The sequence below is a fragment of the Hemitrygon akajei genome, chromosome 4 (genome assembly GCF_048418815.1).
Source record: "Hemitrygon akajei chromosome 4, sHemAka1.3, whole genome shotgun sequence".
NCBI lineage: Eukaryota > Metazoa > Chordata > Chondrichthyes > Myliobatiformes > Dasyatidae > Hemitrygon > Hemitrygon akajei.
Genome location: NC_133127.1, coordinates 121,741,413 through 122,029,770, shown reverse-complemented (window position 1 = coordinate 122,029,770; position 288,358 = coordinate 121,741,413).

The following is a 288,358-nucleotide window of genomic DNA, read 5'->3' as shown; positions in this document are numbered from 1 at the left end:
GCTATTGGATTTTTGATGAGTTTAATGTACCTTAACCAGCACTTTCAGTGAATGAAGTATGAATCCTTTGTTCTATGTCTTTGTTCCACGCTTAAGGGGCTTACTTGTGTGTTTATATTCCAAATAGCTAGCTTTCATCTCAGATTGTATTCCTTAGGTTTGCACACACGTTCCTACCATCAATCTTTCAAACTATTTTGCAGTTTTCTCTGTTTTTCATTACTCATACTTTTGGTGATTGTGTTTGTTTCTTAATCAGGAATAACGCTGAGAAAGAAACCACTGCAGTGAACACCATTTCCAACGAGTTCATCTGAACACAGATCTTTCTTCCTTGACTTTCATTCAACTTTCAATACATTTACAATACATACTCCCAGGGCTGAAATGGCTAACACAAGAGGTCACAGTATTAAGGTGCTTGGAAGTCTGTACAGAGAAGATGTCAGGGATAAGATTTTTATGCAGAGAGTGGTGAGTGCATGGAATGGACTGCCAGCGATGGTGCTGGAGGCAGATAGGATAGGGTCTTTTAAGAGACTTTTAGTATGAATATTTATATCAATGCTGTTGTAGATCCTTTTATATCAATATTTCTTTTGAGCTTTATGCCAAATGCCTACTGGCAACTTTGGAAAAATCCTTTAATTTTGCATTACCAGATAATGCCTGATGAACTTGGTTTATTGAAGAATTGAGTGAAACAGATCATTAGCTAAAATTGCACATGGAATTGAAAACAATATATTGACCAGGCTAACAAAATAAGCCGAAGCAAAAAGAAAATAGAGAGTGGGATTACCTAATGTATTCTCCATATGTGTATGAGCTGGGGGGGAGTGTGTGTGTGTGTGTGTGTGTGTGTGTGTGTGTGTGTGTGTGTGTGTGTGTGTGTGTGTGTGTGTGTGTGTGTGTGTGTGTGTGTGTGTGTGTGTGTGTGTGTGTGTGTGTGTGTGTGTGTGTGTGTGTGTGTGTGTGGTCATGACAAGCTTTTTGCTCCGATCTCTTTGGTGATTGCTCATCTTATGGCGTGTCTCAGGCATCTGAAACCTAGTGGTGCCCATCTTTCACCAGGTTTTTTTTTACGAGGTCAAGTTGCTAGCTTGACACTCAACCCAGGTATGGATGGAGAGCGTGCAAGGGAGCCGGCCGTATTCGAAGTCTGGACTTCTCACCCCAAAGTCCAGCGCTGATGCCACTATGCCACCAGCCGGCCTATTTTATACATATCTCTGATGATAAGAAAGAAAACCACAGTGACGAATTTGCAAATACCACAGAGATAGGTGTTATTGTAAGCATAAGACCATAATACGTAGGAGCAGAATTAGGCCATTTGTCCCATCAAATCTGGGTGATTTATTATCCTTTTCAACCCTATTCTCATGCCTTCTCCTCATAAACTTTGAAACCCTTGCTAATCAAGGGCCTACCAACTTCCTCTTTAAATGTACATACGGTGGTGCTAGGAAGTTTGTGATCCCTGCAGAATTTTCTCTAGTTCTGCATAAGTATGACCTGAAATGTGACCACATCTTCATGTAAGTCCTATAACTAGATAAAGAGAATCAAATTAAATAAATAACAAAAAAATTACCCCTGTTAATTTATTTATTGAGAAAAATGAACCAATATTACATGTAGTTGTTGGAAAAAGTATGTGAATCTCTGGGGTAATGCCTTCTACAAAAGGTATTTGGAGTCAGGTGTTCCAATCAATGAGATAAGATTGGAGGTGTGGGTTATAGAGGTGCCCTGTCCTATGAAAAAGACACACACAGTCAGGTTACTGCCAGAACATGCTCTTCCCAAGAAGGATCTGGTTATGTGCACCATGCCTCAATCAAAACAACTTTCAGAGAACCTTAGAAGAAGAATTGTAAAGATGCAGGAAGCTGGAAAAGGCTACAAATGTACTTCTAAAAACCTGAGTGTTCATCAGTCCTCAGTAAGAGAAATTGTCTACAAATGGAGGAAACTTAGTACTGTTGCTACTCTCCCTAGAAATGGGCATCCTGCAAAGATCACATCAAGAGCACAATGTTCAATGCTGAAGGAGGTGAAAAAGAAACCAAGGGTAACAGCGAAAGACCTGCAGAACTCTCTAGAACTTGCTAAAGTCTCTGTTCATGTGTCTACTCTAAGAAAAGCACTGAACAAGAATGGGTTTCATGAAAGGACGCCACGGAGGAAACCACTGCTCTTCAAAATAAAAATATTGCTGTATGTATCAAGTTTGTAAAAGACCACCTGGATGTTCAGCAACACTTCTGGGACAATGTTCTGTGGACAGATGAGACTGAAGTTGAACTTTTTGGCAGAAATGCACACTGCTATGTTTGGGGGGGAAAGGGCACTGCACACCAATACCAAAACCTCAACCCAACTGTGAAGCATGGTGGAAGAGCATCACGGTCTGGGGCTGCTCTGCTGCCTCAGGGACTGGACAGCTTGCAATCATTGAGGGAGCAATGAATTCAGAATTGTGTCAAGACATTTTGCAGGAGAATGTCAAGGTAGCAGTCCGTCACCTGAAGATTAATAGAAGTTGGAGAATACAACAAGACAATGATCCGAAAGACAAGAGTAAGTCAACAACAGAATGATTTAAAAAGAAGAAAATTCCTATTTTGGAATGGCCGAGTCAAAATCCTGAACTTAATCCAATAGAAATGCTGTGAAGGACCTGAAGCAACCAGTTTATGTGAAGAATCCCACCAACATCCCAGAGTTGAAACAGTTTTGTAAGGAGGAATGGCCTAAAATTCATCCAAGCCGAAGTGCGGGACTGATCAACGGTTATCGGAAATGTTTGGTTTAAGTTATTACTATACAAGGGGGTCACACCAGTTGCTGAAAGAAAAAGTTCACATACTTTATTCGAATAAATACATGTAATATTGGATCATTTTTCTCAATAATTAATTGAACAAGTATAATTTTTGTGCTATGTATTTAATTGGGTTCTCTTTTTCTAGTTTTAGGATTTATGTGAAGATCTGATCACATTTATGCAGAAATAGAGACAATTCTATAGGGTTTACAAACTTTCTAGCACCACTGTACTTAATGACTTGGCTCTACATTTTCACCACCCTCTGACCAAAGAAATTCCTCCTCATCTCTGTTCTAAAGGAACATTCTTTTATTCTGAGGTTTTGCCCTCGGGTCCTATACTCCCCAAACATAGGAAGCATCCTCTCCACATCCATTCCATCAAGGCCTTTCAATATTTGATAGATTTCAATAAGGTTACCCCTCATTCTTTAAACCCCCCCAGTGAGTACAGGCCCAGAACCATCAAACAGTCCTCATATGTTAACAATTAATTCCCAGGATCATTCTCATGAACCTCCTCTGGACCCTCTCCAATGCCAGCACATTCTTTCTTCGATAAGGGGCCCAAAGCTGTTCACAGTACTCCAAATACAAGCTGACCAATGCCACATAAAGCCTCAGCATTACATCCTTTTGAAATGCTAAAAGCAGTGTGGCTGGAAGCTTTAAATTCAAGGATGCAAGGGTGATATATAAGGAGATTGAGAAAATAGGAAACATGGATAATTAGATGTCAATGTAATCAAATGGGCATGAAAGGGATAGAAGAGAGGACTTTCTAAATGGTGAAACATTAGAAAGTGGGAAGCTCCAAAGAGACTCGGAGGAAGTCCATATTCATAAATTATTAAAGTAGTAATAAACAGGTAGTAAACAATATCATAAAAACTGACCTTTGTAGTAGAGGAGACAGCAATTAAAGCTGCAGGTCAGATCACTGAGAGTTGTTGTGGATAATGCATCTCAGGAAAGAAATACTGACATTGAAAGGAAGGAAGCATAATCTACCAGAATGATCTTTGGAGTTTAAGTGTTAAATTAAAATGGAAGTTTATAGTGACTGGGTAGAGTTGCCCGAAGCTTAGAAAATTAAAAGGTGTTGATTGAAATTCTCAGATAAATAGGAAAACTGATGGGGTAGACAGTGAGAAATTTTGGTTGTGAATATTCTAAAAATCAGAGCCAAGTCTTTACGGAAGTACCTTGACACACAGTCAACTTGGAACTCTCTTCCCTAAGTTTCAATCATTGTTAGTTAAATTTCTACTTGGAAATCTGAAATAAATGATTGTTGATAACCTAAGCAGGTAAAAAGTTAGCATTTACTGAAGCTGTGACCTCACAAGTCAGCAATGATTCTGTTGAATAGCAGAACAACACTGATGGTCTAAAATGGTGTATTCCTCCTCCTATCCCCAGTGCTGCATTCAACATGTTTATTCATTCAATCAGTCTCTGCTTCAAATAGAATCTATTAGGTTGTCAAGCTTAACTTACCTTTTGACAACTGTGTGCTGATTCCATCAATTAGCCAAAGTACTTTAAAATCTTGAATTTTGAATTTTAAAACTAGTTTTGTAACTCACATTAGATATACTTAGCAGGTTTATTCTTCTGAAGTGGGTGCATGTTATGGAATTAGAAGGAGTCACAGACAAAATGTTTAAATAATCCTTCATTAATTTGCATGCACCTTGTGACTGGCACTAGCAAATCTTTGTGCTCTCATTTAATATTTATGCACCAATGATTTGCAACATTATGACCAATCTTTTCCAGTCTTTCACACCTACAAAATGTGAGCAGACCAAATCTGTGAATAAAAAAGACAGAAATGGGACTGAATTAATTAGCTGCTTTATGAATGTTGTCAGAGCAAGACTAATGTTTGCTAGTGACTTGTGTGTTATCAGAGGATACTTGTGTGTTGAGACTATATCTTAATATTGATGAAGTTTCAATTAATTATTTTAGTGGGTTCAATGCTTATTAACACAAGTGTACTTTATTACTTTCTATATGTTTCATGTGATTCTGCAGTATAACATTCAGAATAAAAGAATGTCATCTTAATGGTAGCAAGCTTTAGCCCTAAATTTGAACAAGGTTGAAAGATTAATGTCTGCCTTTGACTTTGCCAATCATAAAAGTAAAATTCAGATTCATCACACGTACATTGAAACATGCCGTGAAATTCATTGTTTGTGTTAACAACAAACACAGCCAAAGATGTGCTGGAGGCAGCCTGCAAGTGTGGTCACACCTTCTGGCACCATCAAAGCAGAATGTTCAACACAACATAACTGTGTCATAAGTTTGCCAGTAAAGGATGAAGTAATTTTAAATTAAACTCATGTTTTCAAAATTGCATCTTGACTTGGATATAAATCATTATGTCTGTGTTATTCCTATAATTGTTATTCCTCTGCTCCACCTACGCTACAAAAACTACAGGAAACCAAGGGTGTGGCCCAGAATTACCAATAAAAATGACTTTTCCAGCATCATCTACATCTCAAGATTAAAGTAAGGAGATAAGCATTATATCTGGATGGCGCTTGATGGGCATTTATGTAGCATTCATAATTTCATATTCAATACACTAACCGCATTCAAACACCAAAATGAAGTTAAACAGGAAACTCCTAATGGATCATCAATCAAATTCACTGAATGTCTGCACTGTATCAGCAAAAGGGCCCCAGGTTGCGTGATCCCAATGAATTAATATTATCATATAATGGGTGAGTGCTTTTTGAGAGGGGAAACAAATGGTCTAGTGCCCTAGAGATTGGAAGCAGAAAGTTAAGAGCAATTTACTGTTGAAAATAGGTTACATTTTATGTAACATATATCATGTCGACATGTTATACATGGTACGAGATCATTTTAATTTATATTCTTGTATTCTTATTGACTATATAAATGATAATGTATACTGTACTTTGGCAAATAATACTATGCTACTAGCACCACTTCCTGCAGGGTGAAAGGAAGAAACTTTCATCTTCTTTATTTACCTTAATTTTTCAATCAAAGAACCTAAAGGAAAATGCCGCATTTAGACTTCATTTTTCACTTTCTCCACCACCATAGAAATCAAGATTTAATGAGTAAATAACCCTACTTAAATACCAGTAAAACAGATGCAATAAAAAGACAAAGAGACAGAGCTCATTCTTTACATACTTGGTGCCTTGTCTGACTTTAAAGTCAGATTTCATATTGGCACTGAAAACACTTCATAGCTTAAAATATTAAAATTATTCATTTGAATCTTATACATATTTACCCATCCTCCCATATAAAGTGGATGCTTCAGATAGCTGAAAATGTTCATAAAAATAAATTTAAAGAGCCCAATATGAAGATTGAAAGGAGAAAGGAGGTCTGTTTTGGAGATCTTGATAGGATTGATTGACACATTCATTGAGACACTGCATTTCCCATACTTGTGTTTTTCTGAGGAAGAAGTGCTGGGCTACTGCACAATGCTGGGCCATTCAACACAATATGGAGCCAGTGGTATTCTGGTGCTTCTCAGTTATGCTATCTACTAGCAGATACACACATACATAGATTTGTCAGAAAAGAAAAAGCTGCTGAAGGGAAGGGTCATGACTGATACGTGTTACACAATGCAAGATGATGTGCAACTAAACTATTTGATAGATATGTCACAATGGATGGGCTGTCAGGATCACACCATTATCTTTTGTGCTTCAAATTGGTTTTAATTTGTTTCTGACATTCCTGGGATTAACGGCCATGAGTGTGCTAGGCTGCAATAGCATTCTGCTTGGGGCTCCCGAAACTATATTGGTATACTGTGAAAGATGGATTGTTTTCTCTGTATCTATGATGATTTTATGGTACCTACTGCTGACTTGATATCTCATGTCACTAAGCAGTGATTTATAATCTATTAATTCCTTGACTCATAGCATTATTCCAGGGGCTTCCTTATCAAGTTGTGCAGAATTGTGTTCACTCCTTGTGAATGAAATGAAGTAGCAGGTTTCTTCTGCATCCATCAAGTGGTTTATTACTGCAACTACACCACAACCTGATGCATTGTATGTCAACTGTAACACATGAAGTCTTGCGCTCAGCAAAGAGTGATTAATTTATTAATATTATTTTGCAATCATTTGTTGTTCCTTACTCTATATCTTATCCCTTCTCAATAAGTGATGTATTAGCCTAAGCATGGTTGCAAGATCTGAACATAATCACTTTATAATAATACATTGGGGAACGTTTCCCCAGAATGACCTTAAATCTGCCATGTTTTCAGGTTTTTGGTACTTAGATGAAAATGCCTTCCTTTCTTTCCTACTATTTGTAGGCTCTTGTCATCAGTCTTCAAATCAACAACTTCCTGTTGCAAAACCACTTTTTGCTTTGCTTCCATCTCAAATAGTGCTCATGAAATCTGAAAACTTCCTCCAAAATCTGAAAGGTTTGTTCTGATGTGGTCATGCCATACTATGGATCAAACATGGGTACATAAGCAATGATCCACTCATTGCAGGCATTATTTATTATGCTATGGAAAACCTTAGACAAAGATTGCACAAGGGTATGGCTGTCAGGTGCATGATAATCAAGTAAGATCGTTATCTTTGCTGTTAGTCAATTTTGCATTGGCATGTGGGAGGGCCAAATTTGTGATTATCTTTGATCCTGTTAACTCTGTGAAAAAGAAATAGAGTGTGGGTAGTAAAGATCAGTCATTATCTACAGCTTGATTTAATGTAATTCAATTTTCTTTGCAGCTGATGCATTCAATATTGGCATGCCCACTAATTCTGGTTATTTTCACAGACACCAGCCTATCCAGGTTGGGTCTAGGGTTATAGAAGGCTGTCTTTACATCTTGACTGATACAAATATATGCACTGCATCCTGTCAGAGGGACTGTCTTTAAACATAAATTCATTCCTTTCCAAAGAATGTTTCAAGGAAAATTTTGAAGTGTTGCTGCTGAAAACATTCTTCCCATCTTGCTCAGGTCATCTTATTCATAGAAGTGTTTTTTATGGTTCGCTATAATGATGGGATGCTGTATCCCTTGTTTGTTTGTTGTGTTGTGATGTAAGACCTCAGCAGAAAATGCTTTCAGCCCAGTGGTGTTTGCTGCAGTGGTATCTGGCTGAACCTGCTGGAGTAAATGCCTTGACTTTTTATTGAAGAGTCCGTGGCAGTGTGAATTACATGTCAATTGTTCGGTTGTTAATCAACACAGTTACTCAAGGTCATGTTGCCTCTCATTGCATTGATACTGTATAATCCCAGGGCTCATCACGAAGCCTGTTGTGACTTTGAATTTCTTTTAATATTTAAAAATAGTTCTTTGGTGTGGCTTTGCTTGGATTGTGACCCTTCTTCTGACAGTTGAAATAGTTGTTAAATTGACAGTGTGAGATGTATCATATTCATTGCAATGATGATATATGGACAGATTTCCCTTCTGGAGTAACAGATATGTGGGACATGGAAACCAATCTCTCTCTTTACAAGCACTGACGTGCCCCCTCCACCATTCATCTCATCTTCATGATCAAGGTACTACCAAGACAGCGCAGACAGTGAATTTGGAGAAGTAGGGTGAACACAGCAGGGAACAGAATCCTGTGGTTCCGGGTCTGTTGATGGCTTCCATTCCCGTTCTGAAGACAGCAACAATGCAAATCATTGTGAGCAGACATTTTGCTAATACTGTTCCCAGAGAAGTCGACTGGAATGCTGGACCAGGACAGACATGAACAATCCTCCCACCATAGTAACTCCAATCCACCTCCCACTATACCTTCTCCATGTTGGGTGGCACAGTAGTGTAGTGGTTAGCGCAACGCTGTACGGTACAGGCTTCAATTCCCGCCACTGTTTGTAAGGCGTTTGTACGTTCTGCCCGTGATGGTGTGGTTTTCTTCCAGGCGCTCTGGTTCCCTTCCACAGTCCAACGACATACTGGTTGGTAAGTTACTTGATCGTTATAAATTATTATGTGATTCAGCAAGGATTAAATCGGGGGATTTTTTGGGTGGCATCCCTCAAAGGGCCACTAGGGCCTGATCTGCACGGTATCTCAATAAACAGACAAAGAAATAAATGGTCCACAACAACCAGCCCAGACTGCATTTTAGGGGTGGTGAACATTCTGAAGTAACACTGTAGTGCCTATACCATTTTATCATCTTGGTTAGATGTCCTAGTGTTTCTTCACAATATCCCCTCTGTGTCTATAGACTGACAGTTGAAAGGCTCCTCCTGTTCTCTTTAAATAGCCTGTAAATTGTGAATTGTGAAATATTGACTCTCACTACTATCTTAACTGTACCTCTTCCCACCCTATAATTTGTAAAAATGCTATTCCCTTTTCCCAGTTTCTCCATCTCTGTTGTATCTGTTCTCAGGATGAGCCTTTCCATTCTAGAACATCTGAGATGCCCCCTTATTCAAAGAATGTTTCTTCCCTTCTACAAGCATCAATGCTGACCTCACCTACATCTCCTCCATTTCACTGCCATCCCACGAATCTCCACATCCAGCACGTCTTACACCATCTACAATGGCATCCTACCACCCCACAGACTTCGCGGTCTATAAGGATCACTCTCTATGTAACTCCCTTGACCACTCATCCCTCTGACTGATCCCTCTCCTGGCACATATCACTACAAGCAGGACACGTGTTACATCTGCCCCTTAAGTCTTCTGTCATCTCCATTGTGGACCGTAAGTAGACCTACCAGGTGATGTGACACCTCACCTGCTGGCCTATCTTGGTCATCTGTTATATTCCGTGCCACCTTCAGCAGCCTCCTCCACATCTGAGAGATCCGATGTAGATTGAGGGACTGTTTCATGAAATAACTTCGCTCCATCTGCCACAACAGGCACTGACAGCCATTCGTTTCAAATCAACTACACATTTCCATTCCAGCTTATCAGCACATGGTCTCCTCTACTACAATGAAGAGGCCACACCCTGGTTAGAGGAGTAATACCTCATATTCCATTTGGATAGCCTCTATCCTGATGGTATGAATATTAATTTCTCTAACATCTAATAATCTCTCTGCCCTCCCACTTCTCTGTTTATCCGCTTGCCATTTTGGTTCCCCTCTCACCACTCCTCTTCTCCTCACCTGGCCACCATCTGCATCTAGTACCCCTCCTTTCCTTTCTCCCATGGTCCACTCTCATCATCTATCAGAGACCTTGCCCACGCCCAGGATTACGGCTGCACAGGTGGAAGGTCAACTGAGGAAGATCTGTACCAGCAAGGCGGCTGGACCGGATGGAGTTTCCCCACGATTACTGAGGGCCTGTGCGACTGAGCTGGGAGAACCACTACAGCGCATCTTCAACATGAGCCTGGAGCAGAGAAGAGTACCCAGAGAGTGGAAAACATCCTGTATTGTCCCGGTACCGAAGAAACCACAACCAAAGGAGTTGAATGACTTCAGACCTGTTGCCTTGACGTCGCACGTGATGAAAACCATGGAGCGGCTGATAATACAGAATCTGAGGCCACAAACCAGGCACGCCCAGGATCCTCTTCAGTTTGCGTATAAGGAGAAGGTGGGAGTGGAGGATGCTATCACGTATTTGCTGCACAAATCACTCTCTCACCTAGAGGGGGTCAGTTGTGCTGTGAGGATTACATTCCTTGACTTCTCTAGTGCCTTTAACAGCATCCAGCCCAAGATCTTAAGGCACAAACTAACGGAGATGGGAGTAGACTCTCACATGGTGGATTGGATAGTGGACTACTTGACAGATAGACCTCAGTATGTGCGGTTGGGAGACTGTAGGTCTGACACGGTGGTCAGCAGCACAGGGGCGCCGCAGGGAACCGTACTCTCTCCGGTCCTGTTCACCCTGTACACATCAGACTTCCAATATAACTCGGAGTCCTGCCATGTGCAGAAGTTCACGGATGACACGGCCATAGTGGGGTGTGTCAGGAATGGACAGGAGGAGGAGTATAGGAAACTGATACAGGACTTTGTGATATGGTGCAACTCAAACTACCTGCGTCTCAATATCACCAAGACCAAGGAGATGGTGGTGGACTTTAGGAGATCTAGGCCTCATATGGAGCCAGTGATCATTAATGGAGAATGTGTGGAGCAGGTTAAGACCTACAAGTATCTGGGAGTACAGTTAGATGAGAAGCTAGACTGGACTGCCAACACAGATGCCTTGTGCAGGAAGGCACAGAGTCGAATGTACTTCCTAAGAAGGTTGGCGTCATTCAATGTCTGTAGTGAGATGCTGAAGATGTTCTATAGGTCAGTTGTGGAGAGCGCCCTCTTCTTTGTGGTGGCGTGTTGGGGAGGAAGCATTAAGAAGAGGGACGCCTCACGTCTTAATAAGCTGGTAAGGAAGGCGGGCTCTGTCGTGGGCAAAGTACTGGAGAGTTTAACATCGGTAGCTGAGCGAAGGGCGCTGAGTAGGCTACGGTCAATTATGGATAACTCTGAACATCCTCTACATAGCACCATCCAGAGACAGAGAAGCAGTTTCAGCGACAGGTTACTATCGATGCAATGCTCCTCAGACAGGATGAAGAGGTCAATACTCCCCAATGCCATTAGGCTTTACAATTCTACCGCCAGGACTTAAGAACTTTTTAAAGCTATTATTAATGCTTTTTGAGATGGTGATTTAGATGCATATCATATTTTTTTTTTTTTACTGAGTTAAGTATTGTATGTAATTAGTTTTGCTACAACAAGTGTATGGGACATTGGAAAAAAGTTGAATTTCCCCATGGGGATGAATAAAGTATCTATCTATCTAATTCTCCTCCTTCAGACCTTGCCCTCTTCTGCTTATCACCTCTGAGTTTTTCACTTTATTCCCCCTCCCCTATCACCCACATTTCCCCTCACCAGGTTTCACCTATCACTCGTCTACTCCCCTGACCTTTTAATCCTGGCTTCTTCCCACTTCCTTCTCTCAGCCCAAAATATCAATAGCTTTTACTCCAGACTCACTGAGTTCTTCCTGCATTTTGTGTGTGTCAAGCAAATTCTTCTGAATGGTCGCAGACTTGAAGTTTTTTTTTGTATCTCAGTTGCTGTCTGATCTGTTGAGCTTTTTCAGATTCCAATTCAGAATTCCAGCATCTGTCTTTTCATTTTGATGTTTAATAAGGTAGCAATATTTGTTCCCAATCGTATTGTGACCTATAAGGTCCACTTTACCCTGATATGGCCAGACACTGGAATATAGTGTGTCAGATACTGGAAAAAATAACAAATATACTATCATAAACTGTGTCCATAAATGTCAAGCCTTATTTTCAATGGTCACTGCAGATTACTAAGGCATTGTTTTCTGCTTGATTTTGTGTGGCCATTTAGTTCATCATGTCTATGCTGTCTTCACAATCAGAATCATAATCAGGTTTAATATCACTGGCCTGTGTCGTGCATTTTGTTGTTGTTTTGCAGCAACAGTACATTGCAATAGCCAATGATAAAGTAGAGTAAGAAGTGTCAGCGAGGAGGAGATGTTATTTCCAATCCACACTGAATCCCAATGAGGAAGTCAAGAAGCTAGGTGAAGAGGGAGGTACAGAGGCCCAGGTTTTGGAGCTTGTTAATTAGAATGGAGGGTATGATGGCATTGAGCACGGAGCTGCAATCAGCAAGCAGCAGTCTGACACAGGTAATGCTGATGTCTGGGTGATCCAAGGTCAAATGGACAGCCAGAGAGATTGCATCCACTGTAGATCTATTGTGGTGATAGGCAAATTGCAGCAGCCTCCAAGGCAAAGATCACAGGGTCATCAGATGCTGCAGAGATGGTCACAGACGTAGTTTTATTCTCCCTTTCAAAGCGTGCATTAAAAGCATTGAGCTCATCTGGGAGTGAAAAATCACAGCCACGCCTGATGTTGGGTTTTGCTTTGTAGGAAGTAATGGTCTGCAAACACTGCCAGAGCTGATGTGCATCTGATTCTGTCTCTAACTTCAATCAGAGTTATATTTTTGCTCCTAAAATAGACTTCCATAGGTTGCACTTGGACCTCTTGTATAGTTCTGGATCACCAGTTTTGGATGCCAAGATCTAGACCCCAGCAGATTATGAATCTCCTGGTTCATCTGTGGTTTGTGGTTTGGGTATGTTGACATTGGTATACATTCATCCAGACAGGCTTGATGACGTTAGTGACATTCACTCAAATTGCAAGATGAATCACTGATTGTTGTCCAGTTCGCTGACTAAAAACAGTCTTGTAAGTGCTCCTACGCATCCCTTGATCACACCTTCCTGGTGCTTACCACTGATGCTGCGGTACTGCAGTTTCTGAATATGCTGCCTAATTACTTGCAATCTGTGACCTTATTGCTCTACAGCACACTTTAGTTGGGACTTCTATTACTTTTTTCAGGAGAATAGGGAGTGTGGGGAGCTTTCAAATCATGGAATTCTACATTTTAAAAAGCACTATTCCTTAACCAATTACTGACCCTACATCATGAATATGACTACTAATATTCCAGCTGGTAGAACCAGTTTTTATTGATCTAATTTACAAAAACCTCTCAAGATTTGGAACTCGTCCATTAACTTTTTTTCCTCCAGTCCTGCTGAAGGGTTTTGGCCTGAAACATCGACTGTGCTTTTTTCCATGGATGCTGCCTGGCCTGCTGAGTTCCTCCAGCATTTTGTGTGTGTTGCATTAAATTACCCTTTACCTTTCCCATCTCCAAGCAGAATAGTCTCAGTTTCTGTGTACTAATAAATTTTCTTTGGATTCTATTCAAAGCCTTGATATTTCTCCTGAAGTTTATTGTTAAAATCAATTGAAATTAAAATGAAGAGGTATAGGATAGAATCTGATCAATACAATTTGTTCTATTCAATAAGCCAAAGTCAAAATTATCTGCAAAAACTGCTTTCTCTGGAACTTCAGGAAAGAATTGAATTTTAATGGGTCAACATGTTTTACAGTGGAATTTATTTATATATGAGAAATGCAATCTTATTTCAGTCAAGGATTCTGAGCCTTCAAGTTTTTTTTAAAGTTTTTATGGCCCATGGTCTGCCCAGGTCATTGAACCCAAATTATTAGGCAATCACCATATTAGGCTCAGCGGTTTGTAAGGATGTACACATATTTACAAGAGGCCGCAATGTGGATGTTTACAAAGTTCAGAAGATCGCTGAATCATGGGTTTCATTATAAGTATTCTCCATTGCATCTGACAGTCCACTAACACATCACTTTGTGACAGCTGTAGGTTTCTTAAAGATAACATTGCCAATTCCCTTCTGCATTCTTAGAACATAAATAATCTGGCTTTCTGAGTTAAAATTAGTGAAAGTAAGTATGTGCGTTTCCCTTCCACCAGTTCATAGCTCTTCCAAGTTCTTTTCCATCTACTCATCTGGTGGTGGTGGCGGGGCTGTTGATGCCAAGATATTGGTTTTAATCTATAGCATATTTCAATTTATCAATGTTTCATTATGAAATGTAAACTCTACTTCACTTTCCACAGATTTGCCTGACTTACTGGGTGTTTCCAGCATTCTCTCTTTATTTCTCTGAAGTTCTTGTATTTCCATGAATAACTGCAGAGAAGTAATACAGTCATCACAGGGCTCCTCTGCTAGTGCATTACATACCATTCAGAGTGCATCTCCAGAGCACTGTAACCTTTGCCAAGCCAGCAAACCTCTAAGATCTATGCAGAATTCTGGATTCTTGAGAATCTCCAAATTTCATTGATCCAATGTAAACTGCTGAGCATTCAGTTGCATCAGTCCTAGGCTTTGAAATTGGATCATTGACATTCTCTGGTTCTACATATCTATTTCCCTTTTTAAGATGCTCCTTAAATCATCACTCTGTTTAAGCTGTTGTTCATTTGCTTATGTCTCCTTATATGCTAAGATCTTTTACTTTGTTTGAAAATTCTGTGGTAAAATATGTGACTTTATAAAAAAAGTATTGTATAGAGACAAGTCGCTGTGTTTGTAGTATGCAATTTACTTTACAAGACCATGATCTTCCAGGACCATTGGGCATCTGGGGCACTTGCTTGATTTACAAGAAAACAAGCATTCCAATCATTTTTTAAAAATCGGAGAAAACTCTTCCATCACATGGTGTGAATGATTCATAACTCAGTCCAAGGTGAATGTTAAAGTTCATGATCCGAGTGTAACTAGGTAGGCATTGAACTTAAAAGCTCCCAGTCTGAGGAGAGTGTGCGACTGCAGCCTTTGTGTTTATACCCGCTTCCTCAGCAATCCACTTACACTCTTTAATCTGGGGCACTGCACACCTTATCATATCAACCTTCAAATGCAAGTTCAGCTCCCTGTGATAAAATCTGTTCCACCTGAGTAGTAGCTGTTTCTCAGTTGGAGAGATAGCATCATGGAAAGTAACAAATTTTGCTGGATTTTTCAATGTAACTTAATGCACTTGGAAAGCCCATATTTAAAATAATTATTATGCACTGCAGATTATAGTAATCAATCCCTCTTACATGGTAGTGTATCCACTGTATCAGAAATTATGTCAGTTAAATGACCTTGGTCACCTACAATTAATCAGTTTCATTTGTGTTAGGCTGATAGAAACCAAAAACTGGAATTTGAATTATGAACAAATGTGATCGGAAAAATTCATATTCAACTTTCAATTAACTTGCTTTACTATTTTTCTCTTACAGGATAGTGTTAAATTACCATTTAAATAAGGATAAATTCAAATATGCTTCTTAGTTGTGCTTGACTAATGCTACATCAGGACACATGAAGAGAATTATTGATTGAACACAGCTCGGTTGCTGGGAAATAAAGGGTGACATTGCCAAACAGCAATTTGAGACTGGTGGATCTTTAATAACGTGCCTTGTATATTGTCCAACTACTCTACTTCAGATTTTCTTCTAAGGATTAATTCAAGAATTCCAAGAAGCATTAATAATCTTTCAGACATTATTAAACAAATCTGAGTACCTGATGGAAATGCTGATGGATTTTAATGTTGACAACAGACAGATCGGTAGGCTTTGTGGTTGGACTTCAACAGCTAACAGGAGCATTTTAAGCTAGAATGTAAAATGCGCCAAATGTATAGAGCAGCTACCTGTCTGACAACTCACCTGCCTGAAGTAAATACACAGAATTGATCAGATATTGCGTTATGTCACATTATTACCCGAAGTTTGATTCACGTAATATTGCTGTGGGAAGTATTTGTCCTTGGGTTGGTATGAGCATCTTGTATGAGCATCTGTGCCTTGTACACTGCAGAATTTGATATAATTGAAATGGTATCTCTTCAACCATATAAGTAATCTAATCTTCAGATTCATTTACTGATCATATGTACATCAAAACATACAGTAGAATGCATCATTCAAGTTAACAACCAACAGAACCGAAGGATGTGTTCTGAGAGCATCCCGCAAGTGTCACCACACATTCCGACACCAGCATAGCACGTTCAGCACAATAACACAGGAGCAGCAGCAACACCAACAAAGCAAAACAAGCTCCTTCCCTACCCTACCCTCCCACTCACTCGCACACACAGACAGGTCTCCATTTCCAGGTCAAGCTGCCTCCAGGCATCTGATCTCCAGTCCTTGGCGTCAGACTCTCAGACAATTGGCCTCCAACCTCCAGATTCTGGCAAGGAAGATATTGGGCTTCCAACTTCTAACAAGCTGGCCTAGGGGCTTTCACCTTTGGGCCTTGACCTCCGGACTCAATGACCTTTGGGTTTCAGCCTCTGGTATTGACAGCAGGAATTGTCATCAACAATCACTTACTATATAAATTATGCAAACTAGAAATCAGATTTCAACAACCTGCAATGGTTTCCCAAATGGTCTTAGTCTACACTAACTGTATGTAGACCATCTTTTAACTGAACCCAATAAGTCAGACCTAAGTAGCATTCAGACCATAAATTTCAGATCAAATAGGCACCAAAGAGGTGACTGCAACAGTTTGAAATTTTTGGAAGTTAGTCATTGCAAACTCCACAAGATTGCATCAATTCTACTGAATGGACTTAATCCTCTTTGGGATATGGCTACTGAGAAGCATGATTAACACCTCTCTACAAAGCAAGATGAACAAGCAACAGACATGATTGTATCATTCTGGTTGACTGTAGGAAGGTTTCCCAATTGTTTCCTGAACCTCTATGTGACAACTGACTTCAAGCATTCACATTCAAATATAAGTGATGATCATCATGAAACAGCCATTAGCTCCTGATTTATACATACAAAGGGTTTATTTCTTGCTTATCGATTCTGCATCTGCCTATCTCCTTTGGGGTCAGTACTAACATGACAGGTGATGTAGTTCTATCTCAGAATGCCTGTCAGATTAGATCCTATGAACCCATCAGTGAACCTTTGACTCACATACCTTCTGGCTTTCTTACTGTGAGAACTAATTAGCCTCAAGACTTAAACATGGTTCAAAGATGTTTCCTATTTCCCCTTCTTGCAGCTTATGATTAAGAGGAATGGTCCAGCCAGTTCTCCAGAATCCAGCTTTTTGGAGAGTCCAAAATTTAGATATGTTTACTTAATGTATTAGATCCCATGAATAGGGTGGCCCTGGACCTTGGATGTTTTAAGGCTGGTTCCTGCAGCACTGTCAACACTGGCTGATTGCATTCCTCTTTCATCCCTTTCAAAATTTAAATTTAGATTTCTAAGAAAATTGTTGTTGCTCTCACAGCAGGGACTCTAGTCCTTGAGCACTGAAGTAGAATGAGAGTAGAAAGAGCTCCAAAGGCACAAGGGATTTTGCAGATGCTGGAAACCTTGAGCAGCATAGATAGAATGCTGGAGTAACTCAAGAAGTCAGGCAGCACTAAAATTGGGAATAAACAGTCAGCCTTTCAGGCTGAGAACCTTCACCAAACTCTTTGAGTGTCACTCCAAAGATCCATTCCTGGATTCATTTTCTTGAATCTATATTCCATTTACTTACCTGCCTGCCAATGCAGACATTTATAACTGAAAGTGAAGTCTTGAGTTTAGCAATCTCTTCATTAGAATTGCATTCTATTTATCGTTAGTACCCCCAGTATATGGTTAGTGTAAACCTGAATGTGGCAGAACATGTGCTGAGTAGATTGTATGTCTGCATTCACACTTCCCATCTGCGAAGGAGGTGGCTGCACCTGCATTATGTAGTTTGAATTCAATAAAGCACTGCTCTTCAGGACAATACAAAGGTGGATAAACCATAGATAGGATCTTCGTCTGAATTCCTTGGTTGAGGTGCTGCAGTCCATCCAGGTTTCACAGCACTGATCTCTGACAGCACTTTACGGATGGCAGCCTGCATAATTCCAGTAATATGGCAGCTTAGTCGGGTGTGCAGCCACTCCAGGGCCAATCAAAGGTGTACTTGTTCATTCTTTGCAGCATTTTGACAATCTCAAGTCAGTGTTGGATCCTAAGAATATCAAGTACTGCAGGACTATACCATCAGTAGATTGCTCAATAGCAATGGAGCTGGACGTATTGCAGACTGTCATTGTGCTGTCTGCTGGACTCGTTGCATAATTTTGCTGTGCCAAGACGGTGCATGGTGTGAGCGATTATCTTGGAGTTTTATTGTGTTTGCAAGATCCTGTTGGACATTGGTAATGTAGAATACTACAAGTTCCCTGGATAGACCAATAGTGAGGGAGGGAGCCATATCGCCTTGGTTATGGCATTCTTGCTGTGAGGGTGCCTGTTGCAGTCATCCAGAGGAGGAGATACTGGAGTTAGTGTGGGAGATAGCAGAGGCCTCTGTTTGTGCACTGGAATCTGTAGAGGTTTAGGGGCTGGGCCCTCCTATCAGTGCTGCCATCCAGTGTTCATTCAGTGCTTCTGTCCAGCGTTTGCTTGGTGAAGGAACAAGCTGGACCAGGACAACTCACCATCAATCATGCCTCTCAAGACTGGGTTATATTGTTTTTTTCCCCCTTTGTGACTGTTTTTCTGCAATCAAATCCATATATACTATTTGTGCTATGTGCTGTTGGTAACATACTTTGAACCTTGCCCCTGCAGGAACACTGTTTCATTTGACCTTATTAATAATATGGTTGAATGATAATTAAACTTGAATTTGAACTTGAACTTGAACTTCAAGATTTGCAAGAATTCAGCCAGTTCAGTAATTCATATTTGTGCTAGTGGTAGCAAAGAATGATAAAATATACAACTGATGATGGGGTATTGAAAACTACAATTAAGTTACCCCATCACCATGACCACCCAACACCCAACCAGTTGATTAAGTGGGCAACTGATTATTCTTATTGCAGGTCTTCTATGTTGAGGGGATTTGCATATGAATGGATTCACTGTTGATAAGAACAGATCAAGATCAAAGATCAAAGGACATTTATTATCAAATTAAGTATGCAGTATACAACTCTGATACTCATCCTCCTATAGATAGCCACAAAACAGTCAAGTCCCGTACACTCCAATCAAAATTACACAAAATAGCAATAAAAAAGGAGCAACTAGAAACTAGAAACAAATCATAACGTGAACTATCAAGTCCAATCCACAAACGGCATCACTTAAACCTTGCCCAAGGCCCAAGACTCCAGCAGCAATGAGCGAGAGGGGGAGAAAGACTGATTGAATGCAGACACTGATTGAATTAAAGCATCATAAAGATTAAAGCATCGAGGAAGATTGAAATGAATGAGGATGAGAGCAGAAGGCGAGCAAGTGTTTAGTACTTGGTAAAAGGAAAATGATGCTAACCTTTTCATGTTACCTTTGTTGTTAGATGTGAAGACACAACACATGACATCAACTGGTAACCAAGTAACATTAATCATTGTGCTAGTCTAAAAAACAATGACAATATTATGCTTGAATAAAAGTCTCTGTACCACCCTCTGCAATTAGATCCTTGACTTCCTAACTGGAGGACCACAACCTGTGCGGATTGGTAATAACATCTTCTCCTTGCTGACGATCAACACTGATGCACCTCTGGGATGTGTGCTCAGCCCACTGCTCTACTCTCTCCATATCTATGACTGCATGGCTAGACATAGCTCAAATGCCATCTAGGCCTCATATGGAGCCAGTGATCATTAATGGAGAATGTGTGGAGCAGGTTAAGACCTACAAGTATCTGGGAGTACAGTTAGACGAGAAGCTAGACTGGACTGCCAACACAGATGCCTTGTGCAGGAAGGCACAGAGTCGAATGTACTTCCTTAGAAGGTTGGCGTCATTCAATGTCTGTAGTGAGATGCTGAAGATGTTCTATAGGTCAGTTGTGGAGAGCGCCCTCTTCTTTGTGGTGGCGTGTTGGGGAGGAAGCATTAAGAAGAGGGACGCCTCACGTCTTAATAAGCTGGTAAGGAAGGCGGGCTCTGTCGTGGGCAAAGTACTGGAGAGTTTAACATCGGTAGCTGAGCGAAGGGCGCTGAGTAGGCTACGGTCAATTATGGATAACTCTGAACATCCTCTACATAGCACCATCCAGAGACAGAGAAGCAGTTTCAGCGACAGGTTACTATCGATGCAATGCTCCTCAGACAGGATGAAGAGGTCAATACTCCCCAATGCCATTAGGCTTTACAATTCTACCGCCAGGACTTAAGAACTTTTTAAAAGCTATTATTAATGCTTTTTGAGATGGTGATTTAGATGCATATCATATTTTTTTTTACTGAGTTAAGTATTGTATGTAATTAGTTCTGCTACAACAAGTGTATGGGACATTGGAAAAAAAGTTGAATTTCCCCATGGGGATGAATAAAGTATCTATCTATCTATCTATCTATCTATCTATAAATTTGCTGAAGAAACAGCCATTATTGACAGAATCTCAAATGGAGATGAGAGGGCATACAGGAGCAAGGTATACCAGATAGTTGAATGATGTCGCAGCTACAGCCTTACACTTAACATCAGGAAGACCAAAGAGCTGATTGTGGACTTTAGAAAGGGTAGGACAGGGGAACATGAACGAATCCTCATGGAGGGATCAGAAGTGGAGAGAATTAGCAATTTCACATTGCTGGGTGTCAAGATTGTTGAGGAGCTAGCCTGGTCCCAACATATTGATGCAGCTATACAGAAGGCAAGACAGCGGCTATATTTCATTAGGTATTTGAGGTGATTTGTTTTGTTACCTAAGGCACTTGAAACTTCTACAGATGTACTCTGGAGAACATTCTGAAAGGCTACATCACTGTCTGGTACTGGGTGGGAGGCTACTATATGGGATCAAAGGAAGCTACAGAAAGTTGTAAAATTAGTCAGCTCTAACTTGGGTCCTAGACTCTGTAGTATCCAAGATACCTTCAAGGAGCGGGGAAAGGTGGTGTCCATCATTTAGGACCCTCATCACCCAGGACGTGCCCTCTTCACATTGTCAGGAAGGAGGTACAGAAGCCTGAAGGCACACACTTGGTAATTCAGGAACACTTCTTTCCCTTCTGTCATCTGATTTCAAAACAGACATTGACATTGAACTCATGAACACTACCTCACTTTTATTATTTCTGTTTTTGTACTATTTTTAATTTAGCTATTTAATACACACTTACTGTAGATGATTTGCTCATTTATTTTTGTCCTATATTATCATGTATTGTTGATGATATTAAACCTGATTCTGATTCTGCCCTCATAAGTTATTGAAAGAGCAGAATCACAACATGAGTAAGGAAAATAAATATCTCTCCTGAAATTCTAAGTAAGTTAGTTTGGCCTGTATCCATGCTGTATTCCTCTATGACCCTATTAGGATTTAAAATGTGTGCTTTTAGCACATATTTTGTTTGATAAGTAGATCGATGTCATTTATAGTGCCCAATTCTCATTCACTTAGTAGATTTTCATTCAGATGTTCATATTAACAGTCCTTTCTAACTCTGGGGACCAAACTTCAGGAGTATTCTTAAGCAGCTACACATTTTACCATTTTTTAGTTAGTCAGCTGTAACATTATAGTGGTTGGGAAGACTGATCTGGAGATCCCTTTCAGGCTAAGACATGTATCAACAGGTAGCCTTCTGTGCCTACATACATGCAGCATTAGGTGTTAATTGCAGGGATCATCAATATCTTACAGGTTTCCTCATAGAATTATGATTGTAGATAATGGCCCCAAATATAGTAAAAGAAACCAATTGTCAACTAATCACCTAGCAACACATACAAAATGCTGGAGGAGCTCTGCAGGCCAGGTAGCATCTATGGAAAAGATTAAACAGTCAACGTTTCAGGTCGAGGCCCTTCATCTGATGAAAGTTTTCCAGCATCTACAGTTTTTCACTTACTTGTGCAACTAATCACCTTGTTGTGGTCCATGTGTCCTTGCCTGTCCTACTGTTCCAACAGAGTAAGGCTCCAGTGGTTGCGCCAATGTACAAAGAAATTGATGCAATAGACTATCAGATATCTTGGAAATCAGCCTTATCTAGTTCTGGGCCAGAAGGCATGGCTCCTAATTGCAACCTTTTTGGCATCAGTGGCAGTTGATTTTGTGGTGCAGTTAATACATGCTTTTTGGCGAATTGTGAAAGTGAGATTGAAACCTGAATTCTGTGCAACAAGCCAAAAGGAAGCGAGTTAATTACACATTCTAATCCCAGCACTATCCAATTTATCTCCCTTGAAGTTTTAAAACCAAAGGCCAAGATTAAGCCTGGAACAATCAATTTAAATTGAGTAACTTTGAGGTTAACATTCGCATTTGCAACACAGTACTACATGTACATGGAAAATGTGTTTCTTCTTTCCCTAGTTCTTCCATCAATAACCTAGATATTATGAAGCATCAATTTTACTGATATATTCTTTATGGGAAAAGTGAATAGAACCAGCAATCCTTAAAAAATAGTTTCAGGAATATTAAGATTAATCTGCTAAATTGATAGTTTGATTAGAAAATCATTACATTTCCAGTATCTAAAATTAAAACAGTGCAATAAAACAGTAAAAACAGTTCAAAATACTCTGTTATATTTAGAATAAAAGGAGACTTCTGTTCAGTTGCGAAGATCAATGAATTCTAATTAGATTAGATTTTCTCTCAAATATATTCCTTTATTTGGCAGCTCAAGATTTATTCTGCATCATGTGCCTTCAATCATCATTTTCTTTTGCAACTTTCCTTAAGTTGAGTATCAATAAGAATTAGGGTTTGGAAAGCCTCAGGAAATCTGATCAAACTTTTGAAATTTAAACTTCTCTCTCTTCTTACTTCACTTCTAGGTTTTGTTTACTTGTCATATACACAGAACATATGCTGGGATCTGGCTAGCATACAGAACACGTTACATCTCACTCTGACATTCTGCTCATATGATACAGTGCTCGTCTCTCCATCCTCCAGTCCCAGCTGCGCCAAAGTGAGATTTGTAGTTCAGTATTACAGGTTGACTGGCATAAGCAATGAGTGGCTTGTCAAGGATGAAGATTATAGGAGTCAAGGATGAAGATTATAGGGCAAGGAGTCAAATTTAATTTTGAGGAGTAGCCAGAGTTATTAAAAGAAATGGTGACCAAAAATGATTTGACCCCAAATTAAATTGTTGACCTCAATAATTTGGTGTGGCCATCAGAGGAAGGTGAAATTGGGAATAAACTAAGTGATCTTTTGTGCTCATTGTCAGTTGGCAAATAATACCATGGAGGGTCTTTTGTACATATCTTTTATTGTTTTTCCTATGATGCTTCATTTCCTTAATTAATATGTTATTTGTATGAGTGTATTAGTTCAAATGAAGTTCAGCTGGATGACTGGTAATCCGTACCTGCCACTGTGAGTCACGCGTGCAATCGCTATATGCAGTCACAATCCATTTCCTAGTCCACAGAGCAAAGCTTGCTATGTTTCCATATTGAGTTGTATTTTATTTCTTCCTAACCATCTCTTATCTTTTATGACTACTCGTTACTGGTCTTTCTCCCTCCCAATGCTACTTAACACAGATAATAGTTAAATTAGTGCAGTGACTGCACAGAAGTATGAAAATGGAAACATCAATACAAAGATTACACCAATGTCTGGGCTTTTTGTGAATGATGAAATATGATTACCAACTGTTCCAGCCAATGAATTCTGAGATTATAACAGTCTGTATGAATATTATTATTGTAATGATAGATTCAAACATGAATTTATTCAAGGTTAAAAGGGACCTTTAGTATTAAAATAATTAAGTATTATTTCATAGCAGTTTTCTCTTATTAAAATTCATTTGTGGTTTTATTGCAAAAAATTGTAAACAAAGAATTAAGAGTCTGATTTCCAATTCTTTGTTTTTACTGGACTTGAAAATTTGGTACAATCCAAAAATTTTCTGAACATTTGGTTTTTGTCACTCTCCTGAATCCTCCTATTTGAGATTAGTTTAAACACAAAGCTTTGATATCTGTGTCCATACACTCTTCTTGAGAATTTCAATTTGTATTCCAACAGAATACAATGAAAACACATTCTAACAAATCTTTGTAGCCCTCCATTCCCTGGTTTACCTTATCTTCTGTGTGTATTTGTTCAGTTACAGTAAGTGCATTATTATTAAATTCTTGGGTTCATGCACTCAACTTGGATGAAGATTTCAACTAAAAGGAAATGCTACTTATGTTCAAAAAATTGCCAGTTCTAGCTTTTAAATGAGAAAAATGTGTTGAACAGCCTAAAAGAGTGTAAGCATTTAATAACACCTGATTTGCCTCCAAGAACTATGAGTACAAAATGACTACAGCAGGGTGAATCTGACAGAGATTCACTGCAAGTCTGGGAAAATTGTGTTGTTGAAAATTAAAGGTTTACGTAAGGGCTTTTAAAATATGGAAATATTTGCTCCTTCCTATGATGCTTCATTGCCTTAATTAATATGTTAGTTGTACGGGTGTATTAGTTCAAATGAAGCTCAGCTGGACAATTGGTAATCTGTACCTGCCATTGGGAGTCATGCATGCAATCACTATATGTAGTCACGATCCAGTTCCTAGTCCACAGAGCAAAGCTTGCTATATTTCCATATTAATTGGCACTAAATTATTGATTTGACTCAGTGCCACAAACACTGATGCTCCAGTAAACAAACCAAAGCTACTGTTGGAGCACAGTTTCTTGTTCTCATCTTTGAATTAAAGCATATCAAAGTTAAAGAGTGTTTTGGGTACATTTTCTGGAGCAGAACTGGCAGTACGTTGTTGTCATATACAAGAAGTCAGAAATATAAATTCCATCTGAGCTGAGTCATTGGCCTCATCAGCATTAGCACATACAAGGACCTTAGCTGATTTATTTTAAATCTGTTACTCAATGGGATCAAATTTCACAGTATAAAATATAATTTTGTTTTAGTCCATTGTCCTTAGATTCACTATATATACAGCCATTGGATGCCCTAAGAACAAAAGAACCTTAAAAGGATATTGACATTTCAATCATTTGGGGGTGGAGCTGAGTCTCAACTTGTCTATCAATTCAGATCTTGAAGATCTAATTTGACCCACTAGCCACTGGCTTCTGAAAGGATGCTCCACATTTTCACTAGCATTTGTGTTGAAATGTTCAGCATTCCACCTGTGACATACTCTATGTCAACACCAAGAACAAAAATAACACCACAAAAGGATTTTCTCCCTGGTGTTGCATAATGGTTGTTATTACATCCAGGTTACTTTATGAAACTGGTATCAGAAATGTGGGAAAGGTATTTATTGTATTGCTTTGTCAAGTTTTTTCTGATAGTAAGCGTAGAAAATCTGTCTCCACCCCCACCAAGCTACTTTGTTATCTTGAAAGGCTGCTTTATCCTATCTTTATTTTACAAATGAATTAAATTGAGCTGCCATAGTGTCATTTACTAATTTCACATTATTGCCTATAATTCAAAAGCACTCATTTGGCAACAGAACATATTGGGACATCCAGAGTTTGCAGAAGATTATCTTTAACTCAAGCAAAAGTGAATATGGGCAGTTTATTTCTGAAGCAAATGAAGGCAAAACACAACTGAAAACATGAGGGGGACCATGAGCTCATAGGTGGATTTTACTAGATTTAAGTAGTCTCTATGAAAGGGTGATGTACGTATCTTCAGGGATGATATTTTCCAATATGTAAAATCAGAAAAAATGTCTGATTGTCTGTCTTAGCTACTAGGAAAATAGGGAAAGATGGTAAAAAATGATCACCCTTCCCATTCAGTATTATTTATGGCAAGGCACCTTCTTCGCTGCAGACATTAAACAGAAAAGATGATAGGGATTTCTCAACAACCTGGTCTGAGATACCATCCTGATAATGCATATACTAAATACACAAAAAATCAGCAACAATGTTTATACGTGTAACTCACACTTCAGCTAGTGACTTAATATAAAGGGTTATAGCCCTTGGCCCAGCCAAACTTAAGAAATCTCGTTTGGGTGGATGATGCGCGATGTGTCCCCTGTTACAAATCAGTACCCGAAATAATAAACAGTACATAATATGTGATTAAACAATTAAGCTTTCTAATTCTTACTTTGACTATATGGTTAGTAAAGAAACGAAAAAAAGAAGAAAAAGAGCCCAATCTTATTAAACATTCTGTTGCGCAATGTTGGAACTCACTGATAAGCCGATCATCCCCCGTTGACCTCCTCCGATCGTTGCTGCCCTTCAGAACCTTGCTCCAAGTCCACCTGGTCTGGCAGTCTACCCACTCTCTCCATTCACGTCTTCTCTCCTCATCTCTCGCAGGCCAAAGACTGTGAAAAAACTCTCTTCCAGCTCACAAGAAAGAACAACAGCATTCCAAACCCCATTATCTCTAGTCATAACCCAAACATTGGTGCTACAGAGAAACCATTACATTATCAGTGAAACCTTACAGCATGTTACACAGCAGTGAAACCCTCCAACATGTTACACTCTCCTCCCACCAAATTTAGTTATGTTCTCAAGACGCTGGGGTAATTCGCCAACCCTTCCTGCAAAACACAAAGCCCAATCCAGGTGTAAAAGACAGTGACATATTTCCCTAACACAGTAGGGGTCACACTTTGTTCCCCTGGTGCTATGTAGGCCAACCTATCTGGTGGTCTCCTAAATCTCTGAGACCTTCACACCCCACCATCTAACGGTCAATTATGGAAAACTCTGAACATCCTCTACATAGCACCATCCAGAGACAGAGAAGCAGTTTCAACGACAGGTTACTATCGATACAATGCTCCTCAGACAGGATGAAGAGGTCAATACTCCCCAATGCCATTAGGCTTTACAATTCAACCGCCAGGACTTAAGAACTTTTTAAAAGCTATTATTAATGCTTTTTGAGATAGTGATTTAGATGCATATCATATTTTTTACTGAGTTAAGTATTGTATGTAATTAGTTTTGCTACAACAAGTGTATGGGACATTGGAAAAAAAGTTGAATTTCCCCATGGGGATGAATAAAGTATCTATCTATCTATCTATCTATCTTAAGGTTCCAACACTACTCGGGATACTTCCGGTCTACCTGGTGAGGCCTCTCCCGATCTATCACTCGTGCCCACCTGCAACTTGAGCCCTCTGTTCCATGATCACACCTTGCTTCCTCGCCTGCAGAGTCCCACTGCAACCCAGGCTGCCCACAGATAGCCCCACCCCCACTTCACCTGTCTCAATGGGGAAGTGCCGGGAGTCTCTTCCACAATCACTGGGGAGTTAGTGAAAGGCAGCATATGCCACACATCCAGTTTTGCCGAGGTCAGGATAAAAGTTAGGGGGTTGTTGTTTGTCCTCGCCTCAAACTTGGCCCCGTAGAGATAGTCACTCAGCTTATCCACCACCGCCCATTTCAATGCCAGAAATTCCAACTTGTGCATGCGATAGTTTCTCTCGGAGGGCAACAGACTCCAGCTGACAAATGCAACAGGCCTCAACCCAGAGGCCTGATCCTGATACAGGACCCTCTCAGCTGACATCCGTGTGCAGTACATACAGTAATCGGGGGTCCATAAAAGCCAGCACCGACGCCTGGGTTAGCAGCTCCTTCAGCGACTGAATGGCCTCCTCAAATTCTGCATCCCACCTCTGTCCAAAGGGCTCTGACAGGCTAAGATACTCTCCACCCTCTTATCCATTTGCCCCCCCTCCCTTTCTTCCCCAAGGGCGGGTAACTGCACAGAAGCTGATTCAAAGGGTGACTCACTTTTGCATAGCCTTTCACAAACCTTCAATAGTAACCATAGAAACCAAGGAACGAGCACAGAGCGCTCACAGTCTGGGGTCTTGGCCAAATTGTAACTGCCTCGATCTTAGCTGGGTCAGTAGCTACCCCATCCCTTGAGGCTATATGCCCAACATAGCTAACAGATGTTTGGTTGAACTGGCACTTGTCCAGGGAAAGCTTTAACCCTTCAGCTTTCAGGTGGCTCAGCACCTTCAGCAGCCTCGCTTCATGTTCCTCCAAGGTGGATCCAAATACTATGAGGTCATCCAGATATACCAATACTTCAAACAAGTTCATATCCCCCACCGCCTTCTCCATGACCCGCTGGAAGGTTGCAGGAGCTCCTGAAATGCCCTGGGGCATTCTTTCGAACTGGAAAAATGCCAGGGGACATATAAATGTTATTTTCTATTTGTCAGCCTCACTCATGGGGACCTGGTAATATCCACTCCTCAAGTCCAACACACTGAACCACCTTGCACTAGTCAGGCAGGCCAGTGCGTCTTAAGTCCTCAAGAGAGTATACTGGTCAGGGATGGTGCGCCTGTTCAGAGTCATATAGTCCACACTTATCCGTACCTCTCAGATCAGCTCAACAAAAGATGTAGGGGGGCGCGTCTTATGAGACTGTCGGAGACCCCAAGCAATCAGGTAATGGGACTGGGCATCCCTGGTTATTGGTCCATTCTTAACTGATCCTCCTCAGCTGCCTGAATGACCCCTCTGCGTTGCAAGCAATTTAGCTGCCTTTCTAGCTGAAAAATAAAAACAGAAGGCTTCTACCCCTTCTCCTGATGCATATTCTGAAACCCCGTCATGAGCTCCATTGGGCTTTCAGTTGGACCAAAAGCATTGTCCAGTGCTTGCAGTTAATTGACAGCTGTTGCTACGGGAGATTTCAACCTGACAGCTCTCACAACGTCAGCTGCTCGCCCATTCAAACCTTCAACCAATCTTTGTCACTTTTCATCATCAGAGCACTGCCACTCATCTAACAACTGAGAGGTCTGCTCTGCCCAAGTCTCATACTCCTTTTCCCCTTTAGGGGTGGGTGTTATTACAGAGAATAGGTGGAGCCTGCCATAGTTAGGACTTTGAATTGATTTTTCCCTTTATTCGCCAGAGAAGTAAGGGCAGATACTAACTCAGAATTCTCACTCTTCACTGGGGGACATGGACTAATTAGACATTCCAAATCGGACCACTCTTTCCCCTCACTCCTCAGAAACAAGAGAACCCTGTCTTTGAACTCTCCGCCCCAGCTACTGTTACTTCAGCGCTGGTCTGCACTAAAATGAGAGCTGTGCCCGCCATTTTATCAAACCTCCACCCACAATCACAACTTCAATGGTACTTAACTGGGGAATTAACAATTCAGAAGACAAATATCTCCCCCATTGGTTCATTGCTCAAGGTAATCACACAGCATCCGAAGGAATCAATCCCAGATGAGCCCCCACAATTGTAACTCTTGCTTCGGCTAGCAGCTTAATATAGCCCCTGGCCCAGCTAAACTTAAGAAATCTCATTTGGTTGGATGCTGCGTGATGTGTCCCCTGTTACAAATCAGAACCCTGAAATAACAAACAGTACACAGTATGCGATTAAACGATTAAGCTTTATAATTCTTATTTTGACTATATGGTTAGTAAAGAAATGAAAAAAAGAAAAAAAAGGCCCAATCTTATTAAACAGTCTGTTGTGCAATGTTGAAGCTCACTGATAAGTCCACCACCGACCTCCTCTGGTTGTCGCTGCCCTTCGGACCCTTGCACCTAGTCCACCCCTTCTGGCAATCTACCAGCTTTCTCCATTCCCATCTTCTCTCCTCATCTCTCCCTGGCAAAACACCAGGAAAATCTCTCTTCCAGACTCACAAGAAAGAACAACAGCATTCCTAACCCTGTTATGTCTAGTCATAACCCAAACATTGCTGCTACAGAGAAACCATTACATTATCATTGAAACCTTACAGCATGTTACACAGCAGTGAAAACCCACAGCATGTTACATACGTAATGATCAAAACTGATGATGTGTCATCAAACAAATTGATTTAGATCTTAACTGAGCTGATCACCTGGAATAGGTGAATAGCGAACACAGGAGATTCTATAGATGTTGGAAATCCAGAGCAACACACACAAAATGCTAGAGAAACATAGGTCAGGCAGAATTTATGGAAATGAAAAAAAAAAGTGATGATTTTGACTAAGACCCTTCTTCAAGACCAGAAAGGAAGGGGAAATATGCCAGAATAAAATGGAAGGGGAAGGAAGACTAGCTAGAAGATGACAGATGAAGCCAGGTGGACAGGAAAGGTAAAGGGCTGGAGAAGAAGGATTCTGCTTGGAGAGGAGAGTGGACCATAGGAGAAAGGGAAGGAGGAGGGGCACTAGTGAGAGGTGGTAGGCAGATGAGAAGGGGTAAGAGGTCAGAGTGGTGAACAGAAGAAGAGGGAAGAAGAGGAAAATAATTACTGGAAGAAGAAATTGATTTCCATGCCATCAAGTTGGAGGCTATTTAGATGGAATATGAGGTGTTGCTGCTTTATCCTGAGAGTGGCTTCATCGTGACAAAAGAGGAGGCCATGGAATGACATGTTGGAATGGAATTGGGGAAAGGAATTAAAAAGAAAATACAAGAGATTCTGAAATTGCTGGAAATACCTGCAATAAAACACTGGAGGAACTGAGCTGGTCAGGCAACATCAATGGAAATGAATAGAGATAGAGGCGATGTTTTGGACCAAGTCCCTTCTTTGAGACTGGAAGGGAAGGGGGGGGAGATGCCAGAATAAAAAGGTGGGGGAAGGGAAAAGAGGACTAGCTAAAAGATGACAGGTGAAGCCAGGTGGGCGGAGGACTGGGGATGATGTAAGAAGTTGGAAGATGATATGAGGAAAAAGCAAAGAGCTGTTGAAGAAGGAATCCAATAGGAGTGATGGGTAGATCATGGGACAAAGGAAAAGAGGAGGGGTAACGGGAAAGGTAATAGGTAGGTGCGTGGAAGAGGTAAGAGGCCAGAGTGAGGAATGAAGAAGAGGGAAGGAGAGGGGAATAAAATTACCAGAAATTGGGGAAATCGATGTTCATGCTTTCAGGTTGGAGGTTACCTAGACGGAATATGAGATGTTGCTCCTCCAACCTGAGATTGGCTTCATCAAGGCAAACGAGGAAGCAATGGACTGACATGTCAGAAAGGAAACGGGGTTAGGAATTAAAATGGTTGGTCAGCAGGAAATTCTGCTTCTGGTGGAAGGAGTGAAGATACTCAACGAAACTGTCCCCCAACTTAGGTCAAGTCTCACCAGTGTAGTGGAGGCTGCATCAGGAGCATTGGATACAATAGATGACACCAACAGATTCACAGGTGAAGTGTTATCTACTAATTCCCACAGCTATCTTGACGATACCTCTTCCCAACCTGTCTCCTGTAAAGATGCTATTCCATTTTCTCAGTTCCTTCAGCTCTGCCACATTTGTTCTCAGGAAGAGGCCTTCCTTTCTAGGACATCAGAAATGTCCTCCTTCTTCAAAGGATGGTGTTTCCCTTCCTCCACCATTGATGCTGCTCTCACCCACATTTCCTCCATTTCCCAAATATCTGTGCTCACCTCACCTTCCCTCCACCTTGTTCCTCTTTTTCTGACTACTACCCCATGAGCCTCCACACGGAACACTTTATTCTGTGTAACTTCCGCCATCTTCAACAGGATTCTATAATTTTTACCTCATCCCGCTCACTGCTTTCTGTAGGGGATCACTCCCTCCATGATTCCACTGTCCATTCATTCCTCTCCACTAATCTCCCTCTTGGCACATATCCCTGCAAGCAACAGAAATGCCTATTCACCATCTCCCTTGCCTCCATTCAGGGCCTCAAAGAGTCTGTCCAGGTGAGGCAACACTTTACCTGTGACTTTGTTGGGGTCATCTATTGCATCCAGTGCTCCTGATAAGGCTTCCTCTGCACAGGTTCGACTGGACCTAAGTTGGGGGACCATTTTGTCGAGCACCACCGCTCCACTCACTGAAAGCAGATTTTCCTGACCTTTTAAATTTCTATCCCCATTCTCTTTCTGAAATGTCATTCTCTAGCCTTTTTTGCCACAATGAGGCCACTCAGGATGGAGGAGGTGCAACACTTCATACAAACGTATTTCACCTAGGTAACTTCCAACCTGATGGCATGGACATCAATTTCTCCTTCTGGTAAATTTGACCCTCCCCCTTTCTTCTTCTTCTGTTCCCCATTCTGGCCTCTTACCTTTTCTCTTCATCTGCCCATCACTTTTCCCTAGTGAACCTCCTTCTTCCCTTTCTCCCATGGTTCACTCTCCTCTCCTAGAAGAATCTTTCTTCTCCAGCTCTTTACCATTCCCCATCCACCTGGATTCATCTATCACTTTTTAGCTAGTCCTCCTTTCACTCCCCCCACCTTTTTATTCTGACATCTTCTCACTTCCTTTCCAGTCCTGAAGAAGGGTCTTGGCCTGAAATGTGAACTGTTTATTCATACCCATAGGCATTAAAGTAGTTGGCCATTGGAAAATCCTGCTTTTGGCAGTTGAAGTGAAGGTACTTGACAATTACGTCGGTATCACCAATATAGAGGAGGCCGCATCGGTAACAATAAACTACCCCAATAGATTTGCAGGTGAATTGTTTCCTCACCTGGTAGGGCTGTTTGGTGCCCTGATTGGAAGTAAGGGAGGAGGTGAATGGCCATGTGTAGCACTTCTGTCACTTGCAAGGATACATGCTAGGAGGAAGATTAGTGGGGAGGGATGAATGGACAGGGGAATCAAGAAGATACTGATCCCCCTGGAAAGCAGAGAGTGGGTGGGGAAGTAAAGATGGTAGAATCTCGTTGAGGACAGCAGAAGTTGTGGAGAACGATGTGTTGGATGTAGGGGCTTATGGGGTGGGAGGTGAACAGAGTCACAGCTGATTTGAAACTTGATGTAATAATGTTTAAGAGATAACTCACATTTAGAAAGCACCTGTATCTTTGAGCATATTGCACTTTAAATATGGTGACATATCTCACTGGACCATAAGGAAAATGAGGCAAATGTCAGAGTCAAAAAGAGAAGTCATTTGGAGAGGTGACAGACATTTATTCAAAGCTGTAGGTTGTAAAATACATTAGATAAGAGGAAAAAGAAAAATAAGTTCAGGAGTAGAATTCTGGGGATTAGGGAATAGGCATGCCCACTAAATAGTCATGGTTATAGTTGGGATGCACAAGAGCCCAGAGTTGAAAGAGTGCAAGATTCTATGGCAGAGGTTACTTACCTTTTTGATTTGGTGTTTATTTGAAAGCAACCTTTATTAAATAAGTGTCTGGCAACAGTAAGATCAGGTAGAAGATGATGAAATCAGACTGGGTGACATTTGCCTGACTGTGATATCATCAGGAGGAAAACAGTAGATGTGAAGTTGGAAAGGAATGGATAGGAATAGAGTTGCTGATAACAATTGGCTGAGTACAAGTGGATAAGAATAGAATCAGATGAGTTGGTCCCACTCACCTGCTATGGAAAAGGGTTGAAGAGAGGGATTGGAAGAAAGTGATCTGTTCAACACTGTTAATAGCTGCAGGCAGACCTAGAACAATATAAAGATATGAACAAAGCTGTACTCATTTCAAGAAGTAATAATACTCCTTTGCCCAGAGTATCAGTATAACAGTCTACTAATCTGTTTCCTGCAGTAATATGGACTGATAAAAAAGTAAGGATATTACAGAAGTCTTAAAAATTTTTCTCTCTGCAGCCTAGTTTTGCTGAACCTTTTCATTTTAACTTGTTTTGTTGGCTTGTCAATTCCTGCAACAACACATGCTGATGTTGGCTGACAAGCAGGACTTACTACATCTTTCTTTGACACTCTGTTAATATTAAATAGTGCGCTTCACTCTGCCTCCTGCCATCCTGATTGTATGAGACTGGGATTTGTAACTTGGTATTACTTGTTGATAGGCTCGGACAATGCATAAGTTGTGAAGGATGAATATAAGAGATTAGGGAAAGAAAAGAGAACACCAAGTGTCAAAATTAATTTTGAGTGTCAAGGTTATTGGGGCCAATGTTGATTCATCTTTACTAGTCTTGAACTAAAATCAGTTGATTTAGAAACCACAGTTGGGCCACCATAGCTTGTCAGAGTAAAGGTTGCCTTGGCAACAGAACAAATTGTCCTGATTGTTTATTGTACTGCAGCAATTTATATCATGTGCCCTAAGTCTTTGGTTAATTGCTTCAATTCCATTATTTTCTTTGCTTCATCTTTTAACTATTTTTTGACTATAGTTGTATTTAGCTGTCTGTGAGCATAGACATTTTATCTGGAATCCTTAATGTAGATGAAATTACTTTTTGAAATTGTCCCAAGGGTATGAACAACAAACATTTTGTCTGGGATTCAGTGGTACAGAAACAAAATTGAATTAATGAGAATGATAAACTTATATTATATATACTTTTAAAAATAAACAGGTCATCAAGTTCGTCTTTGTCTGAACTGTAACTCATTTGTTGTACATTTCCACTACATCTCTTCACATCATTGCATTTCTATCGTGCCCATTCCATTTATATTAATATCTATTTTTCATTTAATGATCTTATTTGTTTCATCCCTTCAGGATTTTAGTTTGGAAGCATGTTCTCTAGTTTAAATTGTTGATGGAATCTATGACTCATGCACAACAAACCTTATTTTAGATTCCAGTAGCTGTTCAGCATGGCACTGTTGGAGCTGAGAGAACTTTAAACATACTGAGAGATTTAAACATTGACTTTTCCTCTCCAGCATCTTGGATAGGAGACTCTTGGTCATCCCAATTTACTAGCAATAGGGATCATCAGTTAAAATCAACACTTGCACGTTCAATCCAGCTCTTGGTTCTAAGCACAAAACCTTAATAATTTCACGTGACCTTGTGCTGGATTGACAATATCAGTCAGAAATGACCTAAATATTGTTGCTGGAGGAGATGTGCAATTTGTCCTTGAAGAGCAATAGTTGGTGAATTGTTGGTGCAGGGGAAGACTGGCCATGCATTATATTAGGCCTAAGCTGGGATTTTAGATTTTAATAGGAAGCAAGACTCCAGTGCAACTTATTCTACAGCAAAGTTATCTCCTACTCGAATAAGAGAAATTGCTCAAATGCAAAGAGCACATGCTTAGTTAGAACAACTCATAAGGATTTTAGACATCTACAAATATGTTTTATACTTAAGTGGCTCAGTAGTATGTTATAATAACCAATGTAATACAAGAGTAAAAATGAATTGATATTTGCTATATTGTAACTGATGTTATTTGGCAGATCAAACAAAGGAGCTAATAAGAATGACTTTTTCCATACATTTTAATGTTTTATAGGATCTTATTACATAAATTTCATTTCTTCTAAAATTGTACTCTTTCCATCTTTCAAAAATATTTCCAAGTTACTAAATAAGATGCAACACCACCTCAGCATTGTTTTACATTTAAATATAAGGAATTGTTTTCCTTAATGAATTTTGCTACATTAAAACCAATCTATATAACGTTGCTGCGGGCTACGTTTTAAAATATTAATTATACAGCCATATAGATTTATGTCAGATAGAATTTAAATGAAGTCACATGCTGGCGGGTGGGATTTTATCAAAGAGAATTGTCATCCACCATACTTTATTCCAAAGTTCTACAGAACAGCCAAATAAACATGGAATAAGTGGAAGAAACTTGCTTTGCCTCAAGCCTCTTTATAGCCTCCTCCAGTCTGTGAATTCTGTTCTCCTCCGAGTCAGGCCTTCTTGTGCATGACCAGTTCAATTTTGTAGCAAATCTATCTTGGTCTTGTTTTATGATATTTTTTGCAGCCTTTTCCAAAGTGTTTTGAATTTGACCTGCACCAGGATTTAGTTTAATTCATTATGTGTATTCAGTATCATCATATTTACCCTATTTTCAAAGTTCAAAGTACATTTATTATCAAAGTATTATCTCCTTATTTATTATCTCCTTACAAAACAAAGAAACCCAAAAGAACCTAGAGAAAAAGACTGTGAGACACCCACGTGCAGAGAGAGAAAAAAACAAATCATGCAAACAATAAAAGTAAGCAAATAGCATTTAGAATGAAATTGAGCCTGCAGACATGAAACCTGGAGCAACCAGAGCAGGCCACAGCCTCAGCTTCAGGTCAGCAGAGAGCAAACATTGTGGAGCAGTGAACGGATCTGGCCTGACCCTCATTTCTGGTCCCAACACCCTGCCTCTTCAATCCATCTGGCCAGGCATTAAATCATCTAAACATTGGGACATTCCTCACTCTAAGAACCGGGCCCTGTCATTGCTTTATCTTATAAAATCTTGAAGTCAGTCCTTTGATGTTCATAAACATAGGTCTGAGTTGTTCATTTTGTTCCATGCACATTCCCCAGATGTTATGATTCTTAATCATATATTAAATGAAGAACGAATAGTACTGGCAGCAATTTGCAGCAACAGTGGTATTTATGACAATGGCTATGTTTTCCCTAATCATGCAGTGCTAATCTAAGACCAGAATTTATTTATTAATGATGGCTTTGGTCAAGTGCAACCAATATAGTAATCCAATGATTAGCCTAATAAATTCAAATCACCCAACAGCAAACTCATAACCTGAATTTAAACAGAAACTTGGAAATGAAAAGCTACCCAGCCAGCTCATTAACTTCTCTTAAGATACCCACTCTTCTTAGTCAGTCTGGTCTATGTGTGTGTATATGTATATTTATATACACATCCAGTTCCAAATCAATGAAGTAGTGTGGCAGGTTGCTGGTCATAAAAAAATACAAGGCTCTTGAGAATTTAACATGACTAGTAAAAGTTTTCCAGTAATAACCAAAGATTTATTTGGAGACTGTGGAGCTGTTGCTCAGTGGGGTTCATATACTGCTGTTTATAAAACTGAAGAAAATAGTGAGTTAACCCATATCAGACTCTCTTGTACATTCTTGTGAAGTTCCTTGGCAACTATGTCCAGGATAATATTGATAATTCACAGATCCTGAATGAACATAGATCAATCACAAATGTAATTGAAATTAACTGCACCTTCCTGTCATTGGTTCACAATCTCTGATGATAATCTGTGTTTAATTCCAAAATCTGAATGAAGATTACAACCAAAGCTCACAAGTAAAATGGAGACACAAGAGGAGGCAGATATTGTAATCCGAAAAGGGACTTTGACACAAATCATCACAATTCTTGTTCCTTCACGGACAGTATTTGACTTCCTGGGTTTCTTAGCAGTTTGTGTTATTGCTCACAATTTGCAGTAATTTGGTTTGCCCTTTGTGATAAACCATGTTTTTAGAAACAATTCCTATGTTGCACAGTTTTTTTAATATCTACAGTTCTAAATACTTTTTAGTGCCATATTTCACCAGTGTCTCTCTCCTAACTGCCAACAACATAATAAGTCTGACTTTTGACCATATTTTTGAAATGGCATGTCCGCAAACTATGAGAAATCTGATTTCAATTTCCAACCATTGATTTCAACAAGAAGAGTCACAGAATCATTGAGTTATATAGCATTGAACCAAGCTTCTCAGCTCAACTCATCCATGTTAAATAAAATGTAAACCTGACCTGGTCCCATTTCTCTGCAATTATCCCATAACCATCTAAATATTTCCCATCCAGGAACCTGTCCCAATGCCTTTTAAACTTGTCATTGTAACCACCTCTAGCAATTGCTCAGACAGCTCATTCCATGCACCCAGCACCCTTAGGTTCCCTTCAAATCTTTTCTCTCTCACCTGACATCTTTCTCTTCTAATTTTAGACTCTCCTACTCTGTGAAAGCACTGTAACACTCCATCTTATCTATGCCCACCATCATTTTATAAATCTCTGTAAGATTACTCCTCAGCCTTCTTTTGTCCTGAAGAAAACAATCCCAACCTCTGCAGTCTCTCATTCCAACTCAAGCCCACCATGCCTGACAACATCCTTGCAAATCCTTCCCACACCCTCTCGAGCTTAATCACATGCATCCTAAAGTATGGTGAACTACACACAATGTTCCAAGTGCAGACTCAACAATATCTTGCACAATGTATTGTATCATCCCAGTTCTAGTACCCGGTGCCCCATATTGAATAAAGACACGCTGGATGGTCTCTGCATAATTTCATCTGCCTGTATCATCACTTTTAGGAACTATTGTATGTATTGTACCCCTGGAACTCTATGCCCCACAACTCTCCTCAACATGTCCCATAATCCATCACTTTGCACTTGTCTGAGTTAAATTCCGTCTGCTATTTTTGTGACCACTTTCCCAGTTTATCTACAGTAAATCCTGTTATCATTTTATATAACCTTCTCTATTGTCTACCAATTTTAGTATCACCCATCAACTTACAAAAACAAGCCAATTACATTCTCATCCAACTCATCATAAACAACAGTGGACCGAGCGCTGATCCCTGAATCATACCACCTCTGATCTGAACACAATCCTCACCTACCTCTCAGTGACATCTTACAACAAGCCAACTTTATATATAGTTGGCTAGCTCACCATGGTTGCCATGCAATCTAACCTTCTGGACCAGCCTGCCTTGCAGGATCTTATCAGAAGCCTGACTAAAGTCCATGCAGACAATATCTATTGGCCTCATCAATCCAAAAATTCTTCTACATGGGTTCCAACACACAGACTCAGGCTGACTATCCCAAATTAGTTCTTGTCCTTCCAAATGCAGGAAGTTCCCATCTCTTGGAATCCCTCTCCTGTAACTTCCCCGCCACCGGTGTCAGGACCATCTGCAGGCTTGCCTTTACAAGATTTCTTTAATAAAGGTTAGCCACCTTCTAATCTTCTGGTACATTATCCATGCCTAAGGAAGATACAAAAGCCTCTGCCAGGTCCCTTGCTTTCCACAATGTGCTGAGATACACTTGGTCAGGTCCTGTGGCTCACTTTTCTGGACTTGTGTCACAGTTTTATGTGGCTGAAGACCACAAAAACCTCCTCTTTCGTAATGCCAACATATTTCAAAACATTGCCATACTCTTCCCTGAGCTTGCTAATTCCATGAATTTCCCCCCAAGAAATACAGACGAGAATTATTCATTTAAGATCTCGGTCATCTCCTGTAGCTCCACACTGATGATGGCATTGATCATCAAGAATACTTTCTCTCTCCTTAGTATATATTTATCAATTCTCTTAGGATGCTCCTTCACCTTATCTGCCAAGGATATCTCATGTCCCATTTTAGTTCTCATGATTTCTTTCTTAAATGCACTCCTACAGTCCTTATACTCCTCAAGGGATTCATTTGATTTTGTCTGCACAAACTCATAGGTGCCTCCATTATTTTGAGCAGATGCTCAGTGTTAATGTATTTATTAATAACTATCAATGCTAACAATAGGGAGGTGAGTGGTAGCAGAAGTGCAGAGAAGGCATGGTTGAGGTGAGTGAAGGTGGGGTCGAAGCAGAGTCACGACACCCCAAGAGCAAAGAAACGCCTAACGTCTGATTGATTTAAGCACCTGGCCAAATTGGAAATGTCAGGTATGGGCAGAATTGTCGTGGTGGGGTCCAGGCCCCAGAATGGTCCAAGAGCAAGGGGCAACCTGGTGTTTGGACAATTTATGCACCAGGCCAGATTGAAAAGGTCAGGGTGTTGGAGGCCAGTTCTGCTTGCTGCCCTGTGGCATGCTGAACTGAGGCGATGGGCTGCTCTAACTGCAGTGAAACCTGGCTTTGGGTCGCTCGTTCCGAAGCTATTTGCTTACTTTTATTGTTTTCTCTCTCCGCGCTTTGAATGTTTGGTGGTCTTTTTTTAATGGGTTCCTTTGAGTTTTCTTGTTTCATGGCTGCCTGTAAGGAGATGAATCTCAGAGTTGTATAATATATACAACTTTGAACTCTGGATGTTCCTCCTTAGCCCCAATCTTGCCAATTTTTCCCTTTGTATAACAGAAATATTTTGGCCCCAATTTCTCCCTTTCTCACTTTTAAACACTTCCAACATGTCAGGTGCTCCTTTACCTACTAATAGCTTCTTCCACTCAGTTCCTTTTTGGTGTGGGGGCAGGGGTGGTTCATGTGATTAAGTGAGCAGATGGGGGAGGAAAGTCGGTGCACATGCTGATTTTACATCACCACTACCTATAGCTTCAAGCAATGGTTTCATTGATATAGTACTTAAATCCCACATAATGATGGCAATCTAATTGTGGTGATATTCACTAATGGTATTGTTTCTCTAGAAAAACTGTGATAACTGAATAGTATTCAAATAATTCCTCATTACTATGAAGATATAGATCTTGGTGCAGAATTTGTGGTTGTAATCACATAGAAAATCATTACATGCTATCATTACTCTATAGAACTAAGACTGTGCCTATTCTGTTACAGGCTGGGAAAGTAAGGTAATGGAGCTCAGTTGATGATGTATGGTTTCAGTGTACAATGTATCATCAATAAATATCTTACAGTCATAACTGGCGTAACATTGCACCTGAGTTGCTCCACTGTGACCCTGTTTGAAGTTGTGGTTCCTCACATAGCCACAGAAACTGTTTTAAGTATATTATGTTGTGATATATCAGTCCAAGGAAGGCAGTGCAGCAAAAAGAACAACCCTCTGTTTAACATAAACATGAGAAAATCTGCAGAAACTGGAAATCCAAAGCCACACACACAAAATGCTGGAGGAACTCAGTGAGCCAGGCAGCATTTATGGAAAAGAGTCAACAGTTGACATTTCAGGCCGATACCCTTCTTCAGGACTCACTTTCTAGGCACAGGTCCTGAACAAGGTCTCAGCCCAAAATATCAACTTTTTACTCTTTTCCATGGACGCAGCCTGGTCTGCTGAGTTCCTCCAGCATTTAGAGTATATCTCTCTATTCAACATATTCCACAAGCCCTCTATACCATGGGGCCTGGAGGGAGGTACCCCAGAGCAAGAATAAATTGGTTGTAGCAGGAAATGATGGTCAAATTTACAGCCTGAAGTGACCAGGCCTGCTTCTGGGAATAACTCAAAAAAAAATCCTATGCCCTCACTGAATATGCCAAGGTTAGAGATTTGGTATATATTACGTTACCCACACATGCAGCCCTGAAACTTAACACAGCTGTGCTACTCAAACCTTTACATATCAACATGCACATATAAACAAACACTTATAATGCGGTGCCAATATCCCACCCACACTTGCACAAGACCAAACAGATCCTTCAACATACATGGACCTTGCAATCCCCTGATGCCCAGCTCTCCGCCTTATATACACAGACACGTACACGTACACAAGTACACTCAGGCTATGATAGCCATATGATTCCATATGAGTTATCCTCCTCCTTTGTTGGGTTGCATTGCCTACAATGGATGCCTGTCCCGGTTAGCCAGAGGGGCTAAAAACAAACTGCTGGAAGAACTCAGCAGGTCAGGCAGAATCTGTGGAAGCAAAGCGAAGGTCAATATTTCAGCTGTTGACTATCCCTTTGCCTCCACAGATGCTGCCGGACTTGCTGAGTTCCTCCAGAACTTTAGATCCCAGCATCTTACTTTCCAAACTATCGGGGCTCTTCCAAATCCCATGAGCTCACAAGCCATGAGGACTGGACCCTCCACCTTTTGTGTCATGAAGACACAAAGATCTTTACTCCTTATTGAAGCTGAGCATTTTGTGGATTATAAGGCAAACAACTATGCCATTCATATCTGTAACATGTCATAGTTAGAAATCTTCTGTCCACATACATCTCCTGAGCACCTCACATAAACCACGTGCTCATGATCACAATGCTGATACAAAGTACATTAGAAATAGAAGTTGGCTATTCACTTCACTGTGCTTCCGCTACCACTGAGTAAGATTATGATTGATCTTTTATCTCAGTTCCATTTTCCTGCACCAACCCGATTGGCCTTGTTGCATTCATATTTAAAAATCTTATCAATCTTTGCCTTGATGACCTCAATGACCGAGCCTCCACAACACTCTTGGGGAGAGATTATATTCTTCACTGTACTCTGGTTGAAAAATGTCTTCTCCTGGCCATCATGAATAACCAATCCCTCATCTGAGACTTTGATCAATAGTTGCAGACATTCCAGCAAGGGAAATCATCACCTCAGATAATATCCTGTAGCACCACATTAGTATTTTACGTTTCTATACAGTACAGTTCCAAAAGTCTTAGGCTCATAGGGTGCTTAACACTTTTCATTGTACAGAACTGTATCTGTCAGTATGGAGCAGAGAGCGAGTTTGTAAATCCGGTGGGTGCAAAGGATGTTGGGCGGGTGGAGCACTGCAGGAGGTCTGTGGGACAGATGGCAGAGAAGGATTGACAAGGGTGGTGAGGTGGCCCGGGTACAGACAAACCCAGTCCTGAGACATCAGGCAAGGTCATTTGATTCCAAACAATGATCATTACATAATGTTTCCCTGGTGTTTCCACCTCTTTCCCCTCTTCCTTCCCCTTTTCCCTGCCCCCTTTCCATTCTCAGTGCACAATGGAGACCCATATCAGAATCAGGTTTATCATCACTCACATATGTCTTGAAATTTATTTCTTTTGTGGCAGCAGTACAGTGCAATACATAAAATTTCTACAGTACTGTGCAAAAATCTTAGACACCCTAGCTACAGTATATACAGTATATGTGCCTAAGACTTTTGCACAGCACTGTATGTTAATAATTAATTGGTGAGTTCATATTTAATATGTTTCAACTCATTGCTATTTTACATTTCTTTTGAACTTGTGAGAACGTAGGCCCAGTCAGTTAATTCCCAACTCATAGAACAACGCTGCCAGCAGAGCAATCATTCTGGACAATTTTCACTGCACCCCCTCCAACTCAAGTTGTTTTCAATAAGTACAGTGGTTGCACTTGTCTGTAATATTCTAGATGCAGTTTTGACAGGACCCTATATAATTAGAGCAAGATGTCTCTATCTTGTACTGCCCAGTAGCTTCAAGGTAGGAGTTGTATTATGGTGTGATAGTGTTAAGCTCCAAACTAAGTTCAGAGTGGCAAGAAGAGATACTATGATTGTAAGAAATTCAATCCCTACCATCTGTTTTTTTCTAAACCAGAGTGGATAAGCCTGATAAAAATATGTTAGAAGTAGTGCTATCAAATTTCATGATTGTGAATATTTTGAATCAATATTGAAGATATTACTAATGTTGCTTTAACGAAAGGCTCAGAGATTCAGAATCAGATTTGCTCCTTTCTAGGGCAAGAGGGCAGAGCCTCAGGAGAGGGGGTGCCCTTTCAAAACAGAGATGCAGAGAAACTTCTTCAGACAAAGGGTGGTGAATTTGCTAAATCTGTTGCCATGCAGCTGTGAAGGCCAGGTCATTGTGTGTATTTAAGGTAGAGATTGATAGGTTCTTGATTGGACATGGAATCAAAGGTTATGGGGAGAAGACTGGTAACTGGGGTTGAGGAGGAGACAGAAAAAAAGGATCAATCATGATTAAATGGCGGACCAGACTCGATGGGCCAGATGACCTAATTCTGCTCCTATGTATATGGGAACATATAGTGAAATGCACCATTTGCATTAACAATCCACAGAACTAAGGATATACTGAGGGCAGCTGGCAAGCGCCACTACATATTTCGACACCAACATAGCATTTCCATAATGTTAAACAGAACACCAGCAGCAAAACAACATCAACAAAATAAGCCCATCTTCCCACTACCCTTCCTGCAGCCCATTCACACACAGAGACAGGCCTCCAAACCAGTACAGGACACCTCTAGGCCTCTAGCCTCCAACCTCTGGCCAGAAATCACAGACTCGTAGACATCAAGACCTCTGACTTCCAGACACACCAACCCACGTTTCCAGTATCAGGTCTTGACTTCCGGACTCGCCAATTTCTGGCTTTGACCTTCAGTACTAACCCAGGACTCTACAATCAGGGGACTTTGAACTCCAGGCCTCAAGCTCTGAAGCTGCATGGGCTTCCAACTACAGGACTCACTGATTCAGTGGGGCCACTGACCCTCCTATCCCCCTGTCTGGAATCCTCATTGTAAGAATGGAAAATCATTGTGGACATGTTTCATTGATGGTAGGAGTGAGCAGCGCTTAAACACTGACTACAAAATCCCAGTTATCAGTTTTCCTTTTTTTGAACTTGGGCCTTGAGCAGCTTAGTACGGTCTTACAAATTGGATTTTGTTGATTCTCAGGCTGCAGTACTTTAAATGGTTTCTTAAGTGGAACACTGACTCTTAGTGGAACATCTTTAATTGTTTAAAATAAAGCTTACAAATCATTACAGTGTACTGAGTCTTATTTGAGTCAATTGGTAGAACATTTCTTCACTACGAGAATTAAATCAATAGTATTTTCCAATAGTCTAGACTGAATTAAGTCCCTTGCTGATAAAATCATCAAGCTAAACTCCATTGTTACTAATGGTCTCAGAATATCAAGAAGGAAATTCCCTGACTACCCAATCCTTTAAGGAATATTTAACCAAGTGGGAGCATAAATATAAGACATTCTCAAACACTTTTAGAGGATGTTCAAGGTCAAGATTTCGATATTATTTTGAGAACATCGTAATCAAACATATACATTATTACTAGACTCTGAATGGAGAGAACGGCATTACAAGACTGTGGAATTTGTTTATAGAGAAAATCAATTATCTGAAATACTTAAATGATACCTACCAACTTCCTATTTCTTTCTATTTATGATATAATTAGATTCAAAGATGGAGACATTCTTCTCAAAGATGGACTGTTGTACCACTGCCATTCTCCTGTCATATGACCAACACTACCTGTATTATCTTATTCTAATTCAACTGGTGATCAGATTCAACTGCCCTGTTTGTCAGTGCAGGGTGCATTTTCTTTGCTTCTCTTCCACTTGGCAAGAACCTGTTGTTGATGGTTTCTAGAGCTATAGTGTTACACTGCCAAATCTACAGGGAGTAGTGAAGGAACAAACAATGAATAGCTGATGATTCCAAACTGCTAACTGAGCTCTGCCATCAGTGCAGAATTGGTACCAGGGAAATATAGCGTGATTACAATTTGATTTCAAAGAGCGGGCTTGTCATTCTTTCTGTTTCACTGAGGTCCTTTTATTGTCAGTTTGATCGGTGACTGGATGCGAAGCTGCGGGGAAGTGGAGAAAGCAGATGTGAATGCAATGTTTAAGAGGCATTCAGGTACAGGAAAAGACAGGGAATGGGGGGGATATCAGCTAAGTTCGAACAAGTGGCTTTAGTTTATATTGGAATCACGAACAGCGCAGGTATTGTGAGCTGAAGGTTCTGTTCCTGTGCTGTACTGTTCCCTCTTCTGTTAGCTTCATCCTGATTTCAGGCATCTGGATCAGCTGCTACAACAATTGTTCATCATTTTCATGAAGGGCTTAGAACTAAATTTAGGGGCTCTCATGGAAATTAGGTCGGACTGCCAGAGGTGTATATGATCATAAATTTGTGTGTGGCTTGAAAAACAGCTGTCACCAAAATGTTAAGGAGATTATGATTTTTTCTCTTTCTGTCAGCACCTAACAGACATTTCTTTCTAAACCTCCACTTTCAATGACTGCTCTGCAAGTAGCCCTAAATTCATCTCTGGACATGGCAGAGCTTTCTCTGGAGGGTAGGTTGTGGTAGCTTCACACTAATTCCTTTAGTTTTCTCCTTCAAACCCTAATCTTTCCTTTGACTACACTGATCTACTCACTGGCCCTCCAATCTTTTCCCACTGTGATTGTGACACCCCTTTCTCTTCTTCAGTGTAGTGGGAGTTGACAGAGACAAGGACTAACATGCAATTTATGCAAGGGTAAACGTGCCCAGTCAAGCAGTCACAACACTCATGAATTTCTAATTTATTACCACAGAGAGACATAGTAATGTTATGCACTACTTAATCTTTGAAACTGTAGGCATTTTAGAGAAGCCTTAATCTGAATAGACGAATGATTTCTGAAAAAAAATTCTGTTAAGAAGAATTTTACTAGCTTTAGTCATTGCTATTCTATCCATAAAGCAATAAATAATCTTTCATCCTTTCTATGTGCTGAAGCTTTTTTGTAGTAATACACAAGTATTTGGGATCTGTTCCTGAAATTCATTTCCACTGATGTTCAATATCACATGCATACAACAGTGGATGAATTTCTAACCTCCCATTCCAGATCCCCATTGTGAGTGCTTTATATTGTTAGATGTGACATTTTCAGTTATTCTCTTCCTTTCTGCCAAATAATCCAACAACTCTTTCAGTATTTTATTAAAGACAGTAAAGCATAATCGGCCAGCTCAGACTGTTCTGTTAGTTGTCTTCAAGTGCAGCCCTTTTGGCCTGCAGTTTTCATGAACTGAGTCCTAATACCACTATTTCCAGCTATGCTTATCCTGCCGCTGCTGTTCTTCTCTTGCATCTTTGAGAATCAGCTTCACGGTTGAAGATTTTCTGGTCAGCCCTGTCAATGTACTGATTATGCAGTGATTTCTATGGGTCAACTGTGTTGTTAAGCTTCTTGCTTAAGTGCTAAGCTGTAATTACTGCAAATGTGTACCATTTGAGTATCACTGGCAGTATGTCAGCTTCTGACATTTCAGAATCTGCACCATTCCTAGCTTGGTAGAAAGTAAAGGCATTTACCACCATGTAATTGTCTGGACAGACCTGACAGCTCAAATCAGCTTATCACTTCCTTAATTTCTTTCTCTGCTCCCACATGTGCTCCTTCATTTCATGAAGGCATGGCAACATTTAATCCTGCAACAAACTAATTGGAGTAAGTCCTTCATCCTTTCAAGTTTGCTACATTTTTAAGGCTGACTTGTACTCGTCTTGGATCTATACTTCTTCAAAGTTCAAACTTACAGCTTCAAAGTCAAAATGTCAAAATGCCCAATGTCCAACTCCAAGAAAGGGCAAGTTATACTCACTGTTATTTCCCATTGAGAATGGACACTTTTAAACAATAAAATAAGTGGAATCACTGTCATTTTAATCCTCACTCTAATAGCCCTCGAGAGCTTTACCAAAAACAATCCAAGGTTTTGCACTCTTGCTTTAATTCATCATTAGAAAATAATTGTTTCTCATTGCTAAACATCAAATCCTTACAACAGTTTCAGCACTTGTATCAAATCACTACATCTCATTCTTCTACACTAAAGGAAGTATAAACTAAGTTTATGTAATCTGTTCAATATGTTAACGGTCAGGACCCACTTAATACTGTGCTCCCAATTCCATCACGCTATGTCTGAGTTGCTGTTAAAGTATAAACACTAAACTCAAGCATGGAATCCTCTGAAATTCAACAGTTCTCCTTAGTGCTTGAGGTATAGTCTTTAACTTTCCTGGGAAGGAATTGGTTCAGGTCAATGATTCAAATGTTTCTTTCAAGTGCTTCAAAGCAAAGAGGTTCCTTCATTTGTTAGAGATGCTCTAACTTCTGACTCCCACTCCAAGAAAAAGAAACCATCACAATATCTCCTATGGATAACCATGCAGTTTCTCTTTGTGCACCCGTTTTGTGTTAACAGCTAATCTCACTGCTTTTAAACTGAATACACGTATGAGAGAAGTTACAAGCCAATATCAGTGCTGAGAGTTTGAATTCATGTAAAGGTCACACCAAGTTTCCTTCCTAAATTTTTAAGCTTCTAACCTTGATTAGAGTTCATGCATTTAGCATTTTCCATTTTCATTCAATTATTGAAATAATGCTTAGTTCTTGTACCACATACATGGTCTTCATTCTCTAAAATGTTCACTTACCCTGCAGTGCTAATTTAACACACATTTTATGCACATTAGGATTCTCAAGGCATTTAATTTTGTAAATTCTATTAAAATGTTTAATAAAGTGATAAACACGAGAGAGTCTGCAGGTGCTGGAATTCCAAAGCAACTCATACAAAGTGCTGGAGGAACTCAACAGGTCAGGCAGCATCTATGAAAATGAATAGCCAGTTGAAGTTTCAGGCTGAGCCCTTTCTTCAGGACTGAAAAGGAAGGGGAAAGATGCCAGAATAAAAAGATGGGGGGAGGAGAAGGGGGCTAGCTGGAAGGTGACAGGTGAGGCCACGTGGGTGGGAAAGGTCAATGACTGGAGAAGAAGGTATATGATAGGAGAGGGAGAATTAAGCAGAAGAGAAAGAGAAGGGGCAGGTGCCCTAGGGAGAGTAATATAGGCAGGTGAAAAGAGGTAAAATGTCAGAGTGGGGAATAGAGGAAAGAGTGGGGGGTATTTGTTTACGGGAAGGAGAAATTGGTATTCATGCCACCAGGTTGCAAAGTACACAGATCGACGACAAGGTGTTGCTCCACAACCCTGAGGGTGGCTCATCTTGGAACAAGAGGAGACCATGAACCAGCATGTCGGAATGGGAATTGGAATTAAAATGTTTAGCCACCAGGAAGTCCCTCTTGTGGCAGGTGGAGCAGAGGTGCTTGAAGTGAATCCACATGTTTAGAACTAGCACTGGCAAGCGATAAGCATGAATTGTTTAAATGGTCAGAAAATTTTGAATAGTACATTAAACCAACAACACATTTTCAATAATTTAACAATCACTTCCAGTTTAGCATCCATGTCTTGATTATCAGTCCTCTGAGTAAAGACAGTGCTTACAGAGTTTCTTCGATCCCTAAAATGTCAGTTGTTAAATTAACTACCATATCAATCGCTTCAAATAACTTTGTGATTAGTGAAACAAAGCCACATACTGTATGCAGTTTACTCGAGCTTCTTATTTTAAATAAATATATTTACTTAAGCTGTATGTCTGGATTTAGTCGAGAAGTTATTTGCTGAGATGTAATAGAACAATGGTTTCAAATATGAAGATTCGATGTTTGAGGGTTTAACAGTGATTTTCTCTTTTTGATCATTTATCTCTTCACATTTATCCTTAAACCTCCTCAGAAGGAGTAAGTGTTAATTATACACAATGAATTCACCACATTTCAGAATAAATCATTACCAACTCATGAAGTAAATACAGGCAATTGAACAGTGAAAAAGCTTTTTACAAAACTAGAGGACAGACTGAGATTGTTATCTACTCTGATTACAGTCAATGTCACTTATCTTCAAATATAGATGAGACACCTGCTTTCTTTCAGGATTTCTCGAGGGGCCCACTTTTATATTCAGCCCATTCAACCTGCTGTCAATTGGCTGCTGATTTGAGTAACATTGAAAATTGTCTTCAGGAACTCAGAAGGAATGCTGTTGTAAATGCCATTGATCTGTGAGAACAAGGCAAAAATATTGATTTTAGTGCAATGATGTTTGTCAAAAATTAGTCAGTTATGACAATAGTTCAGAATTTTTGACCTTTTCAAGTGATGGATGAATAAGTATGTGGCATACTTAATATTCTCTTTTTGGATTAAAATACACTTGTCTTCCAGTTGTGGAAATCTTTTTTTTTCTATTTTCTTTGGGGAAGTAAGTTCCCTATTTCCACTTTCCTTCACACATGCTTTCTGAACACAGCTGATTAACATCTAACATGGCGGTACTTTCATAGGAGGCTGGGAGCTGTGGTTGTACAAAACACGGCGACAGCAGTGAGATGGATGGTCACAGACTTCCGTTGTGGAAGTGGGAGTCTAAAACTGGAGGCCATAGATTCAATTTAAAAGGGTCCTGGGAGGCTATTCTTTTTCACACTCTGGGTGATGTGCATATAGAAAGAGGATGTCAGAGGTGGATACAATTGTAATAAGCCTGGATGGACATTTTGGTCAGCATGGACAATTTCAGATGTTTACACAATGACTCTATGATTCTATGAATCCATGATAAAAAAACATCAAAAGGATCAATTCAGGAAAAAAAGTTAAAATGAATTAATAAAAATGCTATTGCCATCTACTTGAATTAAAATAAAAATGAAACTATCCCTGTTGCTCCACAATGCAAAACTTTTCCTCTTTTATAAATAGCCCTCTGAAATTAATTTGCAATTCTCCAGAAAATCACTGGGCAAAACCAAACACAATTGTCATCTGAAATAGTTGCAATGTGACTTAGGAAACACAGTTCATCACTCAAACTGCATTTCTAATTAATTTCTACAAAGATATTAATAAATTCATATGTAGATACTTTGACAAATGGAGCTTTCAGGACTGAGAATGCTGTTATTTTTGTGAAGTAAGTCCATTGAGGGATATGGAGTGAAAGTTGACAAATGGAATGAAAATGGCAAAGATATTACTGAATAGCAGGAGATCCCCAAGAGATGCCTTACTCCAGTTTCTCATGTTTCACTGCTCCAATGCTCCTGTTTAATTTTAAATGTTTTATGAGAGAAAGGTTATAACTCAACACTGCACTTTGCTATTGCCCACATTTTTCTATGAAAAAATACACACTTACTGTTTCAGAACTCAGAGCTCAGTACTCTCTTGCAATTGGAATTTAATGTTAACAATTCACTTGTCATGTCTATAACTGCCTTTAACTGTACATTAAAACAAAAGCAGCATTTATTGCAGGATTCATTAGTGGTGAAAACTTCTCAAGCTGGGGCAGTAATCCAATGGCCCACTGTTAGAACGGTGGTCCAATAATGTACCACATTCAATCACAGACAGCTTGTAAGGAACCCATCAGGCTAACTTTTCAGGCCTGTTGGCAGAAGCTAGACCCTACCCTATAAACCTACTACCTCTGTTTACAACAGGAATTCACAGATATGAAGAGCTTATTGAACTCAACCAGGTGATCTGTGTTGTGGCCCTCAAGTGAGTTTTATGATTCATTTAATGAATGCAAGCCTCACCAGCTGGATTTACAGCCCATTTCTTATCACTTTTGAGTGAATGACTTGCTAGGCTTTTTCAAAATTGAAGAGCAAACAACTCAGTGTGGGTCTTCAGACATAAAGCACTAAATTGTCCTCCCAATGCCCAAATGGTCAACAAGAAAAGAAAATAGCTTTTACAGCTATGGAAAATTACCAGACTAGAACTTTGGACTATATATTCCATGTTATGACAACTGAAGAAGTTACAATTCACAAGGGAACAGCAGATAGATAAAATCTAACCATTGTCACAGACTTATCCATGACAGATAAAAAACACTTCATGTTACAGCTGTGAAGTTGAAACTGCAATCAGTTTCAAACTCGTGTGAGTGCACATCTCACACAACCCCTCATGGTCCCAGAACACATCCTACACAATCAGGAAAGCTCACCAACACCTTTACTTTCTGAGGATGCTGAAGAGAACTGGTCTACACATATCTATACTCACAGATACACAGTAGAGAGCATACTAACATGCTGCATTAATGCATGGGATAGAAACTGTGCTTCTGCAGACAGGAAAATTCTGCAATGAGTAGTCTACAGCTACCACCAACATATCACCTGTGGGACCAGGGAAGCCATCACACACAACCACTATTAAACCACCATCAAGAACGATTAATGTGCCATCCCATGCCTACACTTTGGAAAGTCCTATCACCTAGGAGTTCTTTTACTTACAGTGTGCAGGCATGGACTAATGAACGCAGCACCAGCGGTGAGGACCACGAAGGAATGGTCAAGAAAAACAGAGGAGGGCTTACAGAACTGCTTTGAGTTAGTGGACTGGACAATCTACAAGGATTCATCTTTGAATCTGAATGTATATGACAAGAGTTGTCACTGTTTTCATCAAGACTTGTGCGGAAGAGTGTGGACATACCCAAATAAAGTGCTGTGGATTAACCAGGAGATTTATAGTGTGCTGAGAGCTAGATTGGTGGCATTCCAGACTGGTGTTGCAGAACTATACAACAAGTCCAGGTACAACATATAGGTTATTTTGAGGGTTAAAAAAAAACCAATTCCAATTGAAGTTAGAGATAGAATCGGATTCACGTCAGCTCTGGCAAAGTTTGCAAGTCAAGAATTCCTAAATTCTAGCATCATGAATGGTTGTGATGCTTAATTTCCAGATGAGCTCAACACCTTCTTTGCATGCTTTGAAAGGGAGAATAAAACTACATCTGTGCAAATTCTCCAGGACATAATTCTCTGAAACTTTTGCCACCTCCAATGGGATCCCACCACCAAGCACATCATTCCCTCCCCCCCCCAACTTCTAATTTCCCCAGGGATCGCTAACTACGTGACTCCCTTGTCCACTCGTCCCTCCCTACTGATCTCCCTCCTGCCACTTATCCTTGCAAGCAGATCAAAGTGCTACATCTGCCCCTACATCTCCTCCCTCACTACCATCCAGGGCCCTAAACAGTCCTTCCAGGTGAGGTGACCCTTCACCTGTGAGTCTGTTGGGGTCACTTACTGTGTCTGGTGCTCCTGGTGTGGCCTCCTGCATATCAGTGAGACATGACACAGATCGGGAGACCGCTTCGCCGAACATCTATGCTCCATCCGCCAAAACAAGCTAGACTTCCCAGTGGCCGCCTATTTTAATTCCACTCCTCATCCCAATATGTCCATCCATAGCCTCCTCTACTGTTGTGATGAGGCCACACTTAGGTTGGAGGAACAACACCTTATATTCCATTTGGGTAGCCTCCAATTTGATGGAATGAACATTGATTTCTCAGACTTCCGATAATGCCTCCCCCCCACCTCACCATTTCCCATCTCCTTTTCCCTCTCTCACCTCACATCACCAATCAAGTTCCCAGCTCTTTACTTCATCCCCCACCCCAGGTTTCACCTATCACCTGGCAGTTCTCTCTCTCTCCTCCCCCTACTTTTAAATCTACTCCTCAGCTTTTTTTGTCCAGTCCTGCTGAAGAGTTTTGGCCCAGAATGTTGACTGTACTCTTTTCCATAGATGCTGCCTGGCCTACTGAGTTCCTCCAGCATTTTGTGTGTGCTGCTCAGATTTCCAGCATCTGCAGATTGTGCAAATCCCTGCAGCATCTGGTGACTCTGCAATCTCTACCTCATTGGCCAATGGCAGAACATCTTTTGAGAGGGTGAACCCTCACAGGCCATCAGGCCCTATTGGTGTACCTAGTAGGGAACTGAAAACCTGTCATAAGTGGACAGGAGGCTAAACAATAGACAAGATGTGGTGACCATGGTGTGTGTGAGGGATGTGACATTCAAGGTGATTCTGGGGTTCCGGAGTTCAGGCAAGGCAGTATCCCAGAGTTCTAGCAGGGTCTAGGAGTTCACTGGGTGGGCTGCATAACTCCTAGGCAGGGCCCAGACCTCCTAGGCAGGAGCACGGGGCCTGGGCAGGTCACGGGACACCTGGGTAGGTAGTGGTGCACAACCCATCAGTATAGAGGGATGGAAAGGGGCAGAGTCCCCACCAGGCAAGGGATAGGAAGGAAACTAGCTCCAGGGTAACTGCCAGACTTACTCAAAGAACACATCTTTATCCAGGGGAACTCCAAGCCAGTGCAATCAGAGGAACAGGACAATCCCCCAACTCTACTCAGTCCCAGAGCCCCCTATATACACCAGCAGCCGATGGGCATCAGGTGCGCCTCCTTGAGCCCCAACAAGCCACTATAATCCACAGGTGTGACTAATTGGGCTCAAGGGTGAAAGCAGGGACAGCTACAAGACCCGGAGTCTGCGGACCGGATCAAGACCCAGAATGTGGGCTCCAGACCGGACCATAACAGTACCCACCTCATCAAAGGGAGCCTCCAGGTGACTGAGGAGGGTCTCTAGAGCTAGAGAGGATAACGGGTGGGTGGGGGGAAAATTGTACAGACAATAGGGGACCCCAGGGTGAAGGGACATGACCACAATGCCTACATTGCTGGGTCCATGTTGGGGGGTGGGGGGGGCATTCTATCATAAGGGGACAGGAGGCTGGACCCAAGCGCAGGATGCAGACACTGAAGTACTAGGGGCAGGACAGGAACAACTAAACAATAGACAAGATGGGGTGACCGTGGTGTGTGTGAGGGATGTGACGTTCAAGGTGATTCTGGGGTTCCAGGAGAGTCTTAGAGTTCAGGCTAGGCAGGATCCCAGCGTTCTGGCAAGGTCTAGGGGTTCACTGGGCAGGCCGCATATGTCCTAGGCAGGAACACGGGGGCCTGAGCAGGTCACAGGGTACCTGGGTAGGTTGCAGGGCACAACACATCAGCAACAAGGGATGGAAAGGGGCAGAGTCCCCTGCCAGGCAACAGCAGTCCAGCCAGGCTTGCCCAACAGAGGCAAGGGATAGGAAGGGACCTAGGTCCAGGGTGACTACCAGACATACTCAAAGAACACATCTTTAACGAGGGGAACTCCAAGCCAGGTCAACCAAAGGAACAAGATAAGCAGGACAACAACCCACCCCAGTCCCAGAGCCCCCTATATACACCGGCAGCCGATGGGCATCAGGTGCGCCTCCTTGAGCCCCAACAAGCCACGATGGTTCACAGGTGTGACTAATTGGGCTCAAGGGCGAAAGGAGGGATGGCTACAAGACCCGGAGTCTGGAGTCTGCGGACCGGATCAAGACCCGGAATGTGGGCTCCGAACCGGACCATAACAAAACCTAGTCAACCAACTAGCTGGAGTGTTCAAGAGCACCTTTAATCTCTCACTGCTGTATTCAGAGTTTCCCACTATTATATTCTTAGTACTAATCAAGAAGCTTCAATGCCTGTACCTCTGTAAGTCCTTCTGCAACTGGATCCTTGACTTCTCCATTGGACAACCACAATCAGTGCAGAACAGAAATCACATCTCTTCCTCACTGACAGTCAACACCATTGCACTTCAAGGATGCATGTTTAGCTCACTGCTCTACTCTCTCTATACCCATGACTGTGAGACTAGGCACAGCTCAAACAGTATATACAAATTTGCTTTTGACACAACTATTGCTGGCAGCATTTCAGATGTTGACGAGGAGGTGTACAGGAGTGAGATAAATCAGCTGGTTGAGTGGTGTCACGTAAAACAACAATGCACTCTATTCCAGTAAGACCGAGAAATTGATCGTGGACTTCTGGAAGGGGAAATTGATGGAACACACACCAGTTCTCATAGAGGGATCAGTAGAGGTAAGGGTGAGCAGCTTTGACTTCCTCGGTGTCAACATCTTTGAGGATCTATCCTGGGCCCAATATTTTGATGCAATTACAAAGAAGGCTTGACAGCAGCTATATTTCATTCGGAGTTTGATGAGACTTGGAACATCACCAAAGACTCGCAAATTTCTACAGATATCCCACAGAGAACATTCTAACTGGTTACATCACCACATGCTGGCCATCAACAACTCATGTTGTGGGTTCCACAAAACAGAAAAATGTTACAAAGGATGGGAAAGGAACCCAATAGTATCTTGGATTTGGACTTGTAGATTTCGGTGGAGACAGGAGAAATTATATATGTGTTGGGGGAATAGGAGGCCTGTTCTTAATTGTTATTATTTCTATAAATGTACTATTATTTTAATATACATATATTTAGGCACAGTTAAGAACTTAACTCCAGGATTTGATCTGGTATTTGCACAATTTGCAACACATTTATCAGACCAAGAAAAAGGGGGACCCAAGCTGTAGGTGCAGGAATTTCAATCCAAACATAAGTTAAATTTGGCAGATTAAGCTTTTGTCTCTCAGCACTATCAACTAAAATGATGCCATTGCTCAATATCTATTCTTCCTTTTGTAACAAAGGCCGCAGTATTTAAGTCTGTTTGCCAATAGTTTAAGATTTAGGCCATCTAAACTCCATTTAGATTGGAGTTGTACTTCAGTGTTCCATTACACACAAGCACCCGCAAGCTAATATATTTATTTATGTTCATATATAGCCGGACCTCTAACTTCCAATCAAAAATATTGTTTGCTGCAGATTCTGTTTCACAGCCTTGATATTGTGCAGTTTGAAGGAGGGTGTCTCAATGAGGCTGGAGGCTGTGAACAATGTTTCAAAAGCAGGTGTAGGACCTCCTCACTTTTGCTTTGAATATGGTCAGACTCATCTCTTCACAGTTATCTGAGCTGAATTAGTGAACCAGCTGATGAGTTGTGAATCATTGTCACAGAGATTCTTACTCAGCAAGTACTAACCTTTGATTGGGTGACTGACAATCCCAGTGCAGAACCAATGCCATTAGCTAGCGATTGTGTTACTTGAAGCTTCAACTGTACCTCAAACTTATCTCAAGTTAATTAAGTGAATCTGCCATGGTTGTTTGAAATGTTAGCTTTTCATTGCAGCTCCTGACTGACTCATAAAATATATTTTCAGGTCCAATAATGCATCTGTTAGGTAACTGTTAGGGTTAATGTTAGGGTTAATTCGAGACTGCCATTACAGGTCAGGAGTGGCTCACGTAATGAGAGGGAGGGGGGAGCGAAACTGGGGACCCCGCTACACCGAAACTAACAGTGTCACGCGATTCAGTAAACAAAAGAAACAGGTAACTCGTGAGCATATGGCTGCGGGCCAATAAGATGGACACAAGTGCCCGATATTACCTAATATGTAGTGGGGGGTTGTGCTGGGGGGAAAAGGGATATAAATAAGAGCAGATTGTAAGGGGAGGTCAGAACGCGCCTTCTCCAGCGACTCCGTCGATTCACTGTGCCAGTTACGAATTCTGCAATAAACCCAAGTTTTGTAATATTCCGGTGTTGGTTGTCTCTCTTCCTAAACGAACACAGGGCAGAATTTCAAGCCCAACATTTGGTGACCCCGACGTGGGGAGGGAGAGACAACACAGGCTGGCGGGTCCGACAGCAGACAACTTGCGGCCGCAAGCTCGACTAAGGTCAGGAAGTGCCTGTTATATCGAAGACTTCCACTAGATAGTTAAATCACTGAGTTAGATCTTGTCTGCTGACGGATCCTCACCAACCCCAAATTACCCTGGGAGAGATCATTCCCGGTGCAGAATCGTGACTGGTAAGTACTAACTCTTATCTGTTTTTAGGAAGATCCTCCGCCCGTGGAAAAGTCTTCTGAGTGAGGGTACCCGCCGCCCACGATGGGCATAAAAGTCTCAGGAGTGAGGAGGAGAAGAGAAAGTGTTCCGCGGTACACCTTAGTGCACGGGGATATTGACGGCGCCTACCTTAGACTGGTTGTTAAGAGGAGAAATCTCCCACGCGAGGGTCAGGTTTTGAAAGGTGACCGTCCCACATTTGATCCTCTCTGTGTACTAGGGAGCCATGGAGCACTTCAATTTCGAGTCACCAAAACTCAGACATTTGTGTGTTGAGTAACAGAGTATATGAGAGTTTTTAGAAATATGGTAAAATTGATAACTGTGCGAGTTCAATAATCTAACAGTGAGCAGCCACAGGGGTCGGACACCATCAAGGTAGGAGTGGAAGTGTTCCTCCGAGGCCCGGGGAAGCTCACCTGGAACGGAAAACGGTGGCATGGTCCATACCCTGTCACCGAGGTCTCCAACAGGGCATTAAAAGGTAAGAAGGGAGGGGGACAATAACTGGCATCATTTTCTACTGGCTAAATAAGACCTCTGGCAAGTGGGGAGCGTTTCTGGGACAGTCGGCTCTAGGACTGTCTATTTCAATTGCTATCTTTATTACGTGTGGTTGTTGTTGCGGGACTATAGATCGAGCCTTGACCGGAAAGGATGGACCTCCACCGGCGTACCAGGCACCCTTGTTCCCGGTGGAAGGGGAGGACACGGCCCTCCCGGAAAGCGGATGCGCTATGGGAGGACATGGACTGAAATGGACCATGGCAAGGGGGGGATTGTGAATTTGTTCTTGAATAAGTTTTCTGAAATGTTGCATGCTACTTGTAAAAATTGCGGAAGTTTAGGGAACCCCTACCCATATTTTATGACCCTAGGTCGGACAAATCAGGATAAGCAAATAGGGAGGACACGCCAAAGAGTGCCGGGGGACGCTCACCTCCCTGCCTGATCCCGGCAGCCGCGGAAAAGCTTGTAAGGGGTGTGGCCTCTGGGAGGCCAAGGGAGGGAGTGTTAGGGTTAATGTTAGGGTTAATTCGAGACTGCCATTACAGGTCAGGAGTGGCTCACGTAATGAGAGGGAGGGGGGAGCGAAACTGGGGACCCCGCTACACCGAAACTAACAGTGTCACGCGATTCAGTAAACAAAAGAAACAGGTAACTCGTGAGCATATGGCTGCGGGCCAATAAGATGGACACAAGTGCCCGATATTACCTAATATGTAGTGGGGGGTTGTGCTGGGGGGAAAAGGGATATAAATAAGACCAGATTGTAAGGGGAGGTCGGAACGCGCCTTCTCCAGCGACTCTGTCGATTCGCTGTGCCAGTTACGAATTCTGCAATAAACCCAAGTTTTGTAATATTCCGGTGTTGGTTGTCTCTCTTCCTAAACGAACACAGGGCAGAATTTCAAGCCCAACAGTAACCACCCAATCCATAGTTATGTAACTCAAACTTATATAAGGCATTTGATCTATGGTGCCTCCAGCTGTCAAGTTCTCCTCTGGAAATTGGAGAGGACTTTGTACAGTGACCCAACAGTGACACTTGAGTAGGACAAGTGTGAGCCGGTGCACTAGGAATAAAATCCTTGATGAGTTTTCCAAAGCTTCCAGTTCTATGTTTACTCTCACTCCCATGGCTGACTTTTCTGCAGCAGCTCTATGGCTGTCTGGGGAGATGTAGCAGATGCAATGGGACTCAATAGCTCCCATTGGGATATGTATATTTCAGGAATTACCACTTCTTCAATAGCTAAAAAAAATGACAGCACAATGTTAATGCTTCCAGTAATCAATTTTCTGATTTTTAGTTGTGGCAGCCCCAGTTTGAGAGTAGCACTTGATGCAACAACATTGGTGCATCTGAGTGAGTTCATTCCAGTTTCTACCCAGTCATTTTCCAGACCAGGGAGATTGGTCTATTTTTCAGCATGCACTACCTTTGACAGCATTTTTACACTGCAAGCAAAATACTTGGCAAATAAAAATCCTACTGAAAGGTCAAGTGCCAAATTTTCCATGGGAGTTAGGCCACATAGAAATGTGTACAAAATTGCTCAATGCTGAGTTAGGCCTCTTTTTCTTTGTGTAACATTGTAACTTTTGGAGTTGCAAGAAGGAATTCCTAGATTCCCAAGTTTATTAACTACTGAGAACCTGCAAAAACCTCTATTCATTTAAACTAGATCTAAGATGTCTGAGAAACTTGTCCGTGCATATTTAGCAAATGTGTGCTGTTCATATTTTATTGAAATGAAATACATCTTTTTAAATTTCCTTTCAAATGAAAACTGTAAGACAAGAGCAAAGTGGAAATAACCATATGTTTAAACGTTGGTTTAGTGCTGAAGTGAAAATTGTTTTTGTGGATTATTACCTGTGTCATTTTTAACATTCTGAATTTGTCACATGTTAAGCATTGCAGCTCAAGCAGAAAATCAGCAATTAAACTAATTATTAAGGGCCAAAAAAGACCAAACTCAGTAAAGGTTTTGTATTGTTTGGAGCTGTTTGCATATATAATTAAAGACTATTTGAAATACCGCAAGACTTTACTTCCCTTCTCTGCTAGGGAAATGGAATAATAAATGTTGTTACATACTGCAAATGCTGAGATTCAAGGATGACTAATTAAATCCAGGGAGAACAACAAAAGCGGATGTGGCAGAGGTGGATATTCTGCCAGGTGAAAGTTGAAATTCTCACTGATTCCAAGCCAGGGCTACAGGCCTTAGGTATTGTTGTTTCTCCCACTGTAGCATTGGCAGAGTGGAGCTTTTATTGTTGACAGAATTTCCAGGTGAGTTGTTGAAAATGATGGGGATCAGCTCATGGGAGGGGATCTTCAAGCCTGCAGAAAATTAAAGTCAGAGATTCCTACAAGTTCAAAGGGTTGTTGGTTCTCCTTCAGCATTTGACAACATGCTTGAATGGTCTGTAATTCCCCACCGCAGAATTCCCTTATGATTTCTAAAGATGTTAAGCATGTCATACAAGGAGGTAAAGGACTTGAATTTATGTAGTGCCTTTCACAAACTTGGTTCATTCCAAAGAGCCTTGCAATAAAATGGATAACATTGCAATGCATGTTAGTAAGAGTCAAATAAGAGATGTTGTTTTCCAGTGCCTGAAGTAGACATCAGATCCATCTATAAAAGCAGAGAAACTAATATAATTTTCAGCTCCAGATTGCAGCGATAGTGTGGTCCTATTAAACAACCCTCTGGATTTCCTACAAGAATAGTTATTTACTGTCCTGTACAGCAACACACTAGAATTCTCTGGCCACTGACCCACAAACTTTCCATGTCTGTTCTTCACTGACATTGTCTTTCAGGAGCCTTGCTTGGATTTCATTCACAGCACCAGGTACGATGGCAGTTCATGGTCACGTTGGTCGCAAATAAGCATTGCTTTCTTCTCCATTATATATTCCATTTCTAGACTCACAACTGCCCATCTGAACTTTATAGTCACTAACCAGGAGATCCACTTTTGTTACCGAGATTTTCTCTCATCCTCAAGTCCAGCATTTATCACCTAGGAAGTAGGAGAATGTGATCAGAGAAAGTTATTGGCAGGAAGCAGAAGCATTACTGTTTGTAATATTAGTTATTAATAATTAATATTCATTCTTAGTTTGAGCAACTGCCAGTCAAGATGGCGCCAGTAAACGATTCCTTGGGCAACATCTTCCAAATATATAATCTTTTAAACTATTTCACCTTTTCTAAGCTGTCTGCTTGTTCGTTTTGTCGTTTTGAAACCATTGGAGCCTGTGATGTACAGTTTGAATCTTGTTTGAAGGATCCAATGCTGTGCTGCGTCTGGAGAGCTGTCTTGTGGAGATCAGAGATGTGGAGGGGTGGAAAAGGAACAAAAACACAAGCTGCCTCATGGAGAAAAACAAAGACAGGACACAGGTCATGAACGACTCCATCGTGAAGTGGCAAAGAAGATTGACACATCAAGGTGAAGGCATTTGGACCCAATTAGTGAGCACACCCGGCGGAAGCCGCCAGGATGTCGTACTTTGGACCCAGTCAGCGATCATTCCCAACAGAGGCCAGAGGGTCATCAATCGCTCCCAATGGGGTCAGAGTGTCAGTGATCACTCCCAATGGGGCCAGAGGGTCAGTTATCACTCCCAATGGGGTCAGAGTGTCAGTGATCACTCCCAATGGGGCCAGAGGGTCAGTGATCACTCCCAATGGGGCCAGAGGGTGAGTGATCACTCCCAATGGGGCCAGAGGGTCAGCGATAATTCCCAACAGAGGCCAGAGGGTCATCAATCACTCCCAATGGGGTCAGAGTGTCAGCGATAATTCCCAACAGAGGCCAGAGGGTCAACAATCACTCCCAATGGGGCCAGAGGGTCATCACCCGCTCCCAATGGGGTCAGAGTGTCAGTGATCATTCCCAATGGCGCTAGAGGGTCAGCGATCACTCCCAATGGGGTCAGAGTGTCAGTGATCATTCCCAACAGAGGCCAGAGGGTCATCAATCGCTCCCAATGGAGCCAGAGGGTCAGCAATCGCTCCCAATGGTGCTAGAAGGTCAGCGATCACTCCCAATGGGGCCAGAGGGTCAGCGATCACTCCCAATGGGGCCAGAGGGTCAGTGATCACTCCCAATGGTGCCAGAGGGTCATCAATCACTCCCAATGGGGCCAGAGGGTCAGCGATCATTCCCAATGGGGTCAGAGTGTCAGTGATCACTCCCAATGATGCTAGAGGGTCAGCAATCACTCCCAATGGGGCCAGAGGGTCAGTGATCACTGATCACTCCTAATGGCGCTAGAGGGTCAGTGATCACTCCCAATGGGGCCAGAGGGTCATCACCCACTCCCAATGGGGTCAGAGTGTCAGTGATCACTCCCAATGATGCTAGAGGGTCAGCAATCACTCCCAATGGGGCCAGAGGGTCAGTGATCACTGAAGACTCCCAATGGCGCTAGAGGGTCAGCGATCACTCCCAATGGCGCTAGAGGGTCAGCGATCACTCCCAATGGGGTCAGAGGGTCATCAACCGCACCCAATGGGGTCAGAGTGTCAGTGATCACTCCCAATGGCGCTAGAGAGTCAGCAATCACTCCCAATGGGGCCAGAGGGTCAGCGATCACTCCCAATGGGGTCAGAGTGTCAGTGATCACTCCCAATGGTGCTAGAGGGTCAGTGATCACTCCCAATGGGGCCAGAGGGTCAGTGATCACTGATCACTCCCAATGACACTAGAGGGTCAGCGATCACTCCCAATGACGCTAGAGGGTCAGCGATCACTCCCAATGGGGTCAGAGTGTCAGCGATCACTCCCAATGGTGCTAGAGGGTCAGCAATCACTCCCAATGGCGCCAGAGGGTCAGCGATCACTCCCAATGGGGTCAGAGTGTCAGCGATCACTCCCAATGGGGTCAGAGTGTCAGTGATCACTCCCAAAGGGGCCAGAGGGTCAGTGATCACTCCCAATGGGGCCAGAGGGTCATCAACTGCTCCCAATGGGGTCAGAGTGTCAGTGATCACTCCCAATGGTGCTAGAGGGTCAGTGATCACTCCCAATGGGGTCAGAGTGTCAGCGATCACTCCCAATGGGGTCAGAGGGTCAGCAATCACTCCCAATGGGGTCAGAGTGTCAGTGATCACTCCCAATGGGGTCAGAGGGTCAGCGATCACTCCCAATGGGGCCAGAGGGTCAGTGATCACTCCCAATGGGGTCTGAGGGTCAGTGATCACTCCCAATGGGGCCAGAGGGTCAGCGATCACTCCCAATGGGGCCAGAGGGTCAGTGACCACTCCCAATTGAGTCAGAGGGTCAGTTATCACTCCCAATGGGGTCAGAGGGTCAGTGATCACTCTCAATGGGGCTAGAGTGTTAGTGATCACTCCCAATGGGGCCAGAGGGGCAGTGATCACTCTCAATGGGGCTAGAGTGTCAGTGATTGCTCCCAACGGAGGCCATCATTCAGACCGGCATGAGTTCTGAGTCACAGAAGGACCGTTCGATGTTCTGCGATTTATGTGGTTGGACTGTACTTTATATTGGTCTCCTTCAGCTTTTTGGCATTTTGTTTGGTGGATGTGGGTGGGAGATAGAGGGTTTTTGATGCTACTCTTGCTGTTCTTTTTTTTTAGGGAGGGGCTTAGTTGCTGTTTTGCTGTGTGGGGGGATAGGTTGAGGATATGTTGCTATTGCTGCAGTCTTTTTTCTCTGCGAGTGAGGGGGTCGGGGATTGTATTCTTGCTATTTTTTTCTGTAGGGAGGAGGTGGGGGATCTGGGGTCTGTGAATTTTGTTTCTTTTACTTTTCAACATGAATTTCATGGCTATCTGGAGAAGACAAATATCAGAGTTGCATTGTACATGCATATTTTGACAATAAAATTAACCTTGAACGTTGAACTAAGAGAAGCAGGTAATCAGGAATATGAGGAGTAATTGAGAAGGAGAACAGAAGAAAGAAGGGTGATTAAGAAGTAGAGATTGACATGGGAGTAGGGCTGCAAACTGGGAAGGCTAGGAGTACCCAGAATGTTAAGGTGATTGAGTATAAGGCAAGAGAGTGATATTGTTAGCAACACCCAAAAAGTTTGAGGAATTCAGCAGGCCAGGAGGCATCTCTGGAGCAAAATGGATTGAAAGGTAGAGCAAGATAACCAGTGTAAAAAGGTGATGGGGCAAAAGCTGGCAAACAATAGGTAAATCCAAGTGATGGAGCATGATCAGCAGAGGAGGGAGGGTTGAGTGGAAATTGAGCCAGAAGCTATTCCCAAGTTCAACCTCACTGATGGAGCCATCACCTGCTATCCTCTTTATTTCTTATACATCTGCTCTTATCCCATCCCTGATCAGTTAGAACGGTGACTGATTTCCCTTGATCCTCACAAATCATGAGCTTGTGAATCCACCATATCATTTTTCATAATTTTTGCTGCTCTTTGGGACTGGTAACCAGTCAGAATGAAGGCACAAAGGAGACTGCAGATGCTGTGAATCAGCAGGTCAAGCAGCGTCTGTGGAGACACAAATGCCACAGATACTGTTCGACCTGCTGAGTTCTCCAACAGTTTGTTTTCCTTCTGTTTCCATGAATATTTTTCCTTGCTCTACATTCATATATGTTGGTGTTTCCAGTTATGTTCGAATGGCTGCCTTAAGAATTATAAGTCCCAGCTCAGGCAGTATAAGAGCTACATCTGAGCATTCCGTTTTCGGAAAGGGATCCTCAAGCAGTCATTGTCACAGGTTATGACACAGACTCTTTCACTTTTTCTTCTTCCCCAACAGACAAAGCGTCACTCTGTGAAAGCAGAATTAGTGGGCATAGGCTGCCTAACATTCCAGATACCTAGGTGACACACTGGCACCTGAATAACAGGGGTAGTAACTTCAAATGACAGACAAACTTCAGGGGAATAGGCCAATGAAGATGCTGGTGCAATGGCCTTTCTGTCATTCTGTCCAGTTGAACTTTGTCTTTTTGTGTGTTTCCCCCTAGCTGTCAGTCTGTGGTTTTGTATTGCCATGTGCTCTTGTTTGTTTTCATGCCCCATGTACTCCTGTCCCCACTCCTGCCCTAGTCCACTGTATCACTGAGTACTCCGCCTCTCACCTGTTTCCCATTATTACCTGTTTTGCTGTCACTTCTGTCTCACTGTGCTCCACCTATCATCTGCCTCTCTGTTTATTGCTCTCAGTGTATTTCAGTCCTGTGTTTTCACCTATTTGTTGCCAGATTGTGCCGATGAATTATCCTGAGCCTTTGTATCTGTATGCTGTCTGATTCTGGTTTTTGGATTTCTCTGGATGTTTTGATCGCTGCCTGAATTTTGATGTTGACTTTGTTTGCACCTTGGGATTTGTTGCTCAATTAATATCACTGTGTGCACAGCACTGGGTCTGTGATTGTATTCCTGCTCCAATGTCCTGGCATATTCCCACACTAGTTGAAAATGTAATAATTTGTTTTTGATTTTCAACAGAATGTCATCTCCATTGTTTCCAAATGGCTGTGCTTCTCCTGTTTTGCTGTGAATAGAGATATGACTGGAACCTAGACTGGTTGAGAAGGATTTTAAACAGTTAAATATTGAGTTGGAAGGATGTAAAGTCCTTCCATCTCAAAGCTTAGTAACATAAAAAATGAGTTTAAAATTATTGATCTAGAAATTGAATTTTATCTACTCTTATGAGACAAGACTTTTTTTTTACCCTAAATGCATATCCTCCCAAAAAAAATCATAAGCTTCTCTTTGGTTCCTGTGATTGAAAAGTTTTAATAGCTGACTTTCGGTTCCTGAACTCACAGCTGCCTCCTCGTGTGTGCTGCCCTCTAGGAAGCTGGTCAAAACTACTAAAAAGCTCTCTCCCTCCATCTGGCTCACACATGGGCTCCTACAGAGGAAAATCGAGGAAAGGAAAGGAAGTTGAGTAAAGGGGAGAGATCAGAGTGGGTAAAAGGGAAATGACTGAGGGGAAATCAAATAAGAATTTTATGGCAGAGGAAGATTAACCAGTTTTGAGAAACAGTGTCCACATTATAGAGTGGCCCTGTTGTTCCCTTTGACACAAATGTATACAATGGGACCATTGGCACAATCAACATCAGGGCACAGATCACAACTTTTAGTGCAAAGTCATTGGAATTTTGTCAGAGCAATCTTTCTGTGAAAATACTATTCAAAACTAATGCTATTTTGAATGAACAAGGAAAAGGAAACCGATATCCCAGTTGAAAGCCTTGATTTCACACCTGGATGTCATCTTTCTGTCAGAAGTATTCTTCTCTTCACATCTGGATGTCATCTCTCTCTGTCTGAGAAAGTCTTCTCTTCACTGTGAGTGAATAATGAGTATTGTAGGTTAGGAGATCTTAATCCAATTTTGCTTTGCAGGTTAGAAAATTGCATCATGCAGATGATGATGTTGTCATCTACCTGAATTACAATGGGGAAAGATGCCAGTATTAGAGTGAAAAATGACAGGAATGCCTGGTACATTTTCATGATTAGCAGGCACTCAATTCAGAAGTAAGCAGAAACACTTCATGAAATGCATTCTGTTGTGTATGTATTTTTATGCAATCCAGTCATTGCTAACTTCCTTAACTCATACAGCCCTCAATGAGTAAAGACTTGAGAAATTCCACACTCTATCCTTCATTTTCTTGAGTTATAGAATTTTCAGGATTTGATGAAGCTATTAAATTTAATGTGCCACTCAATCATTTACAACTGAATCTCTGTCTTCAAATAATAGAATGCTACCACTATTCAGGATACAATGCTTCTGGCTGAACCTTCAAAGGCCTACTAAAAGAGCAAGAAGGAACAGGGCCAGGTAATACAAATAAACACACATATTGGTTCTTCCCGGGCAGTTAATGGGGCAGGGGTTTGCAACCAAACATCAGCTATCTTGTACCATTGTGCTATGGGCTTAAATTAATTGTAGCAAACACAAGCACAAGAAAGTCTACTGACACTAGAAGTCCAGAGTAATCCACACAAAAAGCTAGAGGAACTCAGCAGGTCAGGCAGCATCTGTGGAAAGAACGTTTTGGACCGGGACTCTTCATCAGGAATGGAAGGGGAAAGAGATAGAATAAGAAGATGGGGGGGAGAAAGAGGAGTTTATGCTAGAAGGTGGTAGGTGAAGCCTGATGAGGTGGGTGGGGGAGGATGATGAAGTGAGAAGTTTGAAAATTATAGGTAGGAAAGGTAAAAGGCTGAAGAAGAAGGAATCTGACTGGAGAGGAGAATAGATAATCGGATAGAGGAAAGGAGGAAGACCCCCAGAGGGAGCTGACAGGGAAGAGAGAGTAGAGGTAAAAGGGGAGTCATAATGGGGAATAAATAAAGAGAGAAGGGGGAGAATTATTGGAGGTTAGAGAAATCGATGCATATGCCATCAGGTTGGAGGCTACCCAGATGGAATACGCGGTGTCCTCCTCCTTCCTGAGAGTGACGTCTTTGTGGCAGTAGAGGGGACATGGACTGACATGTCATAATGGGAATGGGGATTGGAGTTAAAATAGTAAACCACTGGGAATTGCTGCTTGTGAATGGAGCAAAGGCGCTTGGCAAAGTGGTCCCCAATCTATGTCGGGTCTCAGCTACCTTATATAGAGTAGGCCGCATTGGGAGCACTGAATCTCAACAGCCCTGTAGGTGAAGTGTTGTCTCACTTGGAAGGACGGTTTGATGTCCTGAATGAAGGTGAGGGAGGAGGTGAAGGGGTAGGTGTAGCACTTCTTCCACTTGCAGAGATAAGTGCCAAGAGGGATATTAGTGGGGAGGGATGAATTGACAAGGGAATCATAGAGGGACAAAAGCAGAGGGGTTGACGGAAAGATGTATTTGGTGGTAGGATTCCATTGAAGATGGTGAAAGTTGTAGAGAATGTGAACAGAATTATAATTGCTCATAAACTATCTTCACTTGACCAGTCAAGATCTTGTAACTTTCCAAATAAAGTCATTATGGTTGTCCCTCCAAGATGTAAACTGAAGAAGATATTTGGCGATCTTGCACGGTAAATTTCCATCCATCCCTCAGGTAACTCCTTTGTTAGTGTTAGCTCCTGGTTCCTCACCTCAAGCCAAATGGAAGTAACTGAATTTACAAATGAAGGAATAGTGAACAGGAAGTCCAATTCTGACATTCGCTATGAGTATTTAAAATTAAATATTTTGAAAAACTTTCCCACAGTGAATTTAAGCAGTCATTTGGAAGTCCAAACATAAACCTTCACCATGTTTGCACTTAAATTATAAATTATTTGGAAAATTAAACCCTTAATGCCTGGAGCTAGTTTTTTTTATATTTCTATGAGTTCATCACCTACATGATGACATTACTGAGAAATCCTTTGTTGCGGTCGAGAGCTGCAATTTTGATATTAAACCCAGGATAGAGCAGTCATTTTAATTTCATTCAGGTAATAAAGCAGGAGTACAAACATGTTTGATAATTTTCAATTCTGTCATTCATGAGTATTGAGCATTATCGTTTTGAAAACATCGGGTGATAGAAATATGAAATGAATCTCGTTGAGAACAGACTTATTCATCACTGAATCAAACATCGTGCTACTGGTGTCAAAACTGCTTTTGGTCATTATTATAGCTTTTGTATCCAATCTTTCCAGGTTCATTTTTCTCATCCTTACAGAAGAGTTGATAACATCACTTGAACCACTACTAGGATCGGAATACAACCATTCCACAACAGATAGGGAGGTCATGTTATTGTGTGAAGGGGAATAGATCATTTAGACCCAGAGTCTATTCCACCAGTTAAAATGAGATGGAGCAAACTTATTGGTGAGGATATTAAGAACATGGACCAAAAGGGACTAATTAAATATGGTATAGATCTAATTGACTGGCCACTGAGCAATGCAATTAGGGCAAATTGTAAATTTCAAGCTTTCATGAAAGCTTATCTTGATTTGGTATAACTGGTTCAATCCTGTTCAGCAAATAGCCACAGTAATTCCTCTTGAGCTTGCCAATAGGTTTCTGTATTCACCAATGCATACAGGATATGGGTAATTAGCCAGAATAAAATATATCAACTAGACTAACTGGAAATGTTATGGGTCTGCTGGGAGTGTTGTTCTTCCAGCAGATTATGGCTTGCTCTAGGTTCCAGCACCTGCGCTCGTTTGTGACTCTATTACCATCTATGTTTGGTTCACAAGATGTAAAATTCTGATCAGAGAAGGACAACATGCACCCACAGTACCTTAGAAAATGATGTAGAACTAAGCCTTTCAGCACCTCATGCCTGTTCTGCTATGTAATACGTTTATGACTGGTCTTTTACTTAGGTCCTGATGAAAGGTCTTGGCCCGAAATGTCATCCATTCATTTCCCACCATTGATGCTGCCTGATCTGTTAAGTTCCTCCAGCATTTTGAGTGTGTTGACAAGATTTCTAGTATTTTTAAAATTTTATTTTATTGAGACAGTGCAAAATAGGCTTTTCTGGTCGTTTGAGCCGTACCGCCGAACAATCCCCAATTTAATCCTAGCCTAATCATGGAAGAATTTACAATGACCTATTAACACACCGACCAGTACATCTTTGGACTGTGGGAAGAAATCTGAGCATCTAGAGGAAACCCGTAGAGTCATGGGGAGAACATACAAACCCCTTTCAGACAGCAACGGGAACTGAACCCAGGTTGCTGATACTATAAAGTGCTGTGTTAACCATTATGCTAACATGCCACCCCAGAATTAATTCTTGTTTTGCTAATGTGTTTCCATAATCCTTCAGTTTATTTTTCATATTTTGATCTTTCATTTATTTATTTCTTTTAGCCTATTATTACCAGATTCCTGTCATGCACTGAATAATGCCAGTACATTTTAAAATTAAAATCATAATTTGTACACAAAGTGCATGGGAGAATGTACTATTTGGATTTGTTTGAACATCGTCACTATGCAACCATATTGTTTCATTCTGTCTTATGTAATTTCCTTCTGTACTTAACAAATGCCTACTTAAATATTACTTTTTAAACATGCCTTCTGAAATAATACAGGTCTGTAAGTACCTTTCTGTGCCGTGAGCCCTGTGGGCCTTGGTGGCTTGCCATAGAACATTGATCTCCTAGGTTACTCAAGCACCTGTACTTACTAACTGTTACCTTAACTAGAGCCCTTATGCTTTTGGTTTAATCCTGTCAAGTTAATTGTGACTGGCATACGTTCCCCACATTCTATAACTATTCAAAGGGGTTTCTAGTTAGCTTTGTAGCAGAGTCCTACTGTGTTTTTGTTCTCTGAGGTGCTGTTGGTTATCCTTTGTCTAGTTTCTTGTTTCCATCTCTTCATGGGTTTTCTGCTGTTATTTCACTCTTGGGTCGAGTTGTGATCCTGTCATCCAACACTCCTGGGTTGAGCCAATGCCAGCAACCCCCGGGACAGAGAAAGTCTGCTATTTCCTCCACGCTTGGGTCCAGTCCTGTGAGTGCACAGCGTGACCATCCATCAATAATATTATAATAGTATTTGTTACCACACATCCTATTTTATAATATATTTTATTATGTTATGCCAACAATAATGATAATTTACTGTGAGAGGCTGCACTTATAAAGTCCTAGTTGATACTTCAACCTTGAAGAAAACTGTCTTTTATTAGCCTCATTTTTGCACTCCCTCCTGATGTTCACTAGGACCCAAAGTGACTTGGCCAAGCAAGAAACACTGGTTTCTCAGCATGAACAGTGCCACTGGGCAGCATTAACTGAAAGCAATTGAAACCTGCCAAAAATAGCAAAGACCTTGCAAAGGAAGTTGTCCATTCTCTCTTGGCCCACATTTCATTCTCATCAGTTAAGCTGTTAAAAACACACTATGTTTTTATGTTTTTAGTTCTCATCCATCAGAGTATTACTCGGCTTTTTCATGGAAATAGATATCAAAGTAAGGAGCAGAACCAACCTCACACAATGAGGTACTACTTCAACTCTACACGTGTTTCAAAGGAGCCACCCTTAGCATTAAGAAAATAATAGGCTTAAAACTTCATCAAAGTGACTTCCACAATGGTTAGCTTTTTTTATAAGGAAAATGTATCAGCTCATTGTGACATCTGGAGCACCTTCTCTGTTTCCCTGGGTCCGCTCATTTGCGTTCTCATTCGTGTTGACATAGAATAAAACTACTGTAAAATCGGTGTAACCTGTTGGGTGACCTGAAATCACCAGTGCAAGGATAATTTAGTGAAAAGTCCTCAGCAGCAGAATAGGGAACAAGGTACAAAGTGAGGACAGGTGCTTGCCTTTTTTCATTTCACTCTGTAATAATTACATTGCATGTCTTAGCATTTTTATTACCTTTGTGCAGAATTATGGCTACTTGGACAGCATCTGGATCCAGATAAGGTCACATTTGGCACCTAGCCATACAAGGTAAAGGCTACACTTCATTCATTCAGGCTGTAAGATCTTTTGACAAAGCCAAAGGGAGGAAGTGCTCACTTGCGCATGTACCGCCACTGAGTCACTTTAATTATAGTGCCGACTGGAAAGTGCTGTTGCACTGGTTCTCACTTTGAAACATGCAAATGATCTCAGTGGCAACAAGTTAGCTGTGGGAAAGTCTGAAAGTGGGAAGGAAAAGCAGAAGCTATGTGTTGTAGCTGTGGAAAATGACACCCACCTGCATTTTCTGGCACAAAAATAAAACATACTCTATTTTTACACAAAAAGTTTGACATTGATGCAGAGATGCTATGAATTTGTGCTGCACCCAACATAAACTAGCAAACCAAAGACCTGTACCTGGTGCTAGAGTATGAGGGGCATGATGGTGTGGAGCCTGAGGTCCAAAATGCAAACAGAGGAGCAATAGAAATAAAAGTTGTTGGAGGAAGAAGTAAGTGCTGTGTTTGATATTGAGGGAGAGTACAGAACATACACCAACCCATCAGCATGCAGGATATCCACCTGAACTTTATTGACAACACTGCTTGTACAATATGTGAACTCCTCCCATATGTGAGTGGCTAACTGAGTGTCATAGGATTATCACTATTGTTTACCACAATATCTCCCCTTCTTGAAAAAAATTAGATATGTACTTCTTGTCCACAGAACTGTGTTGAAATTATAGTCACTGAGATCAAGCAGGTCAGTTCACTTTACCCATAGCACATAATTTATGGTTCTTAGGTAAACATAAGTCAGAATTGCTGACGTGATAACGGTCTTTCTTTTTCTTTTCACTTTTTGCCTCATTTTGTGAAATGTTTTCAACATTAGAATTCTTCTTGAAAAACACTAAAGGGTAGACCACCTGAACACACCGGCAAAGTGAGAGCATTATTCTGCCTCTTTAGCCCATTTGCCCTAAGCTGTTAGGCTATGGATTGTATCTCTGTGGTGGAACAGATAAACAACCATAACTGGTATAGGTTCCAGGAAGTGTCGGAGTGGATGGAGACTCTTGACCAGGGGTATCTACCCCAGATAAATGGTCTTCATTCAGAAGGATCAGACCACTCCCTTTCTTCCTCTACCTTTTGTAGATGCGCAAATGCACACCTGTTCTGCCTGCTTTCGCCTTGTGATGTTCTAATCACAAACAAACTTGGTGCATGCTGCCAGATTATTGTGCCTTTGGTGGATTGGTCTGAAACCCAGTCAGCAACACCAGTCCTGAGTGGCGACAATAATTTCCGGTAATTCCCTCCCTCTCCCTTCCCCATCCCACCTTCACTCTGTCTCCTCTTCTAGCTGCCTATCACCTCTCCTGACTCTGCCTTCTTCTACTACCCATAGTGCTTTACCCTTAGATTCCTTCTTCACCTCTCCTGCCTATCCCCTCCCTGCTTCCCCTCCCCCACCCCTTGATCTTTCCTCTGATTGTTTTTTCACCCTCCCCCCACCTTCTTTATGTGGCCCCTGCCCCCTCCTTCTTTAGTCCAGACGAAGGGTCTCGGCCCGAAACGTTGACTGCTCCTTTCAACGGATGCTGCCCGACCTGCTGAGTTCATCCAGCCCTTTTGTAGGTCTTGACAATAATTTTGCAGTGTCTGAGATCATGCATACTCTTCATTTTCTCACGCTGTGTTGCCACAAAATTTTTCATTTTGTCTAAGTTTGTAAGTGGGGTTGGAGAAGGGAAGGAAGAACAGGCAGGCCTGCTCTCAGTCTCCAGCCCATTGTCAGCTCTGATAGACTGTAACCATTTGCAAGAGGTGTGGAGCAATAAGCTAGCAGTGCTTTGTGAGGATCTTTTGTCTTTAGTGGGAGACTCTTAACAGTCTGAACTGCTCTTTGCACTTCTCCATTTGCTTGTGGGTACAGTAAACTGCTTGTCTGGTGTTTGAACTCAAACACTAGCAAAGGCTTTGAATTCTGAGCAGCTGAATTGTGGACCACTGTCTGACACAAGTGCCTCTTGTATTCCATGGAGAGTGTATACAGCTTTCAGGGGCTGTATAACTGCTGCTGAGGATGTAGAGGACAGTTTGGACACCTCAACATTACATGAGTAGCAATCCACAGTCAGAAGGTATTTGTCTCTTTTCAGCTCAGAAATGTCAGTGCCTGCAATTTACCATGGAAAGCCTGGGAACTCTGAGGCTCAGCATGATTTTCGTGCAGTTTTCTGCATGCTTCACATAATCTCCCAATGTGTCTTCAGACCAAGCTCTTAGGTGACATTTTTCAATGCTTTGATGTCCTTGATAGATTTGACTGATGATTTTGGCGAGCATAGAATTAGGAATGATGAGTCTGGAGCCCTTTAGCAGAAAACCATCAAGAATGGTGAGTCTGTCTCTTTCAAACCAGTAAGGTCTGAATTTGTGAGCACCTTTTGGAACAGCTGGCTATGCATGCTCACAGTATTGCATGAACTTGCTGTAGATTCTGTTCTTTTTCATCTCATTGTGAGCTTTGTCCAATTTACTCTGATTTTCAGGGGAAAAAATGCATATCTGAGCTAGGTAGATGTCAATATCTTTCATGAGAGTGGAGTCAACTTCTGAAGGCTGAGTGAAATTGCTTGCAACACTAATTCTCACTAAGTGTCTGAGACATCTCTCAAAGTCACTGCTTTAGAGAAATCTTGATGGGCTTTATTAGGTAAGTAGATGCAGGTACTACAGATTTTTGCTCCATTTTCTTGTTTGTTTTTCAGTATGTTATTTTTTTTTATTTATTGGACTACAAAAGTCTATTTTTTTCCTCTCGCTGAGAATTTAACTGACTTCTCTGCTGTATTTGTGTCTCTGTGCACTTTCCCTGGCTAGTGGCCCACAGATTATTACCATGTATCCATTTTTTGATGCAGCCTGAAGATGTTGCCTAGCAACCCTGCATAGGTCTCAGCTCATGCAATGCAGGCCAACAGGTCCCTGGACACCTCCCATAGATATATTCAAATTGGAACAGACTTACTGAAAATTCTCCCTTGTTTGGGCCTCCTTGGATCTGTAGCCCAAAGTCATCAACAATCAACCACTTCTGACACCAAGTTGTGTTGGTTATGAAGGATAGTACAGAAGACATAAAGAAACCAGCAGTATGCTGGATATTCAACTGAACTTTATTGACAACACTGCTTGTGCAATATGTGAACTCCTCCCATGTGGGGGCAGTTAATTGAGTGGCATAGGAATATCACTATTAACTACCACAAAGGAAGGCTACCAGGGGTTTCCCTGCTCAGCCTTTGCTCCCAGATTAATGGGGGAAGGAGGCATCGTTCTCATGTACTGAAAGAAAATTGCTGAGAATGAAATGTTTCTCCTAAGAAAACTACAGTATTGTACTTACCAGTGCAAACCCAGTGACACCTCTTATTCTGATCATTGCCACTAAATAGGCTTATCAATGATAGGATTGAGAAAACCCAGGTAATGCACAGAATTCTCTCAGATTCTCTCTTCTAATTAATTTACATGTTTTATGTTTACTGTGCTACTTGTAATACTTCAATGAAAGAATCCCTGATTCAGTTACTTAAGTGATTTGTTCCAGCCATCACTGTGTTTTCTCAGGTATGGCACTTACATAAAGTACACAACTTTCACATAAAATGTTCTTTTCTGCAGTCCGTGGATGTAAGCACATCACCAGTGACATACAGTACTTTGTGACAACATAATACAGTATACCTTTCCTCATTGTTCTAATGTAAACACTTCTTCCAGAGTTTAATTTTGGTAAAACTGGTGTCTCTCCTCCCTTTCTGTTGCACAGGCTTTCCTCTAATGTATCTTTTTGACCAGGACATTTGAGTAAATGCCAGAGTTGTTTGTTTTTTTTATTTTTCCTTTGAAGCTTTTACCTCCACCATGGTAGTTCCAATAGGAATTATTAGGAATCACACAGGAACAACAATGTTGAATTGGTAATGCTGTAATTATATCATTTGGGGTTTACACAAAGCACTTGTGTTAGTGCATTATTTAGTATTATTAAATACTACCAATAGTATTTACTATACCAAATTTACTATTGTAAATAATAATATTTAGTATTAAATAGAAAAGGGGAGAGAAGGAGGGAGAGGGGGAGTAATTGGCATTTTAATAGTGGTATAGCCTATCTTCCTTGCCTTAGCTTTCAATTCTTCCACTATTATATTAATATCTACCATGACTAGTATTTTGTACAGAATTCCCCGATTTACATGTTTTATGCTCATGCACCTACTTTAGATTCCATGTTAAAATCTGTCACAAATGCCAGAAACCAAAGTCAAAATCTTTTGGGTAAAGTCAACACTTTATTGCCCATTATTAACTGCCCTACATCATAGATTAATCCATTTGTGTGGCTTATTAGACAAAGTCTTGCTGACAATTAATAATTATTCATGCTTGCATAATGTTGTCAGATCAGAAGAGAATGGTGGATAATTGGAGCCAACAAATGCACGTGCTGAAAATTCCAATAGAAAACTGAATAAAACTAGAAAAAAACTGATTTAAAAAAAAATCAGCAGATTAAGCAGCGTTAGTGGGGAAAGAAAAACGGATCAAATTTTCTGGTCCAGACCCTTTCCCAGGACTGGAAACGTCACCTTTCCAAAAGAATGTTAACTAATCTGTCCGATTTCTTTACTTTAAGAAGTTTTATTCTGAATGGCTGGCATCAAATTCTTGAGCTGTGATAGTGAGAGTTCACGATTTGCCATCTGCAGTATGTTAATCAACCAACGGAATAGCAGTCTAGTAACAAAATCACATTATCAATGGAAATGTCAAATGGAGATTGAGAAAATCATCTCCCTACCAAGAAAACTCCAGGTGGACATAATCACAAATAGCCTTTTAATAGTTTCTATATATTTTCAAGTGCTATTTTATATTATGTATGCATGACAAACAGAGTTGCTTTCAAACTGGAGACAATGGAAGCAATCTGACCTGGTACCAAGACATAACACATTGGGATGGATCTTTATTTGTACTCAATCTATCAGCATGCAATCATCCTACAGGAATTTCCTTCTTATGCTCCAATACGGCTAACATTCAGTCCAAGGAGGTAAGGTAAAATCTATCCCAACAACTTGTTCTCTGAAACCAAGAAATTGCATCTCTGCATAAAAGCTCATCAGCAGTTATAAATCTAACAGATAGGAGAAGAACAAATATAATGCTTTACAGTGAGTGCAGTAGATACCCCTACTGCTCCAGCAAGGTCACTTCCAATTTCATTTATTTGTGATATGTTCACTTTGGTCCCACTGGCAGAAGTACACCCCACTGCTATTAGGAACATAACAGGTCTAGATAGCATAGGCTCAGAGATCACTCCAAGCTCCTGAAATGGGATACATTCAAACTAATCAGTGGAAACATTATTTCAGTGAGGGAACAGTGAATCAATAGATCAGATACCTTTAGGAGATGGAGCAAGTAGCTGGTATTGATTCATTCAAAGGCAAGCAAGATAGATTTCTTTTAGAAAATAATATTTTGAAATCTAATTTCTTTCTTTCACATCCATCAACTAAAGCCAAACATCCCTCCGGCAACAAACATATGTTAATCCCTGCAAGCTGGTCCTTATAATATCATGTCCCAAGCATGGAGACCTCATGCAGTTAACAGACAAATATTGAACATAGAACAGTACCTCACTAGAATGAGGTCTTCAACACGGTTCCCACAAAGAGTGCATGCCCGTGCAGTAACTGAAATGCTCCCTTGCACATAGCCTTTGTTGCAGCACAGCTGATATTTTCTTTTATATAATGTTAATATAATTTTGAAATTATGTGAATATAAGTTTGAAATCTATGTTAACATAATTGAAAAATACCCTATAACTAATTATGTGCTAATGAATATAACTCATAAATTTTCTAAATACTAAGTGTATGATGACCTTTACTTTGAAACATTTTAGAGCTTCAATGTACTTACATTGTCGGTGTTTCAAGTTACAATACTATTACAACTTGTAACAATAAACACGGAATGGGAGTCGATAGCTCACTTTTAATAAGCTTCCAGCCTGCTGAACACCAATGCCATTTAGTCAAAATATTTTACTGTTGCCATTGTGTGTACTAGCTGTTTTGACTGCCTGACATCACTTACTTGTGTTGTGTGTTGTGTTCCTTTGATGTGAAAAAAATCTATATTCTGACTATTTTGGTAAATAGTCTTTCAAGAAAATCATAATCTAACAAGCCTTTTAAAAGTAAAATTTGTTAGAACAAGATAAAAATTTGTTTCTACAAAATTGTTTGCATAACTGGTTATTTTATTAAAATTATAAATGTACCAACTTACCTTGTTAAATTTTTAAATAATTAATAATATTTTTAGCATCCAAATGATGTTGAAAAGAAGAGCAGAAGAGTTAAATGCTTTGAAGAACAAAGTTTGTACAAAATTGAAGGTAGAATGTCTTTTGCAACTTGTAGATACTGAACTACCATCTTCACATCACAGGAGCTGCCAATGCTACCTTCACCTTAGTCATCTCTGAGGCTGATATACACAGGTGCTTCCAATGAGTGAATAGCCGCCAGTCTGCAGGATCAGACGGCATCCCTGGGCAGCTATTCAGAGTGTGCGTGGCCCAACTTGCTGGTGTGTCTGCAGACAGTTTTAATCTCTCCCTCTCCCAGTGTAGAGTGCCCTCCTCCAATGTCCCTGTAACTAAAAAGATCAAGATAACATATCTGAACGACTGGCGTTTTGTCACACTCACCTCAATAATAAGCAAATACTTTGAGAAGCTGGTCAAGGACTACATCTGCAGCATGTTACCACCCACACTGGACCCCCTACAATTTGCCTACCAACACAACTGATCAACAGATAATGCACAGATCTACACACAGTCCTTACACATCTGGAGAAGAGAGCTGCTTATGTGAGAATGCTGCTCCTGGACTACAGTTCAACATTCAACATCATAATTCTCTCCAGGCTTGACAAGAAGCTGGGTCTACACCCTGTCTTGTGCAGCGAGATCCTGGACTTCCTGTCAGATCGCATGCAGGTGGCAAGAGTGGGCTCCCTCACCTCTGCACCTCTGACCCTCGACACAGGTGCCCCTCAGGGCTGTGTACTGTCCCCTCCTTTACTTCCTGTATATCCTTGACTGTGTCGCCACCCACAGCTCCAATCTGCTAATTAAATTTGCAGATGATACCACATTGATTGACCTTATCTCAGCCTACAGAGAAGATGTCATCACCCTGACACAATGCTGTCAAGGAAACAACCTCTCCCTCAATGCTGTAAAAACAAGGGAGCTGGTTGTGGGCTACAGGAGGAATGGAGGCTGGTGAACCCCTATAAACATCAATGGATCTAGGGTTGAGAGGGTGAACAGTTTTAATTTCCTCGGCATACACATCACTGTGGACCTCAGTTGGTCTGTACATACCGGCTGTGTGGTGAAAAAGGCACAACAGCACCACTTTCACCTCAGACAGTTGAAGAAGTTTGGAATGAGTCCCCTGATGCTAAAGATTTTCTACAGGGGCACAATTGAGAGTATCCTGACTGGTTGTATCACTGCCTGGTATGGGAAATGTACTTCCCTGAATTACAGGTCTCTGCGGAGAGTGGTGTGGGCAGCTCAATGAATCTGTGAGTGTGAACATCCCACTCTTCAGGACGCTCACAGTGACAGGTGTGTAAAAAGAGCCACTGGGGACATGAATCACCCCAACCATAAACTGTTCTGGCTACTAGCATCCGGGAAACGGTACCACAGCATTATAGCTAGGATCAACAGGCTCTGGGACAGCTTCTTCCACCAGGCCATCAGACTGTTTAATTCACTGTGGCACAATTGTATTTCTAAGCTATATTGACTGTTCTGTTGTATATCTCACTGTACATACTATTTATTACAAATCACTATAACTTGTGCATTGCATATTCAGATGGAGACATAACGTAAAGATTTTTACTCCTCATGTATGTGAAGGATGTAAAGTCAATTCAATTCAACAAAAGATAAAAATTTACAATATTTTTGTGTATCAAGATACTGGCAACGTTGTATGCACCATTTATGCAGAAGTGAAATTTGGGGATGGGTTCAGTAGTGGAAAAAAATAAGAAGAATGGAAGCTAGATTACCTAAAACAACACCTCCACCAAAAAATTCATATGGATGTAGTTACTAAATTATGTAAGCGGAATAAATGTGGAATTTTGCGCATGTTAACTGAAATTCCAAAAGAGCGTGAAGCGAGTGAAGCAAGCTGCATAAAGGAAATCTAACTCTGATATGGACAAAGTAGTAATTGATAAATTGTCTTGGCAATTACAATTAATGCCTTTATGCATTGCATGCAAGAAATTTGTAAACATGTGGCCAAATATGTTGGTGCAGCAAGAGCTCTACGTTTGAATTTATTGAGTGCATTAGCTTTGTCCTTCAGAAACAGATAATGGAAGAAATGTGGAAATCTGCTTTTAATAAACTAATAGCTGATGAAAGTACAAATATTTCTATACAGAAAATGTTAATTTGGTACTTTAAGTTTCTACCTGAAAATGAAACTTCCTATAAGGCTGTGTTTATGGATATTTTGAAACTAACTGCATGTGAGAGTATCACTATTGTTGAAGCAATTAAAACATATTATATCATAATAATATTGATATTCAAAAGATAGTGATGTTTGCATCAGATGGGGCAAATGGTAAACTGGGAAACAATAATGGTGTGTGTGGTAAACTATGTGTATCTGTCTGGACATGCCCCTCTGCTGACTGCTCCTGTGGCTCATCCCACAGACCCCTGTATAAAGGCGATTGGGGCACTGCTTCTCCCTCAGTCTTCGACATATCATGCTCCCTTTTTGCTGTTAATGAAAGCCTATCGTTCGCTTCCAGTCTCCTAGAGTTATCGATGGTGCATCAGTGTGGCAGCAGTTCTTCAATGAGAAGTAAAGCATCTGTCTGAGCAACACTGCATTGCACAGAGAACATCTGGAATTAGACGACACATGGAAAAGAAGTATCAATTATGCAGGGTATAGAAACATGGCTATAACAGTGTACACTATGTTCAACAGGATGTTGGTTAACAATGGAAAACTAGAAGAATTAGCTAATGTCACAGAATGTGTTGTTGTGCCATTTAGACCACTAAACAAAGTAAGATGGCTGTCAAGACATTCTGCCATTCCTACCTTAATGATTAGCTGTCCTTAGCAATGTTTTAGGATCTGGCATCTCTTTGTAAATTCTTTCAGAAAAGCTGTTTGAAGTCAATTGAAGCACTACAATATACAAAGGCAGAAATTAACAAGTTACCTTCACAATATCTCGGTGATACTGTTTATTGGAGTGACAAAGTGAAAGATCAGCTTGCATCTATAATTTCTGATGTCAATAGTGTGCCTATTATTTAAATCATTCAATGTGTGTGTAATCACTTAGATAATAGATTTCCCGACAATGAGTTAAGAAAATGGCAAGATTTTGACTTTGTTGCTTTTGCAAATGCAGCTGATTTTGAATTTGAAAAGAAAATGATGTAAGAATGACAAAAAATACTTAGTTACTATTAAAGACTACAATAAAAACATTACCTCAAAGATATCACAGAAATACTGTGATTTCAAATTTGTTGTTTTTGAGAAAGTTGAGACTGTTTCAATTAAGATGTTCACTGATATGTTGAACTACATGCTTAGAAATGAATATTTTTAAGAACTGACAATTCTTGTTGACCTCATTGAAACATTTCCTGCTTTTAGTGCTAACTGCAAATGTGTATTCAGTCGAATGAATTCAATCAAATGTAAATCCAAAAACAGACCAGAAATGGAACATTTGGTTTATCCAATGAGAATTGAGGTATAGCTTTCATCTGGCTGTGAACTGAATCTGGACAATGTTTATAGACAATTATTTTTAATAAGTATAGATAAGAAAAAGTTTGCAAAACATGAAAGATTTTCTTAGTTGTACTGTATTTCATTATACCTATCAATTAATAAATAAATCAAAAGTGAATGATTTTTCAGTTTTCATTCTAAATATTCAAAAATATATTACACATTACAATAATTTAAAGTACCACGTAGTTTTCAGACCAAGTAAAATGTTCCTGCTCAGAGCAATGTCTGGACTGCGCAGCTGTAAACAAAGAGGACATGTTGGTCCTTAGCCCATTATCTCCATGTCAACCACAATGGCGAATTAAACTAATGCCATTTACCTGCACCTGGTCTCCATCCCTGCCTGTTCATGTGCCTTTCTAAATGGCTCTTAAATGTTATTGTTGCAGGATCATCTATCACCTGCTGCAGTCATGGGTTTTGAGTATGATAGAGTGACCCAATGATACAGTGACCTCTTCACCTGCTGATAAGGATGTCAACTGGTATTGTGCTCATTAGCTCTGTCATTGAGAAAACACTTCTGTGACTGCTCTGATACTAGGCAGACTCTAGACAGCTAGTCAAAGTAGTAGAGAGAACACCAGAACCTCATACACCCTCTGCCAGTCTGATGTCCTCTGTACTTCCCCGACTGGCTGACCAAGTTCCCTGGCACAGCTAGTCCTGTAAATCATAGCCTAGAGCTATAAAGAGATACAAGAGAGAAAGCAAGCCCTTGGCTCATAAAGTCCACATCAACCATCAATCACTCATTAACACTTACTGCTTTTTTATTTATTATTCCCATGTTCTCAGCAGCTCTCCGAAACCTATCATAAATCTATGTACCAGAAGTAATTTACAGTGGTAATTAACCATTCAATACATTTGCTTTTGGGTTGTGGGAGACAACCAGAACACCCTGGGGGTATCCAGGTGTAAACTCCACACAGACAGCACTCAAGGCCAGGATTGAACCCAGCTTTCTGGCGCTGTGAGGTAGCATCTCTGTTAGTTGAGTTAGTTGAGTAACTTGGGGTGGCTGGTTTTAAACAGACACTGATATGTTGATAAATAGGGATTTTATTTGTGTGGATTGTTATCTGTTTATTAAGAGGAATAGATAGAGTGGACAGCCAGCGCCTCTTCCCCAGGGCACCACTGCTCAGTACAAGAGGACATGGCTTTAAGATAAGGGGTGGGAAGTTCAAGGGGGATATTAGAGGAAGGTTTTTTACTCTGAGAGTGGTTGGTGTGTGGAATGCACTGCCTGAGTCAGTGGTGGAGGCAGATACACTAGTGAAATTTAAGCGACTACCAGACAGGTATATGGAGGAATTTAAGGTGGAGGGTTATATGGGGGGGGGGGCAGGGTTTAAGGGGCGGCACAACATTATGGGCTGAATGGCCTGTACTGTGCTGTATTGTTCTTTGTTCTTTGATAGATCGTTCCTGCACTACATATATCTGTTCATCCCTGAAATAAGATGGGATATACACAAAGGTCCTGATTGTGACAAGGAGACTTATCATTTTGAAACTGTAAGTTAGTGAAAGATGTTTCAGAAAATATCATCTGTGGAGATCTTCAAAGAAGGTGTATGATTTATGTAAATCAGTTTGATAGGGTGACTTGGATAGGAGCTGTTTCTATTAATGTGCAGTCTTCATATCACAGTTGCACAAATAGAAGAGACTGATTGGTGCTTTAGGTTGAAATTGGGGGATGGTTAATGCAATTACCAAACAAGATCAAAATTAAACAGAAGATGTCAGAAATCTGAAATAGTACGGAAAATACTGAAAATACCCATTAGTTCAGGCAACACCTTTGGAAAGAGATTAAATCTGATGGTTTTGGGTAAATGACCTTTCATCAAAGAGAGGCATATTTCAAAAGCAAGCATGTTTTAATTTGCAGAGAAGGAGGAGGGGTGTGGAGACCAGATAATGCCTTTGATAGGATAGAGAGGAAGCAAGACATTGATATATAGTGCCTTGTAAAACATTCAGTCCCCAAAATTTTATTCACATTAGTGAGTATTATAACCAGGGAGTTTGATCAATTTAACTGAGAATTAGTATTTGTGAATTACGTGCTACTTTTTGCACAGTAGAGCCCAAAAAACAGGGAAAATTGTACAGCATGAGAAACTAAAAATTCAATATCTGAAAAGTCACCCTTTGCTTAGTACTTAACTGAACCACCTCTCACAGCTTTTACAGCCAGTCGTCTTTTCGTTAGGTAGTGGGACAGAGATATGTTTCCACCAAAGGATGTGTAAAGTGCTTTTTCCCTTCACCAGCCTGCAGGTCACCCTTGGACAAGCTGTTCCACCTGTTTATCCCCCTGATCAGGGTCAGGTGAAGCCATAGGAGCTGGTGGTGGATGGTCACATGAGCAGCTGGGGCATAGCAGAAGTCCTGGATATGTGACAACTGATGCCAGGCAGACAGTCTCTGAAGAGTATTAATAATGGCTGGGGTCACCTGCCTTGTAAAGACACTGCCCAGAAGAAAGCAATGGCAAACCACTTCTGTCGAAAAAATTTGTCAAGAACAATCATGGGCATTGACCATAATCACCCTTGTCATACGACACGGCACACAATGAAGATGGAGATGGTTCTTTTTGGGAAAGTCTCTATTAGCTTTGCACAATGTGATGGACCAAGACTGGCCCATTCCTCCTTGCAAAATTGTTCAAGCTCTGCCAGGTTACTTGGTGAGCAGCAGCGGACAGATGATGTTCCCTGGCTGATGTTCAGTATTAGATTTAAAGCACATGTATCACTAAAAAAATATGTATACTTGGCCTTAAATACTTTGAAAAGGTTCAAAAGTTCATTTTATTGTCAAGCTATACAAGTATACATGTACAATACAACTCTGATATACATCTTCTCTAGATAGCCATGAAACTCATAAAGACCATGGGGTTGCTGAGAGAATCGACATCAGCTACCACCCTCCCCACCCCTGGCATGTGAAAGAAAAGAAACAAAATTTGCAAACCCCACAAAATCCCTCAACTCTTCCCCATAGAAAGAAACAGAGATAATAGCATCAAATCCTCCACTTCTCCCTGAGATAAAAAGTGACAATAACAATCCCCAAACCCCTCACTCACAAAAAAGAACAGAGACAGTAGCATCAAATTTTCCAAGCCCCCTTCTTACACACAAAAAAATAACAGATCACCCACCTGCCAATTGGCCATAAGAAAGGAAACACCAATAAACTGAAGGAGACCAATATAAAGTACAGTCCAATAACCACATAAATCTCAGAATATTGGAAACATCTTTTCGTCAGCATGCATTTTGTCAAACTTCCAGTAATGCTCCTCCCTCCTCCTTCCCCACTCCCTATTCCCTTTTCCCTCTCTCACCTTATCGCCTTACCTGGCCATCACCCTCCTCTGGTGCTCCACCCCTTTCTCTTTCTTCCATGGTCTTCTGTTCTCTCCTATCAGACCCCCTTCCCCAGCCCTGTATCTCTTTCACTAGTCAACTTCCCAGCTCCTTATCACTGCCTCCCTTCCCACCACCCTGCTTTCACCTATCACCTTCTGATTATTCCTCTCCCATGCCACCTTCTAACTCTGGTTCCTCATCATTTTTTCTCCAGTCCTGCGAAGGGTCTCAACCCAAAACGTCGACTGTACTCTTTTCCATAGATGCTGCCTGGTGTAGTTTTCATACTGGTTTCAATCGAGGCCTATTATTCTTCTGCACCACAATCATCTGTTCATCAATGGTGATGAATGTATATGAATGTAACAGTTTGCTTGGTCATACAGGGTGCTTGTACAATTCACTGTTGTTAGGCCTTTTCATCGCAATTGCCAGGAATTGTACTCCTTCCTAGTTCAATGTAAATGCAATGGGTTTAGATCAGTGCTAGATCAGATGAGCTAGCTAGTAATTATTTGTCATCTTGTAGATTTTCTGGAGTATTCCTCCATGACTGACCATGTAGTATTCAAGCTTCAAGATTTAAGATTGTTTATTGTCATTCTTAACCGCACAAGTGTAAAGGAGAACAAAATGATTGTTACTCCAGGTCTAATGCAGCATTAAAATCACAATAACCAATAAGAACAGAATAATAAAAACACAATAAATATAAATACATAAGATTAGCTTACATACATAGACTGATAGCTCTGCAAAGCAACAGATTTCACAACATATGCCAATGGTATTAAACTTGATTCTGATTCTGATTTATGTACGTTAGGTACAAGAGTGTGTGGGCATAAGGAAATAATAGAGTAGTGGTTCTGAGGGGGTAGTGAGATGGGTTAGTGGGTGGAAGTATTTATCGGCCTGCCGGCTTAGGAGAAGTAACTGTTTTTGAGTCTGGTGGTCCTGACGTGAATGCTGTGTAGCCTGTTCTCTGATGACAGTGGGACAAAGAGGTCATGAGGAGGGATCCTTTATGATATTGCTGGCCTTTTTCCGGCATCTTTCTGGATGGCAGTTAGAGAGGTAATGGTGATACATTAGGCAGTATAACTACCCATTACAGAGCCCTCCTGTCTGCCACAGTACAGATTATGTACCACACAGTAATGCAGCAGGATAGAATGCTCTTAACTGCCCATATGAAGAAGGTGATGAGTATTGATGTGCACCCCTCAGAAAGTAGAGGTGTTGAAGAGCTTTGTGGTCAAAAGATTGAGAAATATACCCCAATTATTGAGTCACTGAGTGAGAGCATGATAGAATTATGGAAACAGACCCTTGGTCCAGCTCTTCCTGAGCTAGTCTCATTTACCTGCATTTGGCTAAATCCTTCTCAACTGGGAGATGCCAGCCTGGGGTCCTTGGATAATAGTATGGGACCACGGCATTATGAAGGTTGGGAACTCCTGTTCTAATCCACTCCTGTCCATCCTATCTAACTGTCTTTGAAATGCTGTAATTGTATTTGTTTCTACCACTCATTCTATATGCCCACCAGCTTCTGTGTGGAAAAAAACCTCAGTTCCCTTTTAAATCACTTTAGCATATTTTGAGCCATCTTTAATTTTCTAGGTGAAATTCAGCACCTGAATACTTATTGAGATTGTGAGTTACAGTACTGTTTGAGTTTGATGTGGGCTGTTTGGCAGAGATGCATTGCAGTAACTTGCCAACATTTGATCATCATTTTAATATCCAGTGATGAAAAAGATGTAAAGCAGGTTAGGATGACCTTGGTCTTCCCTCAGTCAGCAATTTCTATATCCCTAAGAATGGCTAAGTTAACTCATTCCTCATCTAATAGCCAATAAAAGGTATTGGCATAGCTTTTTTTTAAACAACTTCAAAAATCCCACAGTGATTTGTAGATGATGAAGGGTTTTGTAAAATAGAAATTATTCAGTATATTGTTCAGCAAATTTCTCTGAGCTACACATGGTGAGAACTTGTAGGAGTAGTAGTATTTCCATCACCTTTCTAGTGAACTGACAATGACAGAACAGAGGTTAGGAGAGTTTGCCAATCTTTTCTCAGTCCATATGATTTCATTCAATTTTGCTCGTCCTTCCAGAACCACCAGCTGAGTCTATTTTAACCTATGTTCCAATGCATTTGTGGCTGTCAGCTATTATGAATGCAGGTGCTAAGTTGGAAGTCAAGTGCCCAGCACTGGCAGGGAAGGAAAACTGTAATATGTCTTTGGCTGGAACCCGAAAGGCCATTTTTGAAAATTCCTCCCTATAATTTTAAAAATGAGCCTCTTGGGTAAGGCCACAATAAAGGCTCTGAGTATGCCTCTCATAGGAAGCCTATGTGAATTACATTTTAAAGCATTAATGAATCATGGTCTATCACAGAGACTACATATGTCAATCAAAAGATTTTTAATGTGTTCATTTGATGGGATCTGTACATTACTAACAAGGCCAGTATTTAATTGCCCTTGAGAAGATGACACCAATGTTAACTCTGATGGATAACATTTTTTTATATTTACATTTAAATATTGTAGTCTGGAAATTTCTCATCTTTTAAGATGTAATGATAGCTCTGACAAAAGTATCTATTATGTTATAATGTCCCTTTCTTTCACACAATGCTCTGTTTTCAATATGGTGAAGACCTTAGGGAGAGTTTTCTACATCAAAGAAGCTATATCAATGCAAATTGTTTGCTTCAATTTTAGAAACAGGCATTCTGGCTACAATTAACTGTAAAACCTTGGAAATTGAAAATTAGATGGCATAGCCAATGATTCTCTGATACTCCTGTTATGTTACTTCTGTTTGAACGTACCGTGGGTTAACAATGAAGAATCATATTCTGGAAGAATTAGAGAACTTTTATTTAAAATAATAGATAAACATATCTAAACCCAGCCACGTGTTGGAATATTCTAGCAATCCTGCGCATGATCAGTGCTCTGTCCAATCATGTACTGGCGCATCATTGCACATGATATCACCACATCTTCCTTTCCTTAAAAAGAAAAAAAACAATTAACAACATTAATCAAAGCACATCTATATCAGATAACTTAAACTCTAAAGTTGGCCCTTTCTTAAGGTCTTTGCGATGTCTTCTTAACACTGCTCCCTTCTCTGTTTGGAGCATGTATGATCCGGTCTGTGTCCATGTGTTCATTTTACCTTGTATCCTCACTCTGTCTCCTTGTCCTTCAGACAAATGTCTCCTTAGATCAGACAATTCACGTTCCACTTCCATTTATAATGAAAAACGAATCTTCTTTTCTTCATCAAATTCATTCACTAACTCTGTAATCTCTTTTTTATGCATAGACTTCATCATTTCAATAAAACATCTCAATTCCTTCACTTGTGCTTTCACTTCTTTCTTATACTGTGTCCACTGTGAGCATTCTTGCTCTAGACGGTGATGAAACTGAATCTCGTATTCTCTCAGTGTCTCTTTCATTATCACTCGCACTGAAGCAACCTCCTCCTGCCATTGCTTTTTCACATCATCAATTGCCTCCTGTTTGGTCGTCTCAGACTCTGCAGCTACCGCTTTTATATTCTCCATGTCAGCATTTGCCTCCGTGAACTGGACCTGCAGCTGTGTTACATCACCTTCCACTGACTGTAATGCACATTCTGTCACTTCAGCTCTGTGTCTCTATCTGAGACTAAAACTCTTTTCACCAAATTAAGTCTTTCACAGGTAGATAAACCCAGAATTCACTTACATTTTTTGGCACAAGCACAAATGAAAGTGTGTGCACAATATTTTTGTGTGATACCTTTGCCACACATGTTCCTTTAACTGGAATGTCTGCACCTGAATACCAGTCACTTTTATATTTGTCTGATGTAACTTCAATCTTGGCTTTAAAGCATTAAACTCAGATTCTTCAAGAACATTTACTTGCGCTCTGGTATCAAGTTTAAACAGAATATTGTTTTGATTCACTTGCAATGGAATAGTCCAGTCATTCTTACTTTGTTTATTTTCACAAAGCACGTCTATATAAAATTCCTCGCGTTCATCTTCAAGCACAGCATTTACTTGTTTCATTTTATTTTCCTTTTTTCTACTTTTACAACAGCATGAAAAATGATTAATCTTACCGCAGCCATTGCAAATTTTACCATATGTGGGACACTGATTTGGACAATGTTCACAGCGATCACATGACTTTTTTCTTTCAAATGCCATCTTGCTCTCTGTCGGTTTTGTCGACGTATTATTATAGGTCTTGATATATTTGTGCTTTTTTACAGCATTTACATTGCAGTTTTCAACAAAAAGCTCTTCAGCTTGCAATGTCATGGTCTCAGAAGCTTTATAAAGTGCTAAAGCATTTTCAAAATTTAAATCTTGCTCTCTCAACAGCCTTTCTGTCAGAGCATTATCTCGAATGCCACAAACAATTCTATCTTTAATGAGAGAGTCTGTGAGCAATCCAAACTCACATATTCTACCATGCTTTCTTAACTCAGTAACATACTAATCAATTGTTTCAGCAGCTCTCTGCACATAAGTGAAAAATTTATATCGCTCATATGTTAAATTATGCTTAGGTATACAAAATACTTCAAATCTGTCCATTATTGACTTTAAATTGAAATTATCTCCATCTTCAAAGACAAAATTATTATATTCCTCTACTGCATCATTCCCGATTACATGGAGCAAAAGCGCCGCTTTGGTTTTTCCCGATTTTTCTTCATAATCAATTGCTGATAAGTACAGTTCAAACTGTTGCTTGAATATCCTCCAATTTTCAGCTACATTGCCAGTCAGCAGAAGTTTTGATGGGGGTTGTAAACCTTCCACTTTACCATTTATAGTTCAAACATTTTTTCTTCTTTCTTTCGTTTATCTTCGATTCTCGATTCTCCCGCATTATTCTTCCAGAACCGCTCCTGACACCATGTTATGTTACTTCTGTTTGAACATACTGTGGGTTAACAATGAAGAATCATTTTCTGGAAGAATTAGAGAACTTTTATTTAAAGTAATAAACAAACACGTCTTAACCTAGTGTAGGGTTCTCAGTACCAGTAACAGTGGTGTTAACTGTTCAGGCTAACAAAATGGTTTCTCTGTATTTTATAATGAAATGGCTTCTCTGTAATGCTGTAATGGGATCCTGTGTCTCATATGTTTGGGTTATGGGTATTGATAAGGGGAAAACTAACCAATGGAGAATTGTTATGCTATCTTGTCTGTGTAAGCTGAGCGGGAGTTCCGGTCTTTTTGGGAGGAGAGCGAGGAGGACGGACGTGTGTGGAACGGACAGCGGTTCCAGAGCAACGGATACTGGACATTGGCGGTTCGGACGGTGGCCGAAGGCTCGGAAGGTCATTGTGGAAGGGAACCGGAGGTGTGAGCTCCAATGTATTGAAATATGTGCACAAACTGACAAACTGATTATTACTTTAGCGCCTTTAGGTTAGCTGTTTCTACTAATCCATCACTAAGAAATCACTATAAAGTTGCAATTATTTACTCGCTTTTGGGTATTGTCTGGTATTTGTCTTGTGAGCGTGTACTGGGGGGGCGCATTACACCATATATGCACAGAAGTATTACACTACTGGTGGGGCAATGGCGGTTTACCCTAGGCAAATGGGGTTCAACTGGGGGCATGGAGGCTACATTGTGGGGTTTCTCATTCGGGATTGAATTTGTCACATACGGGGTAATTCACCCCAGTTTAAACAAGGGGAGATGGATTTCGATAAGATTGAACTCTGGTGTGAGATCGAGGGAGTACCGGTTAGTCAAGCCTGCGTATTAAGTCGGGTGGACATGCGAAGTGTTAATTCGATGTTTGAGTGTGGTCAGAGCTATCGGTAAGGTCAGACTCGTAGGCAGAAAGATTGGTAAAATGGGGGATTTAGGCTATGTGTTAGAGCGGATTGGTGCTGACGTCTCAGTGGTGGGACTGCCACCGTCTATCAGTGACCTCACTGAGGTGGGGCCATGGGACGTACACATTGTCACACAGGAAAAGTTTGACGGGTCTGTTGGGACCCCAGAGGAGTTGCCAGCAGCTGGGGGTGGAGGTTTTCGAGAGCGGGTCCTATCGTTTTTGAAGGATGAAGGAAGGGAGTGGTCAGATTTGGAAAATCTCATTGGTCCCCCTCTCCCATGGAAGGGGGAGGGTTTGGAGTTGGCGTCAGCCATTAACTCCTTGGTGAACAAGTCGGCGGGTCCTCGTCAGAAGTTAAGAATTTTCTCAGGGCGCACCCCTACACCGGACGGGGATGAAGGTTATGAGTCCTGGGTAGAGTACGTCTTTCGGCTGCTGGGTGAGTTTACAAGGGGTGGCAGTCCTTGCCTGGGTGTTCTGAGGAAGAGAAGCGGCAGAGATTGGTTGATAGTTTGCGAGGGGTGGCAGCTGAGGTAGTGAAGGGCAGCAACCCCTTGGCTACCTGGAGGGAGTATCTGGAAGCATTGGAGGAGGCTTTTGGTCTGACAGGGGGCACAGTGGAGCTTTTAGGGGGGCTTTGGAGCCTGCGTCAGGAGAAAGGGGAAAAGCTTTCTGAGTATCTTTTCCGGGTAGAGCGAAGGATAAATTGTTTGAGACAATGGGGGGGGGGGAGTTATTTCGGAGACGGGGGTGAATCAGATTAGGATAGACCAGGTAGCCGAGGGGTGCCCAGAGGCATGATGTGATTGCTACGAGTCTCCGGCAGTCCCGTAGATTGCGGGCCCCCCATCCTTTGTTCAGTTGCTCAGAGAGCTGAGGGAGGAGGAGGACGCATTGGAGTCGGAAGAGGGCTCCGTCAGTACGGTGCAGTCCTCCGTGGTCGCCCCTTGTAGTGAAGTGACTGGGCCCAGTTCCAATCAGGAAATAGTGAGGGGGGTCCCTCCACATGAGGGGACTGGCAGAGAGGGCCCCTCCCTGAAGGGACGAACTGCACAGAGGCCCGGGGGAGGCTGAGGTGCCATGAGACGGGGTGTGTGTTATAACTGTGAGCAAGAGGGGCACTTCAGGCAGGAATGTGACCAGCCAGGAGCCCCTCGGGGGGAGATTCCACAGGCGTTCAAGCAGGAAGAGGGAGTCAGGAAACTTAGAGGAGACTCAGTGAGGGAATGGACTGGAGTCTCTGGGAAAACACATCCCCAGCAATGTGCCACGGGACCCCTGAGAGGAGAGGACCCTATCCCCAAAGGATTGGTGGGATCCCAATCCAGCGTATCAATCCAGATAGAGGGAATAGATGCAAAAGCCATACTCGACACGGGGTCACAGGTCATGCTATTGTACCGGTCATTCCACGATCAGCATTTATCACATTTACCCTTGACACCCTATGTGGTGGAGAGTCAGTTGCCCAACTTACCAAACACTGGTGAAAGGGCACGTTTCATTGAGGATATTAGACCTCTATGCAGGATATAGATAGGTTGAGTATCTAGGTGAAAACTTCTTAAATGGAAAATATGAACTTTTGCACTTCAGCAAAAGGAAGCTAAATGAAGAAAGATCACAGGAGAATGAGACACTGAGGGATCAAAGTGACCATGTGCATGAATTGAACAAGCAGGTACAAGTGATTAGGAAAACAAATGGCATGTTGTGTTTCATTGAAAGAGGGCTAGAGTTTAGAGATAGGGAAATACTGATGAGCTGAATTCAGGTGAGATCACACTTGAAATACCGTGCACAGTTTTAGTACTCTTATTTGAGATACGATACATTGGCATTGGAAAAAGATTCATGCTGATAATTTCTGAGATGAGTGGATTGTCCTGTACTGATCATCAAAATATTAGCACTATATTCTTTGGAGATTAGAAGGACAAAGGATGAAATACATTTAAGCCTTAAGGAGCATGAGAGGATTAATGGCAAGGTATTTCCACTAAATATTGAACAAGAGAACACACCTGCAAGATCAGTGAGTGACAATGTAAAACTGGCTGTTCTAGGAACTTATCACAGAGGATGGGGAATATTTGGAATTCTATTCCTGGAGGTTTGGGGAGGCAAGGTCATTGGGGGTATTTAAAAATGAATTAGATACATTTTTGAAAGATTTGTGGGTAGTGATGATCAAGGTTGTGGGACTGTACTGGTGATGAGAGAAATAATTAATGTAAAGCTTGGGTGAACTTTGGTCAGAACTTTTGTTCTGGGATTCATTCACTTCCGCTTGTTCATGGCAATTCGTGCTGCCCAGATATTGGTAAAAACTGGTACCCAAACACAGCTGTTACATAGACGATGAGCACATGGATTTGACCTGAAAACACCTGCCAACTCCAGGTTGTGGAAGCAATGACTCTTTCTAACTAATGTATTGAGATCAGTAGTGTAAAGTATTATAGGCTCTTCTTCCATTTTATTGTTGAGGTTAAAGAAACTCATAATGAATAAGAACATTAAATAAATACAATCTTTATTTATGGCTGCTGGTCACACATTCTTTATGCAATAATTACCATAACACTAACCACACAAATTCTGCTTCAAAAGGAAAGAATTGAACATTGCTGTACAAACAGATAAAATGTATTTGCACTGCAGCCTAATAAATTAATGCAGATGAACTGTAAACTTGTTTCTTTAATTATGTCCACATGTGAATATGGTTACACTCCTCAAAGGCATATAAACAAGATAAACCATTTCACTTCAACATATTTGCATTCACGTACTTACTATGCATGATAAATTAATACATTCACAATTGTCTTTGAAGACCTGTAACAACCTCTTTTCAGTGTTTGTACTGTCTTTATGTTGAATCCTGTTCATTTGGGCTATGTGAGCATTTAGTTAGCATGTGCACTCTCCCTGATATGAGCATGTGTGCCAGGGTGAAGGGGGGACGGGTTTGTCAGTATAAAGATGGCAGTCCTCATGTGTTGAACTCAAACAGCAAAAGTAAAGATGTTTAAATGAAATAAAAACTTATCTTTGCTGTTCAACATAAACAGTGGTAACAGAGGATGGTTCTCAATCATAAGATTCCACCAGTATTTGATGAGTTCAAGCCGTACGAAAGCTGGAAGAATGAAATTGGAATATGGACTTGTGTTACGGAGCTCGAGGAGGAGAAGCAGGTCCCTACAGTAGTACTGTCATTTTTGTGAACAATGAGAGAGACCACAATGGAAATTTCAATCGAAGAAATCTACAAAACAAGTATGGCAGGAGATAGAACTGTGCGGTTTGTCGAAGTATTTACCATTGGGTAAGATACCGTCTGCACAGAACTGAACAAGTTAGGCTAACTGAAGAAAATAACAAATCTGAAGATGTAGAAGAGTACCATGTAACATTGTTTGCAAATCACTTACTAATGCAAAGACATCTGAAGGAGAGAATCTGATGATAGAATCTCTAGGATCTGTTGTTATTGATACAGCATGCACGCATACAGTGTGTGGAGAAAAATGGACTTGAAAGCTAAGTGAACTAAACCAGAATGAAGAGTAGAAACTGGTGAACACAGATACACCAAGTAACAAAGCATTCAAATGTGGGGATGGAAGGACTGTACATTCCACCAAAAGAGTGAAAATTCCTGCAAAAATAGGACAGACAAAATGTTGCATTGAAAAAAAGGTGGTGCCAGAGAACATTCCATTCCCATTGAATAAAACTTCCCTAAAGAAAGTGGGGGCAGTACTGGATATGGAACGTGACCAAGCAATGATGTTTCAACAAACAGCGTCTCTTGAGCTCACCAGCTTTGGACATTGCTGTGTGAATATTCTAGATAAAGACGTTACTGAGAATCAATGTGAGAATGAGATACTAATTGTCACACTGGTCCTCATTTGAGGATCCAAGGCGCAGCGGGTCAATAACTTTAAACTCCAGGGTGTTACCATCTCAGAGGACTTGCCCTGGACCCATCATACGAATGCAATTGCAAAGAATGCACAATAGCCCCTCTACTTCTTTAGGAATCTGCAGAGATTCAGCATGACATCAAAACTGTGACAAACTTCTATGGTTGTGTAGTGGAGAGTGTATTGACTGGCTGGACCACAACCTGGTATGGGAACACCAGTGCCTTTGAATGGAAAGCCCTATGAAATGTAATGGATGCTTCCCAACCATTGAGCACATCTACATGAAACACTGTCATAGGAAAGCAGCGTCCATCATGAAAGAACCTCACCACCCAGATCATGCTCTTTTTTTGCTGCTGCCATCAGGAAGAAGCCTCAGGACTCATGCTGCCAGTTACTACTGTTACAAACGTGCCACAACTCTGAGGGGCCGAAGGGTACAAAGTAGCCCCCTCCTTTTTGAGAATCGCAAGATCGCTATTAATTCAGGTCTGGGGACCCAGGAAATGAGAGAGAATCCTCAAGGGTTTGGAATGTAGTCCTGCCCTCAGTGAGACAAAGCCACGGATACCGGCCATTGTCTCTTGGAGACGGAATTGTGTATTGAGTACTGTACTATTCATTGAAGCCCACAGGGAATGACCAGAGTGGGCTGGGTGAGGGATTGCATCATCCCAACCTGATTGACATCTGAGACCCCGTGAGTAAGGATAAAAGAGGGTCTGGGGAACAACCCCTTTAGACGCACCAGGAGAAACGCTAGAAATCCCGTGACAGCGTTTAATAGCGACAGCTGGTGGGGCCCGCGTGCGTCCTTTCCCGTTGCCTGGGATTGGCGGGACTGACCACGGAAGAACGGCTTAGCTAAAAGGAAAAGGACACCAACGACATTTCGAAGGATTGACATCATAAAAAAGGAAAATCCGGCAAGTTCCAAAATCTCTCTCTCTTGACTCCAACCAAAGGCTGCAGCCTGAATGAACTAAAGTGATTTTTATATTTCCATCGGACAATCCATTATCCCCTAGACAACGATAGAGCTATTTCTTATTGATTATTATTATACCCGCGCTTTAGATTTAGTATTGACGACGTATATTATCTGTATGTTTGCATGGATATTATCTTTGTGTATTTTTATCAATAAATACTGTTAAAAATAGTACCATCAGACTTCAACGGACCTCTCTATCTTTGCTGGTAAGTGACCCAGTTACGGGGTACGTAACACTACCCTCAGCCATCGGGCTTTTGAACAAAAGATGATAACTACTTTCTGGTAATGGTGGCAAATTTTATAATGATGCATTCGGAGATATGTCAGAGAACTCTAACATTGAAACAAAGACAACAGCGACCTACAGTCCTTGGAGTAACGGACTTCTGGAGGAGCATAATCAAACACTTAATGAAATGCTGAAGGTGAACAAAATCAATGGCTGGACCCTTATGGCAAAGAACGCCTTACACAATGTATATGGTTATAACCCGTACCAATGGGTATTCGGCCATCCCTTTGTGCTGGTTGACAGACCACCTGCTCTAGAGAGCACTACAATCAGTGAATGGGCTGGGAAGCAAGTCTCAGCACTGAAGGCTTTCACTCAGGCAGAGTGTTCAGAGAGAATTCAAGGTGCACTGAGGACACATCTCCATCCTACAGATGAGAAATATGAGACAGGGCTGAAGTATATTACAAAAGAGCAGACTGTACAGAATGGAAAGGTCTTGGAGTTGTTGTTGGTCATTCGTGAGGCTTGGAGGTGCATATGTGAGAGCAGCCACAAAAAATAAAAAGCACTTACCTGATCCATTGTTGTATAGCACAGACAGTGCTGAGGAGAGTGTAGCTGAGGACCCAAATGTGCTGAAGAGAGTGCAGTTGGGGACTCAATAGACTTGCTGGAACAGAAATCATAACAAGTGCAACAACAACATGGAAGTTTCAGTCTTAAAACAAAACAAACTTGTAGGCCAAGACAATGGTATTTCATAAAAAACTGAAGTATTAGCATGAGCAGGTAAAGTCACTGGGTGAAACAGAAGTTGGTACAACTTGAATTACCTAGAGCCGGCCACAGTCACTGGGACTGCAGAGCCAGCTGACTTGTCAGATGTAGACAGCATATTGAATCAAGTATAGATTAGGCTGGGCCATCCGAGAAATGTCAAGATGAAGATGTCCTACGGAGAGGTCATTTGAATCTGCAAAACAGGATGAAATCAGTAGCTGGAGAAATAATGGAGTGCTTGAGGAAGTCAAAGACATTGGTTAAAAGTCAATGTCTAGAAGATGGGTGTGCACACTGAAAGAAACCCTGATGGAAATTACACCAAAATCAAGCCTGGTGACTAGAGGTTTTGAGGAACTGAACATAAGAAAAACTTCAGAAAGACTCACCAACATGTGCATCAAAGTCTCCCAACTGCTTCTTGCAGTGAGATGTCAAAAGCATTGAAAACGCCATTCCTTGGACATAAAATCCACATTCTTACAGGCAATGCAGTTGTCATCTAACATTTATATTCAGCCCCTGCCTGAAGTAGTGAAGGAACACTGGAAACTCAAAAAGTGTGTGTACGGTCTAGTATAAGGTCTATTGCTATAGAAATGTCAAGGAAATAATGTTGAAAACAGGTGGAAAGGTGGCACAAGTCGATCCAGCTATCTTTTACTGGCAAGATTCAGAATGTGAGTGGAGTTCTTGACTGTCATGTAGATTACTTCATAAAGGGAGACTCACAAAACTTTGTTACAACAATCACCCCTCAGTAAAGTCAACCTTTTCAGGTTGGACGCGATGAACATGACAGATTCTGCTATGTAGGGATCGACATCCTTTCTGTTGATGGAACAGTACAATTGCACCAAAGAAAGCTACATAAGGAATCTTTAGACAATCTGCATGGAATCATTACATGCCACACAACATGATGCACCCCTCAATGAAGCTGAAGCTGAGCTCTCAGGTCAAAGACAGCTCAGATTCTATGGGTGGCAAGGCAGAGAAGACCTGACATCATGTTTGATGTCTTCAACTTGGCATCCAGCACAAAAAAATCCCACAGTACAAGCAAGATAGTGAGCAAAATTCAATCTTAAAAAATAGTCTTGAAGTTTCAACAGCTTGGAAAAGATGACTCACTGAGGCTCGTTGTCTTCAGTCATGCCTCACTTGGAAATCTTCCTGGTGGAGGGGTTCAAGGGGACATTTTATTGTACTGATGGGAGAAAAGGGAAGATTTTCACCTCTCTGTTGGCAATCAAAAAAGGATCTGAAGAATTGTACGGAGTATGCTGGCAGGAAAAACTCTTGCAATGTCTGAAATTATTGGCAATGCTGTTTATCTGGCCACACTCAATTCTGAACTCTTCCATGCTGACCCAAAGAAGGAGAGTCTACAAATAACTTGTGTCACAGACAACTAGTCTTTGGATGATGCCATCAAATCCACCAAGTTAGTTACAGTGAAGAGGCTTCATCTAGAGATAAGCAACATCAAGGAACTCGTCCAAGCACAGAAATTCATCATGTGTTATGGTCAACTACAAAGGAACAACTAGTTGACTGTTTCATAAAGACGGGAGCACCAGCTCTTGTGCTGCTAAGGGCACTTAATGAAGGCATTTAGTGTCTTAAGAACTGTATCAACATCAAGGGTTTAAACTAATTCCCATATCTTAATGGACATTAAAATTTTTATTTTATTTCTAATTTTTTTCAATATACGTAAAAAGGATGAGAGATTGTTGAGTTTATTGGGCCATGTAAGTACTTACTTGCACACTTTCCCTGTGATGGGCTTGTGCATGAGGGGTGAAGGGGTAGATTGTGGGTATAAAGATGGTGACCATCGTGTATTGAAATCAAGAGAAAGTATAGTTGTTTAAACGAAAGAAAAAACTTGTTTTTGTTCTTTCAGCATTAATATTCAAAGTATTTGCATCCCTGTCCCTGGAGTTACACAGAATACAAGAATGCTTACTGTGCCATCCCATGCCTGCAGCTTAGCAAGTCCAATCACATGGCACACAGGCAGAGACGGAGGACTACAGCAGCGGTGTGGACTGTAAAGTTATGGACAAGGGAGGCAGAGGACTGATTACAGGATTGTTTTGAGTTGGTGGACTGGACGATATTCAGGGATACATCTTTTGATCTGAATAAATATGCCCAAGTTGCCACTGACTTCATCAAGATCTGTGGGGATGTGAGTGTGCCTTTGAGAACATACCAGACATACCCAAACCAGAAGCCGTGGATGAACAATGAGACTCACAGAGAGCTGAGGGTGAGGGTGAACATCTGTGGTGTTCAATTTGGTGATTTAGAACTCTCTGGAAAGTCTGGGTATGACCTATAGAAGGCTATCTTAAACACAAGAAAGCAATTCTGAGTGAAGTTACGTCAGGTATGGCAATGTTTGAAGGCTATTACTTCCTACAAGCCAAAGCCTAACATCATAAATAGCTGTGGTGCTTCTCTTCCTGTTGAGCTGAATGCCTTTTTTGTGTGCTTTCAAAGGGAGAATAAAACTGTAGCTGTGTGAGTCCTGCAGCATCTGGCAACCCTGTGATTTCTGTCTTAGAGACCAATGTCAGAACATTTCTCCAGAGACTGGAACCTCATGAGGCATCAGACCCTCACAGCGTACCTGGCAAGGCACTGAAAACCTGTGCCATCCAACCAGCTGGAGTGTTCAAGGACATTTTCATTCTCTCATTGCTGCAGTTGGAGGTTCCCTCCTGCTTCAAAAGGACATCAATCATACTAGTGTCCAAGAATAGCAGGGTGAGCTGCTTCAACCACTATTGCTCAGTAGCACTCACAGCTACTGTGATGAAGTGCTTTGACATGGCTAGAATCAGCTCCTGCCTAAGCAAGAAATTTCCCTGTGCCACAATAAGTCCACAGCAGATGCAATATCACAGACTTTCCACTCAGACTTGGACCTTGGGGCAACGGCAATACTTTACATCAGTCTGCTGTTTATTGATTGTTATTTATCATGTACTGAACGCACACCGGTCCCCATCGAGGGGTCAGCAGTGGAAAGGGTCCTGAATGTTAACATCTCTGAAAATCTATGGTGGATCAACACATTTGTGCAGTTACAAAGAAAGCATACCAGCAGTTATATCTTAGGAGTTTGAGGAGAATTTTTTATCTCACGAAAGGCCCCCCAGCAATTTTTTACAGGTGTACTGTGGAGACCATTCTGACTGGTTGTAACACCATCTGGTATGGAGGCTCCAGTGCACAAGATTGGAAAAACCTGCTGGCAGTTGTAGACTCAGCCAGTTCCATCACGGGCACTAGCCTCCCCACTATTGAGGGCATTTTCAAAAAGTGATGCCTAAAGAAAGAAGCATCCATTATTAAGGACCTTCACCATCTCGGACATACCCTCTTCTCATTACTATCATCAGAGAGGAGGTACAGGAGCCTGAAGACATGCAATCAATGTTTTAGGAACAGCTTCTTCCTTTCTACCATCAGGTTTTTGAATGGCCTAGGAACCCATCAACATTACCTCACTACTTTACTCTCTTTTTGTACTAATTATTTATATTGTCTATTTCTTATTGCAGCTTAGAATAATTTTATGTACTACACTGTGATACAACGAATGTTATGGCATACATCAGTGATAATATTCCTGATTCTGATTCCTCTCTACTACAGCAGGGTTGTCAACAACTCCTGGGTTCCAAAGTAAATATAAGTACGGGCTTTGCTGATCCCAATTCTAACAGCAATATCAGTAAATCCTCCTCTTTCAAAGAATTCTCTTAATGCATTCTTCAAATCTCTAAATCTGTACGTCTTCAGGTTATCAACTCTCACTGCAAACCCATACCCAGATCCTTTACAGCACCAATTCATGATATATACGACAAGTTTATACCCTTCTAAAATTACAAGTTAACTCTTCCTGGTTGCTCAGTGCATAGTAAATTGACAACACCTAATTCCTCTAATTACCATAACTGGGTATTGTTTTCTTCATATATCTGTATATTGGAAATTATTCCACATACACAAACAGCACAGAAGCAGGCCCTATGGTGCACACTGTCCATGCCAAGTATTTTTCCAACCTTAATAATCCAACCTGCCTGCATTAGGTCAGTAGCCTTCTCTGCCTTGCCTACTCAAGTAGCCGTCTGAATCCCTTAAACAAAGAGACTGTATATGCCTCCACCACTTTCCTGACTGTGCATTCCAGGTGTCAAACACTCTCTGTACAAAGAGCTTCCCCCTCAGATCTCATCCTCTCACCTGAAATCTATACCTTTTTTTGATATCCCTACAATGGGAAAAAGAAAGCTTCTGAATGCACCCCATCAACACTGATCAGAACACACCTCCAACACCAGTCAGAACACACCTCCAACAACAGTCAGAACACACCCCCAACACCAGTCAGAACACACCCCCAATGCCAGTCAGAACACACCTCCAATGCCAGTCAGAACACACCCCCAACACCAGTCAGGACACACCCCCAACACCAGTCAGGACACACCTCCAACGCCAGTCAGAACACACCTCCAACAACAGTCAGAACACACCCCCAATGCCAGTCAGAACACACCCCCAATGCCAGTCAGAACACACCCCCAACACTAGTCAGAACACACCTCCAACACCAGTCAGAAAACACCCCCAATGCCAGTCAGAACACACCCCCAACACCAGTCAGAACACACCTCCAACACCAGTCAGAACACACCCCCAACACCAGTCAGGACACACTCCCAACACCAGTCAGAACACACCTCCAACGCTAGTCAGAACACACCCCCAACACCAGTCAGAACACACCCCCAACACCAGTCAGGACACACTCCCAACACCAGTCAGAACACACCTCCAACGCCAGTCAGAACACACCCCCAACACCAGTCAGAACACACCTCCAATGCCAGTCAGAACACACCTCCAATGCCAGTCAGAACACACCCCCAACACCAGTCAGGACACACCCCCAACACCAGTCAGAACACACCCCCAACACCAGTCAGGACACACCCCCAACACCAGTCAGGACACACCCCCAACACCAGTCAGGACACACCTCCAACAACAGTCAGAACACACCCCCAATGCCAGTCAGAACACACCCCCAACAACAGTCAGAACACACCCCCAATGCCAGTCAGAACACACCCCCAACAACAGTCAGAACACACCCCCAACAACAGTCAGAACACACCCCCAATGCCAGTCAGAACACACCCCCAACACTAGTCAGAACACACCTCCAACACCAGTCAGAAAACACCCCCAACACCAGTCAAAACACACCCCCAATGCCAGTCAGAACACACCCCCAATGCCAGTCAGAACATACCCCACCACCAATCATACCTCTAACAGTTAATTTCTCAGTTTCCTTCACACCAGGGAAAACAAGCCAATCATGTTCAATCTCACCTTCTCATTAAAATCATCCAAATGAGTCAACATCCCATGAATCATTCCATCCTTTGTGGTACAGCTACATCCTTCCCAACAGAGTGGTGACCAGAAAGGCACACAATACTCCAAGAGTGGTCTATTCAGTGTGTGGGCACGGCTTCTACACAGGATCAAAATAAGCTATAGGAAGTTGAGAATTCAGTCCGCTCCATCATGGGCATCTTCAAGGAGCAATGCCTCAACATGGCTGCCTCCATCATTAAGGACCCCCATCAACCAGGACATGCCCTCTTCTCATTGCTACCCTCAGGGAGGAGGTACAGGAACATAAATACATCCTGTATTGTCCCGGTACCGAAGAAACCAAAACCAAAGGAGTTGAATGACTTCAGACCTGTTGCCTTGACGTCGCACGTTATGAAGACCATGGAGCGGCTGATAATACAGAATCTGAGGCCACAAACCAGGCACGCCCAGGATCCTCTTCAGTTTGCGTATAAGGAGAAGTGGAGGATGCTATCACGTATTTGCTGCACAAATCACTCTCTCACCTAGAGGGGGTCAGTTGTGCTGTGAGGATTACATTCCTTGACTTCTCTAGTGCCTTTAACACCATCCAGCCCAAGATCTTAAGGCACAAACTAACGGAGATGGGAGTAGACTCTCACATGGTGGATTGGATAGTGGACTACTTGACAGATAGACCTCAGTATGTGCGGTTGGGAGACTGTAGGTCTGACACGGTGGTCAGCAGCACAGGAGCGCCGCAGGGAACCGTACTCTCTCCGGTCCTGTTCACCCTGTACACATCAGACTTCCAATATAACTCGGAGTCCTGCCATGTGCAGAAGTTCGCTGATGACACGGCCATAGTGGGATGTGTCAGGAATGGACAGGAGGAGGAGTATAGGAAACTGATACAGGACTTTGTGATATGGTGCAACTCAAACTACCTGCGTCTCAATATCACCAAGACCAAGGAGATGGTGGTGGACTTTAGGAGATCTAGGCCTCATATGGAGCCAGTGATCATTAATGGAGAATGTGTGGAGCAGGTTAAGACCTACAAGTATCTGGGAGTACAGTTAGACGAGAAGCTAGACTGGACTGCGAACACAGATGCCTTGTGCAGGAAGGCACAGAGTCGACTGTACTTCCTAAGAAGGTTGGCGTCATTCAATGTCTGTAGTGAGATGCTGAAGATGTTCTATAGGTCAGTTGTGGAGAGCGCCCTCTTCTTTGTGGTGGCGTGTTGGGGAGGAAGCATTAAGAAGAGGGACGCCTCACGTCTTAATAAGCTGGTAAGGAAGGTGGGCTCTGTCGTGGGCAAAGTACTGGAGAGTTTAACATCGGTAGCTGAGCGAAGGGCGCTGAGTAGGCTACGGTCAATTATGGATAACTCTGAACATCCTCTACATAGCACCATCCAGAGACAGAGAAGCAGTTTCAGCGACAGGTTACTATCGATGCAATGCTCCTCAGACAGGATGAAGAGGTCAATACTCCCCAATGCCATTAGGCTTTACAATTCTACCGCCAGGACTTAAGAACTTTTTAAAAGCTATTATTAATGCTTTTTGAGATAGTGATTTAGATGCATATCATATTTTTTACTGAGTTAAGTATTGTATGTAATTAGTTTTGCTACAACAAGTGTATGGGACATTGGAAAAAAAGTTGAATTTCCCCATGGGGATGAATAAAGTATCTATCTATCTATCTATCTATCTAAAGTCACATGCTCTGCCATTCAGGAATTGCTTCTTCCCCCCGCCGTCAGATTTCTGAATGGACGTTGAACCCATGAACATAACCTCACTATGTTTTTTAATCTCTTTTTGCACGACTTTCTTAATTTACTTTTTAAAAATATATATACTTTTTAACCGTATTTGCAGTTTTTATTATTAAGTACTGCAATGTACTTTCTCCACATAACAACAAATTTCATGACATATACCAGTGATATTAAGCCTGATTCTGATTCTGACAAACGGCAATGAAGGCAGCACTTGGCATGCTGCCCTTCATCAATCAGGGCACTGAGTATCGAAGTGGGGATGTTATGTTGCAATTGTACAAGATGTCCGTGAGGCCACATCTCAAATATTGTGTTCTGCTTTTATCACCCTGATACAGGCAAAATGCATTGAACTGAAGAAAATGCAGGGAAAATAGACAAGTATTTTGCTGGGACTCAAGTGGCTGAGTTAGAGAAAGAGGAAAAGCTGGTTGGGACCTTTTTCATTGGAGCATAGGAGAATGAGGGGTGATTTTAAGGAGGTATTGAAAATTATGAGGGGCATAGGTTTAAGATGTGAAGGGAGAGATTTAATAGAAACCTGAGGAATTTTTTTCCACTGAGAGAGTAGTCTGGATATGGAAAGAGTTACCAGAGGAAGTGGTTGAGGCAGGTACATTAACAATATTTAAAAAGGTACTTGGACAGGTACATAGATAAAAAATGTTTAAAGCAAACATGAACAAGTGGGACAAGTTTAGATTGGAATCTTGGTCAGCACTTGGTCAAAGGGCCTTTTTCTATGCTGTACGCATTCTGCCAAAAAAGTGAGGTCAATAATCATTGTGATCGGTCTGTTTACGCTGCACTACATAGTGAATAGGTATAAAAGAAGTATTCTTTCAGTAACCTTCCCTTAATGCATTCTAATGTAACACAGTGATTTCTGGATAATAGTCAACTATTGTTTTCTCACAGTCCCAGTGACTCAGGTGTGATCCCAACTTCCAGTGCTGTTCTGTGTGGAAATCACACAGCATCTCTTTGACCAAGTGGGTTTCCTCCAGGTGCTCCACAACTAAGAGATGTGCTAGTAGATTATTTGGTCATGGTAAATTGGCTATTAACACAAGTACGGGAGATGATTGATAAGTTCATGGCCTAAGGTAGAAGGAGTTAATTTTAGAAAACCTAGTACATTTATTTTTCAACATAATCCCCTCCTACATTTACACATTTAGTCCACAGTGTCCACAGATGGGCGATTGATAAGTTTGTGGCCTAAGGTAGAAGGAGATGAGTTATACAGGTCTCGTTACACGCAAATGCAGGACAATTCTTTGAGTGATTATGCAGAAAGTTTGAAGTTAATAACTCATCTCCTTCTACCTTAGACTACAAACTTATCAATCACCCATTTGTGGACACACTCCGGAGGTCCAAGATCCGTATGTTCCACGACCGCTGGACTAAGCGTGTAAATGTAGGAGGGGACTATGTTGAAAATAAATATGCTAGGTTTTCTAAAATTGACTCCTTCTACCTTAGGCCATGAACTTATCAATCACCCTGGTAGATGGTTGGACAATGAGGGTGATCTTAATAGCACGTGAGAGAATTGGGTACTAGAAAGGAAGCAGAGAAATGGTTTGATGCAATTATTCAGAAAGCTGGCACAGATTCAATGGACTGAATGTTCTCTTTCTATGTTATAGTGGACTCAGCCTAATACATCACTGGCACATGATTTCCCAGCATCGAACATGTCAATGCAGGTGCTTTCTCAAGAATGCAATATCTATCAAAGATCCCCACCATCCAGAGCATGCTACCTCTGCTGCAGCCATTGGGTGGAATCCCAGATTTCTGATGTCCTACACCACCACCTTCAAGTACAGCTGGTTCTTTCCACAATTCAGTTTTTGAACAAATCGACATCACCCTAATTACTCTCTCATCATAGTAACTCTACAACCACTTTGCACTACAATGGATTTTTTTTGTTCTAATTAAGCTAGTTCTTGTATAGTTTGTTTTATTTATGATTCTCTGGTGAGTACTGTGTTTTTAATGCTATGTCCCTGTGATGCCACTGCAAGTAGGTTTTTCACTGCATCTCTGCATACATTCACTTGTTCATATGGTAATAAACTCTATTTTTCAACTTTTGTGCAAGTTAAGGCATCTCTGCTATGCAATTACCTTTGACCACCATGGACCTCATTTCATTCAATGTTTATAACATAACTTCAAATTATGTGTGCAACAGGTTCTCACTCTATCCGCAAGACTTGTCTGAAATAATACCAGTGCGTACCTTGCTCCATTATTGAGCAATCTGTGCTCACAACAATGCCTTGACCATCCATTTTAACTCACTGCATTTGTCACTGTAACCCAGATTCCTCAATGTTATCGTTAGCTTCAGAGGTATTCAGGATACCTCTCCTTCTATACCTTCAGCAAGTGTATCTCCTTACCTCCGAGCAAACTGTGGCCTACACTCCTCTGTCAGCCACATTCTGTATGCTTTCTATAAACTGGTGCCAGATGTACAATTTCATTACCATTACACCAGCTGGCTGCTTTCAATGGGAAGACAGCTGCCAGATAGCTTTCCTGACATTAGAAACTGAGCTCCTGCCTTTTATAATTAAGTGAACCAGGTTTTTCATGTCACTTTTCTGCAGTTAGCAGGTTTTCTACCAAAACTGCTCAAGGACACGTCCCAATGCGCACGGCATTTCTGGTGCTGCCATTGCTGTTGCAGTAGCTTCACTCAATAAACACATCTCACACCATCATATCTCTCAGTTATATTTACTCAAACCACAATTTCTATTGCTTTAAAAGAAATAAAGCCTTGCTTGTTAAAGTGTTTGGTTTGTTGTAGGTTTGTTTGGTTTGTAGGTTACTATCGATGCAATGTTCCTCAGACAGGATGAAGAGGTCAATACTCCCCAATGCCATTAGGCTTTACAATTCAACCGCCAGGACTTAAGAACTTTTTAAAAGCTATTATTAATGCTTTTTGAGATAGTGATTTAGATGCATATCATATTTTTTACTGAGTTAAGTATTGTATGTAATTAGTTTTGCTACAACAAGTGTATGGGACATTGGAAAAAAAGTTGAATTTCGCCATGGGGATGAATAAAGTATCTATCTATCTATTGCCTTGTCACTGAACTGAAACACTGATCTGTCCCTCATATGCTCAATATGCCTTATGTTCTGAAATTATACTGTTGGATTAAAGCTCTCAGGATGGCAATACAAACCTCAATTGCCTACTCCAGCATCAGGTGTTGAATATCAACATGGTGAATGAAATATTGGGGACAACACTGGACTGGAGTCCAACTTTTGATTGGAAATAATTTCTTCTGCAGCACACCAAATTTGCCTGGGTTGGAATTCACTTCTTCTAAGAAAACATCCTTCTTTTCTGCATTTGGATCACTGCACTTTGCTCTTCATCATTGTCACTCACAAAGTTGACCACCTGGAAAATCTTGTGCCAAACTCCACCTGATGCTGAAGACTGCAGATGGTGAAATCTGACTCAAAAAAAACCCCCAAACTGAGTTGGGAGCTCAGCAGATTGATCAGCATCCGTGGAGAAAGGGATAATCAACATCAATGGTTGAGATATTGCATTAGCAATACTGAACCTCTTTCACATTATCATACTCTATCCTTTTTGTTCTCTTTCTGTTGTGATGTCTTGGGCTCACTTGTGTATGTGCTAATCCTAGTTTTTGTTTTAATGATTCTCTTTTGTCAAGCTTCAGCAAATTTGCAAACTCAGCTTCTATTTTCTACAGTCTGCACAGCTTGGAGTGTTCATGCCTCTGGCCTGATCGTCAGTGCAATGAATTGTGTTCCATAGTTAAGATTTACATAAACACACTGTGACCAACCTAGCACAACTCTTATACAGTACATGGCAATCAGATTTCAAGTGAACAGCAAAATGCTCTGGGGGGGGTGGGGGGCAGTATGGTCAACAGACCACCCCTGCATTTCTAATGACCAGCACTGTTTACTGCTCTTGTGTTAAGTGCTTTTGTAGGATTGTGGTGGGAACTTCCAGTTCATTTATTGTTACGTTTTAGCTTGTGTTATACAGTTATTTGCTTGTGGGTCACCCTAACTGTAACCAGGATGTGTGATGATCACCTCCCCCATCTGTATGACACTGGTTGGGTTCAGTCTCTGGGTCACGTTGCCTGGTCTGTTTTACATTTATCACAATAAAATAGTTCTTGAGTTTAATGAGCTTCCTCATCTGTCATGATGGACCAAATACTCACCACAGAACAAACATCACAAAATATAACCCTGTGACACACTCTAGTTTGTAACTACCCATCACACTGAAGTTGGCACCTTCCCTCGTAGAAAAACAGATATACCACACAAGTGTGGCTTAAACCTGACAAGTGTAATATTGCACTGGTAACTGGTGTCAGGAAAGAGCGGTGGGGGTTACTTAATAAGGGGATGATAGTATTTCACAAGACCTACAAGTTGCTATCTAGCACAAATAAATGTGCATTGACTTGTCTTTTTGTGCAGACTGCCATCGTGACAATCTAATGGCTGTTGATGCTCTCATGAATTTGCCTATCTTGATGCACAATCAATAACTCTCGGAGATTGGAAGTGAACGATAGGCTTTTATTAACAGCAAAGGGAGCACAACATCTCGAAGACTGAGGGAGGAGCAGTGCCCCAATCGCCTTTATACAGGGGTCTGTGGGAGGAGCCACAGGAGCAGTCAGCAGAGGGGCGTGTCCAGACAGGTATACATGGTTTACCACATATCTAGTATGAATAATTTCATATTACTTTTTAATTTCTGGGAAAGTGTATGATGAGATTCAAAGGTGGTTTTCATTGTCTTACAACACTCCTGTCCACTACTTCTCCATAACATACAGTGCCTTTCCATTTTGGTTTCAGAAAGTATATATCATGATGATGATGACTGCAACTCCATGGGCAACTGGTCCATAATGTGCCACCATTCTACGTTGTTCCTGGGTTGTACTTTGCTTTAAATATACTGGAAATGACAGACAAGCTGAAATCAATACAAAACACCATTTTGCATTCTGGAGTGTGTTTCCCTTCATATGAATTAATTTGAAACAGCTTTCAGGCACAGGAACTGCTTTATAGTGAGTCCTTTAATAATGTTTACATACAGTACATAGTCAGAAGATGAGTAAAGATAAAATTAGTCTAAACCAAATAAAATTGTTGTGTTAATGTATCTTTAAACCGATTGTTAATAAAAAGGCATCCTGCCATTTATTCAATTCAGTTTCATCTCCCTGGTGGTTGAACAACAACTCTTGCAGTGCCTTTATTCAGACTTCAGTATCAAAGCCCTTGGTCTTATTTTCCGATTTCACAATGGAACATTTCGCTATTCAATCACAAGGGAGAAGGTAGGCAATGAATTTATAAATATATAATATTACTGCAGACCTCATTTTGCTCTGTGCTAGAAACTTTATTTCCATCCTCGCAACTATTTTCCAGAATGGTTATTTGCATTAGGCAAATCTCCTTTACTTTGAATGCAACACTTAGTGAAAATAACAGCCCCCGATCAGTATGTAGTCATAAAAATTAAAATGTCCGATCATGAGAAAAACAAGACACAAGGTCACTTCAATCTCAAGTCCATTTGCAGAGGGAAAGCAGTGTCTAGTTGCAAGTCTGAATTGTAATAGATTTGTGATTGAACATAATCCGATTAGGAAACTATTTCAAACCTATGACACCAAGCTTCACAATGAAATAGCAGATGCACTCTTTTGTTTCCACTTTCCACTGTCACCAGGATTTCTAGCTGTCTGAAAAATAGAAAATGACCAGCATTAATTTCTAAAACAGTCAAACCAAGGTTGGTAGCTTTTATGTCACCAACAGGAGGCCCATTCTAAATGACAGAAATAGTGTCAATAAATCAGGCAGACTAACCCTCTAAACTGAGGAGCAAGGGCAATGATTTCTCAAGCACCACACAAGTAAGCTTGTTCACTGCCAGTGTGCATTGGTAGTTCATGATCTTGCCTTACACCATCTGCCCAGATTTACCCCAAAAAATATAAACACATTCTTTACATGCTGAGGGGCATAGTCTTAATGTTAAAGTGTAGATGCTACCATATGGTATGCCATTCCACTTTGGGGGGTTTGAACACTAAATTAGATTCCCTAGTTGGAAAGTGGTTATGAATAAAAAAATTTTGCAATTACAATAACACACAATGGACCTGGTCTTGTCAGATCTGGTATGTGCTTGTCCCATCCAATGTGATCCCTGTGACTGAAAAAGCCTTTCAAGGCTCTGGAAGCTTTATTGCTGCAGCTATCTCAGAGGTTAGAGCAGTATGAGAATCTCAGATGCTAGGTCACTGGAATGCTCTGCTGGCTGCTGTCAAAGTCCCTTTCTGATATGAAATGATTTGAAATGTGTTGAAATAGATATAAAATCTAAAAAAAATTAAAAGCAGTAAAGAGCATATTAAACTGATAAAATGATTAAATATTAATTTAAATAAATAAACTTCAATTACTTACCTTTACTAACCTTTCCCATAGTTAATTATCCAATTTGTGCAAGCTAAATCAGATACAGCTGGCATACAAAGTGTAACCAGGCCCACAATCTCAGGATGATTGAGTTCTGTTCATAGTGCTGAGTCCAACACTGGAGTTCTAGGGTAGATGTGCTAGCACATGTACCTCCAGTGCCTTTTAACATAACAACATGGAAGTCAGGAATGCACTGACCTATCAAAGTAGTCAGCTGCTGACCTTCTCCAAAGCTACCAGCTGCATAGAAGCAGGATCTGAGCTACAATCATTCTTTCACATTACGGATTTTGATGTAGGAAGTAAGGAGTGACATTTTTCACTGTCGGCTGGATCAATAAGAAATGACGCTGATGTTTCTCCCTTGGGTATGTGCTAAATGCATTAGTAATAATGCTTGTTGTTAAACTCCACAAAAACTGAACCTCAGAAGTGGAGTTCAACACATGCACATAACTGTTTTGTGTAGTCACATAATTCTTACAGAATTAATATTGGAAATAATTCAGAAATGTGCAACTCGGGAGGTCAATGGTTAGGTTGCTCTCCGATCTTGGCAATTTACTTGCAGACTTTTCATCACCATACTTGGAGACATCATCAGTGTGCTGCCATTGTGGTGTCCTCCGAATGCTTAGCCTTTGTATACTTATCAATCAGCTGACTGGTCATCACTTTGGAAACTCAATTGTGATGCAGGGAGGAATTTCCTCACTGAGTGGTTCTGTGGCAACCTTCAAGCGCTGTGGTCTGGAATTTTGCCCGCAATGCTCATAAATAGGATTGAGTCTATTTATCTATTCACAGAATTGTTCATGGAAAGCCATGCTTCTAAGATTCTTTTGCATGCTATGTGTTCATTTGTGCATGATTCTCACTGATGCCCAGTCGAATTTGTGCCCGCTCGATCTTCATGGGTAGAGTCTAGGGATAGTTGGTCATGCCACTTTACAGCCAGTTGATGATATTCATGGATCCTTGTGGATAGTTTTCTTCCAGTTTGGCTGACATAATATTTGCTGCAGTCTTCACATTGGATTTTGTGGACCACACTGGGCTTGTCCAGTAGACTTCCTCCCAACATCATAATTGAGTTTCCGCAATGATGACCAATCAGCTGATTGATTATAAAGGCCAAGCATTCAGACAACACCACAATCACAGCACACTGATGATGTCTGCTCATATGGTGATGAAACATTTGCAAGTAAATTGCCGATATCGGAGAACAACTCAACCCAACCAAGAATTAATATTGAAAAGGACAGAGGGAAATGAGGTTAAGTTATTTCTGCAGCATCATTATATTCCAGTAACATGTCAAAGCATGTTAAAAAGGCAGAAGTAATTAGATAGGTACTTGAAAAAGAAAGCCTTGAAATGCCATGAAGCAAAAGAGAGAATGGGATCAACTGGATATCTTGTCGAAAGAGCTGATGGAAGTGCATCGGGTTAAATGATACATGCTATGTGATTCCATGCTAATCTCCTTAAGGTAAACTTAAATGAACAAGGTGTGTGTCATTTGGCCCACGAGTCCCTTTTGTTATCGCTGTCATTTTATGTCAAATTCCAGCAGACTTGAAAGGAAAATATACATGGATTTGAAAAATGGTCTTTGCCTTTCGGGACTAATTTTTCAAAGCAGTTTTTTGTTTCTTCTGTTTCAGTGACATTGCGCATCAAGAAAATGTGTTTCCTCATAATTAGATTTGAAATGATCCTTCTGTTTTGGAGATTGGCAGACTAACTGAGGAGACAAAAGGAGTAATTTCCAGTCTATTCCCAATGATGTAGCACAGGTCATATTAAAAATCTGATAATAAGCTATGAACTCAAATGTCCATTCTTCACTGAAAGTCAACCCAGTCATTTTGTCTTTTACCTTTCATTGTATCATTAACACACAATACTGGTACTTATCTCAAACATGCATATGAAAACTGCCGAGAAACTCATATTCAAAATCAGCTCTCCAATAGACCAACAAATGCCTAATGGTGAACTTTGAGACAGGCTCCATTTCCAATGTTAATATACGTTCTTTGTTCATCCCATTTTCTTTATTTGTCACTGCAACCATTATGGCTCTGGGCAAACTTGTCTCTACTTGGACTTTGTGGATGTTATGAGTTTGATGACTAGCTGCCAATGTGGGTAGGAAATGAAAAGGACAAGTCTTGAGAGTGCAGCTGAAGACTTAAGAAGCTGAAAAACGGAACCCAGATGGGTCCTGTCAGAACTCCATTATGTGGGGTAAGGCTTTCACATCAGTAGATGGTGAGAACTGATACGTGAGATGGGTCTCTAACACCTCAGAGGTCACTTTTGAGCTATATAAGCTGCTGTAGCACAACACAAAGCCACATTCATGCTGGCCTCTGGCCTCTGGCTCTGAAAGTGACTCCATGCATCTGAAGTTCACCATGGTTGTAGCATTTGTCAAACAGCTGTGTGAGCCTCTGTCAACAGAAGGCAGAAGAATATATGTGAGCAGGGGGCAGTGTTGTGGGGAGGAGGCAGGTGGTGCCATGGCAGGAAAATGTGAAGGCAAAGATTAGTAATGGGAGTAGGAAAGTGTGAGAGCAGAGGCAATAATGGGAGAGAGTGCAAGTATAGTTGTCAATAACAAGTGTAAGTGAGTAAATAGGACCAGGAGTGAATATTTGAGATAGGCAATTGTGTGGGAGAAGCATTATGTAATGGTGCAGTAAGGAAATAACCCATGTGATCCAATGCATCCATGTAGAACATCTGCAAATGTAACTTAGTTAATCTAGGTCCACTATACTCTCCTCACTGCCCTCAATTTCTATTCTTCAGTTACTTATCCAGCACTAGTAGCTGTTTTGAAATTATGGAAAAAAAATTGAAATACAATTGCATTATCAGGTCTGCTTTATCAGCTACCAACCAGTGGGAAAACATTAAGGTGCAAATTTGCGTGGGAAATTGCATAAATTTGTATCATCCATTTAGCAATTTAGAAGTAATATTTTGATATATGCTTCAACATTTCAAACTTAAATTTCCATAGCAATAACATAAGACGCAAAGGGGGACAGGAACTTCTGAAATATTTTCACGAGAGCATTCATATGCTTGCTCCTATCTCAACAAGAAAAGATGGTGTGGCTGGACTTGGTTCTGAAATGAACTAGACTACAGGGAGCAAGTATCAGCTGGAAAGAAGTCTAGGTAACAGCAAACATATCACCATAAGGTTTATAATAAATAGTTGAGAGCCTCTGTTGGTTGAGGTTAACCATGCTGACTATGTGCTATGCAAGCTAGGGCAGTACAATACGGAGAGTAAGCTGTTGCCCATGTAGCAGGCCCCCTCTCTCCATGCAGCTGATGAATCCAAAGGAATGGCAGAGACCAATGCAGTTGGGCACCAGCAGCATCGCAGAAGTTGCCATCAGCGTAGAACTGGTTAGGGACTCCAGTTCCATATTTTCCCTCGGGATTTACTCTGAAGCCTTCCCCATGAGTGGATATAGCCACAAGGCAGTGGTGGTTTGAAATCAGAGCTTTCATGTTCCTAGGTAAGCTGCCAACACAGCTGATGAGCCTCATCTGTCTGAAGCAACTGGTTTGAAGGCACCAGTACCCACCTTTGCCCCTTCTCCTGTCAGAAGAAATAGTTCCACCAGGCTTAATAGACGAGCCACATGTGAAGTCCAGGAGCTGAACTTGTTTGTCAGAAGCTATTTGAGATGTAAGGTATTTGGGAGCAGGCTACAAGGGTGGCCTCCCTCACCTCCAACCCTCTGACTCTCAATACAGGAGCCCCTCAGGGCTGCAGACTGAGTCTCCTCCTTTACTCCCTGTATACCAATGACTGTAACGCCACACACAGCTCCAATCTGCTAATTAAATTTACCGACAACACTACATTGATTGGCCCCCAGCTATGTGGAGTACTTCACCATGTCTTCAACCTAAGCCTGAGTCTCCAGAGGGTTCCTGTGCTGTGGAAGACATCCTGCCTCGTCCCTGTACTGAAGACGTCACGCCCCAGTGGCTCCAATGACTACAGACCGGTGGCATTGACCTCTCACATCATGAAGACCCTGGAGAGACTTGTTCTAGAGCAGCTCCGGCCTATGGTTAGGCCACACTTAGACCCCCTCCAGTTCACCTATCAGCCCCGACTAGGAGTTGAGGATGCCATCATTTACCTGCTGAACCGTGTCTACGCTCACCTGGACAAGCCGGTGAGCACTGTGAGGGTCATGTTTTTTGACTTTTCCAGTGCGTTCAACACCATCAGCCCTGCTCTGCTAGATGAGAAGCTGACAGTCATGCAGGCAGATGCTTCCCTGGTGTCATGGATTATTGATTACCTGACTGGCAGACCACAGTACGTGCGCTTGCAACACTGTGTGTCAGACAGAGTGGTCAGCAGAACTGGGGCTCCACAGGGGACTGTCCTGTCTCCCTTTCGCTTCACCATCTACACCTTGGACTTCAACTACAACACAGAGTCTTGCCATCTTCAGAAGTTTTCTGATGACTCTGCCATAGTTGGATGCATCAGCAAGGGAGATGAGGCTGAGTACAGGGCTACGGTGGGAAACTTTGTCACTTGGTGCAAGCAGAATCATCTGCAGCTTAATGTGAAAAAGTCTAAGGAGCTGTTGGTGGACCTGAGGAGGGCTAAGGCACCAGTGACCCCTGTTTCCATCCAAGGGGTCAGTGTGGACATGGTGGAGGATTACAAATACCTGGGGATACGAATGGACAATAAACTGGACTGGTCAAAGAACACTGAGGCTGTCTACAAGAAGGGTCAGAGCCGTCTCTATTTCCTGAGGAGGCTGAGGTCCTTTAACATCTGCCAGACGATGCTGAGGATGTTCTACGAGTCTGTGCTGGCCAGTGCTATCATGTTTGCTGTTGTGTGCTGGGGCAGCAGGCTGAGGGTAGTGGACACCAACAGAATCAACAAACTCATTCGTAAGGCCAGTGATGTTGTGGGGGTGGAACTGGACTCTCTGACGCTGGTGTCTGAAAAGAGGATGCTGTCCAAGTTGCATGCCATCTTGGACAATGACTCCCATCCACTCCATAATGTACTGGTTTGGCACAGGAGTACATTCAGCCAGAGACTCATTCCACCAAGATGTAACACTGAGCGTCATAGGAAGTCATTCCTACCTGTGGCCATCAAACTTTACAACTCCTCCCTAAGAGTGTCAGATACCCTGAGCCAATAGGCTGGTCCTGGACTTACTTCCACTGGGCATGATTAACTTATTATTATTAATTATTTATGGTTTTATATTGCTATATTTCTTCACTATTCTTGGTTGGTGCGGCTGTAACAAAACCCAATTTCCCTCGGGATCAATAAAGCACGTCTGTCTGTCTGTCTTATCTCAAACAATAATGAGGTGGCCTACAGGGAAGAAGTCATCTCTCTGACACAGTGGTGTCAAGAAAACAACCTCTCCCTCAATATTGCAAAAACAAAGGAGTTGGTTGTGGTTTACAGGAGGAATGGAGATGGGCTAACCCCTATTAACATCAATGGATCTGGGGTTGAGAGGTTTAAACCGCTTCAAGTTCTTCGGTATCCACATCACTAAGGATCTCACGTGGTCTGTACATACTAGCTGTGTGGTGAAAAAGGCACAATAGTGCCTCTTTCACCTTAGGCAGTTGAGGAAGTTTGGTATGGGCCCCCAAATCCTAAGAACTTTCTACAGGGGCACAACTGAGAGCATCCTGACTGGCTGCATCACTGTCTGGTATGGGAACTGAACCTCCCTTAATCACAGGACTCTGCAGAGAGTGGTGAGGACAGTCCAGCACATCTGTAGTTGTGAACTTCCCATGATTCAAGACATTTACAAGGACAGGTGTGTAAAAAGAGCCCGTAGGATCACTGGGGACCCAAGCCATCCCAACCACAATCTATTCCAATCTATACCATTTGGGAGGCAGTACCTCAGCATAAAAGCCAGGAGCAGCAGGCTCTAGGACAGCTTCTTCCACCAGGCCTTCAGACTGATGAACTTATGTTGACTTAATTGCACTCTATATTACATTGACTGTTCTATTTATTATAAATTATTATGATTGCATGTTGTACATTTAGATGGAGATGTAACGTAAAGATTTTTATTCCTCATGTATGTGAAAAATGTAAGAAATAAAAGTCAATTCAATTCAATTAGTAGCTAAGAACCTTAATAACAACTTTAAGGAACCCTAACAGATATAAAAGAAAAGGATATAGATCACTTTAAAGTATAACAATCAACTGAAGGAATACTTTCGATGGAATAAGAACAAATGTGGCAGAGCTAAGCTGGAATCAGAGCTTGGCAGGTAAACCCCTAACTGATTGATGGGAGGCCTTTAAGATAGAGATGGTTCAACCATAGGTAAGGTACATTCTGTGAGGAAGAAGGGAAGGGAGCCCAGAGCTCCATGGCTGATAGCAAGGTAAAGAGCACATCAGAGGAAAAGTGAAGAACATATGACAGGAGGCTCGAAGATTATGTAAATAAGGATGAGAGGCATGGAGAGAACAGGAGAAATAGTGGAGAAAACTAAAGGGATAAAAAAGATTCTAAAGCTGGGTGGTTAGGAAAATTGAATTTTAACTCGACTTCAAGCAAGACGTACAATATTTTGCCATAACATTTCTACCCATCTACCCTGTTCCCAGAACTGTTGTGCCAGTGGGATGGCTAAAGAAATATACATGAAGATAGGGGGTTGTAATCAGTCAATAGAAAAGCATCAAAGCATTGTATTCTGGTACTAAGGATTGGTTTGATACAACTTAATAGAACTGTATCTCAAAAGGACCGTAATATCCAATAGTATATTGGATAATCTCTCTAATATCCATAGCATCCAAGTGTCGGGAAAGAGGCACAGAAGCTTGAAGACACACACTCAGGTATCTAGGAATGGCTTCTTCCCCCTACCATCTGATTCCTAAATGGACATTGAACCCATGAACACCACCGCACTACTTTTTTATTTCTATTATTTTGTACTACTTATTTTAACTTCTAATAGACATATATATGTAACTCAGTTTTATTTTGTCTACATTTATTTATCAAGTATTTCATGTACTGCTGCCACAAAGTTAACAAATGGAGCTTAGGAGGATTATGGTGTCTAACAGTGACTCCTTTTCTTGCATCTTCAGAAACAGCTTTAATTCTATCCTTGATATCTTCTCCCTTTTCAAGGTTCTTTTGAAGTCCCTGACCAGGAGTTACGTGCTGTCTTCAGTTCTTTGTGGAAATAAGACCCACACTCAGGGCCTCACGACTGATATGTCAAGGATACAGCCTGGAAGACGAGCGCATCCTCAGGGTGCTGGATTTTCGAGGCTCTGGAGACGGGTTGATTCAACGCTGGTGCTCCTGTCTGATGTGGCGTGGGAGACGGAAGATCAAAAGCATCAAGCTGGCTGCTGGCTGTCTGCCCAGGGACCTGAGTTCTTTGGGCACAGAGCTCAGAAAAAAGGACGCAACAGACTTTTAACACCATAAATCAGTAAGTTGTTTTGGTATGTTTTCCCTGTCACTGTGAAATGGGGACCTCTTTTTCCCTTATTATGGAGAGAGAGAGAGCCTGTGGTATATCAAATTACCAGGTGAAAGAACAGTCTTTGGGGTACTGCAAGTCTGCGTCTGTATTAAAGCTTTGCTGCATGCTTGAGTGCTCAGTTGGGGTTGCCGATGCTTTTTTGCTGGTGGGGGTGAAGGGTCTTTGCTCTGCTGTTGCTTTTTGTGTGGGAGGGGGGAGTTGGGGGGTACTTTGGGGTTCTAACATTTAACTGTCATTCAATCTTTGGGGCACTCCTCTGTTTTTGAGAAAGTTTGCAAAGAAAAAGTATTTCGGGATGTATATTGTATACATTTCTCTGATGTTAAATGTACCTTTGAAACCTACTGACATATGCTGATGATATTAAATCTGATTCTGGATTCACCATTATGCAAGATGTTTCATACATGGGATTGGGAACAAATTCCAATCTTCATGAACTAAATTTTTTTTAAAGGAAAAGGCAAGATAGATCAAAAGAAGAAGAAAAACAAATGTGGAAGAAGCAGTGAAGTAGAAAATCATTTCTGTTGACTGAGGGAGAAAAGTAATGCCATACAATGTATGATTCACAGGTTGGGAATAAGGTTGTGCCCCTGATTATCCGCATGCCATATTTCCAAATTAATAGAAAAACACTGCAATCCAAAATCAATACACAAAATGCTGAAAATACACAACAGATCCATCAGCTCAGTGAGAAGCAAAGACAGGTTAATATTCCAGGTCAGAGTTCCTTTAGGAAGCAATAAAAAAAATGGAAATATTGCCTTGAAAATCATTGCAGCTTTAATTTCCTCACCTGAATACTGTGGGTTCAGCCACACTAGAAAGTGGTTAATTGCTACTCCTACTTTTGTTCACCAGTGCTACTTTTGTTCAGAAGTGAGTTAATGATTTATTTTGTAGTCCTGGTGATGGTGGGGACAGCTAGTCAGTGTCTAAAATTCCTGATGAATTAGTTGCTGCATTCAGTTTCCTTACTTTTCAGTTCAGTCTCTCTCTGAATTCCCAGGTGTTCAACTCAAGAGTTTAGATGCAGACTCTGCTCTCCCAGGTAATTGAAAAGACATTCACATCCCCATCATCTATCATCAGGGAATTGCAACTACCACAAAAGAACTCTGTTGATCTTTAACATAATAAGACACGGGAGACTTGGTAGAGCGCTGGTAATATTGCAACACTGGTAATCCACAAACTAAAATTCCAGAGAATGCCCATTTAAATTTTGCAAAATTGAAGAATCAAAAACATTCTGTTTTAAACCACAGACATCTTCCTCCCAACACTGCTACCAATAACACTGCCTTCACTTATCCCAGATAGCCTGTGTCAGGCAAATAACTGTTCATTTATGTTCTCCATAATCATCAACTACAATGTCGCCGATAAAATGTATTAGAAACACTAGTCATTTTGTGCAGTTCACTATATGTATAACATACGAAGTTCACTTTTATTATCAACGCATTTATAAATTATACAACCTTGAGATTCATCTGCTTCCAGGCAGCCACAAACAAGAAACCCAAAAGAACCCAATTTTAAAAAAAGAGTAACACCCAAAGCACAGAAAGAATAAAACTAAATCAAATCATGCAAACAATAAAGCAAGCATCAGCATTCAGAATGAGATTGAGTCCATAAATCCAAAGCTGGGAGCAGCTGGAGTGGGCCTATAGCCTCAGTCTCAGTGCAACGGACTGTGTGTGACAAAGCTCGCAGACACTAAGCCCGGAACAGCTGGAGCACGACACAGCCTCAGCCTCAGCGACGAGGAGAGCAGAGTAAAATGTCTTGAAGCAGAACTGGCTTCGCACTTGCCTCTGGTCCCAGCACCTTGCCCTTTCAGTCCATCTGTCCTGCCATTTAAATTGTCCAAGCATGGGATCATCCCTCAAACTCGGGGCCCAGGCCCTGTCACAGCGATACGCTCTGGGCCACTTCCGACCTGTAATCGACCTTTCCAAATTGCAACAGCACTTAGGTGGATCAAACTTTGCTCCCAGTTTAGGTGGGCGGGCTCCAAAACCGCTCCGCATCAGCTTATCTCTACTCTGCTCGCTCCAACTACACTGCTGATATATGTATAAATGAAGCTGCATTCAGTCAGCATCTCATTTAACAAAATAAATGGAAACAAGAGTAGGAAGAAGAATCTCAGGGTTGCATACTGCACAGATACTTCGATAGTAAACGTACTTTGAACTTTTGAACTCTGGAGACATAGATATAACTACGAAATAGCAGCCAAGTTCGCCCTGACCTCACATTGAACTGATCAACTGATTGCTGTTGTCCATATTTTTCAATGACTCTTAGTCACTAACAGAGCAAACAAGTGATGAGCATATCGACCTGCTGACCATGATCTTAGCTAAAATAGGAGACAGTCAGAAAGTTCAATCCCTCAGCTTCAGTCCTTCCAACCAGTATCTTACACCGGTCTGACGTAAGAATCATAATTCATGGAAACAAGCCCTTTGGCAACTCATCCATGCCAAACAAGCTGCCCACTTCAGTTAGTCCATTTGTATGTATTTGGCCCTTGCCCCTTTCCAATCTATGTATCTATCCAAATATCTTCTGGATCTTACTACATCTACCTAACTACTTTCCCTGGCAGATGGTTCCATTCACACACCATTGTCTGTGAGAAAAAGTTACCCCTTAGATCCTTCTTAAGTCTATCCCCACTCACCTTAAGTTTTTAACTCCTTCTAGTTTTTAGTTCCACTTCCAGGAAAAGGAAACTGTTCACTCATCCTACCCATACTGATTTTATACACCTTCAGAAGATCACCCCTTAGGCTCCTACTTTCCAGAGAATAAATTCCTATCTTGCCCTATCTCTGTCTCTACTCAGCCCCTCACATCCTAGTAATATTCTTGTAAAAGTTTTTTGTAATCTTTACAAATAAAGTCTTTCCTGTAACACAGTGACCAAAACTGTACACAATATTGCAAGTGTCCTCACCAACACCCTGTAGAACTGCAATACTTCCTAATTGCTATACTCTGTGCCCTAATTATATTAATTATATTTATTTATTTATTGAGATGCACAGAATAGGCCCCTCCAGCCCTTTGAGCCGTGGCACCTAGCAACCCCTGATTTAACCCTAGCCTCATCCAGGGACAATTTACAATGATCAGTTAACCTACCAACTGGTACGTGAGGGAGGAAACAGGAGTACACGGAGGAAGCCCATGCAGTCATGGAGAGAACTTAAAGGCCCAGTGTGTCAAATGCTTTCTTCGTCACCCTGTCTACCTGTGACACTTCTTTCAGCAAACTACTCCTAAGCCCCTCTCTTCTACAACACACCAACTCTTGACCATCCATTGTACAAGTTCCACGCTGGTTTAACTCCTCAAGTGTTTGAATAGATGATCATCTGCCTGAAACATTAATTTTGCTCCTTGTTTCATTGTCAGATATATGAGATGTATTAAGTATCTACAGCATTTTCTGTTCTAATATTTGTCCAACATTGCCCTTCCAGGTTATCAAACATCACATCAATATACAAAAAAAGTATTTATACATCTGTTCTCTTCTTACATACATATACATTTATTAAAGTGTTTTGACCAGTAGCCTGCTACAGGTACTATGGATTTAGTTAATTGTGCCATAAGTTAACTGGGGCAGCTGCTTATTTTGGACAATTCTTAAAGAACAAAAACAAATTGAGAATATAACTGGGATTCCCTTCATCTATCTGGGACAATATGCCACTTAATTGGGGCAGGAGACTGTTGCCGAACAGTTTTCAACTTGTATCAGTTGAGTGCACTTACATGGCTGTTAGATGTTGCATGTGCTTGTGTTCAGAAAACAGTGATTTTTGTCACTGATATTGGAAAGAAATACACAGTTAGATAATTCTGAACTATTCTGGTCAGTGCAGTTCCAAGCATTCAGGCTTGGAGATGCCAGCAATGACCAGGAGTGAAAATGAAACCATTTCACTACTTCACCAAGTTAGAAACTACGAATAATCATCTTGAATGTTACAATGAAAATGAAAATTTGGAAGATGCAATTATCCAAAGCATTGAAAGAAGGCAGTCCATTATCTCATTAGGCATCTGAATTGATTTTGTTCATTGAAAACACAGGATTCATTTCTCCATTGATAACTATCAGGAACTAATCTACAGTTTTATAGTGCTGTAGTCTTATTGATAGAGTTCTCATTTGTTCTGTACTTCATGTCAATATATAATATATTATACTCAGTTTGTGTTTTTCATACCATTTTAACTATTTACATAAAATTTTGGCAAATTGGGGCAGACGTTTAATGTACTGCTTCCAATGTGTCCCAATCAACCAGACTCCACTGTGTTAGAAATAGTGTCTTCAAAGGCCACCAGGAAGATCCTAAACTTCCATAAATTTCATTTAGTTTACACTAGTTCTTTCAAAAATATCCTTTCCTGGTCTGGACTTTAAGTGAAACAAGTTTCCATCAATATGACAGATCATCATGAATCCTCTGAAATGACCGTCAGATTCTATCATCGCACAAATAGATGGCTAGTAAGTACTGACCTTGTTTACAATGCTCATGTCCTTACTATAAGTAAAACTATTCATCTTCCCCATATATTACCATGGACAGATTTTCTACTTATGACCAATGACATTTACTCATCATTACTGGATTGCTTCAGTTCAATAAAAATGACTCTGAGCTTGTGAAAGGTGTAACCTAAAGCTGCAATTGTTCAAAAATGAAATTCCAAGACTTATATGATTATTAGTATGGACTGTATTGTCTCCTTCAGTTTTCTATGTTTTCTTTCTTGTTGCTGTTTTCCAAGTGGGCAATCTGATAGTTTTTGTGCGAGCTTAGGATTGGGGTTTTGGGGTTTGTGAGTTTTGTTTCTTCTTCTTTTTCATGCTTCGGGGGGAGATGATGTCTTTTTTTGCAATGACTTCCATGTATTTCCTGTGTTCCATGGCTATCTGGAGAAGACGATTCTCAGAATTGTATTCCATGTGTTACGTTCCCCAGTAACCGGGTAATTTTCCAGCAAAGATAGATGGATCCACCGAAAATGCTACTATTTTCAAACGTTTTTATTTATAAAGGGGCACAAACGTATGGTTAATACAAAACATTCAGATCATATACGTCGTCACAACTCAATCTAAAGCACAGGTATAGTAATAATCAATCAAAAATAAGCTCTATCGTTGTCTAGGGGTAATGTAGATATATATCGTTTGCTGGATATCTAAAAGTCTTTTAGATCACTGCAGTTCCACCAGCCGCCGTCGGTTGTGGTGTCGCGTTGGTGCACTTTTGTTAGAAAGAGAGAGAGAGAGAGAGATGTCATTAAACTGCTTCACCTGCCCGGGTCCCTACGGAGCACCGCCGTGGAATCAGAAGAGCAGGCTTCCCAGTTGTTAGTTAAAAGCGATTGTCTGTGATTCCAGCCACAGACTCCCGATCCGGAATCTAACGCATGTGGCTTCCTTCAGAATGGCGTCCCGCTCCGACGGGAAGCACTATCGTGTCTTCTTCGTGTGTCTCCTTGGTGCGTCTGAGGCCCCGCCTCGGCAGCCCACCTTTTATCTGGACTGGCAGGGTTGTAGATGTCAATCAGGGTGGGGGGTGAGGTAATCTTCCCCCCATCACCCAGCCCACGTTGCCCTAGGGCTTTACACGTGGTCTTCATGAGACAATAGTCAGAGTCACTTTATTCTGCTTCTCGGGAGAACGTGGTCTTCCGCACGTCTCCCTCTCTTTCTCCCATTTCCTGTGTCTATTCAGCACGTCTCTCCCCCTCTTGGGTCAGTTGACCCCCCCTTGACTAGGGCTCTTGCGATTCTCACAAAGGAGGGGGCTGAGGTCATAACACCTCCCCTCTTAAAAGTTTTTTACCAGCGGTTAAAAACAGGTTGGTACAGGATTTTTTTTTTTTTTTTTTTTGCTCTGGGCTCTAACATACTACACATGCTTTTCTCTTCACAGAATACTACCGTTATACATTCGAGTCAGTATCTAAACAGGTAACAATTACAGTGCCCCTTTTTTCAATATCTTAACATCACGTACCGTACTAAAGTCTGGTAGCATCAAACTTCAGCTCAATGAGTCTTATAGGATTTTTGAATCTAATACAACACACAAGCTTTTCGTTTTAACTACAGAGCCATACATTTTACATTTAATTCAGCACCTAGATAAACAATCTGCTAGCGCATTATCACTCCCCTTAATGTGCTGGATCTTAATATCGAATTCCTGCAGCATCAGACTCCAGCTTAATAACCTCCTGTTTTTATTTTTCATATTGTCCAAGAATACCAGCGGGTTGTGATCAGTATAGACCACGAGGGGTCTTTGCGCCGGACAAATGTACACTTCGAAATGTTGTATCGCCAACACAAGTGCTAACAATTCCTTTTCCACGGTAGAGTAATTCCTCTGGTGTCTATTGAACTTCCGAGAGAAATATGCTACCGGGTGCTCCACTCCATCCCCCGCTTGCTGCAATAGGACTGCTCCTGCAGCCTCATTGCTGGCGTCCGTGGCCAAGGAGAAGGGGGTTAACAAATCGGGCGCTTTAAACACAGGGTTATGGCACAATATGGCTTTTAACTTTTCAAAGGCATTCTGACAAGAATGACCCCACTCAAATTTTTCCTCCTTCTGCAGTAATTTTGTAAGGGGGAGCGCAATGTTTGCGAAATTTTTACAGAATTTCCGATAGTATCCTACCATGCCCAGAAACCTCCTCAGGGCCCTTTTATTGTAGGGTACAGGAACCTCGGAAATAGCCCGGACCTTCGCCTGCACAGGGGCCAACTGCCCGTCTCCCACCACATACCCCAGATAGGTGATCGTGGCATGACCAAACTCACTCTTGGCAAGGTTTACTGTAAGGTGGGCTCCAGACATTCGGGTAAACAAACTTTCTACAGCCTCCAGATGCACCTCCCAGGTGTCATTCCAAACTACCACATCGTCATGATAAGCCTTGGTGTGGGTTAAACCCTTTATCACAGCGTCTATCATCTGCTGAAATGTCCCTGGGGCATTTTTCAATCCAAACGGCATAACGTTGTACTCGTACAACCCGGACGGGGTGACAAAGGCTGAAATCTCTCGAGCCCTGTCCGTAAAAGGAACGCACCAGTACCCCTTTAACAAGTCAATTTTTGTGATGTACCTTGCCTTCCCCACTTGATCAATGCAATCATCCACCCGGGGAATAGGGTAAGCATCGGTCTGGGTAACCGCGTTGACCTTCCGGTAATCGGTACAGAATCTTATGGTCCCGTCCGGCTTTGGGACAACCACGCAAGGAGAAGCCCACACGGAAGAGGATTCGCGGATTATCCCAGCAGCTAGCATATGTTCAATCTCCTTCTCTACTAGCTGGCTCTTTTCAGAATTTATCCGATAAGGGGCTTGTTTAATAGGTTGGGTTGAGGTAACTATCACATCATGTTGCGTCCCACTACACCTTCGGGGAACATCTGGACATAAGTCTGCATGCCGGTTAACGAGCTGTATTACCTGCTCCCTTTGTTCAGGCTTTAAGTGGTCAACTTTATCCGCAAGGTTCGCCAATACGACAGAGTTCTCTAATCTGGTGGGGACTATACCTATCTTGTCAAACCGTTCTGGTCCCTCCTTACCATCCCCCTCTACCTCATTGGCTTTCATGGCCGCACCAACCACCGCGGGGGTGGGTTCATGATACCCTTTTATCATGTTCACGTGAACTAACTGGGTCGGCTTTCGCCGGTCGGGGGTTTCGATCACGTAATTCAGCGAGTCTATTTTCTTACGCACTGTATATGGTCCTTGAAACCTCGCCCCCAGGGGGTGGGTAGCTACCGGGAATAGGACCAAGACCCGGTCGCCCACGTGAAACTCTCGTTCTCTCGCTCTCCGGTTATACCACTGACTCATTTTTTCCTGGGAGGCTTTAAGGTTTTCTTTTGCCAAGCGCATACTTTATGCAGCCTTTCCCGGAATTTCAGCACATAGTCGATCACACTGACTTGGACGGTCGGGCTAGACCACTTTTCTTTCAGAAGGGTTAGGGGTCCCCTGGGCCTGTGACCGAAAACCAGCTCGAACGGACTGAACCCCAGGGAGCACTGGACTGTATCTCGTACGGCAAATAACAAAAGGGGTAAAGCCTCATCCCAGTCTCGAACGTTCTCCTGACAATAAGCTTTAAGCATGGTCTTTAGGGTAGCGTGGAACCTTTCCAGCGCTCCCTGTGACTCCGGGTGATATGCAGAGGCCAGAATCTGCTTCACCCCTAGCTGGGTCATCAGCTGCCAAAATGTGCTAGACGTGAATGTACTTCCCTGGTCTGATTGTATCTCCTTGGGCAGCCCCACGGTGGTAAAGAATTTGATAAGGGCCTTCACCACTGCAGAGGTCCTAATACTACCCAGAGGCACGGCCTCGGGAAATCGTGTAGTGGCACACATCAGGGTCATGATATACTGCCGCCCACTCGCAGTTTTAGGTAAAGGTCCCACAAAATCCACAATGACTCGGGAGAAAGGCTCCTCACATGCGGGGATAGGTCGGAGGGGGGCCTTAGTGGTGGGTAACTTGATTCAGGTTACCCACCACCTGGCATGTATGACATCTTTTACAATACTCAGTAATATCTTTTCTCAGGTTTGGCCAATAGAACTCTCTCTGAACCCGCTCCACTGTCTTCGTAATTCCTAAATGCCCACCTAAAGGTCCCTTATGGGCTAAGTCAAGAATTTCGTCCCGATATACTTTCGGGACTACTATCTGATGTATCACCGCCCAGTCCTCATCGGCCGGCACCGCGGGGGGTCTCCACTTCCTCATCAACACCCCCTCCTGGAGATAATAACCCTCTGGCTCTGCCTCCAGTTCAGTCTCAGAGAGAACCGACTCTCTCAAGGCTACCAGCTCCTCGTCACCTTTCTGTTTCCGTACAAACTCTCTTCTTGCTAAGGACAGGTCTACCTCTTCCCAATTACTCTCTCTTTCCTCCCTACTCTCTGGTTTACCTTCCTCTGACTCTCACTGGTACAGAGTCGGTAAAAACGTTTCGGCCAAATCAAAACTGGCCAGATTCAAACCGCTCTCGGTCTCAGCTGCCCTTTCCGACATGCTGCGAGTGACCGCACATGCGGGATAGATTTTTTTATCTGAGGGAGGGTCTTCAACTCTCACGGGCTGGGTGGTCAGCTTCACGGTGGCACCCATCTTCCCACCCGCTAGGTCGTTACCCAGAAGGACGTCCACTCGCTAATCTCTTTTCGGGGATATTTTCCAAATCCTCAGCTGCAAACACCTCCTTTTCAATGTAATACTGATTTATGACCCCTCGCACTTCCTGCTTTTTCATTGATGACCTCACCTCTGCGAGGCCTAACCCCTTTGCCAGATTTACCAAGTCTGATTTGGTAGCCGTCCCTAGCGCCTCTACAGTCGGATTTCTCATAAATTCACCCACATCCATCTTTGCTGGTTTCCTGTCTGGCTACCTGCGTAACCAGATTTAAGTTTGGACTTACAGCCCGATTCACTGACCCTCCCCTTTGGTTTCAAATCCCGGATGAGCCCCCACTTGTTACGTTCCCCAGTAACCGGGTAATTTTCCAGCAAAGATAGATGGATCCACCGAAGCCTGATGCTACTATTTTCAAACGTTTTTATTTATAAAGGGGCACAAACGTATGGTTAATACAAAACATTCAGATCATATACGTCGTCACAACTCAATCTAAAGCACAGGTATAGTAATAATCAATCAGAAATAAGCTCTATCATTGTCTAGGGGTAATGTAGATATATATCGTTTGCTGGATATCTAAAAGTCTTTTAGATCACTGCAGTTCCACCAGCCGCCGTCGGTTGTGGTGTCGCGTTGGTGCACTTTTGTTAGAAAGAGAGAGAGAGAGAGAGATGTCATTAAACTGCTTCACCTGCCCGGGTCCCTACGGAGCACCGCCGTGGAATCAGAAGAGCAGGCTTCCCGGTTGTTAGTTAAAAGCGATTGTCTGTGATTCCAGCCACAGACTCCCGATCCGGAATCTAACGCACGTGGCTTCCTTCAGAATGGCTTCCCGCTCCGACAGGAAGCACTATCGTGTCTTCTTTGTGTGTCTCCTTGGTGCGTCTGAGGCCCCGCCTCGGCAGCCCACCTTTTATCTGGACTGGCAGGGTTGTAGATGTCAATCAGGGTGGGGGGTGAGGTAATCTTCTCCCCATCACCCAGCCCACGTTGCCCTAGGGCTTTACACGTGGTCTTCATGAGACAATAGTCAGAGTCACTTTATTCTGCTTCTTGGGAGAACGTGGTCTTCCGGACGTCTCCCTCTCTTTCTCCCATTTCCTGTGTCTATTCAGCACGTCTCTCCCCCTCTTGGGTCAGTTGACCCCCCCTTGACTAGGGCTCTTGCGATTCTCACAAAGGAGGGGGCTGAGGTCATAACACATGTACATTGTTAAAAAAAGGTATGTTTTTTGAACATTTGAATGGGTACAATGAGTAGTTGATTCACAATGAATCTACAAGCCTATTAATGAAGGCTAAGCTACCATTAGTTGCAGATCAGTTCTTCTCCAATCAAAAGCTACACCATGCTTGTCGTTTCTCATATTATATAAATAATTATCCAGAATTCCTGTTCTCTCAACAACAGGAGATTAACAGAATTGGTGAGAAACAGGCATAAATGACCAAACTAAGACATATTATAAATTTATATAGTCTTTCATCGTCTCGTGATGTCTCAATGCAACCAATAAATTAACTTTGTAACTATAGTCGTTGTAATATTGTAAAGCTTTTCTGGTTCCAGGCCAGTTTAATGTATTTGATCTAACATTCCCTAACTTAATAATCAATTTCCTATGTGGCAGAATAACTTGGAATGTTGCACTGCATGTCTTTGTTACCTGAAGTTTGAATGTTGTGCTTTATAATTCTAATTACATTTATTTTCTCATTGTCATGACTGGCTTTCTACATCGTAGGAGAGCACAAGCCAGAGTTACAGGGAAGACAAGGAGAGTTTGTCACTTCATAAGCCAATTATAATTGAAAAATAGTAGATGGTAGATTTAATTTGACCCATGAAATTGACAATATTTCTACTGGTGTGTTGCACAAAAAAAAAAATCACGGCATATCTTTGTTCCTTAAGAATACGGTTGGCAAATGCAATATCCTCAAGTGAGTAGGAACTCTATAATAAGATTTGGATATTGGCATTAATTAGGGTCTGAGTGTGCTTTATCATCCTTTAAGGAGATAAAACAATACCAATCAAGCAAATAATGAACAACCACAGAATGCCTCAAAGCACTTTAGACTGAATGAAGAATGTTTAAGGTGTACCCATTGTTGTTTGGCAAGGAATATAGCAGTCAATACAAGGTTGCGGAAAGAGTAATGTGATAATAATCAGACATATAATTCAGTGATGTCAGATGAAAGATAATACTTTATCAGGAGGTGAGTGGGCCCTACTCTTAAATTGTCCCACAGGAACATTAAATTGGTTTATTACTGTCAAATGTACTGAAGTACAGAGAATATTTGGCTTGATTACCATTTACAGATCAATCTGTTACAACAGTACATTGAAGTAGTGTATCTTCTCTGTACTCCTTGAACATGGTGGTATGTGTTTTCTGGCATGCCAATCCCCGTCTGTTCAAGGTGAGCATAGGCTGCATTAAGCTCATCTGCAAAGCATGGGCTGTTGTTGGTAATGCTCCCTGATGTCATCTTGCAACTACTCATAGCCTATGAGCATGCCACAGTTAATGGCAGCTGATGGACTCAGTTTTGGGCTAATATTGTCTCTTGGCATCACTGGTAGCTTTATCTCCATATATCTTAATTTCTTGTAAAGGTCAGGATCAAATTTAAATACTACCGATAGAGTTCAATAGGCCATGACTTCCTAAAGTTTCTATGCTTTCTGAATTGGGAATTCCCGAACTCTTTGGTACACAATGCCTTCCTGCTTGACAATCAATAATTTAATTCCCTCAAAACTAATCAATAAGATTCAAGCCTTGGTCTCAGTACTTCTTTATGCAATTGGATCCTCAATTTCCTCACTTGCTGACCCCACTCAATTCTGATTGACAACGACATATCCTCCACAAACTCTATCAGCACAGATGCAGCACACGGCTGTGCTTGGACCTTGCTCTACTCACTTTACACTTATGACTATGTGGCTAAGCACAATGCCATATTTAAGTATGCTGACAACATCACTGTCATAGTCCGAATCAGAGGTAGTGATGAATCAGCATACAGGAGGGAAATAGAAAATCTGGCTGAGTAGTGCCACAACACCATCATCTTAATCAATGTCAGCAAGACCAAAGAGCTGATTATTGATTCAGGAGGAAGAAACCAGAGGTCCAGGAGCCAATCTTCATTGGACGATCAGAGAAAGAGAGGGTTAGCAATTTTAAATTCCTCATTGTTATCATTTCAAAGGATCTTCTTGGGCCCAGCATATAAGTGCAATTATGAAGAGGGTGTGGCAGTAACTTTACTTCTTTAAGAGTTTGTGAAGATTTGGCATGACATCTAAAACTGACAAACTCCTATAGATGTGTGGTGAAGACTATATTGACTGGCTGCATCACACCTGGTATGGAAACACCAATGTCCTTGAAAGGAAAATCTTCCAAAAAGTAATGGATACAGCCCAGTCCATCATGGGTAAGCCCTCTCCACCAATGAGCTTTGTAGCAAGAAAGCTGTGTCCATCAGCAGTGACCCCAACCAGCCAGGTCATGCTCCCTTCTTGCTGCTCCTGTCAAGGAGGTGTTACAGGAACCTCCGGACTCACACCACCAGATTCAGGAACAGTTATTACCTCTCTTTGAACCAGAGAGGATAACTTCACTTAACTTCACTTGCTGCATCATTGGAATGCTCCCACAACCTATGGACTCACTTTCAATGACTCTTCAACTCATGTTTTCTATATTTATTGCTTTTTTACTTATTATTATTATTTATTTCATTTTTTATTAGTGCATTTTGTTCTCTTTTGTACACTGGTTGAACACCCAAGTTAGTCCAGTCTCTCATCGATTCCGTTTGGATTTATTGAGTATTCGCTCAAGAAAGTGACTATCAGGGTTATATTTTGTGACATATGGGTGCTTTAATAATAAATATACTTTGAACTTTGAAAGGATGGATTACTCATGGTTTACGTTCTCCAAAATGACCTTCTACAATAGTGTAACTTACACTCAGTACTCGTGGATGTGTCAAGGTCAGATTTTGTGCTGGATAATAAGCCTAAGATTCAGAAGTTGTGTTGTCTTGAGCTCACAACTTTAAACTCAGATAACAATACTAACAGTAACTATCAAAATGCAGTGTGCATTCACCTTCAAATTCATCCTTCATGCAGATCTGCAATATGTGACCTGTACAGATTAAATTCTGTGATCCATAATTGTCCTTCAAATTTGCAATGCAGAAAAGATTCTGGATGCATTACCACAGAGAGCAAGCAACAAATGTGATGAGGTTGGCAAATCCTGTGAGAACCAATCAAAAATTTGTCATTGATATTCTCCACCACGATTTTCTGTTCCGTGCCTTAGATTTAACTGCATTTTAGAAATACATCAGTTTCTCCCGCATCCCTCAGCCACTGATCCCTCCCCCACAAATCATTTGCACTGAGTGTGTAGGATAGAATTTAATGCAAAAGCAGAAATTATAAAACTAAATGGGAAGACAAGACAGTGAATTAGGTGACAGTGTTATAGTCCCATGGCTGACCCGTGATCACCTTGAACATAGGTCAGTGTGAAAGAACTGAATCTACCTGCCAACGTTAGATATCATTTGATAAATACACAGAAATGAGTGTTTGTGCTGATCCACTTCATCAGCTTTAGAGTCATAGAGCAAATCAGCACAGATTCTGGAGTTTTGGCCCAATAAATCCATGCTAACTCATCTAGCCTCAATTTGCTGTATTCATCCCATATTTTTATCGGCTCTGTCCCTGCATATACTCATTCAAGTGCTTTATAAATTATTCTATTATATCCACCTCAAGCTCTTCCTCTGACATCTCATTCCATATACTCACCAGCCTCTTTTTAATAAAGGTATCCCTTAAGAACCTTTTAAATTTTTCCCTCTCGCCCCAAATCTACACTTCCCAATTTTCCACACCTTGGGAAAAAGACTGCTGCCATTACCTTATCTTTGTCCCTCATTGTTTTATGAACCTCTATAAGGTCACTCCTTATTCTCCTACATCTCAAGGTTTAATCACATAATCTGACCAACCTCTTCCTATATATAACCCAAGCCTTCTAGTCCTGGAAACACCATTTTCTTTTTCTGCAAGCTTTCCAGTTTAACCACTATCCTACAAAAGAATAACAAACTGTATGCAATCGTCCAAATGTGGACTCAGCAACAGCTTATACAACTGTTACATAATATCCCAAATCCTATACTCAGTAACCTGACCGAAGAAGGCCAGTGTGCTCAACACACTTTTTCACAACCCTGTCTATCTGTGCTGTCACTTCAATGAGGCATGCCTTGCACTCCTAGATCCCTCGATTCCATTGCACTCCCTGGTGCCCTACTATTCATAGTGCAAGTCTTTCACTGGCTTGGCTTATCTGTGCTGAAATCCATTTGTCAATCTTCAGCCCATTTTACTAACTGATCTGGATCCCAATAACCTACAAAAACCTTCTTTGCTATCAATAACACATAATTTTAGCATCATCCATAAACTTACTGTTCAAGCCTATCCATTTACATCCGAGTAGTCTATATAAGTAATTAATAATAACTATCCTAAGACTAACCTCTGTGACACACTGTTCTCCATTTGAAGAAGGAACCTTCATCTACCACTCTCTGCTTCTTGTATCCAAACCGACTTTGAATCCACCTATCTGGTTCACCCTAGATTCTATGGGACCTAAGCTTTCAGATGAGCCTACCATGCAGGACCATGAAGGTCTTGATAATGTCCACATAAACAGCAAAATACTACCCTACCCTTATCCACCTTTTCAGTTAACTCTTCAAAAAACTTTAAGAGATTTGTCAAGCATGACTTTCCTTGCACAAAGCCTTACTGACTTGTTCCAATCATATTTTGTTCTATCCAAATGCTGGTAGATCCAATCCCCACTCAGATATCCCTCCAATCATGTTAAGGTGGCACCATTGTACCATGCCAATGTTTTGAGGGCTATCAAAACTTCTTTTGAATACATCTTTTGAAATACTCTTACTGCATTCTTCAGCAAGTAAGAAATTTCACACTGAGTCAGGATTTAATGTTAAAACCATTATGTTTATTAGTATTTACTTATAATATAGTAACAACCAAGATAATCAAAAGTTAACAGTGTTGTGTGTATATATGTGTGTAAATATGACTCCCAAACTATTGAGCTTGGGAGACCAAGGCTTAGAGTCTTGAGATGGTCAAGTAGGAAAGTCAAATCATCCACGTAATAAATGATGGGAGAGAGCTATTTGTAATCCACACAGTAATGGAGAGAGATGGAAAGTATTCCACAGGTTCCACGTCAGGTAAACAAAGTAATACGCCAAAGATCTTGTCTGTAGAATTCGTCCACATACGAATTATCACCGAAAGCGACCTGTCACAGGAGTATCGTCTTCCAGTGGTTACCACACAACGTACCCAGACAAGGGCCACACAGGTGGTCTCACAAGATATCCCAAAATCCACTCCTATGGATTATATGAAGTGACAGTCCCACATTTGTTGTACACTGTGTGCCGATGTTTAACCCAATCTTTTGTGCTTAAAAGAGTTCCAAATCATCGCAGTGACCACCCGAAATTCGGACAGCTGGTCTCTCTCTCTCTACTACAACTGAAGGTCTCTCTCTCTCTCTCTCTGTAAAAATCTGAAGCAACCTCCTTCAGCCTGTGACTGACATCATAGTCCCACCTCACTCAGGCGCTTTAAGCGACAGTCCACAGTAAACTAAACCTGTAGGTTCGTAACACCAACTAGAAACCCTGGATGGACCATGTGATCTGCGATCAGCTGAGGGCCAGATCAGAGGCATTCAGGTCTGGTGACCAAGAAAGCTACAAGAGGTCCAGGTATGATCTCCGGAAAGCCAGCTCATGGGAACGTGGCAATTCTGGACTAAACATGAATCAATGAAGGATGTTCAACAGTTGTGGCACAGGTGACAACAGCACTTTGCCTGCAGATGAACTCAATGCTTTCTATGCTTTCTATATTTCTATGCTTTCTTTGACCATCAAAACTCGGAAGAACCACCACAAACTCCCACAGCCCCCGATGATCTGCGATTTCAGTCTCCGAGGCAATACGATAGCTGCTTTCAGGGGGACAAACCAATAAAAAGCATCCAGCCCAGATGGGGTACCTGGCCAAGTACCAAAATCTTGTGCTGATCAACTGACTGAAATGTTCACTGAGATCTTTAATGTCTAAGGTACCCTCTGCTTCAAACAAGCCTCAGTTATACCGGTGCCTAAGAAGATTGTGGTAACCTGTTTCAATGACTATCATCCAGAAGCACTTACATTCACAGTGATGAAGTGTTTTGAGAGGTCGGTGATGAAACATATCAACTCCTGCCTGAGAAGTGACTTGGATCTGCTCCAATTTGCCTGCCGGAACAAGAGGCCCAGAGCAGATGCCATCTCACTGGCTCTTCACTCAACAGAAAAGGAGCATACATCAGGATGTTCTTTATCAACTACAACTCAATATCATCATCACCTCAAGACTAATCAATAAGCTTCAAGATCTTGGCCTCAATACTTCCTTGTTCGATTAGATCCTCCATTTCCTGACTTGCAGACCAAGATCAATATGGATTTTGGACTTTGCACTAGGTTGATCAGCTTGTAGTTCACTGGCTTGTCCTTGCTACCCACAAACAAAGCAGCATTATTAGTCATCTTCTAGTCTTCCAGAACTTCACCAAAGACAAATGATGAAGCAAACAGTGCTGCAAAGGCCTTTGCAATCTTTTTTCTAGCAGTCCAAGGACGTCCCTGGCCAGGCCCTGGGGATTTATTCACCATGATGAATAAAGGCTACAAAAACCTTTATCCTGATCATTTAAATGCCCTCCAAAACATCTCCTCTTTGTCTCTTAACTCTTGAATAAACATAATTGTGTCCTCAGTAAACAATGTTGAGAAGTATTCATTCATCAGGATGCTCTTCATTGACTACAGCTTTGCATTCAACCCTATCATCCACTCAAATCTAATCAATAAGCTTCAATACCTCTTTGTGCAATTGGATCCTTGATCTCTTTACCTGTGGACCACAGTCAGTATGGATTGGCAACAACATCTCCTCCACAATCACTATCAGTAAAGGTACACCTTAAGGCCGTGTGCTCAGCCCCCTGCTCTACTTGCTTTAAACTTATGACTACGTGGCTAAGCACAGCTCCAATGCTGTATTTACGTTTGCTGATGAAACCACAGTTGTTGGCTGGATCAAAGGTGATGATGAATCAGCATACAGGAGGGATATTGAAAATCTCACGGAAAGGTTTTACAACAACAGCCTTTCATTCATTGTCAGAAAAAACACAGTGCTGATTATTAACTACAGGATGAAATCAGATGAGTCAGTCCTCATCAGGGTAGCAGAGTAGAGGGGGTCATCAACTTTAAATTCCGCAGCATTATCACTTCAGAGGATCTGTCCGGGGACCAACACATAGAGCCATTACAAAGAAGGAATGGCAGAGACTCTGCTTTCTTAGAAGTTTACAAAGACTTGGCTTATCGTCTAAAATTCTGATAAACCTCCATAGATGCGTGATGGAGAGTATACTACGGTTGCATCATGGCCTGCTAGGGAATCACCAATGCCCTTGAATGGAAACATCTTCAAAAAGTAGCGGATACAGCCCACTCCATCACAGGTAAAACTCTAACCAACATTGAGCACATCTGCGAGGAGCACTGTCGCAGGAAAGCACAATCTATTATCAAGCACCTCCACCATCCAGGCCATGCTCTCTTCTCATTGCAGCCATCATGAAGGAGGTACAGGCACCTCAGGACCCACATTACCCTCAACCATCAGGCTCTTGCACTAGGGTGGATAACTTCATTCAGTCCAACACTGAATTGATTCTACAAACTATAGACTAATTTTCATGAACTCTACAGTTCACATACCAATATTTATTATTATTATTATTATTATTATTATTATTACCATTTTTTTCTCAGCTCAGTTTGGTTAAACCTGAGTTAGGAGCATAGCCAAGAACACTCACTTCTCAATTGCTAGGAACTTTTGGATTATTTATATGGTGTTTTGTATTGTGATTTCCTGGAGATCTACAGAACTATTGATGTGTAGGCCTAATTGTTTAATGCTATTGTGTAGTGACTTTGGGATGAAACCAGTTTTAGGTATTACTATTGTGACAATATAAACCCTGTTCATGTTCTATAGTCCTGCAATTTCCTCTTTTAATTCTGCATATTTCTGGTGTTTTTCATTTACTGATTTCTGCATGTTATGTACGTTTGGAATGGCTGTATCTATTAAGTAAGTAGTTCTTGCTTGTTTGTCCTGTAATATCTGGTTATTATGAATTATCCAAATGGTAATAATGGATTGGTTATAATATAATTTTTTAGATCTCTGACTCTAAAACTGGATGAGGCTTGTATTTATAGTAAGGTACAATGTCTTTTATGAGTTTGTATTTTAAAGCAAGATTTTGGTGAATGATGTTTGTCACATCATTGTGCCTGAGTAAGTAACCAGATTGAGTTGAACTGTTGCAGGATTCTGTAATGTGGTGGATTGTCTCTGGTTTCTTTAGTTATTTTCTGCATTTATTGTCTTGAATTTGTTGGCCTTTTATCATGCTTTTTGATAATTTTTTGTGTAAAGCACCAGGTCCTGTAATGCCAAACAGAACCCTTCTGTTTCTGGGAAGAGGTCTCCAACGCTGGCCAGGCATTGGATACTTTCTTGACAACATCTGGTCTGTCAGATCGTGGGGATGTCTCTCATGGAGGGTCATGCACTTCTGTTCGTTAACGTTTTCTTCTGTAGTGATAATTTCTTCATTTTTCTGAGTTATGCTCTTATTTATGTTTAGTGGTGCGTTCTTCTCATCAGAATTGCATATGCTCATGTGGAGTGCTGAATCCTGTTTTCATTGATGAAAATATACCCACAGAAGTTTTATCACAAACGAGAAAATCTGTAGATGCTGGAAATCTAAGCAACACACACAAAACGCTGGAGGAACTCAGCAGGTCAGGTAGCGTCTATGGAAAAGAATATAGTCAACAATTCTGGCCTGCTAAGTTCCTCCATCATTTTGTGTGTGTTCCTTATAAGTTTTATCTGACTGTTAAGCATTTCTTTTGTGTCTGTTATTCCACTTCCTCCTTCTGTCCTAGGTCATGTTAATATAAAGGTGTTTGAGTGTACAGTACATAGTTTTCTAAAATTTGTCACTTTGGCTCTTATTTTATTTGTACATTTTCCAGATCTTATTTTGTTTGTACATATTCCAGATCAGTTTTGGACCAAGATTCTATGCCAAAAGAATACATTAATATGGATATCTCAGAAGTGTTTATTGCTTTTGTTATATTTTTACTATTGAGCTCTGTTTGGCAGGTTTTCTTAAGTCTTGAAGTGAATTCTGTGAGAAGTTTATAGCACTATGATCTTTACTATGTTTCTTTACTTGTTGATATTCCAGAAACTTAAATGTTTCATATTCATCTATCAGTTGTATTGTATCCTGTTGCTCTGTTTTATATTCTAGCTCTGTTGCACATTTCTTAGTGTTTAATTTTATGCACTAACCTGGTCCATAGTTCATGTTTATATCCTTAGAAAATAGTTGTACAATTTGAATTACTTGCTTTACCTTTACTGATGAAGGAGCGTATAATGTGTAGAAGGTGTGTGAAGGTATAACTTGTTTGGTTGGCTCTGATTTGACACTCTATTTTTGTCTAATTCAGTAAATTAGAGAGTGGTTGTAAAGCTATGCAATGTCATAGTGGGATTAGAGAGTTGTTCGGGAAAATGCCTCAGTTTATTTTGGTAATGGTTATTTTGGTCTTTTCTGGTTGTTAATAGATAGGGTGATTACAGTACAACAATACTTCATCAAGTGTTGCAGGAATTTCACTAGTATTGGGTGTAGATTATATATATATTAAGAGCTACTATTAACCATGAGAGAGGGACAGAATCATTATAAGAACATAAAAGATTACTGCTTTTTCGCCGGGCTTGATTTAGAATTACATAATCTATTATTGATTGCTCTTTATGTCAGGATTTCTCAGCTGGGTTTCTGTGAGAGGTACAAAGTACAAACATTAAGTATTTACAAGACAGTGAATAAATTCAAATTAAAATATCATTACTACTGTCTATAAAACAGTCAATGCCCTGGGAGCCCACTGCTCATGGAAATTCCCCACTGTACTGATTGTGACTGCATGCTCCCTCTCCAGGGACAGCCGGGAATGGACATATCCTCGGAAGAGGGCCGGGCAGTCAGCTCTAGTAGAGCCCTCAACTTTCCATTGCCTAGACCGATGAATGACCATTTTGACCAGGCCCAGGAGCAAACCCCCCAGTAGATCCTCCTCCCGACCTAGCCATTCCCATACCGGGTGCCCGTATATGAGGAGCGCGGGGGTGAAGTGCAGCCAGAACCCGAGCAGCCCCTTCAGACACTCAAACAGGGGCTGCAACCTCTCACCCTCCATATCAGCGTGGTACACTGACTCCTCCCGGACACAGAATGGACAGGTGGACGGGGTGTCAGTACCTGTTACACGGTACTGTCCTGTGCAACACCTTCCACCCCAGGTCCCCAGTGTACAGGGGAAGGACCCCTTGCATAAAGAGATTTCCACTGGGGACCTCCTCTGCCGCCGGACGGTGAAACAGACCATCAAGGCAAGTCTGGTTGGCAGACGGAGGCAAGGAAGTGAAAGGTGTGTGGGAACAGCCCGCACAGGAAACAATTTGGAGAATCACGGAAGGGCACGGTGGGCATCCCTGAGAGACAGCTCACATTGTGTGGGACCCTCTCCCATGTGGTATCCCGAGGCCTGGGTCCGACGAGCTCTCCTAGCCCATCAGGTGGTGGTTCAGCCAGAATCCCTCCGCTTACCCGAGCACACCAATCTCCATCTACATACAGAAATCTAGTGGCATAGCAGAGGAAGAGTTCTCACAGGGTTTTTGTGCTGAAAGGTGAATTGCAGGAGTACTTTCAGGAAAATAGTAGCCCAGATTTTGCAAAGTGCTTTGAAGATGAAGAATGGCTGCAGAAACTTATGACATTTTTCATCATAAGAACCAATTGAACAAATCTCTGCAAAGCCCTGGAGAAAATGTTTTGACATCAAGTGACAAGAATCTTAGATTTAAAAGGAAACTGAATATTTGGAAAAATCATTCTGTAAAAGGAAATCTTGAAATGTTTCCACTGCTGCTTGGGCTTGAGAGTGAGGAAGGATATCAGAAAGTCTTGAGTTTCTAAATCAGAATCAGGTTTATTATCACCAGCATGTGATGTGAAATTTGTTAACTTAGCAGCAGCAGTTCAATGCAATACATAATATAGAAGAAAAAAACAAAATAAAATAACAGTAAATAAATAAATAAATAAATTACAGTATATGTATATTGAATAGATTTTTAAAATGTGCAAAAACAGACGTACTATATATTAAAAAAGTGAGGTAGAGTCCAAGGGTTCAATGTCCATTTAGGAATCGGATGGCAGTGGGGAAGAAGTTGTTCCTGAATCGCTGAGTGTGTGCCTTCGGACTTCTGTATCTCCTCCCTGATGGTAACAGTGAGAAAAGGGCATGCACTGGGTGCTGGAGGTTCTTAATAATGGATGCTGCCTTTCTGAGACACCGCTCCTTGAAGATGTCCTGGATACTTTGTAGGCTGGTACCCAAGATACAACCTACTAAATTTAAAATCCTCTGCAGCTTCTTTTGGTCCTGTGCAGTAGCCCCTCCATAACAGACAGTGATGCAGCCTGTCAGAATGCTGTCCGTGATACATCTATAGAAGTTTTTGAGTGTATTTATTGACAGACCAAATCTCTTCAAACACCTAATGAAGTATAGTTGCTGTCTTGTCTTCTTTGTAACTGCATCGATATGTTGGGACGAGGTTAGACCCTCAGAGATCTTGACACCCAGGTACTTGAAACAGCTCACTCTCTCCACTTCTGATCCCTCTGAGGATTGGTATGTGTTCCTTCGTCTTACCCTTCCGGAAATCCACAATCAGCTCTTTCATCTTACTGATGTTGAGTAGCAGGTTGTTGTTGTGACACTACTCCACCAGTTGGCATATCTCACTCCTGTACATCCTCTTGTCTTATTGAAAATCACCAGAAAGAACTGCAAACAAAATTGAACAGTATTTTTCCTCCCTTTCAACATGAGTGTAGGACAGGGTGAGGGACTCTTTCTCTAAATCTTCTGCTCAGCCTGAGAACTTGACTTTGAGAGAAGAGGAAGAGCTTTGTGAGCTGCACTTTGATCATGTACTCAGATATACTGAAATGCTTCTGGACACGTTCTGAATTTCCGTGAAAGTAGAGTATCTTGCCATTGATTGGAAAACAATAATCATTTGGCTGCAGTTTTCAACTTCTTTCAAGTTTGATCATGCTTTTTCTTGTTTAGCAAGTATCAAGAGTTAGGATAGAAATGATCTCATTTCAGTTAAAGGTCAAATCTGTGTGTGCTTATCTCAAGTTCCACCCAGAACTGAGAAATTGATTATGTTTGCCTTATGAGTTTTTAAAATTTATGAAAGAGAAAGGAAGAGTAATTTCAGGAAAGGCAAGCTAAGCTTAACTAACTGTTTATTTTCAGGGAAGTTTGGCTAAAAATTCATTTGCTACTCAAAAGAGCTCTGACGATTATTTTTGGATTATTATATCGACAACACTGATCACACTAATGTACGTGACCTCTTGATATAATAACTTTTATGCAGGGGTTCCCTGAGACCTGAAAATTATTTCAAGGGTTCCTCCAGGGCAAAAAGTTTGAGAAAAGCTGCTTTACATCCTTTCAAACACTTCCAGTATCCTTTCTACTCTTCTGTAAGTACATTGTGGATATCTAAGTGAGTGGTGATTAGTTGTGAGATGCATGATGCTACAATTTTATGTATCCTTTATAGACAAGTAACAGAACAATATTTTGATGGGACATTTGTGATTTCTTCTTTAGGTGAGAGATGTGTTTTACTTTCTGCCAAAAATTCAGGCACTTTTTCAGGATTTTTAAGAAAATTTTTGATATGTGTAATTGTTCCCAATGAAGACATGTAAACTTTTTATACCAATAATTATGAATATTATCTCTGCCAGTACATTTCCAGTTGTGGGTATTTTTTATAACCTCTTTCAACCTATCTATTGTAACTTCAGGTATTTGTATTTTTTCAATTGTGTGAATGTCTTCTTTTCCCTCCCTAATCCAGCTTGCTTCTTGATTCTGTATTACCTTGTTTGGCAAGATTTTAGACCAAAAGTTCATTATCTCTGAGTTTGTTGATAAATCTGTGCTAAGGTTGGTGACATTTTGGTATGTTGAATTTAGTTTCAATAAACCATTTCCTGAACTGATAATTCTGGTGCATTTCATGTATCTATTTAGTCTGGCTTTGCATGCAGCAAGTTTTTGTTTCAGTGTTTTTTATAAACTCTGCAGCGCTTTTGTTAGATTGATCATATCGAGTATGGACCTTGTATTTCATTAGTATTTCCCAAGCTTTTCTTTGAACTTCCTTGCACGGGTTATCCATTTTATACTCCATTAGGTGGGCTATTTCTGCTCTCAATTTTGTTTCTTAATCTCTTCTGCCTTTTTCTTATTTTTTTTCTCAACCTGGTAAAACCTAAGGGGCAGGCATAGACAAGCACACCCATTCTCAATGGCTAGGAACTTTTGGACTATTCTAGTGGTGTTTAGTATTGTGCCTTTCTGGATATTTACATAAGTATTGCTTAATAGTACTATACGTGATAACTCTGAATGATATCAGTTGTAGATGTTACTATTGGGACAATTGTGTTGACTTTAAAGCATTTGTTTAGTTTATTATATTTTCGCTTTAGTAATTCGTTTGTTATCGTTTTCTAGTTACAGTTAAGATTGTTTAAAGTAAATTCGTTGTCTGTGATATATCGCGGCATGCGATGACGTCACACCCGGTTATGCCGCGTCTTGTGGGAAAATACCGGTTTGGAGAAACGGGAAGGAGGGGGCTTATGTGTGCAGGATCAGCGCGAGAAAAGTTTTCTTTCTACGCACTAGAAACATTAGTGAAGCAATGCCGTAAGTTCATGAGATAATCGATATGTTGAATTAAAAATGTTAACGCTGATTCTGTTAAAAGTAATGACGGTTGATAAAGTTTATGTTTTTTGTTATTTAAAGAGTTGCGGATAGTTTGTGTTGAAGTGTATTTAAAGCCATTCGATGGCGTAGGTAGATTCTGACTGTATGTTGCACTTTAATGTAATATAGTTGTTGTAGTTTTACTTTTGCAAGTATTTATGATGTAAATGTGATGTCAAGAAGGAAACAAATACTGTATATATTTTGTATTGTTTTATCAACAGTTTTCACCATATGTTAATGTGGAAGAGTGAACAGTAAACGGTTAATCTTACTGGGACCACCTCATTGATTGGTTTATGCTTGGTGTTTAGTTCAGAGTTCTTTTACACCTGTGCGATAACACTACAACAATGTATACCCTGTACGTGTTCTATAGTTTTTCAAATACTTCTTTTAATTCAGCACATTTCTGATGTTTATCTTATTGATTTCTGTATATTATGTGTATTTGAAATGTCCATATCTATTAAGTAAGTTGTTCTTGCTTATTTATCTTGTAATACTGTATCTGGACAATTATAATGGATCGTCCTGTCAGTAACAATAGATCAGTTGTAACATAACTTGTAGGACTCAGACTCTAAAACATACCACTAAAAAATTACATATCCTTGTTCACAAAGACTTTGCAAAGCCTCACTTAGAAGATCATATGCGTGGCATAGACCTAACACTATGCATCAGCCAGGTAACACCAGCTCTACTGTAAAGTATCCCCATCATGCTATGGGGTTGCTTTTCAGCAGCAGGGACTGGAAATCTGATCAGGATTGATGGGAAGATGAATGTTGTTAAATGCAGAGAGATTTTGGATAAAAACCTGATAGCCTCTGCCAGAAAGCTTAAACTGGGGAGGAAGTTTGACAGACAGACAGACATACTTTATTGATCCTGAGGAAAATTGGGTTTTGTTACAGCGGCACCAACCAAGAATAGTGAAGAAAAATAGCAATATAAAACCATAAATAATTAAATAATAATAAGTTAATCATGCCAAGTGGAAATAAGTCCAGGACCAGCCTATTGGCTCAGGGTGTCTGACATTCCGAGGGAGGTGTTGTAAAGTTTGTCTTTTTGCAGAACAACAACCCAAAGCACACTGCAAGAGCAACCATGGAATGGCTTCAAATGAAGAAAATTGATGCCCTTGAATGGCTCAGTCAGAGTCCTGACCTTAATCCAATTGAACAGTTACTTTACCCAGGCAATAAGGCTGATCAAGGGTGGACCCACCCTTCCACACACCCAACCACCACTAATTTATCATTTCCTGACAGACACCTCATGTACAGTCCTGTACCTATCATCACTTTATAAGCATTCAAGCTATCTTATATATTTATATTGACTGTATTTTGTTTTTTATTATTATTATTATGTTCCTTATCTTATTATGTTTTTTTGTGCTGCATTGGGTCTGAAGTAACAATTATTTAATTTTCCTTTTGTCATGGTCCGGTTCGTGAAATCCACATTCTAGTTCACGGTCCGGTCCGTGGATTCCGTACACCAGTTATTCCATTTTTCCCTTGTTCCATTGGGTGCCTTAACTGAGGCACCTGATTCTCATTGCGGGCTGGCAACATAAATAGCTCTGGGGACCAGTGATAGTTGCTGGACCATTCCTGTCAGAACACGGTGAGTTACCTTGTCTGCAATCTTGGCAGAATCCCCATCAAGTTAACCCACTGGAGTGAGACTGGAACCCTGTCATGTCAAGATAAGGAACAGTTTATTGTTATGTGGTCTTGTTTCTTTGTTTCTTTGCCTTCGCTAGGTAGGTCCGGCTGTTTGCCGCTACCTTGAGTGGAGATCTATCTCTTTGCGTTCAGTGTTCTGTGTATAAGAACAGTTCCAGCCTTATGTCCTGTACCCAAGGAGGGGTCTTGACTCTGTGTTCCATGTCTAGGAGGAGTCCTGACCCCATGTCCTATATCCAAGGAGGGGTTGTGGCTCTGTGTTTTGTGTTCCAGTCCAGTCCGGGTCATGGCCCTGGGTTCCTGAGTCCCAGTCTGGGTCCCTGTCCAGGCTCCTAGTTCCAAGTTCCTAGCCCAGGCCCTGTGTCCCTCTCTAATCCAGTGTCTGTGTCCATGTCCAGCTCTGTTTCTTCCTGCTTCTGCTTTGCTGTCTCCTGGATTTCCCTCTGATTAATCCTTGCTTCCCGACTTCCCTTGCATTCTTGATAATCTTTGTCCAGCTCCTAGTACTTCAGTGTCTGTCTCTTGCATTTGGGTCCACTCCCAACGCCCCCTTGCAAAACATTTACACTTGAGTGCCGGATATAACATTACACAATCTTGACTTGGCTAATTGGAGGCTGGAAAGTGATGCAAGAGTTCAAAAATGAGTGACAGTAAGTTGAATTGGCATGACACCAGGAGAAGGACCAGGAGCCAGGTAAGCCTATTGGATTAAATTGCATTTATTTCAATGCAAGACAATTGACCTGTAAGGCGGATGAACTTGCAGCTTGAATAGCTATGTGGTTTGAGGATATTATAGCCACTATGCAAATGCACCTCATGGAGGAACAGGACTGGCAGCTTCATATTCTGGGATACACATGCTTTGTGTGAGATAGAGGAAGATGAAAGAGAGAGCGGAGTCACATGATTGATTACGGGCAATGTTACAAAAGTAATCAGAGATGAAATTACTGAAGGCTCATCCAGTGAGTATTATTAGGTGGAGTGAGATGTAAGATGACCATAATACCACAAGGTATAGGTGCAGATTAGGCCACTTGGCCCATCTAGTTTGATCTGCCATTTCATCATGACTGATCCAATTTTCCTCTCAGCCCCAATCTCCTGCCTTCTCCTCGTACCCCTTCATACCCTGACCAATCCAGAATCTATCAACCTCTGCCTTAAATGTACGTAAAGAACTTGGCCATCGCAGCTACCTGTGGCAAAGAATTCCACAGATTCTCCACTCTCAGGCTAAAGGAAGTCCTCCTCATTTCCATCCTAAAAGGATGCCCCTCTGACCTCTATTTTGAGGCTGTGTCTTAGACTGTGTCTCTGGTCTTAGACTCACTCACCATAGAAATCATCCTATCCACATCCACTCTATCAAGGCTTTTCACCATTCAATAGGTCGCCCCTTATTCTTCTAATATCCAATGAATACAGGCTTTGAGCCATTAAATGCTCTTCATAGGACAGTCCATTTTCATGAACCTCCTATGAGCCCTCTCCAGATTCAGCACATACTTTCTAAGATAAGAGGTCCAAAACTGCTCACCATACTCCAAGAGAGGCCTCACCTGTGCTTTATAAAATCTCAACATTATATCCTTACTTTTATATTCTAGTCTTCTTGAAATGAATGCTAACATTGCACTTGCCTCCTCTCCACAGATTCAACCTTTAGGGAGTCCTGCACAAGGACTCCCAAGTCCTGTTGCATCTTAGTTTTTGTATTTTCTCTCCATTTAGAAAATAGTAAAGCCTTTCATTTCTTTTACCAAAATGCATGACAATACACTTCTTGACATTGTATTCCATCTACCATTTCTTTGTCCATTCTCCTAATCTGTTCTTCTGCAGCCTCTCTACTTCCTCAAAACTACCTCCCCCTCCACCTATCTTCATATCATCTGCAATCTTTGCAGCAAAGCCATCAGTTCCTTCATCCAAATCATTGACATATAATGTAAAAAGAATTGGACCAAACACAGACCTCTGTGGAAGACCACTAGTCACTGACAGCAAGCCAGGAAAGGCTTCCTTTATTCCTACTCTATTTTCCTGCCAATCAGCCACTGTTTTATCCATGCTTGAATGTTTCCTGTAATACTGTGGGTTCATAGCTTGTTAAGCAGCCTCATGTGTTGTACCTTGTCAAAGGCCTTCTGCAAATCCAAGTACACAACATCAGCTGATTCTTCTTTGTTTATCCTGCTTGTTGTTTCTTCAAAGAATTCCAACAGATTTATCAGGCAATATTTTCCCTTGAGAAAACCATGCTTACTACGTCCTATTTTATCATGTGCCTCCAAGTACTCCAAGACCTCATCCTTAATAATCAACTACAACATCTTCCCAACCATTGAAGTCGTACTTACTGGCCTATAGTTTCCTTTCTTCTGCCTCACTTATTTCTGGAAGAGCGGAGTGACATTTGCAATGTTCTAGTCTTCTAGAACCTTTCCGGCATCTAGTGACTCTTGAACAATCATTACTAATGCCTCCACAAACTCTTCAGCTACCTCTTTCAGAACCCTGGGTGTACACCATCTGGTCCAGGTAACTTATTCATCTTCAATCCTTTCAGTTTCCCAAAAACTTTCTCTAGTTATGGTAACTTCACACACTTCATGCCCCCTGACATCTGGAACTTTGATCATACTGCTTGAGTCTTCCACAGTGAAGACTGATGCAAAATACTTATTCACTTCATCTGCTATTCCATTCTCCCCCATTACTACCTTGCCAGCATTATTATCCACTCTTGCCTCTCATTTACACTTTAGAAGAAACTTTTGGTATCCTCTTTAATATTATTGGCTTGCTTGCTTTCATATTCCATTTTTATCTTCTTAATGACTTTTTAGTTTCCTTCTGTTGGTTTTTAAAAGCTTCCCAATCCTCTAACTTCCCACTAATATTTGTTCTATTATATGCCCTCTCTTTGTTTTTTTATGTTGGCTTTGACTTCTCTTGTTAGCCACTGTTGTGTCATCTTTCCTTTAGAATATTTCTTCCTCTTTGGGATGTATATATCCTGAGCCTTCCAAATTACTTCCAGAAACTCTTGTCATTGCTGCTCTGCTATCATCCCTGTTGGTGTTCTTTTCCAATCAATTCTAGTTAACTCCTCTCTCATACCTCTGTAATTCCCTTTACTGTACTGTAATACTGATACATCAGACTTTAGCTTCTCCTTCTTGAAGGTCAGGATGAATTTGATCATATTAAGATCACTTTCCCCTAGGGTTATTTCACCCCAAGTTCTCTAATCAATTAGAACATAAGAAGTAGGTGGAAAGTGGGCCATCTGTCCTGGCAAGCCTACTCCGCTGTTCAATAAGATCATCGCTGATCTAACCATGGATTCATCTCCACATAACTGCCTTTTCCCCATAACCCTTAATTCCTGTAATATGCAAAATTCCTGGTTCATTGCACAATCCAGAATAGCTGATCATCTTGTACAAACTGCTCTGAAAAGCCATTTCATAGGCACTCTAGAAATTACCACTCCTGTAATCCAGTACCAACTTGATTTTTCCCAATTTTACCTGCATATTGAAGTCCCCCATGACTATTATAACCTTGACCTTCTGTAATTTGTAGGCCACATCCTGACTACTGTTTGGGGGTCTGTATTCAATTTCCATCTGGGTCTTTTTACCTTTGCATTTCCTTAGCTGTACCAACAATGATTCAACAGTTTCTATGTCACCTCTTTCTAATGATTTGATTTCATTTATCACCAACAGAGCAATGCTGCCCCCTCTGTCTTCTTGCCTGTCCTTTGATGCATTGTGTATCCTTGGACATCAAGCTTCCAGCTATAATCTTTCAGCCATGATTTAGTGATGCCTACAATATCATACCTACCAAGCTGCAACTGTGCTGTAAGTTCATCTACCTTATTCTGTCTACTGTGTGCATTCAGAAACAGCACCTCCGGTCTTGTAACACACACAAAATGCTGATGGAATGCAGCAGGCCAGGCAGCATCTATAGGGAGAAGCACTGTCGACGTTTCGGGCCGAGACCCTTCGCCCGAAACGTCAACAGCGCTTCTCCCTATAAATGCTGTCTGACCTGCTGCGTTCCACCAGCATTTTGTGTGTGTTGCTTGAATTTCCAGCATCTGCAGAGTTCCTCGTGTTTGCCTTCAGTCTTGTAATCAGCCTTTTTGATTTTGTCCACCTTTTACATTACAGCATTTCCTGATGACTGTGATTTTGCCCTATCAACAGCCTCTCCTCACTACACATTGTCTCTGTTTGCAAAGAGTATTATCACATTGTTGTGATTGTGTTACAGTCTCCCAAATAGTCAAAACAAAATGGGAAATGGTGCAGAGTTGTAAACATATAGATTTTAACTTTCCTAACCTTGTCTGGAGTTGCCATACTGTCCAAGGCTTAGATGGGGTGGAATTTATTAAGTGTGTTCAGGAAATTTTCTTTAGGTAATTTACAGATAAGGAGGGGACAATGTTTGACCTACTGATAATAAATAAATAGATAAAAAATACTGAAAACATGAATCGTAGAGTTGAAAGTGAGCCCATAGGTTGTGAAATTATTTCAGAGTTGAGGTGGGTGAAGCTACCCCACTGGCTTAAGATCTGGATGGTTGAAGGGCAATAATTGTTCCTGAACTTGGTGGTATGAAACCTGAGGCTCCTGAACCTCTTTCCATATGGCAGCAGTGAGAAGAGAGCATGGCCTGGGTGGTTGGAGTCCTTGATGATGACTGTTGCTTTCCTGTGGCAGGGCTCTATGTAGATATGCCCAAATTTAGGGAAAGCTTTTCCTATGATGGGCTGGGCTGCATTCACCGCTGTTCTTAGTGTGGTGAACTACCCATATACCTGTCTGGACACGTCCCCTGCTGACTGCTCCTGTGGCTCCTCCCACAGACCCCTGTATAAAGGTGATTGAGGTCTGAGCCCGGCCTCTCAGTCTCCAGGATGTAGTATGGTGGTCAATCACTGCTTGTTCCTTCTTCCAGTCAATAAAAGCAGATACCTCGCCTTACGTCTCAGAGTGAGTTATTGATGGTGCATCACTTAGGCATTCATGTTTCCATACCAGGCTGTGATACAACTAGTCAGTATACTCTCCACTGTGCATCTGAAGAAGTTTATCCAAGTTTTAGATGACATGTCAAATCTTCGCAAACTTCTAAGAAAGTGGAGGCGCTGCTGTGCCTACCTCCTTATAGCTCTGCACCTTGCTATGTGCCTGTACAACACTTTGTCTGCAACTGTAACACCTTATTCTGTTCTGTTATTGCTTTCCCTTGTCCTACCTCTTACGTGTTGTAACTCCAAAACATAAAACTAATTGAAAGAAAAACATGGTGCCGGGAGATGTGTGTGTTTACTTTTACTTCCAGCAAGGCATACACATATGATGTAGTGGTGTAACAACATGTGTCATTCATATATTTCTGAGATAACTCAATGAATTATGTAAACAAGTATATTTAATCGAACAATATATTTAAAATATTACTCAAATATTACTGAAATATGAAATACTCAACACCACCTCAATGTACTGATGGGATGAATTGATCTGTATGGATGGCATACAAAACAAAGTTTTTTCACCATACTTCAGTACGGGTGACAATGACAAACTCATTTATCTATTTACCAATTAATCATAGCCCCAGTGATTCAGGTTTTATTCAGGTATTTTGTTGTATGATTGGAGTTTGCATCTTCCTCCTGTGACTGCAGGAATTTCCAAGAGGAATTCCAGTTTCTTCCCACATCATAAAAGGATAGTTTCTTCAGCTGCTGTAAGTTACCCTTATTACAGACAGATGAGAAAAAGATGAGCAGGGAGTTAATGACAATACATTATAGGGAAGTACAGATTGACAGATTGCTCTGGAAGCCAGCATAAATGCAGTGGGCCAAATGGGCTTAATTTGTGTTTGAAGGGAAGTATTAAGACATAAAATGATTGCACTATCTCATATGAAATATTAAGATATTGTATTTTAGACACCTTTTGGAATGGTAGTCAGTCTGTGGATTAAAAGACAAAAGGATCCATTCAAAATTGCAAGTCACTGATAAGTTTACATCTAATTTGGAGTTCAGTTGCTAAACGCCTGGGAATTCCATCCTGTGCCACCCACAAGTACAGTGTACACTGTATCCAAATTCTGAATCTTTTTTTAGAATCAAGGACATCCTTGCATGACTGAAGTGGCATGAGTCAGTGTTATAAACATCATTCGTCTTCTTAGGTGGACCCTTGGGTCAGTAGATGATTCAGTTACAGACATACTGACAGTCATTCCCTTAGCAACAGTTCTTTTAAAGAGTCTAAGTGTGACTCATGTCAGATGATAGGACACACAGCTTGTAAAATGAAACACCAGGCAACAGACAGAGTGCAGTCTTTGAATTTAACGTCACCATTGAGCCAATGAGTTTGTCTGAAGAAATCACAAAAATGGTATCTGGCCAGCATTATATTCTCTGAAGATGAGAGATTTTATTTTCTATAGTGTCACTGAAACAGGGGACCATAGACAGAGACAATGAAACTTTAAGGTAATTGTCTTGATTGAAAGAAAGTTATTAGACCATAAGGCCATAAGACATAGGAGCAGAATTTGGCCATTTGGTCCAACAAGTCTGCTCTACCATTCAATCATGGCTGATACTTTGTTTTCACTCCTCAGTACCACTGCCTGGCCTTCTCCCTGTAACCTTTGATGGCATAGTCAATCAAGAACCTATCAATCTTCACCTTAAATGCACCCAAAGACTTGGCCTCCACAGACTGTACTAACACATTCCACAAATTCACCATCCTCTGGCTAAAGAAATTCCTTCACATCTGTTTTAAATTGACACCCCTCTATCCTGAGACTGTGTTCTCTTGTCCTAGACTCCCCCACCATAGGGAACATCCTTTCAAAATCTACTCTGTGCCTTTCAAAATTCTTAAGATTTCAATGAGATCTCCCCTTATCTTCTAAATTCTAGTGAGTACAGTTCCAGAGCCATCAAACGTCCCTTGTATGATAATCCTTTCATTCTTAGAATCATCCTTGTGAATCTCCTCTGAACCCTCTCCAATGCCAGCACATCTTTTCTTAGATAAGGAGCCTAAAACTGTTCATAGTACTCAAGGTGAGGCCTCACCAATGCCTACAGAGCCTCAACATCACATCCCTGCTCTTGTATGCTAGACCTCTTCAAATGAATGCTAACATTGCATTTGCCTTCTGCACCACCGATTCAACCTGCAAGTTAATCTTTAGGTTGTTCTGCCCAAGGACTCTCAAGTCCCTTTGCATCTCAGATTTTTGGAGTTTTTACCCATTTAGAGAATAGTCTGCACATTTATTTATTCTACCAAAGTGCATTACCATGGTTTCCCAACATTGTATTTCATTTGTCACTTTCATTCCCATTCTTCTAATCTGTCTAAGTTTCTTGTGTAGCTTTCCTGTTTCCTCAACGCTACCTGCTCCTCCACCAATCTTCATATCATCTGCAAACTTGGCAACAAAGCTATCCATTCTGTCATCTAAATCGTTGATGTGCAGCTTAGAAAGAAACAGTTCCAACACAGACCCCTGTAGAACACCACTACCTACTGGCAGCCAACCAGAAGAGGATCATTTTACTCCCACTCGCTGCCTCCTACCGATCAGCTAATGCTCGAACATTAACTGTAACTTTCCTGTAATACCATTATTACATTATTACATTATACCATTAACTTGGTAAGCAGCCTCATGTGTGGCACCTTGCCAGAGGCCTTCTGAAAGTCCAAATATGCAACTTCCACTGCATCCCCTTTATCTATCCTACTTGTAATCTCTTCAAAGAATCCCAACAGGTTCCCCTAAAGAAGCCATACTGACTTTGTGCTGTCTGTCCTGTATCACCAAGTGCTCCATAACCTTATGCTCTAATTGTGGTCTACCCAACATTTTATAGAGCTGTGATATTACCTCGTGGCTCTTGAACTCAATCCCCTGACTAAGAAAAGCCAAACACCATACCTCTTCTTGACCAATGTATCAACTGTGTTTCCTTACGTAGAACCCAGTAACCAGTTTTGCAAATCCAAGGTCCATGATACATTCTCTTTCAATTCTCCTGGACTCTGTCTCTGTATAGTCGCCAGTCTTGGCATGTACCATTTAAGTTATGGTAGAGCTTCATGCTGCTCAAGTTAAGAAAAACCAAGAACTTGGGTTTGATTTTTGGTGGCTGGATGAACTTGCTGCACATGCTAAGTTCATGAACCATTGAAGCTTCCTGGAGGTCTCACCTAATCATAGCAGATTATACAAAAAGCATAGATCAATTGACTCAATGCAATAAGCAGCCACTGAGACTAATTCCACTTTCCAGGTCATGATCCACGGCCTTCTAGCTTGTGACATCTCAAATGTTCATTTGGCACTTTCTAAATATGAAGAACTTTTGCCTCCAGCACCCTTCCAGCAATGATTTGTGAACACCAGCCATTCCCTTACATAATACAAAATGAGAAGCTATAGTTAGATTTATTTTAGTATATAGATCTGTTGATTTTATATACTGGATTCAAATATATTTCAATGAATAAGTACAGAAAGTTTTGGAAATCTGGTACTATCTGTCAATAAAGAAACAGATTTCATGTTTCTGATCAATAACCTTTCATCAGAATGGGTTCAGAAAACATCTGAAACCAGATGAACAAAATAAAATGCTGCTTCACATTGTATCATATTACCATAGAACCATAGGACATTACAGCACAGAAACAGGCCTTTTGCCCTTCTTGGCTGTGCCGAACCATTTTTCTGCCTAGTCTCACTGACCTGCACCTGGGCCATATCCCTCCATACACCTCTCATCAATGTACCTGTCCAAGTTTTTCTGAAATGTTAAAAGTGAGCCCACATTTACCACTTCATCTGGCAGCTCATTCCACACTCCCACCATTCTCTGTGTGAAGCCCCCCCTAATGTTCCCTTTAAACTTTTCCCCCTTCACCCTTAACCCATGTCCTCTGTTTTTTTTCTCCCCTAGCCTCAGTGGAAAAATCCTGCTTCCATGACCTTTCTCTTCATTTATGGAGTAAAGAAGCCTAAATTTTCAACAACTCACTGTCCAAATCATGTAGCATCTTGTTGGTGTTGTTTTATTGCAAATATATTTTATAAGAAATAAATCAATTCTTTTCACACTTTATGATTTCTTTTTGAATTAAGCAGTTGATGGATTCTACCTCATAATAATTCATTAAATTGATTTGTTGCTCCACCAATGATCAAAATGTAGATAATCAAAATTAATAGATTAATCAAAATCTGGTTTTACAGCACAAATCTGTTTACACTCCACTTAGGTAGCAGCATGTATGAAGCTTTCTATTAGATCAAACCTTATGGTTTTTACACCTTGAACCAGAAAAAGCAGAATTTTGATTCATAATGATGACTTTCTCCTAGCAGGAAAATCAAGGGGAAGTCACTGATTCAATACAATGAATGAAATCCAAGACTTGAAAGACTAGTTCCATTCTGATACTTGCATGCAGGCATTCTGTAGGAAGATCATTTAGTTTCATAACTGAAGTCAGGTCTAGACCTAGGATAGAGGAGAGGGAGGACTCGTAATGCAATTTTGCTGATCACAAGAATGGAACTATATTCTAATGTGCTGCTGATCAGCATGATTCTTCATACACCCCCTTCAACACTCCACCTTTACAGCAATAGTCTATCTGCCTGAGGCAATCAGCAAATGTTTGAGACCTTCAAGCCAGGAACTGGGTGCAGTATATCAGTACTCTACTTCTCTTCCACACACCCAGAGGCAGGTTTCATTCGGACATCTAGGCACAAGAGACAGCCGCTGCAGGGATTTCACAAGGCAAAACTTAAGGCCCACCAACTTTCACATGTCTGGAACAAAACATATGAGACCCTGACAGTCACTCGCCTCGGATAAAGCTCAATTGGACAGGTTTTTCTGAAGATGGACTAAGGACTAAGCTTTGGCAGGTTTCTGTGCTTTTGTCATCCTTGCTGGTATTTTGAACCTTTTACATCAGTAGAATTTCCTAACACCCAAAGAATCTCAGAGATCTAGTTTTCACACATGATAGTTCATCAAAATTTCAACTTTTCTCACTTCGTGGGGCTTTCATTATTTATGTTCAATCTCCTAGTGATGCATTTTGCAAATAATGCCTAACATTATGGAGGAGATGGTGGGATAGACAGGAAGTTAATTTTAATCATCTCCCCTTTGGTTGAGACACTTGATCCAAGCCCTGATCTAGGGGAAAGGGCATTTAATTGTATTAACATGTGCCAGAGCCCTTTATAGACCAATAATCAGTCAGATGGCAAAAAACTGGAAGTAAAGTCTGAACAAATCGTTAATGAGCAATGTTTTGACAGAAGGAGAGAATCTTTTATTTTCCTGAATATATATGTGTGGTGGGACGGTGGGGGTGCATGTTGGGATGGTGGGGATGTGTGGTGGGACGGTGGAGGGGGTGGTGTTGGGATGGTGGGGGTGTGTGGTGGGACGGTGGGGTGGGTGGTGTTGGGACGGTGGGGGTGTGTGTGGTGGGATGGTGGGACAGTGGTAGGGGTGTGTGGTGGGACGGCGGAGGTGAGGGGTGTGGTGGGATGGTGTGAGGTGTTGGGACAGTGGGGGGGGTGGTGTGTGGTGGGATGGTAGGGGGTGTGATGGGCAGTAAGGGTTGAGATTAACAATTTGGAACAAGTATGAAATAAGGATGTTTCTGTGTAACCAGGAAGATAGCTGCATTAAAATATTGCAGACATCTTGAAGCCATTACTCTTTAACCACCTTTTCTAAATCTGCACAACTTTTCACAGTGTTGCCCATAATTTTTTCACTCTGGCTGATATTGAAAGTTAAATTCTCAGACCATTCTTACAGCAATGATATTATTATCTGTAATTTAACCCTTGATTGTCGTAAATCTCTTCTGCTGATTATGGTCTTTTGGAAAGGGTATAAATAACATGAGTTTACTCTGGAGGTGCTGTGAGATATGGTAAGAATTTCCAGCGGATTTTGTTTTTATTTCAGATTTCCAGATTTTTCTATCATCTTTATGTAGTATATAATTGTAATTTACTTTTATGCAGGCATAGAGGTAGTATTTAGTGGCAATGCTCATCTTCAGATAAAAGTTAGTGATTCTATTTGTTCATTCTTCTGTAACATAAGTGATACTCATATTTTGAAACCTATTTATTGAATCCAATTTTCAGAAGTGAGCATGTACTTATTGAGTTGGTTCAATTGGTTTTAAATTTATTGAAGATTTTAAAGATGTATGAATTAATAAATAATGCTGCACATATGTCAGTCAATATTTCTGTTATTAAAAGCATGCGCTCATGTTCTAGAGTTCTAAGCTGTCTTCATATAGACGTCCTTGATTCATGCTACCTTAGAGAGATACAACATAGAAACAGCTTAACCAAGTCCACACTGACCATCAGTTACTTACTTACACTAATCCTAGCCCTTGAAATAAGACTAGAGGTAAGGAATTTTAACAAAAATGAAAGTCTCGCTCTAAGTAGGAACTGGAATTCATTTATAAACAAGGTGAGAGAGCAGAATCCTGATTGGATGAGGACTAACCAATCAGGAGGGATGGACTACGGGAGTATAAAGTCCACCAGACTAGACAGTCCCAGACATCATCCATGATGAAGATGATGGAGTTTGTCATCGAAACGTTGGTTATAATCAATACCCATGCCTGGCCTCAAGTCCGATAAGAGTTTATTCATCATATACTCCAGGAAAGCACTAGATCCTTCTTTTAATCCTAGCTTAATCTCATTTTAAATTCTTCCCAAATTGCTATCAATTATCCCTAATTCTACTCATCTACATTCTGGTAGCAATATACAATGACCAAGGACTCTTCATCTCATGTTCTCGATATTCATTGCTTATTTATTATTATCATTATTATTTTCTTTTTGTATTTACACAGTCTGTTGTATTTTTCACATTGGTTGCCTGTCCTGTTGGTGCCATCTTTCATTGATTCCATTATGGTTATTGGATCTATTTAGTATGACTGCAAGAAAACAATCTCAGGGTTGTATATGGTGATGTATACATACTGTATGTAATTGGATAATAAGATTACTTTGAACTTTGAATCCATCAGCCTACATATTTCTGAGATGTGGGAGGAAGTGCAGAAAATCCATACAAGCATGAAAAGAGTAGACAAAGCACCTGAGGTCAGGTTTGAACTCAGCTGTTCAGTGTTATGAGGCAGCAGCTCTACTAGTAGTACCGCCAGAGTTAAGTGTAACATCTAAACTTCTTCAATGTGTTCAATAGTTTTTTTCTGTGCAGTATTTGCTTACTAGATTTTGTTACTTTGCATATGGAAAAGCTGTGATATTTCAGTGTCAATCTTTGTCCTGAACAAATATCCCATAATATTCAAAGTTCAAAGTAAATTTCATTATCAAAGTGCATATATGTCACCACTTACACCATTGAGATTTGTTTTCCTGCGGGCATACTCAGCAAATTGATAGATTAGTAACTGTAACAAAGTCAATGAAAGACCATCCACTAGGGGTTTCAATCAGTGTGCAGAAGACAACAAACTGTGCAAATACAAATATATATAAAAATAGCAATAAATAATGAGTTTGTAAGATGAAGAGACCTTGAAAGTGAGTCCATTGGGTATGGAAACATTTCAATGATGAGGAAAGTGAAGTTGAATGAAACTATCTCCTTTTGTTCACAAGCCTGATGGTTGAGGGGCAGTAACCGTTCCTGATCCTGATGGTATGAGTCCTGAGGCTTTTGTACTTTCTTCCTGGTGGCAGCAGCGAGAGGACAGCATAGCCTGAGTGGTGGAGATCCCTGATGATGGATGCTGCTTTCTTACAGCAGTGTTTCACATGGATGTGCTCAATGGTTGGGAGGGCTTTACTCATGATGGACTGGGCCGTATCCACTACTTCTAGTAGGATTTTCCATTCAAAGGCATTTGTGTTTCCATACCAGGCTGTGTTGCAGCCAGTCAATATACTCTCCACTACACATCTTATAGAAGGGTGTCAAAGTTTTAGGTGTCATGCCAAAACTTCAGAAACTCCTAAGGAAATGGAGAAACTGCCGTGCTTTCTTTGTAATTCCATGTACGTGCTGGGCCCAGGTCAGGTCCTTCAAAATAAGAACTCAGAGGAATTTAAAGTTGCTACCCCCCTCCACCTCTGATCTTCCAATGAAAATTGGCTCATGGGCCTCTGGTTTGCCTCTCCTGAAGTCAATCACTTCCATGGTCTTGCTGACATTGAGAGAAAGGTTGTTGTTATGATATCACTCAGACAGATTTTCAGTCTCCCTCCTATATGCCGATTCATCACCACCTTTGATTTGGCACAAGATAGTAGTGTTATCAGCAAACTTGAATATGGCATTGGAGTTGTGCTTAGCCACACAGTCAAAAGTATAAAGTGAAAAGAGCGGGGTGGGGGTAGGTACACAGCTTTGTGGTGTGCCTGTGCTGATGGAGATCATTGAAGAGATGTCATTACCAATCCAAACTGACTGGGTTCTACAAGTAAGGAAATCCAGGCTCCAACTGCCCAAGGAGGAGTTGAGGCCAAGGTCTTGGAGTTTACTTATTTGTTTTAAGGGGATGATGATATTGAAGGTTGAGCTGTGGTTCCTAAAAAGCATCATGGTGTATGCAACTTTGCTGTCCAGGTGTTCCAGGGTTGAGTGAAAAGCCAATGAGGTGGCATCTGGTATGGACCTGCTGCTCCAGTAAGCAAATTGGAATTGATCTAAGTCACTTCTCGGGCAGGAGTATATACAGTATATACTGTATGTTCAATATAAATGTTTGTAACAATGTTATCGACTTTTTGGGGTACATGTTCTCAGTTTACAAAGCCATGTTGGCATTGTGAAAACTGTGCCAATCTCTACCTAAAACACCCCAAGAACCCTCCTGCTCTTCCAAGTTTATATTACATGGCTTCTTTTACCTTTCATCAGATAATTAATATGAAGAACAACTGAGGCAATGGAGCCATGTTCAATGTTAACAATGCCTTGTGTACCTGATTAACATTGAGGACATGTTTTTGTCCTCTAACCAAAGGCTACTATGTGCCAAGGTGAAAGATAAGATACTGTTCCTCTAAGCTTGAGTTTAGTTTTCTTTTAAGTTAGAAAATGCCAAGGACTGATGGGAATTTGTTCAACCAGAGGGAGGCGGGGGGGGGGGGGGGGTGGGGGGAATCTTCGGAATTTACTGCCACAGATGGCTGTGGAGGACAAGTATTGGACATATTTAAAGTGGAGGTTGATAGGTTCTTGATTGGTAAGGGTGTCAAAGGTTACAGGGAAGGCAGAAAAATAGATCTGAGAGGGAAAATAAATCATCAGTGATCAAATAACAGAGCAAACTCAATGGGCTGAATAGCCTAATTCTGCTCCAATGTCTTATGGAGTGAGGGTGTAATGGGGAACTAAAATAGTAGGCTGTTGTTAGTTCATGGGAGTGTCATTGAACTCCATATTGCAAGTGACCACTCAATTATCATTTCCAAACCAATCCCTTCTCTCTAACATATGCTGAAATCTAATAATGGAATCTGCCCTAAAACTCCACTGGCACTCAATGTTGTATGTGGATAATGAGCAACCTAAATTAGCAACCAGCTGATCATTGTTTTGCCACAAAAATTGTTTCTACACCTACACTAACATTATCAAAATTTTCATCTACAAGTAGTTGGTAGGACGAAATGTTGAGAAATCCCATTCAGTACAATTATTTGCACAAGCAAACTAAACAACTGAGGATTATGAAGTGCATACAGTAGCTATCACTTTACAAATGTAATGTTAGCATGTCAGTTTCTCACTATCATCAAACGTGATATTTAAAGCATTTCAGTTGTACATTTTCCAAGAAAGGAAGGGCAAGACAGCCATTATGTTCTCAAATGTGGCATTATTTGTGTTGGACAGTAGTTACCATCACCATCCATTTGATCTGTCTTGGTAGCACCAGGACATCTTCACTGATTACTTTTTGGACCGACAATCTGTTTCTTCTCCACCACCTTCAGCAGCAAGGGGACCCACTGTTGTAAATCAAGAACAGACAGTGCAGACATTAAAGACCATATTGGTATATCACTTATCCTAACAACTCTTCCCACTTCATTGAATCCTGTGATTCAATGAGCACCAAAGTCTGAAGAGATTGGCTAAGGAAAGAAACTATCACCAAAATTGGTTTAATTCATCTGGAAAGATCTACAGCCACATCTAATCAAGAGCAAAGGCACCAGTAAAGGAAGTTGAAGTGTCATTATCATCTCACCACAAATCTTTACACATCTGATAGGGCTTTCATCATTCTGACCTGGAAACGCAGCCCACTCTTTCAAAGCTGGTTCAAAATCCTGCAGCTCAATTTCTAAATGACAGTATTAGCAACCCATCACTGGACAGTCCTCTCATTGAATGGGCTGAATTACAATGCCCTAAATCAAGCTCCCCCGAAACAAATACAATTTGAATGAAGACATGATGTCTGATTTTTTAATCCAGGAAGGTTACCTGTCCTGTTGGTCATTTACACAGCCTTTATTGACATTATGAAAACATTATTTGGTGCAGTCATAGCAAGCACTCAAACAACCTTAAAAAGAGTTGCTATTTCTACTTGAAATAATTTTGTGACATATTTAAGTTTATCCAGAACAGTATATAATGAATTTTGAATATCATGTTAATTTTAATTGCTTCTACTCAACCATGCGGAGGTAAGGGAGATTAATTCAATCTAATTCATTAGCCAATGCTTCAGTGAACTCCTACAGCAAAACTTCAACCTCCAAGCAACTTCAGTTTCATAGACAGAACACACCCTTACTGTTTAATCCCCACCAAAGATTCATTTCTTCTTCACAGTAAAAATCACAATTTGAAGTATATAATGCTGTTTACAGAAGGCAGCCTTTGATTATTGACAGAAGTGTCATTAGCAATCACTAGGCAGGTTGCTAGAGAATATTTGCCTTTTCACTTTCAATACAGCGCAGCAGATCCATTAGAGAACAGAAAGTTCATCTTCTCTGTAATCACCAATAGAAGCCTTTTTGAAGAAATGCCTTCATTGAAAAAGCTCTCTCCTGCTGGTACTTACAAACTCCCTATATACTTTCACCAGCAGTTTGAAAAAAACAGCCTGATACCAACACCAGGTTACAAAAGGATGCAGATGAATACTCCAGAGCAGCAATGGAAGCTTTGACTCAGAGAACATTTTAAAACTTGCCATTTTCTATACAGATACAATGAAAAATAGGGGACAATGCGATCACATCTGAAGCATTTGAAACTCTAAATGCTACACTCTTAATGCCGATTGATGGCTTTAAAATATGAGTTGTTCCATGGTGTCAAACGCTCCCACTGACTTTAACATTTCCACTTGATTTCCCCAAGATCTTACTCAGTTTCCCCAAATCTGCCCCCTAGAGAGGTAAAAACTGCAGAATATGCAAACTGAAATAACAACACAGAAAGATGAAAATATTCAGAAAGAGAAATAGAATTAAAAATTCAATTCTGATCAAGGATCACTGAAATGAAACCTTAACTGGCTTTCTCTCTCCATGGATGCTGCCTGATCTGATGTGCAATTATTCTCTTACATTATTTTTGTATTTCCTTATGACATAAAGGGTGGCCATTTGGATCACTAAATCAATGTCAGTTCTCAGAGCATTCTGTCAATCCCATTCTCCCACTTAATTAATTCTAATCTATTTTCTAACACATATCAATTAACACTTCCTTGTTTCTCCCACTTAGCAGCTGGCAAATCTCTGGGATGAGGGAGGAAATAGAGTCCTTGAGGGAAATCTGTGTGGTCACAGAGAAACTCTGTGCAGAATGCACTGGAGGTCAGGATTGAAGCCAGATCACAGAAGCTGTAAGATAATTGCATTGCATATAGCATCACTGCACTACTACAGCCCTTCCTGTTTCTCCTGCCTTTTTGCTTCTTTCTGAAGTCCTCATTCCATGACTACTCCAAATTTCATCCTCCTTTTTCTTCTTCCTATTCATACCATACCCAGGACTCCTTTGCTTATCACACAGATCATTGGACATAACACTGAACTGGCTCTCCAGAAAGTTACCTTGCCTTTGCTACCCAAGTATCTGAGATACTTTGATGGTAGGGTATCAATCATCTGTTACACACCACTACCACACTGGTTTTCTATCAAGCTCAATAGCAGGAGGGCAAGCTATTCAGTGCCAGCATGCTCACCTCTTGACACCCCAAAAATTGTCCACATATGTAAAGCCTAAGTCAGGATTTTAAATGATTACACCACAGTTACCTGTATGAGCAATAACCAATAACTCTTATGAATCTCAACACCATCCAGGACAAAGCAGCCTACTGCAAAGGTATTGCAATAGCCACCCTTCACTATCATTTCCTCCACTAGCTGTGTGTGTTGGCTGCACTGTATGCCCACTGCAGAATGTACCACAGTTGCTCACATTGCATGCTCCTAAGCCAGTGATCTCCATCTCTAAGCAGGAAAAGAACATCAGATAAATGGGAGACAGCCCCAAGGTACAGTACATAACTTGATAATTAATTGTTGGCTTTTTGGTTTTTTGGGGGTTTCAATCATGAAACTCCCTAGCCAACAGCACCGTTGGAGTTCCTGTTGGACAGCCGAACTTGGAAAAGGTAGCTTAACACTACTTTCTTTGGAGCTTCACAGATACAATGCTGGAAGAACTCAGCAGGCCAGACAGCATCTATTGAAAAGAGTAAACAGTTGACATTTCAGGCAGAGACTCTTCTTTAGGACCGAAATGCCAACTCTTTACTCTTTTCCATAGATGCTGCCTGTCCTGCTGAGTTACTCCAGCATTTTGTGTGTGTTGCTTTGGATTTCCTGCATCTGCAGATTTTCTCTTGTTTGTGTTTCTGTGGAGCATTATGGGAAGGATAATTTAGATAGGTCATAACAGCAAAGTCCAGATTCTGGAAAGTAAACACTTGATTTAAAAAATCATTAAAATCAACATAAAGAGCAGAGCCTAGTGTACCATTTCCATTGATGTTAATGGAAAGATGGCAGCCATTTTACCACCAGCATTGAATCAAATGGAATGGAAGAGTGGCCAATCAATGCACTGAACTATTCAAGTCTAGGGGAAAATTTCAACAGCTAATGTACAGCCTCCAGTTCCCCACCTTGCTTCAGGAATTGAACCATTTGTGACTTTACTTTGTTTATTCAAAATTTCTAACAAAAATTTCCTTCCACATGACCCTACCTGAAATTTCATTTCCTGCTACAAAATACCTACCACTATGTCCACTAGTTTCTACTTCCTCATGAGATCCCAAATAATCTTCAAATCCATTCCTCCTTGCTGTCTTCACATTACCGTTGCATTGGTCCAGTATGGCTATTCCCCATCTCACTCCTATTTCCTTGATGGTTCCTTAATTCCCATCGTCTGATTCCCAGTTGCTGCTAGTTCAATTAATTACAGCGCACCTGGTTCCATCAGAGAATATAGGATAAGAACTCTGGCATCTGGCCATGGGTTGCCAATTTGTTGGTCGATTCCAGTGAGTGCTACCCTTGTTTCCTAATCCCATAGGACTGTTACTTCTTAGCTCCGCTCCATTCTCTGGAAATTCTGTGAAAACCCCGTCTTCGAGTCAAGATTCCCCGATTATCTGTTCTACATGTTGAATTTCCCTATGGGGATGAATAAAGTATCTATCTATCTATCTATCTATCTACATTCGCGACTGAGCTAGCATCTCTTGACACTGTCTCCGTGCCTATGTCCTGCACTTGGGTTCATCCTTAGTCCCTCCCTTGCAATAACTGTCTTCTATATCCAATATTTGTTTATGAAATATACCCTCAAAATTTTGAAGAGGGGCAAGAACATTCTTTCTGGCCTCTGAACCAAGATTTATTCTTCAGTCAACATAATTAAAATAGATTACCTGTAAATTACTTCTTTAGCATCCATGGGATATTTCTGTGCTTATATCAGCTATTTTTATTTCTTTCACTTAAGCAGTAATCACACTTCAAAAATATTTATCTGTAACAAGCATTCAGATCAGAGTTGGTGACATCTCTGCATGAGTCAAAGTTCAATATTTTCTGTTTCTTCACATAGTCTCTATAACTCTGGCTGCAATATATTTTCAATGTTTTAGATTCCTGCTTGCCCCACCCAGTTAATCCATGTAATCTTCAGATTGACATTTTTGTAAAATGTGCTTTACTAAAACATATTCTGTATGCATATTTGCTGCTGGGCTCTATCATTATCTTTATGCTGGATCAAAAAATAACATCTTCGTTGCTGTAGGGAGAGAACAATTTCCTTGGTATAAAGTTAAAGCAAAAATTGCACCACTTGAATTAAGAATACCAGAAAATTCTAACAATGCTAATTACATAAGTGGTTTATCTGAAGAGGAAAATAAGAAGAGTACGTTGAGGCTAAAGTACCTTCGAAGAGGATGTGGATAAGTTTTCAAAAAGAACATTGAAATTAACTCCAAAGCACAGTGTGGGGGACAGGAGCTAGAGATGAGAGATTTTGCTTGTCTAAACTTCTTTCTTTTTCCTTATACCTGTTTTCAATATCCGCTTTTTAACTATGTTTGATGTTCTTAATACACATCCAGAGAATGATAATCTATATTTGGTAATGTGGAGCTACTTACCATAATTGACATGGAATAAGGCATTCCTTATTAAATGCGGTGACAGGTCTCCACAGGAAGTGAAAATACTTTGTTTCAATATGCATGGATAGGATGTACGTAGAAAATTTCTCTTTGCTAAGTACCTTACACTTGATCCTGTGAGCTTACTGTTTATAGCCAGTGAACAATCTAATGTCAATCAAAGACTTTTTATTATAAATGTCAATATTCTTCCATGTATCTTTAAAGAAAACAAGCTTAGCAACTCTATGTCAAAGTTCAAAGGAAATCTTTAATCTAAGTACATACATACAAACCTGAGATTCATTACTCAATAAATCTGGTAACCGTAATAGAATCAATGAAAGAGAACACCAACAGGGCGGACAACTAGTATGTAGAAGACAACAAACTGTGCAAATACAAAAAGAAAGAAAAAAGATAAATAATTATTATAATAGCAATTCTTCAGAAAGCCACAATACGAAACACCACTCGAATAGTCCAGCAATTGAGAAATGAATGTGCTTTGCCATGCCCATACCGCAGGTTTTACCAGCTTAAGCGGAGGGAAAAAAACTAATAAACAATGTGTGAAGGATTTTCTGACCACCCCCCCCCCCCCACCCGATTGGGCATGTTCCAAAGTGGCAGATTAGGGAAAGCTCTGCAGATACACAGGGCAAGTGGGAAATAAAATACCACCCATGGACCAAATCAAAAACAAATCCAGGCACGTCCATACCAGGTTAGGGTGGTCCTCTGTTCAACATCTGCCCCGTGTTAGCAGTGGTTGAAACCAAAACCTGGCTATAGGTACAAAAAAAACAATACCCTTTCGCATTTGAAATAGGGAGATGTCAACAAAATACAGTCATACAGCCACTGCCTAGGGATTACCAGTTCAAGCCTGGAGCTAGCACTGGGCATGACAGAAAGCCGACCGCTAGTGGTGCACTGCTGAATATGTGGGCAGACACCGGGAAACCTGAGAACCCGAGAAAAGTAGCCCATGAACACCACTGCTCCAGGTGTTGCTCAGGGGAGCAGTCCACTTACAACTGACACCACTCAGGCAATTAAGAAAAGGAAGATGTGCATGAAATGGTCAACAGATGCAAACACATTCATAATGTGTGTATATTACCGAGTAACGGAACTTGAGCCTGATACGACAGGATACAGGGATACATGAACAGCGCCAGACATAGAAAACAGAATTATTGGTTCAGAAACAATGAAAGCAGTTTATACAGGACATCAAAACAAAATTTGACATGTCAAAATGGCAACAACCCTGGCTCAGAACTACAAACAAACACAGAGATAATGAAGTTCTGGTCCAACATCTCGTCAAACAAGGTGATGTCAAATGAAGAAGCAAACTGACTGGGGAGGAAGAAGAATGCACTCACATAAAAACACCTGAAAATTACAATGGCTACATTACAAGCGGTTAGAAAAAAATACCCACGACTGGAAAGGTACCAGCAGTGATAATATTCATCATATTGTTATAAAAAATTACTTGTCTTCATCTGTACCTATTAAAATATATTAACAATTTTCTTAAAAATCCTGAAAAGTGCCCAGATTTTTGAGAGTGTAAAACCTATCTCTATCGAAAGGAGAAATCACAATTAACCCATCAAAATATTGTCCTATTACCTGTTTACGAACTATATGTGTTGGTTGTCTGTGGTTTCTGACAATGATGTAACCTGTGCGAAAGGGGTTTTATAGTGAAAAAGCTGTTACGCTGGGGAAGTTTCACACTCCCAGCCTCGAAAGTCCTGGTCCAATGATACAAAAAATTGTCACAAATGGAAAGTTCCTTGGCTGCAAAGGATAGCCATGATGCCTTCTGTGCATTGTCATTCCCTTTGCTTTCCACAAAGCATTGGAGCACCGCCTTCTTGGCCATTGGGTCAAACTATATATAATATTGTAATATCATGCAACTCGCAACTAATCTCCACTCACCTAGATACACAGTCTACTTACAGAAGAGCAGAAAGGATGCTGTAAGGGTATGAAAAGATGTAAAGAACAACTGCTAATAGATTCTGTAATTCTAAGTGAAGCTCAATGGAAAAGCAGAAAATTTTATGTTGATATATTGACTACCAAAAAGCATTTGATTCTGTTCCACACACACAGTTAGTAAAAGTTCTGAATATATATAAGCTACACCTTATACTTGTGAAATTCTTGCACCATCTGATGAAGCATTGGTCTACTATAATAATCCTATCTATTAACAACCAAAAATATGAACACTCATTCTCAAAATAAACCGAGGCATTTTCCACAGTGACTCTCGAAGTCCACCATGACTGTGGATTCATCTAGCTTTAAACACGGTCTCTAAATTACTGAATTGGATGAAAATAGGGTATCAAATCAGAAACAACCAAACAAGTTATACCTTAACACAAGTTCTATACATGAATGGTTTGAAATTATATGTTCCTTCATCAGTAAAGCTAAAGCAATTAATCCAAATAGAACTAATTTCCAAAGAACATGAACTTTGGACTACATAAGTACAAAGCATTAAACTTAAAGACAGGTGCAACAGAGCAACAGGATACAACACAACCGTCTGATGAATATGAATTCAATCAAGATTTGAATAGCTCAGCAGAAAGCCGATGATTAGACAATCAAGATTTGAATAGCTCAGACTCAGCAGAAAGCAGCTGATTGGGCAATCGGGGTCAGGTGTCCAAGCAGTTTGAAAAGCTCAAACAAATAAATAGAGGGTTACCGCAAGCAGAGCGGCCTGTGGAAAGTGGCCAGTGAGTGAGTGGGCAGGTGGGCCAGCCAGTGAAGGAGTTAAAATTTGAGGCTTTGATGAGAAGAGGTGGAGGATGAGCTTGTTCCCAGTTAATCTTTACAATGCCTCCTGAGACGGTGATGTGCCTCTCCTGTGAGATGCGGCAGTCCTGGGGGAACTCCCCTCTCCCGCAGAGTCACATCTGCCAGAAGTGCATGCGGCTGGGCGATCTGGAATACCGTGTAAGGAATCTGGAGCAGCAACTGGATGACCTTCGACTCATAAGGGAGAATGAGGCAGTCATAGATGAGAGCTACAGGGAGGTAGTCACACCTAGGCTGCCGGAAGCAGGTCGTTGGGTGACAGTCCGAGGGGGGAAAGCGAAGGTGAGTAGACAGGTAGTGCAGAGCACCCCTGTAGCCATTCCCCTGAATAATAAGTTTACCGTCCTGGATGCTGTTGGTGAGGATGACCGACCAGGTGTGAGCCATGGTGGCAGGGCCTCTGGCACTGAGTCTGACCCTGTGGTGCAGAAGGATGGGATGGAGAAGAGGAGAGCTGTCGCCATTGGAGACTCTATAGTCAGGGGAGCAGACAGCGGATTTTGTGGATGTGAGAAGGAAACCCACGTGGTTTGTTGCCTCCCGGGTGCCAGGGTCCGGGATGTCTCTGATCGGGTACATGATCCTGGTATGAGAGGGAAAGCAACCATAAGTCGTGATACATGTTGGGACCAACGACATAGGCAGGAAGAGGGATGAGGTCCTGAAATGTGAGTTTCGGGAACTAGGCAGAAGGATGAAGAACAGGACCTCAAGGGTGGCGTTCTCAGGATTGCTACCAGTGCTACGTGATAGTGATGGTAAGAATTGGAGGAGATAGCAGTTGAATGCATGGCTGAGGAGTTGGTGCAGGGGGCAGGGTTTTAGATTTTTGGACCATTGGGATCTCTTCTGGGGAAGGTGGGACCTGTACAGATTGGATGGGTTGCACCTGAACTCGAGGGGGAGCAATATCCTTGCTGGTAGGTTTGCTAGCATGGTTTGGGAGGGTTTAAACTAATTTGCAAGGGGGATGGGACCCGGAGCGATAGAGCAGTGAAAGAAGTGCATGGAGTAAAGCCAGATGTAACATATAGAGAGGCTTTGAGGAAAGAGAAGCAGAATAAAGGGTATAAAGGTAGTAAGGTAGAAGGGCTAAAGTGTGTGTACTTCAATGCAAGAAGCATCAGGAACAAAGGTGATGAACTGAGAGCTTGGATACATACATGGAATTATGATGTAGTGGCCATTACGGAGACTTGGCTGGCACCAGGGCAGGAATGGTTTCTCAATATTCCTAGATTTCAGTGCTTTAAAAGGGATGGGGGGGGGGGGGGGAAGGGGAGGAGGGGTGGCATTACTGGTCAGGGATACTATTACAGCTGCAGAAAGGGTGGGTAATGTAGCAGGACCCTCTTTTGAGTCAGTATGGGTGGAAGTCAGGAACAGGAAGGGAGCAGTTACTCTACTGGGGGTATTCTATAGGCCCCCTGGTAGCAGCAGAGATGCCGAGGAACAGATTGGGAGGCAGATTTTGGAAAGGTGCAAAAATAACAGGGTTGTTATCATGGGTGACTTTAACTTCCCTAATATTGATTGGCACTTGATTAGTTCCAAGGGTTTAGATGGGGCAGAGGTTGTTAAGTGCGTCCAGGACGGATTCCTGTCACAGTATGTTGACAGGCCGACTAGGGGGAATGCGATACTAGATCTAGTATTAGGTAACGAACCGGGTCAGGTCACAGATCTGTCAGTGGGTGAGCATCTGGGGGACAGTGATCACTGCTCCCTGACCTTTAGCATTATCATGGAAAAGGATAGAATCAGAGAGGACCGGAGAATTTTTAATTGGGGAAGGGCAAATTATGAGGCTATAAGGCTAGAACTTGCGGGTGTGATTTGGGATAATGTTTTTGCAGTGAAATGTACTATGGACATGTGGTTGATGTTTAAGGATCTCTTGCAGGATGTTAGGGATAAATTTGTCCCAGTGAGGAAGATAAAGAATGGTACGGTGAAGGAACCATGGGTGACAAGTGAAGTGGAAAATCTAGTCAGGTGGAAGAAGACAGCATACATGAGGTTTGGGAAGCAAGGATCTATTGAGGAATATAGGGTAGCAAGAAAGGAGCTTAAGAAGGGGCTGAGAAGAGCAAGAAGGGGGCATGAGAAGGCCTTGGCGAGTAGGGTAAAGGAAAACCCCAAGGCATTCTTCAATTATGTGAAGGACAAAAGGATGACAGGAATGAAGGTAGGACTGATTAGAGATAAAAGTGGGAAGATGTGCCTGGAGGCTGTGGAAGTGAGCGAGGTCCTCAATGAATATTTCTCTTCGGTATTCATCACTGAGAGGGAACTTGATGATGGTGAGGACAATATAAGTGAGGTTGATGTTTTGGAGCATGTTAATATTAAGGGAGAGGAGGTGTTGGAGTTGTTAAAATACATTAGGACGGGTAAGTCCCCAGGCTGCTCCACGAGGCAAGGGAAGAGATTGCTGAACCTCTGGGTAGGATCTTTATGTCCTCGTTATCCACGGGAATGGTACTGGAGGATTGGAGGGAGGCAAATGATGTCCCCTTGTTCAAAAAAGTTAGTAGGGATAGTCTAGGTAATTATAGACCAGTGAGCCTTGCGTCTGTGCTGGGAAAGCTGTTGGAAAAGATTCTTAGAGATAGGAACTATGGGCATTTAGAGAATCATGGTCTGATCAGGGACAGTCAGAATGGCTTTGTGAAGGGCAGATTGTGCCTAACAAGCCTGGTAGAGTTCAATGAGGAGGTGACCAGGCATATAGATGAGGGTAGTGCAGTGGATGGGATCTACATGGATTTTAGTAAGGCATTTGACAAGGTTCCACATGGTAGGCTTATTCAGAAAGTCAGAAGGCATGGGATCCAGGGAAGTTTGACCAGGTGGATTCAGAATTGGCTGGCCTGCAGAAGGCAGAGGGTCATAGTGGAGGCAGTACCTTTAGATTGGAGGGTTGTGACTAGTCGTGTCCCACAAGGATCTGTTCTGGGACATCTACTTTTGTGATTTTTATTAACGATCTGGATGTGGGGGTAGAAGGGTGGGTTGGCAAGTTTGCAGATGACACAAAGGTGGTGGTGTTGTAGATAGTGCAGAGGATTGTCGAATATTGCAGAGAGACATTGATAGGATGCAGAAGTGGGCTGAGAAGTGGCAGATGGAGTTCAACTGGGAGAAGTGTGAGGTGGTACACTTTGGAAGGACAAACTCCAAGGCAGAGTACAAAGTAAATCGCAGGATACTTGGTAGTGTGGAGGAGCAGTGGCATCTGGGGGTACATGTCCACAGATCCCTGAAAGTTGCCTCACGGGTAGATAGGGTAGTTAAGAAAGCTTACTGCAAGTCAAGGATAGAGTTTAAGAGATGTGATGTAATGATGCAGCTCTATAAAACTCTAGTTAGGCCACACTTGGAGTACTGCGTCCAGTTCTGGTCGCCTCACTATAGGAAGGATGTGGAAGCATTGTAAAGGGTACAGAGGAGATTTACCAGGATGCTGTCTGGTTTAGAGAGTATGCATTATGATCAGAGATTAAGGGAGCTAGGGCTTTACTCTTTGGAGAGAAGAAGGATGAGAGGAGACATGATAGAGGTGTACAAGATATTAAGAGGAATAGACAGATTGGACAGCCAGCGCCTCTTCCCCAGGGCACCACTGCTCAGTATAAGAGGACATGGCTTTAAGGTAAGGCGAGGGAAGTTCAAGGGGGATATTAGAGGAAGGTTTTTCACTCAGAGAGTGGTTGATGCGTGGAATACACTGCCTAAGTCAGTGGTGGAGGCAGACATACTAGTGAAGTTTAAGAGACTACTAGACAGGTTATATGGAGGAATCTAAGGTGGGGGGTTATATGGGAGGCAGTGTTTGAGGGTCGGCACAACATTGTGGGCTGAAGGGCCTGTAATGTGCTGTACTATTTTATGTTCTATGAAACATGTAAGTACTTAGGATATCAACTCACAACGAAAATAGATCATACTGCAACATAGGGAAAATGGTCTACAGAATTTACTTCAAGGCTTAAGAAAATCTGCAAAATAGAGCTCAATAGTAAAAATATAACAAAGGCATTAAACACTTCCACTGTACCCACTATTCACACAGAGACACTTTTAGATTAGCACTACCTAGGACAGAAGGAGGAAGAGGAATAACAGACATTAAAAATTTACATAACAGTCAGATAAAACTTCTGAAGATATATTTTCATCATGAAAACAGGATTCAGCACTCCATGCAAGCATATGTAATTCTAATAAGAAGAACTCACCACTAAACTTAAATCAAAGCACAACACAGAAAAAAGAAGAAACTATTACTATAGAAGAAAAAGTTAACTAATGGAAAAGCCTGACCCTCCATGAAAGAAATACCAATGATCAGAGCAGGCTAGAAGTCAACATAGAAGCATCGAATGCCTGGCTCAGAGTTGGAAAACCCTTTCCAGAAACAGAAGGACTCCTTGCAGTAACAAAAAAAATTATCAAATACATAATAAATGACCAACAAATTCAAGATTATAAATGCAGAAAATGCCAAGAGACACCAGAAACAATCCAACACGTTGAAAGATCCTGCAGCAGTTTAACTCACTCTGATTCCTTGCACAGATACAATCAAGTGGCAAACACTTTCCTCAAAATCTTCCTTTAAAATACAAACTCATAAAAGTCACCATACCTTGCTATAAGTACAAGCCTGATCCAGTTTTAGAGTCAGAATCTAATAAATTATATTGCAACTGATCCATTATTACAGATCGAACATAGATATTATATAGAAACATAGAACACCTACACCACAATACAGGTCCTTCGACCCACAAGGTTGTGCTGAACATGTCCCTACCCTAGAAATTACTAGGCTTACCCATATCCCTCTATTTATAACAACTGTGCTCCAAATTCAGGTTTTTACCAGCTTGAGCTGAGAAAAAAAAAATTATATTAATAATAAATAAATAAATAAATAAATAAGAAATAACTATTGAGATCATGAGATGAGGAGTCTTTGAAAGTGACTCCATAGGCTGTGGAAACAGTTCAGTGATGGGGCAAGTGTATTTAAATCTAAGTTGTAGAGTCCTTGAAAGTGATTCTGTAGGTTATGTCATCAGTTCAGTGTTGGGCTGAGTGAATTTACCTACTCTAGTTCACGCGGCTGATGGTTAGGTGGCGGAGGAGGTAAAAACTCTTCCAGAACCACATGTTATGACTAACAATGGCTGTAATCTGCTGGTGTACAGACACTAGAACTTCTGCGAGAAACAAATTGTTAAAACTTCATAAAATGATATTGCTTTAAGAAAAAGCCATTCAAAGGTACTCAAACACTAGGTTATGTATTCTATGGCTGGTTTCCAAAGGGATTATATACCACTTGATCATTAGATCTTATGAATAAGTGAGAATGTTGAAAGCTCGATACCCCCACATGTCTATTATTCAAAGAGTTATTTAGCATTTTGGAACAATTTTATAAAGCACTGGATAAGGAAAAAAAGACATTCATGAATGCAACCATCCTCAAATGATTACCAGCCAGTGCAGTATGTTTATCAAGTGTGATTTCTGTTCCAATGAGGCAAAAGTTGCAAACAGTTTGCATAGTGCAGTCTTACAAGCCACAATAGAATAATGATCAGATAATTTGATGCAGATATTGCCATAGAGTAAATGTTGGCAGGGCATCTCTGTTCTTCTTTACAAAAAGTTGTATGGCAACTTAGAAAAAAAATACAAGCTTCTTCTGATTTCAATATATCCCAAAGAGCTTTATGGCAAATGAAGTATTATTACAAATCCCAATATTACAAATGAAGATCACTGCTGCAATATTGACAGAGACAATCAATTATGCTTTTTCATCCCCAGCAAAAGGCAACATAATAACGATGAAATAATTTGTTATAACTATATTGATTAAAGTAGTAGTAGCTTATAATGCAAGAATAACTCTCCTGCCCTTCTTCAGAATGTTGTTTTAATGGTTCAGTGGTTCAATTTGATATCAGAGAATGTATACAGTATACAACCTGAAATTCTTACTCTTTGCAGACATACATGACACAGAAGAAAACCCCAAAATAATGAATAACAGAAAACGTTAGAACCCCAAAGACCTCCTCCCCCTCCCACGTACAAGCATCGGCAAATCATCAACCCTCCCCCTCCCCTCCCCACTTTTTCCAGCAGGAAGAATCAGTGCCCACCACCCACCAAGCAAGCCATAGCAAATCGCCCAAGGAGCCCATGATCTGCAGTCCAACAGGAACTACAATTGATTCTTTCTCTCAGAAACAAGGGACATAGAGTGTCACCCTTTCCACAGAGAGATGGAGACCAACAGATCACTGTTTCAATGTTACAATCTGAAGCAATGCTTATACAAGCTCACCCAACGAGAACCAGCAGACTCTCCCTCATACCCCATTGTGAGAGAGAGAGAGAGAGCGATCGCTGGTGCAGAAGTCTTTGGCAGCCGCACCTGCTGTCCCGATGTTCCAGTCTCTGTGACGTCCTAATGTTTAGCAGTCAATGAAAGGCTGCAGGTGGCTTAGACTCTCTGTATACACAGAACTCTGTGGCTAGGCAGAGCTCAAATACCATCTATAAATTTGCTGACCATACAACTGTTGTTGGTAGAATCTCAGGTGGTGACGAAAGGGCGTACAGGAGTGAGATATGCCAAATAGTGGAGTCGTGTCACAGCAACAACCTGGCACTCAATGTCAGTAAGATGAAAGAGCTGATCGGTAAGGGTAAGACGAAGGAACAGATACCAATCCTCATAGAGGGATCAGAAGTGGAGAGAGTGAGCAGCTTCAAGTTCCTGGGTGTCAAGATCTCTGAAGATCTAACCTGGTCCCAACATATTGATGTAGTTATAAAGAAGACAAGACAGTGGCTATACATTATTAATAGTTTGAAGAGAGTTGGCATGTCAACAAATACACTCAAAAATTTCTATAGTTGTGCCGTGGAGAGCATTCTGACAGGCTGCATCACTGTCTGGTATGGAGGGGCTACTGCACAGGACCGAAAGAAACTGCAGAGGGTTATAAATCTAGTCAGCTCCATCTTGAGTGCTAGCCTACAGGGAGTGGTGTATCAGAAAGGCAGCATCTATTATTAAGGACCTCCAGCACCCAGGGCATGCCCATTCTCACTGATTATTCTCACTCATCAGGTAGGAGGTACAGAAGCCTGAAGGCACACACTCAGCAATTCAGGAACAGCTTCTTCCCCCTCTGCCACCCAATTCCTAAATGGACATTGAATCTTCGGACAGTACCTCACTTTTTTAAAATATACAGTATTTCTGTCTTTGCATGTTTTTTAATCTACTCAATATACATAATTGATTTACTTGTTTATTATTATTTTCACTTTTATTTATTTATTTATTTATTCTTTCCGCTAGATTATGTATTCCATTGAACTGCTGCTGCTAAGTTACATGCTGGTGATAATAAACCTGGTTCTGATTCTGATTAGACATATCTGAAATGATGATAGAGTTAAAATAAAGAGACTGAGAGTACTGAATCCACAGAACAGCATAAACAATACTAAGCCACCTTGAGCTCTGTTGTGGGAGAGATTCCCAGAACCTTCCAACTGTCATTTGAATATATGCATATCAGAAATGAAGATCCCTCATGATGCTCAGACCAGTAATCCACTATTGTCTGACCATGGCAGAATTATACTTCAGGAGCTGCATACCTGGAGTTAGATAGCCGTGGGTAAGGATTGCACTCAAATATGATAGATCAACCATATAAGTGTATGCCCTCAGGTTATTGATTGGCGAGAAGATATCTATCACTAATAGTCAAAGCAAGAAACAGCTAAAGAAGGGAGAGGAAGATCTTCAGCTAGTGTTTTGATGTTAAGCAGTCCTGACTTCATTTAGGTGCTTTTTTAAGATTTAATGGCATCAGTGGAAGCTCTGCAAATCATTTTCTCATCATAAAGTACCAGTGCTGTTTTCTCTAATATCGTAAGAATAACATAGATGCTCATGCAGGTAAGTTAACTTCCATCAATGGTACCAAGATCTGTTCTTTTTTTACAGCTGCACAGATCAGCCATTGCTCTGAGCAGAATTTTTTTACATGACCTGAGAACTGCATGGCATTTTAAATAGTTACTTCATAAAATGCATATTATGAATATGTAGAATGAAAATTGAAAAATCACATACTTTTGATTTTATTTATTAATTGAATGGTATAATGAAATACAGTACAACAAAGAAAATCTTGCACATTTCATAAACTTTTTCTCATTTATCTTTATTACAAATCCATCGTCTGTCCAGATTAATCTTGCATCCAGAGGAAAAGTACATCTCAATCCTCATTAGATCATCTAAATGTTCCTTTTCTAGTCTGTTTCTGGGATTACATTTGATGAATTTATAAAACTGAATCCACAATCGCAGTCAGCATAAGAAGCTTGAAATGTTCCAACGATGTCAACAAGAATTGACGGTTCTTCAAATTTTTCATTTCTAAGCACATAGTTCAACATATCAGTGAATGTCTTAATTCAACCAATCTTAACTTTCTCAGAAACGACAAGTTTGAAATCACGGTATTGCTGGAATATGTTTAAGGCAACACCTTTGTCGTAGTTACATCAGATGATTTATTTTTGTCAGTTATACAACATTCTCTATTCCAAACTCAAACAGGTTGCATCAGTATTTAGTGGGCTGCTGATTTATTAGAAATTAGCTACTGTCTTCCATTGTTAAAATTTGTAACAGTGATGTAACTTGAAGCATTGACAATGTAAGTATAATGAAGCTCTAAAATGTTTCAAAGTATAAATTGTAGTATGTTTATTATTTAGAAATTTATGAATTATCTTCATGACGCATAATTAATTACGGGGCATTTCACAATTATATTAACCTAGATTTCAAAATTATATTAAAATTATATTAAAGAAATTCCAGCTGTGCAGCAACATAGGCTGTGTGCGTGGGAGCATTTCAGTTACTACGTGACCATGCCACCGCACAGCTTAGAGGGAGCATTGAGCGGTACAGTTATCATATGAACATAAGAAATAGGCCATCTGGCCCGTCGAGCCCACTCCACCATTCAATAAGATCATGGTTGATATAGCCATGGACTCATCTCCACCTACCTTGCCTTTTCCCCATAACCCTTAATCCCCTACTATGCAAAAAGCTATCGAAACTTGTCTTAAAAATATTATATCAGAAAGGACTGACAGAATATATCATTGCAGTAAAACATTCATAACTTGAGGTTTACAAAGGATCACACAATGTACACAGTATGATAGATTTTCTAGGCCTCACATTTGATAACATTCCTTTCAAACCTTGAATACAGAGGCAAAAAATGATAGGCTCATAGTGCCCAATTTTACACCTGTGGGTGGCAAATTACATGCAGAGTGCTCAGGTTTTTCTAATGCTCCCCTACATGGAAACATCCTGCTGCCACAGCTGACTCAGCAAAACCATAAAAGAGATAACTAATTCATTATCCTTGTACTTCTTCTAATACCTGTATTTCTGATTATTCACAGAGCAAGAGCTAGATTATGTAACGGGAATGATGGCTAGTGGAATTAAAAGTGACATGACTGATGAATTATCCTGTATCTATAATGAAAATGACTGCATAATGTTCTCCTTTCATTCTAGCTTTTTTTTGAAGGATGATAAATTGTGCCCTAATGCTGTAGGTGTGCTGAGCTGAAATGGATGGCAACTAGATTTTTAGAAACTTATATCTGGATTTTGGGTTAAGTGTGAAAGTTGAACTGTTTCTGGGGAACCTGAAGGGAACTTCTTCACTCAGACATTGGTGAGAGTTTGGAATGAGCTGCCAGTGGAAGAGGTGGTTGAAGGCTGGATTTCAACATTTAAGAGAAATTTACGTAAGTATATGTGTGGGATAGTAGTCAGGGGATGGATGAGGCAGAATAATAGTTCAGCGTAGACTAGCTGGGCCATCAGGCCTATTTCTGAGGTGTAAAGCTCTCTGACTCTATGAGTCTCTGCTCAATGCCTTATTCAACTCCACTAAGGCACCAGCAGTGTAAAAGAGCTCAATCTTCCAGTAGCAGACTTTCAACATTACTGTTTTACCAGCAGTAGAACTCTTCAGTATCAAAGCCAGCTCTGAGCTAGACATAAAAATGGCAACTCTGTTTTCATCCACTTTTGCAGAGCGAGTGTGATATTAAAAAAGTGTCAGACATTGCATACTTGCAATACTTTCACCTCTGGAAATGGATACAAATCCTAGTTCAGATTCAATACAGTCGCAAGGGCACACTACTCTGTTGGAGGTGCATTAGTTTCAGTTGAGACATTAGAACAAGGTACCGCAAACAATAATAAAGTGAGCACCTTTCAAATTTCTCTGAAGGCAATGATGCCTGTAAGATAAATGTGAATAAGGACAGTGTGGAGATCATCCTACTATTCCTAATGTCATGTCATAGGGTTATGTCCACTCATGTGGGAGTGAAGAGAACTTCAACTTAAAACTTCATCAGCAATCTGGCCTGCAAAAAGTGCAGTAATCTCTCAAAAAGGGATAGATAACCATTTTGTCTTCATGAGTGTTGAATTCACAAACTTTTCCGACAAAAATATGCAATTACATGCCATAGTTAACAGAATGAATAATTATAAGCTGAACAGATGTAAACAGATTAATATCTATAGATAAGGCTAAGAATGAACCTTACGGGAGAATATAAAATTGGAGCATGGAAAATTACAACAACATTAGGCAGGAACCAAGGAGAGTTAATTGGGAACAGCTATTTTTGGGCGAGTCCGCATCCAATATATGGAGGATGTTTAAAGACAAACTGCACAGAGTACAGGACAGGAATGTGAAGTTCATTTAATATTACAATGATATTTGAGTAATATTGTAAATATATTGTTTGATTAAGCATTGTTTCACCATTTACATTATTCATTGTGGGTTATATGTAAGCAGTACATGAATGGCATATGTTATTATGCCACCACCTCATATATGAGTGCCTCACTAAAAGAAAAAACTAAGTAGACAAGTTCATCTCAGCTCCTGTATTTTTCTTTCAATTAGTTTCTGGAGGTACAAGGCATAACAATGGTGATGAGGATGTTGAACTAGCCAGTATTGCTGAGCGATATAGTTGTAAAAGCATATAGTTTGCTAAGAAGTTTAGCTATTCCAACAAAAGCAGCCAAAATGAGCTTTGCTGATATTGTGAACATAACACAGGACCATTTAGAACCAAAACCATTGCTGATTGCAGAATGTTTTAGATTTCATAAGGGGAATCAAAAGGTAGGAGAGTTCATTTCAGCTTACATAGCTGAATTAAAATGGTCTGAGCAATGTGAGTTCAGTGATGGACATAATGATGCACTAAGAGAATGTTTAGTTTGTGGCATCTTACAAGAAAAAATTCAAAAATAGCTCCTAATTGAAGCACAAGTCACATTTAAAAAAAGCAGTTGAAGTTGCTCTATCAATGGAAATAGCAGCCAGAGACACATTTGAGTTGTAGTCAGGAATGAAAGTGAGTGTAAACAAAAAATTGTAACTTCTAAACAGAAACTAGCCTGACCAAACAAATTGTGCCATTGTGTGGCAGGGGCTTGTATGCACCAGATCAATGCAGATTTAAGGGCAGAACTTACAGAAAATGCAACAACATAGGACACATGCAAAGAGAAAAATAAATGGAATGCACAGGGAAGAGAAAAAAATTAAAAGTCAAGTTACATTTTCTAAAAGGGCACAAATCTGCATGTTGTCAATGAAAAATCTGATTATGATGAGCAACACAGGGATGAATAGCCTTAAGATTTACAATGTGAAAACAAACAAGAGACAAGCAATGTGGCTTATATCAGAAGGGAACAGCAGATTTATAAAAATGGAATTGGACACTGTCTCAATCGTTTCAGTCATTCCACAAAGTGAGTTTGAATGGATTTCAAAGATACTTTATAGTTCAATTCAGTTCAGTTTATTGTCATTTAGAAACCACAAATGCAATGCAGTTAAAAAATGAGACAACGTTCTCCAGAATGATATCACAAACAACAGAACAGACTACACCAGAAAATCCACATAACGTTTAGTAATCCCCAAATCCAGAGTCCAGAGAGGTTGCTGCATATTAATATTGCACTACCATTTTAGCGCGTTCCCAGAAAGGAGCTCCAACTCACCAGACAAAACAAGACTACCCAGACACACCAAGTCAGCAGACCAACTCTAACACCCAACCAACCAAAAACTAAAGCTACAAGACCCACACAAAACAACATAGTTACATATAGTTATAGTTAACATATAGTTACAACAGTGAACTGCAATCTGTGGATATCCAACAAAGAACTTATACTAGAGAAAACATAATACTTGTGAGAATGACCTTCATAACAGTGAAATTAAATAACCAACAAGTTACATTGGGTTTATTTGTGTTAAAAACAGGAGGGCTGGCATTGTGTGGCCATGACTGGTTGAGACAACTATAAATTGTTGGAGATCTATCTACCATTTGCATGCCACATCCCCTGCAACAGAGTCAACTGAAAGTGACTTACGAAAGATACTGGATGCTGCCACGGCAGTGTATAAGGATGGCACTGCAAAACTCAAACATATGAAGGGTAAGATAGTGTTAAATGAAAATGGCACACCCAAGTTTTACAAAGTCTCTCTTCCTTATACCATCTGTGATAAAGTAGCCAGTGAGCTAGATTGCATAGAGGCTGAAGGAATTCTTTCCAAGGTTGAGGGAAGTCCATGGTCCCAGAAGCCAAGAAGAATGGCTCTGTCAGGATCTGTGGTGATTTTAAAGTCACCATTGCCCCAATTCTGAAAGTAGATCTAAGAATTCTGAGAATAGGTTGGGTGAACTCTCCCTTTTCTCCTTAGAGCAGCAGAGGATGAGAGGTGACTTGATAGAGGTATATACGACAATAAGAGGCGTTGATCATCTGGATAGTCAGGGACTTTTTCCCAGGGCTGAAATGGCTAAAGAGAGGGCACAATTTTAAGGTGCTTGGAAGTAGGTACAGAGGAGATGTCAGGGATAAGTTTTTTTATGGAGAGAGTGGTGAGTGTGTGGAATGGGCTTCTGGCGATGGTGGTGGAGGTGGATACGATAGGGACTCCTAGATAGGTACATGGAGCTGAGAAAAACAGAGGGCTATGTGTAACCCTAGGTAATTTCTAAGTAAGTACATGTACAGCATTGTGGGCCGAAGGGCTTGTATTGTGCTGTAGGTTTTCTATGTTTCCATGTAGATCAATACCCTCTGACCAGGATAGATGGTATCTTTGCAAACCATTCTGGAGTGAAATTCTTCAGCAAAGTGGATTTAGCTGAGGCCTACCTACAGATGGAGATGGAAGAAGAGTCCAAAGTGTTTCTCGCCATAAACACTCACAAAGGGCTTTATCATTAAAATAGGGTAATTTTGGAGTAGCATATGCACCTACACTCTAGCAGAAAGCTGTGGACCAGGTGTCACAAAGCTGCCCAGGCACTCAGTGTTACCTGGATGACATCATTGTTACTGGAGCGGATGACAAGGAACATCTCCAAAATCTCAAAACAGTGTTAAAAAGATGAGAAGATTATGGACTCAGAGCATAGTGCAACAAGTGGTGAATTCTTTCAACCAAGCATCACTTCCTGTGGTCACACCATCGATGCACAAGCATTACACTAGTGTGCTGAGAAAATTCAAGCAGTGGTGGATGCCCCAGGGCCAAAGGACGTGTCACAGTTCTATTGTCATAGGACTGTTCTATCACTATAACAGGTTCCTGCCAAACCTGGCTACTGTGCCCCACCCCTTGAACTCATTACTGCAGATTGTGAAGCAATGGCTTTCCAAAAGGCAAAGGAAATAGTGACATCAGGCTTTGTACTCACAAGTTCTGATCCATATTGTGCAGGTAAATTTGTCTGCATTGTCTTGTCTTATGGTACAGGTGGAGTCATGTCAGATGTTATGAGTGATGGAAGTGAATGCCCCATACTCTTTGCATGTATAGAGAGATATGGTCTGGTTTTTGGAGGACTTAATTACAAGACTGAATTCAAGAGGACAACTAATCATTGAAATGCTGATGAATTGTCCAGCTTACCCATGGTAAAGAAAATACCTAAAAAGTTTACAAAAAAGGACACACCTTTTGACATATTCCTCCTAATTCAAATCGAAAGTCCCACATTACAGTGTAGATAATCCACAGGGAAACCAAAAAATAGCCTACACTGTCTCAAGTCTACATGGCAACCAAAAATGGCTGGAATGTGCAGCAGAATTTTATTACCTTATTTTTACCAGTGTCAGGGTAATGCAGGCCATTCCCAAGGATGAAAAGGCACTGGTATTTTCTGGCTTGTTGGCATCCCAAACAGTGCATGGCAAGCTGCTCAGTCTATTGATCTATCCCAGGCTGGATTGAGCAGCTGGCGTGTAAGGTTCAGGATGCCAACACATCCCATTTTTTTTCAAAATATGGACAGGAATTCTTTCATTAACTGAGGATTCCTGTGCAAATCATTTGCAAATGTCTCAATTTCTGACATGGTAAAGGAAACTTTATAGATACAGCAACTGAAGGTGACCTGTCCACTATGGTGACTTCAACAATGGCTTTGGACCCAAATGATTGGCCTTTGATAATGATTACCAGTTAGAATGGCAGCAAGTGGATACCTTTCCCTTATTTTCCAATTTCCAATTCTTTTTAAGTCACATATGATTAAATGCTGTCATAAAGTCAAGAGTATTCAAGTGTATTTCTGGAATGCAATCTTTGGGCCAGGCTGCAATAAGGTTTCAAATCTAGTCATCCTGTCATGCACATAAGGAGGCTGAATGCCTAGATCAGTGGTGATTATAACTAATTCTATCTAAAGTGACCACAATGGTTAGATCAAATTTGTTTGGCTTTTTGAGAACAGGATGTACCTGGGTAATTATTCACATCTTCAGTTTAATACCAGGGTTATAAGTAGGTTGCAATGGTGTGATAAGAGTTATGGCTGGTTTTGTAGCCACAAATCATCTCTTTTAGCTGGAGAGATGATTTCTTTTGATGATCTCTTTCACCTGCCCTGAGAGCATCAGTCATTCCCTTTTAGTAAGTTCAAAAGTTCAAAGGTTAATTTATTATCAAAGAATATACCTCTGAAATTCTTCTTCTCCAGATAGCCAAAAGCCAAGAAAGAAGAGAATAGCAGCAAAACCATCAACCCCCAAATCCCTCCTCCCCACACAAAAACAAACAAAAAATAGTACAGGCACATTGTCCCCAAATCCCCCTCCCCTGCACACAAAAAATGAGAAAGATCGAGTGAAAAACATAGTATATTCCAAGTCCATATCAAAAACACAGAAAAGCCTGGGGTTACATTCTCTGAGCACAGCAGCAGGCCCCTCCCTCTCCAGCAGCAGAGTGATACCCCCGCAATCAAAAGGCAGTTTTCCCTCTCCGATAGCAGAGTGATACCCCCGCAATCAAAAGGCAGTTTTCCCTCTCCGATAGCAGAGTGATGCCCCCGCAATCAAAAGGCAGTTCTCCCTGTCCGATAGCAGAGTGATCCCCCAGCAATCAAAAGGCAGGCAGTGGGTGCTCACCTTCCACATTCACCTCAATTTTTCCTTGTTGCTTTAAACAGTGAACAATAGAAGCTTTATTTGGTGAAATGGAGTTGAGCTTCCACTCATACCCCATCCCAGAGCCCTCTCGCTATAAGGTTCATGCACACTGCCTCCCAGAATCCTCTCGGAGACTGCAGAGCACTGAAACCCCCAAATGAACTCAAAACTGCAAATCACAGGCTCCAGCAGTTCCAGAAAAACAAATGTAAAAGACATAAAAGAAGTGAAATATGTGGTTTTATAATCTATCCAGAAAATGTTGACCGAAGGAGCATTGTACACAGATGCCATCTTGACCAGACAGAATAGTGAGAGATTGAGGGAAGTGAATTAAATCCATTTACAGTGGCAAACTCAGAAAGAGACTGAGTTGAAGCATTCATTGGAAGTCCAGATGGAGACAGCTGAAAACGTTCAGCCTTGTGTTTGAACTCACTTGTTAGGAATGCTCATTGTTCTCCCATATCCACTAATAAATAGGAAAGCTTCATGTATCATTGTTGGATCCTAAGCTTATGATGATTCAAAAGTAGAGTGGAAAAGTTATGCTGTGATGTAGACACGTACCATCTGTAAAGAGAATTAATAAGTTAAATGCATGCCAAATTGAGTATGGTGAGGAGAAATTATGTAACTACGTGGTTTTGTGCAGGTCTTGTAGCTTTAGTTTTTGGACTTGGAGCTCCTTTCCGGGACCCGCGCTAAGATGGTAGCGTGATATTAATACGCAGCAGCCTCTCCGGACTCTGGATTGGGGATTGCCAAATGTTATGTGGATTTTCTGGTGTAGTCTATTTTGTCATGTGCTTTGTTGATATCATTCTGGAGGAACGTTGCCTCATTTTTTAACTGCATTGCATTTGTGGTTTTTAAATGACAATAAACTGAATCTGAATCTGAAATGTGAAGTTAAAATAAAATATAAATTGCTGGAAGTGCTGAGCAGGTCAGGCCACATCAATGCAGATGAGTCAGAATTAACATGTCTGATTGAAGATCCTTTGTCAGAACTAGGAAGGAGACAAATTAGCTCAGGGGTAATGGTTGGGGATTGTTTCTCAGACTAGAGGCCTGTGTCTTGTAGTGTGCCGCAGGCAAAGGAGTTTTGTTGTTTGCAATTTAAATCAATTATTTTGATGTGAATGTACAAGGGAAGAGTAGTAAGTTTGTAAATACTAAATTAGGTGGTATTGTGAACAGTGTAGAATTTTCTAAAACATATTATTTCAAGGTGATCTTGATTATTTAGGTATGTGGGCTCAGGATTGGCAAATTGCTTTCAATCTCGATAAATATGTGGTATTGAATTTTGAGAGATCAAGCCAGCATAGGACCTAGATAGAAAATGGTAGGGCTCTGAGGAATTGTAGAACAGAGGGAACCAGGAGTGCATGAACATACGGCAGTTCACTGAAAATGGCAGCATCAGTAGACAGAGTGATGAGAAAGGTATTAGGCATCTTAACTTTCATCAGTCAGGGCACCGATATAGGAGCTGGGAAGTTATATTGTAGTAATATAACTCACTGATGAAGCCACACTTGAATTAATGTGTACAGTTTCGGTCACTCTGATGTAGGAAAGAAGTTATTAAACCAGTAAGAATGCAGAAATATTTTTCCTGTATTTGGGTGCTTCAATTACAAGGTGAGGTTGCATAGACTAGGGTTATATTCCCTCGAAATTAGGTGACATGGTAGAGGTATACATGATCATGAGAAGCACAGACAGAGTGAAAGCAGAATTTTTCCCAGGGAGTGGGTGCTAAAAAACAGGGAGCATAGATTTAAGTTTGTTGAGAAATTTAAATGGGTCAGCAGGGATAACTTCTTCATGAAGAAAATATTTGGAATCAGCTGCCAGAAATAGTGGCTGAGCTGGGCACAGTAGCAACATTTAAAAGCCATTCAGATAAGCCATCTAGATAAGTACATGGATAGAAGACGGCTATGGGCTATATATAGGCACATTGGACTAGATCACTAGACAACACTGTTGGTGTAGATGAGTTGGAATGAAGGGCCTAATTTTACATTATTTGAATCTATAATTCTATGATAAAAGAACATAGCGAAAAGAGTGAAGGAGTTCTAAAATGCAAAATAGGAATATACCTGTGGCAGGTAAGACTGGAAATTTCCCCCTCTTCCATAGAAGAAAAAGAAAAATAGTGAAAAGAAAAACAAATTGAGAAAATATTGTAGATGAGTTACAGATGCAGAAATTAATTTACCTGAGTTGCAAAAATCACTAGTAAGTCCAGAAGGCTGCAATGTGCCAAGATGGAAGATGCTGTGCTGTTCCTCAAGCTTTCATTGGGTCTCAGTATAAGAGTGCAGAAGGCAACAAACTGATAGGTTCATGTGGGAGTGGGAAGCTCAAGGTTACCCCTGCAGTCTGAATGCAATTTCTCCAGAGTAGAGGAGACCACACTGGGAACAGTAGGAAGGTAAACTTCAGGAAGAAAGAAGTTATTTGTGAGGTTAGTTAGTTATCCAGTCTGGTAGGAAGAATAGAAAAAACAAGGTATCTTAAATCACAATAGAATTACATTTTGGTATCTAGGGAGTTCTGGGTTTCTATTTGCAAAAGATACAGAATTAGAATGCAAGCACAGCTAAGATACGAGAAGTTATGTAGCCTTCATTTACAAGAGAGATGAAATACAATTATAAAAATGTCTTGGAACAACTCTGTAGGGCTTTAGTTTCTTTGCTTAAGGAGAGATATATCTTCCACAGAGGAGAGCAACCAGTGCTCACCAGTCTAAAATGCCTTGTTTGGAAAGTTTGAGTAGAATGGCTCTATATAGTGATCACACTGAAGCACATTTGATTCTGAGAAGGTTTAATAGGATCAATATTTTGACAAACTTCTGTTTGTCAGGGAATCTGGAACATTTGATGCAATATATGTTTAGGGCTCAAAATGAAGCTACCAGAATAATTCCACTTCTAAGCCTTGCCCAGAAGATCACAATTCATCATGTGCACATCCTAGTCTCTGGATGTTTACCACACACTCCCAACCTTTCAGACCTCTGGGTGAGAAGCATGTCTTCATCTCTGCACTCTTTCTTCTACTAAATACTTAAAGGTTTTGCTTTCCTGTAGTCAGAGTTTTAGACAGAAGGAATTCCTTCTATCAAAAGATCATGAATCTTTGATATTCCCTACTCCAGAGATGAGTGGATACTGAGTTATCAAGCATATTGAAAACTGTTACTGATTCAATCTTTGAAAAACATTTGCAGCAAGTGCCATTGCCATGGTCACAAAGGTTTTTGCCATTCTTGACTGTCTTCTAAGCCAGTGAAACACAAAGTCATTAAAATCTACAAGGAAATCAATGGTCATGTTCAAAGTTGACTTCACCTCCTGAGTAGTAGGCCTCCGTTAGTCTCGATAGACCATGGATTTGCACCTTGGAAAGGTTCCAGGGCACAAGCCTGGGCAAGGATTTTTTAATGGAAGACCAGCAGTTTCCCAAGCTGCAAGTCTCCCCTTTCCACGCCACTGATGTTGTCCAAGGGAAGGGCATTAGGACCCATACAGCTTGGCACCGGTGTCATCGCAGAGCAATGTGTGGTTAAGTGCCTTGCTCAAGAACACACACGCAGCCTCAGCCAAGGCTTGAACAAATGACCTTCAGATCACTAGATGAATGCCTTAACCACTTGAAGAAGGTATGTCAATGTATTTATCAAAAATCATTTGGTCAAGGCAAACTCAATATGGCATCAGACTTTATCATTATCTCCAAAAGCACATGGCAAGCACTTGGATCCTCACCAGTCAGATCAACTCATCACTCCACCTGCAGTTCTTTGGATGGAACATTCCAGTTGATTTGTGAACTATATCACATGGTGCAGCTGATGTATGTTACCTAACAGACCAACCAAATCTGAATGTCCTTGGCATTGACTGGGTAGACAAGCATGATCTCTGGAGCATTCCTCTTGATGAAGTCTGTACAAAGGCATTGGCCGTTCATGTCAGTCAATGCTATATGACAACTCCAACAGCACTATGCAGCTGCGTTTAGGTATCTACATCGAACTGCAAGTTGAATTCCATCTCCATCCAGATGCAAAGCCAGTCTTCTGCCCCCTAATACTGGTATCATACATTACCTTACCAATCATGGAGCAAGAGCTAATCTGACTGCAACAAGCTTGTGTTTTCAAAGCTGTCAACTACTCATGGTGGGCAGCTCCAACAGTCATCATCAAAAAAGCCAACAGTAGAGTGCGGTTCTGTGAAGACTTCTCAAAAGGTCTCACTGCAGCTCTGGAGGCATACCACTTCCCACAGATCTGGGTACTTCTCATGTTCCGGGACCATGTAGCCTCCCAGTGTCTTCAATTAAGAATCTGGGATTCATCATATATGAGTTCGGTCATTGTCCAGATCCTGAAAACATCAGTGCTATCTTAAAGATGCTGCCACCATCACATGTCAGCATTTTACCATCATTTTTGGACATGTTCAGTCATTATTCAGCATTTCTCCCTGCAATGTACTGGCTGAGGGAGCCACTCAATACCCTATTCGACAAGGGTGCTATGTGGAAATGGTCCAAACAATGCCATGAGGCTTTCGATCAGGAAAAGAATAAGCTGTCATCCGACCATTTCTTATTGAATTGCAACCCAGAATTGGCAATCGTCATTATGACAGATGCATCCAACTATGGGGTGGAAGCTGTCATATCCCATATCTTTCCTGATAGTTCCGAAAAAGCTGTCATGCATGCAGCCAGATTACTGACAGCAGCAGAAAACTATGGACAAATCCAGAAGGAACCCTTGGGGATCATCTTTGCTGTGAAGAAATTCCATCAGATGTTTTATGGCAGACGCTTCACTCTCCTTACTAATCACAAGTCACTGTTGTCCACCTTCAGGTCTTTGAATGGCATCGCAGTGAATACAGATAATCATCTACAATAGTGAGCAATGATATTGTTAGCATATGATCTTGAAATCAAGTACACATCAACCCAGGAACTTGCTCGGGCAGGTGCCCTCTCCAGTCTTACAAATCAACAGTTCACCGAAAATGAAGATATAGTCATGGCTGCAATTTCAATGGATTCCAAAGTCCATTGGGTTTTATGGAATGCTGCTGAAGGTCTTCCGATCACGGTCAACAAGATCAGATCAGAAATGGCTACAGATCCTCCTCTTCAGTGTATCTCCAGATACCCTGTTGATGGATGGCCAGTCAAGGTTGAGGAAGATATCATACCCTTTTACCAACATCATGCATCATTCTTAACTGTGGACTCCTGCCTAATGCTTGGAGACAGAATAATGATTCCATGAACACTTCAACCAAACTTACTGAAACAATTCCAATGTGGTCATCCAGGCATCAATCGAATGAAAGCCCTGGTGAGAAGCTTTGTGTACTGGCTGCGCATAGATGAAGATATCACATCCATATGAAGGTTCAATCATTGGGTATTAATATTGAAGTAGTAAAATAGATTCAACAGTGGCTGGATGGGAGATGCCAGAGAGTAGTGGTGGATAACTGTTTGTCAAGTTGGAGACCGGTGACTAGTGGTGTGCCTCAGGGTTCTGTATTGGGTCCAATGTTGTTTGTCATATACATTAATGATCTGGATGATGGGGTGGTAAATTGGATTAGTAAGTATGCAGATGATACTAAGATAGGTGGTGTTGCGGATAGTGAAGTAGGTTTTCAAAGCTTGCAGAGAGATTTAGGTCAGTTAGAAGAGTGGGCTGAAAGATGGCAGATGGAGTTTAATCCTGATAAGTGTGAGGTGCTACATTTTGGTAGCAATAATCCAAATAGGTCATACATGGTAAATGGTAGAGCACTGAAGAATGCAGTAGAACAGAGTGGTCTAAGAATAATGGCGCATAGTTCCCTGAAGGTGAAATCTCATGTGGATAGGGTGGTGAATAAAGCTTTTGGTATGCTGGCCTTTATAAATTAGAGCATTGAGTATAGGAGTTAGGATATAATGTTAAAATTGTACTAGGCATTGTTAAGGCCAAATTTGGAGTATTGTATACAGTTCTGGTCACCAAATTATAGGAAAGATGTCAATAAAATAGAGTGAGTACAGAGAAGATTTACTAGAATGTTACCTGGGTTTCAGCACCTACGTTACAGGGAAAGGTTGAACAAGTTAGGTTTTTATTCTTTGGCGTGTAGAAGGTTGAGGGGGAACTTGATAGAGGTATTTAAAATTATGAGGGGGATAGATAGAGTTGACGTGGATAGGCTTTTTCAATTGAAAGTATGGGAGATTCAAACAAGAAGACATGAGTTGAGAGTTCGGGGGGCAAAAGTTTAGGGGTAACAAGAGGGGGAATTTCTTTACTCAGAGAGTGGTAGCTGTGTGGAATGAGCTTCCAGTAGAAGTGGTAGAGGCAGGTCCGGTATTGTCATTTAAAAAAAATTGGATAGGTATACGGACAGGAAAGGAATGTACGGTTATGGGCTGAGTGCAGGTTGGTGGGACTAGGTGAGAGTAAGCATTCGGCATGGACTAGAAGGGCTGAGTGGCCTGTTTCCATGCTGTAATTGTTATATGGTTATATGCAAGTAGTGTACTCAGTGCACTACAAATCCAAGTAGAACCAATCCACAACCATGGGCTTAGGCTACCAGACCTTGCAGTCAAGTACACGTTGACTTCACTGGCCCATTCAATAGGTAGGTGACCATGGTGGAACTGTTTCAATAAGTTTGGTTGAAGTGTTCATGTGCACTTCAGGCAGTCACAGGGACCTTGGTCAACAGGTGAAGTCCATGTTGATGCCTATTCCAAATGGCCAGAAGTACTATTTATGAAGTTAACAATGATAGAGGCTGCCATTCAACAGATCTTTATCCACTTTGGGATGCCAGGAATACTTGGTTCTGACAATGGAACTCAAATTAGTTCACAGCAGTTTGCTGCATTCTGCCAGAACAATGGAATTATCCACATTTACTCACCCCCTTATCATCCAAAGTCCAACAGCCAAGCAGAGAGGCTTGTGGATACCTTCAGCTGGTTGCTTCTGAAATCAAGAGAGCAAGGTTCATCAGCTGAAGCTCTTAAAATATTTCTGTTGACATATTGAACTTCCCCTCCAGGGGAAGTCACCGGTTGAAGCTCATTTGGGAATAAAACTTGCACACAGTGTTAGATGCAATGCTGCCACGGCATCCAGCACTGGAGAGGGTAGTCGGCCATGTACGCAAAGACAGCCACAGAGACCTTGCTCAGCATGTGAAGTCATTCAAACCCGAAGTTGCAGTGTATGTCAGACAGTATCACAATGAGCAAGACCCTGGGTAGCCGGTTGGATTGGCAAATGAATGGAAAAATGACAGATAAAGGAATTAATCTCCACAACACACACAAGATGCTGAAGGAAGTCAACAGGCCCGGCAGCATCTAGGAAAAGAGTGCAGTTGACGTTTCAGCCCAAAACCTGAGATGTATCTCAATGGTAAGAAATACAAGTGAACTCCACACATGGATAGCTGCTTTGGACAAGGCATTATAGCTATTAAAGAAACATGGTTATGGGACGGAAGGGACTGGCAACTAAATGCTCCAGAGTACAGGTGCTATTGGTAGGATAGAGGTGGGAAAAAGAGAATGAGGAGATGTGTTTCTCTTTAAGGAGATCACCTAATCAGTAGTCTGAGATGAAATAACTAGGTGATCATCCACTGAGGTTTTCTGGATGGACCCTCTGAAATAAGGGGATGATCACCTTGTTATGATTTACTATAGGCCTTCAAATTGTCATCAGAAATTAAGGAACAAATATGCAGGAATACCCCAGAGAGTTGCAAGCCTGACAAGATTATCATAGTAGGGGATTTTAACTTCCCAAATATAAATTTGGACTACCATAATTCTAAGGGGTTAGATGGCCTGCTCATTGAATGTATTCAGGAAAATTTCCTCACACAATATATTGAACACCTTACCAGAGCAAAGGCAAAGCTTGATGTTCTCTTAGGAAATGGGGCAGGTTAAGAGACGGAAGTGTTAATGGGGGAGAGCATGTTGGCACCAGTAACCATAGTTCTATTAGTTTTAAATTAGTTATGGAAAGTAGCAGATCTGGTCCATGAGTTAATGTTCTAACTTCTGGAGCAAGCCAAATTTTAGTAATATCAGATGGAAATTTGCAAAAACGTATTGAAGTAGGTACTTTGCAGGCAAAGGGACATCCAGCAATTTGAAGACTTCTGAAATTGTGAGATTGAGGGTTAAAAATCTATATTTTGAGGGTTCTTGTTCCAGTGAAAACTGTGTAGAGTAGGGAAACTTGGATGATGTGGAACATTGAGGTACTTGTCAGGAAAATAAAGGAGACTTGGGTCAAGGACAGGTGTCTAGGATCAAGTTAATCCCTGGAGGAATTTAGAAGTTACAGGAGTGTACGCAAGAAGCCAATCAGAAGGGCAAAACTATGGCACGAGATAGCTTTGGCAATGAAGTTAAGGAAAATCTTTAGAAATTTTATGTATATTAAGTGATGAAGAGTAACTAATGAGAGAAAAGGACAAAGTTGAGATTTTGCCCAATAATAGCAACACCATGATAATTAGTTCAGCTAATCAGGAAAGGAATACTTCAGCACCTTTATAGCCAATTAGAGTGGTCACTTCCAGCATTCTCATAAAGAGATAATGAATACAGCAAAAGCTAATTCTGTGTTTGCTTCAGTTCTCAAGCAGTGCACAGATACACAGATCACCTTTCCAGTTTTTATTCCTTGTTCACTGGGACATGGAATGAGCATGGCTTAAAAGCTGGGTCACAGTGAATTGAAGGGGAAGTAGAGAACCCATCTATATCATCTGCATATAATTTGACAGATGAAATTGTGGAACAAGCAGAGATATGAGATAATGGATTACACATGAGCATTCCTTAGTCTTCAAAGGTCTCAGGCTCAAGGTTCAAGTACCATCCTATTAAAACTGCACAGCTTATTGGAAGAACAGGACAGTCTTTGCAGTTTGTTGTTTGTCACTTTCTCCTCCAAGAGAGAGGAAAGACCACTGAGTGTAGTAACATGCATTTATCTGTATGTGAGATATTTTAGATTATGATTACATAGCTGGAGTTACGTATATGCTGCAAGACATTTGTAAAAATAGTGATAAGCTGTGCAGTTCTTGGTAGATGATTTCAATAGTTTCACTGATATTCATAACAGGTGTGAGATTGTTCAACTATTTTAGACATCAAAACCAGGTACTGGCTACTACACTTGTGGTGATGAGCTCTTTGGCCATCCCATACTGCTAGTATTTTATCTCAGCTATTGGTAACTTCCTTGTTCCTGCCATGCACAATACCTTCATTGCCAGCTATTTCTAACATGAGGATGACGGTGCCTGTACTTGTGGTGGAGCCCATAGGAATACCACCATCTGAGCAATGCTGTCTAAACAACATAAACAAGCAGAAACACACACAAAATGCTGATAGAACACAGCAGGCCAGGCAGCATCTATGATAGGTGCTGCCTGGCCTGCTATGTTCTACCAGCATTTTGTTTGTGTTGTTGTTTGAATTTCCAGCATCTGCAGATTTCCTCGTGTTTGCTCTTTAAGTAAACAAGATAGATAGATAGATAGATACTTTATTCATCCCCATGGGGAAATTCAACTTTTTTCCAATGTCCCATACACTTGTTGTAGCAAAACTAATTACATACAATACTTAACTCAGTAAAAAAATATGATATGCATCTAAATCACTATCTCAAAAAGCATTAATAATAGCTTTTAAAAAGTTCTTAAGTCCTGGCGGTTGAATTGTAAAGCCTAATGGCATTGGGGAGTATTGACCTCTTCATCCTGTCTGAGGAGCATTGCATCGATAGTAACCTGTCGCTGAAACTGCTTCTCTGTCTCTGGATGGTGCTATGTAGAGGATGTTCAGAGTTTTCCATAATTGACCGTAGCCTACTCAGCGCCCTTCGCTCAGCTACCGATGTTAAACTCTCCAGTACTTTGCCCACGACAGAGCCCGCCTTCCTTACCAGCTTATTAAGACGTGAGGCGTCCCTCTTCTTAATGCTTCCTCCCCAACACGCCACTACAAAGAAGAGGGCGCTCTCCACAACTGACCTATAGAACATCAAGCAGAGCTTGGATACAGAATCCCTTTTACCATAACTGGTACACCATCAAATAGCGAAGGTTAGTTTCACCTCCTGAAATGTTAGACTATATAATTCCTGACTGGTTTTTGATTGTTGTTAGTGAAAATTATTTATAGAGTTCTTTGTAACAAGACCATGTGTGCCAATCATGCATTAATGGCTGCAGAACAAATTGCGATGCATTCTCTTCATGCACGAATGAAACCTCGGACTATTTTCCTCTGGCGAACAAGGCTGCAAGATCAATTAAAAGTCTAACTGGCTTTTTGACCTTTTGGGTTTTTACTTTTCAATATATTCCTAGGACATAGCAAACTTCATAAAGAACTAACGAGGGGAAAATATCAGATGATGAGGTTTAGTGAAAGACAAATAATAAGAAACTTTCATGGCAGTGTTTTGTGGAGTGGGTGGGGATAATGTAAGTAAACCCTGAGTTATGAAGTCAATACGACATTCAGAAAGGAAGCAGATCATCACTTCAATCAGAACACACCTAAAATTGCTTAACAATAATGTAAATATTATAGCATTTAGTAACACAGCAAATTATTAGGCACTTCACATGATTTATAAGAAGGCCATTGTCAAATTAAAATAATTTAGTGGAAAGCTAAGCAAAGCATCCACTTTAGTTTTTGCCCTTGCTACATTGTAGAAGATCAAAGATAATTTGTTAGAAAGAAATATACAAATTACTCATGGATAAAATAGTATACAGTATTGCAGGTTAGTAGTAGGTTGTTTGCAACGAATCTCCATCTAAATCTGTATATAAATTTAATTTTTAAAATATTTAAAACATTTATTTCTTATAAATAAATACCATATTTTCACAACATTTTTAAATTCTGTGTATCAACCCATATCATATGGCTTGTATAATTCATTAAATGAATTAGAACCGTTTTAATCGGATAAGAAACACATCAAGAAACATGGTCCAGTTTTTCATGTAGAATTTGAGTGATGCAGATCTGCTGTTAGAGTTTTCTTAAACTCTTGGTTTGTTCAATCTTAAGAGATGGCTGCCTGAGTTCATTATGGATGTTAAAATCAAAACATGCAATTGTTCCAAAGTAAAGCAAGGCTTTGTGTAAAGGGCTGCCTTTCATGTGTGATTATCTCCTATTATCTCTGCTTCTTCAAAAGTACTGAAATCTCTTCAAGGCCCGAATTTGACTTCCTCTGTGGGCAGCAGGCAGAGGTGAAGAAGCATTTAATCTTAATTATTCATCTCCAAAGCTCCCTGTTCAAAAATGATGAAAAAGACCCTATAGTTAATCTGCACAACAATAACTTGTTTCAATGCCAGTGTGGTGAGCTCTGAAGTAGTTGATGTGACAAATAAGATACCGGCAGAATCTGTCACAGGCAGAAACTGGAGCTGTTTAATATTTCAAGGTGAGGGGAGGAGATAAATAGTTGTACACCTTTTATCATGTACAGGGCATTCCTGCATGATCCCAATACATGGAGTAGAGGTTTTCAATGCCATCTCCAACATTTCTCCATTTTGAGTGATCTTCCATCAGAATTCTCTCAAGATGTTTAAGAACATTCTGTGAAACTTTTCCTGTGTTCCTTTGGTAATTGCATGCCATAACAGAGCTCTGGATGACGTTTGCTTTGATAAGGTAGTTCTAATCATGCAAATGTTATGACTTGCACAATGGAGATGATTGAGTTTAATTAGAGTGCAAGGAAGTTGGTCTAGGAAAGGATGACAGCATCAGTCCACTTGTCCTGCCCGTCGATTTCAAGGATTTTGTGGAATAGGTTTGATGGCAACTTGGAAGTGCTCTGTGGTACCTGTTGAAGGAAGCTGGAGTCACAGAAGCATATAAGAATTATTGCTGCATGGTAGACCATGAGTAATGTGCTGGCTATTTTTTTTTAACATCTAGATCTGTTTTCAAGATAGGTCTGGAAATGTGGGAATTCCATATTTACCTGGACTTCATTATGAAACTTTATTAACAAAGGCAGATGTATGACAATGGGAAGTTGGAAAAGCAAACTTATTTTGCAGAAGTTAAAGGTATGGTCCATTTTTGTCATATGCTTCCGATGATCAGGTTGACAGTGATTTAGAGTTTGGCTTCCGAATGTGCATTATCTGTATACTACACATCAATGACTATTGTTCTAGAATGGAGGAACAATTTCCTATTTGGAGCAACATATACAACATGGAGGAGGAACACAACAAATCAGGCAGCATCTATCAAAATCAATAGATAGTTGATGTTTTGTGTTGAGAACTTTATTCAGGGCTGGAAAGAAAAGGGGAAGATGTCAAAATAAAATAGGAGCTGGAGGAGAGGGACAGCTAGAAGATTTAGGTGAAGGCAGATGTATGGGAGCAGTGAAGGGGTGGAGATGAAGGAATCTGAATGAGGTGAGTGGACCAGAGGAGAAGGGAAGGAAGAGGGGTACCATGGGGAGATGATAGGTAGATAGAAACATAGCAGCATAAAAAACCTACAGCACAATACAGGCCCTTTGGCCCACAAAGCTGTGCTGAACATGTCCTTAACTTAGAAATTACCCAGGCTTACTCATTGCCCCCTATTTTTCTAAACTCCCCAAGTACCTATCCAGCAGTCTCTTACAAGACTCTATCGTTTCCGCCTCCACCACCATTGCCAGCAGCCCATTCCACGCACTCCCCACTCTGAGTAAAAAAACTTAGCCCTGACATCTCCTCCGTACCTACTTACAACCACCTTAAAACTGTGCCCTCTCCTGTGTGATCAGAGTTCTATGTACCTGCAACATTCCCTTTCAGCTCTTAAACTCAATACCACGTATGCCTTCTTAACCACAGAGTCAACCTGAGCTGCCTTGAGCATCCTATGGACTCGGACCCCAAGATCCCTCTGATCCTCCACACAGCCAAGAGTTTTACCATTAATATAATATTCTGCCATCATATTTGACCTACCAAAATGAATATCCTCACACTTATCTGGGTTGAACACCATCTGCCACTTCTCAGCCCAGTTTTGCATCCTATCAATGTCCTGCTGTAAACTCCGATAGCCTTCCACTCTATTCACAACACCCCCAACTTTTGTGTCATCAGCAAATTTACTAACCCATCCCTCCACCTCCTCATCCAGGTCATTTATAAAAATCACGAAGAGTAGAGGTCCCAGAACAGATGCCTGAGGCACACCACTGTTCACCGACCTCCATGCAGAATATGACTCATCTACAACCACTCTTTGCCTTCTGTGGGCAAGTCAGTTCTGGATCCACAAAGCAATTTCCCCTTGGATCCCATGCCTCCTTACTTTCTCAATAAGCCTTGCATGGGGTACCTTATCAAATGCCTTGCTGAAATCCATATACACTACATCATGGCACTACCTCCATCAATATGTTTGGTCACATCCTCAAAAATTCAATCAGGCTCATAAGGCATGACCTGCCTTTGACAAAGCCATGCTGACTATTCCTAATCATATTATGCCTCTCCAAATGTTCATAAATCCTGGCTCTCAGGATCTTCTCCATCAACTTACCAACCACTGAAGTAAGACTTACTTGTCTTGAATAAGGGAACAACATCCACTACCCTCCAATCCTCCGGAACTTCTCCCGTCCTCATTGATGATTCAAAAATCATCACCAGAGGCTCAGCAATCTCCTCCCTTGGTTCCCACAGTAGCCTGGAGTACATCCCAGTGACTTATCGAATTTGATGCTTTCTGAAAGCTCCTGCACATCCTTTTCCTTAATATATAAATGCTCAAGCTTTTCAGTCCGCTGCAAGTCATCCCTACATTCGCCAAAATCCTATTCTGTAGTGAATACTGAAGCAAAGTGTTCATTAAGTACCTCTGCTATCTCCTGCAGTTCCAATACGCATATTTGGGAAATTAAAATCTCCCGCCACAACAGCCCTGTTATTATTACTCCTTTCCAGAATCTGTCTCCATATCTGTTCCTCGATGTCCCTGTTACTATTGGGTGGTCTATAAAAAATACCCATTAGAGTTATTGACCATTTCCTATTCCTAACTTCCACCCACAGAGATTCCGTAGATAATCTCTCCACGACTTCCTCCTTTTCTGCAGCTGTGACACTATCTCTGATCAACAATGTCATGCCCCCACCTCTTTTGCCTCCCTCCTTGACCTTTCTGAAACACCTAAAGCCAAGCACTTGAAGTAGCTATTTCAGCCTCTGAGCCATCCAAGTCTCTGTAATGACTACCACATCATATCTCCAAGTGCTGATCCGTGCTCTAAGCTCATCCACTTTGTTCATAATACTCCTTGCATTAAAATAGACACATCTCAAACCTTCGGTCTGAGTGCATCCTTCTCTATCACCTGCCTATCCTCCCTCACACACTGTCTACAAGCTTTCTCTATTTGTGAGCCAACCTCCTTTTCCTCCGTCACTTCAGTTTGGTTCCCACTCCCCAGCAATTCTAGTTTAAACTCTCCCCAATAGCCTTAGCAACCCTTCCCACCTGGATATTGGTCCCCCTCGGATTCAAGTGCAACCCGTCCTTTTTGTACAGGCCGCACCTGCCCCAGAAGAGGTTCCAATGATCCAGAAATCTGAATCCCTGACCCCTGTTCCAATCCCTCAGCCACGCATTTATCCTCCACCTCATTCTATTCCTATACTCAGTGTCACATGACACAGGCACCTTTGAGGTCCTGCTTCTCAACTTCCTTCCTAACTTGCAGTCTGTTTTCAGGACCTCCTCCCTTTTCCTACCTATGTCATTGGTACCAATATGTATCACGACCTCTAGCTGTTCACCTTTCCACTTCAGGATATCATGGACGCGATCAGAAACATCCCGGACCATGGCACCTGGGAGGCAAACTACCATCCGCATTTCTTTCCAGCTTCCACAGAATCACCTGTCTGATCCTCTAACTATAGAGTCTCCTATCACTGCTGCCATCCTCTTCCTTTACCTACACTTCTGAGCCACAGGGCCAGACTGTGCCAGAGGCACGGACACTGTTGCTTCCCCCAGGTAGGCTGTTCCCCATCCCCCAACAGTACTCACACAGTACTTATTATTAAGGGGGACAGCCACTGGGGTACTCTCTAGCTTCTGCCTCTTGCCCTTCCCTCTTCTGACTGTTACCCACTTATCTGTCTCCTGAGGTCCCGGTGTGACTTCCTGCCTATAGCTCCTACCTATCACCTCCTCAGTCTCTCTGACCAGACGAAGGACATCAAGCTGCATCTCCAGTTCCCTAACCCGGTTCCAAAGGAGCTGTAGCTTGACACACCTGGCGCAGATGTGGCCGTCCGGGAGGCTCACATCTTCCTACATCTGACATCGAACACCGGCCTCACACACATTCTTCCTGTCTGTGCTCTACGCAAGTAACATTCCTCGCCTCGACCAGTTATTACAGAAGCCCCATTGAGCCAAAGCCTTTCTACTCTCTCTCCCTCTACTCTGCCGCCTGTTCCTCATATGCCCGCTCTGTAAAGCTGTCTCTGTTTAAAGTCTTCTCGCTGTTCTCACTGGCTGATGTCACTGGATGAGAAGAGGTAAGAGGCCAGAGTGGGGAATAGAAGAAGAGGGGAGGGGGAGGGAAACTTTTTTTAAACTGAAGAAGAAATTGATATCCGTGCCATCAGGAAAGAGGCTACTCAGACAGAAAATAAGATGTTGCTCCTCCACCCTGGGGGAGCCCTCATTATGGTACGACAGGAGGTCATGGGCCAACTTACCAGGAGCTAAGAGATACATTGATGGCATGAGATTCTTGGGATCTCAGGAAGTCCCAAGCCTCTCTACCATGACTTCTCTGAGAAGATCTTCTAAAAGAGTAGAGAAGGTGGTTGATTTCAACAGTGTGTGAGTGATGGAATGATACTGCATACATAGGAGAGGTGTTCATAGCTTTGACTTAACAGCAAAGAGAAAATGATGATATACAATATTTCCAATTCAGGGTGCACGATTTGAAGCTGGTTGTGTTGCCATGCACTCACCTATTGTCAAATGTATTTATGTGTCAGAGTTTGAAGATCTGAATCAGGCAGAGGTCACGACTTTGGAGACAATGTTGCTCTGAAAATGGTTGCCTCACCACACTTGTCCCTAGGCAGATCACACATGGAAGTGTTTCTTCTTAAATTGGATGTTATAAGAGATCATTTCCAATTCAATCAGTAACAGTTGGGCAGTTGACCCTGGCACTCTCTGAGCATGATTTAAATTTTCAATCAGCAGTGTAGCTTTGCAATCACAGCTTCCAATATTGTAATTATAAACCTAAATGGTTGTATTGGGTTCAATTTATAGGCTTTGTTTGCTAAACACAAAAGCACAAGGAGCAAACCCTGTAGCAGATTGGTAAAATGCAGATGAGTTATACATCCAATGGGATGTGGATGTTTCACTCTCAGTCTTTGCCAGATGTATTATTTGTTGCTCAGTTACATGCAAAAGCATTACAGTGAGACCCTTGGATGACATCAGTATTTCTATGTTGGCTCCTCAGTGCAGGATGCTGAAATGACTGCCAGACTAATCAACCAATATGTTGCAGTGACATGCAGATAATCATGGCACAGTGTAGATGAGGTCATTAAATTCTGCTAAGGATGACCACTTCTGCTTCCTTCCCATCAATTTTCCTTATCTCCATGGAAGCATTCTCTGTAGCTGCTCTGTGGCTTTTGTGGAATGAGTTCCTTAAGTTGTGAATGCCCTTCAGTGATTCAGCTCTGTGATGATATCACTACTACAAGGTCAGCAAAAGCCTTTGGCAGCTTATCCCAATGGCTGTTTCCATTATATGCAATCTGTATTTGGCAAAAAACAGGTGAATTTCAATTCCTAGACACATAAGTTATGCAGTTAGAAAGGTTAAAAGAACAGTAGAATGAATTTAGACTGTATTTCATTTAACTTACATCCACAAAAGTTTAGAAGCTCTATGCTCTTCAAAGTTAAATAAATACAGTGCCTTTGATGATGGGTTACTGTTTGAAACATTTTTAGGATTAGTATCATATATATGTACTTCCATGCCAATATTAATCCTGCTTAAGATTTCTATTTAAAGCAACAAGTATTGAATAGACTATGCAGTATAGCTCTGTATACCGTATAATGGATATTGGGTCCTGGATTAAGGGGACGTAAAACTTGCTCCAAATATTTTCACCCAGACTTGATCCTATTTGCTGTTATATCCCACACTATAAAGCCTAATACTGGAATAACATTGGACAATGGTAACCCACATCGGCTTAATTTGCATATAATTGGCTTTCAGTTTGAATCCACCCTTCAATTGGTGATTGCAGCATTGTAATCTTCACCTATTCTCATAATAAGTATGAGGTATTCTGGTCTGCTCATTGCCTGTAGTGGTTGATAACACTATCATTTTCATTATATCTGTGTCATTTCATACACCACATGATTAATGAATGTCTTTTGACATTCTGTTTGAAACTGTGGATTAACAAAACAAATCATTCCTCGATGCAATCCTCCTTCATACTGCTTCACAGATGGCAAAAGAAATGCATGAGCAGACTGCATTGATAAGTTAACTGAAACATGCTGCTCAAGTCATTGGGAGCACTTTCAACTTACCACTGAAGAATTAAACTTTTTTTTTCCATCTAGGATGTGCATGATGGAAACCAGTGAATAGGATGATTGGGCATTTGTAAAATGAATGCCTGTTTGAAAGGGAGAAAAACCATATACTCTAACAATAAAGTGAAAATTAACCCCTTTGTTTCATGTGGTTCTTTGGTAGACCTGGTAAACATCAAGCTTTCGAAATCCACAATGAATTATTTCCCTGGTCACTGCCAGATAATGATTCCTTGACCTAAGTTACTGAAATAAACAGCTAGGTGTCCATTTATCTCATTGCTTTTTATGGGCCATAAAATACTTAAATTGTCTATTTCATATTTCTCCTATTTTTTAAAAAATATAGCTATACTTCAAAATAACATTTGGCGGAAAACCACGTCGAGTGAACTCAAGTTTGGAACACAGGTTCCTTTCTGTTTTCAAAGAGAGGTGGCATGGTAGCATAGTGGTTAGCACAACGCTTTACAGTACAGGCAACCTGGGTTTTATTCCTGCTGCTCCCTGTAAAGAATTTGTACGTTCTCCCCGTGACCCAGTGGGTGTCATCTGGGTGCTCTGGTTTGATTGGTCCCATGATTAGGCCAGGATTAAATTGGGGGATTGCTGGGCGGCGTGGCTCGAAGGGCAGGAAAGGCCTATTCTGCACCGTTTCTAGATAGAGGTTATAGATATTGCTGAATGTTGGCTTTAGAAACTATTAACCCTTCAAAAATAAATAGAATCTCAGGCAAAATAAGAAAAAAAACAAGAAGCATCTAGGTTTAGAACAAAAATATTTTTGTGCTTGTACTTTTCTTCCTCACTCCTCAGTTCTGAGTCAATGTCTGACACATACTGATCAATTTCACTTTATCCTCACATATGCTTACATTTGTTTTAGACTTGTCTTCAGCTTTATAAAATGAGCAATATCATTAAACAACACATGGAAGCTGCCTAACAAGAACCTAACCAGACAAAGATCTGAGAAAGCCTTTACATTATCCTGTCATTTCCATGAAAAAATAAATGAAGGTAAAGTTTAAGGATAGTGGGGACAGAATTTGTCAGGTAGGGAGGATTCCTAACAGAAGAAGTGAACACACCAGATAGAGAAGAGGCAATACTAGATCTTATAATAGGTAACAAACCTGGTCAGATGACCAACCTCTCAGTGAGTGAGCATTTCAGAAAGTGACTACAACTCTGACTTTACCATAGCTCTCTTAGAGGGATAGGAGTGCACAATAAGAGGAAATGTTTAATTGGGGAAAAAGGAATTATGATGCCGTTAGGCAACAACTTTGGAGCACAAATTTGGAACAGATGGAAAATGCACAACAGAAATGGGGAGATTGTTTGGTGAGAACTTGCATGACGTTCTGAATAGGTTTGTCTCTTTGAAGTAGGGAAAGGATGGCAGGCTGAAGGAAACATGGTTGACAAGAGATGTGGAACATCTAATCAAGAAGACGGAAGCATAGGGTCATAGAGTCGCAGAAAAGTACAGCACAGAAACAGGCCCTTAATTCATTTAGTCTGTGCCAAACCATTTAAACTGCTTGCTCTCATTGAACTGCACCAAGATCATAGCCCTCGATATTCCTACCATCCATGTACCTATTCAAACTCTTCCTAAAATCTTTGAAATTGAGCATGCATGCACCACTTGCACTAGAAGCTCATTCTATGCTCTCAACACCCTCTGAGTGAAAAAGTTTCCCTTCATGTTCCCCTTAAACTTTTCAGCTTTCATCCTTATCTCTAGTTGTAGCTGGCTCAACCTCAGTGGAAAAGCCTGCTTGCATTTTCCCTATATCTACCCCTCTGTCATAAGGGGACAGGAGGCTGGACCCAAGTGCAGGACGCAGGCACCGAAGTACTAGGGGCAGGACGGGAACAACTAAACGATAGACAAGATGTGGTGACCGTGGTGTGCGTGAGGGATGTGACATTCAAGGTGATTCTGGGGTTCCGGGAGAGTCTTAGAGTTCAGGCAAGGCAGGATCCTGGAGTTCAGGCAAGGCAGGATCCTGGAGTTCAGGCAAGGCAGGATCTTGGAGTTCAGGCAAGGCAGGATCTTGGAGTTCACTGGGCGGGCCGCATAACTCCTAGGCAAGACCCAGACCTCCCAGGCAGGAACACAGGGGCCTGAGCAGGTCACAGGGCACCTGGGTAGGTTGCAGGGCACAACCCATCAGCAGCGAGGGATGGAAAGGGGCAGAGTCCCCTGCCAGGCAACAGCAGTCCAGCCAGGCTTGCCCAACAGAGGCAAGGGATAGGAAGGGAACTAGGTCCAGGATGACTACCAGACTTACTCAAAGAACTCATCTTTAACAAGGAGAACTCCAAGCCAGGGCAACCAGAGGAGCAGGATAGGCAGAACAACCCCCCAACTCCACTTAGTCCCAGAGCCCCCTATATACACTGCCAGCCGATGGGCATCAGGTGCACCTCCTAGAGCCCCAGCAAGCCACGATGATCCACAGGTGTGACTATTTGGGCTCAAGGGCGAAAGGAGGGACAGCTACAAGACTCGGAGTCTGGAGTCCGCGGACCGGATCAAGACCCGGAATGTGGGCTCCGGACCGGACCATAACACCCTCATCATTTTGTACACCTCTATCAAATCTCCTCTCAATCTTTGATGTTGCAAAGAATCAATTCCTAACTTATTCAATCTATCCTTATAACTCAGGGTCCTCCTGACCCAGCTGCATCCTTGTAAATTTTACCTGTACTCCTTCAACTTTATTTACATCTTTCCTGTAGGTAGGAGACCAAAACTGCACACGATACTCTAAACTAGGTCTCACCAATGTCTTACACAACTTCAACATAACATTCTATCTCCTGTATTTAATACTTTGATTTATGAAGGCCAATGTGCCAAAAGCTTTCTTTATGACCCCATCTACTTGTGATGCCACCTTCAATAAATTATGGATCTCTATTCCCAGATCCCTTTGTTCCTCAGTGCCCTACCATTTGCTCTATAAGATTTATCCTGGTTGGTTCAACCAAAGTGCACCAACTTGCACTTGTCTGCATTCCATCTACCATTTTTCCATCTGGTGTGATCCAGTTTCCATTGCAAGCCATAATTGTCTTCCTCACTGTCCACAACACCCCCAATCTAGGTGTCATCTGCAAATTAAAAATCGTACTTAAGATTTAGGAGTCAAAGATCAAACAGAACTCTAAAAAGTTACGAGGTAGTTAGGAAGGAGCTTAAAAATGGACTCAGGAGAACTAGAAGGGATCATGGAAGGACTTGGAGAGTAGGATTAAGAAAAACACCAAGCCATTTTACACGTACCCAGAGAACAGGTGGATGACTAGTGTGAGGGTAGGAGCAATCAGGGATAAAACAGGACAGAGCATGTGCCTGGAGTTGCAGGAGGTAAGTGAGCTACCTACTGAATATATTGCTTCAGTATTCACCAGAGAGAGGGACCTTGGCAAAAAGTGAGGACCCATAGTCATGGAATTAGTTCAGTGTTGGGGTGAGTGAAGTTATGCACTCTGGATTAAAACCTGATGGCTGATAACTGTTCCTGAACCTGGTGGTAGGGAAGCTAAGGCTCCTGTATTCCTTCCTGATGGCAGCAGTGAGAGGAAAGTATGGCCTTGGTGTTCTCCATGCAGAGGATGACCATATCATAGAAAAGCAGCATGAATCATGCAGGGGGTCCTCGATGATGGATATTGCTTTCCTATGACAGCACTCCTTGCTAGATGCTCTCACTGTTTACCTGTGATGCACTGGGCTGTATCCATAGGTTTTGTTGGCATTTTCATTCAAGGACATTGGTATTTCATTACCAGACCATGAAGTAACCAATCAGTATACTCTCCATGTGCATTTACAGAAGTTTTCAAAGTTTTAGATGACATGCTGAATTTTCACAAACTTCTAAGAAACTTCTAAGAAAGGCACTGCAGTTGTTTCTTTGTAATGACACTGAAGTGCGAGACTGAGGACAGATCTTCTGAGATGATAATGCAAATGAATTTAAAGTTGCTGACCTTCTCCATATCTGAACCCCCAGTGAGAACTGGTTTGTGGACCTCTGGCTTCCTCCTCCTGTTGCCAACAATCATTTGTTTGGTTTTGCCGACATCGAGTCAAAATTTGTTGTTGTGGCACCATTCGGTCAGCAAAAACTGTGCTGAGAAGTGGCAGATGAAGTTCAATCCTGAAAAGAATGAAGTGATATACTTTGGAAGGCCAAAGCTGAAGACTGAATATAGAGTTAATGGCAAGATTCTTAACAGTGCAGAAGGACAGTGGAATGTTGTGGTCCATAGATCCCTTAAAGTTGCTGCACAGGCTGATATGGTGGCTACGAAGGCAGATGGTGTGTTTGCTTTCATTAGTTGGGTGATGCAGATCTAGAGCCACAAGATAATGTTGCAGCTCTATAAAACTCCAGTTAGACCGTCCTAGCAGTATGTGCCAGTTCTGGTTACCTCATTATAGAAAGGATGGGGAAGCTTTAGGGAGGGTGCAGAGGAGATTTAGCAGAATGCTGTCTGGATTAAAGAGTATGAGTTAGATTTGAGTGTGTTAGGGTTCTACTCTTTGGAGCAAAGGAGGTTGTCAGATGGCTTTACAGGGCTGTATAAGATGACACAAGGCATTGAGCATTAATAGAGTGGACAACCAGTGCCTTTTTCCCAAGATGGAAATGGCTAATATAAGAGTGCTTAGTATTAAGGTGATTGGATGTAAGTATGGGGGGATGTCAGAGGTTCGTTTGTTTACAGAGAGTAGAAGGTGCATGGATCGAGCAGCCAGGGTAGTGGTAGAGGCAGAGTACATTAGGGACATTTAAAGGACTCTTAGATAAGAACATGGGTGAAAGAAAAATGGAAACTATATGGGTGGGAAGATTTAGAATGATCTTGCAGTAGGTTATAAGGTCAGTTCTACATTGTGGACCAAAGGGCCTGTATTGAGCTGTACTGTTCTCAGTTCTATGTTCTATATTTTAGAAAGTATATAAATGATTAGTGGAAGCTGATTTGCAAAAGGGGCTCATTAGTAAGAAATCCAGAAAGCAACTGATTCCAGTAAATGTTCAAGTCTAGCAAAAGAGCTACCTTCTCCTCATTCATTTCTGAACCATTTAAAGCAGATTGAAATTCCATCCAGAAGATCAATCAGTTGAATTTCCCTGAGGAACTTACTGATTCCCATCATAACTTTGGGGGAAGATTGACAGTAAGCCTTTAAAATAAAGGATGAACAATATGATTCACAATGTACAGTAGCAAGAAATAATTATGAACATTAGATAAAACAAAGTAAAAAAAAGATTCATTTCTAGCTAGTACTGAAATCTTTGCACTAAATACCTACAAAACTAAAGTCCTCTACTAACTTGTCCCTATTGGTAATAACTGACCCTTGATAATAGAGAGATACCCTGGAAATCCTGAACCATTTTTCAAAGTGTTTCTCATCAAAGGCAGACAATGATGGTGAAATTCACTATTGCCACCATGACCTTCAGTTGCTTGATGCAAAGTGTTCATGTTGCATAACTTTAAACCCAGCACATCACTTATTGTCTGCCTAGGATCCCTTTCTTCTTGCATGCTTCTGAGTGAAGAATTACCTACAGCAGGCATCTTAAACCTTTTCTTATCAACTGCAGTTGATTCTATTCCTTCAGTCTGCAGCTTTGTTGTGAATCATGAGTAGCATTTCCTTCTGGGAATTGCAGTGTTTCCAGGAAGCTCACATGACCCCTTCATTTTCAGAGAAACTGCAGATTTTCACAGTCGACACTACTCAAAGGCATGGATCCTGATGATCCACCACTGAGAGCCTGTCTAAGAACAATTAGTGCAAATGCACCTGCAAAACTGTATGCGTGGGAGCTACTTACATTATCTAGTTTCTTATTTTGTTTTGAAGGTGATAATTTTTCAAGAACTTTAGGGGAAGCATTTCTTGCTCAATTTGTCCCATATATTACTTGTCAATAATGTTTAATTCAGCAGGAATATGAATTCTGAAAGCTCGGCACATAAAACTTTTGGTAGCCTGTTCCTCCATTCTTTTTCTCCTGCTTCTGCTACTTTGCTAACTCTGTCTCTTGGCCCTTAAATTCGAAGGCTCCTTGTTACTCATCCTCTTGCACTGGCTGCTGTCTTCTCTTTGCTAGATTGCATAGCATACAACAATATCTGTTGCAAGGATGCTGTGTATCTGTTTGACATGAATTTGCCTCCTGAATTTATGCAGAGAGCAAATAAAGGCATGATTATCATTGTACATGCAGGGCTCTCATTCTAACTACAATCATCTTCTGTTTTCGAATGGTATGAGAAGCAAAGCAAGTAGAGGAAAGCCTTTGGCACCAGGATGGAAGCCTCTCAGCAATGCTGTGCTTCCTTGAAACATGCCATTGCTCATGAGGTGCTAATTGATTTGCCACTGCTTCTGTTTTCTCATGATGGTCTTCTCATGATTCACACAAAAAAAACCTGTACTCAGGTGTGAGTACATTTCTTGCTCACAAAATAATGAGGGCGGAAGAAAACAGAAGCAGCGGCAGGTCAATTAAAGCTGTATATTGTGCTCGTGAGGCCACACCTTGAACACAGTGTACAATTTTGATCTCCCTACTGTGTGAGGGATGTGAAGGCACTGGAGAGAGTTCAGAGAAGAGCAATGAGATGGATTCCAGATCTGAAGGTTTTGAGCTATGAAGAAAGATTGAAAGAATTAAATCTATTTAGCATTGTAGATGTAGAATGAGAGGAAACATAATAGAAGTGTTCAAAATCATTAAGGGCGTAAGTAAAGTGGATGGCAGCTGCTACTTTAAAGTGAATCCATCACCAAGGACACAGACCAGAAACTGGTTAAAGGGAGATTTCAGATTTACACCAGAAAGGGTTTCTTTACACAGCAAGTCGTGGACACATGGAACAAACTCACCAATTATGTTGTTGAGAATAGTACCTTAGAGACTTTCAAATCTAAACACAATAGTTATTTCAACACACTATGTGAATAGGAAATTGGCAAGCTTTGTTAGGCTGAATGGCCTGCTATTGTCAGAAAACTTTCTAATATTCTAAAGTCATTACAAAATGATTTAAATACAAGACCAACACACACAAAATGCTGGAGGGACTCAGCAGGTCAGGCAGTATCTAGGGAAATAAATAGACAGTCGATGTTTTGTGCTGAGACTCCTCTTCGGGATTGAAAAGGAAGGGGAAAGATGCCAGAATAAAAAGATGGGAGGAGGAGAAGGAAGATAGGCAGAGGGTGATAGAAGAAGCCAAGTTGGTGAGAGAGGTCAAGGGCTGGAGAAGAAGGAATCTGATTGGAGAGGACAGTGGATTATAAGAGAAAGGAAAGGAGGAGAGGACCCAGGTAAAGTAATTGGCAGGTGAGAAGAGATAAAATATCAGACTGTAGAACAGAGGAAGGGTTGCAAATTTGTTTACCGGAAGGAGAAGTCAATATTCACACCCAACAGTTTGGGGGCCACCCAGACAGAATACAAAATGCTGCTCCTCCAGCCTGAGGGTGGCTTCATTGCAGCACAGGAGGCGGCCATGGACCGACACATTGGAGTGGTAATTAAAATGTTTGGCTACTGGGAAGTCCCACTTGTAGCGGATGGTGCAAAGGTGCTCGACGAAGCAGTCCCCCAATTTACGACGGTCTCACCAATGTAAAGGAGGCCACTTCTGGACCCCCAGTGACAATAAATGATCCCAGCAGATTTGCAGATGAAGTGTTCCCTCACCTGGAAAGAGTTAAGATATTATAATGCAATTTAATAGTAACTTCAGGAGACAACACCTGCAGTATTGTTTACTGACTTATTTTCCTCAACTGAAGGACTCTTCTCTAGAGTTCTCAGTTTTTATCCTATGTGAGGACTGTTCTCTCTTGAATTTAAAGGGAAGACAGTTCAGTTCTATTAGAGATTGTCAGAATACAGGCAAGGATAATGATTCCCACAGATGAATTGTCGAGAGCTAAGATTCAAATTAAAATAAGGGCTCAGCCTTTCAGCACAGAGATGAGTACAAATTTCTTCACCATAGAGTCATTCATCTTTACAACTATCTGCCAAAGAAAACACTCATTGAAGGCAGTCACTAAGTATATTCAAGACAGACATTGATAGATTTTTGAATACTAAGCTAATCAAAGTATCTGAAACGAAGCGCTGAGGAGATCAGCCATGATATTGTTAAATGGAGGAAAGGTACAAAGGGATAAATATTCTAATCCTACCTGTATTTTGCATGTTTAAAGTTTGTTTCATTTTTATAAAGTTCAGTGAATTTAGGCAAACCTGCACAACTTTCCCTCAAAACTATTCTTTCAACCCACAGATCAACTCTCCTCTGAATTTTGTTGTATTCAGGTAAGTCCCTCTTCAGGCAAGTCCTTCTTTAAAAATGCAGAACAGAATTGTTCCTTTGCATTCTAGATGTGGTCCCACCTATCCACCGCAATGCTGTTGCAATACTTCCCTGCATCCAAAATTCCCTTGGTAGTGAAAGCTATCTTTCTATATGACTTTTCACTTGCTCACTGTACCTGAACACAAACTTTCTCTGCTTTGTGTGTGGAAACTACCAAATCTCTCTCTGTTTAGCTACTTTCCTTTTCTTCCAAGAGTGAGCCAAGCCTGCAGACTGCTTATAAATTCAGAGTTTTTGCACTTCAGAAAATTGCCCAAAACCTCTTGAATACCTTTCACATCTGATTCTAGGCATGAACAAATTCCCAAAAATAGGCAAATGTTAGCTTTGGAGTGTGTATTTTGGACTATGTTGCTAATCAAACCATTTCTGGGCTGGAAAGTTTGGAGCATAATGACTTAGTACCTAGCAAGGCAGCCACCGACTATATGTCCATAGTCTTCTACTGCTTTTGCCCATCCACTTCAACGTTTAATGAGATGCTTTTCTGCAAGGTAACGCATGGTTATTTGAGCTACTGTCACCTTCGTGTCAGCTTGAATCAGCCTGGCCATTCTCTTTTGACCTCTCTTAGTAACAAGGCATTTTCACTAGCAGAACTGCCACTCACTGGATATTTTATATTTTTCACACAGTTATCTGTAAACTCTAGAGACTGTTGTGTGTGAAAATCACAGGAAATCAACAGTTTCTGAAATGCTCAGACCACCCTGTTTGGCAACAACAATCACTCCATGGTCAAAGTCATTTAGATCACATTTCTTCCCATTCTGATGTTTGGTCTGAACAATAACTGAACCTTTTGGCCACGTCTGCATGCTTTTATGCATTGGGTTGCTACCACATGATTAGCTGATTAGATATTTGCATTAATGAGCAGGTGCACAGGTGCATCTAATAGAGTAGCAGTTGAATATCTTTGTATGCATCAGACATGGTGCATGAAATTGCAACTAAATTTGTACCCACAGGATCCAAGCTTACAGAGCCCATTCATGGCCAGAGTTCACAAAACATTAGTTATCACAAGTATAATGTGGTGAAATTGGACACAGAGAATTAACATATGTAGGTTGGCTTAATTTAGAAAGGATCTAGCTAAGAGAAAAGGTATTTCTGTTTCTCAACAGTTAGACTGTTTTCTTATATCTGAACTGGAAGTTTAAGCAATTCATTTCAGGAATAAACAGTTATCTACTGTGTCTTTTAAAGATAACCTCTCTTCACCAGAGGTCACAGGTCTTCCTCAACAATTAGGGACGGGTTAGCACTTGCAGGGTGAAGGCAACATGCTGTAGATGAAGACACACTGAAGACTTGATTGTCATATGAAGCACTAATGGTGTATACCATATTTTCTCAGAACTCATAGTTCCTGGGATAATCAGTCTGTTCTCAGGATAGAAGGAGCCTAAAAGAATATGGAAAATAAATAAATAATGGTTCCATGGAGCGATGCAGTCCCAGAGGAGAGAATAATAGAGACATAGTCTTGCTCTTGAGAAAATTAATCTTTGCAGAAAAGGGAGGTAATGTCTGTCTGGAAAACATAAAACTACATCAAATGTGGAGAAGGTGGGAGTGTAGGGGAAATAAGAGTACTGTCAAGTAAAAATGTGAACAAATTAATTCTAAGCAAGGTGTTGTTTTAATCTAATATTGAGCTGAGACAAGAGTCTCCAACTAGCTGATTATACACCCTCGTGCTTCACATTGGTTAAGAGATGATAACGGAAACTCTACATTGATAGAATGATCATACATTCCCTCAATGTTTTGCTACAACAAGTGTATGGGACATTGGAAAAAAGTTGAATTTCCCCATGGGGATGAATAAAGTATCTATCTATCTATCTATCTATCAATGTGCATTGAATTGCTATGCCCTAGACTAATAGAAAGAGTGTATGGAGCAGACACACAGGTAATCAGGCCGCTCTTTGTCTCACAGATGAAAGATTCTCATCTTTGAGCTGAGAGTAGATGTTTGAGTGATTCTTTAGCTCCATATGTAAGATCTTACATTAGAGTTTAAGTATTTACTTCATCCCCAAAATAATTAAGCCTTTAATGCAGCCATACATTTTGAGAAATATCATGTAAGAAAACGTTTCTGACTTTTGGGAATCTCTGGTTTATCAGAGTAGTTTAATATTTTGCCGCTCTTTTTCTCTGTTACACACAATCGTTAAATCATGGTCTTTATATCCAAATCCTCCCAGCAATCAAGAAGTCAAAAATAGATGCTGAACATCAGAAACCAGTGCAATTATTCTACAAGCCCAACAAATGTAATGCCATTCATTTCAGAAAGAATTTTGTGAGATCAAGATCAGTTATTGTCTAATCAATTTTTCTCTGAAGTTATATAGAACATTTCAAAAGAATGGATGAGGTGATATGTATCATTAAAAATAAGAAAAGTATAAAACCATCATCCTTTCTTTCACTTTCCTTGTCATATACTGTATGTCTATCAACATTTCAATGAAAAGTCGTACAATGGTAAATTACACTGTAAAAATCCAATTTCTCAGTTTGAACTGTATTCAAAGTGTTATTATGGTGAAGTATTTCAAAAGCATTTACAAAGAAAAAATGTAACTTAAGATTCAAACAATTGGACTGAAAAGGATTTTAAACACTCATAGATCTAGTTCTACACATGGAATTGCGTTATACCATTAAGGTAATTCTAATCCCGGTTGAAACAGTATAATTGAGGATCTTATGTGCTTCAGAAGCAATGAACCACTGTAACATTGTAGTTAGCACAACACTTTTACATCTTGTACTGTCAGAGTCCAGGGTTCAGTTCAGATGTCACTTGTAAGGAATCTTTATGTCCTCCCTATGAAATGTGTAAGTTTCCTCCAGTTTCCTCCCATTGTCCAAAAATGTACTGGCTAGTTGGTCATTGTAAATTGTCCAGTGATTAGGCTCGGGTTAAATTGGGATTGCTGCTCAAAAGTGTAAACCAAACTAGAGAGTGCCTACTTACCATGTCACTGCTGAACTTCACTGAACAACTTTCGTTGTCACCCATCTCCCACCACTCAACATCTTCCCCAAGCATAAAGAATACTGGTCTTGAGACAGCCATGGGAATTCTAAATATTTATAATTGATATACCATTCAATCAATGTTTATTTTAAGATTAATTGTCATTACTGTCCAATACAGCTACATAATCTATACAACAAGCCATTTCTCATATCTAGTATTGGACTGGACAGACTCCATCATTTTCATCATCCAGACCACTCTTCGACACTGGGTGCTAACACAAAGCTACTTAAATTGCATTATGTATGACCACTATTTCAGGCAGCCAGAGCAGAATAATTTTTGCTTCAATCATTTGTACCTTGTTAATAGCTAGGATTTGCTGTCTTTTTCATAACTGTTATTAAGGAAAGAATAAATAGTTCACTCATTTTGAAGAGTAATTGTTTAGAAGCTTTCAAAACTGCCACAGCAGCAACATCATCTCCCGCCCATTCCCAGAGTTCTTCACTTTCTGGGAAGCTTATTGATCTTTCCGGTATTTGTACTCCAGATCAAGCCAGTAATTCTATGGTGTTTTATATTTGTTTCTCTCTGGGTCTTTGGGTACTGAACTGATATTCAGAGACCTGAACTACTCTTTGGGCCTGAAAGGGAGAACACAGGGTTGACTTGGGGTTAAGTTGTAGAATTATCTCATACAACACACAAAATGCTGGTGGAACGCAGCAGGCTAGGCAGCATCTATAGGGAGAAGCGCTGTCGACGTTTCGGGCCAAGACCCTTCGTCAGGACTAACCGAAAGGAAAGATAGTAAGAGATTTGAAAGTAGTGGGGAGAGGGGGAAATGCGAAATGATAGGAGAAGACCGGAGGGGGTGGGATGAAGCTAAGAGCTGGAAAGGTGATTGGCGAAAGTGATACAGAGCTGGAGAAAGGAAAGGATCATGGGACGGGAGGCCTCAGGAGAAAGAAAGGAGCGGGGTGGGGGGGAGGAAGCACCAGAGGGAGATGGAGAACAGGCAAACAACTAAATATGTCAGGGATGGGGTAAGAAGGAGAGGAGGGGCATTAACGGAAGTTAGAGAAGTCAATGTTCATGCCATCAGGTTGGAGGCTATCCAGCCGGTATATAAGGTGTTGTTCCTCCAACCTGAGTTTGGATTCATTTTGACAATAGAGGAGGCCATGGATAGACATATCAGAATGGGAATGGGACGTGGAATTAAAATGTGTGGCCACTGGGAGATCCTGCTTTCTCTGGCGGACAGAGCGTAGGTGTTCAGCGAAATGGTCTCCCAGTCTGCGTCGGGTCTCACCAATATATAAAAGGCCACACCAGGAGCACCGGACGCAGTATACCACACCAGCCGACTCACAGGTGAAGTGTCGCCTCACCTGGAAGGACTGTCTGGGGCCCTGAATGGTGGTGAGGGAGGAAGTGTAAGGGCAGGTGTAGCACTTGTTCCGTTTACAAGGATAAGTGCCAGGAGGGAGATCGGTGGAAAGGGATGGCATGGACGAGTGGACAAGGGAGTCACGTAGGGAGCGATGCCTGCAAAAAGCAGAAAGGGGGGGGGGAGGGAAAAATGTGTTTGGTAGTGAGATCCCGTTGGAGGTGGCGGAAATTACAGAGAATTATATGTTGGACCTGGAGGCTGGTGGGGTGGTAGGTAAGGACAAGGGGAACCCTATCCCGAGCAGGGTGGCGGGTGGATGGGGTGAGGGCAGATGTGCGGGAAATGGGAGAGATGCGTTTGAGAGCAGAGTTGATGGTGGACGAAGGGAAGTCCCTTTGTTTAAAAAAGGAAGACATCTCCTTCGTCCTGGAAAGAAAAGCCTCATCCTGAGAGCAGATGCGGCGGAGATGGAGGAATTGTGAGAAGGGGATAGCCTTTTTGCAAGAGACAGGGTGGGAAGAGGAATAGTCCAGGTAGCTGTGAGAGTCTGTAGGCTTATAGTAGATATCAGTAGATAGGCCATCTCCAGAGATGGAGACAGAAAGATCAAGAAAAGGGAGGGAGGTGTCAGAAATGGACCAGGTAAATTTGAGGGCAGGGTGAAAGTTGGAGGCAAAGTTAATGAAGTCGACGAGCTCAGCACGCATGCAAGAGGCAGTGCCAATGCAGTCGTCGCTGTAGCGAAGGAAAAGAGGGGGATGGATACCCGTATAGACTTGGAACATGGACTGTTCCACAAAGCCAACAAAAAGGCAGGCATAACTGGGACCCATACGGGTGCCCATGGCTACACCCTTGGTTTGGAGGAAGTGGGAGGAGCCAAAGGAGAAATTATTGAGAGTAAGAACTAATTCCGCTAGACGGAGGAGAATGGTGGTAGAGGGGATTTGGTTAGGTCTGGAATCCAAAAAAAACCAAAGAGCTTCGAGACCATCTTGGTGGGGGATGGAGGTATACAGGGACTGGACGTCTATGGTGAAAATAAGATGGAGGGGGCCAGGGAACTTAAAATCATTGAAAAAATTCAAAGCATGAGAAGTGTCACGAACATAGGTGGGAAGAGATTGAACAAGGGGGGATAAGACAGTATAGAGGTATGCAGAAATGAGTTCAGTGGGGCAGGAGCAAGCTGAGACAATAGTTCTACCATATTATCTCATATGTGGGTTAATGAGGGCAGAGAGAGAGAGAGAGAGAGAGAGAGAAAATACAGAAAAGGTGTGAAATGTCGAGCTGTAGGATGTGCCTGGCAGGTCAAGTTGTGTCAAATGAGAGAGAATATCACAGTGGATTTGCTACCTGACAAATGCCAAGTTCTGATATAGACAGAGAAAACCAAGTACTAGAAGTTGTAGTATTTACTATTGAATCTAGAAGGCTACAATATGCATAGACGTTAACATAGAAACATAGAAAACCTACAGCACAATACAGGCCCTTCAGCCCACAAAATTGTGCCAAACATGTCCCTACCTTAGAAATTATTAGGCTTACCTATAGCCCATGTAACCATCCAAAAGTCTCTTAAAAGACCCTATCATATCCACCTCCACCACTGTTGCTGGCAGCCCATTCCACACACTCACCACGCTTGGAGTAAAAAAACTTACCCCTGACATCTTCTCTGTACCTACTCCCCAGCACCTTAAAGCTTGGTCTGCCAGAGAAAGCAGGATCTCCCAGTGGCCACACATTTTAATTCCACGTCCCATTCCCATTCTGATGTGTCTATCCATGGCCTCCTCTACTGTCAAAATGAATCCAAACTCAGGTTGGAGGAACAACACCTTATATACTGGCTGAGTAGCCTCCAATCTGATGGCATGAACATTAACATCTCTAACTTTCGTTAATGCCCCTCCTCCCCTTCTTACCCCATCCCTGACATATTTAGTTGTTTGCCTGTTCTCCATCTCCCTCTGGTGCTTTCCCCCCTCCCCCTTTCTTTCTCCCGAGGCCTCCCGCCCCATGATCCTTTCCCTTCTCCAGCTCTGTATCACTTTCGCCAATCACCTTTCCAGCTCTTAGCTTCATCCCACCCCCTCCAGTCTTCTCCTATCATTTCAGATTTCCCCCTCCCCCCTCTACTTTCAAATCTCTTACTATCTTTCCTTTCAGTTAGTCCTGACGAAGGGTCTCAGCCCGAAATGTCGACAGTGCTTCTCCCTATAGATGCTGCCTGGCCTGCTGTATTCCACCAGCATTTTGTGTGTGTTGTTTGAATTTCCAGCATCTGCAGATTTCCTCATGTTTGCACCTTAAACCTGTGGCCTCTTGTGGCAACCATTTCAGCCCTGGGAAAAAGCCTTTGACTATCCACACGATCAATATTGTTCCTCAAGCTTTTGTTGGGCATCCCTGTAATAACTTAGGAGGCATCTGATGCACCATCAATACCCAGGCTCATTCCCCAGGATGTAGTGTTGTTCATTCTTCCAGTCAATAAAATTGATGCACCATCAATAACTCACGCTGAGACGTAGGAAACGAGGTATCGGCTTTTATTGACTGGAAGAATGAACAACACTACATCCTGGGGAATGAGGCTGGGCAACAGGCCACGGTCGCCTTTATACAGGGGTCTGTGGGAGGAGCCACAGGAGCAGTCCAGACAGGTATATCTAGTTCACCACATTATCAAAGAGATAACTTAGAGGGGAATTAGGCTGGAGAATTAAAATAGCAGGTGACAGGAAATTGAATTGAATGCAAGTACTCCACAAAACAGATGACCCAATCAACTTCTGGTTTTTCCATATGGGTGACTGCAGAACACTTGAATTCACTAGTTCATTAAATTGAACTCTGTTTAATTCAATTATCCCTATTATTCCCCATTAACCTACTGACTGGATGATATCTAAAAGATATTCCCACAGCAACCACCCTATCAGAGAGATGCCCTCTAGTGAAAGGTTGGATTTCTTTTTCCCAGAGTACAGGGGAATGAGAGAGGATCTTAGAGAGGTATGTAAAATTTTGAGGTGTTATAGATAGGGACAACGTATGCAGACTTTTACCCCTCAGGTTAGGTGAGACTAGAACTGGAGCCCATAAATTTACAATGAAAGGGGAAATATTTAAGGATAAACCAAAGGGAACTTCTTTGCTCAGAAGGTGGTGAAAACATAGAACAAGCTGCCAGTGTATGAGGTGTAGATACATGTTCAATTAGTATATTTAAGAAGGATTAGATGAACTTAAGAGGCATTTCCTGCACAGTATTGGCATAGGACTTCATGACTTTCAACTGTCCCATCTAGACATTCAGTTCAGAATCCAACCATAAATGGACCACAAATTTTTGGCCTGCCATCATATATGTACATACGCTCTAAACCAAACAATAATAAGATCACATTTTGAACCAAAGTTACAAATGCTTGGTTGCAGCATTCATGCCCAATAGCCAACAATTCCATCATAAAGTGAAGCCTTTGAACAGATGAAACTATAGCTCAGTTTGACTGTGGCCTGACTGAAACACTCTCCACTGAGCAATGTATTCTGAAAGTAAACCAAACACAGAGACACGGAAAGCAGGTTTGAGATATAGGATATCAGAATAGATTATATGCTGGCTTTAACAGAGGTGTGTGTGTGTGTGTGTGTGTGTGTGTTTAATTTAGGAATGTGGTATCAGCCAATCAGGATGGTGGAATTGGGAGAAGTTTCTAGAGGATGCTGAGCGAAGAGGTTTTGTGATGGACACTGGTGTGGGTTGAGGTCTTTGTTGGCGGGAGCTGGGCGAGGACAGGACAGAAGACGTCTGAGGATGGTGTCCCTGTTGCACAAGGTGCTTTGTGCAGCTGAATGGCTTCAAGGTGGAAGGACCAGTACTCCTGTGGGAGAGCCTGTTTGTTCGAGGTGGATTTTGAGTGACATTTGGAAGGTGGTGTGTGCTGTCACACAGACCAAGGCATGAGTTAAAGACAACTTCAAGATGAGCCCCAACTTATGTGCACATTTGACTGTTTAATTATAATGGACTCTTTGTTTTTTTCTTCTCTTTGATAGATCTGGTTGAGATAATATTCACAGATATACTTTCTTTATAATTGTATGTAGTGTATGATCTGTTATTTCATGCCAATGAATGATTGCTGGGGCCAGTAAATGACACTGCGTTCACACAAACCAGGGTTTGGGTGGGTGAGACATCCCAACCTCACGGATTTGGTGGGACCAAAGTCATAACGACCTTAGATGAACGGAGCCTGCGAAAGGTGGGTTTCTCGCTGTGGAGTCCAGTGGCTGTTAGTGAGGGGCTAATGAGCTGCATTTCCAGAGACATCCAGAAAATGGGGTTTAACATGATATGTTGGTGATGGAATGTGTGGCAACATTTGCAGGCTGACACCAGCACATCCTTAGGATGTGTTGGCTGTTAATGCAAGCAACACATTTCTCTGTATGTTTTGATGTACATGCGATAATTAAATGAATCTGAATTCAGTCTCTCTAGTCCAGTATATAATTAGATCATGGGCGATCAATTTAAATGCTGTTGAAGTTTATAAAAACGTTATCTCAGTGTTGAATGCTGTGAAAATTCAATAGTCAAAGGAGCATCTAATCAGTAAAGACTCCTTTGTTAGATTATTATTTACTAACTATAGCTCTGCCTTCTATACTATCAGTCCAAGCAATCTCATCTGCAACCTCTTACAACAGGGACTCCGTGCCCCCCTTTGTAAATGGATACTTTTGCAGCCCTGACCAAAAGACTGCAATGGGTAAGGACAAGCAGCAACGGCTCTGCCACTGTTATCCTCAGCACCACTATCCCAGACAACCCCTTACTCCATTTCCAATAGATTCATGACCTCGTAGCCAGATTCTGCTCTAGTTCTGGTCTGTTCCAGTTTGCAGATGACACCAAACTTGTGGGTCGAATCTGAAATACTGATGAGTCTGAAATAATGAGGAGATGGAGAGCCTGGTGACACGATGTCAAGACAATAGCCTTTACCTCAATGCCATCATAACAAAAGAGATGGTCATTCAGGAACAGGATAGTGTGCAAGCTCCTGTTTGCATCAACAGCGTTGAGGCGAGAAGGTTGAAAGCTTCAAGTTCATTAGAGTGAACATTATCAAGAGACTGTCCTGGTCCAACAACATAGACACCATGGGCAAGAAAGTGCACCGATATCACTACTTCCTCAGGGGGCTAAAGAGGTTTACCATGCCCACTTTGACCCTCACTAATTTTCAACAATGCACCATTTATTCATCCCTTCCAGTCCTGCTGCAGTGTCTCGGCCCAAAACATCAGCTGTACTTTTTCCCATAGATGCTGCCTAGCCTGCAGAGTTCTTCCAATGTTTTGTGTGTGTTGCTTTCCAGGTTCATCATGGCTTGGAATGGCATGAGATGCAGTTCAAAGTTCAGTATGTTTCAATCAATAGGTACATTTAACGTCGGAGAAATGTATATAATATACATCCTGAAATTCTTTTTCTTTGCAAATATCCACAAAAACAGAGGAGTGCCCCAAAGAATGAATAACAGTTAAATGTTAGAACCCCAAAGGCCCCCAGCTCCTCCCTCCCACGCACAAGCAGCAACAAGGCAACGAGCCCCACACCAGCAAAAAAAGCAATGGCACCTCCCACCAAACACTCAAGTGTGCAGCAAAGCATCAATAAATACACAGATCTGTAGAACCCCAAAGACTACTTGTTCACCCAGTAATTCGACATCCCACAGGCTGTCTCTCTCCCTAATAAGGGAAAAAGAGGTGTCCCTGTTGCACAGAGAGAGGAGATATAACAAAACAACTCACTGATTTATGGTGTTAAAAGTCTGTTGCGTCGTTTCTTCTGAGTTCTGTGCCCAAAGAACTCGGGTTTCTGGGCACACAGCCAGCAATCAGCTCGCTGCTTTCAATCTTCTGTGTACTTCCACGACTCACCAGTTTTCTGCGGCAGCACTGACCCCGAATCTGCCTGCCTCCAGAACCACGAAATCCTTTAACACTGAAGTTGCGCTAGTCTTCTAGGCCATGTCCTTGGCATATCGAATAGCGACAGTCATGAGACACCGAGAACGGGTCCCATTTCCATAAAGAATTGAAGTCAGTGTGTAACTCCAGGTCAGGGTCTTCAAAAGAACCCTGAAAGGGAAATATACAGATATTAAAGATAGAAATAGAGCTGTTTCCAAAGATGCAAGCAAAGGAGTCGCCATTAGGCACCATTGTCCTCCTAAGCTCTGCCTTCTTAGTAAATTTAAAAGTAAAGTTCAAAGTAAATTTATTATCAAAGTACAAATATGTCACCATATACAATCCTGAGATTCGTCTTCTTGAGGGTATATGCAGTAACTCCAAGAAACACAACAGAATCAATTGAATACCCCACTCAAATTGACAGAATAGCAAGCAATGTGCAAAAGACAAAAAACTGTGCAAGAAAAAAATATATAAGCAATAAATATCAAGAACTACAGATGAAGAGTCCTTGAAAATGAGTCTATAGTCTATGGGAACTTTCAGTGATGGAGCAAGTGAAGTTGAGTGAAATTATCCCCTCTGGTTCAAGAGCCTGATAATTGAGGGGTAATGGCTATTCCTGAACCTGGTAGTGTGGGTCCGGAAGCTCTTGTATCTTCTTCCTGATGGCAGTAGAGAGAAGAGAGCATGGCCTAGAAGGCGGGGGGTGCTTGATGAAAAGGATGCTGCCTTCCTGCAACAGCACTCCATGTTGATGTGCTCAGTGGTGGGGAGGGCTTTAATCATGATGGACTGGGCTATATCTAATACTTTCTGTAGGATTATCTCTTTGCGGACATTGGTGTTTCCATACCAGGCCATGATGCAACCAGTTAGTATTCCCTCCACTGCACATCTACAGATTACCAAGATCAGAGAACAGTTCAATTCAAGCAGCAGCCACCTGAGCTACACATTTTCCAAGTTATTTCCAACATCTATAGAAGTGTGTCAACGTTTGAGATGTCATGCTAAATCTTAGCAAATTTCTAAGGTATGGTTCTAAGCGAATGGTGACATGTATGCTAAACATGCCAACATTCCCCAACTGCAGTACTTTCTTGACTGAAAGGTGCTTATTTTAATGTGAATCTCAGCAGCTGAAATTGTAGCTTCCCTTTTGATATGAAGCTAAGTTTCACATTTTCTCTCTTTCTGTTTCACATTCTCTCTCTTTCTTCTTGACTTTAATGAAGAGAGTCTTTGCACTGCCCTCCTCCATTGTCTCAAATTGGTGACAGCTGTTTGGTACAATTTTTACAATTTTAAGTGTGAAAACAGAAGACTTAAAACACAACTACTGCCCCACCCACTCCCTAATCCACATACTTTCACTGAAACCAACTCAAGACAGTCCAAAAAATTACAGGTAGGTCAGAGGATAAAAGAAGTAGGTTTCAGGAAATATACCACACCAGCATCCCATTCCTGGTCTCTGCTTAGCTTTCTTTGGAGGGCAAAGTCAACCTTCTGTTTTGAAGGAGCAATTGTGGTGAACTGTATTTCAACATTATTTTCTGCCTCTTATCTGTGATCTTTATGAAAATAATATGTGCAACTGAGGAATTTTTTCCACCTTAAGAAATAATATACCTTTCACTATTCTGTTGTTGGGTCAATTTAAATGCCAGCCCAGATGTTTAGAAAAGACAGGTTTTTGGTTGGGACGAGAGCCGATTTTGCTCGCTATCCTCGATGGTCATCTCCAAGGCACTGAGGCTATGAAGACTGCCCCGGCTGCTGTGTTCCATGTCCACCACAATGAAGAATTGGTAAGCGAGCTTTGGGCCTCTTCTGGGCTGCTCTGGTGTTCGGATCGAGGGTTCCATTTTTTTGGTTTGGAATGCTGTTGTTCACTTCAATTGTTTGCAAGATTTTAATTTATTTTTCTTCTTTCACTTGCACATCACTTTTAGTTCTATTATTTTTATTTTTATTCTTCTTTACTTTAATTGAGTCCTTTCGAGTTTCTTGCTTTGTGGCTACCTGTGAGCAAGCAAATCTCAAGCTTGTATAATTTTTCCATTCTTTGATAATAAATGAATGTTGAATCCTGGTATGCCCTGTGATAGGGCTGACTTGGGTTGACTTTTTAACACATATTGCAAGAGATGAGTTGGGTAGAGCTCTAGGAAAAGCACACATCACTCTACAAGCCAACAGTAGATGAAGTTTTATTTGAAAAGTGCTTTGGTAACATAATTTCATTTGAGGGAACTCCTGGACCCCTTTATGACAGTTCTGAAAATTCTACCCCTTCATAGTTGTAAATTAGCATGATTTTTTATTTATTTCTCAACTTGCACATTTTCTTCCTTATTAAATGTTTATGAAGTCAATATTTTTTCTAAGTTAATAAGTTGTGTGTTAAACAACACACACAAAATGCTGGTGGAATGCAGCGGGTCAGGCAGCATCTATAAGGAGAAGCACTGTTGACGTCTTGGCCCGAAACGTCGACAGTGCTTCTCCTTATAGATGCTGCCTAACCTGTTGCATTCCATCAGCATTTTGTGTGTATTGCTTGAATTTCCAGCATCTGCAGATTTCCTTGTGTTTGAAGTTGTGCTTTAGATGGTTTTTTTTCAAATACCTAACATGAATGAACAGGATAGGGAAGTTATGGGGTCTTTTACATTGTCAGTGAAGCAAAGATTTAGATGTAAGAGGACTATGAATACACACCAATCTGTGCTTTTAACTGCAAAAGCATTAGCACACATGTGAGCAACCGTCCTCCCGAGAGGAAGCTTGTCATTCTCAGCATTTTAATCTGTCTTTGTAATTTAATTATGACTCCATGGCTATGTAAGGTAGTAGAAACATATCAATGAAATTAAGTCACAACAAGAACAGCAGCTGAGGGAACTGAAGATATTACAGGGAAATAGACTACTGAGTTTCGAATACTTATTATTGTTTTATTTTGTCCTAATTTTGGATGAAATAGTTTCTTTACAATGTTACTACTGATAAGTTAATTACAAATTTTAGAGGCAATTTTATGCAATTTAGAGATTTGTGGATCTACTCTACACTTTAATTTTGAGTTCAGATGAGGAATAAAGTGACTACCAGAAGAAGGTGAAGAACTATACCAGGACCAGAACACCAGCTTCTCAGCAATGAATAAGTGTTTGCCAGAGAGGGCACTTCATAGGAAGCTACAGCTGGTGAATAAAGTCCATCTGTAGACTTTTTCAACATATCAACAACAGAAATTTTCAACTACATTCACAACTGTCTACACAAAGAAGCAGTTTGCATTTGCATGGAGAAAGTACCAGGCAGTGTTCAGTCTATTCTGTTCAATGGTAAAATTAACTACTGCCAAGAAATGAGCATCTCCAGAGATTAACTGCTTACCCTTAAACATAATGGCACCACTGCGTCACCAACATTACATGGGTGTAAATGGGCCATGTGTGTAATTGGGCCATGGGTGTAATTGGGTTATGGCTTGTTGGGCCATTAGTGCCTGTTACCATGCTTTACCTCAAAATAAATAAATAAGCTAAATTGTCAGGAGATGGTGGAGATAGCTTAGCCATGAGCTCCATGTGGAAGCTAATGCTGCCAAGAGAAAAACACTAAGATGGACACCTGAATGTAAGTCAAAAGGAAATCACTGAAACACAGCATGGGGAAGAGCTGCAAAAGCCAATTAGAAAGATTTGGGCCACAGCTGAAAACCTTTGAAAGACAATCTAGAAAGAGACAAGTGGCGGAAGAACCTCAGGACATCCCTGAGCAAGCAGAGATGTAATGGATAGTAAATAAGTTCTAAGACACAGAAAAAAAATTACAAAGGGCAGGGATATTAACTATAGCTTTCCAACCTTCTTTCTATTATATCCTTTTGACAAGGTGAACTTTAAAGACCCCACTGAACTATCAAGTAGATTAGGTGCATAACAGAAAATCAGAATAGATGAGCAGTTACATCTATTCTAGCAGTTCACAAATATTTTAAAATTCAGATTCAGTTTGCAAAGCAATATCTTCAAAATTTATTTCCCAGTTGTAAGCCCCTCAGACCATAGCAAGAAGATACCTATCCTAAAGTAGAAGCAAGTATACAGGTAAGTTGTGATATCACAATAGAAGGAAAATGTAGCAAAAAATCAGAACTAGTGGAGAAAGAGTCAATGAAAGATTGAGATCGAGAGATAAAGAGACTGATGTTCTGTAGAATCGGATGAGTTAGTTTGATTTTCACCTCTCCAAGGCGAGTGTTGGCAAGTGTAATTTTCCCACTGTGATGTATAGCCACTAGACCACCGGGGAGATGAGATAGACGTAAACTCATTACTTCAGCAAGGAGATCTGATGGATGCTCAGCTACTGGAGTGTGAGCAAAATTGAACGGATGGGCAAATAGCCTGTAGGAAAAAAGGGAAAAAATTAAACTCACCTTTCATTCCTTTCCAGGTACTGATATGTGATGCAGAATGTGGAGGTACATTGGTTGAGTTGCCTCTTCCAAATATATATTAAAAAAAAGACGCAGAGCAAGTAGATGTAATAAACTTGCCATTGTTTTAAATGCTGAGATAGTTTATTTTTCATGAGTGGCAATTTTAGGAAAATTGTGTGAGAAATCTGCTCAAATGAGCTAAAATTGGTTTGCATTATATGAACTGTGTCGCTTACTTTAATTCCCTCGACTTGGTAGCAAGGTGAGACTAGTTAAATGATAGTACCTGCTATTCCTGTGGCCTGTTTAATTTACTTTTTGCGGCATCTGAGTGGGACTTCCGAAGGAATATAACAAGGCATGTGGCGTCTAGTCCACTGAGGCCCAAGTGAGGAAATGGTGAAGGCAGCCTATCAGGTCCAACCTGTTATGAAGTGGATTGTGAGCTGTAAGGAAATACAACAGATGAGAACTTAAATACTATTTTAAGTTTCCTGATGACCTTGGTGGGATTCAAGTGATTCCTATGCCTCACAAAGAAGCTTAGATTCTCAAATATTACTGTGTGTGCCTCTCACACTCCTTGCACAGCTCCCCACTCTCCTCTCACAGTGCACAGCTGCAGAACCATGGCCAGGGAATGCAGAGTATTCCTGCTCTTACTCCCACACTCTGGCAAATTGTGATTTTGCCAAAGTTTGGGCAAGAGTTCTATACTATAAATTCTGTTGTATTTCTTTATCTTTCTGTAAATACCTGCAAAAATATGAATCTCAAGGTAGTTTATGGTCATTTCGATGATATATTTTCCTTTACCTTTAAAGAAAAAGATCTTCCCAGCCCTTGAAGAATATTTTTTAGATTTCAAAGATAGACTTTATACATCATAAACATATATACTAAGGAAGGAACAGTATAAAAAATGCGCATTGCTATTGTTACATTCAGTAGCATGAAATTTTTAAAAAGGACATGAACAAACAAAACACCATTGTCACTCATGTAACACCCTGAGGTAATACTCCTTCCATTGTTCAAAGGGTTTTCCCACCCAACCCTGCCCCTCTGTGTGTGCTAGTGGTCATTCCCTACAGAAACTTTGTCCAATCCTTATACACTTCCATTCCCCATCAAGAAGGCCTCAAAGCTCTCCGCTACTTTCTTGACAATAGATTTCACCAGTTCCCCACCACCACCACAATCCTCCGGTTGGCGGAACTGGTACTCACACTTAATAATTTCTCTTTCGGCTCTTCCCATTTTCTTCAGACCATGGGTATAGCTATGGGCACTCGCATGGGCCCCAGCTATGCCTGCCTCTTCATTGGTTATGTGGAACAGTCTATGCTCCAAATCTATACTACCGTAGTATTTCTCTCCAACTTTTCCTTCGCTACATTGACGACTACATTGGTGCTGCTTCCTGCACCCATGCTGAGCTCCTCAATTTAATCGACTTTGCGTCTAACTTCCACACAGCCCTCAAATTCACTTGGTCCAGCTCGGACACTTCTCTCCCCTTTCTCGATGTCTCGGTCTCCATCTCTGGAGACAGACTGTCCACTGACATCTTTTATAAATCCATTGACTCTTATAACTACCTCGACTATACCTCTTCCCACCCTGCCAAATGTAAAAATGCTATTCCCTATCCCCTTTTCTTCCATCTCCACCACATCTGCTCCCAGAATGAGGCTTTCCACACACCAGGGATCAAATAGAACTTCAATACATAGTGACACTTGGTTCTCACATTCCTTAGATCCACACATCATCTGATACAGCCATACATGAAGGTGGTCATTAGGATGTGAGCCACATTGAGTCCACTTTTGTCCCATTATCTGGGGACTTGTACAACCTGACCTGATGAATTCACTTTATCTTAGAATACAGATAAACTAGAAGACATTTTAGGTGATTACCAAGGCATAGGTGCAAGGAACAGGCCACACATGTGCCAAGTATAGCAGCACTAGGAGCGTATTGCACCTGATAACCAAGTTCCTCCTGGTTATTGGCAGAAAAATGCTACTTTAGTTTTACCTTCTAAATCCACTCCAGCCAGTTCTTGTTACAAGCCTCAGCACCCCCCACCCCGAGCGCGTTCAAGAAGTCAGACTTGATGGTGAAGATATGGATTCCTCAGGACAAATACTGAAGAGCATGGCCTCGCTCTTATTGCGGTTGACTCTGGTCTGTGATGCCAATTTAAACTTGCTGCAGATTCTGATCATTCTGTGAACTGACCATGGATCCAAGCAGTAGATGGTGACATCATCTATGTACAGGAAGGTTTTGACTGTGTGCTTCCACTACCTGACAATATCCCCAACATGCTCTTGTCCCTCTAGATAGATTTAGCAAAGGGTTCCGTGCAGCATACCAACAAGACAGGGGAGACTGGTTGAACTTTCCCAACTCCAAACTTTTATGGGAAAGCTCCCTATCTCTTGTGTATTGGCTTGAACTGCATTACGGATATCTGTAGAACTGTCAGATCCAATTTCTGATTACCTCCCTCAAATCCAGGTTGGAGAGCACGTCCTATTGATGACCTTCTCCTGGTCCAAGCTGACCAGGCAGAAACCCACTCCCTGTACAGCACAGAGGCAAGAGAATCCCTGAGCAGCAACAAGCTGTATCAGATTTTCTTGCCATGTTCAAAGTTCAAAGTAGAGTTATTATCAATGAAAGCATACAATATACAACCTTGAGATTTGTCTTCTTGCAGGCAGCCACAAAATAAAGAAACACAATAGAGCACATTCAAAGAAAAACCCCACACAATATCATTAATAGCCCAATGTGCAAAAAAAGAACAAATTGTGCAAACGGTGAAAAGTAAATGCATTATATTACTCAGAGTCCCCAAAACAGAGTCGATGGTAGCCCTGAGCGCTGTACTGATGGTGGTCCTGAGTGCTGTCGATGGTAACCCTATGTGCTGTGTCGATGGTAACCCTGAGCACTGTGTCGATGGTAACCCTGTGTGCTGTGTCGATGGTAACCCTGAGCGCTGTGTCAATGGTATCCCTGTGCACTGTGTCGATGTTGGACCTGAGCACTGTGTCGATGGTAACCCTGAGCGCTGTGTTGATGGTAACCCTGAGCACTGTATCGATGGTAACCCTGTGTGCTGTGTCGATGGTAACCCTGAGCGCTGTGTCAATGGTAACCCTGAGCACTGTCGATGGTAACCCTGTGTGCTGTGTCGATGGTAACCCTGAGCGCTGTGTCAATGGTATCCCTGTGCACTGTGTCGATGTTGGACCTGAGCACTGTGTCGATGGTAACCCTGAGCACTGTGTCGATGGTAACCCTGAGCGCTGTGGCAATGGTAACCCTGAGCATTGTCGATGGTAACCCTGAGCACTGTATCGATGGTGGCCCTGAGCGCTGTGTCGATGGTAACCCTGAGCATTGTCGATGGTAACCCTGAGCACTGTGTCGATGGTAACCCTGAGCACTGTGTCGATGGTAACCCTGAGCACTGTCGATGGTAACCCTGAGCATTGTCGATGGTAACCCTGAGCACTGTGTCGATGGTGGCCCTGAGCGTTGTGTCGATGGTAACCCTGAGCGCTGTGTTGATGGTAACCCTGAGCACTGTCGATGGTGGCCCTGAGCGCTGTGTCGATGGTAACCCTGAGCGTTGTGTCAATGGTAACCCTGAGCGCTGTGTTGATGGTAACCCTGAGCGCTGTGTCGATGGTGGCCCTGAGCGTTGTGTCGATGGTAACCCTGAGCGCTGTGTCGATGGTAACCCTGAGCACTGTGTCGATGGTGGCCCTGAGCGCTGTGTCGATGGTAACCCTGAACGTTGTGTCAATGGTAACCCTGAGCGCTGTGTTGATGGTAACCCTGAGCGCTGTGTCAATGGTAACCCTGAGCACTGTGTCAATGGTGGACCTGAGCGCTGTGTCGATGGTAACCCTGAGCACTGTGTCGATGGTGGACCTGAACGCTGTGTCGATGGTAACCCTGAGCGCTGTGTTGATGGTAACCCTGAGCGCTGTGTTGATGGTAACCCTGAGCACTGTGGCGATGGTAACCCTGAGCGCTGTGTTGATGGTAACCCTGAGCGCTGTGTCGATGGTGGACCTGAGCGCTGTGTCGATGGTAACCCTGAGCGCTGTGTCGATGGTAACCCTGAGCGCTGTGGCGATGTTAACCCTGAGCGCTGTGACGATGGTAACCCTGAGCGCTGTGGCGATGTTAACCCTGAGCGCTGTGTGTGGTAGCCCTGAGCACAGTCGATGGTAACCCTGAGCGCTGTGGCGATGTTAACCCTGAGCGCTGTGTGTGGTAGCCCTGAGCACAGTCGATGGTAACCCTGAGCACTGTGTCGATGGTAACCCTGAGCATTGTGTCGATGGTAACCCTGAGCGCTGTGTCAATGGTAACCCTGAGCGCTGTGGCGATGTTAACCCTGAGCGCTGTGTGTGGTAGCCCTGAGCACAGTCGATGGTAACCCTGAGCACTGTGTCGATGGTAACCCTGAGCATTGTGTCGATGGTAACCCTGAGCGCTGTGTCGATAGTAGCCGTGAGCGCTGTCAGTGGTAACCCTGAGCGCTGTGTCGATGGTAGCCGTGAGCGCTGTGTCGATGGTGGACCTGAGCGCTGTGTCGATGGTAGCCGTGAGCGCTGTGTCGATGGTGGACCTGAGCGCTGTGGCGATTGTAACCCTGAGCGCTGTGTGTGGTAGCCCTGAGCACAGTCGATGGTAACCCTGAGCGCTGTGTGTGGTAGCCCTGAGCACAGTCGATGGTAACCCTGAGCGCTGTGTGTGGTAGCCCTGAGCACAGTCGATGGTAACCCTGAGCGCTGTGGCGATGTTAACCCTGAGCGCTGTGTGTGGTAGCCCTGAGCACAGTCGATGGTAACCCTGAGCACTGTGTCGATGGTAACCCTGAGCATTGTGTCGATGGTAACCCTGAGCGCTGTGTCGTTGGTAACCCTGAGCACTGTGTCGATGGTAACCCTGAGCGCTGTGTGTGGTAGCCCTGAGCACAGTCGATGGTAACCCTGAGCGCTGTGGCGATGTTAACCCTGAGCGCTGTGTGTGGTAGCCCTGAGCACAGTCGATGGTAACCCTGAGCACTGTGTCGATGGTAACCCTGAGCATTGTGTCGATGGTAACCCTGAGCGCTGTGTCGTTGGTAACCCTGAGCACTGTGTCGATGGTAACCCTGAGCGCTGTGGCAATGGTAACCCTGAGCGCTGTGTCGTTGGTAACCCTGAGCACTGTGTCGATGGTAACCCTGAGCGCTGTGTCGATGGTAACCCTGAGCGCTGTGGCGATGTTAACCCTGAGCGCTGTGTCGATGGTAACCCTGAGCGCTGTGTCGTTGGTAACCCTGAGCACTGTGTCGATGGTAACCCTAAGCACTGTGTCGATGGTAACCCTGAGTGCTGTGTCGATGGTAACCCTGAGCGCTGTGTGTGGTAGCCCTGAGCACAGTCGATGGTAACCCTGAGCACTGTGTAGATGGTAACCCTGAGCACAGTCGATGGTAACCCTGAGCGCTGTGTCGATGGTAACCCTGAGCGCTGTGGCGATGGTAACCCTGAGCACTGTGTTGATGGTAACCCTGAGCACTGTGTAGATGGTAGCCGTGAGCGCTTTCTGTGGTAGCCCTGAGCGCTGTGGTGATGGTAACCCTGAGCGTTATGTCGATGGTAGCCATGAGCGCTGTCTGTGGTAGCCCTGAGCACAGTCGATGGTAACCCTGAGCACTGTGTTGATGCTGGCCCTGAGCGATGTTGATGGTGGCCCTGAGCGATGTTGATGGTGGCCCGCAGCCATACCCTAGTATTGTACACTTCCAGAAGTTTCAGGCTCTTACTGTCCTACAGAACCATGCAAAACTCAGCTTGTAAACCTTTGCTTCTGGATATTTTTTTCATGGTAAGGGAACAGACTGAACTGGTCATCTCCTCTGGGGTCAGTGGCAGATCCAAACATTCCCACTTGCCATTGTCTTTCTTTCTTTTTATATCTTTTTATTAATTTTCAAACAAAACATAGAAGAAAAACAGCAAATACAGAGAGCTTGAGAGTACATAATTAATAAGACCAAAATACAAATGCAAACAGTTGATAACACGGATAGAGTAACCTCCCAAACTCATGCTGTATTTACATATAAACAAAACAAAAAAAACTAACAAAAACTAACCTAACCAACCTGGGCTGTTGTATCATATCAGGTATACACAGTAGTGTCAATAACTCCGCACCTCTATACAAATAACTGAGAGTGATAAAAGAAAGGTTCGGGAAAGGTCAGTTTAACTCATATGAAAATGTTGAATAAATGGTCTCCAGGTTTCTTCAAATTTGACCGAAGGGTCAAAAATGACAATTTTGATTTTTTCTAAACTCAAACAAGATATAATTTGAGAAAACCATTGAATTGTAGTTAGGGGATTAATTTATTTCCAGTTCAATGGAATGGATCTTCAAACCACTAATGTAACAAATGCAATTATCTGCCGAGCTGAAGGGGATAAATAACTATTATCCACCATTGGTAAGACAAAAATTGCAGTAATAGGATGAGGTTGCAGATTAATACTTAAAACTGTTGAAATGATACCAAAAATATCTTTCCAGTATTTTTGCAAGCAAGGGCAAGACCGAAACATGTGGATCAAAAGTGCTACTTCAGAATGGCATCTATCACAGATTGGATTAATGTAGGAATAAAAACAAGCAAGTTTGTCCTTAGACATATGGGCCCTATGCACCACCTTGAATTGTATCAGGGCGTGTTTGGCACATATAGAAGAGGAGTTAACTAACTGTAAAAAAATTTCCGATTGTTCTATAGGTAAGGGAAATTGAAGTTCTTTTTCCCATTCATTCTTAATTTTATCTGATATCCCTGGCTGTATTTTCATAATCATATCATAAATGATGGCTATTAAACTCTTCTGATAAGGGTTTAAACCTAAACTTTTTTCCATAATATTAATTGGGCATGAATTTGGAAAGGGCTGTAACATATTATTCAAAAAATTTCTAATTTGTAAATATCTAAAAAACTGGGCTCTAGGCAAATTATATTTATTAGACAACTGTTCAGAGGACATGAAACAGTTATCTAAAAATAAGTCATGAAAACATGTTATACCCCTCGTTTTCCATATCAAAAAGTCTTGGTTCATAACGGAGGGCTGAAAAAGAACGTTGGATATAATAGGGCTTGATAAAATGAACTTATTCAAACCAAAAATTTACGGAATTGAAACCATATTCGTAATGTATATTTAATTTTTGGAGTAGTCATTTGTTTATTCAGTTTAGAAAGGACAAAGGGGAGCAAAGACCCTAAGATAGAAACCAATGAGAAACCTTGTACAGATTTGCACTCCAAATTTACCAATTGTGGAGTTTGTATTGCCGTCGAGTCCTGAGTCCAAAATATTAAATATTGAATAGGAATTGCCCAATAATAAAATCTTAGGTTTGGCAAAGCCAAACCACCTTCCTTCCTTAGACTTCTGTAAATATTTTTTACTTAATCTAGGATTTTTATTCTGCCATACATATGAAGAATTTTAGAGTCAATAATGTCAAAAAAGGATTTAGAAAAAAAAATTGGTAAAGCTTGAAATAAGTATAAAAATTTAGGTAGAACCATCATCTTAATAGCATTGATTCGACCAACCAATGACAAAGACAACGGCGACCATCTAGTAAGAAGTTGCTTAACCTGATTCATTAAAGGTAAAAAATTAACTTTGAATAAGTCCTTATGTTTCTTAGTAATTTTAATACCCAAATATGTAAAGTTATCTGTAACCACTTTAAATGGTAGATGTTTATGAATTGGAACTTGCATATTTAAAGGGAATAATTCACTCTTATTGAGATTCAGTTTATAGCCAGAAAAACTACTAAACTGAGCAAGCAAAGATAAAACAGCAGGAATAGATCTCTCAGAGTCAGAGATATATAGTAACAAATCATCAGCATATAATAATAGCTTATATGTCCCTTCCCTACGGGTAATACCAAAAATGTTAGGTGAATCACGAATAGCAATGGCTAAAGGTTCCAGAACAATGTCAAATAGTAGAGGACTAAGAGGGCAGCCTTGCCTCATGCCACAAAACAACTGAAAAAAGGTAGATATTTGATTATTGGGCAGAACCGAGGCCAAGGGCATATAATATATTAATTTAATCCATGATATGAATGTCCGGCTAAAATTTAAATTCTGAAGCGTACTAAATAAATATGGCCATTCAACTCTATCAAACGCTTTCTCAGCGTCCAAGGAAATAACACATTCTGGGGTTCTAGATGCAGGTGTATAAGCTATGGTAATTAATGTTCTAATGTTAAAAGATGAATAACGATTTTTAATAAATCCAGTCTGGTCCTCAGAGATGATTTGAGGTATTATATCTTCCAATCTGGTGGCAAAAATTTTGGAAAAAATCTTAGAATCTACATTCAGCAAAGATATAGGCTGATATGATGCACATTCAATAGGGTCTTTATCTTTTTTAAGAATTAGGGAAATGGAGGCTTCTTAAAAAGATTGTGGTAATTTACCTATAGTTATTGCATCCTTAAAAGTTTTACATAGCCAAGGAGAAAGTATAGAAGAAAAAGATTTTTAAAATTCCACAGTGTAACCATCCAGACCAGGGACTTTACCTGAGTTCATTTAAAAAATAGTCTCTTTTATCTCAGCTTCCTTAATATGTGCGTCTAATGATAAACAATCCTTGGCTGATAACTTCGGAATATTCAGTTTCCTTAAAAATTCATTCATTATGGAGGAATCATCAGGAAATTCTGATTGATATAAAGAGTATTAAAATTCTTGAAAAACTTTGCTTATCTCTTTATAATCAACCATCAGAGTACCGTCTCGTTTACAGATCTTAATAATCTGATGTTTAACCAAAGCAGTTTTCAATTGATTAGCCAATAATTTACCAGATTTATCACCATGTATATAAAACATGAGTTCTAGTTTTAATTAATTGATTTTCAATCGAAGAGGATAATAGTAAACTGTGCTCCATTTGAAGTTCAACTCTCTTTTTATAATTCTCCTTACTAGAAGTTACAGAGTATGTCTTATCAATTTCTTTAATCTTGTCAACCAACATAAGTATTTCACTGTTTATTCGTTTTCTGACTCCACAGAGTATGAAATAATTTGTCCACGAATAAATGCTTTAAAAGTGTCCCATAATTAGAAATCTCTTCTGTAGAGTTTGTTGAAAAAAACGTATCAATTTGTTGTCTAATAAAGTTGAGAAAGTCTGAATCGAAGTAGAGTAGAATTGAACCACTATGATTTAGCACTTGAAGATGAATCCATTGTCTTAATAGATAGTTTCAAAGGTGCATGTTCAGAGATAGTAATAGAATCATAGTTACAGTCAATGACAGCTGTAAGTAAATGATGATCAATAAAGAAATAGTCAATTCTAGAATAATTATGATATACATGAGAGAAGTACGAAAATCCTTTGTCCTTAGGATGTAAAAATCGCCAAATTTCAGAAATTCCAGAATCAACCATAACAGAGTAAATGAGAGAGGCCGATTTATTCGAAAGAACCTGGTTAGACTTAGATCTATCCATCGAGGGATTTAAACAACAATTAAAATCCCCACCCATTATCAACATATACTTGTTCAAATTAGGAAAGGATGTAAAAAATTTAAAAAATCAGGGCAATTGATATTTGGGGTATAAACAATAACCAAAACAACTTATTACCAATGTGATAGAGGACAGCTATCTTTGGGAGATTGACCTGTCTCTGCACTTACTGTCATACAGGCTGACATAAAGGGGTATCCAGATCCTTAGTATGTCTGGTTACTGATCCATCCTCTTCCTTAAGGCTGTGAATCACAGAGTTCACCCTATGAACCTTCTGCAAGAAGAAACATCAGCATGTCTCATCCTGCTCCAGAGTGTCTCACATCTACCCCACTTGAGTGCAGAAGGAGAGGCTGATTTAAGTAAGTAAAAATTAGAAGATTCAAAGATTCAAAGTACAGTTATTATCAAAGAATGTATAAATTATGCAACCCTGAGATTTGTCTGCTTACAGGCAGCTGCAAGGCAAGAAACCCAAAAGAGCCCAATTTAAAAAAGGCCAACATCCAATGCGCAGAGGAAGAGAGAGAAAAACACAAATCATGCAAACAATAAAAGCAGGCAACAGCATTCCAACAAAATTGAGTCTATAGACCTGGAACAGCTAGAGTAGGCCCGTTGCCTCGGTCACAGTTCATCACAGAGTTGGTGAAATCACCGCGAAACTCACAGATGTGGAGGGCATAGCAGCCAGAGTAGTCTCACAGACTCAACACCATAGTGAACGTCACAGAAGATTGAGCAGCATTGGCCTAACCCTCACCTCCGGTCACAACACCCTGCCTTTTCAGTCTATCAGGGCTGGCATTTAAGTTGTCCAAACACCAGACCATCTTCTGCACTAGGACCCAGGTCCTGCTGCAGTGATACACGCTGGGCCTAGACCTCAGCATCCAGCCTGAGGCCATTCTTGAGATTTCCAACTTAGCTTAGATCAATCCAGCCTTGCTCCCAGTTTAAGTGGTCAGGCTCCAAAACTCCTCCGCATAGACTCCTCTCCAACCCTAACACTGTCTTGACCATGCCTTGACCTCAATTCTCCCTGACCATGCCACACTCCAATTTTGCATTGCACCCGTGCGGCTGGACCCTCAAGTTAGCTTTGTCTTCGCTCTCTTCTTGATTGTTTGCGGTAATACTTTACCACAGAAAAGGTGTTATTAATAAAGTATTTAGTCATATTTCTTGTCTTAATGACCACCAGTAAGCTGTAGCCTGACTTCAGAACTACCATCTTAAACCAGAAGACCTGTCCATAGAAATATTTTGACAATCTCCAAGCTTAGTAGCTGTTAAAGTCAAAAGAAGGTGAATATCTATGAATGTCTTGCTATCACTTTAAGAAATATTTGAAGTTTATGAACTGCTCTTATAATTAATCATCTTATTAAAACTTTACCATTAAAATTTAAAATGTTTAAAATGCTAGACAATGTAAAAATTTAAACACGTGTATAAATTAGCAAATATTAATTAATGCAATTAACAGAAAAATGAATATTACCTGAATCTAAAGGTGTATTCTTATCCACTAATATGAATGGAGTTGGATAGTTCTGCTTGCTAAGTATAGGAAAGATACAAATGCTCTGAAAAGGATGTAGAGGAGATTCATTAAGATGTTGCCTGAGGTGGAGTGTTTCAGATATGAGGAGACATTGGCGAGGTTGGGTTTACTTTCCTTGGAATAGTGGAGGTTGTTGTTGGTGGTGGTGAGGGAAATTGATTAGCGTATAAAATATTATGAATGACTAAGCAGGAATGCTTCCCCTTAGTCGAAGTGTCTCTAACCAGAAGTAAAGGGTAGAAGCTTCAGATTTTCTCTAGTGACTTCTGAGATGCTGCAGGAACCTGGCACTCTACAAAGAATAAAACATCAGAATCCAGTTGGACTGATATCAGCATGAAACTTTCAGGAAGTTTATGATTCTGCATTCTTGTGAGTGATTCTGAAATGCTTTTCCAATTGTCAGGCTAGCTGTGCACTAACTGGCCTAGATGTTGAAATTAAGGCATAAGGCTGGAACCTTCACTTTCATGACAAAAGAGAAGTGAGATCTGTCACTGTTTCAGCTTGATATGAGACCATATGAACTTATATTTATTGATTATTTCCTGGACTAATAATCAAAAATGGATATTTCATTGCCACAGTATATGTATTGAAAAAGTCAAAATACAAGGCATCGTTCGATTATCCTTGGTCATCTCTTCCTGAATCACTGCATTTAATTTTAGTCATGTCAATTGAGAATGAATTAACTAAATGCTTCAATCCTATTTCACTTTGTGCATCTCAATTACAAGATTTGTAATTCAACTGCTCACTTTAAAGGGGCAAACAATTCGACAAAGCTGCTTTATTACTTCAGTGCCGACGGTGATCAATACAAATGAGCTCCTCAGCTGGTCAGACACCCTTTTGGTGTTTGCAAGCTGTTTATATAAAGCAAACTTTTGAAGTACACAACAGGAGGTTTGCACATCCTTGACAAACCTATTGCTTAAACCTGTAATAATTGGCCACAAATCCCCTTGAAATCATCCAGTCCTTTTGACATAAAATATGAATTTCAAAATGCATAGCAATTGCAGTTTGTTTACAGCCCTTTATACTGAACTACTGCTGTTCATCTATCAAGCACCAGATTCCAGCAACTCATTAATAACAGATCTTCCATCATTCTATCAGAATTGTGATTTTACATAGTGAAAGTGATATGTTGCTGATGATGGAGCAATATCACCGAAGCTTAAATAAGGGGAAAATGAAAGAGACAGCCATGATTTGAGCCAATAAGTGACATAAAATGCCATCTGTGGCTCTGGATAAAATAGATTTCCATATCAATATTTAAGTAATAACCAAAATTTCCTGAAATTGTACCACGTTTAGCAGGTTTTGTACATTTGTTGTAGCATCATTCTTGATTTATTACACCAGTAGCCACTTTCATGGAATTCTCCATACTACCTGCAGTCAGAGGCTAATTCCCAGGAGTCTAGGTTGTCTTTTTCTCTGCCAAATATTTTGCAATGTTATTCAGTACATCTACAAAGCAAATTGCTGTCCTATTCTAAAGCATAGCCATCACAGGCTGTGGTGATATTACTAACAGTTTTGTTTAAATAAAAGAGAATTTTTAAGGGCATGAGTATTCAGTTTATTTTGTAGAATGATTCAGTTGATACAGGAATAAGGTACTTTCCAAATCACTGGAAACAAATGATGCTTGACCCACCTTATTTTCACTTGTAATAGATTTGTTTTATTTCCTCATTAATTGGGAAAATATTCTCAAAATAGATCAGACACATGGTGGCTGTTCAGATCATCTTGGAAATAAGACATGGAAATAATGTGGGAATGATCACTGCAAGAGTTCCCAAGGTTGTGTCCTGGGAGCCATTATATTCAGCTACTTGGTCCTCAACTTTCTTTTGATCATGATATCAGTGGGAATGTAAGCTGATCATTGCACACCATTCAATGTCAAATGCAATTTCTCAGAAATGCAAGTCTATTACCGCATGCAGCAAAACCTAGACACATTGAGGTCAGAGCTGATAATGGCCTAGTAATAATTGCATCATAATGACCATCTCCAACAAGAGAAAGTCTAACCTGCCCTTGATAGTCAATGACTTTTCCATTACTGAGCCGCCCACCAGCAACATCCCGAGGGCTAATACCGACCCAAGCTCATCTGCAACAGCCAGAGCTGAGAGAACAGGTCAGAGACCCTCTGCTGTGTGCTGGAAAACTCTCCACTTCCTTGGATGAGTGCAGCTTCAGAAATTCTCAATAAATTCACCACCACTCAGGATAAACCAGACACAACTTAGTTTATCATTCTCTCCACATTGTGTACGGCGCATGTATCATCTAAACACGGCTGAAGTTCCTTGCTTCAGCTTCTTCAACAACAACCTCTTAAGCCATGACCCTTATCACCACGAATCAAAAGAATAGCAGTTCATGGGAATACCTACCAGTTGCAGTTCACCTCCAAGACCATAAAATGTTTCCTTTTCTTTACTGTGAGAGGTTCTAAATCTGGAACTTCCTCCCAACAGAAATGTGGGATTGTTTTCGCCCAAATGGCTGATGCACTTCATGATGGTGACTTATCATCATCTTTTGGAATGGCAATTAGTGATGAGCATTAAATGCCTGTGACAGCTAGAAACTGAAAACTGAATCACCATACTGATGACATTTCTTAAGGTTTTTAACTATAAAGTACAATTAAAATACATATTTTGAGGTTTTTGTTTTGCTTAACATAAAAAGATATAACTTGGGATTATGCATCATCTCAGCACATTGCAGAACGTTTTTCCACCAAAGAAAGAATACCTGATGTGTCACAACTGTTGTAGGAAAGTTGGCAAACAATTTACTCACAGATGGAACTTAATAGTGACAGAACAATCTGTTTTACTCATGCTGGTAGTGGCTGAGACTCCATTTAGAATATCATATTCTGTGAACAATGCCACCAAACACTCCTGAGAGAAAGAGACCTGATTTAATAGATTAAAAGTAAAGTAAAATAACATAAATTTTATTATCAAACTACACATATGTCACCATATACAGCTCTGAGATTCATTTTCCTATAGGCATACTCAGAAAATCTATCAAATACAAACTATAACAGGATAATGAAAGATTAACCAGAGTCCAGAAGACAACAAACTGCAAATGCAAATATAAACAAACAGCAATACATAATTAGAGCATGAGATAATGAGATAAAGGGTCCTTAAAGGTAGTTTATTAGTTGTGGAAGCATCTCAATGATGGGGTAAGTTTATTCAGGAGCCTGATGGTTGAGAGGTAGTAACTGTTCTTAAATCTGGTGGTGCGAGTCCTGAGGCTCTGACAGCGGCAGCACTAATAATAATATTTCTGACACTCCAGCATACCTTAGGACAGCATCAATCTTGATGATGTGTTCAATTGTCAGAAACTGGTCCTTAGCTTACATCTCACTGAGAGTCCTATGAATTAATACATAAGGGTAAACATACAGGATCTTCACTGGGGTCTCTTAAGTGTTTTACTGTGCTTGCAGATTATTGTTTCATATTGTCTGATCAGTACTCCTGGCTGCTCAATTAACTCACTGCGGGCAAGGCTCAAGGAGAGAGCTGGAAGAACAAAGAACACTTCTGCCATATTAACTTAGCACACTGAGTATTAGTATTGTGTGCAAGGGTCTAACTGAGATTTCAGATGTACGCCGCATATAATTAGAGGTCTAAATCCGTTAAACTGCTGAACAATAATTTTTTATCCAAAGACATTTTTGAGAGAGCTTCAGCCAAAATATTAGAAATTCAGTTGTAAGCGATGCTTGAAATCCTCATTTCAATAATCTGTGTCAGCTGGCAGTAGCATTTGTAGTCCCCGATGCAGCTCAGTTATTTCAAAAAGATTTACTTTGGGCTACTGTTAGTACTAATAGGGGCTACTGGTTTGCCTTGGGAAGGATGGAATGCGACTGACCACTCGAGGGGGGCTGATCACAGCTGAGTTGTCAACTCGCAAGTCGAGATTTGTGTGCTAGGGCAGGGCAATAGAACCGAGGGTGGCTGTGACGGGGCTGAAGCCTCAGGGAATGCACAGAAGCTGACATTTCTTCAATGGCACAGTCCCAAAGCAGGCAATAGGCAGCTCACTAAATGCAGTAAAGACCAAAAACCTGTGTAATTTAATTGCCAGTGATGTCTGAAAATGTTCCCAAACCAAGATATCATTACTACCTGATGCTAACCATTTTACTTCACAGCTGAAACAACCCCATATTTCACTCCTTAATTTGATCATTCCACTGACTTTATAATAAGTGTTTTTTGATACAAAATCCTAAAACTTATATTGTTATCTGACAGGTAATGATTTTCAATGTTACAATTAACTTTATTGTTACAAATAAGATGCATGAAAGATTTTCTCACCTCTGTTAAGTATGTTGCCTATGGAGTGCATTTTAAACCCAGCTCCAAATAGGCTTTAATACCACCCATGTTTAGCACTTAATAAAGTGCGACAAAATTGAAATTTGCTTCACTGAGGCTTAATTTAAAATGACTCAGAAATGTAATCCTATCACAGATGTCAAAGGATTAGGTCAAGAAGATTAAGGTATCCCGATAAGCTGTACATCATTTTGGATTGCTCAAATGATGTTATTTAGTGGTTTAATTGGCTGATAACTACTTGGGTGGTAATCATTAGGCATTGCTTACAGCTTATGATGATAAATATGTTAATAGTGTCCAATGATTATTTATGTAGAAATTATTTACTATAGAAAGATTCTAAAAAATACATCAAAAACGCTGCTCACAGCATGTACTTTAAGGGGTGGTGCAGTCATTGGAGCTACTTTATTGGGTTTATTGAGATGAGAGTAGGCAAATCTATTCACACTTTCAAGCCTCCTCTCCTACTTGATGAGAAAGTGGCCAATTTGTACTTTATCTTCAATTCCTTACATTTATTTTAAATTTATTTATAATCTTAAGGGAGAAACATTGATCTCAGTGTTGTCCAAGAATCCTTTATAGAAGCTGATTCTGAAGTTATGGCTTACTGTTTATGATTCTATTGAGGAAAAACAAGTGACATTCATGTAAACTGCCTTCACAATTCTTCATAAATTCAACTTCTGTAAACCCTGGTGTCATTCCAATGAACCGGCACCACATCCCACCAAAGCCAGTGGATAGTTCCTGATGAGAGGTTCTAAAATTTACATAATTCACATAAAACTTGACCCAGTGTTTTTATAACTGACACAAGTCTTCCTGTTACACCCAACCCTTTCAGCACTCACAAGGTATATTAGCAATTTACTAGAGGTTACATTACCACGTAGCTCAGTTACCAAGTTGGCACCAAAAGGTCAAATATTCAAATCCTGCCACAGAATTTAAATGCAAATAATTAAATAAATCTGGAATTAACTGATGCTATCAGTAGGATAAAAAAAATAGTGGAAGTTAGATGATGGGGAAGCTTTTACAAACCAACAAGAGGCAACTTAAAAAAAACTGCAAGGAGAGAACCAATAACAGAATAAAGGGCAAACATTTTTCAGATATGAAAAATGATTCTGGAGAGGTAGTAATAGGAGACAAAGAAGTAGCAGGCAAACTTAATAAGTATCTTGTATCAGTCTTCACTGTGGAAGGCAGTTTGCCTGAAATTTGAGTGTGTCAGGGAGCAGAAGTGAGTGTAGTTGCTATTACTAAGGAGAAGGTGCTTGGGAAGCTGAAACGTCTGAAAGTAGGTACTATAAATCACCTGGGCCAGATGGACTACACCCCAGAGTTCTGAAAGAGGTAGCTGAAGAGATTGTTGAGGCATTAGTAATGATCTTACAAGAATCACTAGATTCTGGAATGCCTCTTGAGGACTGGAAAATCACAAATGTCACTCTATTCTTTAAGAAGTGAGGGAGACAGACGAAAGGAATTTATACTCCAGTTAGCTTGACTTCAGTGGTGGGGAAATGTTGGAGTCCATTATTAAGGGAGGTTTTGGGGTACTTGGAGGCAGATGATAAAGGATGTCAAAGTCAGCATGATTCCTTTAAGGGGAAAGTTTGGCCTAACAGATCTGTTGGAAATCTTTGAGGAAATAACAAGCAGGAAAGACAACGGAGCATCAGTGGATGGTGTATGGTCATTCACTTTGGTAGAAGGAAAAAAAGCGAAATCTCTTTTATAAACAAGGAGAAATTTCAAAAACCAGAGCTGCAAAGGGACCTGGGAGTCCTTGTGCAGGATTCCCTAAAAGTTAACTTGCAGAATGTCAATTTTAATGAAGGTAAATGCAATGTTAACATTCAACTCGAGAGGCTAGAATATAAGAGCAAGGATGTAATACTGAGGCTTTATAAGGCATTGGTCAAACTGCACTTTGAGCATTATGAGCAGTTTGGGGCCCCTTACCTCAGAAAAAAATGTGATAGCATTGAAGAGGGTCCAGAAGGAGTTCACAATTATGATTCTGGGAATGAAAGGGTTTATGTTTGAGGAGCATTTGAGGGCTCTTGGCCTGTACTCACTGGAGTTTAGGAGGATGAGGAACATCTCATTATAACCTATTGAATATTGAAAGGCCTAAATAGATGTTTCCTATAGAGAGCATGCCGAAGATTGGAGATGAGGAAAGTGGTGAATCCGCAGTGCTATGTACAGCTGTGGTGGCCAAGTCATTGAATATATTTAAAGCAGGGGTTGATAGGTTCTTGATTAGTCAGAGCATCAAGAATTACTTGGAGAAGGCAGGAGAATGGGATTGAAAGGGATAGTTAAATAGCCATGATGGAATAGCAGAGCAGACTCGATGAGCCAAATGGTCTAATTACCTGATGGCACCTACCTCTTGACATGTAGTAGTGAATGTAAGTACTATGTCTTATGATCTTATGGTAATGGTAACCATCAAAACAAAAGTTTCTCGTAAAATCTCATTTGTTTCACTGATACGATTCAGACAAGGAAATCCACCATTCTTACCTGGCTTGTTTCATATTTACCTCGGATCTAGATCAGCTATTCATAAACAAATATGGATGCTGGAATGAAAATCAAATTTGAGCAGGTGTTTGTTTTCACTGCCTGCTATGTTTAATAGGAAAATGAGAATATCATTTGCCTGGTAAAGAGCTGGCACTGTAGGGAAGATTGCACAGTGTGGTGAGTCGCTATCTGTGAATTAAGGTAGACATACTTATGCTCTGTCTTTGAGGTAGCTATTCAAGCTACACAATGCAACCATACTCAAACAACATTCCAAAATATCCAGCATGCAAAGCAGCTCCTAATTCAACAATGTACTCCTGATTTGTAGATGCTACACACATAATCCATTGATAATGAAGAATACCCTGGAAATCCCTTTGGAAATTCTACCTTATGCAACCTACTGTATATTTAATTTTTCTGCCATTTCTCCAGAGGCTCTGGCAGAGCTGAGTTTGTGACAGGAGAGCAATCATCCAAAGAAAAGAGATCTAATGGAATTCTACAGGGGTAAGAATCCATTCTTACAATCCAGGCTTCACTAAAAAAGCTATAGATAAAGACATGCATTTTTCTATGTACAGAATCTGCTGGAAAATTAAAAAGATGGAGTACTTCTATGATTTATTATCTGATGGCATCTACCTCTTGACATGTAGTAGTGAATGTAAGTACTTGTGTTTGTTATATCAATAACTGTGAAGGTGGACTATTAAGTTATATTGTTTCATGTCACAGAAATAAGCATTAACTACCGGGAGTCTTTATCTATTTTTTCCAAGGTCAAAATCTAAAAATATTTTTGGACAATCCCAAGAAGCAGCTGCAGTCTCTGTATAGGGTTTGGCTGGCTCAGGCAGCTCCCGCAACAACTGATGTCTGGGCAATAAGCCAGGAAATGGAAGCACTACAAAAGATGAAAAATAACTCCTATATATTTACAGTTTTACTTCGAAATGCAATAGTTGCAATGAAACAAATACGTTTTGGAGATGATTGTAATGTTAGTCAATGGACTAGAATTTTGTTGCATTTGAGAGAAAAAAATTAGAATGTTACTCTGTAGCAATCATTTACTTAGGAATGTTGAAAAAGGAGTAGGCTATTCAGCCCCTCCAGCCTGTTCCATCCTTCAGGTGATCCATAAACCTGGCATTCTTACTGATAGCTTACCAAAATCAGCCTTGCATCTTTCAATTGACACAATGCCCTTGGCCCTTTTAGGAAGAAAGTATTAGATTTCTGGTGCACTTGGTGTGAAAAGAAGTGCTTCACTAAACTCATTTGAAAATTTTGTCACCTTGCTTTGGATTTCTTTAGTAGAGAAAACTGTTTCTCTTATAGGTTTTCAACACTTATTTTAAATTCTATGTGTTGAATACATGAACTGTTTAAAAGACCAGAGAATGCATGCAGCTTGTTGAAAGGAATAACAATTACATATGACATTTCCTTTTGTGTTGGGCTTGCTGACCATGAAGTTCTAAACTCAAAGGAAGACCCTAAGCCCTATCAGATATAAATAGACACAAGCACTCTCACTAAAGGCAGATCATACTGTAGCTACACAATCTTCAAAAATGTGTTTACTTCCCTGTTTATTCTCCACAGTGTGTTTTGCTGTCAATACCCAGTATTCAAGCGATAGATTCTCTCTCCCTATCACAAAGATACTTCCATTGAACAAAATAGTTTAAATCACAGTTCATTTATTTTCAGTGATACATGTTTAAATCCAGACAGCATAATTAAAACACATTTAAAACCCACAGAGGACTTCTATCTTAAACATTTCCTAAACATAAACATCATAAACATAAAGCTAATTTCTGAGTACATAAACTACTTTCAACTATAAACGCATTAGTTATTGATATACTAAGTTACAGTATCAATCTGGTCTGCAAACTTCTTTGAACTAAGCAACTTAAGAGTCAGCTTGTCTATTTGAAGCAACACTAATTAAACAATCCCTTGTCTTATACTCTACCTTGAGCAATTATAAAGTAGCTGTAGTGAGGTAGCATCTGCTTTTACAGACAAGGAGCCTGCAAAAAGCAGAGCCTGTTTCAAAGCAGTTGCTTAGAGTGTGATTTTTAACTTCAAACTGATTATTGTTTTCTATTTACATTTTAAGAACAGAAGACTGATTATTTATGACCAGCAGAAAAGCAGCAGTTATTTGGAAGAGTACTTGCATCTGTTTATGATACAAGTTGCAGCAATGTATAGAAAGCAATGTTAGCAAAAAAACAAGAAGTAAATATCCATCATAACCCAGCTTCCTAAGTGAAGATTTCTAACCCAGCTTCTTCCTACTGATATCAGCTTCAGGATCAAGACAGCCCTTTGGAATAGACCATCACCCCTTCATTGTTCCAGTAGGTTATCAGTGCTAGAAATGTCTCTTTATGCTCCAATGCTCAAAGAATGCATCGAGTTCTTCCCAGTGTAGGGGTTCCTGTGTGATTTTTCTCTTTAGAAGATTCACTTCCTCAATCTTAGCTGCACACATTTCCCATAAATCAAGTAAATGTTGCCATTATAATTTTCCATAAACACGACAACGAAGCATCATTGTCTGTAGTTTAAGCCTATAGAGTCCACTTTTAACATCTTGTTCCCACAAACAGTTCTTTCATTTCCTTGATGGAAGCTCAAATCTCTATCTCGGTCACTGATACTTCATCTGGTCAGCTGCAATGTTTCTCAACAAGCTGAAGATAGCTCATCTCTTTCACAGAGTTGCTTGCATTGCTTTTGATGTGATGCATTTACTGAAAACTTCTTGTAAACAAGTTGCTGATCATATTTTGCAGTCTTCTTTTGCCTAAGGATTAGTAATCTTAATTTTAATTATAGAAAAATGCATCCATTAGTTACAAGATTTGAAAACATAATAATTTATATAAAATAAAACATTTACAAATGTAAGAAAGAGTACAGCTCTCCTGTTGAGGATTTTGTCTATACCTTTAATTTTAAGCACCAAGAAAGAAAAAAACATGTCACAACATGGGAATACACACAAAATACTGAAGGAACTCAACAAGCCAGGCAGCACCTATGGAAAAGAGTAAACAGTTGACGTTTCAGGTAGAGATCTTCCATCAGAACTGGAAAAAGAGAGATTAGACATCAGAATAAGAAGGTGGGGGAGGAGAAGAAGAAGTACAAGGTGATGGGTGAAATTAGGGGAGGGGGAGGTATGAAATGATGAGCTGAGAAGGCAATTGATAAAAAGATAATGGGCTGGAGGAGAAGGAATCTGATAGGAGAACAGAGAAGACCATGGAAGAAAGGGAAGGGTGTTGGCCAGAAGAAGCTACAGTCTGATCAAGGACAGGGAAGCAGACAAACCGTTGTCTTTGCTTCCCCCCATTTTGTGGACTCTGAACTGATTCTTGCTCTTGGATAAACTACTCAGTGCAAATGAATGTGGACACAGGAATCTTCAAGTAATGACCTGCTGAACCTGAGACCATTCTCAAACAAGTAGCTATTTGTTACGTAAAGGGTGTTGACTCTGATCTGATTCCTGCTCTGGGATCATCTAATCAGAGCAATTGAATGTAGACACAAGGATCTTCAGATAATGATATGATAGATCTGAGACCATTCAGAGGAGTAGCTACTTATTATGTAAAATGCCAGTCCTACCAAAGAAGTAATTTGTAATTTCATTAGACTCTGTCTGGTTTGCCTCATTTAACTGGTTTGGGCCAGTCACACTGCAAAGGCACAAATACACAAAGCTGGGGTGGACAGAGCAGAGTCCTGACGAAAGGTCTCGGCCCGAAACGTTGACTGCTCATTTCTATGGATGCTGCTTGACCTGTTGAGTTCCTCCAGCATGTTGTAGTGTTGCTTTGACCCCAGCATCTGCCATGAAACAATGTTGGTGTAGCCCTGTACAATGAACAGTTAGGTCAGCTAACCTTGAGCCAATGGGATGAAGATTCAACTGTTCAATTGATGAGGAGTCAAGAGCTCTAAATGTGCAGGGGCGATAATTTTCCAGCAACCAGAGACTAACCAACGCGGATAAGGAGGACCCCACAGACATGTGGAGATCAGGACCATGAGAAACACTTGGCCAGTGTAGATTCTTTTCCTGTGTAATACTTTTTCTCTTCATTGACTGTCCAGTGATGGTCAGGGATTCTAGTAGGGTGCACACAGGTAGATAGTTTGTGAACCCACGTGCTTTTTAGTTGAAACAATAAAAGTTACTTGTCAGTAAATACAGATTCTATTTCCCTTACTGATCATTATTATAAGGGATGATTCTTGTAACAGTGAGAGGTAATGGGCAGCTAAGGGGAGAAGGTGAGAGAGGGATATGGGAATGGTGATGGAGAGGGGGGTATTACAGGAAGTTCTCCTTCACCATTCCCCATTCCCATTTTCCTCTCTCAATGTTTAACAATGGAGTGGAATAGTGGCCATAATTGGAGAAATGGAAACATCCAACATCTTTGTAGTAATTATGTTCATATACTTGTTGGCCATAAAGGGAAAGAGATATAAGATTTCTGTCTAATTGATGTCTTCATTAAAAAATTGAGATTTTCACAATGTTTTAGTCTAATGGTTTCAATGTCATGTTCCCTTGAGTGGGATCATTCAATGACATTGCAGTGTCTATACTTCTCTGCAAGTGTAGAGGGATCCTTGGCAAACGGTTCCTCTATTAGTTTACCTTCAATATCTGGGTTGGAATCTTTTCATTTTGTTATGGTGTCAGTAATCATTTCTGCAAGTGATTCTTTGCCTTCTCATGCATCTGGGTTCACTTCATCTGTAATGTGGTCAGAGTGAAGGTTTAAGTGAACAGGAGCAATCACTTTGCCAGAGGCAATGATTAAGAGCTCTAGAGTATTAGTTTACATACAACAGTAAGTATAGGAATAGAATGAGGTGGAGGATAGATACGTGGCTGAGGGATTGGAGCAGGGGACAGGGATTCAGATTTCTGGGTCACTGGGACCTGTTTTGGGGCAGGTGTGAACTGTACAAAAAAGATGGGGTGCACTTAAATCCCAGGGTGACCAATATCCAGGTGGGGAGGTTTACTAAGGCTACTGGGGAGAATTTACACTAGAATTGTTGAGGGATGGAAACCGAACTGAAGAGATTGGGGAAGAGGAGGTTAGCTCAGAAATAGAGAAAGCTTGTAGACAGGGCGAAACGGAGGATAGGCAGGTGATAGAGAAGGGACGCACTCAGACCGAAGGTTTGATATTTCTCTATTTTAATGCAAAGCAGATGAGCTTAGAGCATGGATCAGTACTTGGAGATATGATGTGGTGGCCATTACAGAGACTTGGATGGCTCAGGGACAGGAATGGTTACTTCAAGTGCTGGGTTTTAGATGTTTCAGAAAGGACAGGGAGGGAGGCAAAAGAGGTGGGAGCGTGGCACTGTTGATCAGAGATAGTGTCACAGCTGCAGAAAAGGTGGATGCCATGGAAGGATTGTCTACGGAGTCTCTGTGGGTGGAGATTAGGAACAGGAAGGGGTCAATAACTTTACTGGGTGTTCTTTATTGGCCACCCAATAGTAATGGGTATATCGAGAAGCAGATAGGGAAACAGATCCTGGAAAGTTGTAATAATAACAGAGTTGTCGTGAAGGGAGATTTTAATTTCCCAAACATCGATTGGCATCTCCCTAGAGCAAGAGGTTTAGATGGGATGGAGTTTGTTAGGTGTGTTCAGGAAGGTTTTTTGACATAACATGTAGATAAGCCTACTAGAGGAGAGGACAGTCCTGATGAAGGGTCTTGGCTCGAAATGTTGACTGTTCATTTCAAACTGATGCTGCCCGACCTGCTGAGTTAATCCAGCTTGTTTGTACGAGTTGATTGACCACAGCATCTGCAGTGTACTTTGTGTTTACTGCATTTGATTTAGTATTGGGAAATGAATCTGGTCAGGTGTCAGATCTCTCAGTGGGAGAGCATTTTGGAGATAGTGATCATAATTCTATCTCTTTTATAATAACCTTGAAGAGAGATAGGAACAGACAAGTTAGAAAAGTGTTTAGTTGGAGAAAGGGGAATTATGAGGCTATCAGGCAGGAAATTGGAAGCCTAAGTTAGAAACAGATGTTCTCAGAGAAAAGTGCGGAAGAAATGTGGCAAATGTTCAGTGGATATTTGCGTGGAACTCTGCATAGGGACGTTCCAATGCGACAAGGAAGTTATGGTAGGGTACAGGAACCATGGTGTACAAAGGCTGTAATAAGTCTAGTCAAAAAGAAAAGAAAAGCTTACAAAAGGTTCAGAGAGCCAGGTAATGCTAGAGATCTAGAAGATTATAAGGCTAGCAGGAAGGAGCTTAAGAAAGAAATTAGGAGAGCCAGAAGGGGCCATGAGAAGGCCTTGGCAGGCAGGATTAAGGAAAACCCCAAGGCATTCTACAAGTATGTGAAGAGCAAGAGGATAAGCTGTGAAAGAATAGGATCTATCAAGTGTGACAGTGGGAAAGTGCGTATGGAACTGGAGGAAATAGCAGAGGTACTTAATGAATACTTTACTTCAGTATTCACTATGGAAAAGGATCTTGGTGGTAGCAGTGATAATTTGCAGCAGAATGAAAAGCTTGAACATGTAGATATTAAGAAAGAGGATGTGCTGGAGCTTTTGGAAAGCATCATATAACCATATAACCATATAACAATCACAGCACGGAAACAGGCCATTCCGGCCCTCCTAGTCCGTGCCGAACTCTTAATCTCACCTAGTCCCACCTACCCGCACTCAGCCCATAACCCTCCACTCCTTTCCTGTCCATATACCTATCCAATTTTACTTTAAATGACACAACTGAACTGGCCTCTACTACTTCTACAGGAAGCTCATTCCACACAGCTATCACTCTCTGAGTAAAGAAATACCCCCTCGTGTTTCCCTTAAACTTTTGCCCCCTAACTCTCAAATCATGTCCTCTCGTTTGAATCTCCCCTACTCTCAATGGAAACAGCCTATTCACATCAACTCTATCTATCCCTCTCAACATTTTAAATACCTCGATCAAATCCCCCCTCAACCTTCTACGCTCCAATGAATAGAGACCTGACTTGTTCAACCTTTCTCTGTAACTTAAGTGCTGAAACCCAGTTAACATCCTAGTAAACCGTCTCTGCACTCTCTCTAATTTATTGATATCTTTCCTATAATTCGGTGACCAGAACTGTACACAATATTCCAAATTTGGCCTTACCAATGCCTTGTACCATTTTAACATTACATCCCAACTTCTGTACTCAATGCTCTGATTTATAAAGGCCAGCATTCCAAAAGCCTTCTTCACCACCCTATCTACATGAGACTCCACCTTCAGGGAACTATGCACTGTTATTCCTAGATCTCTCTGTTCCACTGCATTCCTCAATGCCCTACCATTTACCCTGTATGTTCTATTTGGATTATTCCTGCCAAAATGTAGAACCTCACACTTCTCAACATTAAACTCCATCTGCCAATGTTCAGCCCATTCTTCTAACCGGCATAAATCTCCCTGCAAGCTTTGAAAACCCACTTCATTATCCACAACACCTCCTACCTTAGTATCATCAGCATACTTACTAATCCAATTTACCACCCCATCATCCAGATCATTTATGTATATTACAAACAACATTGGGCCCAAAACAGATCCCTGAGGCACCCCGCTAGTCACCGGCCTCCATCCCGATAAACAATTATCCACCACTTCTCTCTGGCATCTCCCATCTAGCCACTGTTGAATCCATTTTATTACTCCAGCATTAATACCTAACGACTGAACCTTCTTAACTAACCTTCCATGTGGAACTTTGTCAAAAGCCTTGCTGAAGTCCATATAGACTACATCCACTGCCTTACCCTCGTCAACATTCCTCGTAACTACTTCAAAAAATTCAATAAGGTTTGTCAAACATGACCTTCCACGCACAAATCCATGCTGGCTACTCCTAATCAGATCCTGTCTATCCAGATAATTATAAATCCTATCTCTAAGAATACTTTTCATTAATTTACCCACCACTGATGTCAAACTGACAGGTCTATAATTGCCAGGCTTACTTCTAGAACCCTTTTTAAACAATGGAACCACATGAGCAATACACCAATCCTCCGGCACAATCCCCGTTTCTAATGACATCTGAAAGATCTCCGTCAGAGCTCCTGCTATCTCTACACAAACTTCCCTCAAGGTCCTGGGGAATATCCGGTCAGGACCCGGAGATTTATCCACTTTTAAATTTCTTAAAAGCGCCAGTACTTCCACCTCTTTAATTGTCATAGGTTCCATAACTCATCAAGTTGGATAAGTTGCGGGGACTGGATGAGATGTACCCCAGTCTATTGTGGGAGGCAAGGGAGGAGATTGCTGAGCCTCTGGTGATGATCTTTGCATCATCAATGGGCATGGGAGAGGTTCTGGAGGATTGGAGGGTTGTGAATGTTGTTCCTTTATTCAAGAAAGGGAGTAGAGATAGCCCAGGAAATCACACACCAGTGAGTCTTACCTCAGTGGTTGGTAAGTTGATGGAGAAGATCCTGAGAGGCAGGACTTATGAACATTTGGAGTGTTATAATATGATTAGGAATAGTCAGCATGGCTTTGTCAAGGGCAGGTCATGCCTTATGAGCCTGATTGAATTTTTTGAGGATGTGACTAAACACATTGATGAAGGAAGAGCAGTAGATGTAGTGTATATGGATTTCAGCAAGGCATTTGATAAGGTACCCCAAGCAAGGCTTATTGAGAAAGTAAGGAGGCATGGGATCCAAGGGGTCATTGCTTTGTGGATCCAGAACTGGCTTGCCATAGAAGGCAGAGAGTGGTTGTAGACGTGTCATATTCTGCATGGAGGTCGGTCACCAGTGGTGTGCCTCAGGGATCTGTTCTGGGACCTCTACTCTTCGTGATTTTTTAAATGACCTGGATCAGGAAGTAGAGGGATGGGTTAGTAAGTTTGCTGATGACACAAAGGTTGGAGGTGCTGTGGATAGTGTGGAGGGCTGTCAGAGGTTACAGCGGGACATTGATAGGATGCAAAACTGGGCTGAGAAGTGGCAGATGGAGTTCAACCCAGATAAGTGTGAAGTGGTTCATTTTGATAGGTCAAATATGATGGCAGAATATAATATTAATGGTAAGACTCTTGGCTGTGTGGAGGATCAGAGAGATCTTGGGGCCCAAGTCCATAGGATGCTCAAAGCAGCTGTGCAGGTTGACTCTGTGGTTAAGAAGACGCATGATGTATTAGCCTTCATCAATCATGGAATTGAATTTAGGAGCTGAGACGTAATGTTGCAGCTATATAGGACCCTGGTCAGACCCCTCTTGGAGTACTGTGCTCAGTTCTTGTTGCCTCACTACAGGAAGGATGTGGAAGCCATAGAAAGGGTGCAGAGGAGATTTACAATGATGTTGCCTGGATTGGGGAGCATGCCTTACGAGAATAGGCTGAGTGAACTTGGCCTTTTTTCCTTGGAGTGACGGAGTATGAGAGGTGACCTGATAGAGGTGTATAAGATGATGAGAAGCATTCATCGTGTGGATAGTCAGAGGCTTTTTCCCAGGGTTGAAATAGTTGCCACAAAAGGACACAGGTTTAAGGGGGAGTAGTACAGAGGAGATGTCAGGGGTAAGTTTTTACTCAGACAGTTGTGAGTGTGTAGAATGGGCTGCTGGCAACGGTGGTGGAGGCGGATACAATAGGATCTTTTAAGAGACTTTTGGATAGGCACATGGAGCTTACAAAAATAGAGGGCTTTCGGTTAGCCTAGTAATTTCTAAGGTAGGGACATGTTTGGCTCAACTTTGTGGGCTGAAGGGTCTGTATTGTGCTGTAGGTTTTCTATGTTCGATGTTTCTATGACCAAGAGGTAAGGGACATTTAGCGATATTTGAATTAGAATCATCATTGCTTGCATATCCCCTTAATCTAATATTCTCCGTGTCATTTTGGTTTGGGGTGCCTGAGCCGGATGAAACTATTTCCATAGTAAACGTGACTTCAGCTGTGAAAAAGCAAATGTTAAAGTAAGACAGCACTGAACAATATTATTATAGGCACAAATATAAAAGTAAAATACAGCAAAAAAAAGATTTCTTCCTGGAGTTTGAGTCTGCCTTACTCTGAAAACAACACTTTCTGGGTGTATTATCCCTGGGCAATATGTCTATCAGATCTTCCTCAAGTGAAGAGGAACTTTGTCATTGACTTGTATTTTATCTTTTCCATATATCTCACCCCACACCTTCTTGTTAGGGTGTAGGGGTTCGGTGATGGACCCATGTTCCAGTCTAATATAAGGGGTCCAATCATTCTGGGAGGGATAAGTTCTGCAGAGTCAGTTTACTGTTCTTTGTAGAGGAATTTTTACTTACAATCTTGTTTCTCCTCTTGGTCTCAATTACCAGAATCCTCTCATTGATTATCTAGGATAGAAACTAGGGTTGGAACTATTTTTATGCAATTTCATTTCTTGGACCCAGTCACCTTTTTTTGTGGCCTCTGAACTGTCTTGTCAGGGTTTTTTTTCTGTTTGTTAGATTCCCATAAACTTCCTCAAGTCCTTGAGAGTAGTTGTACTGGGTATAGGCGATGGTTGTCCTGAGTTAGTACAGGGATCTATTTCGGTGAACATTGCAATAAGGTGTAATATCCCGGTGTTCTCTTCTTTTTGCAGTTGGCAGTTTGTGCACTTCAGGAACAAGTGCAGCCTACTTTGCCTCTAGAGTCGTTTTGCCAGGCCTCATACAATCTCTCGATTCCTTCTCTCCGCCATGCCACTCGATTGTGGCTGGAATGCAGTGATGTACTCCACTTGTATGCCCCGTTGGCTTGAAAACCTTTACCAGTGAAGGAAGACCCTCAGTCAGCGTGTATGTTGGTGGGGTGGCAGCATATGGAAATCTAGAGTTTCAGTGTGCTGTGTCAGTTGCGGTCTCATTGCAAGAAGTAATGGAGACTTAACCATGTATATCCTGTGCAATATCAATTATCACAAGAATATGCTTACTAGCCTTACAGTAAGCTGTGTTGCCTTGGGATGCCAGAGAGGGGTCTAGATAATCAATTTATCACACCTGCATGGGTGCATTTGGTTTTGTTGGTCTTATAATGGCTCTTTTACTTTAAGCCAGACATTCTTTACAATATGCAGTGAATCACTTGCAATCACTCAAAGTGTAAAGCCATGGCTAATTTTCATGATTGGCTTATCCGCCTCCCTGGTTATGTCCAAATCCATGGTTGGCTTCTTGGATCAGTGCTTCCCACTTGTGGGCAGGACGTATTTACTGCTTATCTTTTTTAGGGTAACATACCCAAACCGTACCTTCACCCTCAGCTTCCTAGTTGTACCGTGATTGAAATCCTTTTGAACTGGGTTAGTGGTATCTAGGAGAATTCTTAAAACATTATCCTGGTTATTTTTTATTTATGACATAGCAACTACCAAAGCCTTGCCCTCCCTTACCATAGTAAGGTCCATCCCAACAGCTTACAGCTTACACATTTTACTTGTTTATTACCTAGTTTATTACCCTAGCTGTGTAAGAGGCCTGCAGTATGCAGAGACAACTTTAAATTCCTGGCTGTTACTATTTCAGAGGAGCAGTCCTGGACCCTCAATTGCAAAGAAAGCACAGCAGCACACCTATTTCCTTAGGAGTCAACGGACTTTTGGTATGACGGCTAAAACTTTGACAAACTTTGATTGATGTATAATGTAAAGTGTATTGGCTGGCTGCATCATGACTTGTTATGGAAACACCAATGCTTTCGTAGAGAAAATCCTACAAATGGTAGTGGATTCAGCCCAGTACATCATGGACAAAGCACTCCCAGCCATTGAACATACCTACATGAAACGCTGTTGTTGGAAAGCAGCATCTATCATCAGAGATCCCCAATTACAAAGGCCATGTTGTTTCTTGCTGCTGCCATCAGGTAGAAGATACAAGAGCCTCAGAACGTACACCAGTCCCACAATCATTCAGCTCTTGAACAAAAAGAGGTAACTACACTCACTTGCCCATTTATTACCAACCAATGATCTCACATTCAGGACTCCGTCTCTTGATGTCTTATGTTTTTTACTATTTATTGCTATTTATTTATATTTGCATTTGCATTCTGGTTGATCTTTCATTGATCCTGTTATAATTACTATTCTATAGATTTGCTGTGTATACCCACAGTAAAATGAATCTCAGATTTGTGTGTGGTGAGATTCAGTATATGTAGTTTGATAATAAAATTTACTTTGAACTTTATGTACCAGAATGTGTAACGCCTGTACTAATAGTCAAGCCAATAAAAATTCATAAATATCTTTCCACATGGACAAATGTGGAAGCAGTTTACCTCTGCATGATCTCCATCCGGTTGTTGACAAGGTGAGATCTATTTCTACCACGTTCTTAACATAATTACAGTCAGTACATGTCAAGACTGGTTCTGTTGTATTTACTTGTTTTCGACATAATTCTAGGGCTTCAGCCTCTGCAAACTGAACTGTATGATTCCCTAAAGGATGTACTTGCAACTCCTGTGGGTCAAATTCAGTTTCATATATAAAAAAAGTCCTTTATAATCAAGGGCAGAGATTATAACTGAGTGGATCCATTTTTCTGGTTTTTCATTGCTGGTCCATCACAGGAACCTTTTTAAGAATAGCACACTAAAGGATGTCATGCTATATTAGATAGACAATAGACAATAGGTGCAGAAGTAGACCATTCGGCCCTTCGAGCCTGCATCGCCATTTTGAGATCATGGCTGATCATCTACTATCAATACCGGGTTCTTGCTTGTCCCCATATCCCTTGATTCCCCTATCCATAAGATACATATCTAGCTCCTTCTTGAAAGCATCCAGAGAATTGGCCTCCACTGCCTTCCGAGGCAGTGCATTCCAGACCCCCACAACTCTCTGGGAGAAGAAGATTTTCCTTAACTCTGTCCTAAATGACCTACCCCTTATTCTCAAACCATGCCCTCTGGTACTGGACTCTCCCAGCATCTGGAACATATTTCCTGCCTCTATCTTGTCCAATCCCTTAATAATCTTATATGTTTCAATCAGATCCCCTCTCAATCTCCTTAATTCCAGCGTGTACAAGCCCAGTCTCTCTAACCTCTCTGCGTAAGACAGTCCAGACATCCCAGGAATTAACCTCGTGAATCTACGCTGCACTTTCTCTACAGCCAGGATGTCCTTCCTTAACCCTGGAGACCAAAACTGTATACAATACTCCAGGTGTGGTCTCACCAGTGCCCTGTACAAATGCAAGAGGATTTCCTTGCTCTTGTACTCAATTCCCTTTGTAATAAAGGCCAAAAATCCATTAGCCTTCTTCACTGCCTGCTGCACTTGCTCATTCACCTTCAGTGACTGATGAACAAGGACTCCTAGATCTCTTTGTATTTCTCCCTTACCTAACTCTACACCATTCAGATAATAATCTGCCTTCCTGTTCTTACTCCCAAAGTGGATAACCTCAGACTTATTCACATTAAACGCCATCTGCCAAGTATCTGCCTCTCACCCAGCCTATCCAAGTCACCCTGAATTCTCCTAACATCCTCATCACGTCACACTGCCACCCAGCTTAGTATCATCAGCAAACTTGCTGATGTTATTCTCAATGCCTTCATCTAAATCGTTGACGTAAATCGTAAACAGCTGTGGTCCCAATACCGAGCCCTGTGGCACCCCACTAGTCACCACCTGCCATTCCGAGAAACACCCATTCACCGCTACCCTTTGCTTTCTATCTGCCAACCAGTTTTCTATCCATGTCAATGTCTTGCCCCAATGCCATGAGCTTTGATTTTACCCACTAATCTTCTATGTGGGACCTTATCAAATGCCTTCTGAAAATCAAGGAACACTACATTCACTGGATCTCCCTTGTCTAACTTCCTGGTTACATCCTCGAAAAACTCCAATAGATTAGTCAAGCATGATTTACCCTTGGTAAATCCATGCTGGCTCGGCCCAATCCTATCACTGCTATCTAGATATGCCACTATTTCATCTTTAATAATGGACTCTAGCATCTTCCCCACTACTGATGTTAGGCTGACAGGTCGATAGTTCTCTGTTTTCTCCCTCCCTCCTTTCTTAAAAAGTGGGATAACATTAGCCATTCTCCAATCCTCAGGAACTGATCCTGAATCTAAGGAACATTGGTAAATGATTACCAACGCATCCGCAATTTCCAAGGCCACCTCCTTTAGTACCCTAGGATGCAGACCATCTGGACCTGGGAACTTGTCAGCCTTCAGTCCCATCAGTCTACTCATCACCGTTTCCTTCCTAATGTCAATCTGTTTCATTTTCTCTGTTACCCTATGTCCTTGGCCCATCCATACATCTGGGAGATTGCTTGTGTCTTTTAAAGTACTTTTAAAGTACTTATTAAATTCTTCTGCCATTTCTCTGTTTCCCATATCAATTTCACCCAATTCATTCTTCAAGGGCCCAACATTGTTCTTAACTATCTTCTTTCTCTTCACATACCTAAAAAAGCTTTTGCTATCCTCCTTTATATTCCTGACTAGCTTGCGTTCGTACCGCATTTTTTCTCCCCGTATTGCCTTTTTAGTTAAGTTCTGTTGTTCCTTAAAAATTTCCCAATCATCTGTCCTCCCACTCACCTTAGCTCTGTCATACTTCCTTTTTTTTAATGCTATGCAATCTCTGACTTCCTTTGTCAACCACTGTGGCCCCTTTCCCCCCTTTGAATCCTTCCTTCTCCGGGGGATGAACTGATTTTGCACCTTGTGCATTATTCCCAAGAATACCTGCCATTGCTGTTCCACTGTCTTTTCTGCTAGGCTATCCGTCCAGTCAACTTTGGCCAGCTCCTCCCTCATGGCTCCATAGTTTCCCCTGTTCATCTGCAACACTGACACCTCCGAGCTGCCCTTATCCTTCTCAAATTGCAGATAAAAGCTTATCATATTGTGATCACTACCTCCTAATGGCTCCTTTACTGTGCGATCGCTTATCAAATCCTGTTCATTACATAACACTAAATCCAGAATAGACTTGTCCCTGGTCGGCTCTCGTAAAAGTTGTTCCAAGAATGCATCCCGTAGGCACTCTACAAACTCCCTATCCTGTGGTCCAGCACCAACCTGATTCTCCCAGTTCACCTGCATATATAGAGAAGAACCTGCAGATCATAGAGAAGATGGTTCTGCATCTTCCATGAGAGGTAAGGATTGTAAGTCATAGTTCTCAGGAATATATTCACACTTTAAGGTATCACCTTGTAAAAACATTTGCCATTCCCCATATCTAGTTATGGCATTTATTGGCAATTTATTTTCATTTTTCAAAGTCACAAACTCTGTATAATTACACTGGACAATGATTTTTTTTTAAAGTGCTGCTTCCTCGGATTTTTTTTTCTGTTTATTATAAACCACTGGAAGCTGAATACAAATTGAATTTCAGACTACTTGTATCATGCAGAAATTTGTAGAGGCAGGAAATTAATTTTTATTGGATATAATACATTTAATTGAATAGTGGTGCTTTGTAATAGTTCAACTAAACTAAAACTGTTTTGTTGATAACACACACAAAATGCTGGTGGAACACAGCAGGCCAGGCAGCATCTATAGGAAGAAGCACTGTCGATGTTTCGGGCCGAGACCCTTCGTCAGGAGGTTCTCAGTGCTTCTCCCTATAGATGCTGCCTGGCCTGCTGCGTTCCACCAGCATTTTGTGTGTGTTGTTTGAATTTCCAGCATCTGCAGATTTCCTCGTGTTTGCTGTTTTGTTGATATTCATTTGTACTCAGTCTGAGGCTTCTCCAACAATAATCAGCCAGCACTGATGGATTTCTGTTGCCCTGACACCATTTCTCCATTACCTCAATGTCCTGGTGAAACCTTTTACCACACTGGTCACTGACAGCACAAAGATTTGCAGGGAAAAAGTCTAAATGGGCATGCAGAAAAGGGATCTTTAGTGACATGTTGCACTTCGAGGTTTTGTATGCTTGAAGCTTGTAATCAACCAGCTGCAAGTAGTTTGGTCCTCTGGTTGCCAAGAAAATTTTTAATAACATGTGATTTTCTCCTGTCCCACTAGAAGTTCTTCAAGTTGCCTGTCATTGATGACCTGTTTGATTTGTGGACCAACAAAAGTGCCTTCCTTAATCTTGGCATCAGTTATTCTGGGAAACGTCTCAAATATCGAAATCGTACACAGAAATTTATACTCATTCCGAAACCTGTCCTGCCATGCAGCATCCACCCTGTCTAAGCATGCCCAGCCATGCCTGGACAAGATAGAAAAATTTTTAGATTACATTATGGGCAACACTTTAATTGATAAATTATGAATTGAAATAACAAATACATGCAATTTCAAAAAATGGTGTGTGATGGGGAAATTTCATGACGATTTTCATGGTCAGCAGCCCAAAATCCATAAGATACACTCAAAAGTACTGAGGAAGCAAAATCTTTGTTGTCCACTGTGAACGGTTTGTCCCCTTACTGTGATCTTACTGCAATGTATATGGAATTCCAGAGTAAGACTTCATTCTAACGCAGTAAATTACTGTTCTGTTGGGAGGAAATTATTTGAGGATTAGTGTATGGGGGCTTCAGTTTCTTCTCCCTCAATCGCAGATGGCTACACCAGGTTTTGGAGAAACACAAATTTGCAGAACAAGAGATGTTGTTAAGGTTCTTCATCATCTTCTCTAGTGTCTCATAACTTCTGGGGTAAAAGCAAAAGTCTTTTCGTTTTTTCACCTTTCATCTGTCGTATAATGGTTTTAACAAATGAGCATAGTCAGGTATGAAAACTCTAGCATAGTTCAATAGGCCTCGGGTTGATTGTGAGGCTTTTAGAGTCTTTGGATATCCTACATGAGTGACTTTTTGTCTAAGTTCAGACATTATTGTCCCTAATTAGTAGTTGTCATTCCTAGGATATTTACTTCTGTACAATAGAGCTGAGATTTTATAATGTTAATTCCATTTCTTCTGTCTGCTGCAAACTGCCAGATCATGGGAGATGATGGTCAATGTGGGGAGAAGGATGCTGTTCCTAGAGGTGCTGCAAACGACATTTCGATCAGACATCGTACTGTGGACCACCGAAGACAAGAAAATCATTCTGGTGGGGCTCACAGTACCATGGCAGGAAGGATGCCAGGTCTCACGTGAGGAAGGCCCTGAATTACCAGTCCTTAGTCCAGGAGTGCAGGGACAAAGGATGGCAGATGTGGATATTCCCCGTGGAGATCAGCTGTAGAGGGTTCCTGGCAAGATCAGCATGGAGGTTGCTGTCTGTGCTGGGCCTTGATGGAAAGAGCAAGAACCAAGCAGCTCACAGGATGGGGGTGGAAGCTGAAAGAGCCTCTTGCTGGATATGGAGCAGGCGAGAGGAGTTGAGCTGGAAGTCAAGAGTAGATGGGTAGTGACTTGGCCAGCACTGCTGATCCACCAACAGCAGGTTGTAGTGGTTAGGGGTCAAAACACTCTGTGAGGTTGGGCACTACCTGACAACATCTGCTCCGGGCCAAAGGCTACATTTACCTCATTAGGTAACTGAAGAGAGCATCCTGGTGTATGATGCAAGGTTTGTTGATTACGCCTTCCATGCTGAAGGGCTGTTGAGGGAGAATGCTGTGAATGAGATTGATCTGAGGAATTGAGGTTGGTTTGGTGATTTTGTTACTGACCCTAAATTCACTTTAGAGGGAAAAGGGGAGAATCCTGTGCCGGCATTTCATTGTCCTTGTGTGGGAATGAGTGGTAATCCTGCTACCACCATGTGACTGTGCAGGTTCTCTTCAAAAAACTGAACTCATTCATTTATTTGGTGTTGATTAAACTCTATTCCACACATGGTGCAAAGATTATCACTAGGATAAAGGAGTAACATTATAGAATGAGCTAGATCCCAGTCTGCCCTTGTCAATTGTTTTCTGATCTTATAAGCTGCTATTAAGCCTTTTCTTTTGACTATTTTACTTAATACAGTCCTAAGTCCTCTACAGGCATTGCCACCATTTATTTGTTAATGAATCCATGCATGTATCTGATATGATTTTCTACACTTGTGTGGAGGTGGTACCAAGACTTTGGGAAATAACATTAAAAAGAATTTCTGAATATGTTGGGGTGTGTGACTGGCCTGTACCCTCTCAGTGTTCTAAAGAAGCTACTTCAGAATTCCATCAACATCAGCTAGAGGCAATGAGTGTACTTTTGCTGTAGTCAAAAGCAATGTTCCCTCTAAAGTGTGTGCAATGGCGCGTACACACCACTTTTGCTGCTAGCGCACAAAGGAATTTAAACAGAACACAGAAGGTTGTCACCCTCTACCTCGTTGGCATGTTAAGTACATTTCAGGATCATACACAATCACATTTCCCTTTCCGGTTTCTGATGCTGATGATGTTGACGACATGGAGTTTGCCATTCTTTGTCTGCAGATTTTAGAACTGACTTATTTTTACTGTTTTTATTGAAGAAATTATTGATTCACTATGTCGAATTCCAAAGAAGCAAAGGACGTAAAGCACAAAAGAACCGCTAGTTCATTTGAAGCAGAATGGCTTATTGAAACAGTAGAAAATGCTACACTGAAAGCTCATGAGGTCAGGAATGTGAAGCTACAAGAAATATTTATGTACAATGCAGAAACTGGTGTCACCTGTGTGTATTCACTTGCTACAAAAGTTGATGGAGAATTTGCAAATGGGAAGAAATGGAGTGGTATTTGGAAACGTGAATTTTAAAGTGTCATTTAGCAAGCGGATCACACATGGATGCTGTGCAAAAAGTTCTGCAAGAAAACCCTCCATTACTCACTATAAGCCTCAAAATTCCCTCTATTTGTAATGACCAGTGTGCACAAAAATCTTCTGCTGTGCAGATTTTTGTTCAGTGACAACAACTTGTGTACACTGAATTTTATGTGCAGAGGTATTCATTTTAACAGCTAGCAAAACATTGTCAATAGGAACTTTGATCTCCTGTGGGTTTAATCTTTTTTGTTCTCGTTCATCTGTACTCTCACAAAACATACATAAAAGGCCTCTGGTGTGTATTGAAATATTTTCACCCGGAGATTTTGTTCACTTTTACATTAGCATGTGCTCCTCACCGGGTTCCTTGGATTCAATCTGAAAAGGGGCCCATTTGCTGTCTCCAGGCATGAATCATTGCTATATTATTGGGACGTAGTAAGGGTATGCTGGTCTGAGTACAGTAGGTTCTACAGCAAGGTTTGGTCTGTCTAATCTGCATCCTCTCTACGTTCGATCCTCTCATCATTCCAGTCTCCGACTTCGTCATCATGTTCAATTTGAGGAGTAGTCAGAGTATTATCCCATGTTTCTGTTATATCATTAACACATTCATAATATTGATTAGTATTTGCCTGTGTAACTGTTGGAAACCAGGATGCCAACCACTTTATTGTACTTGGTGGGATGTCATAGCACTTGTCAAGAGCTCTCTGAGTTACACTACTGCAAAATAATAATCCTTTCTAAAGTAATACTTTTGATATAATGTGATCATGTCAGATGCCAACTGTGATGGTTATTGTGTTTAGAAACAGAGAAACATAGAAACATAGAAAATAGGTGCAGGAGTAGGCCATTCGGCCCTTCGAGCCTGCACCACCATTCAGTATGATCATGGCTGATCATCCAACTCAGAACCCTGTACCTGCTTTCTCTCAATACCCACTGATCCCTTTAGCCACAAGGTCCATATCTAACTTCCTCTTAAATACAGCCAATGAACCGGCCTCAACTGTTTCCTGTGGCAGAGAATTCCACAGATTTACCACTCTCTGTGTGAAGAAGTTTTTCCTCATCTCGGTCCTAAAAGGCTTCCACTTTATCCTTGAACTGTGACCCCTCGTTCTGGACATCCCCAACATCGGAAACAATCTTCCTGCATCTAGCCTGTCCAATCCCTTTAGAATTTTATACGTTTCAATAAGATCCCCCCTCAATCTTCTAAATTCTAGTGAGTATAAGCCTAGTCGATCCAGTCTTTCTTCATATGAAAGTCCTGCCATCCCAGGAATCAATCTGGTAAACCTTCTTTGTACTCCCTCTATGGCAAGAATGTTTTTCCTCAGATTAGGGGACCAAAACTGCACACAATACTCGAGGTGCCGTCTCACCAAGGCCTTGTACAACTGCAGTAGAACCTCCCTGCTCTTGTACTCAAATCCTTTTCTATGAATGCCAACATACCATTTGCCTTTTTTACCGCCTGCTGTACCTGTATGCCCACCTTCAATGACTGGTGTACAATGATACCCAGGTCTCATTGCACCTCCCCTTTTCCTAATCGGCCACCATTCAGATAATAATTTGTTTTCCTGTTCTTGCAACCAAAGTGGATAACCTCACACTTATCCACATTAAATTGCACCTGCCATGAATTTGCCCACTCACCTAACCTATCCAAGTCACCCTGCATCCTCTTAGCATCCTCCTCACAGCTAACACCGCCGCCCAGCTTCGTGTCATCTGCAAACTTGGAGATGCTGCATTTAATTCCCCTCGTCTAAATCATTAATATATATTGTAAACAACTGGGGTCCCAGCACTGAGCCTTGCGATACCCCACTAGTCACTGCCTGCCATTCTGAAAAGGCCCCATTTACTCCCACTCCTTGCATCCTGTCTGCCAACCAATTTTCTATCCACATCAATACCATACCCCAATACCATGTGCTTTAAGTTTGCACACTTATCTCCTGTGTGGGACCTTGTCAAAAGCCTTTTGAAAATCTAAATATACCTCATCCACTGGCTCTCCCCTATCCACTCTACTAGTTACATCTTCAAAACATTCTATAAGATTCGTCAGACATGATTTTCCTTTTATAAATCCATGCTGACTTTGTCCGATGATCACATCATTGATAACCGACTCTAGCATTTTCCCCACCACCGATGTCAGACTAACCAGTCTATAATTCCATTTGCTGACCTTGAAGTTCCAAACTCAAACACTTTATGCTCTATCTGATCTAAATACTCTTACTAAAGGAAGATTACTGTAACTAGCTAATTTTCAAAGACTATTTTACTTCCCTGTTAAATCTCCATGGTGAGCTTAATTGTCAATACCCAGTATTTGGGTAGTGGGTGTTCTCTCCATGCTGAGGGTAAGATACTTTGAGCTAACAAAGAAGTTTAAAACACAGTTCATTTATTTTCAGTGACACATTTAATTCCAAACAACAGTCATAAAACACATTTAAGACTCACAGAGGATTTCCATCTTAGAAAAAAATTTCCATTTCCTAAAACATAAAGAACAAACGATTTCTTAAACTCAAAGCATTTGTTAAACATAAACCATTTTCAAATTATAACATACAAAGGATAAGGAATTCCTAACTCACAGATGATTGCCAAAACACAGGTCCAATTCCTAAAATCTAAAAAGACATCCACACAAGTTGCAGAAACCCAAGCTGGAGGAATGGATTAACCTTGTGTTTCTTTCATGTTTCTTGATGTTCTTTCCCCCATTCATAATAAGTCCAAGGGGTGCATGGGGTGCATGGGAGGTGTAGCACCTCTAGATGGGGGGCTTGTTGCACCCCTTGGAGTGTCTTGTCCTCTACTGGTCCCCACCAATGCGCACTGGGTTCAACGGCTAAGAAGGTGTTGCAGCAGCGCATTGTGGAGTGCGTAGGGCGTGGCAGAGCACTTAAGAAGATGCAGCCATCCTTTGCATCCAAGGAAGTTGCCAGATGTAATGATTCTTCGTGCCACTGGATCCTGACTTCCGAGGCCGAGACAGTGGGATCATCTCTGTGCAAGGCTTTTCCACTAAAATATCTTTCACACACTCGTTACATTGTGCAACGAGGTCGGCTGGCGGCGCAGTGAGATCAGCTCCAGGCTTGAGAACGGAGCTCATAAAAAAACACTGCCACCCTGCACAATGTAGTCCTCCTTGGACCCCGAGAGACAACCATATATAATATGCCTTATAACCATATAAGCCTAAACTGCTCTCTACATTGTCTCTTCCACTTGGATGACTTCATAAGCATAAGATATTTCCTCACATATCCTTTTAACAAAAATGGTCTAAAAGCATTTTTTGGAGATGCAGAAATCAGCTATGTACAAATAATGCTGTAAAGCTAACTTCTGAATATATAAACCTCTTCCAACTATAAGTGTGAGGTTATCCACTTTGGGAGTAAGAACAGGAAGGCAGATTATTATCTGAACGGTGTAGAGTTGGGTAAGGGAGTAATACAAAGAGATCTCGGAGTCCTTGTTCATCACTCACTGAAGGTGAATGAGCAAGTGCAGCAGGCAGTGAAGAAGGCTAATGGAATGTTGGCCTTTATTACAAAGGGAATTGAGTACAAGAGCAAGGAAATCCTCTTGCATTTGTACAGAGCCCTGATGAGACCACACCTGGAGTATTGTGTACAGTTTTGGTCTCCAGGGTTAAGGAAGGACATCCTGGCTGTAGAGGAAGTGCAGCGTAGATTCATGAGGTTAATTCCTGGGATGTCTGGACTGTCTTACGCAGAGAGGTTAGAGAGACTGGGCTTGTACACGCTGGAATTAAGGAGATTGAGAGGGGATCTGATTGAAACATATAAGATTATTAAGGGATTGGACAAGATAGAGGCAGGAAATATGTTCCAGATGCTGGGAGAGTCCAGTACCAGAGGGCATGGTTTGAGAATAAGGGGTAGGTCATTTAGGACAGAGTTAAGGAAAAACTTCTTCTCCCAGAGAGTTGTGGGGGTCTGGAATGCACTGCCTCAGAAGGTAGTGGAGGCCAATTCTCTGGATGCTTTCAAGAAGGAGCTAGATAGGTATCTTATGGATAGGGGAATCAAGGGATATGGGGACAAGGCAGGAATCGGGTATTGATAGGAATTGATCAGCCATGATCTCAAAATGGCTCGAAGGGCCGAATGGTCTACTTCTGCACCTATTGTCTATTGTCTATAAACACACTAGTTATTGATACGCTAAATGATATTATCCATCTGTTCTGCAAACCTCCTTTAATTAAGCAACTTAAGAGTCTGCTATTCTATCTGAAACAATCCAAATTAAATAACCCAATATCTTGTATCCTACATTGAGCAATAATAAAGCAGGTATAGAGAGTAAGCATCTGCTTTCATGGTGAGAGTGTCTGAAAAATACAGAGCTTGCTTGCAAAGCTGTTCTATAGAGTCTGCTTTTTTAACTTCAAATTGATTATGACTTTCCATTTACATTTTAAGAGCTGAAGACAGACTTCTGTTAATGACTAGAAGGTGAACAACTTTAGTTGGAAGTTTATTTGCATCTGTTTATGATCTTACAAGAGGCAGCTGTGTTTAGAAAGCAAGTTTAGTGAAAACACAAGAACTGAATATCTATCACACTTCATTCCGTGCTTGCTTTAAGCTTGTAAAATTTTGTAGCATCTGTCTCTGCATCATTCACAAAGCTCTACTGGATTTAAAGGGCTAGACTTGATTTGTATGAATTATTGTCTGACCAGTTGCAACAAAGAAAGCAAATGGCTTCTTGCATTCCTTTGTTGCCCAATGAAGATGGGTTAGCCTTGTTAGGATCTCCTCAAGATGGACCCCAGTCCACATTGGTCCTTGTGCTTGTGAATACACAAAAACAAGAATGAAACAGAGGGAAAATTGCATGTGGCAAAAGCTTTTTAATTAAAATTAAAGTGTAATCGCCTAAGGGAGAGCAAAAGATTCCCCTCATTTGCAGCTGAAAAACTAAAATGGTTTCGTTCCAGTGAAGAACTCATAGATCTTTTGTGTTTGTGACAGACAAGATCCAAAGACCCTGTTCCTGTGATACACTGCCCTATAGTCTATGAATGCAATGATTACACATTTATACCGAGCTTTTATACAGCAGGATATCACAAGCTGCTTTGGAAGAACATTCTGAGAATGATGTAACAGAACCTGGGACTTTATTTCAAAGTAGAATAGGAGAGCTCTACCTAGTGTTCTGGTCAGTATTCATCACTCGTATCACTACACCAAATTGTCCGGTTATTGTGATATTGCTCTGAATGTGAAGTTGCTACATTCCCCACAGTGTTGTATTTAATATTGTTGAAAGCTTCAATTAGCTGTGAAATGCTCTGGGACTTGTTGTGAGAGGTGCAATAGATATGTACTTTTTTACAATATTGGAACTGTGGCTGAGATAAAGATTAGATCATTTCTGGTTGATCCCCAGTTTGTATGTTTATGCATTTATAAGCTTTCAAAGCATCCACGAGTCATAAACAAGCACCAAGACCTTAATGGTTTATACACAAAGCATAATTACTATCTTTGAAGTAAATAGGTCCTGAAGCAATTCAACTCCCAAACTAACATTTTCTTCCATATACAAAACTCATGTCATGACTGTTCTTAGGCTGCAGGCTTTTACCAAATGGTGTATGCTTTTCCCCAGAATTTTCTGTCCAACCAAATAGGAATCATGCTGAACAGAAATTAAAGAACTTCCTGGTCTATTAGACCTATCCTTGTTATAGTAATAGTTTTGGAATTCCTTCAGCATTTTATTCTTGCAGTTACTCTTGGGCTCTGCAATACAATGAAAGATCATTCCCCTAGGACTTCAGTAAATTGATACTGCCCTTCCTACACAATTACAGCTGGAGGTTTTCACTCCACCATTAGTGGCTATGACTTTCAAGCTCTTTCCCTGAAATATATTTTCTAAACTCTCTCTCTCTCTCTCTCTCTCTCTCTCTCTCTCTCTCTCTCTCTCTCTCTCTCCTCTCTCTCCTCTCTCCTCTCTCCTCTCTCCTCTCTGTCTTTTTTCAAACATTTAGTACAATATTTCTCTTTGACCAAGCTGTAATGGCTACTTGTTTTTTTAGTTGATTTAGAGTTGTGCAGAAGTGAAATCGGGCCCAGCATTTCCCTGCCAAACATTTTACTCATCTATGTTATCTCATTCACCAACATCACCAAGTAGAAGTAGATCCTTCTACTTCCATGCCTTGCCAATTTAAATATTTAGCTCAATGTCTCTTAAGCATAGTAATTTTATCTGATTCCATTATCCTACATGTCTGATCCCTATATGATTTTCTAAAGTGCATCACCTTACACTTGCCAGAATCAAATTCTCTCTGCCTATGTTCCTTCCAACTTTCCTGTTCATCAAAACTTTGATGTAACCTTTCACAATATCCACAGCACTATCACTTTTGTCATCTGCGGATTTACTAATCATTCCTCCTACATTTATATCCACGTTGTTAATAAATTCCAATAATAACAAGAGTTCTGCTCCAATCCCTACAGTAAATGTTGTCATATTCCGAATCTCAGATCATCTACTTTTCAGCTACATCCTCATACTTCTCAGCTACATCCTTATACCCCTCCAATCATTTTCTGCCCAACCCCAACACCAATAAAACCCTTTATAGAACTACTAAGATCAGCTCTGATGTTGTTTTTGAGAATTTAGTGTCTACTCATCCTCATATTCATATGTACTATCTGTAAAATAGCAAAAAACATCCTATGTAACTGTGATCATTCTAAAATATTCCTCATTACCCTACTCAGCTATCTGCAGGTTGACTTAATTTACCACTCCCTCCTACTCCAACATCTCTCTTCCAGCATCAGCCATGTGGAAATACACTCAGATCATTCCATTTTATTCACCCAGTCTTGGGCAGGAATGTTGCATTTTCCTACTTCCACTGTCTGCACCTTCCTTGGAGTTCTCTCATGTCTCATCCATACGTTGCTCCTCATTAATAAAGAATGGGTTGCTCATGGGGACTCACTAGCTCACCTGTCAGCAATTCTTCCTTCAATTCTCCATTACCCCTGTACGATGCAAGTTAAAATCTACCTTCTAGAAAAGGCTTTGAATCATATTCAAATCATATCTACATATCTAGGTTTCAGATTTTACTTAATAGTGTTAAGTTTTGTAACTCCAAAACAAAAAGACAGGAGCCCCGGAGAATGTAGATAAGTTTTGTTTTTACTTTAAGTAAGGCAACCATGTTTGACGTGTTGGCATAATGACATGTGCCATGCATATACTTTTACATACAATGAAATACATAATGAATTATTTAAAAGAACAGGAATACTTAATCAAGCAATATATTTACAATATTGCTAAAATATTACTGAAACATTAAACACACAACACACCTCCCTGTTTAGCTATAAACTCCAACTCAATATTTAATGCATTTCAACTGATGTAAACATATACACAGTATACTATATAATACAACTACTATATAGATATCCACAGCATAGTAATGTTAAATTCTCCCAATTAGGATGAAAGATTTAATCGCTGTGGAGGATTTCACACTCTTGAGGAATAATATCTTTCCTGGTCAGGGAGAGCACTGGCTGGTGAGACTTACAGTGGTACTAGAAGGTTTGTGAGCCCTGCAGAATTTTTGATATTTCTGCATAAATATGATCTAAAATGTGATCAGATCTTCATGTAAGTCCTAAAACTAGATAAAGAGAACCAATTAAATAAATAACCATAGAAACGTTATACTTGATCATTTATTTATTGAGGAAAAAGTGATCAACTATTACATATCTTTGTTGGAAAATGTATGTGAAACTTTGCTTTCATTAACTGGTGTGACCCCTTCATACAGCAATAACTTCAACCAAACATTTCCAGTAACTGTTGATCAGTCCTGCACATCGGCTTGGAGAAATTTTAAGCCATTACTCCTTACAAACCTGCTTCAACTCTAGGATGTTGGTGGGCTTCCTTGCATAAACTACTTGCTTCAGGTCCTTCCACAACATTTCTATAGGATTAAGGTCAGGATTTTGACTTGACCATTCCAAAACACAAATATTTTAAAATCATGTTGTTGTTGATTTACTCATGTCTTTCAGATCATCATCTTGTTGCATTATCCAACTTCTATTTAGCTTCGGGTGACAGACTCCTACCCTGATATTCTCCTGTAAAATATCTTGACACAATTTTGAAATAATTGTTCCCTCAATGATTGCAAGCTGTCCAGTCCCTGAGGCAGCAAAGCAGTCCCAAACCATAATGCTCCTTTCACCATGCTTCACAGTTGGGATGAGGTTTTGGTGTTGGTGTGCAGTGGCCGTTTTCCCCCAAACACAGCAATGTGCATTTCTGCTAAAAAGTTCACCTTTTGTCTCATCTGTCAACAGATCATTGACCCAGAAGCATTGCAGAGCAGCCAGGTGACCTTTTGCAAACTTGAGACATGCAGCAATGTTTTTGTTTGGAGAGCAGTGGTTTCCTCCATGGTGTCCTTTCATGAACACCATTCTTGTTCAGTATTTTTCTTATAGTGGACACATGAACAGAGACTTTAGCAAGTTCTAACGATTTTTTCAGGTCTTCTACTGTTACCTTTGAGTTATTTATCACCTCCTTCAGCATTGTATGTTGTACTCTTGGTGTGATCTTTGCAAGATGCCCACTTTTAGAAAGAGTAGCAACAGTACTGAATTTCTTCCACTTGTGCACAATTTCTCCTACTGTGGACTGATGAACACTCAGGTCTTTAGAAATACTTTTGTAGCCTTTTCCAGCATGATGCATCTCTACAATTCTTCTTCTAAGGTCCTCAGAAAGTTGTGTTGATTGAGGCATGGGGCACATAAACAGATCTTTCTTGAGAAGAGCAGGCTCTGTCAGTAATATGGTTTTCTGTGTCTTTTTTATAGGGTAGGACACCTTTACAATCCACACCTCCAATTTCATCTCATTGGCTGGAACACCTGACTCCAAATAGCTTTTATAGAAGGCTATAGAGGCTTAGATACTTTGTCCAACAAATACATATAATATTGGATCATTTTTCTCAATGAATAAGTAAACAAGTATAATGTTTTTATTTATTTGGGTTCTCTTTATCTAATATTTGGCCTTATGAGAAGATTTGATGATATGATTTTAGCTCATATTTATGCAGAAATAGAGAAAATTCTGCAGGGTTCACAAACTTCCTAGCACTACTGTATGTCTGTGAAACCATATCAGGTTCTTGGGCTCCCTCTGTAGTGGTTGTAGGAGTTGACTCTGGGACTGCAGATAGTGTTTCTGGCAGCTTTGGAGTTGACTTTGGACACCTTTCTCCTTGGTTGACATGCCAAACAGTATGTGGAAAGCCTCAGTGGACGATGCAGACTATAATGTGTGAGTACAGTGTCTGACATCACCATTTTTTTCAGCTATCAGAAAGCCACCTCACACTGCTTTGTCCATTGCCACTTCTTCCTGATCTGTAGTCATGAGTTCAAGGGGTGGAGTACAGTAGCCAGGTTTGGCTGGAACCTGTTACAGTAATTAACAGATCATAAAAAGGATCACAAATGTGACAAACCATTGGGCTTTTGGGCATCCACTACTGCTTAACTTTTCTCAATACACTTGTGTAAATATTACTGGAATATTAAATACACAACAGATAATATCTCCCATCAGTTACCATTTGCACTTTTATTACTTAAAATACAACATGAATGCAAGTTGTTTTGATATCCTCACGGTTTATTTTAAAACTATATTGGTTTTCCTAGTGGAGCAGTTTGTGCAGCTGTAGTTATGATATATCAATATAGTTCTATACCCCTGAGAGTCTGTGCAAAACTTCAAAAATACAATTGGATAAAACGTCGATGCTCCATTCTAAGATTATCATACTGTTGCTTGTTAATATTTTGTTCAAAACATCTTGACTAGTTTTTCACAGACATGTTATTTATCTATTTATTTAATTGTTTAGAGATACAGCACAGAATGAGCCCTTTCTCCCTAACGAGCTGTGGCACCCAGCAACCCGCCTATTTAACACTAGCCTAATCATAGGTCACTTTACAATGACCAACTAACTGGAACGTCTTTGTTCTGTGGAAGGAAACTGCAGCACCCAGAGATAACCATGAAAAGAATGTACAAACTCCTTACAGACAGTGCTGGAATCGAACTCCAAACTCTGACACCCTACGCTTTAATACCGTCGCGCTAACCGCTATGCTATCATGCTGTCCCTTTGTTAACTACAAAAGAGCTGTAACTTTATTATCCTTATTAATAGTCATGCATTAGCAACTTTGAGTTGGCTAGGTTATTACTGATGAGAGCAAGGAGATCACTATCTTCCATGTACGTACCTGATTCATTAGGTATAAATGAATTTGGTTATCCTAGTTCTCTATTCTGCATCTGCTGCCTTCCTAGCTAGCAATCCTTCATTGAAACAATACAATCTACCATTCCTTTTTGATCCAGCAAAGTAAAGCATTTTCTTCTGTAATACCTCTTCGATGTGATGTAGCTTCTCTCTTCTCAGCACCAGTGGTAACTTAGATTCATTGTGTTGTACACACTATAGAGGAAAAGAAAAGGGCAGAAAAATAGTACTTTCACATCTGCCTTTAAACAAAAGCTCAACAAGCTAAAATGATTTCTTGGTGAAATATGCTGTAATATGCATATGAACTAAAATGCCATGGAGCAATTTTCTAATAAGTTGACCAGTTCACATTTGAAGGATTGTTCAGCCTTAACATGTTGCCTGTACAGTTGTTAAATCCAACACAATAAGGAATTTAACACCTAATCTAATCACCAACCATCATTACTGAAGAATTCCTTCCTGGGAATGATAATTCATGAAAATTTTAATCTTTATGGATTCTATAAATGTATTTGTGAAGCTCCAAACAGTCCATGCTTCAGAAAAGTCAATGTTTTTAACAGCTAGAAGAATCATGAATTATTACGAGAGTCCTTTTAATATATATGTAGGAAAGTAAACCATTCTAAAGTCTTTTTGCCATTCACCAAAATGGAAGAAAGATGAGAGTAAAGTACTTCCCTAAAGACTATAACACTGTCTTTGATATTCTTTTAATGTGAAGCGGTTGAAAGGGGAATCATGAGGGGAGCTAACGGATGCATTTTTAGCAGTAGAGAGGACTTCCCAAGTCATTTGCTGCTCCATGCTGTGCAGCTGGTTGCCATGGTAACAAAGGTAATGGAGAATGAAAGGTTGTGATTCTGGTTTCAGACTTCAAGTTCTGGCTGCTATTCAGTCCCATGCTTCTGATCTCTGGTTCCACCCCCTCCCTCCCCCCCCCTCCTTTAAAGAGTGGCTGAAATAAGGGGAACCTCCAAGCTGGACTTCTTTTTGAGCAGACTAAATTGGCCATTCATAGATCTAGGCAGCTAACAATCGATGTGCTTTTTTTTATCAAGACTGACTGCCTCTCTTTCAGAGTTATATTCATAACTAATGAATGAATTGTGATTACAGGAATCTGCATTTTAGTGTAAGTTTCGCTTAGTCATAGTTCTGAGCATTTCTGCACAGAAACAGGCTCTTTGGCCCTTCTAATCCATGCCAAACTATTATTCTGCCTAGTTACATTGACCCGCATCTGGACCATACCCTCTCCATGTCTCCCATCTACTCATACACTTATCCAAATTCCCCTTCAAGGTTAAAACTGAACCAGCATCCACCGCTTCTTTGATGGGGAAATTGATTTGAAAATCTAGCATTCAGACTCCTCAAATCTTCAGATCAAAAAAGTCTTTCAAGGAGGCATCTTATGTTAAAATAGAGGAAATATAGCACAACTGGAATGGTGAGACATGAAAGAGGCTCTTCATTAGTAGATACTCTATACATCTACTTGTACATCTTGGAGTAATTTCCAAGATGGCGGCACCACGCAGCTTGCAGCCACCCCGGAGCTGATTATCTGTTATTTGTGAAGTGAGGTGCCGTGTGCAATCATAATCGATTGAAAATGGATGTGGGAGCATGGAGGAACATCGGGAAATCTCCAGGAAGACCTTCTTCGTTGCTGCTGCTGCTGTGAGGTCCGGAACTCTGCTGGGAAGAACAGGCCCCCAGTTCTCGGGGTCGCGTTGCCAATGGCCGTTGGCGGGGCCATCTTAATACGCTCGGCAGAGGGTGGTGCTCGGAGAAGCTGCGCCAGAGGGGATGGTCGTTGGCTCGGAAGTTCGATGGACTCAGAGTCCACTGCAGTCAGGTCGCTTTCGGTGTGTGCAGCGTCTGCAAGGCTGGGTTCGACGGAGCTTTCATTGTGTGCTGCATCTGCAAGGCTGAGTCAGGCAGCGCCGTGGAAGTCCATAGCAAGGGTATTCCCTTCTGCTGCCGGCTTGGGATGGTGAGTCTGTCAGGACCCTGGGGATTTGTGGAAACTGTGTGGTGATTTCTTTTGAACTTATAGTCCTTTAACATCTTCGTACTATTTTTACTGTGCCCATGGTCTGTTTTTTTATCAATTATGCTATTGTTTGCACTGTTGTAACTATGTGGTTTTGTGCAGGTCTTGTAGCTTTAGTTTTTGGTCTTGTTTGTCTGGTGGATTTGGAGCTCCTTTCCGGGGAACGCGCTAAGATGGTAGCGCGATATTAATACGCAGCAGCCTCTCCAGACTCTGGATTGGGGATTGCCAAACATTATGTGGATTTTCTGGTGTAGTCTGTTTTGCCATATGCTTTTGTGATATCATTCTGGAGGAACGTTGTCTCATTTTTTAACTGCATTGCATTTGTGGTTTCTAAATGACAATAAACTGAATCTGAATCTGAATCTAAATAAAACAGGCAAGGGCTACTCAGGATGAAACTTCCGATTTATCATAGGTGATTCATTGTTCCTTCAAGCTGTTTCTTGATATTTACCCCACCATCTCAGATCGGAGAAGGATGAGAATAAGCAGAAGGTTGAAGCAATGTCAGGGCTCTTACTAACTTACCATTCATAAATGCAAAGAATACCACCATGGAATGTCTATTAGCTTGACCTTAGTCACATATCACATCCCCTCATCACCAGCCTTACCACATTTACATCAGTACCATCCACCCATCCATTGTGTGCCCACCATTTTGCTACCGTATGAATTTTAACATCAGGTAGCAAAAAATGATAAAGTTGCCCTTTGTCATTCACAAAACCAAACATGGGAAAGGAATATATTTAATGTAGTTTAATAAGTAGAAACCAAAGATTTTCTTAAACAGCCATGTTCTCATCTTCTCTGAACTGTAGGACTTATAATCTTCTTCTTCAATTTATCAAAACAATCAATTAAATCACTTTCCAACCTTCCTTCTCTCTGACTTCAACTGTGACTTCCACTTCACTTCATATCACGTTCACACCTCATTACTGCACCTTTGAATAGGGCCTTTTAATAGGATGCCTTCCAATTCCACATTATGTCTGCTCTAAAGCAATAGGGCTGTGAACTATGGAAACAGAATAATAATGAGACTTCTGTGCTGAATTTCAACACTCTGGTCCTGTGATTTTTCACTCACTTTCCTCTCCTCCCACTCAGGTCCCATCACCATAAAGATGTTGGTGCCAGGGTAACGATGCAGTTAGTATCATGCTGCTACAGCTCGGGGTGTTGGAATTCGGAGTTCATTTCTGGCATCCTCCAAAAGAAAGTTTATACATTCTTCCTGTGAGCGCATGGAGTTTTCTTTGGGTTCTCTGGTTTCCTCACACAGTCCAGACATACCAGCCGGTAAGTTAATTGGTCATTGTAAATTGTCCTGTGGTTAGGTGAGGGTTAACCAGGTGTGTTGCTGTGTGGTGTAGCTCATTGATCAGAGGAGCCCACTCTGCACTGTATTTCTAAATAAATAAAAATAACAAAGATCTTACAATTTAATATGGTGAAATGGATTCTCTACCTTACAAAGCTATACTTCCAGCCTTCTATTAAAATTCTATTCATGATTCCTTTATAGGACATTTATAATTGATCGTAATTTTGAAATACAATTGAAGACTCAAAATGCAGTTTAATTCCAGCTTTTGGTTAAAATGTATCTTTTAGAAGTACTCAGATATTCTGGTTTTAAAAGGAAAAGACTAAAAGTTTCAGTATTATTTCTGTACACCTTTTTGCTATTTATAATCCTTATAATTTTCTTTGAATCATCACATAATGAATTATTTGAAGTTATTCCTTTATTCACTGTTCTCGTAGAAGGCTGCCTTGCGACTGCTGAAACTTTGCACAGTAATTTCAGATTATCAATCTTTTGCTTTCATCAAACCCTCTTCAGCTGCCATTATCTGTCACAAAACCCCATTCAGCCACACCATCCGCTGTTATGATTGCTAACAACCCAAACTTATCCAACAAAGAGAACTGTGGGCCAGCCAATGTAAAGCAGCCCTGTGTTGAACTCACAACTTGGTGATTAAGAGACAAATGATCATTCAATTGAAGTATTAAATTGTGCTTCATTCTTTACAATGTTCCAAAAATAGTAAAATCTATACTGCATTTGATTCCCCATTGTTACATTGCTGCACCATTTCAAATTAATGCAGTTTGTTCAATTGCCTTGTTTTATACACTAAAAAATTAAATTCCCCCAAATTATATGTGTGCACCCAATTTGAAAAGTTGATGCCAAACTCATTTGGAAATGTAATATTTGATGAGGGAATTAGTTGGAACTGTCAATTTGCTGTTAAGTACCTTTCTCCTGATATCAATTTCATGCTTTGTGTATTGAATTTGATCATTTATTCAAAGCATCACAGTAATGCAGAAGTAAAATATTATTCATAACAAGGAACAATTACAGCATAAACAGGCCTGGTTCATTACAATTAATCGAAGGTTCTCCATTTTTAGAATTCACGATGATGTCTAGGAGATTAAATGGAAATGCTTGATGTGTAGTGCATGTAAAAGGGAGACAATATTAATGTTTAGATAAAAAATATGAAAATGTCCAATTGAATGACTAATTGGTGCATAATTTTGCATATTTAAAACAGAGATATAATGTACTGCAGATTATATACATGCACCTCAAGTGGGTTCTATAAATGCAAACACTTGTTTTGGCAACTTTTATTATTTTCAAATTATATCCAGCTGTGTTTGCACCTACCTATCAAAATATTTGATATAAAGCTTTGTAGAATATTGCTCTTGCTCCTTCACATGGAGTGATGAGTTACTACCTACAGTGACATATTCCTGTGGAGAATTAGAATTGAAATTTCTGTGGAATACAGCCAAGGGGGAAATAAATGTATTGAACATAATTGTGTTGCAAATGCAGCAATGAAGTTTGGAAATACTCTATTTTCTATATTAATTCTTGCAAGTGAACAGAAATACAGATATAATTGACTAAGACTTATTTTTAACCAGTTTAGAATTTTCTCTGACAACCTCTCAGCCTCTCTAACTCCATGCCCTGTTTAAAAACACTTGCCATAATACACCTCTTTTACCAAAATTTTGCCTAATTAGGATGATTTTTGACTATACAAGAGATTAAAGATAATGTGTTCATATGGCATATTTTATGACTTCCAAAATTCCATTTCAAAGATAGTTCTTTTTTATTAAATGAGGCAAGATTTGTACCACACTATGATTATAACAGCATTAATTTAACACTTAGTACTTTTCCAAACAACACAAAGGCACCCGGGCATACAGGTCCATAATTCCTTGACAGTAGTTTCACAGATAGATAGGGTCATAAGAGAGCTTTTGCAACATAAATCGAAGCACAGTAGATTCTGGTTAATTGGGCCATTGGTTAATTGCCAGCCACTTATTTAGGACAACTCTGAAAGAACAAAAATTGAGAAAATAGCTGGGATTCCCTTCATTTACTTGGGATATTATGCTGCTTCATTAGGCAGGAGACTTGCTGCAGCTTCTAACTAGCATCAGTCTCGTACACTTGTGTGGCTGTTAAACATTATATCATGCTTATAGTGAATAGTTTTTAAATAGCATCAATTGTGCGTGTTTGTGTTCAAAAAGCAGTGATTTTTGTCACTGATAGTTGGCAAGAAATAAGTAGCAAGACAATTCTGAACTGTTTTTCTCACTGTGGTTTCAAGCAGTCAGGTTTAGAGATGCCAGAAATGACCAGGAGTGAGAATGAAATTATTTCACTACTTCAGCAAGATAGGGACTATGAATCTGAAGGTATCGACAATCATCTTGAATGTTACAATGTAAATGAAGTTTTGGAGGTTGCAGTTGTATGAAAGCATGTCCGCAGTAGGTGCCTCTACTGATTTTATACGTTTACAATCAATTAGAAGAACAGGGATGAATTCCTCTGTCGATAACTATTATACAGTTTTATAGTACTGTAGTAGTATTGCTAGAGTTCTAATATGGTCTGTTTTTCATTTAAATACGTAATCTGTTATTTAGTTAAATGTTAGTTTGTCTGGTCCCACTGTGTCCCTTCAGAATCTAGAGTGATGAGTACAGGATTTGGGATGTGCTGTTGAAGTTATATAAGACATTGATGAGGTCAACTTTGGAGTATTGTGTGCAGTTCTGTTCACCAACCTGCAAGAAAAGTAATGATAAGTCTGAAAGAGTACAGAGAAAATTTATAAGGATGTTGCCGAGATTTCAGGACCTAAGTTATAGGGAAATGTGGAACAAGTTAGGACTTCATTCCATGGAGCACAGGAGAAAGAGGTAGGGCAGAAAAATTGGTATTTAGGATGACAAAAAAAAAAGAAAAGGGAATATCAGTGACAGGATGGTGAACAGGAGAAAGGGGCTGATACATATGTTGCTGGGTAAAGGAGGATGGTAAAGATGGAGGTGGGGTGGTTTATTTAAGACACAAGTGAAATCTGAAATAATGAAAGAGTGGTTTCCTTGGCTGTGTAAGTCTAGGGAAGACAACCCTGGGCCCCGCCAAACTCGTGGTATTGAGGTGCACCCGATCCCACCAAAAACCCCGGTTTGTGTGGATGCTGTGTCATTTGCTATCCTGTTATAAATTAATGCCATGAAACAACAGACAGCATACATAAAGACAGCATATATAACAGACAATATAAAGGAATTATATTTATGAATCATAACTGAAGGGCTAGTAAAGAATAACAAAAAGAAAAAGCCCATTCAAATTAAACAGTCAAACATGCACAAGTTGGAGTTCATTTTGAACTTCCCTGTCACTCACGCGCTGGGCCCACAGTCAATGTGAAAGTACACAACACCTTCCAAATGTCACTCGCAATCCATCTCGAACAGACGGGTCTCCCACCGGATTGCATGCTACAACTGGCTCTACCCAGTATCTTCTCTCTTCATCTCCCACTGAACTACAACCTCCAGCTCAACCTTAGTGTCCCTGACCAGAGAAACCTGCCCTTAATCCGACCATCCTAACTGGATGGCACACAATTCTCCTCTGACCTTCAACAATAACCCAAATGTAAGCAGCTCGCATGGAACAGCACAAAATGAAATACATACAGCATAACAGGAAAACTATGGAAACAAGCAGCTTGCACAGAACTGCTGAAATGAAATACATATAGCATAACAGGAAAAAATATGAACCAGGGCATTACAGAAAAAAGAGTGAACACGAGAAAAAGGCTATGATGTGCTTCAAGTAGAAAATGCGATGCTCTTCATTGATACAGCACCATCACTGGGACAATTTAGGAGGCTAAGGAGATTAGATTGAGACAGGAATGTGGAATTGAAGTGACAGGAACTAGAAGCTCTGGTTCAGGTCTGTTGATTGAATGGAGGTTTCTGCAAAATGACTACCCAACTTGTATTTGGTTTCTCCAAAGCAGATGCCCCTTTGTGTCCTTCGCTCAGATCACCTAAGAATCCAAACATTCCAAACATCCCTTGAATGTGAGGCAGCAGTTCACTTATAAAGCAGATGCGTAGCCGAATAGCAAAATCATAGAGCATTACAGCACAGAAGCAGGGCCTTCAGCCCATCTAGTTCATGCTGAACTGTTATGCTGCCTCATCCCATCAAACTGTACCTGAACCATAGCCCTCTATGCCCCTCCCAAACATGTAGCTATCCCAGACATCTCTTGAATGATGTCATCTCACCCACATCAGCCACTTCCGCTGTATGAATTAAACTGGAAAATGGATAAGTGAACTGCTGCCTCACATTCAAGAGATATTTGGATTCTTAGATGATCTGAGGGGAGGACACATCTGTTGCACTTCCTGCAGTTAGACGGAGTGGCAAAGTGACAAGCAAAGTAGGTGTGGATGGTTGAAGATGAGTGAACCTGAAGTGCCTCAGAGTTCCTACTTAATAATGGACAGAGCAAATGATGTATTTCGATGCAAATTCAACACATTGAAAAGGCAATGGGAAATTTGCTGAATTGAAATCCAGGCTGAAAATAACAATAGTGGCATTTATTCAGCTTCAGAATCATGCATAGATCCCCAAGGATATTTGCATGAAGGGAAAAAAAGGGACCAGATCATAAAGATGATGAGTGGGGTTGCAAAGAGATGATATAAAAGAAATATAGAAATACTGGAAGGTTAAGTCTAATTATTGTTTCATTATTCCATTCCTATTTACTTTAAAGTCTGTCCAACCGCTGGTTTGGAAGGCATTACCTTTGTAGCTGACTGGTTTAGAGTATGAGGTGTCAGAGGTGGGGGTGGGGGGGGGGGGATGCAATCAGCCAAAGAATCATGGGTAGAAAACTGAAACTGGACTGGACATTTGAAGGGAGGGAGTGATTGTGGCATAGGAAATTTGGAATTGAGTGGTTTTGTTGGGTGTCAGCTGATTGCCAGAGTTGGGGGAAAACTTGATTAATAGATTTGATTGAATGTTTAGGAGGATCATACTTGGTCCACAACAGACACTTCAATGTGGAGTCTCTCCTGTTAATTTGTCAATATTTAAATATATAATCATATAACCATATAACAATCACAGCACGGAAACAGGCCATTCCGGCCCTCCTAGTCCATGCCGAACTCTTAATCTCACCTAGTCCCACCTACCCGCACTCAGCCCATAACCCTCCACTCCTTTTCTGTCCATATACCTATCCAATTTTACCTTAAATGACACAACTGAACTGGCCTCTACTACTTCTACAGGAAGCTCATTCCACACAGCTATCACTCTCTGAGTAAAGAAATACCCCCTCGTGTTTCCCTTAAACTTTTGCCCCCTAACTCTCAAATCATGTCCTCTCCTTTGAATCTCCCCTACTCTCAATGGAAACAGCCTATTCACATCAACTCTATCTATTCCTCTCAACATTTTAAATACCTCGATCAAATCCCCCCTCAACCTTCTACGCTCCAATGAATAGAGACCTAACTTGTTCAACCTTTCTCTGTAACTTAAGTGCTGAAACCCAGGTAACATCCTAGTAAATTGTTTCTGCACTCTCTAATTTATTGATATCTTTCCTATAATTCGGTGACCAGAACTGTACACAATATTCCAAATTTGGCCTTACCAATGCCTTGTACAATTTTAACATTACATCCCAACTTCTGTACTCAATGCTCTGATTCATAAAGGCCAGCGTTCCAAAAGCCTTCTTCACCACCCTATCTACATGAGACTCCACCTTCAGGGAACTATGCACTGTTATTCCTAGAATATGCAACAACATTTTTTCATCACTTGTTATTCCCCATTCTGCCCTCTTACATGTTTGCAGTACTGAAATCACTGACTTTCCTTTGCCTACCCTGAGGCCTATGGAGCTTGATAAGCTATTTTTGCTGCTTTGTGAGAGCTGGACGCAGTGAGTATTTCTTCCTCCTGATGAGAAAGCACCTGACTTTTTCCTGTTTGCATTGCCAGCTTTTGGGAGATTTGTCTTCTCCTGCAGAGTGTCTTTATAGGGGATCTGTGCGGTCTATAAACAGGTCAAGAAACCAAGAAAACTCAATCAATATGGTTGAAGATTTTTCATTGATACATAGAAATAAGGCAGAACAAACAGAACTTAGTAACTCAATAATACGATGTACCACCAGCAAATGAAATATTGTGTAAAACTGTTGAATCTAAAGAAAAATAAAATATATGGAACTAAAAATTAAGAAGGAAAGCAACTTTCATGCTTTTACTTTATCAATAATTGCAGTTTCTGTCCATAAGAAAATAAGAGCATAAGATAAATGAGCAGAATTAGGCCACAGAGTCTGCTCTGCTATTTCATCATGGTTGATCTATTTTCCTTCCAAGTGAACAAGACATCAGATGCATTACAACTCTCAAGCATAGAACTCTTTCAGCAATTTATTTTGCATTAAATTAATACCTATAGTGGATGTCTCAGTGCTTTCTTGTTCTTTCCACTGTTAGTTCAATACTTCTAGTGCAAGGTAAGGACATTATTTTAATGCTTTTACCAAAGCTGCTTCACATAGAACAGCAAAGTGTTTCTGGCAGCAACGTCACATTTCCACATTCAGTTGGGCATTTATGGAAGCATAACGATGCTGTTTTATTCATGCCACATTAACAGATCTTTACCATTATGATTGATGCAGTCCAGGCTAAGACCTACAAGGTACTATTTACATGAAGAGTGGTTCGGTTCGCCTCATCAGGTTACACTCATAACATCGATGCTGGGCGTCTATGTTGGACACAATGCTATTACAACTTGGGGCATCGGAATTTGGAATTCAATTCTGACGCCATCTGTAAGGAGTTTGTATTTCCTCCCTAGGAATGCATGGGCTTTCTCCGAGTGTTACAGTTTCCTCCCACATTCCAAAGACATTAGTTAATATGTTAATTGGTCATTTTAAATGTGCTGTGATTAGGCTAGAGTTAAATAGGTGGGTTGCTGGGCAGTGTAGCTCTAGCCAGAGGGGCCTGTTCCGCACTGCATCTCTAAATAAATAAATCAATGGACAAAGCCAAATTTGATTTATATTCAAATGTGATCGTGATGTAAATAACAGTTGCATTTTTCACCCCTTTCTCAAAAGCTGTAGATAGAAGCCTGTAGTTCACATTAACACTTACGTCAAAATCATCTTCATTTAGATTAGAGTAAATACTGAACCACTGACACTTGTGCCTAGATGCCAGGCTCACTAATGGTCAAGGCTCATTTCCCTTAAGTCAGTAATTACTTCAAAAGGGCCTGAAAGGCGTCAGAAATAGAAATATTCACAGCTGTCGTAGGAAGGAGAACGAGACTAGTAAATTGTAGAATTCAATAGAACTGTAAGTTATCGCTCTGCCCTCCAGCTTTGAGACTGTGTTTCGTATCTCATTCCATTGATGCAACACACATACTTCTTTTGGTAAGGAGCTTGTCTAAACTGGAAAACAGCATTGCCCATTCGATTCCAGGAGACTGAGATCCCACAACATCTGCCTAGTTGTATTTTGATAGTTCAAAGTTCAAAATAAATTTATTATCAAATAAATATGTCATCATATACAATGCTGAGATTCATTTTCTTGTGGGCATACTCAGTGAATCTATAGAATAATAATAGAATCAATGCAAGAGCCTGATGGTTGAGGGGTAGTAACTGTTCCTGAACCTGGTGGTGTGAATCCTAAGGCTCCTGGATCTTCTCCCTGATGGCAGTAATGGGAAGAGAGCATGTTCAGGGTGGTGAGGATCTCTGATGATGGATGGTGCTTTCTTGCAACAGCATTTCATGTAGGTATTTTCAGTGGTGGGGAGGGCTTTACCTGTGATGGATTGGGCCATATCTACTGCTTTATGAAGGATTTTCCATTCAAGGGCATTGGTGTTTCCATCCAGGCTGTGATGCAGTCAGTCAATGTACTCTCCACTACACATGTATAGAAGTTAGTTAAAGTTTTAGATGTCACACCAAATCTCCACAAACTCCTGAGGAAGTAGAGACGCTGCCATACTTTCTTCATAATGCACTTATGTGCTGGACTCACACGAGGTTATCTGAAATAATAACACCATGGGATTTAAAGTTGTTGACCCAGCTCTGATCCTCCGAGGAGAACTGGCACTTGGATCTTTGGATTTCTTCTAAAGTCAATAATCAACGTTTTGATCTTGCTGACATTAAGTGAAAGGTTGTTGTTGTGGCACAACTCAGTCAAATGTTCAATCTCCCTCCTGTATGCTGATTCATTGCCACCTTTGATTTGGCAGACAACAGTAATGTCGTCAGTAAATTTGAATATGGTATTGGAGCTGTGCTTAGCCACACAGTCATAAGTGTACAGCAATTTGAGCAGGGTGCTAACTCGAATCAACCTCATGGTTCCTCTCCTGCCTCTTGCAACCACCTCTTTGTTGTCCTAATATCTGGAGCTTTGGTCTTTAGACTCTGCCTGTATACAGGTGGAGGAGGATGTCCATGTGATCTGGTTTACTGAAATGCAGCCTGGGCATGGAATGGTAGACATTTCTTTATCTTAGTGTAACACTGGTCTAGTGTGTTGGGATCTCTGGTGTTACAGGTTACATGCTGATCGTAAGCGGGCCGGGATTTCTTCAAACAAGTCTGTCAAAGCCCCCAACTATGATTCGAATGCATTGGGATGGACTCATTCTTGCTTGGAGATGGCATCCTGCAGTACCTCAGACACTTGGTTATGGTTGGCCCCTGGTGGTATGCAAACTGCAGTCGGGATTATGGAGGAGAACTCCCTAAATAAATCAACAGGATGGCATTTGACTATTAGGTGTTCATGATCAAGGGAACACGTGTGAGGAAACAACATTATCTGGAAAAACAAAGGGAATACCCATAAAAGGTGTGGAAGATTCAAGCCCAAAATAATGAAAAGTGGCATAAATAGAAGAGTGACTGAACATCTTAATACATTGCATCAGATTAGTGGATTTAAAGAGCAGATCATACTTGACAAACACATTTGACGTTACTAAGGTAGGCTGTTGGTATTCTGTTACTTATGTGATACCCTGAAGATATTTGTCTGTCATTAAAATTATTAGTTAAATTTAGAAATCATACAGTTGAAGGCAAGTTATTGGCTTAGTTTGGTAATTAGCTGGACTCAAATTGCTTTAAAAGATTTGTGTTGAGTCTGCACAGGTATACAGATAACATCAATGACAGGATTTAAAGAACTTTATTCAGATGGCCAATGGAATACTATTTTTTATTTCAAGAGGACTAGAATACTAAAGGGGAAATGGGGAATAGAAATTATCTTTGTATTTTTTCCTGAAATTGATGGATCCCATTTAACCCAAAATTTAAGGTAAATGGAGGAAGATCGACAAATGGATCAAAGACAACTTTGTTGATCAGTGGAATATATCCTGTGGTAACTTCTACTTTACAAAAAGACCACTCGACAACTTGATGGCCAAAAGGACATCTTTATCTGGGACGGCAAATAATATTTACAATACAGAGGCTTCCAGGTACCTCGTGCGGCCTGGGTGTATACTGGGAGTAAAAAGAGCGGAAGTAAAGACCCCGCCAACCCCGGATCCCGCCTCTTGCTACCAACAACTCCCCAATTAGTATTAACTTACTTTTAATAATACTCACATTACAACACTTCTCCCCCTTTAAAATCCAACATTCCCCAAATATAGAAGAACTGGGAAATAAAAAACATTAGCAACAGGTTACCAATATAAAAACACCTAAAAACATGGCAAATTCAACATTCAATCTAACAACAAAAGAAACTATCCAATCAAAGATTCAGTCTGTCAGGAGGTTTGCGAGGGTGCTGCGATCTACACACTACCCCCGGTGACCCAGCAGGCACCGCTGGTGAGGATGTTTTGAGTGGATCTACTGTCTGTTGGGGACATGAAAGGGGTCTGTGTGTCCGCGTGAGAATGTCCATCCTCTTCAGGGGACCCTGCCCCCTCTGCCAGTCTGTCTCCCTCTAGCAAAGTCGCTGGTGGACATGCTTCCCCAGTAGTCTGTCTCACCATTGTAAACTCCATGGAACTGTCTACGTCTGAGTCGGAATCATGACGCAAGCGCACATGGTCCTGATGTCTGCAGAAAACACGCCCATCAGTCAGCTTACCAACGTAGGAGACTGGACCACTCTGCTTAAGAATAACACCAGGTAGCCATTGCTGATTGTTTCTCACATAGACATTGTCATCCGGTTCTAACTGTCTGTCTCGCGCATGTTGATCATGTCCCTCCTTCTGCTTTTCCTGCTTTCTCTCCACTTCTGCCTTCGTGTCCGGGCACAGCAGGTCCAATCTTGACTTAGGCCTACGCCCCATCAGCATCTCTGCTGGAGTGCGTGCAGTCGTAGTCTGTGGAGTGAGGCAGTGTTTAAACAGGAAACGTGAAAGCTGGGTACTAAGAGAGTCCCCTGACATCCGCTTCAGGCCTTCCTTCACTGTCTGAACAGCCCACTCAGCCAAACCATTTGAGGTTGGGTGGAAAGGGGCCGTCCGAATGTGACGAATGCCATTCTGCCGCATGAACTCACAGAACAGCTCACTGGTGAACGTCGGGCCATTATCAGTGATCAGAGTGTCAGGCAACCCATGGACTGTAAACACTTGCCTGAGTTTGTCTATCGTTGAGGGGGCTGTGATGTTGCTCATGATGTGAGCTTCGATCCATTTGGAATGCACATCTACCATTACAAGAAACATCTGTCCCATAAAGGGGCCAGCAAAGTCCAAATGTAGCCTAGACCAGGGGTAGACTGGCCACTCCCATGGGTGCAAAGGAGCTGGCAGTGGCATGTTCTGATTGGTCTGACATTGCATGCATGATTTTACCTTGTTCTCCAGATCATGATCCATTCTTGGCCACCAGACGTAGGATCTTGTAAGGCTTTTCATTCGAGACACCCCTGGGTGAGTCTCACGAATTTCTTCCACAATCTGTGAATGGCCGGGGGAGGCACGATGACCCTCGCCCCCCAGAAAATGCAACCTTCCTGCAGACTCACTTCGGTCTTGCGTTTGGCATAAGGCCACAGTTCCTCTCCTTCCACGACTCTGTGCCAAACTTGTAAAAGAAAAGTCTTGACTTGAGACAGGACTGGGTCCCTCTCTGTCCATTGCTTGATCTGGGTCGCCTTTACAGGTGTCTCGGATAGCCTCTCCAATAAAAACACCGTCTCCGGAGGCACATATGTAGTAACAGACATCTCAGGTAAAGGGAGTCGACTCAGCGCATTGGCGTTTGCATTATCCCCACTCGCTCTGTACACGGTAGTATACTGGTAGGCTGACAATGTGAGAGCCCAACGCTGTATCCTGGCTGAGGCTAGCGGTGGGATGCATCTGGTCTCTCTAAAAAGGCTCATCAGTGGTTTATGGTCCGTATAAATTGTGAATGCACGTCCATAAAGGTACTGATGAAAACATTTGACCGCAAAAACAATGGCTGGACCTTCTTTGTCTAGCTGTGAATATCCCTTCTCAGCAGCCATCAGGGTACATGAAGCAAAACCAATAGGCTTCTCTGAACGGTCCTCCATCACGTGTGAGAGATCTGCCCCAACTCCATAGGGCGAAGCGTCGCATGAAAGGGTGATCTCCTTGTCTGGGTCATAGTGAACGAGCAGCTTCGCTGAGTGGAGGAGTTCTTTCACTTTCTTGAAAGCTTCCTCCTGCTCTTCACCCCACCGCCACTTAGTGTCATTGTGAAGCAGCTTATACAGTGGGGCCAAAACCTTTGAGAGGTCAGGAAGAAACTTGCCGTAATAATTCACCAGGCCCAAAAATGATCTGAGTTCAGTGACGCTCTTGGGGCTTGGGGCCTCCTTGATAGCTCTCACTTTTTCCTCCACTGGGCAAAGCCCCTCAGCTGTAATCTTGTGTCCCAGGTAGGTCACACTCGGAGCCAGGAACACACATTTTCCGCGTTTCCACCACAGCCCAGCATCTGAGAGTCTCTTCAGCACCTGTTCTAAATTAGCCAGATGCTCCCCCTCCGTGGCTCCCGTGATCAAAATATCATCAAGATACACTGCTACATGCGGAATCCCCTGCAGCAAAGAGTCCATTGTCCTTTGGAAAATGTCGGGGCTAGACGCCACTCCAAACACCAGGCGATTGTATTTGAATAATCCCTTGTGCGTATTGATGGTGACATACTCCTTTGAATCCTCGTCGAGCAGCAGCTGTTGGTAGGCGTGGCTCATGTCCAGCTTTGTGAACAGCTTACCCCCTGACAGGGTCGCAAACAGGTCATCCACCCTTGGCAATGGGTACTCCTCCAGCTTAGAGACCTGATTCACCGTAAGCTTGTAGTCCCCACATATCCTCACCGTTTTATCCGCCTTCAAAACTGGAACAATAGGAGCCGCCCACCTTGAAAACTGGACGGGCTCAATGATGCCCAGCCCCTGTAAACATTCCATCTCCGCCTCGACTTTGCCTTTCGTGGCACAGGGCACTGACCTGGGCTTAAAAAAACATGGTGTGGCCTCAGGGTCAACATGGAGTTTCACATTCACGCCCTTCAGTGTGCCCAGCTCGTCCCTGAAAACATCACTATACCACTGCAGAATGTCCTCCGTCATGCGTGCATACTTAATTTCATGCCAGTTGAGCTAAATTTTGTGAAGCCAATCGCAACCCAAAAGACTGGGCCCACTGCCCTTAGCTATCACCAGCCCGGCTTCAGCCTTCTGGCCCCCGGCCGAAATATCCACATATAACACCCCTAATTGAGGTATGGTTTGCCCCATATAGGTCCTGAGTTGGAGCTTAGATGGTCTGATGGGAGGCAGGTTGGATCCCCATGTCCTCCTGTAGGTCTCTTCCCTAATGACCGATGCAGTAGCCCCTGAATCAATCTCGAACTTAATGTCCTTTCCCTTGACAGTGACTGTGGCATAATATCGTTCAGGTGGTCCCTCATCCGTTTCCACCCCAAACATGTTGTAGGCACACGCTGCCTCTTCGTCTGCTCCTCCTAGGTGGTGTGTGGCTGCCTGAGTCTGTTGAGCTTTCCCCTGCCCAGGCTTAACCTTACCCTTTATGTTCCTGCACTTTTTAGCTAAATGTCCCTTTTTGCTACAAGCATGGCAGACAGTATCTTTGAATTTACAAACATTTGCATAGTGCGTTCCTCCACACCGAAAACATTCCACCTGCTTTGCCTGTTTACCAGTCTCCCTCCTGATTTGAAGCACTGCCGTCGACTGCGACTCCCCATATCCTTTCTGTATATCCTTGGCATTATTAGCAGCCATCTCCATGCCTTGGGCAATCTCTAGGGCTGTCTTGAAAGTCAACAGTGGGGTTTCCCCCCAACAAGTGGCGTTGTACAACGTCATTATTAATGCCGTATACTAATCTATCACGGAGCATGTCATCCAACACGGCTCCGAGATCGCAATTCTCCGATAGCTGCCGAAGCTCGGCCACAAAATCACCCACAGACTGACCTGGCTTCCGGACATGGCTGTGAAACTTGAACCGTTGGACTATCACCGAAGGTTTCAGATTGTGGTGGTTCCCCACGAGCTTGACCAGTTCGTCGTGTGGAATTTCTCCCGGTTTCCGCGGCGTAGCTAAGTTCCTTATCAGCTTGTACGTCTTTGCCCCACACACACTCAGGAGAATAGAGCACTTCATAGCCTCCTCAGTAATTCCATTAGCACAGAAAAAGTGGAGTGGCCCAACCTTTCTTCATACTCCGGCCACTCCTAGATTTGCCGGTCAAACACACCGACCGTTCTGAACGCAGCCATCCGAACACGAGGGTCTTGCTTGCTCACAGCTCCTGATCGAAAACGGTGCCGACCCGTCCACAAAACCAGTTTACCTCATCTCCAAAAATATGTAATAACTTCTACTTTACAAAAAGACCACTCGACAACTTGATGGCCAAAAGGACATCTTTATCTGGGACAGCAAATGATATTTACAATACAGAGGCTTCCAGGTACCTCGTGCGGCCTGGGTGGAGGAACGATATACAATGCATACTGGGAGTAAAAAGAGCGTAAGTAAAGACCCCGCCAACCCCAGATCCCGCCTCTTGCTACCAACAGCTCCCCGATTAGTATTAACTTACTTTTAATAATACTCACATTACAACATATCCGATGAGCTATGTCCTTGTGTTCCAATGCATTTTAATGGTACAGTAGGGAAGAGAAGCTTAAACCTGTTCTTGGGTGTACCAAGTTTGTCTTGGGACTTCTGGCTGCACAGACTGATTAAACAATGACAAGGATTCC